At 41.2% G+C, this 286,493-nt stretch overlaps 19 protein-coding genes, 1 long non-coding RNA gene and 1 other non-coding gene across 38 annotated transcripts in view; 7 read left to right on the top strand and 14 right to left on the bottom strand.

The window, feature by feature from the left end:
• The window catches only part of dazap1 (DAZ associated protein 1), a 17,595-nt gene extending 14,883 nt beyond the window's left edge, over positions 1-2,712 (bottom strand). For 2 of the 9 annotated variants that reach the window (XR_007194532.1, XM_048252006.1), the window contains exons 1-2: positions 2,426-2,712; positions 743-783 (exon numbers count right to left, since the gene is read on the bottom strand). Coding sequence is in view for 8 of the 9 variants with exons in the window: in XM_048252006.1 (XP_048107963.1) it covers positions 743-783; positions 2,426-2,493 (109 nt within the window). In the remaining variant the exon portion in view is untranslated. The remainder of the gene's footprint in view (positions 1-742; positions 784-2,425) is intronic. The other 7 variants (XM_048252001.1, XM_048252007.1, XM_048252000.1 and 4 more) reach the window with 5 other exon arrangements.
• A 6,019-nt stretch (positions 2,713-8,731) lies between these two features.
• On the top strand, positions 8,732-12,805 carry gamt (guanidinoacetate N-methyltransferase). The gene is made up of 6 exons (XM_048251998.1): positions 8,732-9,039; positions 11,317-11,462; positions 11,549-11,612; positions 11,838-11,905; positions 12,178-12,288; positions 12,395-12,805. Exons 1-6 carry the CDS (start codon positions 8,865-8,867, stop codon positions 12,533-12,535), a joined length of 705 nt encoding a protein of 234 aa, XP_048107955.1. The 5' UTR covers positions 8,732-8,864; the 3' UTR covers positions 12,536-12,805.
• Positions 12,806-14,130: 1,325 nt separating this feature from the next.
• ndufs7 (NADH:ubiquinone oxidoreductase core subunit S7) lies at positions 14,131-15,894 on the bottom strand. Its single transcript, XM_048251997.1, has 6 exons — positions 15,705-15,894; positions 15,486-15,603; positions 15,123-15,302; positions 14,960-15,006; positions 14,526-14,614; positions 14,131-14,362 (listed from the first exon to the last, which is right to left on the bottom strand). The coding sequence occupies exons 1-6, from the start codon at positions 15,815-15,817 to the stop codon at positions 14,265-14,267; spliced, it is 645 nt and encodes a 214-aa protein (XP_048107954.1). The 5' UTR covers positions 15,818-15,894; the 3' UTR covers positions 14,131-14,264.
• A 4,016-nt stretch (positions 15,895-19,910) lies between these two features.
• Positions 19,911-25,560, top strand: LOC125300250 (furin-like). 3 transcript variants are annotated; one of them, XM_048251994.1, is made up of 15 exons: positions 19,911-19,962; positions 20,244-20,345; positions 20,832-20,927; positions 21,105-21,227; positions 21,357-21,433; positions 21,525-21,613; positions 21,735-21,907; positions 22,300-22,512; positions 22,761-22,861; positions 22,959-23,062; positions 23,795-23,915; positions 24,079-24,258; positions 24,354-24,478; positions 24,566-24,685; positions 24,930-25,560. In XM_048251994.1, exons 2-15 carry the CDS (start codon positions 20,271-20,273, stop codon positions 25,169-25,171), a joined length of 1,839 nt encoding a protein of 612 aa, XP_048107951.1. In that variant the 5' UTR covers positions 19,911-19,962; positions 20,244-20,270; the 3' UTR covers positions 25,172-25,560. The 3 variants fall into 3 exon arrangements, with proteins under 3 accessions (XP_048107951.1, XP_048107949.1, XP_048107950.1); XM_048251992.1 differs by having other exon boundaries at positions 19,920-20,120; XM_048251993.1 differs by lacking the exon at positions 19,911-19,962 and having other exon boundaries at positions 20,129-20,345.
• Positions 25,561-25,979: 419 nt separating this feature from the next.
• On the bottom strand, positions 25,980-29,563 carry LOC125300251 (transmembrane protein 79-like). The gene is made up of 5 exons (XM_048251995.1): positions 29,480-29,563; positions 28,362-28,643; positions 27,163-27,696; positions 26,484-26,697; positions 25,980-26,234 (listed from the first exon to the last, which is right to left on the bottom strand). Exons 2-5 carry the CDS (start codon positions 28,630-28,632, stop codon positions 26,015-26,017), a joined length of 1,239 nt encoding a protein of 412 aa, XP_048107952.1. The 5' UTR covers positions 28,633-28,643; positions 29,480-29,563; the 3' UTR covers positions 25,980-26,014.
• Positions 29,564-29,938: 375 nt separating this feature from the next.
• ctdspl3 (CTD (carboxy-terminal domain, RNA polymerase II, polypeptide A) small phosphatase like 3) lies at positions 29,939-38,713 on the bottom strand. Its single transcript, XM_048251996.1, has 11 exons — positions 38,411-38,713; positions 37,269-37,395; positions 37,042-37,182; positions 36,104-36,212; positions 34,694-34,805; positions 32,087-32,173; positions 31,912-31,974; positions 31,499-31,578; positions 31,189-31,315; positions 30,980-31,075; positions 29,939-30,547 (listed from the first exon to the last, which is right to left on the bottom strand). Exons 1-11 carry the CDS (start codon positions 38,546-38,548, stop codon positions 30,482-30,484), a joined length of 1,146 nt encoding a protein of 381 aa, XP_048107953.1. The 5' UTR covers positions 38,549-38,713; the 3' UTR covers positions 29,939-30,481.
• Positions 38,714-57,453: 18,740 nt separating this feature from the next.
• arid3a (AT rich interactive domain 3A (BRIGHT-like)) lies at positions 57,454-73,541 on the bottom strand. The gene is made up of 9 exons (XM_048252869.1): positions 73,145-73,541; positions 72,517-72,799; positions 64,090-64,094; positions 61,995-62,047; positions 60,984-61,167; positions 60,093-60,328; positions 58,972-59,265; positions 58,108-58,197; positions 57,454-57,828 (listed from the first exon to the last, which is right to left on the bottom strand). The coding sequence occupies exons 1-9, from the start codon at positions 73,501-73,503 to the stop codon at positions 57,683-57,685; spliced, it is 1,650 nt and encodes a 549-aa protein (XP_048108826.1). The 5' UTR covers positions 73,504-73,541; the 3' UTR covers positions 57,454-57,682.
• Positions 73,542-91,931: 18,390 nt separating this feature from the next.
• On the bottom strand, positions 91,932-98,034 carry LOC125301041 (G-protein coupled receptor 54-like). The gene is made up of 4 exons (XM_048253295.1): positions 94,902-98,034; positions 94,508-94,643; positions 93,834-94,072; positions 91,932-92,411 (listed from the first exon to the last, which is right to left on the bottom strand). The coding sequence occupies exons 1-4, from the start codon at positions 94,968-94,970 to the stop codon at positions 92,061-92,063; spliced, it is 795 nt and encodes a 264-aa protein (XP_048109252.1). The 5' UTR covers positions 94,971-98,034; the 3' UTR covers positions 91,932-92,060.
• Positions 98,035-98,308: 274 nt separating this feature from the next.
• On the bottom strand, positions 98,309-102,597 carry r3hdm4 (R3H domain containing 4). The gene is made up of 8 exons (XM_048253296.1): positions 102,402-102,597; positions 101,125-101,279; positions 100,878-100,996; positions 99,898-100,012; positions 99,539-99,624; positions 99,138-99,223; positions 98,893-98,948; positions 98,309-98,721 (listed from the first exon to the last, which is right to left on the bottom strand). Exons 1-8 carry the CDS (start codon positions 102,449-102,451, stop codon positions 98,618-98,620), a joined length of 771 nt encoding a protein of 256 aa, XP_048109253.1. The 5' UTR covers positions 102,452-102,597; the 3' UTR covers positions 98,309-98,617.
• Positions 102,598-102,636: 39 nt separating this feature from the next.
• Positions 102,637-105,543, top strand: LOC125301039. Of its 4 annotated transcripts, none has more exons than XM_048253293.1 (5): positions 102,637-102,829; positions 102,968-103,658; positions 103,839-103,921; positions 105,102-105,166; positions 105,279-105,543. In XM_048253293.1, exons 2-4 carry the CDS (start codon positions 102,978-102,980, stop codon positions 105,154-105,156), a joined length of 819 nt encoding a protein of 272 aa, XP_048109250.1. In that variant the 5' UTR covers positions 102,637-102,829; positions 102,968-102,977; the 3' UTR covers positions 105,157-105,166; positions 105,279-105,543. The 4 variants fall into 4 exon arrangements, with proteins under 4 accessions (XP_048109250.1, XP_048109248.1, XP_048109249.1 ...); XM_048253291.1 differs by having other exon boundaries at positions 102,640-102,829; positions 105,102-105,152; XM_048253292.1 differs by lacking the exon at positions 105,102-105,166 and having other exon boundaries at positions 102,645-102,829.
• Positions 105,514-136,282, bottom strand: abca7 (ATP-binding cassette, sub-family A (ABC1), member 7). 2 transcript variants are annotated; one of them, XM_048253289.1, is made up of 51 exons: positions 136,001-136,282; positions 135,541-135,588; positions 134,530-134,647; positions 133,980-134,073; positions 133,327-133,468; positions 132,942-133,069; positions 132,266-132,387; positions 131,640-131,834; positions 130,075-130,167; positions 129,564-129,801; positions 129,319-129,458; positions 128,591-128,707; positions 128,116-128,313; positions 126,379-126,584; positions 125,905-126,081; positions 124,934-125,156; positions 124,528-124,749; positions 123,062-123,266; positions 122,790-122,903; positions 122,429-122,600; positions 122,053-122,184; positions 121,602-121,741; positions 120,922-121,059; positions 120,472-120,698; positions 120,179-120,236; positions 119,747-119,949; positions 118,693-118,807; positions 118,533-118,556; positions 118,022-118,167; positions 117,389-117,513; positions 116,813-116,917; positions 114,808-115,000; positions 114,589-114,683; positions 114,444-114,476; positions 114,231-114,336; positions 114,012-114,086; positions 113,733-113,902; positions 112,946-113,123; positions 111,966-112,081; positions 111,426-111,570; positions 111,047-111,170; positions 110,604-110,733; positions 110,181-110,304; positions 109,923-109,985; positions 109,719-109,825; positions 109,306-109,447; positions 108,919-109,053; positions 108,626-108,729; positions 108,415-108,507; positions 107,838-108,081; positions 105,514-107,439 (listed from the first exon to the last, which is right to left on the bottom strand). In XM_048253289.1, the coding sequence occupies exons 3-51, from the start codon at positions 134,593-134,595 to the stop codon at positions 106,861-106,863; spliced, it is 7,221 nt and encodes a 2,406-aa protein (XP_048109246.1). In that variant the 5' UTR covers positions 134,596-134,647; positions 135,541-135,588; positions 136,001-136,282; the 3' UTR covers positions 105,514-106,860. The 2 variants fall into 2 exon arrangements, with proteins under 2 accessions (XP_048109246.1, XP_048109247.1); XM_048253290.1 differs by lacking the exon at positions 118,533-118,556.
• Positions 136,283-136,522: 240 nt separating this feature from the next.
• On the bottom strand, positions 136,523-142,695 carry LOC125301253 (calponin-2-like). The gene is made up of 7 exons (XM_048253684.1): positions 142,519-142,695; positions 140,981-141,102; positions 140,825-140,891; positions 138,870-139,007; positions 138,648-138,764; positions 138,394-138,540; positions 136,523-137,520 (listed from the first exon to the last, which is right to left on the bottom strand). Exons 1-7 carry the CDS (start codon positions 142,582-142,584, stop codon positions 137,272-137,274), a joined length of 906 nt encoding a protein of 301 aa, XP_048109641.1. The 5' UTR covers positions 142,585-142,695; the 3' UTR covers positions 136,523-137,271.
• Positions 142,696-143,929: 1,234 nt separating this feature from the next.
• si:ch73-40i7.5 (amyloid-beta A4 precursor protein-binding family A member 3) lies at positions 143,930-150,746 on the bottom strand. 2 transcript variants are annotated; one of them, XM_048253439.1, is made up of 11 exons: positions 150,662-150,746; positions 148,801-150,071; positions 148,473-148,503; positions 148,202-148,347; positions 147,973-148,059; positions 147,527-147,709; positions 146,067-146,231; positions 145,475-145,687; positions 145,136-145,255; positions 144,871-145,011; positions 143,930-144,748 (listed from the first exon to the last, which is right to left on the bottom strand). In XM_048253439.1, exons 2-11 carry the CDS (start codon positions 149,935-149,937, stop codon positions 144,677-144,679), a joined length of 2,295 nt encoding a protein of 764 aa, XP_048109396.1. In that variant the 5' UTR covers positions 149,938-150,071; positions 150,662-150,746; the 3' UTR covers positions 143,930-144,676. The 2 variants fall into 2 exon arrangements, with proteins under 2 accessions (XP_048109396.1, XP_048109395.1); XM_048253438.1 differs by lacking the exon at positions 150,662-150,746 and adding an exon at positions 150,147-150,649.
• A 212-nt stretch (positions 150,747-150,958) lies between these two features.
• pex11g (peroxisomal biogenesis factor 11 gamma) lies at positions 150,959-154,732 on the bottom strand. The gene is made up of 5 exons (XM_048252676.1): positions 154,417-154,732; positions 154,118-154,306; positions 152,017-152,195; positions 151,790-151,861; positions 150,959-151,681 (listed from the first exon to the last, which is right to left on the bottom strand). The coding sequence occupies exons 1-5, from the start codon at positions 154,477-154,479 to the stop codon at positions 151,453-151,455; spliced, it is 732 nt and encodes a 243-aa protein (XP_048108633.1). The 5' UTR covers positions 154,480-154,732; the 3' UTR covers positions 150,959-151,452.
• Positions 154,733-155,301: 569 nt separating this feature from the next.
• si:ch73-40i7.2 (FYN-binding protein 1) lies at positions 155,302-165,681 on the bottom strand. 2 transcript variants are annotated; one of them, XM_048253056.1, is made up of 18 exons: positions 165,515-165,681; positions 162,449-163,046; positions 161,579-161,675; positions 160,833-160,915; positions 160,122-160,218; positions 159,850-159,929; positions 159,163-159,200; positions 158,983-159,023; positions 158,569-158,701; positions 157,726-157,885; positions 157,167-157,278; positions 156,884-156,897; positions 156,712-156,748; positions 156,208-156,271; positions 155,924-156,086; positions 155,783-155,816; positions 155,598-155,635; positions 155,302-155,461 (listed from the first exon to the last, which is right to left on the bottom strand). In XM_048253056.1, the coding sequence occupies exons 1-18, from the start codon at positions 165,515-165,517 to the stop codon at positions 155,433-155,435; spliced, it is 1,821 nt and encodes a 606-aa protein (XP_048109013.1). In that variant the 5' UTR covers positions 165,518-165,681; the 3' UTR covers positions 155,302-155,432. The 2 variants fall into 2 exon arrangements, with proteins under 2 accessions (XP_048109013.1, XP_048109012.1); XM_048253055.1 differs by having other exon boundaries at positions 158,569-158,704; positions 165,515-165,680.
• A 7,882-nt stretch (positions 165,682-173,563) lies between these two features.
• Positions 173,564-178,690, top strand: LOC125301079. The gene is made up of 2 exons (XR_007194670.1): positions 173,564-173,607; positions 178,169-178,690. It is a non-coding gene; the product is annotated as an uncharacterized LOC125301079 (long non-coding RNA).
• trnaq-uug lies at positions 174,713-174,784 on the top strand. Its single transcript has one exon. It is a non-coding gene; the product is annotated as a tRNA-Gln (tRNA).
• Positions 178,691-181,597: 2,907 nt separating the features above from the next.
• plpp2b (phospholipid phosphatase 2b) lies at positions 181,598-201,635 on the bottom strand. The gene is made up of 6 exons (XM_048253201.1): positions 201,133-201,635; positions 188,329-188,480; positions 187,720-187,982; positions 187,355-187,412; positions 184,525-184,701; positions 181,598-183,859 (listed from the first exon to the last, which is right to left on the bottom strand). The coding sequence occupies exons 1-6, from the start codon at positions 201,191-201,193 to the stop codon at positions 183,710-183,712; spliced, it is 861 nt and encodes a 286-aa protein (XP_048109158.1). The 5' UTR covers positions 201,194-201,635; the 3' UTR covers positions 181,598-183,709.
• Positions 201,636-208,876: 7,241 nt separating this feature from the next.
• On the top strand, positions 208,877-210,173 carry LOC125301116 (probable E3 ubiquitin-protein ligase HIP1). The gene is made up of 2 exons (XM_048253417.1): positions 208,877-208,989; positions 209,154-210,173. The coding sequence occupies exon 2, from the start codon at positions 209,175-209,177 to the stop codon at positions 210,084-210,086; it is 912 nt and encodes a 303-aa protein (XP_048109374.1). The 5' UTR covers positions 208,877-208,989; positions 209,154-209,174; the 3' UTR covers positions 210,087-210,173.
• Positions 210,174-212,614: 2,441 nt separating this feature from the next.
• On the bottom strand, positions 212,615-237,768 carry mier2 (mesoderm induction early response 1, family member 2). Of its 2 annotated transcripts, XM_048253430.1 has the most exons (14): positions 237,684-237,768; positions 237,361-237,476; positions 235,257-235,426; positions 223,529-223,654; positions 220,390-220,516; positions 219,128-219,228; positions 218,803-218,872; positions 218,216-218,364; positions 217,858-217,939; positions 217,451-217,545; positions 217,211-217,341; positions 216,840-216,970; positions 216,333-216,434; positions 214,984-215,117 (listed from the first exon to the last, which is right to left on the bottom strand). In XM_048253430.1, exons 2-13 carry the CDS (start codon positions 237,461-237,463, stop codon positions 216,376-216,378), a joined length of 1,344 nt encoding a protein of 447 aa, XP_048109387.1. In that variant the 5' UTR covers positions 237,464-237,476; positions 237,684-237,768; the 3' UTR covers positions 214,984-215,117; positions 216,333-216,375. The 2 variants fall into 2 exon arrangements, with proteins under 2 accessions (XP_048109386.1, XP_048109387.1); XM_048253429.1 differs by lacking the exon at positions 216,333-216,434 and having other exon boundaries at positions 212,615-215,117; positions 235,257-235,423.
• A 44,231-nt stretch (positions 237,769-281,999) lies between these two features.
• On the top strand, positions 282,000-285,592 carry s1pr3a (sphingosine-1-phosphate receptor 3a). The gene is made up of 2 exons (XM_048252598.1): positions 282,000-282,180; positions 282,932-285,592. The coding sequence occupies exon 2, from the start codon at positions 283,064-283,066 to the stop codon at positions 284,249-284,251; it is 1,188 nt and encodes a 395-aa protein (XP_048108555.1). The 5' UTR covers positions 282,000-282,180; positions 282,932-283,063; the 3' UTR covers positions 284,252-285,592.
• The last annotated feature ends 901 nt before the right edge of the window (positions 285,593-286,493 follow it).

Here is a 286,493-nt window from a genome sequence, read left to right as displayed (position 1 = left end):
CTGGCCTTATTATTTTACATTATGAGATCATTGGGCAGAACTCAACTCATTCCAATGTTAAGGCTGAGAGGTTTGAGGGGTTGGGGGTTGGGAGGCGGCATGCTGCGGCAGGTTTCACAAGCAACACGAGACCGTTTCATGGCTCACATCGCTTGACGCGTGTGGCTGGAGGCCTTGTGGCACGGCCGCAGAAATCAGTGATCAGTGGTGGAGAGATGGAGAGCGAGAGCGAGAGAGAGAGAGCGCTTGTCAAGTCAACTTTGGGGGGTGCAACATCAAGATGCAGAGCTCAATGCAAACACATCAGTGGTCGGATGAAGCACACTCCCAACAGGGCAAGTGAAAGCCCCCAGCAAGAGATGCACAACAGCACAACTTAAGTCACAGAGGACCACTCAAGAGAGACAAACTATGAGGTTTACACACTGCTGTGTGTGAAGACTGGAGTGACACGGAGGTTTGCTTTTCATTTCTCAGTTGGCTGTAATAAAAGTAAGGTGTTCATGTAGCTTCACATGCAAGACACCAGATAAAGAGGCCAGCAGTATGGGAGATTAGGTTGTTGTCTTCGAGTACAATCTGCCTGCAGACACGCTGTAATAGAGACAATGTATCCAACTATCTGAATGCAAGGACAAGGCTGGTATGGCATATGTGCGATGTCAATGTTATAAGGGTTTCAGCAATAAAGCTACATGACGGTATTTACCATTAACAATTACAGTAATGAGAATCAACTTACCCTGTGTGGTACTCCAGTCTAAACCCCCCACAAAAAGCTTCCTGAGTAGAAAGAACACACATGAATTGCTTTGTTGTACGGTCATGTCAAAACTGAGCTATTTTTAGCTATACCTGCTAGTGTAACTAATGGTTTATGTGAATGTCCCATTGTCAATTAGATATGCAAGGAAATGGACAAAATCTTAGAAATCTTAATACTAAAATGACTCAATAATAAACTGCATTTCCTGGACGCAGTTACACTGGTCGAAAAATTCAAGCTGACAGTGACATCTATAAACATTCACGTGTAAAACACTAATACTGCATAAACGGAATGCACCACATCAGTATTCCATTATACATGGCAGGATGGCCGCTTTCGGTATGGTCTGCTCTGGAGAAACTATCAAGTAGCAAAATTGCATCCCTGGTCCACTGATAACCGTGTTATCTCCCGTGCAAGATGTTTAATGTAACTTTCGAATTTCGCTAAGATGGGGTTTGCTTGACAAAGTCTTTACTTGTCAGGATGAAGCACAGGAACTAACGGTACAGAAGAAATTGAGAAGGTGACAAACATGATTTTCTTAAAAATACCATATTTTCAACTCAGAGATAACATTTGAGCACGGGAATATTACGACAGGTTTTGTGTGCTATTACCTACTTAAATGGCACTGTGTGGCATGTGCCAAGGTCATATCAGAAATAATACCGACAAGCTGTTCTAGTCTCTACAGAGCCATCATCAACCTACGGAGCTCTATCAACATCTGCAAATTCTGCAGACAGCAAGCCATTATGCATCCACTGCTAACTAACTGTCACAATATGACCCATTGACGTAAGTGTAATATTAATTAATATCGCTAGCAAATAATGGTAGACCTAAACAACATTACCACCGATGGGTAACGTTAATGGCCATTATAAAGTCATAACGAGTTTCGAAGGCAACGTTAGCTGCAATAATTTCAGTTATTAGTTGGCTGAAGAAGATGTAGCACTACTGAACACTGGAAAGACATTTCCATTTCACTTTCACATTCTAGCTATCAAGGCTAACATCGGCTAATGAGGTGGCTAGCTACGGAAGAACCAATGAATAATCAACTTGAGCGCACAGGGGACAGAGGACATGACAATTACAGGCACCTCACTACAACCGGCTGAGTCAAACAAGCCGTCGCTAAAAAGATTGAGACTGGGCCTACATAAAAGAATTTTGAAGTGACATTTGCCCAGCGGCTCAAAGTTTGACAGAAAACAGCTTGCTAGCTTGCAGACATTAGTTACCGTAACGTTACTTGCTATGGGATATGCTAGCTCCATAGCAAGTAAACCAGTAAGCTAGCCAGCTAGCACTAACTGTCAACAATCACCTTCCAATTGGAAATGTATGGAAATACAATCCAGTTCAACACCACAAGTACTACCAAATTGACCACATGACTAAATATCACTGTTGTAATGTCTAAACATATCGCAGTACGCTGCCATGTCTAATCACCTAACGTTACAATACTTTAAATTTGCTATTCGCTAATTGACAGGTCTCGTTAGCCAAGGCGATGTCAAACTTAAGCAAGCGAACACCCGGCGTCTGTTGGTTGTAACATGTCAGACTTAAAGACCAATAGAGTAACTGCCCACACTAAAGTACAGTTGTTGTCTTTGGCTGTGCGAATAGCAATCTTACCCCACTTCATCTCCCACTAAGTTGTTGTTCATTTCTGAGGCAGGAGCGGCGGACTGGAGAGTAACCATCGGTGCTCTGTGTGAATTATTTCTGCCTCTGATCTGCACAACTCTCCTCCGAGGGAAGGTCACTCCGCTTCAGGTTCAAACCGAATCTGCGCAATGCCGACGCGTTCGCCACGGGGTCTTCTAGCAGGGGTTTGAAATTCACTGGGACATGTAGTCATGATGTGGGGGAAAACATAGTAAAGTAGGCCTACACTTCGGACTGAAGAGAAACATGCAAAAGATCCATATTTGTGACCAGCGATAACGAAAGTGATTATTTGGATTGCAAATCGATTGCATTCTGCCTACTTAGGCCTAAATTGCTACTCAACTTATGCCTGTCAAAACCTTTGGAACAGGACCAATTTTGGGTGAGAACAAACTAGGCCAGGAAACAGACTGGAAAACCGACAGAAATGTTGGCGACAGAATGTATTTTTCTGCATTGCAACCAACACAGGTATGGTGATAGCTTGGATTTTGGGGTAGACTGAGTACATTAGAGACACTTTTTGCCCACACAAAATCAAACAAATATTGAAAAGTAGCGATTTTCCACATGACATTCCACATGCCATTCCCTTAGCTTAGACTAAAATATTATCAGTCAATAAGACCCATAACATAAGTGGTTTATATTTTCACACAATTAGCTATATATATATATATATATATATTACATTAATAAATATAAACACAAGGTGCATTTTTGTCTCGACTGTGTCTCAACTGTATACACCTAAGTATACAGGTGTATACAGTCTATATACCCTGAGTACAGTTGAGACAGTACCTGGTACAGCTGAGACACCCATTTTTAATTATGTATAGTTAACTAACCATTCATTGCAAGTGTTTGTAATTTAAATTCATTAATTTCTTTTAAATTAGCCTTGGTTAAAAAGATACATGAACAAAATATGTGACACAGGAACAGATATGATGAACAGAAAAAATGGAATGTTCAAGTAATAACACTATCAATACAATGTGGGTCTCAACTGTACCCCGCTGACCACCTCGCACATTTCTCTAGATTTTGCAATGATCTTACATGACACAATGCCATGAAATATGCCAGTTTTTAGGGCACAGAATAACGTTTGTAATGATACCAGTTACGTTTAACAGTCACATAAGGGTAATGAGCTATTCATTATGGAAGGTACATGGTGAAGTGAACGTCTTATTTTGAAAAAAAAAAAAGGTTTGCCGAGATATCCTTGGATGGGAGATATCTGTGTCGTTCAAATTGTCCATGATCAAAGAGGACACTAATACGCATGTGCATAGCAAAAATCACAACTTGGGCTTGCTGTGCACGCAAGATATTTAAGGCATCTGTAACAAGTCATCCTTGATGCAGGAGGTAGATGCAGGTTTTTTTCACACCAGTCAACCAGCCAACCACACCAGTCAACCAGCCAACTTGCAACAGTATTAAAGCCAAGAGTAACAAAATTGACAACAAAACTACAGTCCAAACTGCTTCAGGAATTGACACCAAAGAGTTTAAGTACCAAAACGTGATGACTAGGCCTACAACCAATATAGTTAGGGAAAGTTAGACTTTTTTTCCGCCAATCTGCAAAAAAAATTCTTACCAATAGTTTTTTTTACTATGTGTTCCTATCTGGTAATCTGGTAACACCTTCCAATTTATCCACGGCCAAATCCTCGGGAAAAACCTGGAGAGCCCATCAAGTTTGGGGTGCCCAGAGGGACTGGGCGAAAATAATGAAAACATTTTGTTTTGGGGTCGTAAATTTACAGTAAATTTACACTGCTATACAAGCTGTACACTGACTACTTTACATTCTAGCAAAGCGTCATCTCTTCAGTGTTGTCCCATGAAAAGATATAATAACATATTTACAAAAATAATAACTCAGTTAATCCTCATGAGTTTTACATTTTGTTGATCACCGTCCACTCTCCGCATTGGACTCTCTCTCTCTCTCTCTCTCTCTCTCTCTCTCTCTCTCTCTCACACACACACTCACACACACACACACACTTTGCGTGTAACACACTGGTACTATAATCACAGATAGTTTTGTCTCAACATGGTGTGTGTGAGAAAGGACATTTTGCATGTGTGTGTATTTGTGCGTGTGTGTGTGTGAAACAGAGACAGAGAGAGACAATATCAGTGAAGGTGTGAACTTTATTTGTAAGTGTGTGCATATGTGTTTGTGTGGGTGTGGGTGGGTGGGTGGTTGTGAATGTGTTTGTGAGAGAGTCAATGTGCATAGATGTATGGGTGTGTGGTTGTGAATGTGTTTGTGAGAGAGTCAATGTGCATAAATGTGTGTGTGAGTGTGAGAGAGAGAGATAGATAGAGAGAGAGAGAAAAGAGTGTCCAACGTTGAGGGTGGACAGTGAGCAACATGTAAAACTCATGAGGACAACATAACTAGTGTCAAGCCTTAGAAACTACCTCCGACTATGGGAGGTGCAATATAGCACTCTCTGCGGGCATATCTCCAGACCAGAGATTGGCTACTGCTACAAAATCCATCACTAGATGTCCTTGAGTGTGGATAGAAACAAGGAGAACATGATTATGCACCAGTCACACCAGATCCCATTGCACCAGACTACCTTCTGAAGTTTGTCAGCTGCAACTGTGCAGGCGCCTGTGACACTCTCAGGTGCTGCTGTAAAAAGCAAGGAGTCAAGTGTATTTCTGCTTGTTGGAACTGTCATGGTAACTCTTGCCAGAACATCAACCAGCCAGAAGATAACAGGAGTGAGGAAGTGCAGGGGAGTTGAGGGATGAGGTTTGTTAAAGTTTGATTAAGAAAGTTTTGTTTTGTAATTGTTCAATAAAACCACTTGTTATGGATTTTTTATGGACTTGGAGTTATTTTTACTCAAAACTAATGGCTGGGATAGATTCAGCACCCCTAAAAACCCCTAGTTAGACATCTCAAAAGCTAATATTGGTCAACAAAATGTTTTCATTATTTTCGCCCAGTCTCTCTGGGCACCCCAAACTTAATGGGCTCTCCAGGTGTTTCCCCGAGGATTTGGCCGTGGATAAATTGGGAGGTGTTACTAGACACCTATAGGAACACATAGTAAAAAAAGCTATTGGTAAGAAATTTTGCAGATTGGCAAAAAAAAAAGCCTAACTTTCCCTAACTAATAGGGAGTCCCAGAGTTCAGGTGCTGCTCGTAAGGAAAAAACAAGGAAATCGTTCAATCAATAAGTGGGTGATGAGGACCTAATTGGGGCTACAGCTGTTTGAGTAGGCCCAGGAGTCGTTACAGGCATCTCTGTAAACATGTCCTAACTGTACTCAGTCTACCCCTAGTTACCTGCAATATTGTATGTTACTGTGTGTGGGCTTTGTAGGCAACACAGTTAGGGCTATACACACAGGCCTAAACATTAAACCAAGGATAGACTAGGGGACTAGAGGCATAAGTCAAGTAGCAATTTAGGCCGAAGTAATCAGAATGCAATCGATTTGCAATCCAAATAATCACTTTCATTATCATTGTGACACAGGTTAGAAACTATGATTTTGGGAAACGCACCCTTGAACATCAGTTACTGTGGTTTGCCTTTGTATTAGCTTGGATTTAGCAGCTACTGCGTTCTGGCTTTGGCAAATCACAAATGAGTGATTATGGGCTAGGTTGATGCGGGCCCTTGAGATCAACATACCATAAACATTTTGTAATCCTTGGTGCCACCAGGTATATACTGCATATACTGCATTTTTTGGGTTTTGGTGGCCCCCGGGGACGAAACAATTTTTTTCTGTAAAAGTATAGTGGGTCTACATGCCCACCAAGCTTCAAGCTTCATGTGCCCCGGTGCTTTGGTGTCCCGGGAATTGTTGACCAAAAATTCATGATGACGGGAAGAAAATAAAAAATAATAATAAAAAAAACTTTGACAATCCCTATATGACCGCTATGCTAGCTATGCTGCCAAATTCCAACTGATGACTATCCTTAATCCTGCTACATGTGTGTGTTAGGTAGAGTGTATAGTGTTTTGCAAATAGTGCTTTATGAAAATGAAAACAGAGTCGAAAGCTGAGAATTTGTGTATGGTTAGGCGGAATTGGTACCTTTTGAGTGAAAGGTTTCAGAAGAAATTGTGTGGCATTAAGATTTTGTGTGTGTAAGCAGTTGAAAAAAAAACTGTACATTTCATTAATTTTTAACTACATTTTTAAAACATCCTTGATCTTTAATTAATTTAACATTTAAAAGAAAAAATCCAAAGCCAAACACTGATGAAAGAATGAAGCATTGCAGTAATAGATATTTCTTAATCTTGAGGGTTATAGCAGTCGCAAACATCAATTAAAAAAAACTAAAACCACCATCATTAAAACCAATCAGAATTTAGTAATAAACACATTTAGATTGCAGATACTGCACTTTGCCTTTGCGTTTTAGTTGTTTAAAACCACATAATTTTCATATCCCGCCGACGGGACGGTTACCCCCCTCCCTCACCTCCCCCCAACATTCTAAATCAATTGTATGCACCATATTGCTATGTAGCATAGTAATGTTATACACCATTTCAAAGCTTTCGCTCTTGGGAATCCAAAAATTACAACTTTTTTCATGTACAATCTGTATAGTGCTTTACATTCTCATATTAATTTTATTATGTCTCAATTAAATTTGATCCTAAATGCCCCCCTCCCCCTCCTCCACTTTTGGTGCTACCCTGACTTCTGGCTGCAGTGTAGCTGCAGCACCATAAGTAGATGCAACATATTGGGTACTGAAATATTCACAAGAATCCATAGAAATTGAATCTTCATGTTGTATTATCCAATATTAGTTGTACAGATGTATAGTTTATGTTATACACACTCATTGAACCAACAAAATGCAAAAATAAATGCTCAAAGTGTACCTTTCATTTGAGACCAGGGCCCCCGACTTATTGTCACATGTGAGAGGGGGGGTTTGGGGGTCCTCCCCCAGATTTTTTTTTAACTTGTTTGATGGGATTTCCTGTATTCTGGTGCATTTTGGGGATGGCCAAATAGCCCATGCAGTAATCCATCCCTGGGATTATGCTTCTACACAAAGGGGTTCATGTGCAGTAAGCATTTGAGTGTCAGTATGCATTTTGGATAACAAAAAGTCCTATGGGGAGTTTCCATAGGCATTTTACAAAACGCATGAGCATACCTTGGCAAATAATGGTCTAAAGCACTCATATTTTCATTCTATATTGATCTACTTTTGCACACAGCCTCACAATTCCTGGTGCTAGGGCTCAGTTGTGTTTCTAAGGGATATAAAGTGACCCAGAGGGCTGAAATGTGGTCAGTTCAGAGATGCTTGTAATCCGGCATAAACAACTATATTCTAGCCTCTGTAACTCTATGTGAGTACATCACACAGTTATTTTGACTGTTTCCTATGAAAACTACAGGTTCTCAGCTATCTATAGAGGTCCAACATTTGATGGTAGGCCCCAAAAGAGGTGGGAACAACGATGCCCTTGTAAATAGGCACATTCACAATTTCAGGCAAAAACTTGAAATGTGTATTGAGATCTATTATCCCAAGGTAGAATGCAGTATCTGCATTTTTGGGGGTCAAAGGTCACATCAATGGTCATGTTTTTTTTTTTAATCTACAAACAAAAATACTTCCTAAGAAGGTATCATAATGAAACCACTTATCTACCCACAACTTGTTTGGCTGGCCACTGTGAAAACTTTTAAAGGCATTTTTCTCAGGTTCAGTGTAGGGCTACGTTTTGGCTTTGTAGGGCAGAGTGGACAAATGAAACAAGATCTAAATGCCTGTGCATGATTTGAACTACATGATAAAATACCATGCCATATGATTTCCCTCGATTTCTACTGTGTCACAAATGCTTCTTTATAACCACACCAAAAAACAAAGTTTACGCTACTTAACTTTAATACCATCGACTTTTACCATGAACGATATAGGCTGGGGAAAAAATCATTAGGCTTAGCCTATACTGCCAGCAACTTTCAGTGCGTCTGTCGGAAAACTGCTGAAATGCAGTAGCATTATATTTTATATCCTTATAGGCTACATTTTTAAAATATATAGTTTTGTATCATACAGCACAGCCTGCTTGTTGTCTTACTGCTGCATCGAGCACATGTAGAAAGTGCTCTGACACAGTGAACCATTGTGGCGTAATATGATACTGTCGTGCAGATCACTTTTTGCTCCAGCTGTGTAGACCTTGCGATCGCCACCCCTTGCTCCTCCGATTGCTACTTATCACGTACTGGGCTACCCTCTACTGACTCTTGCATAATCAGCACTTCTTGTCGCATATAAAGACACGTCGTCGCCACCAAGTCCTCTTCCAATACACTGGCCTCTTCACCTCAGTGACCACTCTACAACACTTCAACATGACCACTGCAAAGCCCATATTCAACCAAGGAGAGGACTGCAAAGCCGGGTGGCACGACGCTACAGCTGGCTACAATGAGACCGACACACATCTCGAGATTCTCGGAAAGCCCGTAATGGAACGTTGGGAGACTCCATACATGCACTCACTCTCGACTGTTGCTGGGTCAAAGGGTAAGAAGCATTACAAATGGTAAAGGCACGAACCAAACAGTATGTTGGTCTCTTCAGTTCAGATACTGTTTGTAGCCTACTTCTAGTTAACAGTCTTCAGTTGACAACAGTGTAATACTAGCAGTGGTGGAATGTAACGAAGTACAAATACTTCGTTACTGTACTTAAGTAAATATTCCACGTATTTGTACTTTACTTAAGTAGAATTTATAGTGCATACTTTTGACTTTTACTTCGTTACATTTTACAGCAATTATCTGTACTTTTACTCCGCTACATTTTTACAACACCATCGTTCCTTTTTACGATACATTTTATGATAAGATTTTTTCTCTCTCTGACAAACACGTTTGTTTTACCAGGGGGCTACCACAGATTCTGGAGCGCTACGTGCCCAGCTTCTAAATCTTTGAAACATAAGCTTCTAGTCTAGACCAGGCAAAGCGTGAGCTTGTAGCCATCTGCATTCGGTAGGCTATATTCACCAGACCCATGGCTACACTGGACATGCAACTGTGCCTTTCTCTGTCTGTTATCTGCAGCGTTAGGGCCTCCTCTTCGATGAGATTGCTATGCCCATGCTTCTGTCACACGTCTGATCATTTGCGGCACAAATGAATGGTGGACTATTATAGAACCGCTGGCCGGAAAAAACGTAGCATTTTCCAGATTAGAAAATATTTCTTAATTGTGTGTGATCAAATAAAGATGCATAGCCTACAATTGGGGGGTCTGCGCAAGTGAAACTGAACCTAATCATAAAGACATCTTTCTCAGCAACTTTTCTGTTTTTCTGTTCAATCAGCAGAATTGGCATTACGATCCACCCGACGTTTCCCTGGTCTACCCCGTTAAACTTCAGGCTCTCGTGTTTTGCTGAATGATATACTCAGCAGATCACCCTAGTAGATAACCAGAATTACAGTCTCTAGAATTGTAGGTCAGAATGTAAACTGGGCCACAGATGGTAAGCACAATTGCATTAGCTTAAAACTATCTAGTCGAATATAGCCTAACCTAAAACTAGCTTAATTAAAATGCCACAGCCCATACTATTTTTTTTTTAGAATATAGATATAAAGATAATAAATCATTATGCAAATACTTTTACTTTTAATACTTAAAGTACATTTAAAAGCAGGTACTTTTTACTTTTACTTAAGTAGGGTTGTCATTGTGGTACTTTTACTTTTACTAAAGTAAATATTTCTCTGTTTATTTGTACTTTTACTTAAGTACTGAGATGCAGTACTTCCTCCACCACTGAATACTAGTACCACACACTCATTAGCCTATATAACATAATTTTGTTAGGCAAATGTTCTAATGTTGCCAATAACGATATCTAGGATATCCTACAAGCCAACTAGAACAACCAGTATTAAATCTTATTTGTGACCTTTTCATTTCTTCATGGCTGTGCAATATATGGGGTTTCTAAGTGGAAAACAATACTGGGCTACTACATGCGCACATGTGTCAGAGTGTAACAGGTTCATTTGTCTAGTGTAGCTTACTAGTGAAATTCAAGGACATGGGCGGGACCTTTATTTTATGATTAGGCCATTGAGGAGTTATGTTAAGGGACGCTATACCGGTCAAATGAGCTGCTCAACCATTGGCTCTAAATGTTTCAACACCAATGAACAAATATGTAACAAATCAGTAATATACAAATCAATACTATTCAGTTGGCTGCGCGATTTGTATCTAGACTATTGTAAGATGGTGTAGTGGAGGCCTATGAAGAGAGGTCTGGCCTGGGTATATTTAATGTAGAGGAGGCCTACTGTAGGCCTACCAACGGTTTTCATCATAATTTCAGAAAAAATCCTTCCTTCTGAAGATCAGCCACAACAAAGATGGCCTCTGTTAGACACCACACTCACTCTTTAAAAATTAGCAATTGTATCTACTGGATTTCTAAAGACAGAGGATACATATCAGATTGAGGCATATGACTGGGGTCCACTCTATTTAACATCAGCTATTTTTACCTTTTTTGAAATACTAAGCTGTGAGAGGTTGACAGAAGTATGCTTGCTATTCTCCCTCCTGCATTCCAGTAGGGTGTGGAAGGGCATATTGCTCTACTCTGAGTGGCACACCCTAGCTGTATCACATGTCAATACAGAGCATCATTTGCAGCTGTGCATTTGTAGAATTACTACCAGGATATTGGCAACAAGATATTGAGGAAAATCTGCCTGTATAATTGAAACCATATTTGGGAAAACTGTGCTTGTGATTGATGTGTTTGTATTGTTGACTGCACAGGAGGCAGAGTCCTGGAGATTGGTTTTGGAATGGCCATCGCTGCTACTAAGCTGGAGAGCCTCCCCATCGAGGAGCACTGGATCATTGAGTGCAACGATGGTGTCTTCCAGAGGCTACAGGAGTGGGCCAAGTCTCAGCCTCACAAAGTGCGTAAAAGCTTGGTGAAAATGCCAGATCTCACACTCATAAATAATCAAGTGCAAGGTTAATGTATCATTTCCCACCTTGGTAGATTGTTCCATTGAAAGGGCTGTGGGAGGATGTCGTCCCCACACTACCAGACAATCACTTCGATGGTAAGCCTCGTTGATGGATGTGTAAAATGTCAGAAGGGGTAGCGAGATTTGGATTTTGAGTCATTTGTCAAACTTTTTGTTGTGATATCAGTGCGGTTAAATACACTGATCTATTGCACAATGACGTAATAATATTTTCCGGGTTAAGATCTTGCACCACATTAAACATGTGTACAATTGTACAATTAAACATTCATATACTTTATGGCCTTAAAATGTCAACAGGCATTTTGTATGACACATACCCCCTGTCTGAAGACACATGGCACACACATCAGTTCAACTTCATTAAGGTAAGTTATTTTCATTTCATGAGGATTCTTGAAGCATTCCTCATCATTAATTCATTAGACAAGTACAAGCTGAATGTTTCAGTGTGTGGACAAGGCCTAACTGGTTACAACCTTGGTCATCCATTGAAAGATGGCAAATATTTTCCAGCACAACTGTAAAATATAACTCTGGCATAGCTGCCACATTTTACTGCTCCCCAAACGCAAAGCTATTTAATATTTTACCCCATTTGCCTTTAGATTAATATCAAGAACTAAATATTTCCCTGCAGGGCCATGCCAACAGATTGCTGAAATCTGGAGGAGTTCTCACCTACTGCAATCTCACCTCCTGGGGAGAGCTGCTGAAAAATAAATATGACAATATTGAGAAAATGTTCCAGGTCAGACATGTTCATCTTATGCTTGCACAGACTATTTTCAGCATATATTTACATTGACACTTGCTATTGCCACATTCACTAAACAAACATGGTGTCTGGATTTCAGGAGACCCAAGTGCCCCATCTGCTTGAGGCTGGCTTCAAGAAGGAGAACATCAGCACGACCCTGATGGACATCATTCCCCCTACTGAATGCAAATATTATTCCTTCCGCAAAATGATCACACCAACCATTCTGAAGTTGTAAGGCACTAGCCAGTGACTGCCCCTTTTATAGTTCTCCTTCTACACTGGAACCTCCTGACTCAGAATAGCCATGAGCTACTGAATCAACCTCTGCCCATTTGCTGCAAGTTTAACACAACCTTGAAAACGGTTACCTTTACTAACACCTCATCAGTACGATGTAGCAGTTTTTCTATATATGAAATAATTTCATAAAGGTACACCATTCCACAATTCTGAGTTCTGTCCTGTATCTTTTCAAAATAAATCTATCTCCAATTTGTTTGTTGTATGCATGGTGTATGCCAAGTATTTATTTATCACAGACATAATTACATTAGGCGCTGTTTACACTCATTTCTAATCTTCAATATCTAAGGTTACTTTTAACTGTGTACTTTGGACATTTCAGAAACAAGTTGCAAGCAGCATATTAACACACCATCTTGTGGCAGTACTCTTATCGTCATATATAAATATAACCCTATTTTATATAACCCCGTTTTTGAGTTACTTATTAATCAGACTTAAATGAGAGTAAAATGTCCAGTATCATGAACAAAAGGCCACTGAAGATTTTTTTTCCATAAGACAAACCTTTGGCCACCCAAGGTCCCTTACATAAAAATGTTCTGGTGAGAAAAACACAGCTGGGTGAAGGCAGGGGAGTCAACTGTCCTTAAACACACAATTCAAATAAATCCAGGGTTGGTATTTAATTAAAAACAAGTACACCGTTTGTGACCTACAAGAACTGATCTGAAGTTAACAGACAACACATTCAAGACATATGGATGATCATCAATATTATGATTGAGGTCTGCACAAAATGCAGCCAGGTGCTATTTGCCCTTTCTGTGAAAATAATTTCTATGGTATAGTTCATCCTGCTGCATAGAGGAGAAAACGACATAACACTGCTAATACATAGGAAATTGTTGGGCATATGGGAACAAAGTCACTGAGGTCAGGAGAGACAATAGCAACCCCTACCCGCTACACCCATCACCCCAGTTTAGTTAAGCTTTCATAAACTTCTGATTGGGCTCAGGGCGGAAAAATATACAAAGGTGAACACAGCAGATATTTTCATTAAGTCACCAGCAGTCATCTATTTATATCTTTATCACTTCTTTGACCCAGAAGTAGGCCTGAAGTCCCAAATGCTTGGAACCATGGCACCACCTACTGGTAATTACTGGTACTACCCTGATATAATGTGTGATCAGAATATCACCCCGTGTGTCTCTGGCAACACACTTCAACACACACGTGTGAGAAGAGAGGGGATGTTAACACTTAATTCCCTTCTATGTGCAAAAATGAAGTGTGCCTGAAACATAAGACATCACGGCCTGAAACCTGACAGCACTGACATTCTTGATCAAAGAAGTAGTTTATACAAAAACTGAGACGTAGTTTGGATTGATCAGCACTGAGTCCCACTTTTTTTTCTTTTGTTATGACTAGTTATGAAAAAAGCATGGTGTGCAGGAACAGGCTTATAATAAACCCATTTTTATTATTATGTTCATTCACATAATGAATACAATGCAATACAGATATTTTATTTTTTACAACAAATAAGAGGAGATAAGAACTCAAACACCAGAGCAACTCCTGTGAGAAATTGTCCATCCTCATTTCAAAAGACTGATGACTATAATCATCATCTATAATACATCATACATTAGCAGTCATGTACTTACAGTTTAACATTCCACAACCACAACAAACCACAACCATACAGCTCATTTGCGATACCAGATCTGAAGTTTCTTCTCACGTTTGATCTTCTTCTGCAGCTGCAAGGTACCATACAGCAAGGCCTCAGCAGTTGGAGGACACCCTGGGAGACAGACAGGAAACAGAAGAACAGTCTTGAGCTGTATGCTGTATCAGAGCAGAAATATATTACCAAAACATCTTGTAATTCTGAACCATTTTTCTTTGTTGAATATGTTTGATTGTGTTTGAACAGTCACACACAATTGATTGAAGGACTCCCATACCTGGTACGTATATATCCACTGGTACAATGCGGTCACAGCCTCTCACCACAGAATATGAATAGTGGTAGTAGCCTCCACCATTTGCACAACTGTAGAAAAAGATACAATCATCCAGAGCAGGGGGTTTCAACCGATTGTGAACCAGGTACCACCATTCTGACTAATTGCGTAACCCCAGGACCACCACTGAATAAAAATACTGATTCCCACATTGCAACTACATTGCTGAATCCATGGTCAGGGACCACCAGAAATGTCTTCACGAACCACAAGTGGGGCGCAGACCACTGGTTGAAAATCCCTGATCCAAGATGCAATACCCTAACTGAGTGACTTTTCATATAGCTTCACCAAATAAAGAGGATTACAACTATAGTGCTCCTGCTCCATGTATTAAACACAAATTCAAAGATTCAAATCAATCTCATTTTTACCTTCCCATGGATATGACATATCGAGGCTCTGGCATCTGATCATAGACCTACAGAAATCACAAACAGAATATCTAAGCATCATTTGGACATAGCATCACTGTCATTATTTATGCCAAAGCATACTGATGGGTCAGTATCAACAAATAATCTATAGAAAGTGTACCTTGCGAAGAGCAGGTGCCATTTTATTGGTCAGAGTCCCAGCCACAATCATGACATCAGCTTGTCGAGGACTGGCCCTGAACACCACCCCAAAGCGGTCCATGTCATACCTGGGAGCGGCCATGTGCATCATCTCCACTGCACAGCACGCCAGACCAAAGGTCATAGGCCATAGGGAACTCTGACACACAACAAGCATATTAACCACCTCATCTTACACTTGGTATTATCATAGAAAATACATTTCAAGGGAATGCAGTGATTACCTTCACAATCATTCTATTCACCAAAATTACCATTGATAAATTGTAACGTCAATTGTATGGAGTAGTGCTATGTAGAGCTGTTAGTTCTGAATTCTTACCCTTCGAGCCCAGTTCACCAGATCATCAAGTTTAGTGATGACATAATCTGCCTTATTGCTAGGGACAGCATCTGCTTTGGTCGCCACGGCAGTGGTCTTCTCTCTGAACACAACCAAACTATGGAAAAACACAATTAGTCAGCCATAATAACTTAGTGACCATATGAATCTCCCCTCAGAAAAAAGTGAAAGATTGCTGATGATATTTCAGGAGGCTACCTCTTGTCATCTTTTGTTTTCTCTCGGAGTCTTCTCGTCTGAGCAGCAAATGAGATGGGTCTGGTGCAATTTGAAATGGGAAGTTGAAAAGAAGTCCACAGAATAGGAGTCATTTTCAAGAACTCAGTACGGTGCTCCAGGTAAAAGTTTTCAACCGTTAAATGAAGGCTACATATGTGCCTTACCTTGCGTTACGAAGTTTTGGAAGTGATGCAAGGGAACAGGATGGTATTAGCTTGAAATAGACCGCGTGACGCAGTTAATTCCCTGAATAAGGTGGTTAGTAATTCCAATCTTAGATAATCCAGTTGCCAGCAGCGGTTGACAAAAATTGAGATAAATTAACGAACCCTCTGATCATGACGCACAGAAAAGCTACACAGAAAGTCTAAGCCAAAAATATATATAGTATAGTTTTATAGTATAGTAGCCTATATGCCTTTGCGGTGGTTAACCAAGCAGTGTTATTTAACCTACATGCTGCCTCAATAACTAGATGTTTATATTTTTTAGCCGTTGTAGGCTAATATTTAATGGTTCATATCTGCCATTACAGGCCTATCACGGTGTTAAATCCCACGGTTTCCTACCTCCATGATAATATTGCCCACTCAGTTTACTGTCTATTATTAGAGGAATTATTTGGAGTTCATATGCAGGCAATGCAATATGTGTGGACATGAAAAACTACATTGCACTAGTATCGATAGCCCTACTGCAATTTACTGCCGAAATACTGTACTTGTTTGTCCCATGACAGCAGAGCAGTTATTTTTGTAAGGATAAGCTCTCCTCTGTTGCAGGAAAACAAATATTAGCCTGTGCTTCTACCAGTCAAATCTAACACCAAGCTACACCAAGTTAATTCAATGAAATACTCCCACTGCGAATGGCTTATTTCGGCTGTTTTGTTTTGTGTCGTGCCACGTTGTTTGAACATGCACCAGGTGGCAGTAAAGTCCTAGCTATAGACACGTGGCCTACGGCAAGCCATTTTAACATTTACCCGCCAGACTGGATATGTATTGCAGATATCTGTAATTCCAGTTAGAGATATCTACAATTTGATTCTGACTAGTCATAACTCCAGTTGAAGATATCTTTAATTCACCTCAATTCAATATATCTACATGTTCCTTTTCAGATATCTTGAATTAAGTTTTGACTAGGTGAAATGGCATTGTAGATATCTGTAAATGGAATTATGACTAGTCAAAATGACGTTGTAGATATCTCAAACTGGAGTTAGGGATAGGCCTAGTCATAATTTGATTGTAGGCTAGATATCTATTATCAAGTTATAGATATCTTGAATGAGTTTTGTTTAGAGATAAATTGGAGATATCTATAACTTTCATTCTGCCTAGTCAAAATGTAATTATAGATATTTTGAATTAGAGTTTTGACTAGGCGAAATGACGTTAGAGATATCTGTATTGCTATGCAAATTAGGCCCGCATCCTAGGCTACTTTAGGCGGAAGCAGAGCGTGTTGTTGTTCAAATCATCAAATCACATAGCACCTGTTAACTGTTAACTTTGTAATTAGCACTAATTAGCATAATGTCAGAGCTGCCAGAGGGCGAAGGAGTTTTTAATCGTCTTTTTAATGCTGCAGCCTACAGTATAGACAGGAGCTGGCAGCAAGAATTGATGATTCAATGTTGCTTTTCAATGTTGATTTTTTCGATTACAGCCAACATCATTATGAATGGAGTTTCCTGTAGATGGTGCTGGTGCATTTAGTAGCCTAGGCCTACTAATTTATGTAGGCTACGAAACAGAGATCAAGCCAGTTGATAACGTGAGAGTCTAATAAACCACACGGTGTCCCTGAGTTTTAGTTATTTTAGATGTCAACAAGACATTACAGCCATGACTGCTTCTTCTTCTTCCATTCTTAGAAATAATGAAATAAGCCCACTTCTTCTTCGATTATGTTGGGGAGGGGAAATTAGCCTACGGACAGAGAATGTCTAATAAGTAGACGGGCTCTGCTACGGATCTAGAGCAACATCTTGCACAATAATTTGCACTAGTCATAATGACGTTTGAGATATCTTCACCTTTCATTCTGCCTAGTCAAAACTGAATTAAAGATATCTGCAATTGTCATTTAAAATGTGTGACGAGTTGAATGTTGTTTTCAATGACGTGATGACAGATATCTGTAGCCTAATTCAGTTTTGCCTAGTCAAAACTAAATTACACATATATCTGATGTTTCAACTAGTCACAATTATGTTACAGATATCTTGAATGACAATTCCAACTATCCAAAATGTAATTGCGACTAGTCAGAAAGACGTTGTTGATATCTACAATGTTAATGTTAAAGGCGTCTGCTAAATCCATAACCATAACCATAACTCCAGATAGTCAAACTTAGCTGGTAAATGTTAAAATATCGCTTGCCATACGTGACCTTTAAATCAGTCCCTGTCAGATCTTCAAGTTTTCTTTCTTTATTTTTCTTTTTTTTTCTTTTTTGAAGATTCAAGTTTTTTTGTTTTTTTTTGTTTTATAGTTATGTTAAAATATTGCAACCAAAAAAAAACTATATCAGAGAATTTGTAGATGGGCTCTGCGAATGTGTTATCGCTAAATGACAGGAAGTTAGAATCATAGCTAACGTCACAGCCAGCATTTTGCAACTTTGTAACTCATGTTAATGTTATAAGACAGCGATGGCCATTTCATAACCAATCTCGTTACTTGCTATCAAAGATCTTGCAAGTTCCCCTGCTCTGGCCATAAACAGTAAAGGGCCCTGGCTAGCAAAGATTCTAGAACAGAGCTGGCTAGTCATAGCCTAGAAATCTAGACGCACCCTAGCGCATTTGCTGCCAGGGCTAGTCTAGCAACTCTCCGTTGGCTTGTGAGCTCGAAAAATGAAATTTCTATCAGGCCAATCAAATCGTGTATAGAGTCGTTAGGCGGGCTTAACATAATGATTGATGGCAGAGTTGCAACGGTTTGGCTTGAATTCCCTGCTACTTGAAAACAAATAAGATGGATGTTGTTGTTGGTGAACAGTGTGTTTTACTTTCAATAAAACCTACGTTCCGCGCTCCTGCAATCCTACTACTTTTCTTAAATTATCTTGATTGTATCCTGCTGTCGGAGGCAGGCATGCGCTTATTTGATTGGTTGTAATGCAGACCTGCGAAACGAAAGTTTACCTTAACCATCAGCGTCATCTAACAACTAGGGCCTACCGGCCGCGCGCAGCAAGCATGTCGAAGAGAGTGAGTGCGTGCGGGTAGGCAACAGTTCGGAGAGGGTAGCCTAGTAAAAAAAAAAAAAATTCGGTTAGATTTGAATTGATAAAATGGGGCACGAGACGGAGGAGTATTAACCTGACCCTAGCCAGATGAATTTCGTTCCGCTTAGCTCCGCCTAGCTCACATCCATCTGGGACCTCTTCCATTGAGAGTGATTTCTGCAACCGATTTTATGGTACAGCCAATCAGGACGCAGGGCGGGAGTTTCATAGATGTGACATAGCGTAGAAGCGAATGTGAGACTGTTATTAGCGTCACGGGTTGGCTTCGATGTGAGTGGTTGAAGTAGCACGTCAATAGATGACAGACAAGTGGCTTATTCAATCATGCAAGCATTTTTTGATTAGGCCCAGCCTTCGGAAGCAACACTTCAATGGATAGGTTCCAGATGGATGAGTGGAGCTAGGCGGAGCGAAATTCATCTGGCTAGGGTCAGGTTAGAGGAGTATAGGCCTACAATCAAAGTCAGGGCCAGCGGCGAAGAAAAAGAGATAGGCCTACACAGGCCTACACTACGCCGACAGGGTGAAAATGGGTAACTTTTCGGAGTCGGTAGGCTAACAACTTAATATTATGCATAGTATTGTTAATGTTTTATGTATTAGCCTTATATCTTAAAAAAGCTGGTGAAAGGGCATTAGAACCGTTTAGACTCAGCAACCTTAAAGTGATCAATGAAGGCACCATTTATAGTTAAACATTTGCAGCATTTGTTAATAAATTATTATTTAAAACCAGTAATAGGCCTAGTATAATTAAAGGCATTTAACATTAATAAAAATCATAATTTTTTTTTGTCCCGGGTTTTCACAAATCAAATGTGGCAACCCTAGCCCAGACCTACATTTTAATGTGGGTCTGAATCGTCAGGCTAGGCTAGTCAGGCAGTCTAGAATCTTTGGTCCCCGGTAACGCTGTTGTCATGGCAATCGTCGCGTAGAGAAATACAAAGTTACCTAAAGGCCGCCATGAACAGTAGGCCTTTTTACCACCTTTTGTTTTCAGCTTGCTTATGTAATATTTGTCTCACTGCAGATTTTTACACAAATAATTGGGCTGTTCAGTTGGCGGGGACTTCCGCCGAGTCTGTTGAGAGGATTTCAAGAAAATATGGATTTATCAATATGGGAAAAGTATTCTTAAGCACAAGATAGGCATGCTACGTTAGCGTTGTAGCGTTTTTTCTTTTCACTGATGTTGGCTAACATTTGAGTTTAGCCATATCCCATAATGAATGCTATTATTGTGTTATGCAGATATTTACAGACAGCAATTACTATCACATGAAGCAAAGGGCAGTGTTAAAGCAGTCGTTTCAAACTCACTTGCACAGTGTGCGACTGAGGAAGGATCCAATGGTGAGATTATTTGAAATTAAAGTAGGCCTATGGAATTGAATTCATTTTAAGTAAAATATATATTTTTTTTTTTTATCAGTGACAGCCTAAAAGGCTAGCAGATGGGCAGCATTTTTTGCATGTTATTAGGCTACAACAATAGTCATATACTAGCTCTTACAAAATAATTTATAATAATAACTAGGCTAATAACAAGCTGTTTTCTGCAGTACAACTTCAGTTTTTTTTTGTCACACGCAGGATTTTTGTTGTAAAGGGTCTGTCTTTAGGCTATAAAACTGCAAGACTAAATGTTAATTGGCCAACAATAATTTACTAGATTATTATATCCACAGCCTATGGTTGTCGGTGCTAGGGTTTGTTTCTGTGTTTGAAATATAATAGTAAATTATATAATTGAAATATTATATAATATAATTAGTTAAGACCATGATTGTATAGAGGGCTGGTTCATTCATCATGTTATCTGTTAACTCTATGCTGCAGATTATCTGGTTTGCACAGCAGTCAGGAAAGTCCAGGAAGAAACGACACTCATTCATACCCCCCAGTGATCCTTTATTCCATAAGCAGTGGCATCTGGTACATATCACCTTTATAGATGCTATTGCAGTTTAGCTATATAGTTTCAAATAATGTATACATTTCAACATGTTCATCTTCCCTTAGCTGTTCATCAGCAACCCTTGAGAGTTTGCTGTCAATTGGGCCTGTAATTCCTCAGTTCCTAATTTCAATTTTAGCAATATATATTTCCAGAGTGAATCATTTGGTCACAATATTGTGGCAGCATGGACTCGTGGGTACACAGGCAAGGGTGTGGTTGTGTCAGTACTGGATGATGGGATTGAGAAAAACCACCCCGATCTTGCTGGAAATTATGTGAGCTTGCAAGTCATGCACCTGCACATTGAACCAATTTAGAAACTAGTATCATGCACTCTTTGCCAAACAATTAAAAGTACTTGTCATTTTTATTAACTCTTTTTATGCCTATCTGTGTTTATAAAGGATCCTGCAGCTAGCTATGATATTAATGACATTGATCCAAACCCTGACCCACATCGTACACTTTACAAAAGGAACAGGTAAATATTCTCCCTCTGAATATTATAGAATTGGTGCTTAAAATTAGCCTGCAGAGATTGTGAAAATGTACTCATATTTTCTACTTCCCAGGCATGGAACGAGATGCGCTGGACAGATTGCATCTGTAGCAAATAACAGTGTGTGTGGTGTCGGTGTGGCATATCACGCTAAAATCGGAGGCATGTGGTAACTGCTTGAGCGACAGCATTTTGCATAATTTGCCTGTCCTCAATTATGCTCTGAGTGGCCATTATGTTCGCAGCATCTGATATAACGCTACGCTTGTGCTGCTTTGTTTAGGTATACGGATGTTGGATGGGGATGTGACCGACTTGATAGAGGCCAAATCTCTCATCTTTAATCAGCATCACATTGACATCTACAGCAGCAGTTGGGGCCCACCAGACACTGGTTCAGTAGTAGATGGGCCAGGGTTGCTGTCTCAGGAGGCCCTCATCAGAGGAGTGAGCCAGGTATGGCTTCATTCGGGCTCTTTCTAAGTCAGTTAGATTTCACATCAAAGAAAATATTCTATATTTGGAACTTCTGTAATACTGCCTGCTTAGATTTTGTAGCTAAAGCAGTTGTTAAGTACATGTGAGTGTCTTTCAGCTGTTTGGAATTAGAGCCTTGTTTCAATGTGAGTAGTCTTTTGGTCATTTGGTTACGGCTAGCCCACTTAAATTTTTATCTGGCACCACAATGTTGTTTTTGAGAGAAATCACAGGTCAAATGTTCAGAGCATCCCCATTTTGACTCAAAAGTGACAACATCATCTGTCTTTTCGCTGGCATACCCAACTGATTATATGGTTTCCAGACTCTCTGTTTCCATACTGAGTTAACATGAAAAGCTTGCTCTGCAGGGCCGTGGCGGCCTGGGTTCCATTTTCATTTGGGCCTCTGGGAATGGTGGCATGAACATGGACAACTGCAACTGCGATGGTTATGTCAACAGCATATACACAGTGGCCATCAGTAGCACCACAAATAGGGCAGATGTGCCCAGCTACAGTGAACCCTGTGCAGCAGTGCTGACCACAACTTATAGCGGGGGTAATGGCAACCAAGAGAGAATTGTAAGAACCTCAGTCTGGTATGACCCTATATATATACACATTTTAGCATATGTTTAATTATTATGTACTGTAGGTTTAATATTTTAAGCACACCTCGTATCTACATACATTTCCTAAATTAAAATCACAATCTGTTTTTCAAATGATAGTATTAGCATATTAGTATTAACATATGTATTAACGTGTGTAATACTAATATGTTAATATTAGTATTAACATATGTATTTTTATACTGCTCGACTGTCCAGGTGACAACAGACCTGAATGGGGCTTGTACCACTGACCACACTGGAACATCAGCTTCAGCCCCCTTAGCAGCTGGGATCATCGCTCTGGCTTTAGAAGCAAAGTAGTGGCTTAATTTTGGTTTTGCAATGCTATAACTGAGAGCAGTTCAGTTTGGCTCAGTTGGGTAGTTCATCCTTTTTTATTTCTTTCACCCATAGCCCCACACTTACCTGGCGTGATGTGCAACACCTAGTTGTACGAGCATCCAGACGCCACAATCTGAAGGCAGAAGACTGGACAGTGAATGGAGCAGGGAGAAATGGTGAGGGCTTCTTTTATCTGATAAATTAGTACCGGTACCATGAAGACAAAACAATTATTTTAAGAAATCCTCACCTTAGTGCCTATTCTTTTAAAATATTCTCACCTTGATGTCTATTGTTGTCCATGTGTGAATGTGCTGCAAGAATGTATCAAAACCAAATTCCTTGTCCTTGTAGCTATTAAATAACTTGTTTAAGTAGTGGTGAAGAGTTACCCAATTAGTTTAAAACCAACTGAAAGGGTCATGCTCCTACCTGCGATAACAACGTTGTATATTGCAACTACATTCATTTGTTTTATAATGCGATAACATTAATTCCGCAATGTCAGAGACTCCATTCTCCGCGTTGTAAGTCAGCGTAGCATCAAAATGTGTGGTGAAGAGTTACCCAATTAGCTTAAAACCGACTGAAAGGGTCATGCTCCTACCTGCGAGAACAACATTGTATAATGTGATAACATTAATTTGTTTTATAATGCGATAACATTAATTCCGCAATGTCAGAGACTCCATTCTCCCTGTTTTAAGTCAGCGTAGCATCAAAATGAGTTTGAAGTCAAGAGCAACATTGTATGTTTTGAATTTTAGGTTAATCATTTATTTAGTCTATACATATACTTCCCCTAAAGATGTGGTTATGCATGATAGTCATACATGTGATGTGATACTTGGTTTGAAACTTGGTATGAAATATGAGTTATGCTTGTTTGCGATGGTGTTTGTTTTTAGTCAGCCATTACTATGGGTATGGACTTTTGGATGCTGGAAAGTTGGTGGGTTTGGCCAGAAATTGGAGTGCAGTGAATTCACAGAAGAAGTGCCAGCATGTGATTCTCAAATATATGCCCGTGTAAGATTTCAGTCTCCTATTTGCATTTCATAGAAAGGTCACCATGAACAATAACACATTGCTTTCAAAACCTAGAGGTTTAGGCCCAAATGCATTTTGTTCGATATAAACTCACTTTTGCTATGTGGGGCATCATAGTTTGCATTGTGCTTTTTCCCTTCAGCAAGATTGGCCATTATCTCCGCATCAGTTGGAATGAGACAGCGTGCAGATGGGATAGGAATCGCATCAGGTCCTTGGAGCATGTTCAGGCACAGCTCTCATTGAAACATGTGCATCGTGGAGACCTCACCATCACACTTTTATCTCCCGCAGGAACTCCCTCCAACCTGCTCACCAGGAGGTAGTCTCAGCCAAATAAATATTCACCTTTCCATAAATAAACAAAACAAGGACTTCACCAAGTGGACTAGACCATAACCATTGTAAATCCCCCAGACATTTTGATCGATCCAGCGCTGGATTCTCTGGTTGGAACTTCATGAGCACCAGATGCTGGGATGAAGATCCCACTGGAGTCTGGTCACTCATAATAAGAAATACTGGCGACCGCCACAACATCGGTAAATTTGTCAAAACCTAAAACCAGGCCATAATTCTGTGAAAGAAAGATTCAGACTGATTTGGAAGACTATCTTGCTCTTTTATAGGGGAGTTAACACATTTGCACATTAACCTTTATGGCACTGATGAACATATATTTGGACGGCGCATGGAGCGGACGATGATCCATCAGTGTACTGTGAGGAATAACAATGGAAGCTGCAAAGGTAGTCACACATGGTCAACTCTACTTTTAACTCTACACATGGATACGAATGTATTGTAAATGATGTATGTGTTGCCACTTAGTGTGGGAACTGGCAACAGGTAATCTGAATTTAACTAGATTAAATTAATTGTACACAACCCAAATGTACTTCCATTTATTTTAGCAGTTCTTCTATAAATTCCTCAATGCATAGTCAGAGAAATCAGCTTTGATATGTTTTCCTCCCCTTTCCCTGGGTAAAGACTGTCCCTACCCACTGTACATCTTTGAGAACATCTGTGTGGTGGCCTGTCCTCCCCACTTCTACGAGTTGGACAGCAACAGCAGCACGTATCCCCAGCGCCACTGCCTGCCGTGCCACCGCAGCTGTGAGACCTGCAGTGGCCCTGAGGGGACCCACTGCCTGGACTGTCCCCCTCACTCCACCTTCAACCCCCAGCTGGGCATGTGCAGCTCTCCCAACTACAGGTGCAGGAGAGCATGAACCGCACAACAGCAGTGTTGGGCATCATGATCGGGGAGCCCATACTGGTTCTGTGCTTGATGACAGTGGTGGCGTGGCTGAGGAGCAGAACGTTCACCCCCCGCCTCAGCCAGGTGACCTCAGCAGCACCGCAGCTCAGAAACCTGGCCGACAGTGTCAGAAACAGCATTACCAGCAGGAGCACCCATGAGCCCTCGGATATGGAGATGGTCATTGTAAGTGTGACGGAGGACCAGGCAGCAAGACCTGGCCAGAGCACAACTCTCAGTGGCCTCCTTGAGGAGAGAAGACAGGCTTGACTTATTCTAGTTTATGGCAATTAACAAACAAAGTGTTTTTTTGTAGCGGTGCCGTTTTTTCTTTGGTGCTGGAGTGTTTTTATTGTCTACAACAAGGTTTTAAACAATAGTTTATGAGTGTTTATTTTTATTTTTTGTTAAATTAAGGTTTTTGCATGTAAATTTAGAGGGTTGGGGAACATATTCATTCAATTGCAGTACAGCATATCAAAGGGTATTAAAAATAGGCCGGGGCACAAAAGACACGCAAAGAAACCATCAGAATATCCACAAACACTGAGAGAAATGTTCCTAGCTGCACTGGCTACATAAAGGCATCCACAATAAACATACACTGAAATTAACAGTCCTGCACAAGAGCAGCGAAACACAATTTAAGGATTTACTGGCTTGGAGCTCGCTTTTACTGGCGCAGCTTGAAGCTAACCCGAATCGTGAACCACAGGAATGGGATATATTTGGAGCAAGCTTCCCCATCACGGAGCAGAGTTCAGCAGCATCCCCCATACACTCTTGAGAGCTCCCCGCTCTCTCCTTTAGTGTCTTATGTGTCACCAAGACTCATGGAGATGTTTTGGGGCCAGGCTGAGGGACGGGTGTCGTTAGCATACACATCCTGCGACCCAAAGAAAAGGTCCCTTGAGCTGAGGTCAAACAGACAATAGATGTTGAAAGCAAACACGGCGAGGAGAGGGAAGATGGTGAGTCCTGATCCAAATGCTCTCCAGGAGCTGCAGGTGTGAAGTAACAGCCAGTAGATAATCCTTGGAGTAAGAGAAGGTGAAGGGGTACAAGTGGCATGATTAGTTGTATGATTTGACCTGTGAAAGGTGTGTTAATGATTAAAAAAGAAGAATATGTCCTGTCAACTCCTCCTCACAACCAAAAATGCTAAGATGTGCTCAGTGATGCTCTCACAAATATTTCTGTGCAGACGAAGGTTAAAGGGTAAAGGAGACTTTTTACATTAACCTTGACTGAGACCTATACCACCATAACATAGAAATGCTAACCTTCCTCCGATGAAGACTCCAGCTAGGATTGGAATCATCCTCAGCTGGTTCTGAGGCAAAAAGGTGGCCAGGATGAGTAGGTTGAGGATGTAAAGGAACAGCTGTACCACAGAGCCCACCACAAAGACCTGCACAAGAGCCGCAGAATTGGGCTTTTCCACCACAGGCCTCAAGGAACCAGAGCAGAACCGGCATACACCGGCAGTCAGCATCGCTGGAGGAGAGGAAAAAGCTAATTACTGATGTGACTCAAAGACTCATGTAGTGGACACTGAAAGTAATTGTTAGTTAAACAACAGAAGAAAGTTGGGTGGGGCAGAGAAAGAAAAAAAAAAACGTCAGCCCTTTATTTCCTATTTTTGCCCAGGAAATTACTGTGTTTGAATTTAGAAACCTAGCAGGACGGCCTTCTCGTCCTTTCATGCTGATCCATGTGTTGTTTCAAGTGTAGAGTAATTCCAGAGTAAATGGTCCACTCTCATTCAGGTTCATCCTTCAGGCGCAAGTCGCCCTTTAATACAGATCTGCCATCAGTTTCCCATTACCCAGCCTAACTATACCCATAATAAGACCAAACTTTAAATTAGTCCTGAATCCGTGGTTAGGGGCCACTTTTACCCTCCCTGGACATCTGGTACATGGTGCTGAAGTCTAAAGTGTAGAGCAAAACCCAACTCACCAATCAAGATAGGAACAGCAGCAACTGCACAGCAGCTGAGAGTGAAGACCAGTCGGCTAGTTGTGTCAGGGCACAGAGGTGCTTCTACAGGGGCGTATAAATATAGCGCGTACAGAATCCCTGGCAGACACAGAAGGCAGGCAACAGTTGAGCAGAGAGCTGGAACCCGCCCACTTTTGCAGCATCTGCTGCAGCAGCAGCACCCACTCTTGTGCTCCGAAAGAGCCAACCCCCCGTCACAGTGATCCTGGTCAGGTGCAGTCCAAAGGCCCAGTTCAATGGCTTCTGGTGGGGATTGGATAAGGGGATGGCTTTCTCCTATCGTTGACTCTAGCTGATTCGATCCTGATGGACTCCACGGTTCATCTCCCCCACTGGGTAGACCGTTAGGTCCATGAGGAGGTGGTTGGATGTGGAACCTTTCAGGAGTGCTTTCAGCCGGGTACACAGGGGCTAGGTTCATGGTGATAGGATCGTCTGTGGTTTCCTCCACGTGATTATATGGTTTCTGGTGTTCGTTGAAGTAAGTGGGTCCTATGAAGCACAAAGTAAACTTGAATATGGTTACCAAATTAGATTGATCCATAACATGTCTGAACTCAGACAGAGTGCTGCTACAAGTTATATGGTCATATTATACAGTCTTTTATAGTTCTTGACAGAGGCATCTTCTCACAGTGAGCAGACATGTTCTCCTCTGCACAGTCACACATTAACATGCCAGAACTGAATTCTAAAATGGAATATTTGGAATGGGAAATGGAAATGTCAGTATTAACATGAAAACTCCATGTTCAACTTGAAATTGAGCATTAAGATATCACAAATATCATTTTCCCTATTGTTAAGTATGGAGCCCCTAAGGGGAAAAAAGTTTCTGGTGAGCACACAAAACTATCTTGTGCACACCAGAAACTCACAATTTTTGAGCACTTGGAAGTTCTGGTGCTCGCTTGAAACTTTCTGGTGAGCACACAAACGATATATGTTTTGCACATGTCCCCTTAGGGGCTCTTTAGTTAAGTGATTTAATTGGGTTAAATATTAGCTGGAGCCCCCTAAAAATAGGCCTAATGTGGTTTGATACATTCAAGGACATTTTCACTTCACTAATTATTTTTAAATTACATCTTGAGGACACAGATAACTTTGCCAATAAACCAAATGTGTTTTTTTTAACATGAGTTAACATCACTTACCATTATGGTCCTCGGCAGCCTGAGTTTGGAGACACAGTTGAGAGCCAGGTATGGAATGAGTGGGAGAATGGAGCTCTTCCACAGAAGACTCTGGGCTGTCAGACACAGGGGCCAAAGAAATCTGGGTGTCCAAGTCGAGGAATGGAGAGAATGAGAGGCGTGAAGGATCAATATCCTGTAGTTGATTTATTATGTCATTGATGGACTCCTTCACACTTTCGATTTCCTGACTTCCTTGCTGATTGTTGACAGTGCGTCGTGTGGATGTCATTGTTGGGCCACCTGGAAAATAAAACACCGTAGACTAGGTTTTTGATTGATATTTCCAGCACCTCGTTGCCTGGAAATTCCTTCTGTGGCTGCCATGCCGTCGGTAGCTTCGGATTTCTAAAGCCTTGTTTGGAGTGTTTGTCTAAAGGACAACCATACGGGTGTTCAGACGATCTTTCCGAGTCGTGCAATATGAACATCTGGGAATTCAATTTTAGAATTTCCCCCCTGGGGCAGCGCCAATTGTGGCGGGCAACGACGTTTGAGACATCCACATTCTGTGAATAGTAAGAAGATACCCACATTCTGAAGAACAGCCTTTTCAGAACGCATAAGTGGAGTAGCTTAAGCTCTCTTAACGAAATAGCGAAACAGACTAGCTCTTAGATTCTTTTATTAGGCTACGACGCCTTCATCAGTTTGAGTCTCATTGTTTCAGGGTACCATAGGCTGTTGCAATATAGGCCATCATCAATAGGCTACATACCGTCAAGAAACTTGGGATCTACTACGGATGCTTTAATTTAGCATGAATCGTAATTTGCATTGCATAAAGTTCTTGAAGCCTTCCCTGAATTTTAAACTATTTTAATTAATTTGAATATCCAATAGCCTCTTAAAGGTTAATTATATGCTGAAGAACAAGTCATCTCAGAGTAGCCCATTCTTTAGTGGGCAATACCTAGCCTACCTTTGGTTTACTTTTGTTTGTAGCTCTACGGCTATTCAAAAGTATCTACCAGATAATTCAGCATTTTCTCTCGGCAAGAAAGGTGGCCTGTTTCCAAATTCCAAAATAAAAGAGAATAAAAGTCTTGCATATTCGTTCAAATCATTTTAAAACTTACATGTAACTTCAGAAGAATTAAAGAAGGAACCAGTTCCTCATGGAATATAATCTCTCTCGTCTACGCCGTGTGCTTCTTATTCTCTTTCCTCAGCAAACTCCCCAAACTTCAGAATCAAATTTCAAGAGAGACAAAATACTACACTTTAACCCCCGCCCACAGTTGTTCGGAATACTACACACAGAGAAACACCATATGGAACGAATAACTGCGTTACGGCTGGGCGGTAATTTGGTAACCCCCTTTAGACTGCCCTGCCTGTTTGGTGTAGTCGATGCGGAGCAGAGATACTCAGGGACGTTCTCAGTAGCCTTCTCCGATTGGATACCAACACCAACCAAAACCATACTTTCTTCTTCAGCAAATCTGTGGCGGTACAATTTTGTTTATCAATGTACAATTACATGTATGGGCTTTTACATGTAGTGTACTTGAAACGGGGAAAAAACTCGACAATCATTAGGGATGCTGATTTTTATTGTATAAATTAAGCCTGGATAAAGGATGAAGGGATAAATAGCAATTTTTTAAAAGAATATAAATCACATGTAGAATGAATATTTACAAAAAATTACAAACATGAAATGTACAAGCCTGTGCCATGTATGAACCTTTCCAAAATGAATGGATGAAAACCATACACGTTTTGCTTAGAAGCTCCTCTATTGCACACATACATGGACATGGAAAGTTAAATGCTGGCCATCAAAATACAAATCTGAGATTTGCCATTGGTCTATTGTTCAGTATCAGTATGTAGGTTGGCCATTATTACTGTGGTAAAAGGTAGGTGATGAACATTCTTTGTTCAAGAACGGCTGAAAAAGGACGAAACCAGAACGTGGGTCCCGGGACTTTAAAGAGGTGAAAGAAAAGAAGCCTGGTTTGCCTTCTGCACAGAGGTTTGCATAATGTGATGTGGAAAGTCATGTCCATGTGTGTGACGACGAATGGGATTAGCAGAGATGGAAGAGGCGAGGAGCACTGAGTCGAGCTCAGAGGTTAGTCTTCAGACAGGAGCCTGTGGAAGTGATCGGTCCTTCTCTTCAGCACCTCCCGAACATCCCCCTACGCACGCAAAAATGAACACAGTGAACATAGATAAAACAAGTTGAAAGGCCTCTGCAACCCAAGTCTGTACATTTTTAAATACAGGTGTGCAAATGTGTTTTGCACCAAATACACTGAGGTGATAGTAACAAAAATGTGAGCATAAGCCGTTTTTAATTTGATAAAAAAGAATCTCTGACTTCAAATTTACTGATACACATTTGTGACTTTTGGCTACAAGTACAAAATCTAATGTGATCAGGAGTGTCAATCACATTTCTTAATGACACACTGACTGGAACTTTCAGAAGTTTCAGAGCTGGTCCTATTTTATGTTATTTGTAACCGTATGGTGTCAGTGAATGTTGTTGCTAACTGCAGCATTCTGTGTTTTACTGAAAATTACAGATTTTAGTGTGTAACGGTCTTCTTATACAATATAAAACATACCGCTTCAGCTAGTTTTTCCAGGTGGGGTATAAGCCTCTGAAGTTCTCTGTCGTCCTCATCCCCAAACCAGCTCTTTATGGGAATCATGTTCATCAGCTGGAGAGGATAAATCAACACAAAGGGGAAATCGTGTTAGATCGCTCTTCTCATACATCTCAACTTAGCGGAAATTTCACTGAAGACGGTCTTCGTTGTGGAAGTAGACGTACATGGTATGGATAGGTGTGAGGAGCGTTGTCCAGGATGACTGTTCTCATTGGGTCCCTCTCCAGCACACTCAGGTCTTTCACGTAGTGTCCCAAAACACAGCAGCAGTGTTCTTGGTACAGGCGATGACTAGGAGGGACAAACATTTTGTATGATGTCAAATTCCACAAGAACAAAGAAACCTTCAACCTCTACAATCATTCATTAGTAGTGAGTAATATGTTTCAGTTTATTTAATTGTAAATTAAATGTGCAGAAGTTTAAGCTGACCACTAAGTAAGCGGGCAGTGGATTAAAAAAGGGCAATCTTACCGAAACAACTTCCTCTTGGGGTCCAAAATGTCCACAATTTTCTCAGCATATTCTTTCTTGGCTGAAGTGTAGATAAACATCTAAAGGAGAAAAAGAAAAATCTTTTTTAATACAAAGATGCTTGGATAACAAACTTGTGTCAGAACAATCACATTTTTAAAAATAAACTTTTTACAGACAAAAAAAATTTGTTGATGAAATATAAAAAAAATCGTGTCTGTCCACCTAGGTAGCGAGATGACGAACGGCTAAATATTAAGCCACAGTTGAGGCAATTTCATCTAATAACACTTCCAGACCTAACCACTCTGTTTTGACAGTGACAAATAGCACAGTGGTCAGACATTATGGTTATGATTTCTTTTAAAGGAATTACTTTAGGCAGTTAGAGTAAGTTATGAAAAGAATTATACCTCAAAGAGTTTTGACATGGCCTGTAAAAACTCTTTCACATATGGCCTGAGGATCACATAGACCTGCAAGAAAACAGAATATGAGACTGAGGCCATGTAATATAATATAATATATATATATATATATATATATATATATATTCATCGTTGAAAGGGGCAAGCCTTTTCCACTTACTTTATATTTGTTGTCCTGAAAATTAGTGTGGAATGTGTATTGAGCATCCTCAATGACACTGAGTGAGCTGAACATGAGTGTTTCATCCTAAAAATGCAAAAGGAGTTGAGTATCCAAAACAATTTTCAGAAACAGCCATAGAGGGCACACACATACACAAGATTTGGTATTCATTTAGCCTAGAGTTTTTATTATTATTATTTTGTATTTGGCCTTCTGCTTACATGTCTATCATACATAATATACATATTGTACATTACAGTACAGATACATGCAAATGAAGCGAAATGCTTTCATCACTCTCTGTGGGTGTGATGTGTGGGGACGATGTTACAGACAGAACTAGCTAACAAGCCAGCTAGTTGGCAATCCAGTTACTTGTCTTTTATCAGAACTGACACTTAGTGCTGGGCGGTATGACCAAAAATGTATATCAAAATTCTTACGGTTTCACGGTATATGACTGTATTTTTCCCCCCCCATGCATAATCAGATGTTCACAGCATTTTCTACAGGTTGAGAGGGGAATTGCTGCAGTACACGGACTAAGGATGGTCTATTTCACTGTCATGATGTATAATAACTCCACATTAGTGGTAATGCAGTTTTGCATGGCCCCAGAAAATTATGCTGTTTACAAAAGAGCCACTCATGATTCTAATGAAGAATCTAATCAGAATGCAAAGACAATTGCAGTCAAAATACAGAACTTTTACTGTGCAAATTTCACAAACATCTTGTATAAACCAATACAAAAAGTAGTGCAACTTGCAATAATTATACTTTTTTGAAAATTATACAATTTAAAATAAAACCTCTCTGCTAATATGCTTACTCTGTCAAATAGGCCCATCAGAAACATGCCTTATTGTTATTGTGTGGTTTACATGACGTTAGTGGTAGGCTAACGTTGACTTCATGTGGATGTGGATGTCTTTCTTGTTAGCCTGCCATGAGCTTCGGTTCGGTTCGCTAGGCAAAACATTAACAAAAAAGTTCGTTTTGGTGATGACAGTCAGGATAATTTCTAACTAGCCAGCTAGTATTGCTCAGTGCATGTCTATAACATGCTTTACTTGCTACCTGGATAATTTCAGCGAATATTCTTAAGGTGAGATGAATGATAAGAACATTAAACTTCACTGTGTTCAGTGGGTTGCTAACTAACGACATCACCTACTAGCCAGCTAGTTACAGCTGTTGAACAATCTCAACAGAATTTTCGTGAAGGTAAATCCAGAAAGGGTTAAACCGGAGCTAGTAATCAAGGATCTTTGGTAAATCCCTTTCAATGCAGTATCCCTTAACGTTTTTCCTTAACTAAAGAAACAATTTAAGGTATTCTGTGCAACACCCTTAAGTAAACCCCTTACCTAAGGATAAATTAAGCCTTAAGGGTCATACTTCAGGGGAAAAACCTTATGGTGTTTTGTGTTTACCCTCACTATGCCTCGCAGTGGCACCAAACGTTGTGTAAGCAAATACACCGGTGTGGCGGTATATTAAAAATTCATATCATAACGAAAATATACACCGGTATACGGTGTGAACCGGTATACCGCCCAGCACTACTGACACTCCATCAAATTAAGCCCCTCATTAAATGTCTAAATTACAACAGCAGCCCTTTACAAAGCCCTCCAAGCTATTATTTTGATTAAATTAACTGATTGAACAATGGCAGTCATGCAATTTTCCAACCATCAAATGAGACAACAAACATCTGACTGACAGCCACCCATGAAACTGACTCCTCATTTGTATAATATTCAGCTTTCCTCAACCTTTTTCACTCGCTTCGCTGTTGTACGTCACCGACGCCTGGCCCAAATTGAAACTGAACAGAACACAAAGCCTCGCTGCTTCGCTGTCATGCATCTGCACCGTTATACGTAAGGGATAATGTATAGAACGCCGGTCATTACTGGGAAAATAAGTCCCGACAGGCTTAACCGGACCCGGCGCCGCGGTGGAGGGGTCTTGTTCCGCCTGAAGGGACTTATTTTCACAGTAATGACCGGCGCTCTATACATTATCCCGCTTTTATTATAATGGCTACTTGCCAAAACGAAATAATAAACTCCCCTAATGATATGACTTTAGCCTACATAACCTAGCCTATTTGTTACCGCTCATCGTGGCATTTGCTGAGAAACAAATAGGCCTAGTTCGCAACACACGCCTGCTGAACTTGAATCAAACATTCTTTAGAACACAGCTGCTGATCAACCGTCTGCTTTCACGCTTGAATGAAGTTCCAGTCCTTATGTAGTGATATGAAAGACATTAATCAGAAGCACAAAACCCGCTGCCATTGACAGCGGTGATTAAATGCTTTGCGGGTGATTTATGTAGATTTAACATAGGCCCGAACGTTGGGAAGGCCCATTCATGTGAATGGAACGTTCTGCAGCACTCTGAAGAGCCGTGTAATAAAATGTGAATAATGAGTAGTTTTTAAGTGGCCAGTTGGATACACACAGGAGTTTGTCTTCTGCATTTCACCCATCTGTGAGTGGTAAGCATACACAGGGTATGCTATGTGGACAAGACCTCTGACACATCTTTACACCAACAACAGAAAAGGCTAGTGCTTAGAGAACTCACAAGATCCAGCACTAGAGTGGCTTGAGGTGTGCTTCTGGTCTTCGGTGGTATGTCTTTGATGGTAGGTCTTGAATGTTGGGATAGTGACGGAATATTCTTGATGAAAGTGAATCTGCACACAACGTAGAGGCATATTTTCATAGCAGGAGGGGTTTGGATTAACATGGATGAGTAACAAGGCATTTAGTGGAGCACATCAATTCGAAGTCAATTAAGAAGATTTACAGTGGTCACAGAGTTCTTGCTTTGGCCTATAATTTGCTACTGAGGTGTAGTCTAGTTTTATCTATTACAGTTCTTGTCTAATTTAGCAAAATGCTCCCCCAAATCCTCTACCTGTCTGTTCTGTAATATGAACCCTCAAAAAAAAGTACACGGTGATGGTTTTTTTTCAGCAACTACTATAAGACAACATAAGGCATTTTATTGCCACACATGTTGGTGGTAATTGTTGTTACAGAAAGAGGTAGCTCGGGGTGTCATTGTCAAATTAATATAAACCACTAGGTGAGTTGCACTGTTTTGAAAACAAACATTAATGGTTGTTTTAAGGACATGTTTGTGCAGGCCCATAGCCAGCCACTCTGAAACTGCCAAAGGCGATTCAAAACGAGTCAGAAAGTCGAGACAGGACCCATCGTCAACATTTCGGTGTCCACCACTCTAGTTCATCCAAAATAAACCTGAAAAGGGACTCTAAGTGCTAAATACCAGAATTATCCTTTAACACACCTGCTGTTCCCACTAGCAGCACTGGCTGTGCAGTACATAGTTGTGGTTGGGGTCAGAACACCCCACAAAAATGGGAGCCAACGAGGTTGTCAGTGTTGTTTAATAAGCTTTTTAGGTAACTCGACTGCTAGTTCTACACAAAAGAAACCTCTGTGATGCTTCTTTAACACATTGTTGCATTCCACTGCAGCACATTTAATGTAAATGTGCAAAAAACAGAAATGCAGATGCCAAGCAGAGGTGTCATGAGTGAAACAGACAATTTCTTGACTGCTTAATAATGGAAACACTGATGATGGGCTAGGCCGAAACGTTTGTCACCTATTGTTTGGTCATGGCCTGGAAAACCTTATCGGCACTTTAATATATTTTTTGATATCATTCAGCGCCTGTGTGCGGTTTCTTTTTCCACACTTTGACTGTGCTTTGTTTTGGAGCTACACACCAGGCGAAACATCTTTAATTAGACTTAAGGCGCAGATGACATCTTTTCATGTCAACTGACCATTATTTACACTAAAAATAATCTAACAACTTCAGTTAATCTTCACGTATTTGCCCCTTAACACAGGTAACACCGAAACTAAATGTGTTGGGAACACACACACACATACTGTTGAACTGAAAAAATCTAATAAGTCAGCTATAGCTAATTCAAAGCAGTGAAAACAGACTTACGGGCTGAAGACCTCATCACCGTCCTCCTCCTCGGCAAGAGGAGAAGAGGTGCCAAAGGCAAAGACGCAGGGCTCCGGACTCAGCAGGGCCACCCGGGGAGACTCCACATCTGTACAGAGCACAGATCAGACAGCACATCACCCCACAGGAACAAATCCCTTACACAACCACAGTGCCTTTAATGCAATCCCCAACTATTCCAAATTCACAAATACAACAGGTCAATCAACTTGAACATAAAACGTAGAAACATCTTAACTCATTGAATGCCAAGCTGTTTTCGGAAGCTTTGTCCTAGAGTGCCAGCAATCTAGAACATTGTTGATGATTTTTGTACAGCCACAGCATATTCTGTGTTGTAGCTATGAACACATACAATGGCTCGTTTGAAAGGTGAGACTTTAAGCTCTCAGTGGGTGCAAACAGTGTATTTCTACACGCCTCTGTTCCTGAGAAATCCCAAGCTAAACAGTGGCTAGTTTATCAAAATCCCTGTTTTTTTCTTCTTCTAGAAATGGAGATATTGCGTCTTTTATGACCTGAAAAGTGTTGCCTGCAAAGTTTCTGGGAAGAGATCTAACGAGACCTGCCACCTAGTGATAAACCCATGAAAATAAATTACCTGATTTTGACCTGGCGTGCATGTCACTGATAGGCTAATCAGTGACTGATTCGAAACAAAGCGGCAACCATCAAAAGCCGAGTTAAGATCAAACGTCCAGATCTTGCGTTTTCATGAGTTTTCGATCGTCGTATTTCATTTCCATTCATCACAGAGTTCCCAAAATCACATATACGGTGTGTTAAGAGTGTCTAGTTTCGTAATAAAAAAAAAACGTAATATTACGTTTTTGGCACTCAATGAGTTAATACCCCAGTTACATTGGGTTTTTTTTATATATAAAAGCAAAAATCAGTGATGCTGGTTAAGAACTCACTCTCTTTAGTGGGGGTGAGGAACCGCACAATGGGGGAATAGATGTTCCGTGCTGTAGGGCACAGAGGTGTGGGTGTGGCAGGTTGACTCTCGGCAAATGCACCCAGTCTTCGTACGCGAACTGGAGTTCGGAAGTTCACATCTTCAAGCAAAAACACAGCATACAGATCATCAGAAGACCCATCAGTAAATGATCCTACACCTTTTTTTAAGCAAACAAAAACATACCTTCTTTCTCCTCAAAAGCCAGGGCCCTTTTCCTGCCACCCATTCTTGGCATGGCGCGTCTAGTAGCCACTGGAACATCATGGCCATCAAATATATCCGGGGAGTCTAGCTGTATGGGCTCTTCTTCCTGCATTTGGCAAGGGGGGGGGGATTAGATGTTGGCATAACAAGGAAAAAAGCCCTACTGATGTTTGGTGGACAAATTCATTCGGGATTCAACATAAGTAAACACAACGACCTCCTAACTTCAGACCATTGGCTGTATATATAAGCTTTTGACACTGACCTAAATTCAATTTGATCCTTTTAACTTGACCCCTCCCCTGCCCATCCGACCAGCGCGGTAGTTTCGCATCACGTGACACTCAAACAGCAATGGCTAGAGAACATCTCAGCAACAAAAAAATTGGTCTGAACAAAGATTATAGTGCATCTATACTCTTTGATCTGGATGTCTGTTCTACACAAACAGCAACGTGGATTCACGTAACGTTATGTGGCTAACGTTAACGTTAGCATACTTAGTAATAACACGGCTGTATCGGAACTCCCCTATTATGATAGCTTAGCAAAGTGGTTGTCAAGTAAACATAACAGCATTAGCATAACGTTAGGCCTACAAGAGATACCGAGATTATTTATTTAACTATTATTTCATTTCACGTGTTACTACACTCGTTCAAACAGAACATCAGCATTTGGATAAGTTTCAAGGAAGTTAAGCTGTTATCATAACGTAGACTAACGTTAGATGGCGCTTTCGCACATTTTCCAAATTTCAGTTGAATAATGTAGATATTTAACTTAACATCAACGCCACCAAACTTAATTTGAACGGCCAATTGTACAACTTATAGGTAGTTGGTTTGCAATACTAACTTTAAAGTTACTTTAAAACGGTTCGACACGGAGGGCCTCCTAAATCACAACAATGCTAGAATAGCGAAAACGTTACGTAGCAAAATGCATCGAATGTCCTGTTGGCTAGGTCTAAGCAATGCTAAGTTTCTAGTTGTTAGCATAGAACTAGTTCTACGCCAAGTTCTAAGATAGCGTCAAATGAAATACCAGAGGGCAAGTACAGCTAATAACAAAATCACTACTATGACTCATTGTTCAGTTAATAGAGCTTGTTAATATACCTTGACATGATTCCGTTTCTCGACAGACGATGCTCGTTTGGACGCTTGCCTTCGACGACGGTTAACATTACACGGTGTAATGTTAGGTGTTTGAGGTGAGTCGCTCCCTAAAGCAATACTTCTTGATCGTAGTCTCATATTTAGGAAAAGCTGTTACTATTGTTTAATCATACAATGCGACAAAGAAAGAAAAGGCCGGCGTTTGAGTTAGTGCTCGCTAAAGAGGCGTCCAGATCCGTTCTAGGCTTAATGGCTACCCTACTGTTTTTTCTTTAGTCTTTTAAATCTGCCGGGGTTGGTCTATCAGCCAGCGTATCATGGCAACAGACGTCTTTACTGGGCGGAGACTTACCCTATCCGACTCCACGTGAGGAGACAGTCACGTTGCAGCGGTCAATATTATGCTCGACAGTAAACATGGTGAAAAAAGATCTGAGAAGCATGAAAATAACCTGTATTAGAATAATTTATGTAAAACACTATGTTGTACCCCACTGTTACAAAGAACCTCAAGGCTGGGATATTGAAATCGAAGTCTATTTGGCATTGCAGACTGCCAGGCAAAATTAGCCTACTGATGTGCAATGTTAACCTGGTTAACACAAGACCACTTCTCAAATCTCAGTCTGGAAAGGCTTCATTAGGCCCCTTTCCATTAGGAGTGTTCGGGGTAAAACCTAGGAGGCGGGAACTTGTCCAGGAACCTGCTTTCACGCGGTCCTTGTTACAATTACAATTGAATGACCCTGCAACTCGCCAGCCTCTGGAATGCCCATGCTGCTTTTGCTTCACAATCGTGACACTAATTAGATGAACTAAAATTGCATAGGAGCTGCAGCAAATACTCTTCCCACACTAATAGGCTACACCTTTGCTAAAGCTTTATTATCATTAACTTACGTGAAGAGACAGTAACATCAATATTCTTACTACCTAAATGAGTATATCCTCCTCAGTGGTGAAAAATAAAAAAATTTGAATCAGCTAAACCAGCTAAACGCAAATAGGCATACGCTACCTTCAAATATAGAGACCATACGCAACCTTAGCTGTACCAAATCAAATGTTACATTATAGGTTTTATTATTAGGCTACCATCAAAATTTAACGAGTTATAAAGCCTATTTTAACGGAAATGTGTTCATTCAGCGTAGGTAGGCTACCTCAACTCAATCAGCTTACAGCCTAACATGTAATTACAGTGCATGAAAATGCACTGTACTGTTCTTCCTAGGCTTCTTCTTATTACAGTGCATGAAAATGCACTGTACTGTTCTTCCTAGGCTTCTTCTTATTACAGTCTGTACTGTTCTTCCTAGGCTTCTTATTACAGTGCATGAAAATGCACTGTACTGTTCTTCCAAGGCTTTTTACAGTGCATGAAAATGCACTGTACTGTTATTCCAAGGCTTTTTACAGTGCATGAAAATGCACTGTACTGTTATTCCAAGGCTTTTTACAGTGCATGAAAATGCACTGTACTGTTATTCCAAGGCTTTTTCTTCTTCTTCTTCTTCTTCTTCTTCTAACGCAGTTAATGCAGCTTAAACTGTGTAACGTAGAAACTTCATTCAAACTATGTTACGTGAGGGTCTTACTTAGGACATGTGGGCTTTGTATTTTTCAACTTTGTAACTTTTATACTTTTTAAACTATTAATTAAAAACTAGTCAAAATGTCCCCATAGACTTAACATGGGCTGATGACATCACAATAGAGCCGTTAAGCAATTAGAATCCTATGGCAGGTGTTCGGGCAACCTGGACCAACTGCCAGTCTCAGGCTTTAAGCATACAAACTGGCCCTATTAAGACTACACATCCTGTTCAACTGCTTCCTCTGCCAAAAACTGTTTCAAAATAAAAGTCCTCACTACAATATTTCACTGTTAAACAATTTAACGCTTTAAACTACTGAACTTTTTAACTGTTCAGCCATTGTAACTGTTACTTGTCATCAACTATGACTCCTACCCACTGTAGCTAGTTAGCTAAGTTAGCTAAGTAACATGGTTAGATAGTTAGCATGCTAAAGATGTTAAGATCGTTAGTTAGCATTTTTAGCAAAACTGCTAAAAATGATTAGTTAAGTTAGCTAAGTCACATGGTTAAGATAGTTAGCATGCTAGCATGTTAGTTAGCATTTTTAGCAAAACTGCTAAAAATGATTAGCTAAGTTAGCTAAGTCACATGGTTAGCATAGTTAGCATGCTAGCATGTTAGCATGCTAGTTAGCATTTTTAGCAAAACTACTTATAATGATTAGCTAAGTCACATGGTTAGTAAAGTTAGCATGCTAGCATGTTAGCATGCTAGCATGCTAGTTAGCATTTTAGCAAAACTACTTATAATGATTAGCTAAGTTAGCTAAGTCACATGGTTAATAAAGTTAGCATGCTAAGATGTTAGCATGCTAAAGATGTTAAGATGCTAGTTAGCATTTTTAAGAAAACTACTTATAATGATTAGCTAAGTTAGCTAAGTCACATGGTTAGCAAAGTTAGCATGCTAAGCATGTTAGCATGTTAGTTAGCATTTTTAAGAAAACTGCTAAAAAATGATTAGCTAAGTTAGCTAAGTCACATGGTTAAGATACTTTAAGATTTTAACATTGTTAGCATGCTAGTTAGCATACTTGGTTAACATTATTATCTTTGTTAACATAGTTAGCATAACTGCTAGCAAACATTAGAGCCATTCCAAGTGTCAGTTATCGTCCAACTATCTACCTAAATAATTTAACCATTTAAACTATCCACTTATTTAACTGTTCAGTCATTCCAACTATATTAAACCTCATCTACCTAGCAAACCAATATAGTTTGTTTTTTACTCTGTATGATATTTTACATCATATTTTTGCATTTTCATGCACTGTATTTCCTTCAGGAAATGCTTTTCTAGTTCTTCTTCTTCTTCTTCTTCTTCTTCTTCTTCTTCTAACGCAGTTAATGCAGCTTAAACCGCTTAAAGTAGAAACTTCATTCAAACTATGTTAATGAGGGTCTTACTTAGGACATGTGGGCTTTGTATTTTTCAACTTTGTAACTTTTATACTTTTTAAACTATTAATTAAAAACTAATCAAAATTTCCCCATAGACTTAACATGGGCTGATGACATCACAATAGAGCCAAGTAAGCAATTAGAATCCTATGGCAGGTGTTCGGGCCACCTGGACCAACTGCCAGTCTCAGGCTTTAAGCATACAAACTGGCCCTATTAAGACTACACATCCTGTTCAACTGCTTCCTCTGCCAAAAACTGTTTCAAAATAAAAGTCCTCACTACAATATTTCACTGTTAAACAATTTAACGCTTTTTAAACTACTGAACTTTTTAACTGTTCAGCCATTGTAACTGTTACTTGTCATCAACTATGACTCCTACCCACTGTAGCTAGTTAGCTAAGTCACATGGTTAAGATAGTTAGCATGCTAAGATGCTAATTTTTAGCATTTTTAGCAAAACTGCTTAAAATGATTAGCTAAGTTAGCTAAGTCACATGGTTAAGATAGTTAGCATGCTAGCATGTTAAGATGCTAGTTAGCATTTTTTAACAAAACTGCTAAAAATGATTAGCTAAGTTAGCTAAGTAACATGGTTAAGATAGTTAGATGCTAACATACTAGTTAACATTTTTAAAAAAACTGCTAAAAATGATTAGCTAAGTTAGCTAAGTCACATGGTTAAGATAGTTAAGCATGCTAGTTAGCATTTTTAGCAAAACTGCTTAAAATGATTAGCTAAGTCACTAAGTAACATGGTTAGCAGATAGTTAGCATGTTAACATGCTAGTTAGCATAACTGCTAAAAATAATTAGCTAAGTTAGCTAAGTCACATGGTTAACATACTTAGCATTTTAACATTGTTAAGCATGCTAGTTAGCATAGTAACTTGGTTAACATTATTATCTTTGTTAATATAGTTAGCATAACTGCTAGCAAACATTAGAGCCATTCCAAGTGTCAGTTATCACAACTATCTACCTAAATAATTTAACCATTTAAACTATCCACTTATTTAACCGTTCAATCATTCCAACTATATTAAACCTTATCTACCAAGTAAATTATTTACCTATATAAACTATCCACCTATTTAACTGTTGAGTCATTCCAACTATATTAAACCTCATCTACCTAGCAACCAATATAGTTTGTTTTTACTCTGTATGATATTTTACATCATATTTTTTGCATTTTCATGCACTGTATTTCCTTCAGGAAATGCTTTTCTAGTTCTTCTTATTCTTCTTCTTCTAACGCATTTAATGCAGCTTCAACCGTTTAACGTAGAAACTTCATTCAAACATTGACGCGTAGGTCTTAATTAGAACATGTGGGCTTTGTATTTTTCATCTTTGTAACTTTTATACTTTTTAAACTATTAATTAAAAACGATCAAAATTTCCCCATTGACTTAACATTGCCCTTTATGACATCACAGCAATTAGAATCCTATGGCAGGTGTTCAGGCCACCTGGACCAACTGCCAGTTTCAGGCTTTAAGCATACAAACTGGCCCTATTAAGACTACACATCCTGTTCAACTGCTTCCTCTGCCAAAAACTGTTTCAAAATAAAAGTCCTCACTATAATATTTCACTGTTAAACAATTTAACCCTTTAAACTACTGAACTTTTTAACTGTTCAGCCATTGTAACTGTTACTTGTCATCAACTATGACTCCTACCCACTGTAGCTAGTTAAGATGGTTAATGTTAGCAAGATTGCTAAGATTTTAAACAAAACTGCTAAAAAAATGATTAGCTAAGTTAGCTAAGTAACATGGTTAGCAAGATAGTTAAGATGTTAAGATGCTTATTAGCATTTTAAACAAAACTGCTAAAAAATGATTAGCTAAGTTAGCTAAGTAACATGGTTAAGATAGTTAGCATGTTAAGATGCTAGTTAAGATTTTAACAAAACTACTAAAAATGATTAGCTAAGTTAGCTAAGTCACATGGTTAGCATAGTTAGCATGCTAACATACTAGTTAACATTTTTAGAAAAATGATTGCTAAAAATGATTAGCTAGTTAGCATGTTAGTTAGCATAAGTAAGATGGTTAAAAAAATGATTAACAAGTTAGTTAAAGATGCTAAGCATTTTAAAAAGTGCTAAAATTATTAGCTAAGTTAGCTAAGTCACATGGTTAAAGATACTTAACATTTTAACATTGTTAGCATGCTAGTTAGGATAGTAATTTGGTTAGCATTATTATCTTTGTTAACATAGTTAGCATAACTGCTAGCAAACATTAGAGCCATTCCAAGTGTCAGTTGTCGTCAACTATCTACCTAAATAATTTAACCATTTAAACTATCCACTTATTTAACTGTTCAGTCATTCCAATTATATTAAACCTCATCTACCTAGCAACCAATATAGTTTGTTTTTATTCTGTATGATATTTTACATCATATTTTTGCATTTTCATGCACTGTATTTCCTTCAGGAAATGCTTTTCTAGTATTATTATTCTTCTTCTAACGCTTTTTGTGCGTTTAATACAGCTTCAACCGCTTAACTTAGAAACTTCATTCAAACTATGCTATGTAGGTCTTACTTATGTGACTTCAGCTATGTATTGTTCAACTTTGTAACTTTTATACTTTTTAAACTATTAATTAAAAACTACTAAAATTTCCCCATTGATTTAACATAAGATTATGACATCACAATAGAGCAATTACAATCAGGTGTTCAGGCCACCTGGAGCCACTGTCTCAGGCTTTAAGCATACAATATGGCTGTATTAAGACTGCAGATCCTGTTTAACTGCTTCCTGTGCCCAAACTGTTTCAAAATAAAAGTCCCTTTAAACTATCCAACTTTTTAATTTGTTCAACTCCCATCAACTGTATCCTCTGCCTTCAACTGTTTCAGATTAAAAGTCCTCACTAGCTAGTTAGTTAGCATCATTAAGATTTTTAAGATTGTTAGCACTTTAAACAAAACTGCAAAAAATGATTAGCTAAGTTAGCTGAGTCACATGGTTAGCATAGTTAACATGTTAACATTGTTAGCATTTTTTTAATAAAACTGCTAAAAATGATTAGCTAAGTTAGCTAAGTAATGTGATTAAGATAGTTAAGATTAGCATGTTAGCAAGATTTTTAACATAACTACTAAAAATGATTAGCTAAGTTAGCTAAGTCACATGGTTAGCATAGTACCATGTTAGCATTTTTTTCAAAACTGCTAGAAAACATGAGCTAAGTTAGCTAAGTAACTTTGGTCAAAATAATTAGCTTTGTTAGCATCTAGATTTGGATTAGCATTTTTTTTCAAAGTGCTAAAAATTATTAGCTAAGTTAGCTAAGTCAACTGGTTAGCATACTTAACATTTTAACATTGTTAGCATGCTACCACTTATTTAACTGTTCAGTCATTCCAATTATATTAAACCTCATCTACCTAGCAACCAATATAGTTTGTTTTATTCTGTATGATATTTTACATCATATTTTTTTGCATTTTCATGCACTGTATTTCCTTCAGGAAATGCTTTTCTAGTATTATTATTCTTCTTCTAACTTTTTGTAAATGCAGCTTCAACCGTTTAACTTAGAAACTTCATTCAAACTATGCGTTGTAGGTCTTACTTTAGTGACTTCAGCTATGTATTGTTCAACTTTGTAACTTTTATACTTTTTAAACTATTAATTAAAACTACTAAAAATTTCCCCATTGATTTAACATAAAGATTATGACATCACAATAGAGCAATTACAATCAGGTGTTCAGGCCACCTGGAGCCACTGTCTCAGGCTTTAAGCATACAATATGGCTGTATTAAGACTGCAGATCCTGTTTAACTGCTTCCTGTGCCCCTGGCTGTTTCAAAATAAAAGTCCCTTTAAACTATCCAACTTTTTAAACTGTTCAACTCCCATCAACTGTATCCTCTGCCTTCAACTGTTTCAATTAAAGTCCTCACTAGCTAGTTAGTTAGCATCATTAGCATTTTTAGCGTTGTTAGCATGACTTTAAAGAAAACTGCAAAAATGATTAGCTAAGTTAGCTGAGTCACATGGTTAACATAGTTAACATGTTAACATTGTTAGCATTTTTAATAAAACTGCTACAAATGATTAGCTAAGTTAGCTAAGTAATGTGATTAAGATAGTTAGCATGTTAGCATTTTTAGCATAACCTGCTAAAATGATTAGCTAAGTTAGCTAAGTCACATGGTTAAGATAGTACCATGTTAGCATTTTTTTGAAACTGCTAGAAAACATGAGCTAAGTTAGCTAAGTAACTTGGTCAAAATAATTAGCTTTGTTAGCATAACTGCTAGCAAACATTAGAGCCATTCCAACTGTCAGTTATCGTCAACTATCTACCTATATTGAGCCTTTAAACTATTTGTTTGCTAACTATTAAACTTTCAGTCTGTCAACAACTTTTAAACTATCTACATTTAACTTTTTAAACTTTCAACATTCATTAAACTATCTGTCTATTAAACTATCTGTCTATTAACAACTATTAAACTATCTACATTCAACTTTTAAACTGTCTGCTTCTAAACTATCAACTTTTATTAAATGCTATGTCTGTCCTAGCTTCATTTTCATGCACTTGTAATTCCCTGGAATTACATTCTCTGTTTTATTACAGTGCATGAAAATGCACTGTACATTCCTAGGCTTCTTCTTATTAGAGTGCATGAAAATGCACTCTATTGTTATCGAATTATTCTTAATTAACTATTGTTATCCGAATTATTCTTAATATTATTATTAATTACAGTGCATGAAAATGCACTGTAATGCTTCCTAGGCTTCTTATTCTTATTCTTCGCTTTTAATGCAGCTTCAACCGTTTAACGAGAAACTTCATTCAAACTATGTTACGTAGGTCTTACTTAGGACATGGATGCTATGTATTTTTCAGCTTTGTAACTTTTATACTTTTTAAACTATTCATTAAAAACTAATAAAAATTTCCCCATTGACTTAACATTATGATTATGACATCACAATACGGCTGTTAAGCAATTTGAATCCTATGGCAGGTGTTCGGGCCACCTGGATCAACTGCCAGTCTCAGGCTTTAAGCATACAAACTGGCCCTATTAAGACTACACATCCTGTTCAACTGCTTCCTCTGCCAAAACTGTTTCAAAATAAAAAAAGTCCTCACTACAATATTTCACTGTTAAACAATTTAACCCTTTAAACTACTGAACTTTTTAACTGTTCAGCCATTGTAACTGTTACTTGTCATCAACTATGACTCTTACCCACTGTAGCTGTAGCTAGTTAGCATGGTTAAGATAGCTAAGATGCTGTTAAAATGCATTCACATGGTTAAGCATTGTTAACATTTTTGCAAAAGATGTGCTGCTTAAAATGATGATGGGAGCTGCTAACATGGTAAACAGGATGCTAACTGTTAGCATGCTAAAGTTAGCATATTTAACATTGTTAGCATGCTATTTTTAGTATAACTGCTAGCATTTTCATGCACTGTATTTCCTTCAGGAAATGCTTTTCTAGTTCTTATTCTTCTTCTTCTTCTACCAAGTAAATCATTTTACTATAAAACCATGCAGTCATGCCAACTATATTAAACCTCATCTACCTAGCAACCAATATAGTTTGTTTTACTCTGTATGATATTTGACATCATATTTTTTTTTGCATTTTCATGAAACTTCATTCAAACTATGTTCAACCGCTTAACGTAGGTCTTACTTAGGACATGGGTGCTATGTATTTTTCAGCTTTGTAACTTTTATACTTTTTAAACTATTAATTAAAAACTGTTCAAAATTTCCCCATAGACTTAACATGGGCTGATGACATCACAATAGAGCCGTTAAGCAATTAGAATCCTATGGCAGGTGTTCAGGCCACCTGGACCAACTGCCAGTCTCAGGCTTTAAGCATACAAACTGGCCCTATTAAAACTACACATCCTGTTCAACTGCTTCCTCTGCCAAAAACTGTTTAAAAATAAAAGTCCTCACTATAATATTTTACTGTTAAACAATTTAACCCTTTAAACTACTGAACTTTTTAACTGTTCAGCCATTGTAACTGTTACTTGTCCTCAACTATGACTCCTAACCACTGTAGCTAGTTAGCTAAGTTAGCTAAGTCACATGGTTAGCATAGTTAGCATGCTAGTTAAAATTTTTAGCAAAACTGCTAAAAATGATTAGCTAAGTTAGCTAAGTCATATGGTTAGCATAGTTAGCATGCTAGCATGCTAGCATGCTAGTTAGCATTTTTGGCAAAACTGCTAAAAATGATTAGCTAAGTTAGCTAAGTCACATGGTTAGCATAGTTAGCATGCCAGTTAGTATTTTTAGCAAAACTGCTTAAAATGATGAGCTAAGTCAGCTAAGTAACATGGTTAACATTGTTAGCATGTTAGTTAGTATAGTTAGCATAACTGCTAAAAATGATTAACTAAGTTAGCTAAGTCACATGGTTAGCATACTTAGCATTTTAACATTGTTAGCATGCTAGTTAGCATAGTAACTTGGTTAGCATTATTATCTTTGTTAATATAGTTAGCATAACTGCTAGCAAACATTAGAGCCATTCCAAGTGTCAGTTATCGTCAACTATCTACCTAAATAATTTAACCATTTAAACTATCCACTTATTTAACTGTTCAGTCATTCCAACTATATTAAACCTCATCTACCTAGCAACCAATATAGTTTGTTTTTACTCTGTATGATATTTTACATCATATTTTTGCATTTTCATGCACTGTATTTCCTTCAGGAAATGCTTTTCTAGTTAATTTAGCTCTAGCCTATCTGACGTCTGCCTTGCTTTTTTGTAAAGTGCTTCTTCCGCTCACGCCTCGTTCATGCACAGGCGGATAGGCTGGGTGTAGGCTGAAGCCTTCCCAAAGGATATGGGGAGTATATGGCCTGGCATGTTTACACATCACATCTCAATCTCAATCAATTGTACAGCCTAATCCTATAGTGTCCTCCTAGCCTCTCGCAACATGCCAGAACCGACAGATATGTTTGCAGGGTTGCGGTGGCACTGCCTACGAGTCTACGCTCTGAACGTAGGCCTATAGCCTATTGAATAAACTAAGCATTTCATGATACCCAGACTACTCCTCATGTAGAGATGTCATTAGCTAACGTGGTTGATATCAAGCAGTTATATTGTCCACACTTCAACAACCCACGAACATGAAATCTAGGCTACTGTCGTAGTGCGTAGCGCTTATTAAGTAGGCCTAGGCTACACACATAATATTAAGCATAGAGCGAACGCATTAATGTCTGTTATTGCCTATAGTCTACAATTTGATAAGGCTTACGTTATGAGACACTTTTCAAGCAGAGGTGAAGCTAAAGAAGAAATATGCTGGATCAGCAGGTAAGACAGGACGAGGAGTGAGGCCTTGCCTATACTCACAATTTTTTAGCAATTAAACCTCGCTACTATTTTCTTATCAGTGCAGATTTATTGATGGGTAGCCTAATTTATTTTGATGTTCAAGTCCAACGTTACTGTTTCTTTCACGCATGCTGTGAGTGATTTGGATGAGTCAGACAGGTAGGCTAGCTTGCCTGTCGTCAGCTTATGAATACCATTGAAATTCTAATCAGTAAAAGCCTATTTTTAGCGGACATTATGTTCATCCAGTGTTGGCTCCCGCAACTCAACAAGCTGACAGCCTAACTAACACAAATCAAAAAATGTGCTTGCCGTCTTCCACTTCCACACCTCGTTCACACCTCATTTACATCTAGAGTTCTTTCAGGGCCACACAAAAGTACCTCCCCGAGGCAGGTACTCCGGTCGGCCCCGTAGAAGTTCCCGGAACATTGCATTACCGGGCCGTTCATCTAAAGGAAACACAAACAAACGCTCAAGTTCCAGGTGCGGCAATGGAAACGGGACTATTACTTAGGACTTCCAAGGGCGTAACCAGCATTGAAATTAAACTTTCTTAAATTAGAAATTTGTGCCTTAAACTATTACCAAATCACTTCAGAAGTGCAGCAAACACATCTTTCTTGTAAATGGTTAAATGCAGTTGTTTACTCAATTTCAAAGAAAATGCACGTCCATGTTTAACCGGGTCATTCTACAGATTTGGTGCCATTTCAGTACTGTTAGTGTCCCAAAGATGTACTACAGTTATAAGCTTTCAGAATATTTATCAAACCACACTTAAATTACAACATTTCAAAGTTTTACATGTTTTTATATGGAGTAGAGAATATGACTTCAAACAGAGATGAATTTCAATACTTATATGTTTGCTTTTCTTAAGAGTATTAAGAAAAGTAAGTATTAAGAATTCCGCCTGTCCCCATTGACCATCATGCAAATAGTGTGACTCATTTTGAGTACACAGTATTAAATAATAACGTTTTTTTTGTTAAATCAATTGTATATGCCCCCTTTTTCATGCATAGTGCATTTTCTCAGGAAAAGACATTTTATTTTCAGAGAAATTTAGGCTTTTATTCCTGTCCTTGTATTTCTTTCAACCCCGTAACGCAACAATTCCCCCCCTCACAATAACATAATGGTTTGATCCTTTGGACATAATTTATGAGGAAGTGACATCATACAAGTCTTCAGAGAAGCCTGCTCTCTCACATTTTATCAGGTATTCAACTCTGTTGGGGGGGAAATTCATAGTTAAGAAGAATTTACCAAAAATTGCTTTTATAGCTATGAAGTATAACTTTTTAAATTGAATAAGGCCATGTGGCACTCTGGTAGCTGCTAGCATCCCGAATTAGCAACAGATTAGCACAAAATCTTCAACCCTATCACATTCAACCCCATCACATTTTTCAATGTTACGGGGTTGCTAGCATCCCGAATTAGCAACAGATTAGCACAAAATCTTCAACCCTATCACATTCAACCCCATCACATTTTTCAATGTGGGTTGAATGGCTGTTACAGGGTTGAATTACTTGAATAGCTATTAAAACTTAACAATATTTAATGTATATTGCTTAACACCAATCATATTTTCTTGTTGATGTGAATGTTTGTTGTTTACTGCTTTACAGTATCAACTAAAAGTACAGGAAATTTTCAAATGAATAAGTTAAAAAAGTGACCATGATCTTGTTCTCTCTCCTATGCCCATTGACATATTTAGAAGTAGTATCTGCAAGTTCATGTTCATTTTACTACATAGTGTTTAAAAGGATACAGTAATTAGTCTTTGAAACTAAGCAGGTCATTGACTTGACCTTGACCTACAATTTCATATTCAACAATGGCAAAACTGCAGCAGAAAGGCAACGAGAGTACAGGGCAAAAAGAAATGCTGATCCAGAACGAAGGGAAAGATCAGGAGTAAACCTCAGGAGTAAACGCAAGAGATGGGGAAAAATATGTTTTAGCAGAGAAGAAGAAAGGAATTGGAGATCTAGACAAGAGAGGTCAAAAGATGAGGAGAAAGGGATAGAGATAATCAAAGGAGCGGCAAAAGCAAAGAGAAATGGTATCCATTTGAGGACATCTTGGAACACATTGATCCCCCAAATCCAGTGACTTCTAGGCAGGGACGTACTGCCAAAAATCGGCCCAGCACACCTAATTAAATACAAAATCCTTGAATTACCCTTAAGTATGTGTATCTAATTGTTGTGGAGCACTAAAAGTGGACAAATGTAAGCCTCACTTGCTATCTCTCTGACTCACTGGTTATCAGAGGTAACCATGAAGCACATGATCTCCATATTCAAGTATAAATAGGCCTACAAGCAATTCTGAAGGTTCAAAGTATCATATCAAATTATTCAATACATTTGAACTAGGTACAATGCTCAATTGATAGCAGCACCAAACAATTACTGAATTTGTAAAGAGCTAAATTACCCACCGGTTGTGGTAGGCCTTACTGTAATTTATACCATATCCAGTTACCATTATAGGGAAACTGAAACAACACATAATAAACTAGGCCTGTTGCTGGAAATAATGTTATCCCTGTAGGCTATACTACCTACATTGCTGGTACATTTTGGAACAGTAGAGCTACATGAACTCATTTGCTTTGATGTCAGTAGCTTAGTTGCTGTGTGCATGATGTATGTGACTTGAGGCCTAGTCTTCAGTCTTTAGACCATTATTAACGGAACCCTTCCGAGATATAACCCTTTCGACGCTCTATTACCACCCATGCCGTTGAGTCACTATTGAATGTTGACGTCTGATGGAAACTGATCAATCTGACCAATTAACGTCAACAAGAGCTGTCATTGGATCAGTCCAGTGTCAGAATGGAAATTAACCTATGGGCCGCTGACTGGCCTGGCTGATCGTTGGCCAAACAAATTAAATTAGACTATACATTCTATCAGCCCAAAAGGTGCGTCGGCCCACCATAAAAAATTGCCCTCCAGGGTTATGCCAGATGGCCTGTCCGCCCCTGGGCACATGGAAATACAGAAGGAAGTGCGGGCTAGGCTCTCTCAGTTAAAATTGTGAACAAATTGTAGGCTTACCTAGGTTATCAATGTTTAGATGTTTGCTCAATGTTCAAACAGACATTCCTGCCATTATCAGATGGATATTTTTATGAATTATTGTTTTCAGAAAGACCGTTGTTAGTTCATTAATGTGTTTTAATCTGTCTAGATTTCATCTAGATTGTTTAGATTTTAAAAGCTATGTTGACAGTAGGAAGGTAAAAATGTTTAAAAAAACAAGCAACATGTGAGTGATCTCTCAAAAAAAAAAGATAAAACATATGACACGTGAAGTTTTTCACTCAACCCTGTTACATGATTTTCAATCCTGTTACGATGCTTTCATCCCTGTTATGAGATGCTTTTTTGACATTTTTGTATTAAATACATAACATATAACACCAATACTTTATTTATTATGTGTATTAAATCAGGGTAAATAAGTCTATTTACATTTTGTCAGGAATTACGCAGCATTCTTGACATTTCTAGCGAAAATGTGGAGTTAGATCAGAAATTTCTTCATCATAAGCTGAAAAGGATGGTGCTTTTCAGTTTTTCTTGATTTTGTCTTTAATTACAATATGCCATTATTTACAAGGGACATCTAAACTGTGAGATAATGCCAGAAGCTGATCTCAAGCTTATTGGAAAAATGAATAGTTGAATATCAAAATGACTGACGGGGTTGAATTAAATTGGGACTTGTTTGAGAAAATAATGCATAATAATAACTTAATACTCTACGTTAAGATGGGAAAAAGTTTTTTCTATCAAGTACATACATTACTTTGTCACATCAATTAAAAAAAGCTTAACATTTTAATGTAAATTTTTATCCTCCTCAATCACAAATGGCACCGAATCTGTAGAATGACCCAATCCTATGCACTACTCTATGGGTCATATAAAGCCCATCCCATGCCAGATAAGCGATTGTGATTGGATCCCGGGGTTTTGGTGATTTGGTAACGGGCATCTAAATGGGCTCCTTTCCAGGCAGACCTGCATAGCAAATTCAAATTTGCTAACAGGTTCGTCTGGGTCCACCCAGGCTAGTGAAATGTGAATCCTACATACAACCACAAACACATTCATCTTAATATCAGAACTGAATTTTATTTCTTAAGCGTTTTAATTTTACAGCCCAAACTCTAAATTATCAATAGGTTATCTGAAGTTTGAAAAAACATTGTGGGACATATATAAAATGTAAACTTTCAAAGTGTATTGTTACAAAACCTTGACATGAACATCTGTTAATTGCAAGCAACAATGTTCTGTACATTAGTAGAGACAAGGCTGAACACAGATAGACACACCCTTTTTATCAAGAGGTTACATTGTTTACCTTGCAAACTTTTGCATACAGATAGTGAGAAAAAAAATGTAAAAGGCATTTCAAATGAAAGTGACTTTAATCATATGTCCCAGTAAAACTCTATTCCAAACATTACTGACATTCAATGCTATAGAGAAAGGGACAGAGACAAAGACATAATTATTTTCATAAATTATGGTTTCACATTCATCCACGCACTTGTGTGAAATTTAAAAGGAAAAAAAAAAAGGTTTAAAAAACAAAATGTGATGGAGAAAAGAGTAACACTTCTGCTGACAGCTCTTTTCAGGTTTGAAAATGGATATATTTGATATATTTTCATTCAAAATAAAGTTAAGTATTCACACGTATAATTCTTTGATTAAATAGGTAAGAGCCGTTTCTCACCCCTCAGAGAGGAAATAAAAGTAAAGCAGTCATTGAAACGGTCCTGAAAACACCTATCCATCACACCCTTTAACATTCTTATAAACATGTTTGCCTCAGATGTTTTGCTGTTATACTTAAAAATCTAAACGTGGCACTCAGTACCATGTCTGCATGCATTTCATTCATGGTTTTTAATCCACTCTTTTACTGGGTGAAATATTGTTGCAAGAATCATGTTAAACATAACATACACAGAACATGTAGACAAATACAAAAAAAATAAAAATAATCTAAAAGTAATAATTGTATGCATCAAAACAAGAGAAAAGAGAGAGAGAGAGAGAGAGAGAGAGAGAGAAGAGAGAAAGAAAGAAAGAAAGAAAGAAATCAACCTATATGCAAAAGTGCTACTGTTGAAATCAACTGTAACACCAATAAAATATAGAAAAACTCTTTTATGCACACACCAAAACTGTAACCATAGCCCAAGAATGAATATGTCCATTATCTGGAGGTAGAACTGTATTTCCTGAGAAGACAACAAATGCCTCATTTATACTCCAAATTCCCATGTGAAAGCAAACATTATTATTATTATTATTATTATTATTATTACAATTACTACTACAACAAGAATTCTGTGTTCCTGTATATCAGATTTTTACTCTCATCTAGGAGACTGAATCTTGCTACTTAAAATGGCTATTGCATAAGGCATCCTACATTTATAATTACCACATTGTCTTCTTTATAATACACTGTTTTGGTTGTCCTTGCAGTATAAAAAAACATAGGCTAACACAATTCCATGCTTTAAGGCTGTACGCAAAGATTGATTATGTAATCTAGTTTCCTCTTAAAAGACACAATAAAATAAAAGACAAAAATAAATAAAAATGCATCCATACTAATAAAATCTCAAGAGGTGTGGAGAAAGATAAAACAGTAACTGCAAGCTGTACAGTAAATGCTGTTGTGCAGCTGCAGTATCAAAAACATCCACCAGAGGGAGGCAAAACTTAAGTTCAAAATAGATATCACCTAGCCATATTCACTTCATAGCTGTCCAGTGCCAAAGAATTAGATGTATTGCCCAGTTCCTTCCAGTCGGTTGGGCCTACATGATCACCATTATGGGCCTCCATTAACAATTCTTTTTTAATGATGTGCTTGCCATTTTGTGGTGTAGAGAATTCTTACACTTGAGGTAGAGTAGTTCTCCTTTTAGAAGCAGTGGCTCAGGAAATAAGGCCGCAAGGTATGCTGTGCATCATGATTAATGATTTACACAAAATAATTCTTCCCTGAGACGTCTCAATCCATTCTACAATATTTGGGATTATGATCACGAGCCACATGTTCAGTGTCACAAGATACTTTTGATGGTATATTCAAAAGTTAAGCAGACCAAACAACATTTCTGGTTGCTTCAATGTACAATAATTGTGAATGAATAACTGAATAAATGAAGTGAGACCAGTTCAACTGTCCAAGAGGTGGCTCATTTTTTGAACATTTTGAATGCAAACCTCTTTCTTTGCCATTTAGGTGTTAGGTTAGGTGCTGCCAAATTTCAAGGTTGTTAAAATACTCTTTTTGCAAATTTACTGGGACAAATGGCAAGTGTCTGTTCACTGATTTAGCTCCAAGGACACTACAGCATATATAACTAATCGTAGCCTCATATCGGTTTTTGGTTCTAACTCTAAACACTGGCAAAACCATTTGATTTGTGTACGATTGTTGTCCAATAAATCAGAAGCCGTCGTCTCTACAGGTGCTTAAATGCCCAGAAAAGAACATATCTAGGACGTCTGTACACTTGAAATGCTCTCTCCACAACTTGATTGTCTTGTTCTTGATTAATGTTGGGATACTGTACGCACAACTATGAGGGCATTTATAGGTGGATCCTAGCCAACTCAAGATCTTGGTATGTTTCAGTAAAGTGAAAGATCTGTGTGTCTGTGCCATACAATTCTTCAACACATTCACAAAAATATGTATTTTTTTTTTTTTTATACCGTAGCTTAGAGAACAAAGGTCAGCCCAGGCATGTAAGATTGTATGGACAAAATAATGACACATATTTGATCTGAAGTGTAGTTCATTAAGTGCTGTTTTTGGTGTCAACAGGAGGTTTGGTAATGGTCTTTAAAAGCAATAGACTGACTGGCACTGAAACTACAAGTACATTCAACAGGGTCTGAATGCCATTTCATGCTCCAAGGCAATATCCCCACTGGCTGCTAAATTAGCTCACTCATGGCAACAATAGATTCCTGCCCTCTGCTGTGCACAAAGGAAAGGTTAGCACAAGGTTTCAAGGTTTAAGGCATTCTGTCTTTGGAGGTTGAAAGTAAAAAAAAAAAAAAAAACAGCCAAACATTTAGTTTAAAATGATGAATAATAGTTTTTTTTTTTTTGGAGGGGGGGGGATAAAACATATTTAAATTTCATTGCCGTTGCACATATATTTGGTATGTGTAAATATTTGGTAGTTGCAAATAAAAGGAAATAACTTTAACGCCATTAAAAAGCTCCAGGAAAATTACAACCATATAACAACTTTCGATAATTAACCTTTACATTTTTTTAAATTAGTGCTAAAATATTAAGGTAAAATGAACAGATATATTCATTAAAATTAATATTTCTGTATATATCTAAGTACAGATATTTCATACCTAAAGACAGGAAAAGTAAAAAAGAGTAAATGAGAATGAAATAGTAAGTTCTGTTATCTCTTAACAGAGTTAATCAATGACATTCCCTCCCATCCTGCTTCAAATTGTACTTCCAGAAGTTTATGAAGTAACCCTGCATCCCTGGCCATTTTACCTGAGAACTGTTGCCATGGGCAATGCCCACAGTTGAGTAATGCCTTTTAAAATAAAATGTACCTGAGCACAAAACACATCTCTTTTCCAAAAGCTTCTTTTGTTTGAATTATACAAGGCCCAGGACCGGGATTTAAGGAGGCCTTTGTGATCTCAAAATGTGAGGTCTTTTAAAAGCACTTCTGGCAAAACAACCACATTTTGATGCAGAGTGCAGACCAGGTAGGATGGTCTTTGTTTATCCTATGGGAGGCAACCCAAACAGAAAAGATGGGCTTGTTATTTTTAGTAGAATCTCCCTACATTAAAAAACAATACATGCAAGTTATCCTGTCTGATTTAAAACAGAGGTATTGAAAGGAAAAATAATCAAAACAAAACACTCTGCAAAAGGTTGAGGAGACATAGGCCTGGCAGGGAACAGCTCGGAGACTAATATGTCTGTATAAGGGATCTCTATTAGAGAGTGCACGCACACACACACACAAATGCAAACAAAGACATAGCCATGGTCAACATACACTGGAGAGAGCGCTGTTTTTTGTTTGATGAGGTCACAAAGTTACTTAGTTAATTGTATATTAAAATATACAACGATAATAAATTTGCAATGTTTACATTATGATAATAATAATAATAATAATAATAATAATAATATAGCAACAGTAATAATAGTTTCCTTTAAGAAGCTTCATTTTCTGTCAGTAGCTGTATGAATGTGTAAACAGTGTATTGCCCGGTTATTGTTACTTTGTCTTTTGATCACAGATCACCCTGATATGGAAAAGAAATAAATTATTCACAGGATGTGCATACATATACATATACATATATATATATATATATATATATATATATATATATATATATATATATATATATATATATATATATATATATATATATATATATATATATATATATATATATATATATATATATATATATATATATATACACACACACACACACACATATATATATATATATATATATATATATATATATATATATATTTTTTTTTTTTTTTTTTTTATTTATTTTTTTTTCCATATATTCCCTCCTACTGGCTCTTTTCTTTCTTTGTATGCCATTTTTGGCCTCTGAGCAAGAGAGAGACAATATAAAGAGAAAACCTGAGATAGTGTATTTCAAGTTGTCTAGGTGTTTGTTTGTAACCATTGTATTTGCTTGTTTTTTTGGCATGGTTTTGTAGTCACGAGGTCTGTGTTTTGGCTTTCTCTAGCAACAACAAAAGAGAGCACGACTGGTGGGAGGTGACTTAAAGCGGTGGGTTACTGGAAGTGGATGAGGTAGGTGTGTGTGGGAGGGACTGGGACGCGCCACGCCCACCAGATGCTTTGCTGTTACTGGCGGACGCCGATGCACCTGAAGACGACAAGCCAGCCCCTTGGGCGTAAAGGACACCTGGGAAAAAAAGTAGAAGTAACTGAGTAGGACTCAAAAAAAGCAAGGCAAATATCACATCACAAAACCTAAAACTGTTGGAAACTGGATCAACAGGATGAAGAGAGGAAATCTGGGAAATAGCTTTGGCAGCATTCCTGTATTTCAGAAAACATATGCCAGCATTCTCTGCCATGTTTCATGGCAAAATGCGACGGTATTCTGCGACGGTATTCAACCTCAGAGGCAGGCCCTCTGTTTTACCATGAGCCACCAGTGGGTGGCAGTGTCACCTCTTACCTGTATAGACAACTCCATTAAGCTCCACAGACATGCTGATGCTACTCATGCCATTGGTGGTCAGATTGAGGGCTGTGTCCTGCCTGCCATCTGTGGGAACAATAGAGGAGTCTCAAAAATCATTGTAGCCTGGAACACAGTGCGCACCTGGTAAATAAAAAGTTCAGTATGTGCCAAAAATGTCTTGGGATGAACCTACAGTAACAATTTAAAGATTCATTATTAGGTTCAACACCACAACGGGATGTAGACAATTGAACTGTGGAAATACCTGGCAGCTTTATCTACGCTATTTATGTGACAAACATGCAAAACCGAGCCCGTTTCAGAGATGACTCATTTTCAGTCATGTTCAGGGGACAAAATCCCATGACTCAATAATACTACTACTACTGCTACTATTACTACACCTCCTGCAGAGCAAATAATAGAAGTGCAAATGTTGAGGCCAAGGAGGGGTGAATGGAAGAACGTGAACGTGTGAATGAAATTTCCCCTCAGGTAGATCAGTTCTGCTTGCTGTTTTTCTGAGATGCTCTCAGTCTCAGTCTGTCTCTTTCTCGTGGAAGAGTTCCCATGAAGACAATACATTGTAGAGAAATAAGATTCTGGGGCGTCACCACATAGAGTGATTTTCCAGTACCGAACCTCACATGTGTACTGCATAAACTCAAAAATGGAAAACATATCTGCTGTTCATTTATGGAGCAACATTTACCATGTAAAAACCTGTAAATCCTGTCAGTAAATGAGATTAGTCACAGGTGAAGCAGGTCAGAAATGAGCGATAATGTCAGGATTTGTCAAAAATGTGTGTGTGTGTGTGTGTGTGTGTGTGTGTGTGTGTTCGCCACCCCCACCCACCCTGGCTGTTGATGCGGATGTTCATGGGCATCTGTGCGGTCATGGCCAGCAGGTTGTGCTGCAGGGCCCTCTGCAACAGCCGCTGGTGCTCCTCGGCGGGCAGCGCCATCTTCTTCTCCGGCGGCTCGCCCGCCTCCAGTTTGTCCCGCAGCTGCTCCAGCGCCGCCACCTGTGCCACCATGGCCGCCTGCGCGGCAGCCGTCTGCACCGCCGCCTGGGCCGCCAACACCGAGTGGCCGGACAGAGCTCCCGGGAGCCGTCCGGCTGCAGACAGGGGCTGCACGGCCTCGTCCTCTGCAGTGAGGAGGTGGGGAGAGAGGTAAGGATGAGAAGGTGGAGGGAGGAAGCAGCGAGAGGAGTCAACTTTATCTACAATCACGTCACCCACTAAGAAACACCTACAGGCCTGCTGGTCTGTTCAGACATGTGACGGTCATTGCATATTGGGGCACAAGAAAGCTCATTTCAGAGATTCACTCAAGTTCATGGCAAGCAATGTTCAACAAAACTAATTTTTCAAAGAGCTTCCTCTTATCCATAAATTCCTCAAGACAGGCAATATCCTCAGATAAATAAACCTTGAGAGAGAATCACATAACACTCCCATGAGGCTGACATTTTGAAAGTAACTTGAAGAACTTATCTTTCAATGACAAGAAAAGCCTTATGATTTTATGACTCAGATATTAGCCATTGTGGTGAGGTATTGATACATAGTGTTCATTATGAAAGAAATCTGAAACATACAACTTGGAGTTCACAGTATTCTTTAAGTATCTCACAAAATGTCTACAAACAAAACTGCATTTAAGCTTCAATTGCACCAACACACCGGAAGGACGAGGCTTACTGCAAATGCATCTACCCATCAAGATCAAAACGTTAACAAAAAGGAGAAAAAAGACTGAAAAAAAGCAAAAAAGCACAGGAGTGAGAGCCAACTTGAAATAATGCCAAGAGGCGGTTTCAGATGGTTTTGGTGGTAGATTCCACAGACCAAACATGCTATTCATTTAATGAAGAACAAAGCCTTACAAAGCCTTTCATTCATACTAAAACCAACAGATAATAACTAATGTAAATATCATTGGGGAGAGACAAAAATGAACACTACGACTAACCTTTCTTGACTTTCTGGATGGGCGTCATTGTTGCGCCGTTGGTGCCCATTCCCATGCCCATGCTGGACATGGAGAGCTTGGGGGAGGAGAGCATGGTGGGCGAGTAGGTGAAGAGAGAGCTGCCGAAGCTCTGCCGCCGGCCCTCTCGCCGGTTGCTGTCGATGGCTGCCTGGAGCTCGTTGGGATTGCTCAGCCCCCGCTTATCACATTCGTAAGGGTAAAGGTACTTCATGTATCTATGGCAACAAGGACAATTAGGGCATCAGTCCAGATAGATTTTTTACACCTACTTTTTTCACAGTAGATGCATTTTAATAGGACACACATTGCAGGTCATGCACAAGTATCTTTAGCTGGTTCAGAGGTACAAATTGTCTCGTATGAAGGCCACTTGGGTGTCTACGATTTTCTTTTTAGGCTTTTATATGTTTTAAACATCTTAATATGTCTCACTGAAGTAATTCTTTAGAGAGCCAGCTGCCAAACCCAAGGAGTTGAGAGTGTTGTGTGAGGCAGAGTCAGTAAAAGGTAGTCGATGTCTGGAGAGTTGTTACTCATCCTCTATCGCAGCCTTGGGTGAACACAGCAACAGGGGCAAATTAAGCTGCACCTTCCTGTTCACGCCATCTCTAAGCATCAGACAGTTGGCAGTGGCTAACCACAAGACATCCTCCACATGTTCTCATCTCTTGAAATCAGTATGACCCAATTCACTCCTAATCTTCACACTGAGACTTCTGAAGTAACACTACACAAAGTCCTATACTGAAACTGAAAGTGGCACAACAAAAGGTTGGGAATGTTGGCTGTTTTGTGTTCGTTCACTGATTGCTAGCGAGCGCTAGCTAGCTGAGTCACAGAGTGCCAGAGTGCACAGTCACTGCCACTCACTGTGTCCTGAGGGTGAAAGCAGCACTGGTGATTGAGGTAGGCAGGTTGAGTCCTTTGGTAATCTCCCTCCACAGCTTCTTGTTGATGACCTCCACGAGGCCACCCTTCTCTGTCACCAGCTGATACAGCATGTATAGGTCAAGCACTTGCTTAGCCATGATGGGGATACGGTTGACTGGTGTTCCTGCAGTGTGGGAGGGTGGAGAGAGAAACAAATAATGAATGACATTAACTGCCTTCAATTCTTATTCATTCAGGTTGATATTTCAGACGATATTGTAGAAACACCAAAGTTGCTGATGCAACCAGGTCCTGATGCTTTCCATCCTAAAACTGTGACCAAATGTCTGGGCAAATCTCACCCCTAGGGGGCAGGATTGCCTGACCCAGCACTCATATGGACTATGGATGTGAATACTTCAAAAGGGAGCGTCTCAAAACAAAATTTCTTCAAAACATCACAACGTCAAAATTGATCATCGCCCAGGATTGAGCAAATAACTCATGCAATGTCTTAGAAAAGAAAAAAAGGGTGGAGGGAAAAAACTTTCCTCTCACGTGCACTGGGCAATGTTTTGATGTAATCAGATATGCCAGCAACCTAAACAAAAAAACACGTGCACGTGACTTTCATATGCTCAGATAAACTGGCAATCTATTTTAGCGCACACACACACACACACACACACACTGTGTGAACAGCCAGAGCTGGCGAGACCATAAAGCAATCATCCCAGAGATGAATAAAGATCTACCCATCTAGGTGAAAGCTGAGAATGGTGTTCACATGTCCAACAAGATGTGGGCCGGGTGTTGCGTGTGTTTCACGTTTGTGAACAGGCGATCTCTGTGATCACTCCCAGAATCCATTGGAGCAGATACTGGGCAGCACAATCAAGCAATCAGGGTAATCCGAGCTAGTGTTTGTGAGTGGCCAGGGGATTAATGGGGACCCACCTGTGAGTGCCAGTCTTCACATTACCAGTGTCGGCACTAATGGCGGCTACGTACCTCGCTTCTGCATGAAGCTAAACAGGTCATCCAAAAACAGGTCATCCAAACAGCTGCAGTGGAAGAGAAAGAGAGAGAGGGGGGGGTGTAATTAGGCAGGAGAACAAAACAAAAACAAAAAAAATAACGTATTGGCACCACAATGAATTATACTTTTAGTTAGATTAACGTGTGAGACATTGAGAGAGAGAGAGAGAGAGAGAGAGAGAGAGAGAGAGAGAGAGAAGAGAGAGAGAGAGAGAGAGAGAGAGAGAGAGAGAGAGAGAGAGAGAGAGAGAGAGAGAGAGAGAGAGAGAGAGAGAGAGAGAGAGAGAGAGAGAGAGAGTGTGTAACAGAAAGAGCAAAAGTGCAAAGACACACAGAGATTTCATGGGAAGGGGGACTATAGTGAAAGACTGTATGGAACAGAATCTTGAGGTAGTCCAGCTGCCATTTTGTGCAAACACATGTTCAAACCTCCCAGAGAAGGATATGACCCCCTCCCCCACACACACACACCCTATAAATTGCATAGTGAGACTAAAAGTCCAAATGTGGTCTTACAAATAGAATCAAAACAGTGTTTCCTCATACAGAACTTGGAAAAGACCAAGACCAAAAAGCATTTGGACTATGAAACTGGAAATTTCACAGAAAATGTTACAAGACACAGAAGAGACTGCACATTTCACAAACATTAACCAACTCCTCATATACCGTCCCCTCTCTCCATTTTTTCTGACACACGCGCTCTCTCTCTCTCCCCCCTCCCTCCTTTTCTCTTTCTCTCCCTCTCCACCCCCCATCCCATGTCCAGTTTTTTCCCAGAGAAATTGATATGAAAGGCTGTTAATCATTATGCCTCTTGGGAACACAGAGGCAGTGGAATGACAGAGTTGGGGGACGTTGGCTTTTGGGAAAGTAAACTGAGGCCCTCTCTTACAGCCTCCACAAATACCCCATCCCACTTCCCTTCTTATCCATGGTTTTCACTCTGGTCCACAAGCTCCCCATTTTCTCTTTGGCTGTTTAGTGCTCATTAGTGACGCTGAGTGAGCCTAAGATCTTATTATCAGAGATGTGGGGGGATGTGTGTGTGTGTGTGTGTGTGTGTGTGTGTGTGTGTGTGTGTGTGTGGGGGGTGGGAGGGTGGCGAGGCTGGAGGCAAGTAGAGGCTTAATTACAGGATGCATTTTCAAGGAGGGACACACTATAAATCTTTGAAATGGCTCCCCTCAGTCTCTCCCTCTCTCTTCCTTTTGAAATGGACATTCACATAAACACACACACACAAGTTTCTAATGGATCTCTCCAATGGTCTCCTGGCTTTCCCCTTCCTCTCCACAGCAGCACAATCTAGCCCTTCCTTTTCCCCTGCATTCCAGTGGCTATCCTGCCCCTTCTTCTGGGCAAGCCGCAGAGCCGGAGCACACAAGCGCCGCCACCAGCACCAGAGACACTGATGGAGGCCTCTGTGTTAAATTGCAACGGTCTGGCACCACCACTCATTTGTCTGGAGAGTTTGAGGGGTTTCTTTCTCTCTTTTTTTGGTGACATTGTTTCTTCCCAGGGCGGATCAAAAGGCAGGGTCGGACAATTGTGATGGGGGTTGGGGGAGGGGGTTCTCAGCCGATGAGTGTGGGTGGGGACAGTGGTAGAGAATGAGGTATGGGTGTGTGTGAGTGTGTGGGGATGTGTGGTTCAGGTTACAGGTTGATTGAATGGCACAGTTGGTAACACAGCATTAAGGCACAACAGAGGCAGCAGCAGAGTGCCATGGATGTACCACCCACTCTGTGAGGAGAAAGGGGTCTTGCTTTTGTGAGCACAGAATGCACACGCACGCACACTCGCACACACAATTTTAAATGGTTAACGGTTTTCTCATATGGTACAGCAGAACCAACCAATACTACCCCCTCGCCTTTCATAGTATGGGCCTCCCCCTCACGGGCCCCTTTGGTCTTATTGCTGGATGCAGCTGCATCCTTTTCTCAAGATCCCCCACCTGAGATACCCCACCACCTCCACACTCCCCAAACTCCACATAGTACACTCAAAACCAATGCCCGCACATAGAACCCCTCCAACCCCCAAACGCCCCCACCCCCACCACTACAACTTCAGCAGAACATCTGTTTATCTGGCAAAGAAGGGCGGGGAGTGCCAAAGGTTTTTACATCTAGTAAAATCTAAGGCACACACTGATAGGGCGTCTCCTTGCAATAAATGAAATGGCAGGAGAAGAAGAAACACACACACACAAAAACACAAATACACACACACAAACTGTTACACAAACCTTGAACAAACTAGCTTCCAGCTATTACCTTGACAAAAAAAAAAAAACACTTATGAAACATATACAAGCTGTTTTTGCTTCTTCTTTTAGTTGCTATGGAGTTCTTTTTAGTTTCCCGTCTTCGTGTGTCTTTGTTGCTCTGGCCCAAGTTTAGTTTCGGGACTTGGCGGTTGAAGGGCCCTCACACACTTACGCCACTCTGCTGCATCTCTGCACCCGCAGCCCTGCACATCAAAGGCAGTGCCCGCCCCACAAGCATTTCATTATGTCCTGCTATTTCTGCAGCAGGCGTTTAAAGAAACCAACACTGCAAGAGCTATAATGCAACATAAAATAGTGGTAATCATATGGCATCACACACCAGTCTATAGCCTAGGCTACTGTGGTCTAAGGCTGGGCAATAAATCGATTAATTCGTATTTGACTTTGATTTATTTGAATGAAAATCGTTTTTCTCTTTAACTTCCACCAACGCTCTCCCCTTGAGCACCCGTAGTTCAAAGTAGGCATATCGTTTTCCTAGTTCCCACACGCAAACAACATCTTGTTGCTGAAGATTGTTCCGTCCGTCCCTCTCTCTCTCTCTCTCTCTCTCTCTCTCTCTCTCTCTCTCTCTCTCTCTCTCTCTCTCTCTCTCTCTCTCTCTCTCTCTCTCTCTCTCGGGGCTCAACATGAGGGCTCTGGATTGGGTGGGACTTAAACAGAGCCACATGATCTAGGCCTAGAATGGGAGTGGCAAGCTGAACATTATCACATAAGGTAGCGTGTAGTATCAGTAATGATGATTATGACAAGTTATAAGTAAGTGTGGGCATTAGGCAATAACTGTAAACATTTATATCTGAAAACACACAAAGCTCAGGTCATTCTTTCGCAATGATTTAAACCCAAGTCACATAAAACAAGAAACAAGCTTTTTCTGCTGACCATGTTGACACTTCCTCAGAGATTGTGATACCACTGCAAGCACAGAGAGAGAAATCAGGAAGCAAACCACAACTAGCTCTGCCACACGTGCACCTTGATCTAACAAAAAAAATCACTACCAAACTCAAGTCAGATCACCACCATATCAGCAACAGTGTAACTGCAACCTATTAATTTGCGCTCACTAGAACACAATTCACCAGATGAAGAGATGAAGACTATTCTATTAGGTAGTATTCATATAAAAACAAACTAAAGCAGCTGCTAGGGTGCCCTCGGCCACAGACTGCCACAACTGGCTTAAAATAAAGAAAAAGAGTCTGAAACATCCAGGTCTGCATGTTATGACAAAACGCCTCCCCCACCCCCGTGCTTCTTGGTGAAATTCCTGCCTTCTCAACCTCCGATTCCTAATTCAATGGCTGTATGTCAGATGTCATGCAGGATTAGAGATGAGTGAGATCAAATCCTTTTGTGTGGTAGATAGGCACACAGGGGGCTGAGGTTTGGGTGACTATCTAGGCATTCATTTGGATCTGGCCCCAGGGCCTCATCTCGGGAGATGCCAATGGTAGTCTAAGGGACCATAGTGACCTACATTTCCGTAGCGCTCCACACAACACGAACGGAATTCCAAATATACCATAGATCAACATAATTGACAGTTAAACTGGAAAGATACTTACTAACTAGATGCAAAAACTAGATGGAAAATAGAGCACTGCAACAGGTTTTAAAAAATCTGGATTTGTGTCCTGAAGGGGGGTAGGGCACTTGGAAACATGTCTGTGCAAAATCAAATAGGTCACATGCACAGAAAGTGAGAGAACCAAATTCCATCTCTGTACAAAATGACAAAGACAAACAATGCCCTCACTGTGTGCTGGCAGATCAATATTTGAAGTAGTCAGTCAGTGTGCTTGTTGGATTAATTTGCCTGGATTAAAGGAATTAAAGAGAGGAAAAAAACCTTTTGAAAACAATACCTCAACCTGCGTCATGGGAAATATAGACTGAAATGCAAAAAAATGGAATGCACCGACGTCCAAACTGTGATCAATTTGGGAAAAGGCTCATCTAATTAGCCGGCATGTGATGTTCTTGACGGTTAATAATTGCGGCGAACCCCCTTTGCCATCGCCATGGCAACGTGGACACCCGTGAATGAAATTCCTTATGCTGGCAAGGAGCAACAAACGACACATATTGGTTGTTTGTATGCCGTCTTCCTTGTCAGTCATGTTATGTAGTTATTGCTACTGTTGTACCGTAGTATTGCTTTGCTATGTAGAGCTGAGAGCAACTTTGGGTTTGAGAAAGGCACTAAATAAAACATTTTATCATCATCATCATCATCATCATCATCATCATTATATCTGCAGGACTGGTGCCTATAGGGCAATGAGCTGAGGCCTGAAGGCCCCTCTGCCGACGGAGAGACACTGGGGACAATATTGTTTTATTTGTTTGTTTATGTTGTTAATTATACCCTTTACTGGCAGGGAAACAAAAATATCAATTATATAAAAAATAACAACCATTTTCAAGTGTTTCAGCCAGTCATAGCACCTCTGAATGTGCACAACACAACATTTAGCTGGCGCAGAATTGCATAAAAGAATAAAATTCGACCACTGGCATCTCTAAATGTCATATAATTGGCTGATAGTCGAGTAAACAACGCTGATATTGGCTGATACCAATGTTAAGCTGTTACATATCGGTGCATCACTAACAGATACCCCTGGCTGTCAAATCTGGGGTGAAAGGGAGGACTGTTGTGTCTGGCAGGGAGAAGAGCGAGACCTGTGCTTTGTCAGGCAAGGAGTGAGTTTGTTCAACAAGACACGAGAGAAGGGGGAGGAAGGTTTTGGTGTTGGTGTTGGGGTGTGGGTGACTGGGTTGACACTTAGGATAGATGAATCCTCTTTGCATGGCTCTAGTTACATTGCCCTGCTTATGCACACACATGTTAACAGTCACTCTCTCTCACACACACACACACACTTCCTTCATTGGGCCTCTGTGTGACAGCCCCTTGCTGCCCTGCCTGATCAATAAGGGCACAGTGAGTGTTTAACCCCTGGTGACCTCTGATTTGTCCATGCCTTGTCACATGTCCTCCCCCTCCGTTGTCCTCTGTGAGTAAGGCAGAGGTGCATCTGGGGGGGGTCAGATGGAGTGGGGAGTGTCTGGGAAGAGTGTGGGGGTTAAGTGCCAAGATGGCCTGACAGGGTGAGGTGTCCAAGAGACACGACACTGCTGCCAGCTTACTGACATACTACAGCCCACATCACAACACATGTTCTGCCAAAACATTACACATGGCCTTTGCCTGTTTACACTCAAATCAATGCGATCCTTCAGGCAAGGGTACTAAAAAGATCATAGATAGAAGAAAAGACATTTGCAGGGAATTGTAAAGATCCAGGCTCTTTTCTAAATAATCCTGTGACTTTAAAACAATAACTACATTTTAAAACACTGATTTCTAACTAAACGATTCTCTGTACATTGTGTTTTTCTTTACATTTAATAAAGCAGTCCTCTGACATGAGAAGCTCATCTAAATAAGCTGCTTCAAAACATAAACACACCACTTACATTTTTCAAGTAAAAAGACTTGGCGTACAGTAGACAGAAACAGGAAAAGAATTTTTTTTTTTTAAAAAACTGCTGGCCTAGGTCTTTATGCAATCTTTGTTTACATTCCTGCCACTTCCCCTCTCCTCGCTTCCCCACCACGCGCATGCCGTCTCCTCCCCTTCGGCGCCATATTGAGTGCCTGCCAAGTTCCAGAATCCCCCTGGCTCCTCTACTCTGACATCAGTTCAGAGCAGCCAGCAAGCAAACATGTGCTGGTCTTGCGATTCCTTGCCTTTCCGCCAAGGGCCGCCTCGGCACGTGGCGCACAGCTTGGCTTCTCTTCAAAGTCTGACCTCAGGTTTTCTCCGTCCACTCTAAACCTAACCCCCCCGCCCCTTCACATCCCCTTTTATAAACATCAAGTCCCTCTCCACATTGTGTGAGTAAGCCATGACCAGCCATTTCTCCCCCTCTCCACGCGTCTCCACCTTTTTATTGCCGTCTTTTCATTTTGTTCTCTTTATGTGAAAGAGCATAACGAGACATCTGTGGGTTTGTCTCTGGTCTGCATGACCAAGCCGGCAGAATGGGTTGAGAATAGTGAATCTCAAATTTGCCCTACTTAAGGGGCCTCACCCGAAACCAACCGACTTGCTCCCTTAAGCAGAAAAAAAAGTTGCCAACCGGGTGTGAAATATATAATTTCAGTCACAATATCACTAATCCTCAACATGCAAATCCACCAACCAGCTCAAAACCAACATGCCTGAATGGTGGCGGAGTTTGTAATAAAAAAAGGGAACAAGGAAACACAAGAAAAAATACCTAATTGCAATGACAAACCATGGCGCAAACAGGCCGAGGAAACTACCGGAGTGTGACTAAATGCACAATGCACTGCCAGCAGCTGGCTTTGGTGCCGGGCTGTAAGGCGCTGCTGTACAGAGCGAATGCCCAGCGGGAGTTGCCGGCCGCTGGCCGAGGATATTTGTTTGAGGTAATCCCCATAAATGGATACATCATGTCACAATGACAAATGAAAAGAAGAGCAGGCCACCTGCCAGCCCCCACACCACTCATCGCCCGAACGGCACAGGAGTGGAAAACACAGCTAATCCAATGCCATGGATGTTTTTACTGATGAGATTACCAACTAATACAGATACAAATCGACATGCACATTATGATTTGCATGCTAATTTGAGCTAAATAGTATCTTTGGAAACTTGAATGTATATGTATAGTGAGGAAATGTTTGAGTCAAATTCAACTCATACAAGAGTTAACTGTAATCGTCACATGGACATTGCTCTTCTCTCCAATGATTTTCCAGTGACAGATCTTGTGATGACAGACATTCAATAACCCACTGTTAGATGCCAACAGCAAAACTTGCATCGCAAACAGCATCTGTTAGGCATAGATTTATGTGTCAAATATAAACACATAGATAGCATTGGAATCTGCTTTGAAGGATCTAAATGGCCAGCAATAGGGTTGGTTGTGTGAGGATTCCTCATGTCTCGTCTCTGAACTCCCTGCTACTTACTACTGAGTGGCCAAAGAGCCCCCCTGAGAAATCATACTAAAGTCTTTTGTATCAGGTCCAGAGTGACCCCGCTAGTGCCTGTGGCAGTCTGGCCTGTGGAAATCAATCTTTAATGCAGGTTCCCCAGGACGCAGTGGGGCCAGAGCGGCAGCGTGCTGAATTTTTAAAGAGATGCCTGCTTTACTGTCCATCTGCAGCCCATCTGCCCTCCTGGCCTGGACTTTGAAAGATAGAAAAAAATGCAAGCAGAGACAGCAGGGACTTCAAAAGATCTCTCTCTCTCTCTCTTTCTCTCTCTAAGTTTTATGTATTCTACTTCCTTTTGTTTATTTTTATACATTTATCTTTTTAAGACTTTTTATTTGCGATGAACAACTGTGGTCAAATCAATGAAAATATGTAAGTTCCTGACCATAAAAGATGAAGACGATTTGATGAAAACCACTTAGATAATAGTTTAAAAAAATTGTAATATGAGAGCTATAATCCAACACAAACAGAAGAGGATCTACTACTGGGGAGGGGAGAAAAGAACCCTCCTGAAGCTGTAAATGGTGGTCCGTCCAGTTCTGTTGGCAATATAACTCGTTTGACCTCCCCTCCCCACCAAACCCTGATAGGGCGCTATACTGACATTTGAGCTCTTGTAATAAAACACGCCACTTATTTTCCCCCAGACTGTTAAGCAAAGGATCTCTGAAAACTACACATTCTCATGCTGTCCTGATGTTGGCCCAGACAAGAACATTTTACTTTTTGCAGTGTACATCTTAGTTGTGGTTGTGTTTATCTCGCAAAGACTTGTCCTGAAAAACCTAAGCAAACATGACTCAATCAGACATGCAAGAGTGAAATCTGTGCCATTTCTTTTTCATTAATCCACTGCTGTTTCATTTTGATATCACCCAATAAATCCTCCTCGTTATTTTTTTTTGCGTCCCACGCCTGCCTGTGGCTGATAAAACTATCTGGGGCCACTGGCAACGTGCCTCGACATTTGATTAATTAATAGTCACATCTAAATTAGAAACACACTGGAGCACATGGGGACTTTATTTAGTTTGGCCTTTCCCCACTCTGCATTGCAAGAGGTGAAACAAGTTTTCCTCTTCAGACAGCCAGAGGCTGGACGACGACTTGGGGAGGGGGACACTGGTAATTAGTGCTTTAATGCTGTTTTCTGCTCACCTGAAATTCAAGATTTAATTGTGTGTGTGTGTGTGTGTGTGTGTGAGGGGAATGGACCAGAGAATGAGCATGTGAGTGTGTGTGTAAGAGTGTGTGTGAGACAGAGAGAGAGAGAGAGAGAGAGAGAGAGACAGACAGACAGAGAGAGAGAGAGAGAGAGAGAGAGAGAGAGAGAGAGGAGGGGAGTGGGCCAGAGTGAGTGAGTGAGTGAGTGAGAGGAGGGGAGTGCGCCAGAGAGTGAGAGCGTGAGTGTGTGTTCCCACTTTCGGTTTGGAAGCCTTCCAACTGACAGCAACAGATAGAGAGGCACGGCACTTTCTACGAGGGGTCTGCGTCCAGAGTGGTCAGATTATCACTCGCCCCAGGCACATTCCAACTGCCTACACCCACCTGCCTAAAATAAACTGCTCAGCCTTAACCCTTTCCTGGCAGGCTCCGGTTTCCCCAGAGTGTGGGGAAATAAAGGGATTTCTCTGATTCTATATAAATACAAACTGACAGTGGTTGCAAAGCACAGAATAACAAATATTTTAAGAAAGAAAGAAAGAAAGAAAGAAAAAAAAGATTGTCTTCCTACCATGACTATCAAAAGCTGGGGCTGAAGGCCACTCATATGATGCAATCAGCCTGACATTAGCGGATGATTGTGTAACATTATCTTAACGGACAAGGAACTGCCATGTTTGATTACATAACTGCCAACTATGACTCCCTTCAGAGGTATCGGTACAAGGGGTACCTAGGCAAATACTTAATTTCCTTGACAGTAATCAAATGATCTCAGACTTCCTTGTATCTCGGGACACCAGGATTTGAGAGAAAGACATGTTAATTGACATCCTTGAGAAGGACCAAATATGTATGGGCAACAAACAAACAAATCAACAGCGGTAGCCATCTCATAAAACCCCCACCTGACTTGTCGTACATCATCTTTGGGGCCACACACATGTGGATGAAGGGGTGAGCGTAAACTGGAGAGTCAGGGAATGTGAGTAAGACGAGATGAGACTTTATCAAGCTGCTGTCCAATGGGCATGTCCAAGAGCACTGGACTGACATTGCATCTGTGGTCTATGCTGCCCACAGTAACTGAGAGGGGTGGTGGTGGTGGTGGTGGTGGTGGTATGTCATGGGTGTGGGTGAACGGGCTCAACGGCCTGCCAAACAAGGGGCCCCATCCCTCACCATTTACTGTCACTGATGTGAAGAGCAATTACAAAATTATCAGCCTCTTTGGCTTGTGACAAACAATTGGAATAATTTTTAGTCAGGGTGTGGGGAACATTTAGGCCACCATTTAATCACAGAGAGAGAGAGAAAGAGGCAGAGACAGACGGATTCAGTGGCGCCAGACATTCTCTCAGAGATGAAGCTCAATCAAATGTGGAAACCCCTGCCATTACATTGTCCTCTGAACAAACATCTTAATCATCATAAAAGTGACAATGACACAACTTGGAGTGGCGTCTGTACTCTGATAACATCAGAGTGTATCGTGTGTTCAGACAGCACATTTGACTTTCTATGTAAATAGTGGCATTAAGCCAAATCACATGCACAGATCAAAAAAGAAAAGAAGACAAAGTGGCCAAGGTGTGCAGCATGTCAGATACGAAAAACAAGAGGTTGACAGAATCAGCATATACTGTTCTATATTTAGCCTTAAAGAACTGGACCCGAGAGAAACTGACCCAGAGTCAGCAAACATTTTCTTTGGAGTACAGAAACGTTATCCCTTTTCCCACGTATGCCATCCAAAAACCTGAATCAGTTGGGCAAGTTGTACTTAATTAAAAGACAAAAGAAGCAAATCAAACCAATTCTACTGGGATGGGTTTTAATGGGCACAGCAGGGGCCCTGTTATTACTATGACACACACACACACACACACACACCTTACGCTGAGACCAGTGACACTGGCGACTGGACTTCACTGTGTCAGACCTGATTCAAATAAAAAAAGGGGTCACAGCCCTCGGCGTCCTACCTGACGAAACTGCTCCTCATACGTCCAGTCGGCATGGTCCTGGGGGACCAGCACGCCCTGTGAGGCGTGCACGGGTAGAGCGGCCCCACGGGGTTCTTGCTCTGGGGCCGCCCGCGGCTTCAGCAGCTGGGAGTGGGGGTGCATCTGGCGGTGCGGCAGGAGCAGGATGCCCTTGCCAGGGGTGATGGCCTCACGGCCTGTGGGCAGGCCTTCGTCGGCGAGGTCGTCATCATAGTCCTCTTCCATTTCCCCCTCAAAGTCGTCCTCGTCCCACTTCTGCTTTCTGAAGGGCAGAGAGAAGCATTGATATGGGAGGCGTTTAGCAAGTGTTGTACAGCTTTTGTTTTGAGGTTGTACATTACTGTTTTCACAGAACTCAGTTTCTCGAGGTCACAGAGTACTGTCGGTACAAAAAAAAACGAAGCAGCCAGGCAGCTACAGTGCTACACTTTGGGGGCATCTTTAAATTCATGCCCCCAGAGTCTAGCATTGTAGATGCCTGGCTGCTCTAGCTGTTGGCTGCATCGTTTTTTTTCACGCTGTATTAAGTATTTCACTCAACAAGTGTTTTTTTCATAATAAAACAAAAAAAGCAAACAAGAAATAGATAGACAAAAAAACATCTTACAGCTGCTCTTCTTCCTCTGAACCCATCATGTCCTTGTAGGGCTCCTCCACTTCTTCGTCATCATCCTCATCCTCTTCGTCACCGACGCTGCTGCGCTCCGACATGGGACTGTCCGCCTGTCTCTGCAGCCCGGCTGCTGCTGCACGCATGGCCGCCAGCGCCGCCATCTGGGCGTGCTCCGATTCGGCAGCCGGGCTGCCCATGTGCTCCTCGTCTGTGCCGGCGGCGGTCCCTCCGCCACCGCGGTCAAGCTGTCCTTGGTTCTGAGCAGCCTGCTGCTGCTTCTGCTGCTCCAACTCCATCAGCAACTTGGCTCTCTGCTGCCTGTGCAGGTTCTCCATCACGGCCTGGAGCTTCATCTCCAGGTCGAGGCGCTGGGGGCTGGAGGCTGGGGGTGGAGGGGGATAGGCGGCGGGGGGAGAGAGAGCAGAAGGAATGGGGGTCTTTCCTTCACTGGTCCTCCCTCAAGCGGAGAAAGGGTTTAAGGCGTTTTAAGGCTTTTGTAGGCTAAGGTGATGATGATGACGATGATGATGAATGTGGTAAGGGTTTCCCTGTTTTGCTTAGGTTTATGAACGCTCGAGGGATTAAAAAGTGAAATCTAAATTGGATTAATTTCAATAAAACTTTCCGAGTCCTAGCGGGGACAATGACACATGACCGCTCCCGCCGTCTGTCTGTCTGGGTCCCCCTCCCTTCCTCCCGTGAAGGCCAAGTCGGACAGCGGCTCTCCACCCCCGCTCAGCTGGCGGCCCCCTCTGACCCCTGACAGGTGTGCAGCAGCTCCAATCTCCCAGCAGGCCGATCAGTGAGCCACACCTGGACGGACGAGTCCCCCTACGTCAGACACCGCACCAAACACTAGCAAGGCCTACACACACACACACACACACACACACACACAAAAACACACACACAGAGAGTATGAGTGACATGGTATGAGAAGGAGGGAGGGAGAGAAAGAGAGATGGATTTTCATTTTGAAAGTATACAAGTGTAGATATGATTTGATGAAGAATGCGTCACTGACAGTTCGGTTCAGTTGCACTCTTGTTCACTCATGAATAATTTCCTTAAAAACCAGCTTCCATTACATGTGGTCTAACAGGTCCAAACGGCTTTCTACAGAATCTCAGGGGATGTTACAAACGCAATACCCATCAACCTCAAGTATTACTGTAAACCGGTAGGGCTCCAGGGGCTAAATTCACGGGAGGGAAATCCTCTCAGTCACATCTCATGACTCTCATAACCAATATCCATTTCCATGACAATGGCTGCTGACTGGTTTCAGTCTGAATCTATTCACAGGTGGACAATTCTACCTCTGTCGCCTACCACACAAACTCGAATGGAGTCCGCATATCAAAAAAAGGCAGTTACTGCTATTTGTTTTGTTGGTGTTCTTTGCCTGAGAAAAGAGCTCTGTTTTTTTTTTATTGCTAAGTAGGTCAGGCTAGAGATAAGGTCTGCTTCAAATGAAGAGGGTTATGAGAAATGAGAGGGAAACCACATTATGTGCCTCTACCAATCTATACAGTACGTTCCTCTAAAGGATTAGAGCAGTGATGAGACTTTTTTTTTTTAGTGTTGTCTATGTCTGTCTATATGTAAAGTTTCATTCACATTTCTGACGTAAAGAGGAAGAAACTTTGTGTATGAGTGTGAGCTGACACATTCTGATATACCTGTGTGTCACTTTCTGGTACAGACAAAAAGAGGATCTGAAATGAATACACAAGTACATCTAAAGGTATGTTTTCACTTTGTGCGTGGGTGTGCATACCCACGGTTACATACATTCGACAGCAGGTATTCACAGTTTCAGTTGTAGGGTCTCTTCTCTGAGTGTGTAAGTTTGTTTGTTTATATGTGTAGATGAACACCCCAAGCACTCATGTGCTATCTATCTAGGTTGATTTAATGTTAACGCAAATAGAAATAATTTAATTTGGCAGTGACAAGGATAAAATCTAATTTACAAACTAATCTGGTTCAAAAATGTCCAGCTTCTAATGACTGGCTATATGTAGCTACAGGAGTCTATATAATACACTGAATCTGCCTTTAGTGTTTTGTAAATGGACATGATACATATATCATAGACATTTACTCAACTACAGGCAGGTGTTCCAGACTGATCCAGTGCTATTTTTGGAAATGTGAAATTTTCCATCCAATTTGGTGCAGGACCGGGATCATTCCATGTCTGGACCAGCAGCTGTTGGAAAGCGCCAAAAGGGTCAGCGCAGACACTGGACTACATTTGGCGACTGGGTGACTTGTCAGAACGGTGATCACCAGAGGCGCATACTCTTCGCTGCAGAAAGCGTATGCTAGCTGAGAGATACAAGATTTTTAGGAGGACATTATGGGTCTTTTGGGATAGGGGTAGGGGTGGGGGGTGGGGGGGGGTTGTAGAACAGGATGGGGGCTTACGTTAAATGCAGGATGAGTGGGGAATGATGAGAGCTAATGGGTTAACCCCTCGCCCCCAATCCACCCCTCCCAGTCCCAGCACCACTACAGGGTGTCTGCGGGTGGGGTGAGAGCTGAAGATCGCAAGGTCTGAACAAACATGACAGTGAGATAAGCACTGCGCTAAGGGGTCTAATTCCAAAGTGATAAAGAGGGAGAGAGAGAGAAAAAAAAGAAAAAAAGAGAAATAAAGAATTCACATACATTTTAGAACAAGAGAGCAACTCCACACCAATGCATTCATTAAAACAAAAGCTCTCGTATCTTTGCATCAAACCCTTTGGACTCATTGTATGACCAAACCATGGAGAGAATTAACAATGATGTGTCAAGACAAAACAAATCATAGAACAATTCATAGAACAGTCAAGGTCGATGAGCATGAATATCAATATAGTTGTGCACAGTAAGGAAAATGGACTGACAAGTGCGTCACTAACAATGTTGCTCACTGTTGCTTTTCTTGATGTTTGCACCAACAAATACCTTGCCCCCCCCCTCACACACACACCGAACCACCACCCCAATCTAACCTCAAAGGAGACAGGATATGATGTCACAGGCATTCTAAAGAATTCTTCAAAAGCCACAGACTCAAAAGCAGAGCACAAAAGCAATGCGAGGTCTGTGACACTCGAGAGCAAAAGAGACTCAATTTAGTGGCAGTAAAAAGGCTGGAAAATAATTGGCTGAGACAATCTTCAGCGGTAGAAGTAAAATTGCAATCCTGAAAATGAGACCCAATAAAATGGCAGCTGTATCACCCCCACCCGCCGATAAAAGGAATGCCATCATTATTGGGCATGTGCTAGAAATCCCTGTGACATCCACTGCTGTGGGGTTCTGTGGAGTTACACACTTTCTGTGTGGAAATCATGATGACATGGCTATGAATCTCATATAGTCACCCTTTTCACTGCAGTTCCACATCAACTGTCTCCCTGGTTATACACCCAAAGGTTTCCCTTTTGAGGTATGCAAGTAGTGGTCATGTCTATTTCTATGACAACCCATATTTCCAGACAGGAAAGAGAAAGCATGTCATATATTGTTTTGAACCCTAAAGCCAATTTGATCAACTCTTAGCATCCAATTTTGTCAACAGACAAAATGTGCAAGTGTGCAAGAGGCTCTGTAGAGGACGTTTTTGTAGTCTTTTAGGCACTACAGTAAGACTCCATATGGATTAATACTGTAATACAATGAGAACAACTTCGCCTCCGTTGTGTCCGCCACTGTCCTTGTGTGCATCTGCAAGTGCTTAACTCATTAAGTCAGTGTTGATTGTCAGCATTTCACTATTGTTGGGCCTCATGCAAGAAACCAGTAGATGATGAGATTTGCCTTATACGAATAAATTACGCAATCATGTCACATGCAGACTCAGCTGAACTTGCACAGCAGCAGAAAAGGAAGAGAAAAAGTCTTCACTAGCCTCCTCCACCTCTAAAAGCACACAGGCCACACTGGAGTGGAGTCTTCAGTGAGTGGACGCCTCTAGTTTATGAAAGCATTCACTTTTAGCCCACACTATATACAGATACAACTGTTAAATGCCAAGACTTTTTTTTTTTTAATCACAGACTGTTGTTTTTGTGAGTGCGTGGCAGGTTTTACGCATTATAAACTGGAACAACCAGTTGTTTTCATCAATTCAAATGGGAGCTGGATGCCTCTGTCTCCCCATCATAATCTTTCACAATCATGCCTTTGTCTATGCACGGCTGATAAGCAGGTAGTCTCTTAAGTTTCAGTGGGTTGAAGGCCCTCTATAAATAAATGATGTGCATTTCTATCTCAAGTCATCACTGATCCATGTGGTTAGACCTGTTCTTGCTCCACTGATATCATGTCAGTTTTACATAGCAGCCATTTTACACGTACAACCTAAATACTCTGCAGACAATTCCTCCTCTGCATACTTTATCATGATAAATGCTACGTCAAATGCGACCAAACCAATAATTAATGGATGGATAATAAATGCAGAAAAAAATTAGGTGGCCCCATGCAATATCACAAATAAAACTAAGTATCGCCTTTGCCGACTGTGCCTATATTATTCTTTGAGCTATGAAAAACTACAATCATAATTGAATAGCAATATAGGGCCTTATCTTTTTGTCACACATGGGTTTCACTATTGTGTAACTTGAAGTCACCAGCCTGGCTACTCATGCTTGAACTTCAATGGAAGACTGGAGGGAAGCCACCCAACCAGAGATTTGAACATGTGTGGAGAAGCCTCCTCCAACACCTTCTGCATACTCATATCGAAGAAGAGGCAAGGAGATCAGTGTAAGAGTTCAATCTGCTTTTGAAAACAAAACCAATGCTGATAAGCAAAGCTAATTTCCCAACAGTAAAATAAGGATCTAGTAATTTTTATACCTTGTCATTCAAGCAATTTTTCTACAAAAATGAATGAAAAAGAAAGGGCTGGGAGGAGGGGAATCTCCTTGACAAGCCCAAGAGGGGGAGAAATGGGGTAATCAGCTGCTTGGGATTCCCATGGCACCGTCCCAAAGAGTGAAATCACTTTTTTGCCCCTCTTCCGCCCCTTTTTTTTTTGGCAGGAGAAAAGCGAACTGGCCTGCATGCCAGACAGACTTGTTAATATGTGGGTTTTGGCAAAAGCACAGCTGAAAGCAAGCCAACTCACTACACTTCCACTCTGTGTGTGACACAGAAAGGCTGCGAGCCAAAAGGGCCAAGCTGCAAGTGATTCCGGCCACTGCTTGCAGAGGAAAATGCAGAGGAAATGAAAACACAGTAGCATGATAGTACGAGTCTCTCAGCGATATACACTACTCCCAAAAAAGTTAGGGATATCTGGCTTTCGGGTGAAATGTAATGTTTCAGTACAGAAGGTACTGAAACATTGAACTGTTGGATATGTGCATTCAAACGTTTAGAGAAGGTCACATTAAGTTCACCTGTAAAGGTTATAGTGGATTTTAGGTTAATCCTGAAATTTCACCCGAAAGCCATATATCCCTAACTTTTGGTGAGTAGTGTATGTATTACATACACATGTAACTGCTATCCAAATGTGAATGCATTCTGATTGGTCAATGCCCCTCTATGTGCAATAAATTCTAAGATTTCCAATAACAAGATTTACATACGTTCAATATACACTGATTTTGTGAAACAGGTTTAAACATGAAGTACACTCTGTGTGCAAGAGTAGACTTTGTTTATGCGATAACATGTAGTTAGAATGCTCTGAGAAGGCTCTGTGTGTGATGACGACAACAACCTGCAAGGAGGCTAGTAAAAGGGCTACGAGTGTAAGGCTAGCATATAAGGGCTATAAGCACTTTAGCATTTCTAGCTTGTGTCAGAGGTGTTGGTGGGTGGTGTTTATAACACCCCAGCTTTCGGTTTCGCATAAGTTGTAACGCATCAAGGTTCATGAGTATTCATATCAGTTAAAGGTGCAGACAACACCATTATTACCACAACAATCACATCTTTTCGGTGTTATCCACTGTTACAAAGAAATAAAAGAACTTAAACAGTGGTTGATAACAATGTCTTATAATGTCACATCTGACAGAACCTGTTTGGCCAGCTTTTTATGATGTTGCTACCCTTTTAAACAAATAACCAGTAGACAGGACTTGTGGCTCTGTATCACACAACCTTGCTGAGCATTCAATCTACTGGTTTGTACTTAAAACTTTTATCCTGGTTATTAACCACATGCTTATTAATTCTTTGTCATGTTTTAACTTCAACAGCCAAGAAAGAAAGAGTTAAATAGAAAAGGTAATATTATTTTTTTAGGGCTGTCAAAATAACTGATTAATTTCGATTAATTAATTTGAGAAAAAATAACTGATTAAAAAAAAAATAACGCAGATTAATCGATTCCGTATGACCTTTGACCCTGAGCCGTTGTAGTCAGTAACCATGTAAAAAGAAAGGAGAGAGAAGAAAATGTGCTGACTAGATCATTGATTGGAACATTTACTTTTAAACAACGGCCTGATGGTGTTGATAAAAATAAAGTGTTGATTAAAATAAAGTCCTCTGCAATGTCTGCAGCAAGGAATTTGCATATCACCGGAGTTCATCAACTCTAAAGTCACACATCAATGCAAAGAAATAGTGTTGACATTGAGGGAAGTGTTAATTTATTTTCATTGTGTCCCCTAGGTTATATCTGTGGCCTGAAATACCTTGTATGTGAAAAACAACTTCTTCCCGAAGCACTTTTGAATTTATTTCCTCAGCATATTAGGTCATATCATAGATTATTATGGCCATTATTAAAATAATAATAAAAGAGTTTTTTAACGTTAATGTCACTAATGCTGATTATTCAATGATTTATTTGAATTTAAAAATTTAAAATACTTTCACAGCAAAAATTATATATGCGATTAATTTAGATTAATTAATCACAGAGTATGTAATTAATTAGATTATTTTTTTTAATCGATTGACAGCCCTAATTTTTTTAAAATCGTTTCAATTCACCACATAAATGAAATATGGACACATATGAAACCTCAGTGGAAAAACAGTGAGGGGAAAAAAACGTAACGCCCATTAGGCAACACCTCCCCAACACTAGTGGAAATATCTACCACCACTTGCCCTATCTTTCAGCATTTCATGTTTTCATGCAAGTACATCAAGAGTACATCAGAACTCAAAACAACCAGCTTAAATGTGTGTCTGACTGATATAAACTCATCTCCGTAATCAACCGGATTTCCACACACTCGATGCAAAGGCACAGTCTGTAGTCTGGTACATATTTTTGAGATAAGTGTGTGTACTGCTGTTCAAATAAAATAAAAAAAACTGCTGATTTCAGGGAAGAAGAGAATGTTTGTGTATGTGTGTGTTTGTTTGATACTCAAAGTGCATATCCATGTATGTCAAAGGCAGGGGAAACCACAAAATCATTTTAAAGTTTCATGTGACACTAAGCAGTGCAACAAAGAGTGCATTTCAAGATTCTGTGTGGATCTAATATGTATGCATGCATTATTATAATGAAGATCAGGGTTTTGAACCAGAACGGTATTTATCGGTTACCATTATTTTAGATGAACGATTCTGTTCCGGAACATAAAAAAATTAACATTTCTGGTTTATTTTCTGTTACTAGCAAAACATCAAAAGTGTCTGTTTTTTGTTTTCATTCCGTGAACCAGTTCAAAGCCTTGGTGAAGATAATAAAAGTGCTATTCTATTGTGACTATTTCATTTCATAAACAGCCTAAAAAAATGGAAAGACAACAAAATCTTCAGTATCTACATCATTAACTGAATGCTTCTGTGTGAGAAAATACTAAGGCACTTTATAAGGGACCCCAGACTGACATTACACTGCATTAAATGCAATGCATTCCTAGCATAATTTCCTTGGGCAAAACAAGCGAAGTAGTGACATAAACCCTCCTCTAACAAGGCATGTTATTCATTAGTACCCCTTCATTATGCAAAGACATTCAAGTCTTTCAGGCCTGAACTAACGCCTGAACTTGATCGCTGGCCATACGTTTCTAATCCACAGTGGTTCAATCATAAAGCCCCCCTCACTCCAACTCTAGGTCTCACTTATGTCAGCACTTCATCAGCTACATTTTTTTGAAGTGAACGTCAGATATTCACAAAGAAAGTCATTCTGTTTCGACTCAATGTCATTTATATTGCATTTGCAATTTTGCCATTTTATGGGAACAAGAAAGGACTTAAAATGAGGCCAACTTTACAGTTTACTGTACGTTCTGTGTCAACCATGTTAGTGATAACAGAAAAGGTGTACATGATGATAAATGCTAAATAATGTACAAACAATATACAAGTAGGCCAGCCTATTAAGGTTCCCTTTGACAACTTCTAATAAACACATCATTGACAAAAGACAACAACTAAGATCATAACTAATAAAAATAAAAAAATCTGTGAAATTAATGCAAAATGCTAAAAGCTAGGCTGGACTCAAAAAAGTTGTGAGCAAGAAAAATACCTCCATCCAGGCGCTGAATACTTATTGCATAACAAAACCGTTTATCTTGTGCCAGCAAAACCACAGCTGCCCTCCAACTCTGGCAAATGTTCAGCACCAACAATCCACCCATCACTGCATGTCAGCATATTAGTAAGACATATTCACAACAGAGTAGACAACATGTTCACTCATGTTCCGCTGTAATAAGACAGTCATATGAGTCACTCTTCCAGGATGGAGGTGTCCAATAAAAGTGCCTATCAAAATGGCTTTATAATGACTAATAGAACCAAGGGTTCAGTAGTTTAGTAACAGTCCAACACATGTCTGTCAGTGGGGCGCCATGCTGTAGGCTTGGTAGGGCCAGTCCTCAACATGCCATGATTCTAATTTAATTAATTAGGTCACAGTTGCAAACCCTTTGTTCTGACTGTTTGATTGTATTATGCCTCAGTAAATGACAAGCCTATGTTAATGTAGATTAAGTAAAACCTATTGAAAAGTGTTCTGTACATGAGCGCAAGTCTCGTTTAGACCACATTCCTATAGAATAATTAAATAATTGGGTCAGTGATCCAAAGGTCAAATAGTTCTGAGGAGAAATATATGTCCCCCATTGAGATTTTAATCACTGCACTAGAAATGAACCTCTAAGGAAAGTCTTCTAGCATCTGAAAAACTTCAGGAGGGCTATGGGGGCGACCTACACAGGAGGCAGAAAAGTTTAACACACAACCCAAACAAAAACACCCTTCATATCCAACTGATTCCTTTGCCCTGGCCTGAAGGATATGGCAGGCTTAGTTGGCAATGTAGGCTAGTCTTGACCAATAAGAAGTCTACAGATAAGTTAGGCCTACAGCCCAGCCTGTACACATTAGCCTAATTCTTGATCAGCAGACTACAACAAAAAGTGCCAAAAAGTTATTTAGAGTTTCGCAGATCAATATCACACACTTTAGACGCCTGCTGGCTATCATCTTCAGAGTACCCCCTAATAATAATGTTCTGACTAGGCTACACTGTTTCAGGTTTGGCTGGGACCGATATGGTCCCATGTGTTCGTTTCAACCGGTAGTTAAAGCCACTTGATGTGTTCCGATGGGATATATTTGCCTTAAATTAGAACAGCAAATCGTGGTGAACAGGAATGAGCCCCCGTGTACGATAGCCTACATATTGTACAAAAAGGAAACATTCAGAATCACTATCTGCGTAGACCTCCACCCCGAACTATACAGTGATGAAGGGGGAGGGGTTATAATATATTAGCTTACGTTGCAAAGGACACAAATGTGTCCGCTTTGTAGCATATGCTATTCAAAACTAATGCAAACAAACAGTAAATCATTACAAACAAAACGAAGAAAAATATTATCAAAACGAGAGACGAATCGTGTATTCCACCTGACAGGCCTCATCAGGAAGCATATGAACTTACCAGCTAGATTTTTTGTGTACCATTTTTCACCATCACTATATCAATCGTACGATCCTACTGCAATTATGTTCAAAAAGGTCGATCCAAACTGTGTCAGGCCGGCTTTAAATTAGCCTTAAATGGACTGTATGTGTGACCGCCACATGTTGTAGTAGTTTCTAGTAAAGCCTAGCGTGCGACGGTGTTGTGTTTGGATGATTTAAGTCAAATGCTGCATTGTTTGCTTTGGCTCAATGTAAACAGGCAACAATAACAACAGTGACCACCACTTCTCCATTCACATTCTCATTGGACTAACGCTCACCAATACCACGGCTAAATCATACGCCTTAAATGGCCACAAAACTGATTTAGTGAGAATAAGTCTATCGCATGCTTCTGCTTAATCAACCTGATTATCGTGTTGTAAACATGTTCTAAAATCTGTCACGTGGTAGCCTTCCTTAAGATATGATCTGATATGATATGAAACTCACAGCACAATCTGATTATTTTACATTGAACATGATGAACAGAAGGAAGCCAGTAACGCACGACTTATAAATACCCTGTAACTGATACGAGTCACGCTGCTGATAACCATGTCATTATTTGAATATAACTTAAACCAACATTAGCTTTTGTATTTAATCCTGCGCCATAATTTGGAGGAAAAACGCCGGAACACTTCCTATCAGTTTGTGTTTCTCAGCACGCTAGAATGTGAGCAAGAAAAGGAAATAAACTTACCAATTCTGTTTCCGTTTTGTTTTCGCACTCTTGGGAACCGGAAGAAACATTCCTGATTTCCCAGTTAAAATCTAGCTTTTTGAGCGCTTATTGACTACAACTTTTCACCAAAACTAAAATATATTCTCTTAACGTATCACTGTTATGAGTGGTATGAACTCCATCTAATTCGATATCAAAGTACAGCTTGATTTAGTGGTAACTGCATCTTTGCCTAATCTAAGGCGTGCTCACGGTCATAGAGTCAAATCATTGGTTGACAAACATCAATCAGATGCAAATTCCTAACCTCTGAATCAGCGGAGGCCAGCCTACTTTATTAACTAGGAATCATCATCAAATACCGAATTGTGGCGACGTCAACGACGGAACATATGCAACCAGTTTACAGACTTTATTCTTGTCCATGCGTAATTTACGCGTAACTGCTTGAATACAATAACTTCGCAATATCTAGACTAATTTAGCAGCATGACGGATCTATATGAAACGTGCAGCGTAACAGTATAATACGCATTAACTGTATGGGTCTTCCCTTATATTTCCCGTATAGCACACAATCTGCCCGATGCCAATCTTTTGGCGACGTTCCCTTGGTTAATGATATCAGTTAACCCTTACGCTGTTGGATTGTACGGGTGTGTGGGGCTATCATTCAGCCTACAGCTTACATAGCCTATGATCAAAGTGTTAATGGTGCAAGTAGTCCATTCATATTGAGGCTGGATGATTTCACCTTAGAACGTAGGATACATTACTGGCATTAAGTGATTGGGAATTTCGTAAGCGCAGTAGCAACGAAAAAGCAGCGAACTCTGACGCCTTCCATTTTATGATGGCTGCCAAGCATAGTCTACAATGAATTATTTATACCCGCCCTTGCCATCCATTTCCCACACTATCCTTTATTCATGACGTTTTAATCACATTGTTGGAGGATGCCTTTACACAAACATGATCTAAGCTCAAAAGCTGCACCATTTGCACCATTTGACGACATTTCATTCATATAATGTTTGGTAAGTTGAACAAATCTTTCTGAAGGTGCCATTCAATTCAGAACTAGTATTAAATGTATATATATTTGAAAGTAGTATTTAGTTGTATTAAGCTATAGACAATTGATTTTAGGATATTGTCTAATTTTTAACAAAGCCAAACAAATACATTTTAGCCAGTCTTGAAATTCAGAGAATGTTCAGTAATTTCAATAACTTTGCTGACACCTAGTGGTACTTATAGTTTTATCCCCTTCCTTTACCATGGCTGCAGATCACTTGTCTTTTTGTCCATCCCCCCTTCCTTCCTTCCTTCCTCTTTTCCTAACCCCTCCTGATGATTATTTTGTGAAGGAAACGAGGAAGGAAGGATGATGGAGGAATGAAGGAGAGACAGATATGAGAAAATGAGACGTCATGCTCATTCACGCATAATTTTAAGAGACATCAATAAGGCTACTGATGATGCGGCGAATCACCTCTTAGGTTAAAATAAACAGACATGCAAATTGCAGAGAATATGAACTTATACCAAAGCCTAAAAATATCATATGAACATGGACTCTTCCCACTTATTGACCCTGATTGCAGGTAGTTGACAGGATTGCATGGTAGTTCATGATAATTCTAGCATACAGATCTTTTCTTGGACTATCAACTAATTTATTATCTAATAAATCCCTACGAACCGTTGATAGACATTGGAGATAACTTGACCTTCACCTGCAGAAAATCCCAGACTGGCTGATGACAGGTTTGAAAAGCACCCATTATCACACCTCTCACTAGTAGGCTAGTGACAAATGGTCAGAACAGAAAGGGCTTTAGTTTTTGAGATACCCCCAAAAACAGGACTAAAAAGGAAAATATAGCCTGTCCGTATTGGAGTTAACATAAAATTAGTGCTAAACACAAGCTCTAAGAACTTTGAAACTTGGCATGTTTATAGTCAGGAAGTTGCCCCACTAGAAAAGACTGGATGTGAATCTCTTAAATGAATAGTTCATGTAAACACCCTAAAATAAGGGACATGCAAAAAATGAATATCTATGCAGAATGTTTTCATTTACTTTGAACCAAAATAGAAATACATATGAACACTTATGGGAACCCAATACCAAATTGTAAATATAGTATGACGAATCAGGGTGTTCTGTCTCAATATATTCAACATGAAAGAAAACCATAGCCAAGGGGTCGAAAAACATTTAATAATGATACATTTCATATTTGTCCCCCACATTTAACTTCATTAAGTCAAAGAACTTTCATACTGCTTAAACATTTGTTAGCCAGATCCTGAATTTTAAGGTTATGAATCTCCCCAAAGGGGTTAACAAAAACATTGGGAACCCTGGAACTGCTCTACCATTTCATATGTCCCAAAAACAATTCATTTATCCATGAATCAGGTTAACATTGGGGTGGAACACCTTTATTAAAATATTTATATGGTCAAGTCATTACTGAATAATGGAAAATAATATTGTTAGCTTTTGTCTGTCCAGACCAGCAGTGGACAGTAGAGCCTACACTGCTTACTTCACCCCTAAGTAGATAAACAGTTAGTTGAAGAAACTACTTTCCCTAGCTAAGAAAGTACTTAGCCCTCTGACCAATGTTGCATGTGTAATTCAATTTGATTTGCATTTCAATGAAAATTCTGAAATGTATATCATTTTTCCTTTTCACTAGTCTTTTGAATTATGGAGAATGTCTTACAGGCATTGGATCCAAAGCTTTGTATAATTTGTGGGAAACATTTTGAAAAGGGTAAGAAAATATCCCTATGTCCAAAACCCCAAGGCCTCCAATGCATACTTACCCTTGCTCAGCAGAGAGAGAGATGGTGATGTCCATAAAACTCTGGCTCCATATACAGATGATATTTCCTCCAAAATCAAAGTTTTATATCATGTATCATGTAGAGCGAACTACTGCAGTAAGACAAAAATCAATGAGCAGCAGCAAGTTGCAAATCTGCACCAAGAAGGCTGAGTAGGGCTGAAACATCATCATTTCAAATACTGAGAGATTGTTTCATTTGTGGGAAGGCCAGCTCTAGATCAGAACCTCTGACAGCCATTTCGACTGGTACAGGGGCAATGTAAATTATACGCTAAGTATACACGGAATTTGGTCTCTGCATTTATGCCATCCGTGAATTAGTGAACACTCAGAGCACACAGTGCACACAGTGAACACAATGAGGTGAAGCACACACCAACCCGGAGCAGTGAGCTGCCTTATTACAGAGCTGCCTTAGGTGCCTTGCTCAAGGGCACCGTGGATGTGGGGGGAGAGCAGTGAGGGGTTAGGTGCCTTGCTCAAGGGGCACCGTGGATGGGCATGGGAGAGCAGTGAGGGGTTGGGTGCCTTGCTCAAGGGCACCGTGGATGTGGGCATGGGAGAGCAGTGAGGGGTTGGGTGCCTTGCTCAAGGGCACTGTGGATGTGGGCATGGGAGAGCAGTGAGGGGTTGGGTGCCTTGCTCAAGGGCACCGTGGATGGGAGTGCTCAACCACTTCCTCCGCCTTTTTCCTTTTTTTTCCCTTCTGGGTCGGGGATCGAACCGGTAACTCTTCGGTTACAAGCCCGAACCCCTAACCAGTAGGCCACGGCTGTCCTCAGTACCAGAGACAAGGTCCTTCGGGCAGCTTCTGAAAGGCTTGATGAAGATGTACATTCAAATTCTTTCATGCCCAGATCTCTTTGCATATGATGCCAAATACAAATACCTTGCACACAACATCTCTAAATGAAGAATAACAGTATCAGATGCTGTATCAGCTTTTCCTTTAGTTTCCAGGATCTATATTTCTTGTGTTGAACAATGACTCACCTTCTTACTCAGCAATGGTCTTTAGTATGTTGTCATAGCGATCAGTCAAATAATTGAGTCCTCACTTTCATACCTTTGGACAATACTGTTTTATTAATGTCTTCAGTGATCTTAATAAAGGCTTTGGTATAGACATTGGTCTGCTTTTTTATTCTTTTCTATGGCTTCTGCTATATTTCATTTAGAGATGTAATGTGCAAGGCATTTTATGATATTTGGTATCATATGCAGAGATCTGGGCATGAAAGAATTCGAAGATGTACATCTTTATCAAGCCTTTCAGAAGCTGCCCGAAGGACCTTGTCTCTGGTACTTGCGACTGTTCCAGTTGAAATTGCTGTCAGAGGTTCTGGTTTAGAGCTGGCCTTCCCACAAATGAAACAATCTCAGTATTTGAAATGATGATGTTTCAGCCCTACTCAGCCTTCTTGGTGCAGATGTGCTCTCACTCTCAACATTTGCAACTTGCTGCTGCTCACTGATTTTTGTCTTACTGCAGTAGTTCGCTCTACATACGTGATATGAAACTTTGATTTTGGAGGAAATATCATCTGTATATGGAGCCAGAGTTTTATGGACATCACCATCTCTCTATCTGCTGAGCAAGGGTAAGTGCGTTGGAGGCCTTCTACTGTGGGGTTTTGGACATAGGGATCTTTTTTCTTGCCCTTTTCAAAATGTTTCCCACAGGCTTTGGATCCATTGTCTGTAAGACATTCTCCATAACTCAAGAGACTAGTGAAAAGGAAAAATGACATACATTTCAGATTCAATTTCAAGTTGAATTACACATGCAACATTAGTCAGAGGGCTAAGTACTTTCTAAATACAACTAACTGTTTAGCTACTTAGGGGTGAAGTAAGCAGTGCAGGCTCTACTGTCCACTGCTGGTCTGGACAGACAAAAGCTAACAATATTATTTTCCATTATTCAGTAATGACTTAACCAAAACAAAATTCAAGTGAATGTAAATATTTTAATAAAGGTGTTCCATTCCAATGTTAACCTGTTTTAATTGGATCTGTGTTTCATATGAAATGTATCATTATTAAATGTAAATATAGATCCGCACTTACCTTGCAGTAACAATGAATTTGTCAACATTCTTCTCACTACTAATAATGTGATTTGGACTTGAGACTGTATTTTGCCAGTGTTCCGTTTTCTTTCATGTTGGACACCTCATACATTGAGTGACAGAACACCCTGATTCGTCATACTATATTTACATATTTGGTATTGTTGGATTCAGAACAACCCCACCTTTCCCATAAGCGATCATATGTGTTTCTATGATAATTCCTGGTAAAACAGCTACAAAGTAAATGAAAACATTCTCCATAGATATTCATTTTTTGCATGTCCGCTTATTTTAGGTATGTGTTTACATGTCTCTATTCATTCCATACATCAAGATATTCACATCCAGTCTTTTCTAGTGGGTAAAGCAACTTCCTGACTATAAACACGCCAAGTTTCAAAGTTCTCAGAGCTTGTGTGATTGATCTGCACTAATTTATATGCCTTAACTCCAATAAAAACAGGCTATATTTTAGTCCTTTTTTGGTTTTGGGGTGTATAACAATATCTGTTAATTTAACAATCTTAGCAGTAAAATATTTTTAGCCAAGAATCCATTTCATATATGGGAGACCTTAGAGATGAGGAAAAACACTGTTGGGTTTAGTTCTACCTCCGGTAGGGGTATCTCAAAAATGTGGGGCCATTGTCACTAGCCTATAGGGTGACCACCGCCATGACACTGAAAATGAGGACACTTGTGCCCAAAAAGTGAGGACATACGGAATCGGGGTAACATTAGTGGGGAATAACTTTAGAAAAGTAATTTTTTAGTGACTTAATAATTTAGTGAGCTCTGCAGCTGTGGTTGCTGCTGGAGCAAAAAACGATGCCACAGAGGATTGCCCGGCAGATTTGGCTTTCTGTTTGTGCCTGTCTGTGAGAGTGTGCCTTTCTAAAAGAAAGGACATCAATGTCTGTTTCACAAAAGGCATGGCATGCATCTGCCCTGCTTTTGGTAGCAAAGCGGTCTTCAGAAAGAGTTGAAAGACGTCTTTCGTTAGCCTACCGGTTTACTAGTGCAGCAATGGCATTCATTCATTCAATCACGAGGCGAGTTGTCGCATTGACTACTTCGCGAAAAGGAAATCAGTGTAGTTTTGTGATGTCCCTTGCTACGGTGGTGGCGGAGGGTCAGAAATGATAACATGTATCAGCGGTATAGGCTACAGAGGCCTTGGAATGAGGTGTAGCCTATGTGCTCATGAAATGCGGACAAATGTCCAAAAAGGACACACTCTCTCTGTCCGGACAGAAGGCTCAAAAACCAGACTGTCCGGACAAAATCCAGACGAATGTCCACCCTACCCCCACGCACAAAAGGTTTTCCCACAACATCCAACCCCCTACCCCCACCTGCGCTAACAATCTGCGAGAAGGATGTGCCGGCTCTTTCAGAAGCAGAAGATCAAGAAGGCTACAGGACCTGATGGTGTCCCCCTCCTGTCTGCGAATCTGTGCTGAACAGCTCGCGCCAATCTTCAGAAGTTGGGGCAAAAGCTACGATAATACCCTACCATCCCCAAGAAGCGCCGCAACTCGGGTTTGGTAGTTGGAATAGGGAAATTATCAATAGCCACCACCTTAGCATGGTCCGGCTTCACTTGGCCCTGCCCTACGACCTTCCCCAAGTACACAACTGTGGCCTGGGCAAACTCGCACTTGGCTAAATTTACAATGAGGCGAGCATCCACAAGCCTGGTAGAGAGAGCCCGAATATGGTCCAGATGTTAAGACCACTCGTCGCTATACACAACCACATCATCGAGGTACACAGCACACCCCTGCAAACCGGAAACAACACGGTTCATAAGACATTGAAATGTGGCTGGCGCATTGCGTAAACCAAAACTCATAACAGAGTAGGAATACAAGCCAGACGGTGCCCGATATGACAAAGGGACTTGGTAATAGCCTTTGAGCAAGTCAAATTTACTCTCAAACCTGGCTGATCCTACCCTATCAACACAATCTTCAACCTATGGGAGTGGAAAAAAATCTGGTTTTGTGATGTTATTTAGTTTTACGGTAATTTGTACAGAATGTATATGTCCCATATTTACCAATGTCCTGTCATCTACCGGACAAGAGCACCCAATCTGTTACATCCTGCCTTCTAGGCTATGTAACCAGAGAGGGAAGACTATGCGGATTTGCCGTATAAAGAGATGTATTTATTTAATATAAAGAATTAACAACATAGGTTAAGTAAAGTCAGTATAAATGTTAGGTTGGAAAATAAAAGTGTATGCGATAGGAGAAATAAGGTGTCGTGCGTAAAGAAACAAAACGCCAAAAAGGTGCGGGAGAGGAGGAGAAGCAGCGGCCTCCACAGCCAGGTCTGGAGCGATCTTAAAGGGAAATTCCATTATTTAGCACTTTGAGTCCCTTTTCTGGTTTGTTTTGGATGAACTAGAGTGGTGGACATCGAAATTTTGACGATTGGTCTCGACTTTTCTGACTCGTTTTGAATCGCCTTTGACTACTCAGAGTGGCTGCCAACAGGCATAGTGTAGGCTACTCAAACATGTCCTAAAACAACCCTTAACGTTCGTTTTCAAAACTGTGCAACCGAGTGGTTAGTGGTGTTCGTTGATTATTAAAAGCAAATATATCGGCGCAATGTATGATTTCCAGCTGTCTTATTTGCTATTGTGGAACTATTTATTCAGACACCTCACAACCACTCAATTTTGAACCTGAAGCATAGACGGTGGCACAGTAATATCAACGTGCAATGAGTCTTCCAACAGAAATCAATGTAGAGGAGACACAAGACAGGAAAAAGCAACAAGGAGTAGGAGCCCGGCAGGTCTGTGACAGTATGCTTTAACCATTTCGACGGCAAAGCATGAAAACTCGTAGTGGGAAAAACAACGTAATCACAGGGGCAGTCCCTGATATTCCTGGCATGAACGGACCATTAACCCCTACTGGAAATGAGACATCCTCGATGAAGTAGAGCTTTGAGCGATTTCTGGGCCACAAGCTGGAGGACCGAGGAGAGAGGCCCTATGCAAATAGAGCTTTGGGATGCAGCCTATGAATGTTCACTGACAGGATCCAATGTGATGCCTACTTCCTGGAAAGTGTGCTAGCCATTTTCATTTTGCATCACTGATCAGTATCATCACAGATTATATGATGCACCTTGCTGTAGACTACAATATGGTGGTTACTGATCCATTTTCCAAGCACAAACATAAATGACAGACTGAGGTGCTTTCAAAATCTGTATACTTTTATTCACTAAGGTCACATAGGTATTCACATCTTTGGAAAATACATGTAGGTGTAGGAGGGCTGCTGACCCATTAGTTTATCATTGTCATCATTATCATCAACACGTATGCTGGCAGTTGCGTAGAGGCATCCTATGACACATACTGCATCTCAGTATGTGCATTCCTGTTGGGTGGTGGTGGGGCAGCAGCCACACGCTGCTTAAACAGGCAGGGGAAGGTCCTCCGAAAGGCCTTGCGGAAATGGGCCCCCATGAAGGCATATACAACAGGGTTGATGCAGGAGTTAAGGTAGGACATGCAGTGTGCCCAGATCTTCAGCTTGTAGGTGCAGTAGTTGTACTGGAAGTGTGGGCTGAACGCCCGCACCAGGATGTAGAGCTGGATGGGGCCCCAGCACAGCAGGAAGAGCTGCACCATCACCAGGACCATGAGTGACAGACGGGCCCTAAAGGCCGCCGAGCGCTCAGTCAGGACCTGCAGCTGCACAAGGTGAGAGGGTGGGGGTGAGATAAGGAGCCAGGTGGAATAATAAACGTTACAGTCTGTCAGTTGCTTACACTGATATGAAGTAAGGTAAGTTCATACTCTGCTGTAAGACATATTTTAAGTCCATTTCTGGGACAGACAAAATATCACAATGGAGGCCTAAATGGATGTGCAAAAATGTTCTTGTGTGCCCCAGAGAGTTTCGCATACACACCAGATACTGTCTTGTGCACACCAGAAACTCAAGTTCCTTAGAGGACATGGGCAAAAACAATTGTTTAGTAAGTTTCTGGTGCCCGTCTGGAAACTTAGTGGTGTACATGAGAAACCTATTTTTTGTGTCCCCTTATACGTTACCCTCCATAATTATTGGCACCTCTGCTAAAGTTGACTAAAAACAGGTATAAAAAATAATCCCCACAGCCCCTCCACCATAATTCTCATTAGGCATGGGGTTCTTTTCAGTATAGTAATTTTTCTATGTACGCCAAAACTGTACCTAAAGTGTTTCTTATCAAAGAGTGCCATTTTTATTTCATCTGACTATAGACTACAATTCCAGACAAAGTCACTGTAGCATTCAGTAACTCATGCTGTTTCCATTTGTAATTAAATGACAGAAAAGGCTTTTACCTTGATGACCCCAAGATGATACCTTTTTCTATAACTTTCTAACAGTGGTTCTTATGGAATTGTTTGCCTCTCTTACAATCCTCCATATACTGTGCATGGGGGCTGTACTGTAGGTGCTTACTGTTCTGTACTGTAGGACACATTTTGAAAGATATTTATGGAAAGACAGGTGGAGTTGATGCATACACATATTAGTCAGAAGCACTACATAAAGTTACAGTCTATGATCCTATATATATCCTATATATGATCCTATATATATGATTTTATACTATAGTATAAAAGATTGCTGATATTTGAGCTGAACTGCCAAACTGTCAAATTACCCCCAAATTACATTAAATAGATTACTATTATGGTCAAAGTTTTGACAGTGACAGACATTTTGTGACTTTGCTGCTTCAGTATTTTTAAGTAGCACAGGAGTGAAGTTACTGTGTTGTCTATCAAAGGCTATCTGGGAACCCATGGGAAAGTTATAAAGGAAAGTATCTAAAAAATAATTAATCAATGTTTTGCCGCTCTATACATTTCTTTTATTTTCTATGTTTCTAGTTTCCCTGCAGTATGCCTGCCTGGTAATAACTGGAATTGCTGGTAATATCCAACTGATCATGCTGCACAATAAACTACAAACAATGTGAATCACCACCACAAAAACTGAAGCAGCAAAGTTTGCGAACCACAAAATGTGCATCACTGCCAAAACATTTGGCCATGACCGTCAGTGCTTTGCATGCAATTATACAAAGAAAATAAAACTCAAACGTCCCATACAGTTACCTGGTAGTTGTTGTCAATGGGCTCAACAGAGGAACGGCCCATTTGGTGGAGCATGAGCAAGTAACAGATGCAGATGGTGAACAGGGGGAGCAGATACACAGCCAGAAAGTTGTACAAGATGAAAATGTTCATGTGCATCGCAGTAGGGAAGGTCTCGGTGCAGAAGACCTGAGGGCCATGTTCTTCCTCAACCATAGTTCTGCTGTACAAAGGCACTGGAACGGACAGCAGAAATGACCCTGATAAAAAAGGCAGGAATAGAGATTGTCATGCAACCCTTTCAAGATATTCAGGCATAGAAAATAGATCATACATAGGCTAATTTGATTGAAAATGACCAACATATCAACAATCAATTATATACTTCTTATCTTAAACATACTACTTTAGTAGGCTACTAATTACTGCTAATTATATGCTAAACTGTTAAATTATGAATCACATTAATATATGAGATTAGCCATCATCTTGTGAAAATGTTAACCAAATGAAGTAGTGGAAGTATTCTTGTAGGCCTACAATTTTTGTTTGGTAATACTTTACCTTAAAACATGGGCTAAATTTGTAGAGTAGGCCAAATTAAATTCTACAAAACGCACAAATTATTGTGAGAAATATTCGGGATACAGTGTAGAGGCCTAAGCCAGCAGGTGATGGTACAATTAGACACGTACCTATCCATATGCCAAGGCTGACTGCGGCAGCTACCCTTGGCGTTCGGTACTGCAAAGAACGGATGGGATACACTGTCGCGTACCAGCGGTCCACACTCATCACGGTCAGTGTTACGCACGTGGCTTGGGCAGACACCTGTCAACATGTAATGTACCTTTAAAACTGCTGTTGTACAGGTAGACTTATAGGGAAGATTTGGCGCAGGGTAAATAACATTTGTTTAACAAAATTAGTCTGCAAAATAATGTATCTGTTGATAAAGATTGCCAACAGATGTCTTTGTCATATATACAGTAATATAATATATTTCTGGTTCGATATCAAAAGTCGAATGGGAAAAAAATAATATTCTTAAAACTGACATGTTGGGCTATGATGCTGGTGAAAAGGTACCTGTTGGATGTAGCTGACCAGTTTGCACATTAAGTTCCCAAAGACCCAACTTGGCAAAGGATAAAGCATTGCAGTGAATGGTATACAGCAAACCAGAAAAACAATGTCCGTTGTGGCCAGGCTTGCTAAAGAAATACAAGCAGTTATATAAATAAATAGGCAACATATAGCTCAAAGTGTAGCCACTAAATTATTTGAATAATTTAATTCAGACTTACCAATGTAAACATTTGTTGCACTCCTCATTTTCTTATGCTTGTATATAACATAAAGAACTAATGAGTTTCCACAGACTCCAAAGATCATAAAAATGACAAAGACGAGTGGCACAAGCCAGGCGTCTACTAGTAACGCAGATTCATATGGTCCCGAATTACTGGTACAAATATCCAACTTGCAAGACGTTTCGGAGTCATTTGATAAGATAACTGACATATTCAATACAAAACCTAAGTTATCCATGGTTTAAAGATGCGCATGTGTGGCTGTCTTTGTTTTGTCCGTCAGCTGCACCTTGTCTCTCAGGTGCAAAGGGGTTTTAAGAGGGAGGGATGGCTGAGGTGGGGGGGGGTTGAACTATGCGGACATTATTCCCTAGAGGCGGAACCTTAATTTGATATAACAAAAATATTGTTTGAAGAGGCACGTTGACCATTAATTTAATGAACGTTTTTTCGAATAGTCAACACACTGCTGTTTATCATACTGACCATTAGATGCCAGAATTTCTGTGCAATCAATTGAACTCGCTCATTGAGTCTCAGAGAAAACAATTTAAAAAACAGCTTTCAACTGATTTTAGATTTTAATGAGGGTGTTGATGAGTACATGGCTTTCATCCTGTCAAGAGTTTCATTTTAATGTTGTGATTGCTTAAAATTCAAGCATTTTAAATTAAACCCACACCCATTATCCTTGCACAATATAAATACACACCAATGTCACACACATACAAATAAGCATATCATATATTAAACAACTATACAGACAACTTAAAGCTTATAATCATACAAAGTGTGACTATTCATCTTCTATTGGCACATGTTGTGTACAGATGTGATTTTAAAAAGGAGGATGCAATGTATAAACATATGTCTAGTAAAAAGTTATTACTATTTGCTAAATCACAACTTCCTGTGAATAGAAGGGCTACATATTGGGGTATTTTTTAAGTTCATAATATAATGTGTCAGCCCATCCATAAATGCACTTTAAAAAAACAGATATCACACCACAGATAACATTCATGAGGGTATATTGATGCCTGAGACACTAAGATCACAGACTCTGCAGACTTTGGTTAATGATACCAGTGGACATAAAAGACAAAGGGAAAAAAAAACATATTCTCTGACATTAAATGACCCTGGTTGACTGAACCACTGACTCTGGTTGTAAAGGCTTTAAGTGTATAAATGTATAAACACACACACACACATATCTGCATGTACAAACATGTCACATAGAACGAAAAACATAACCACTTTGGCGTATGCACCCAAGGCAGAGGTGCTTGTCTCTCTACAAATAACACAGCACCTTACAGCTCAAAGGAGGGTTTAGTCCATGGGATTTCAAGTACCAAGAGATAATGACAACTTCCCTCAGAGCTGTTGTTAACCTGATGGGTAAGATTCTATCTATGGTATACATTCTAATATGGAGTGAGTAGCAGAATCAGATACAACTGGTTTGCACACTGGCCCATCGAGTTAGAATGAAATGACAACCGAATTAAAACCTATCTGTGTTCATGAGGGAAATAAGAAAATGAGGTACCATCAAGGTGTTTATACACTGCCCTCACAGTACCTCACCAGTCATCAGTTGTGTCATGTACCATGTTTTGAAGTGTGTATAGTAGGCCTATACAAAAAAGGTGCATCAGATATGTGTGAGGCCTCTTGGTAATGGCAGTGGTGCTGTGTTGAGGTTTATATAAAGAATTTAAGAGACACAATAACCCAATCACGGACCATTAAGGTCAGATAAATGTCGACATGGAAGCCACTGAATTGGACTGAATGCAGAACTACACTTCACTTGGAAAGAGTAATAGAGTAAGTACATTAAATGAAAAAAACCCTGAGCTAAGAAACTTTTATGAGAGAAAGGGTCATTTGAGATGATTTACAAAGTGGACAGAAGATGAGAACAAACATCTCCGTACTCTAAGATTTCTCCAAGCTGAGCAGAAACAGATGAGCACAGTGCTGGTAAAACAGACATAAATATTTGTTCTATGTGATATTAGAAGTGTAGTGATTTTTGGAAAAAATGAGCTAAGGACATTTGTTTTGTTGTAGCCGGGGGGTGGTTGGGATGGCGGGGGCTTGAGCTCTTCAACTTAAGTCCAAGGCCTCCAATTTGTGCATTTGAATTCAAATGCACCAAAAAGCTTGCAAGAAAACTCATTTGCATTCATTTCTAGGCTTTTGGAAATAATTCCAAGAGTGCGAAAGAATGCTGTCCACTGAATACTACAACTCAACATCAGTGACAGCTGGATAGAAACCGACGGCACCAACATGACAATGTCCTGTTGGCATCCTCAAATGAATGAATTAAAGTAAAATAATCAAACACACATCATCAGTAAGCATTGAGCACTAGGCCCTTTTAAAGCATTAAGTAACATTGGCTGAATTGATCAGTGATGTCAGGTTTCCTTAGATGAAAAAGATGTGTGTGTCATCAGGAGGGCTAAACAAACTTATTATGAATACAATGTTGCAATTATCAGCTAATTTTCATTGCATCGACTTATAACTGGCTTCAATAAGTTCTGTAGGTTTTCCATCACCGATGGGCCCTAAAAAACATAACAGTGTCGATATAGGTTTTGCATACTGGCACTGTGTGAATGATGCAAAGTACTGTTTTTGCACACCTACAATATTACTTTACTGGCAGTTCATATATAATGCTGTGCATTAATGTCACATTATTATATCATTGGGCCCCTCTGCTCATGCAAACATTTGTGCTATTCATATCTTGTGTCTTTTGATAAGTGCTTCCTATCTATAATGCCAGTGAGACATCATGCTAAGTTTGTTGTGCTAGTATGTATTGTTGGAGGATGATATCTGACGTGTTGCACCTTCAGGACTGTTTTTCTTTTTAGGTATATTTTTTGCCTTTATATCAATAGGACAGTGGAGAGACAGGAAGCGAGTGGGAGATGTGAGCCCCCAACCACGATTTTTTTTCTATACATGCACTATCCACTGAAGGGGCACTCTCAGAAAGAGATGGTCATGTAAAATGATTAATCAAATAATTTGTTCTAGAAGATAATTGGGTCTGTGTGGGACATTATGGTCATTTTGTAAGACAGACATGCAGTCCTGTGATATGAAACCAAGCTAATAATGATGTCCCCCCTTTGACCTTTACTTTTTCTGTTGTTTTAAAGCCGCCTCTCTAGGAACCAGCCACCAGAGACATGTTCCCTAATCTACTGACCTATTGACAATGTGTGCCATCGTGAGTGTATGTGTCCAAAGGGAAATATTGTGAAATACATAGCTAAACCTATCAATACAGCATCCATCAATACAGAATTTCAGTATTGACAGAATCCTACTTACAAGCCAAATCTCATAATAAAGCTGCTTCCTCAGTGTTACTACTGGCTAATGGGGTGGCAGTGACTCCTCCTGCCCATGCATCCTTTCCTCGATCTCGCTCTCATCTTCTGTCCTGTCCATCTCTCAGCTCATCTGGCCCAGGTAAGTGGACAGAAGGGGTTGGGGTGGCAGGAACTCCTCTTGGTTGTTCTTCACCTCGGTCTGGCGTGCCCCATTACAGTCAGAACCTAGGGCAAACCATTCGTAATGGTCACTGGCTATGCCTTCTGACCTGCCAGACTTACACTAGAGTGTTCATTATCGAGGCCACTCTTGAATTGCCTCTGTGTGTGTGTATGTGCTGATCTGATTTATAGTGACATACTGCACTTCATTTATTCTTTGTATACAGTACTCACTCTGGGAGATGAGGTCCATGTACTGGCAGACGGCATGAAGCAACAACCTTTCATAGCTGGGGATTTTAAAAGAAACAAAAAACAGAAATGTGATTACTATTTTCCTTCATCAGTCTACTTCAGCACGGAAGCTTTATATTCTTGAACACACATATACATCACCGTAAATTTGGGAGATAATTTACAACATGCTCCAGAATTCCTCAGAACAAGGCTGCATAGGTTGGACAAAGCCACGCTCTTACCTGCTCTGAAGATTAGTGATGTAAACAGAATGGGGCTGAGCCCTGAAAAAACGCAGGAGATCTTCCTCAATGACCTCCAGGGTGCCCTGAAACAGTGACAACCTGTTCTGATTCTGCAGTCAGGGCTGCCTTCAGCAATGATACTAAAGATTATGAGGGGAAATGGATTTCTGATTTAACACACAGCTGCTTGAGGTGACATTACGGTTTTTCATTCCCTTCTAAGGCATTCGAGTTGTTATGCCTGTACACTCGTGTTTTTTTTTTTTTATGAATTTATCAACATTTGTGCTTAACCAGAGTTTTCTTTGTCCCCAAGACACCAAAAGACCTTAGAGAAAATCACATTAGATTTTCCGATCTCTTCAGCAGAACATTTTGGTGGTAAAATGATGACTCACAATTGGGATATTTTTCCGCTTCAGACAGACACGCAACCTGCGGTCGATCTTCTGGAAGCAGTCCTGAGCACTGAAGGCAGGGTTGACTGTAAGGAATGAAGACAACACAACTGAGTAGTCCGATAACACATACGGTTGCCACTTATTATGCCAAACTCAAATCTGTCTCTGTGCTTAACTCAGTTTAGCAACACCTGTACAACACATAAAGTAGTTGTGTAATGTGGACACCTAAAACAGTTGCATGAGACCAGTATGAAAGCACTCCCTTGTGTAAACATGGAGAATGACCTTACACATTAAACAAAATACGATTACACAAGGGGAATGAGAAAAGCATCTGATAAAGCTTGACCTACTCTCCCTCTGGTCCTTGAGCGGTTGGTTGGCGCAGGTCCTCTTGGCCTCCTCCTCCAGCAGAGCTAACAGTTTCTCCTGTTCCTCACCGGAGCGATTCATGAAATCACTCCAGGTCTGGGGGAGACACACAAATACATACAGCACATTAAATACACATAAACATACAGAAGAAGTTCCATTCACATGAAACCTTACATGCCAATTAATCTGGTATTTTCCCCTAGCCTGGAAGTCAGCTGAATTGACCGTACCCACAAAATGTGAGGGCAGGAAATTCGGACTGGAGTCGCTCCATTGAGATGCCTATATGCCTGGTTAAGATATGTCCAGGCAAATCAAATCATTTGGGCAGACGTTATACAATGATGGACAGATGAGCAACCGTGAAGCAGTCATACAAATCACCTGAGTGCACTTGAGTTCATTTTGTTTACAACAAAAATCGCTGTCACTGGGAAAACAACAAGTTTAGATTCGGCATTCGTGTCTGTTATACAAGATAATTACAGTGCAATAAGTTTAAAAGATGAAAATGGCGATTAAAGCATTTAACAACCCTCAAATTTTGTAGGTGGGGTAAATTCGGGCTGCCTTCCAGGCAAGGTTGAAACACACCTCATGAAGAAATCCAAATGTTACCAGACTGAAATTCTGATAAAAAATACGACCCAATGGAGGGTTCATGGACATTCAGTTAAAGAATTTCCATTCAGTATGCACCAGGCTAAACTATCCCATATCTACATTCCTTAAAACATTAGTGTTATGCTTGTAGTTGTGGATTACCGTGATGAAATATACTTAACAGTCAAGTCCAAGTGCCCAGAACGTCCCGGGTTCGAGTCCAACCTGGGTTATTTTCCCAATCTCATCTCTCTCCCACTCACTTCCTGACAGTCTCTCATTATCCTATCTCAATAAAGACTAAAAGCCCCAAAAATATACACATGTATATAAAAAATAAACAATTTAGTTGTACCTCGGCATAGTTCCCATTGGTGCAGGCTTCAGTGAATATGGTGGGGATGGCAGAGTCACAGACTTCGCCCTCCTCTTTGACACATTCATCTCTCTCCAGGAGATTAGCCAGGTAGCGAGCTATTAGGCATCACAATATGAGTGGGTTAAAATCTTATTGAATCCTTACTTCTGTTGTAAAGCCTTAAAGTACAACGCAGGACGAAACTAGATAACACGTAATCTCAAGATATTGTAAGGTAGCTTACTGTTCTCTTGTCTTCTAAGGCTCTTCTTGCCCTTTGCTCTAGGGATGAGGTCTGAGTTGCGGATTGCTTGGTTGATGAAGAATTGCTTTTTCTTGGCCGGTGAGACACGCTTGGCTGGAGAGTTAGGCAGAGATCTTGGCGGCTCATCGATAAGGCTGACAAGAAAATGTGGAAACTATGATGAGTGACTGGAGTAACACTTTCATTTGGATATAGAGGAAGGTTGATGCATCAACATAATCAATTTTTTTGCAAACAGAATGTCATAAAATTATTCTATGTGGAAAGACATGAAATGCAATCCATATATCTAATCCATAAAGCAAACGTAGAGAGAGAAAAAATCCCACTGCTGACTTTGTGGATAATTATGGATTCACAATACTGTATTTATGTCAGTGAGTGATAATACATTGAGTGAATACTTCTTGTTTGTTCAAGAAACAAAAACGCCCTGATCATGGTAAATCGCTTCATCACAGTGCCTAGTTTGCCCACAGCTGCAAAGAAATGGGTCAGTGGGTTTATGTTTCAAAGTCCCGCCCACATTAAATTATTTGCTGCCACAGAAATACCGTGTCGTCTCCGTTTCAGATACTAAACTGAGCAAATCGCCAGTGTAACATATGCCAACATTTTCCCCAATAATATGACATGAAAAAATGTAACGTTAAGTTACGGCACCTAATGTAGTTTTCGCTACATTTCAGTGGTAATAATATCACACTAAATTGGGCTCATCCAACCGTAACAAAATAAGTGTAGATCGTTGCAGACAGCTGCTGTAGTCAACAAAGATGACAGCCTTCCGTACACTTCTATTAGCTCCTCTGATTAACTACGGATAGGTAGCTTCTAGGTAGCCACCGACCAGAAAACAATAACAATGGCTCATGTTTACATTACTTAATGTCGCCAACAATACAATTAAATACTGCTTATTTAACACTATGATCACCGAGACACTTTCCTACATCAAAGGGAAAATCTTCATGCCCTTTATATATGTAACGTTATATTGTTTGGTCAGTTAAGCAGAGGGTTAGGCTAGGCTTACTAGCAGCTAGCTAGATAGATAGATAGAAAGCTAATATAATCGCGACCTTTAACCAACAGCTAGGCTACTGACAACAGGATGACGCTTATATAGATGAACTGCTACATGACGGAAAACATTAGGCCTAGATGCATGCAGAGGAAAAACCAAAGCAATACATAGCCAGTATAACACTGCTAGTCGAATATGTTGTGCTAACGTTAACGTTACACCCACTCACATTAAGTCCCGTTCATCGGTGTTGTTATTGTCGTTGGTTAGCACAACCATCCTGCTTAGTAACTAAAGCTGTGCACAGAAAGCACAGCAAATTCTGTAAAAATAAATAAAGACGTCTCGGGCGACCCACTGCAAAATTGTTTCTAAATGTAACTGTAAGCTAGTAGGACACCCTAGCGTCTTTCCGAAGAAGTTGGCCGCAGTCGGCACTGACCAAGTAAAAGGAAGCGATTCAGAACGAGGCTGTGCGTCCAAGTGAACTGTGTTATGGAGAAAAGTTGCGTGATCAGGTGCCTTGCAGCGACCTATGCATCGTTCTTTCTTTGAAAACATCTTACTTCAGATGAATTAAACGGTCAGGCACAAAAACTTAAATAACACATATTTTTTGGTTAATCACATTGACGATCAATGGCTTTAGGCGACGGGGTAAGTACATTAAGTAAATAAAGCTAGGACAGCCTACTAGGCTTGCTAATGTGTAGCCGCCTTTCTGTACAGTTGTGGATTCTATTGTCATTTATTCGTATTCGGACGTTTATTGTTTCTTGTCGACTGTGTCTCCAGGTATAAAATAATGCAGAGAAGGAAGGGAGAGCGTTTGAAAGAAACCGTGGAGTCTCAAGTACCTTTTGGTCCAAGTAAATTTGTGTGTGATTTAATGATGGTGGAATCAATCAAATGTGTACCGAAGATGAAAACTAAACGGCGAAACGGCTCGGTTAAAACACACCTGATGCCAAAGGACTCAAATAGCCCTACCAGCAGGCCCTCACAGCAGTCTCAGTCAGTGAATCCATCTGGCGACAAAAGTGGCTCCTCAATTTTGAAAATATCTGTCGACCTTTGGCCTGTCCTCTCCATGGCTGTTGAGCCCCTTAAAATGGACCAACATGAAATATCTTATGATGATCTGAAAATGACAGAAATCGGACTCTCAAATGAAATAAAAACTGATAAACATTTGAAAGAAGTCAAGTCTATGACTATTAATAAAAAACTAAAACTACACCAAGTGAATAAACCTATAATGGGGAGTAATAAAATCGTGCTGCCTCCACTGAAATCATCCATTCTGCCATCAGCATCTAACTTTGATAAATGCATAAAACCATGCTGCACAATGCCACACATTGATGTTTCAGAAAAACATCCTCTGGATTTTGCTCATGCTAAATCAAAAATAGAATTGGAATATGAAGAGACAAAGCCAAGATTTCTGAAGACTGATGCCATCAAGAATATCCTGAGCCAAAATGTATGCACTTTGATGTTATCTTCTAATATTGAGATTACCTTGTAGGTTTAGTCTTACCTTGCTTTAGGTGTTGCATGTGAAAAGTCATGACAGGCCATGAAAGATGGTTTGCGTTTCACTGATGAAAAGTAAATACAACTAATTATAATTGTGATGTATCGATTTGCTGCCTGTTTGCAGATGGCACCACAGTTGCAGCTCCCTGACATTTCTGTTTCAAGCATCCAAATGCTCATTGAGAGAGTGGAAAGGCAACTGGACAGGTGAGTGGGTTTCTGAGAAGAATTCAATAAAAAAAAATACTTTGTTTGATGGGTGGGCCAGGATAATGTATTTATTGGAATTGATATTAGTGTGTGTTGATCCTCAACATTTGCAACTAATTATTTTTTTCCATTAAACAAAGTCCACTTATCCTCCACACAGAATTATTGTATAGTTAAATAATGGAGACATCCAAAATTAGTTATCAATTAAATTAAGTTTAGCCAAAAAACATTTTCAACTCTGGACTAGATCGGAACCATGTGGAAAAGGTAGTGGAGGTGGACATGTAGTCATCATGGAGGTTTGATAGAGTAAATGAAGATTTTGTTTAGTTTTCAGCAAAGTAGAGAAAAGCAGGGTCAGACTGACCAGAGAGATGACAGGGCAATTTTGGTTGATTGCCCCAGTGAGGGCCTAAGTGCAACTGCAGACCCTAACTGAGGAACATCCAAACTAATTTGCTTCCACAAGCCACCTCAATTTGGCTGAGCACACTGAGTTACATTTGGAGGCAACTGAAAAACAATTATCCTAGATCAATTTAGTTAACAGCACCTCTGGCTGGCTTTGAAGATAGTGTTCTGACCTGTAAAAGCTTAGGAGACTTTTTAAAAGTTGTAGCCTACTTCATGATCAGATTTGACTAGATAAAGTTTTGTCAGGAGCTTGACAAGGTGACATACTGCACATTATTGTCGTATTTGCCTATGGCATACAATGCCCTGACAGTGAATATTGGTAAGCAAAGCTCTTTTAAAAAAATCTTACATACAAGAATACAGTATAAACAATGTATTTTCGTTACTGTGATTGGATAGATAGATACAGTACCTTCAGAATTATTGGCACCTTTGGTAAGTTGACTAAATATATAAAATATTCAAAAACATGTTGCCCACAATAATTGGCCCCCCAGCTTGTAAAACCTTCTTAAGCCTCCCTTTGACAATAAAACAGATTCTAATATGTTCCTATGACATATAAACCAAGAGGTTTTTAGACACTTCATCTTTGAACAACATCTGCCCAGATTGTACTAACTCCAGTAACTACGTTTACATGTGTAATTAAATGACTGGAAAGGCTTTACTTGGCATGCCCTCTAAATAATCTATTAGCAGTGAGGTCCCTTTTGATGATTTTTTGGGGGGATTTTTTTCTGTAACTCTCCAACAGTGGTTCTTATGGAATGTTTTGCCTCTACCATCCTCCATACTGTGCGTGGGGGTAAGATACCATGGGTATTTGTCCTAGCATGTTTGTCACATTTCCAGTTGATTAGAAGCTTTTAATTATTGTAAATATTGTCATAAACTACTTCTGAAATTTAGAAATGTTCCCATTTTTCTTCAGGGGCAAAATAAAACTTCCTGAGATCAAGCTACCCCAAGCTCAAAGGGAGATGTCTGAGATGTCGGCCAGGATATCTTGCAGTCCTCCTCTCCATGAGAAGAATGTGAATCAGCTCGCTATCCTCCGCTTTCATAAGGAAACACATAATTTTCCCTGGTCTGTCAACAAATGAAAGCTACATTGAACCTGTATACTCACTAACACAGAAAACAAACGCAAACATGACTCCAGAAAATGTTTTGAGTATTAAATATTTATTCATAAATATTCTTTCCATATAGACATACTTTCTGAACACAGATAAATTACTACAGCCACAGTCAAGTATATATTACTATTTAAACACATTGTCCTTCAATACATTCTATTTTATGTCTTCACATGCTAACGCAGCTTGACATGGTAACAGATCTTGTTTTCCAAAAAAAAGAGTGCAGCATTATGCAGCGCATAGGGTTTACCTTTCATCTGACACTCATGAAACTGAGAAAAAATAGATAAAAAATAAATAAACATATCAAAACTGACCTAATGAAGGCGGTGTTTTAGTGGAGTAGTTTAGCAGAAGTGGTTTACCCAAATTTCCCCCTCAATTCACATATCCATCAAGATTATGTTTCATGTCCAAATCTTGCTCACTTGTCACAGATCTTTGATGTAAGCTAACAATGGTTAACAATGCTAACAATGTAAACTGCGGAAGTCATTACCATAGCCTAAAACACAGTGAGTTGTGAAACAGTCCAGTAGACTATTTTTTACATGATATCTCACATAGTATGTGATAATGCCATGATTTGTAAAATCTAAATGCCACAACGTAAAAGTTTAAATACATTTTGGTCTTACCCTGCCAACACCAATATAAGTTGACTGTCTTGAAAGGTAGAGTTGATTCTCATGATGATGTCGATTAATTTAATGTAACTGATACTTTTTTTTGACAAATAATATTAGTCAAACAATGCCATTTGGCGCTCATAATACTTTGCATAAAAAGTGTTGGCATACGGTCCTAAGAGGCAAAATTTGGACACCACATTTAAGTTTATCAACCATATTGGAGGTAAGTGAAAAAAGCTGTGTGTGTGTGTGTGTGTGTGTCACATAAGTACTACTTTAAAATAAGCTATACATCAGTTGTACACAATTGTGTACATATAGGCCAGAAGTAATAAGAAAACCCAGCATAATAGTTACAGTAAAATAAAAATAAACTGTCAGATAGTGCACATCATTTACTGTTTCAAAGTGCATCAGATTGATTATGGAAACATTCAGTAACAAACAGACTGGGATTTTGGGGAATGCATTGGTAGTTGTTTGCAGCATGCGGATGTATGAGTCATTTTTCCTCCTGAAATCGTAGTAGAAGATTTCCACATAGGATTTATCAATAAATTGTTACAACTACATGAATGGCCTTAAAGAGCCAGGGGGAACACAGTGATATGGAGCACAGCGATGATGGATAATGAACAAGGCACCAGACCTAAAACTTTGGAGGGCTCCCACCCCCTGACAGACGACCCATTTTGTCCGTTTTTCCACAAGCCTTTAAACCACAGCCAGGCTGCTCTCCTCAGACCTCACTGTCTTGTGTGGTTGCAACCATGAAAAGTTTGGTGGGATCTTTACTGCCAGAGGCCTCTCCTTTATGTTTTGACTTGTCGCCTGAAGACTCTTTCTTGGCCTTTGGTAGTCTTGTCATTGGGATGTCCTTGCCCTTGTTTTTTACCCCATCGGAGTGACCTTCTCTGACCCCAGACCCAGGCGATTTGGGAGATCCGGTGGGTTGAGCTGCCCTACTCGGGGTGGGTAACCGGGATGGTCGAGCTGCCACGTTGAGTGTCGGTGACTGGCTAGGTTGAGCTGCCCTGACTGGTGAAGAGGACTGGCCAGCGTGAGAGCTCTGGCTCGGTGACGCTGACCGGCTGGGTTCGCGGGTGGGAGATGACGACTGGCTAGTGACAGCTGCCTTGTGTTGTGGGGAAGACTGGCTTGTCTGTGACCTGGTTGGTGACGTGGGTCCACTGGTTATTGGCTGAATTGGTTGGCTTGGTAGCAGCCGGCTGGTTTGAGTGGTCTGAACAGCACCATTTACTGTCACCTCTCTGAGCTGGTCATCATCACTCTGTTCTTTCGCGAAGTTAACAAAAACCTGTAAGAGAGGATGAGAAAAGTGTTCTTATGTATCCCTGTGACCAATTTAATATTCAGTAATATTCAATTAATAATATAGAACTGTTATGGTTGTAAGCAGGGTGAAAAATAACATTACAGAGAAAACTGCATGCAGGTAAAACTTTCACTTTACACTTGTACACATATAGATGCCTTGATGAGTAACGTGCCAAACCAACCTTTTATACAGAAGTGTTAATAAACAAAGAATGCTGTATCCTTTGTCATTTTAAATCACCAAACAGGTAGATTTCAATGGCTAATTTCATTCAAATATATACATTTCATTATAAAAACCTGCATATGCAAACAAATCCTCAACTGGCCTAGCTGAAGACAACTCTGTAAGGAACATCTGGCTCTCATCTCACTCACCTGATCCAAAGTGGTCTGAGAGACAGAGTAGTCCGACACGCCCAGCTCCTCGTAGTTGTTGGAGAGCACGTCAAAGACGTAGGCTAGAGAGCATGCATGAGAAGGCAGCTGGTACTGCAGGACGTTCTGGTGCTTCTCCTTCAGTTCGATGCCCGGGAAAGCCCGTTTGAGGTAGGAGTCCACCAGGCAGGGCTCCTGTGAGGGCATGGAGAGCCGCAGGATTATCGTGTAGCCATCCCCAAACCTGACAGAGACAAGAGAGCAGGGAGATGAGAGCGAGTCGCACTTGTATAATCAATATTACAGTTGAATTATAACTCATACCACTGCTTCTTTGAATTTTCCATTGTGATGTGTTCTTTAGAATGTCAATTTTTTGCACACCCATGAAGTAGTTCAGTTTTTGGGCTGCATTGCACTTGTATATCAATTCGCCAAACTTCTTATGAAGTTTAAAATGAACAGTCACGTCAATTATGCTGCATTTGGAGTAAAACAGGGATTCTACAAAGGCTCAACAGAATTTTGGGATGCACTAGCTTGGCAACAATACAGATGGATAATGGTACATTTCTACCTGTTCTTGAGATGTTGCACTGTCCCCAGACACCGAAACCTGCCATTCACCATGATGGCCATCCGAGTGCATAGGGCTTCACATTCCTCCATGCTAAGGAAGCAAGCGGTGATAGATTAAGTCATTATGCAACAACACTAGTCTTTCAGTCAAAACATTACTAATCTGTGGTTTTTGGAGACCCTGACAATGCATGGGGATGCATATCTACCTGTGAGAGGTGAGCACCACAGCTCTGCCTTCTTTGATGACACTCAGGATGCAGTTCCAAAGGAAACGTTTGGCTTTGGGGTCCATGCCCGTGGTCGGCTCATCCTGACATGCACAAAGGACCACATTTCATCTCACTACACCTTATTTGATTAGCCCACACACAACACATAATATAACTTCCTGGAAAAAGAAAAAACAGTATTCTTTGCCTTCAAATTTTGGATATTATTGTAATATATTACATATATTTTGTATATATTTTCTGATTTTTGTAGATCATCATGGGCTTACCAGGAATATCACTGGAGGAGCTCCAATCAGGGAAATGGCAGTGGAGAGTTTGCGTTTGTTTCCCCCGCTGTAGCCTCCTGCTTCCTGCTCAGCATACTGAATCAGACCCAGCTTCCGCACGCCCCAGTCGGCCACCTGACGGAAAGAAAAACGTCCAGTCAGAGTTTCACTTTTTATCTGCAGTATATCGGACAATGTCAGTGTTTATCTGCTCTACATGTTCATCCTATCTCAACATAATCTGATTTGAAGCGTGCAGACCCACACCTCTTCTTAACTACTCAGTAAATGCAACACTAATGTTGGACATGCACATACAAAAAAACATGTTGATCTAGTTCTCATCATAGCACCATCTCCTCTCACGGATAACAAACCCATCCGCACCTTTGCCACGTTCTCCTCCTTAACCCCCCGCAGACGGGCGTAGAACTCCAGGTGCTCCCGACCTGTGAGCAGGTCACTGATGGCGTCAAACTGTGGGCAGTAGCCCATGAGCTGATGGACCCGCTCCATCTCAGTCAGCACGCTGGGGTTACAAAAACAATACGCCTTAGACTGCTGATCAGGGTCACATCCAACACATGCTTCATACTCTGGGTCCGGAAGTAGTGTAGTCAATCTTATGTGCACATATCACAAAGTCCTACACTTGCAATTTGACAGCATTTAAAATACATGATACGATGAGATATGATGCCTAGGACAAAACCTTTAAAAAAAAAAGTTGGATAAGTGTACTGAATGAGTGACCGAAGAGATGTAAAGCAACTCCTGTCAGTGCTCGTGATATTCAGTACCTGAACTGATTAAGATAAGCTTCTCCATGGGTGATAGTGGTGTCTCCTGTCAGCATGCGGAATGTTGTTGTCTTTCCAGCACCGTTTACTCCGAGTAGACCAAAGCACTGACAGAGAAGACATGAACAGACTTTTCTACATGAATGATACCGAGTTTATGAAAGGAAAGAGAGAGAGAGAAAGTAGAATGCAGCAGTCACTCACCTCCCCACGAGGGATCCCCAGACACAGGCGATCCACGGCTGGCTTCCTCCCTGCCTTGTATATCTGCACGACCACAAAGACTGTTTGTCAGCTATACCACAGGGTATTATTAAGAGGCAATTTGGTGTCCAGACACAACATCTGCAGTTGTGTTAGTGGTTGCATTTCTAACAGTAACAGTGGATTTGTAAATTACATTCCATCAAAAATAAGACATAAACTTCTAAATTGCCCATGTTATATTTTTTATGTGCATACCTTGCTCAGGTCTTTCATGCACAGTATGTCTCCTTGTGCTCTCCCGTTGCGTACTCTGTCTCTTTCTTTGGCAACGTCATCATCCTCTGGGCCAAGAGGGGGCAGCACTGGGTCAGACCAGGGCCTGGGCCCAAAGAGAAATGGAGGATACAGGGAAACGTCACATTAGGAACAGTGTATCTGGTATCACCAGATGAATAGCACATATTTGTTGAGTGTTATGGAAAGTATATTCTATTCCATTCTATACTGTGACACAGTTAGTATCGACAGATTTTTAAGTATGTGTGTTAATTAATGATAAACAGGCCTAAAGGCAGGTCATGGTTTGAAACTATTTTTGGCATGGTATACAATTGTACCAATCAGTAGATGCCTGTTGTTTGGTATACTATTAAAGATGCTAGCAGATGCCTATTGTACCTGAATTTGCAGAAGAAGCCATACTGTAGTAGAATAGTGAATATGAAGAACACCACTCCTTCAACCGCCATTGCAAATAAGTTCTTCCCCACAAAATCCCACGCCAGTGGATCCAGTGACTGCTTGGCACCTGCAGATAAAGAAAATACTAAAGTAAGAAAAACTTGCAGACTAATTTTGACACAACAACATGAAAACACAGGGTAGTCATGAGACAGTGCAGACATATAGGGGTATAATGGTGATAAACTACAGCAGCCTCCTCTGCCACCTTAAACCTGGCTGCTCATTAGACAAGAAATGTTAACCAGTCATATCAACTTTAATCACTTAACCAGTTCTTGGGTTGAACACCTACTTTTCACAACACAACTTTTCAGTAATCTGCCCTTAGGCATCTTCTAAATCGGAGTTGTTAGAGAACACTTTGTTTCATGGCTCACCGAGTCTCTGAAATGCATCGGCCATGGCCTGATTCTTCGCCATGTCAATGAGCCCTCGACCCAGGCAGAAGTGTGGGAAAATCAGGAAGACCTTCTTCAGAATCTTGTTGACGTAATTTAAATGCTGGGAAGCAGACACATAAAACAGGAGGAAGCGGAGAGTTACTTCCGCGGCATCTAAGGAATGTGAAAACACACTGACCCCACGGAGGACTTAGTACATTTGACCCAGCACAAAGATAACCCAATTACTTGGCACAAACATTTACACATACTGAAAAAAAGTAAATTTGGGAGACAAATGTGATGTAATGCACAAACTTCATTATACTTAGAACTCGGGGAGTATCACCCACATCCCCCATCATCATCCACATACCTCATCCACAAACAGCTCGAGGACAAATGTGGCAATGCTACCATTCATCCCAATGAAGAGGTTAACGGAGGTAAGGACCACGTAGGCTGTGCTTGGCACCTCAAACAGGAAAGATGCTGGGTACATGAGCGGTGTGATGGACCAGCTGTGGAAAGGGTCAGGGGTCACTGTTATGTCATAGGACTGTGTGTTGCTATAAATATAGTATATAAGTATAATAGTAATTCTAAAACTGATAGTTCCGGTCCTTGATTGTGATTGGCTGAATCATATTCGATGCCGTTGTAAAATGCAGCATAAACATACACCTTGACCGCATTTTGTTCTATATTATTGTGCTACCACAACTTGATAGAAAAGTTGGGAGTAGAGTAAATAAAGTATATACATGTAAGTATAGTTAAAACATTAGTAAGTTAGAACATTTATAAGAATGTGCATGTAGAGAAACTGAACATCATCAATATTATGAGACAGAGCAGTCATCATCTCTGATGATTTCCTGTCTGTCTAGTGGGATGGTGATGGTGAGTCTCTCACCCATAGAGCAAAAGCAGCAGGACGAGGGCGGGCAGGTTGGTCTCAGAGACGTAGGACTGCTGCTGAAAGCCGATGAAGATGAGCACCACCATGGTGGCTGACACAGAGTAGTTCAGCTGCAAGAGAAATTGCACACTTGTTATTGCGCCGCTATGTTTTAGAGACGGCTACAGTTATAACCGTGTAGTAATGTATGCTGTCAAAAGTAACGTAATGACTATAAATGTAAAAGTTTGAAGATTTCCAGTATGTTTGTTTCACAGTTTTTCTTTCACAGTATGTTATCTTAGGCTATGTTCAGACTAGGCTTCTTTTTTGACAATTTAGCTGCATAAAAGAATATGGTGATACAGTTTAACTCTCACATCATTGTGCTCAAAGTCGATTGTAATAGGTTTCTTCACTTCTACCGTCTCCAGTTCTGCTGGATACGAATGTCTCATTACTCAGCTTGTAATTGTTGTATATACTGTATGTATAACACCTTTAATCAGACATGACAGTAGAGAGTGACAGGAAGCAAACGGGAGAGAGAGATGGGGTGGGACCAGAAAATGACTGGTCGGACTCGAACTCGGGTCCCCATGGGCACGTGGACCCGAATATGGTATGGGCGATGTTACCAGTTGCGCCACTCAGCTTGTAATTGGTCAGCTGTCAAGAAATTGTGTGAAGTAGGGTGTTTTTTCCTACGTCAAAAAGATGCTCTGAGCTGAAGAAAAAAACGCCGGCAAAGCGTTTAAAAAAAAAAAAAAAAAACTGAGGAGTTTTTTGAAAACACTGTGTATTCCATAGGATTATAATGTAAAACGGATGCCGGCAGCTTCAAAAAAATAACACTAGTCTGAACAAACCCTTTGTCGTGTTTCAGCATTTGGTAATTTTCCAATCATGCCATTTTCATAAAAAAAATCCTGCAACAATGTAGCAGTGATGTTGAACATTGATGACTAGCAAGTTATGAGCCTTAGTAAACTGACCATGTCCCAGGTGTAGTTGGCCAGCCAGTACAGGATTGGTTTCACTCCACTGACAAACTGCAGGTGCTTGGCTTTGCTGACACGTTCCTCAATAAGAAAGAGCACAAAACTCGCCGGCACAAAAGACATGGCAAATATGACGCAGATAGACACCAGAACATCCACAGAGGTAGTCATCCTGGTCATAAGTAGATAATAGTTAGAAAGTTAAAATGTTAGAACAGTAGATGTCTGTATCTTATCAATATCTTTTTTGCACAATTAATTTACAGTGAAAGGTTACCCTCCCCACAGCATCATTACCTACATCGTATGACAAAATTGTTCTAAACCAATAGTTTCCTGTTTTAGCAGGAACTCTCAGTATTACTTTTACATCAACAGCTTCTGGACTTTTTGTGGTTTCAAATGGTGTGCTCCTCTACCCCACTTTAAGTCTATAACATTTTTATGCCACAGCACATTCCTAACAACATTCACATACACTTGCATTCATCTCATAACGTAGAGTAAGAGTAAAACTATAAACCAACACATACCTATAAATAATAATGAAATACACCCACATGGCTTCTTGGTCTTTGCATTATAAATATGTCAAGCTGGCCTATTTTGAGTGCAAGCCCAGCTGAGCTGTGATCCCCCCAAGAGACACAGATACTGCTCTCAGATGACTGTGATAGCTAAGGGCCAGATAACAGTAGAAAGAATGCAAGCGACAGGAAGAAGGACAAAGCTAAAAGGAAAGTCACACACAAACCACAGACAAGATAAGGTGAATGCTTACAGGGCCATTTCACTGAGCTGTTCCTTTGTGAGGTTGAGCGGGTGATTGTAGGCTGTGATGCCATAGAGCCTCTTGTCCACACCGGGTGGCAAGTTGGCGCGCAGGAGCCCGTTGTTCAGCACGTTGACGAAGGATACCATGGCATGCCACCCCTTGTTGTTGAACCACACCTGGCAGAGGAAGAGGATAAGGATTAACGTCAAGCCAGCGAGCACTTTGCCAACTCACGGCAGGAAAAAGGCTGATCTCGGTCGACAAGGCTCATCCGTGGCGGATTACCTTTACGTTCTGCTCGCGGTTCAGGCCACTCAGAAAACCTGGCAGTCTATGGAGGAGTTTGTCAAAGGAACTGTTCTGTGGACACCAAACAAGAGAGAGTACACGATAAGAAAATAAAAACTAGAAGAATCAAAATCAACTAAAAAAGGCACCAACTGTCATGAACTAAGTGACAAACACAGCTGCTAAAGATGCTAGCTGTTGCTGTTTAGTAGATACCTCTGGTACTCTGTAGCGTGATCTGATGGCCATAACAGGCTCATCCAGGTAGTGCCCTTCTGGAATGGGCTGTGAGGCCTTCCCACCCAGAGAGAAGCCTCCATACCTACAAAGGAAGGCACAAGTTTGTCCTCCTTGGTCCACTTAGAATGATATCGTATCACATCAGTAGAGGACCAGATTCAGAGATTGTTTGGCACCTCTAAAACTCACCTAAACTCATTCACCCACTTCTTGGTCTTCATACTGGTAGATGCCAAATATGTGAACAAAAGCAAATGAGAATGCTAATTAGAAAATTATATTATATACTACAATACAATTAGACATGGACAACAGGCACAAATCTGGATCAAACCTTTTCTTAAGAATCTGGGGATAAGTCTTCACCAGGTAATCTGAGATGTCACGACCAGTCAGGTTCTGCAGGACGTCTCCAGTGAGTCGCTTTATCTGTGATGCACATAGTCAAGATTATGAATAAGACATAGTAATCAACTGTAGGGCAACTGTAGGGCATCTGTCTATCCACTCGTGTGTGTGTGTGTGTTTGTGTGTGTGTGTGTTTGTGTCTGACCTGGGGTGGGGGCAGGCCTCCGGCTCCCTCTGGGCAGTCGGGCAGCATGCGGCGCACCTCCTCTGAGCTGCACTCACACTCAGGAGAGGGCTGTGCCGCCGTCCAGTTGCCCTTCACCATCAGCTGCCACGTGGAGTACGGGATCTGAGGACGCATGAACCTGGAGCCCAGCTCCTGGCTACAGGTGGAGTTCCTGCATTCACACAGACACACACACACACACACACACACACACACACACACACACACACACACACATACGGAAACATGTATGTTAATTACATGATCTTGCTTCTGCTATTCAAAATGCCTTTGGAGCTTCCGATTGAATGATCTAAACCAGACACATTCAAAAATCAATTTTCAGGCATGAAAACGGGTCAGGGGTGAAAAAGGTGAGAAGGGTGCGCGAAGAGGGAAATGGCCGTTTCATAGCAAAACAAGCGCGAGTGACATTGTTGCCAATAGTGCATAGCTTCCATGGAGTATGAAGTTGCCTAAAACCAGAGATTTATGAAGAAAACAAACTACAAAATTACTAATTTTTACAAAAAAATACTTATTATTTCTTCTTTTTGGCTTGGGCCCACTTGCGCTGTTTGGCAACATGCTTCAGCCTGGCCCTCCTCTCCTCCTCAGTAATCTACATGAGTTTTCTTTCTTTCTTTGTGCCTGAAGTTATCAGACATTTCTGAAGATTTCATAGGCCTAATGGACACTTCATAGTAGACTATTAGAATAAGTCTGAATATTTGTTGGACCAAACCAGGTAATAAATAAACTTGGGTAGGGTAGACTAGGCTTTAATTTGTAAAATTGGTTTGAAATGTTTTAACCTGCAGCTAGGCTACTTACAGATTGTGGCATTGTGCTAGTGTGTCAGGCCACTGTGTTTGTCTCTGAACTCGACAAAACGCACCAGCCCAGTTTAGGAGCATTTAATTAAACTAATTAGTTATTCACATTAGCCTTTGCTGTACTGATAAAGTATGCCTATTTGCTTCACCTTTTGTCGATCTACATGGCTCAAACTGCACATATTCTTCATCAAATGAACTCGTTATTCTATATATAAATCTATATTTCTGTCCAATATTGCTAACTTTGACAACAGCCTATGCTACGTTGCTACACCAATCTCAACGTCTTTTTCTGACAGAAGTTGAACGTTTCAACTAGCCCACCTGTGACATCAATAAGCATCTCTCCTCACATAGTCGTTGCTGGATCAGACAAGTTTTTAATTGGGCTCTTGTCTTACAACGCATCAAGATGCGTTCGCGTCTGCGCGTGATTTGTAAAGTCAGTTGTAACCCCATACCCCCAACACCACAATATTTTCTCATCGGATCTGCGCGAACCACGTAAGTCCCCTATTTTGGATTCAAAACGGCGAATTTCGCCGAAAGGTGAGGAGTTTTCATGCCTGAATTTTGATGTCCAGGTTAACTGCTTGCTATTTAGATGTCTGTTATTGAGCTTTATTATTAAAAGCTATGGTCATGTAATACAATGTGTCATGTGTTACAGTATGCCATACTTTGTATGTATGTTGGATAAATTAGTAATGATTAAAGATATGATGTTTTTAATGCAGTAAGGAAAACAGACTGATGGAGGTGAGAGGCATAATTCAGGAGGCTACTAGAGGACACCTCATTCCCTCATCCCAGCGGTCAGTTGGGGCCTTAACTCTTCTAATTTCTTATGGTCTCCTCCTCTTATGACAGGACAGGAAAAACATTTTGGCTTCATTCTCCTTACATAAACAATGACTGCATCATCTACTATAAATACTTCTTAAAGATGATATCTTTAAAAAGAGGATGAAAAAGTTGCACCTGTAACTGCAGAGTTGCCATTGCCGAGATAATGGGCTCAAAAGGGTAGGCCCATAGACAGATTGATTGAAAGATAGATATATGGCATCAAAAGACAGTTTGAGTTTCTTTTGTGAGTATCGTCTCACTAGATGGAAAAGTCAAATACAACAAAAGCTGCTTACACGTCCGTATCCATCTCCGAGTCCATGCATTTGGTCCCAAAACCTGGAGGGTCAAGCAAGGCATCAAGGAGGTTCTGAATTTCTGGGTCCGTTGGTGCGTCATTGCTGTTTATTTAAAAGACAGAACCGACATATCATGTTATATCATGTATCTGTAGTCAGTGAAGCATTTTTAACACAGTAGAAAGGGATCATGTCATTGTGTTAGTCTACATATTTCCTGTTTATAGACAGCCACAAGGCCCGCCATGACTGGCTTTCCTTCCTCTCCTGGGACCATGCAATTTCCAGTAGGAAAGCCCCTGTGATGGCTGCCTTGGCTGAGTGCAAGCCTCTTGTTCTTGAGACCAGGAAATGCAGTGCTGGGTTCTTTTTCTCTTTTGAATCAAGACCATATCTGTAGAGCAGTTTCCCCACTGTGCTGCCTTTCTCATTGCAAGGTATAACTTCTTTGCCGAACTTTTCTCTCATTCATTCTCTCTTTCAGCAATAGAACCATGTAACCTGTTAGAACGTTTCTTTAGAATATCTTACTGACCTGTAGAAAATGTACTGCTCTCTTAACCTTGGCCTTACCTGTAGAATGTGTATTGCTCTCCGTACATCCAGGGCTGCAGCTTCAGGGCCGGGTACTTCCCAAAGGGTGGGGCGAGCAGACTGAAGAACAGAGCGACGAGGACAAACAAGGCAGGCAGCACGATCTGGAAGAGGGGCACAACACGTCATTTACACAAGAGACCCATCTCTGACTGGACTAACACAACAGGGACTGCCCAGAGAATGCAGATGGAAATGAGCTAATAGCTAAATCTGGTACAAAACATCCCCCCTCTGTGATTAACACATTTTTGTACATGGCCCCAGTTAAAAATAAACTTAATAAACAAACAAATAAACCGGCTTACAATAATGGGACAGTTCTGCATTATATAGTCATACTTATGTGTTTAGAACTTTAGACATTTAGAACTAAAACAATACCTATGATGTAGGCTACTATACATCAATTTAGCACATCCACATCAAAGCACAGTGAAGTAGTCCAGTTGAGAGAAGTCCCACACCATTATTCAGAAATCTCTTCTATCTTTAGGTCAAATGGAAAAGCAATGAAGCACAACATGTGGTCCCAGGAACAACATCACCCAGCCTAGCCCAAAACCCCTGGCCCTCCTGAGACTGCGCATCATCCGCTCCACCTGGACACACCTGAGCGAGAAAACCTCTGCGGCTCCGCCGGGCGTACAGCCACCTCTTGACAAAGAGCGCCCGCAGCTGCTGCCAGGTGAGCCACCAGCCAGTGGACGGGTCACCGCCTCGCCCTTCCTCGCTCAGCAGGTCTGTCTCCTTGGGCTCTAGAGGGAAAAGGAAAAGAGTGTGGAAACATGAGAACAAAGACGGGCGTTTTTTGTTGACCTCCACTCACTGACCATTCGAACACAAGTTCAACCAAACGAGCTGAAATCACACGGCAAATCCCTTCCACTGCACACACTGCAGCAGTGTGTGCCTACTACTACACTGGAGGATAGGAGGCCTGAGAGGCCAAGGGTCAGTCACCTAAAGTCTGGATCTGAGTTACTGAGCGCGCGCACACACACACACACACACACACACACACACACACACACACAGCACAGCACAGCACAGCACAGCACACACAGAAGAGATAGGAAGGGATTGGCTTTATTTACACAGGTCACCACGCAGAGGCTTGTACCTTGCTTGCGTGGTCGTTTCCTCCCTTGGAAAGTCATACAGAGAGAAAGATGCAAGTCAGTGCAGATCTGGAACAAACATGATGTACGGGTGTACACACACACACACACACACACACAAACATAGGGGGATGAAAGCGTTGAGTGGATGATGATGTTTACCTGGCTCTCGTTCTTCAGGTGGTTCAGCTCGTCGTTGCCGTGGTGATGAGGGCGGTCTCTCAGGCTCAGCGGGGTCCACATCTACCCCCGTCTCCTCCGCTACCTTCAGGAAAATCTGGTGTCATGTGGACACAGGAACAGAAGAGCAACCAAAAAGTTCAAACAAAATCTGTCAGGTGTCAAAACACAGCTCCGACTAACTCGTCACTCCTCACTGTGAATACATAGTAAGTTTACTTTAATTTTCAACTGAGAATTTGAAGCTCAACTACTATTCTGCCATAATCATTAGTCTGAGTAAGTCCAATATAACGATCCTGTATCTAGATGGCTGATTTGACAGGACAACTGGGAATGATTTGTGGCATGTCTTTGCGTCACATACAGAAATAAATAATAAATACATACCGAAATCTTCTACAGAAGTTAAAGGCATAACTGACCCCTGAATTGAATATGCACACACACACACAGACATACACACACACACACACACACACACACACACACACACACACACACACACACACAAAAAGTAGGCTATAACACAAATTCATGCCCAATAACACTGACACTGACATTCCTCTTGTTCTTTTGCCATATCACACACGGTCACTGCCTAATGAGCATGTCTCATGGGCAGGCAAGCCACAACACGACTCCACAGGTAAGACCTGCTCTCTTTCTGCTGATTATCACACCTGTGCAAAAATCACAAATGATCTACCAATCTAAATACAGTGCAAGTTAAAGCCAGGCTTAACCAGACCAGATTACATATGTGTTGATTTTGAATGTGTAGTATAGGTGGTACTGCTTGACCTGCCTCTGATAGACCCAATCCTCTTATAGCCCTCAGAGTGTGCTCCTTCTTACGAGTGTGTGTGTGTGTGTGTGTGTGTGTGTGTGTGTGTGTGTGTGTGTGTGTGTGTGTGTGTGTGAGTGAGTATGTGTGTGTGTGTGTGTGTGTGTATGTGTGTGTGTGTGTGTGCGAGTGTGTATGTGTGTGTGTGTGCGTGTGCGTGTGTGTCACATGTCCGTGGCCGGGGCTCACCTCCTCCAGGGTGGTGTCGGACAGGCCGTAGCTGGTGATGCCCATGTCCGCCTGTCTCTTCTCCAGCTCGGACAGGAAGAGCGCCAGGCTGCCGTCCTCCGCCGCGCCGTGCGGCAGGTTCAGGATGGCCTCGCGGCCCAGGTCCTGCACCAGCCGCGCCTCGGGCATATGGTGCTGCGCCAGCGCCACAAGGGCGGGCACGTCTGCGCAGGTGATGGGATTAGAGGGCACACAGCATTAGGAGTGCGGGGAAAAACACTGGGGTGCGTTTCCCTAAGCATGCAATTTCCCATTGCCAACCAACTAAGTTGCTAACAGGTGCAACTATGCTTTTGGGAAACGCACCCCAGGATGTCAGAATACAGAGAATCAGAAAGTGTAATATAATCTGTCATATTTCACGTCATAAAATGAACAATTTAGAAGACATACCAGGGCCATTCTCCTCACTTCCTAGTCCAGTGTCGTCACTTAGGGATGAATCACTGTCCTGAAACATGTGGAGACAAAATCAGTACTAAGGTAACCTGGATGCACAATAAGTCTAAGCAGCTAATACTCTTTTATTTATTAGTATTAGTAATAGTATTATTTATTAGTTAGATAAATACAAATTTATATGACTATTTTCCTATTTCCAAGTTTTATCAGGTAGTTGCTGCCCTATTTTTGCCAAATGGTTCTGACTTACATGTGAACTATGGCTAATTAACCTGTGTGAATACCTTAGGCACTGGAGGTAGAGAGAGCTTTCCAGCGCTGGTACTAGTGCTGGGTGTCCGGCTGTCCACCTCCTTCTTGACCACAGTGAGGTAGTAGCCAGTGCCCAGTTTGGCCTTGAGGTAGAGGGGCGTTCCACAGCAGCACAGCTTCCCCTGGGAGATGATGGCGATGCGGTCACCAAGCAACTCCGCCTCGTCCATGTAGTGGGTGGACAAGATGATGGTGCGGTCTGAGAAACAGAACGATGAGCGCAGGTTAACTGTCTCTTTATGCTGCCAGAGATCTTTACATTCTTCATCTCACATTCTGTGCAATCTATACTGCATACATCGTAAAGATACACACATCGGGTTTGCATGGCATAGTTTTCCAACTTTGAACTGAAAATGCTATGAGAATCCAATGCTTTCATAACTCAAAATGGCTGAATTGTATATTGGTTCTTACAGTACCTTTGCGGTACTTGAGCAGCAGGTCCCAAATGGCCCGACGGGAGTAGGGGTCCACTCCAGCAGTAGGCTCGTCCAGAACCACCACCTTGGAGCCCCCGATGAAGGCAATGGCCACGGACAGCTTCCTCTTCATCCCCCCTGCACAAGAGACAAGAGAGACATTGGAGCACACAGGATAAACCAGCAGGTTTACAAAGCACTCAAAGCAAATATAAACGCACACAATTCAATTAAAAAAAAAAAAAAAACTTTATTTATCCCTGAGGGGCAATTTATCCCTATGCAGGCATAGTGACATATAACACATAACACAACATATAAGACATAACACAACATATAAGACAGGACAAAGAAAGAACAGGACAGACAAAGAAAGAACAGGACAGACAGGAGTGTAAGGGGGGGAGGGTCAGTCCCAGAAGATGGAGGAGGAGGGGGCTGGGAGCATTCAAGTTCAAAAGATGAATAGCCTCAAAAGTAAAGGTAGCCTTCCTCCTGTTAGTCCTAGCCAAAGGACAGCGCAGACGCCTGCCAGAGGGCAGCCATTCAAAAACTCTATGTAGGACATGAAGGACAATTCCCCAATATACCATAAAGTCCACTTGCTCAGGGGAGTGAGGAGTTAGTAGTCATCATAATAAAACAAAATGCACTACTTAAGATATGGAACAGCTGTGTACCTGACAGGTTGCGTGTTTCCTCGTGCCGTTTGTGCAGCAGTCCCACATCGTCCAGCAGAGAGGTCGTCTCCTCCAACACCTCAGTGTTGTCCAAGCCCTTAAGCCGGCCATAGAACCACACATGCTCCTCCACCGTCAGGCTGAAAACACAGTCTAGCGTCAGGCGACCATGGGAAACCATGAGAGATGTGCCATCTGTCACACAATGGTTCTTGCTAGTTCTGCTTGGATTCAAATGAAATATATCCCAAGTATGCAGGTTTAAATGGTACAAAAAGAATAATCTAGTTTCAACAGTTTAATCAACAGGTTAAACATGCACATGCATATCCCAATGTAAATGTTCACACCCAATAGCACTTTTAAATCTGGCAATGTTTGTATTTTGGAAAACCTTTGTAAATATTTATGTAAAAACACATTGGGGTGGGGGCTGTGAAAAAGCTCTCACATGTCAAAGAGGACATTGTGCTGTGGGCAGACCCCTAGTGTCCTCCTGATCCACTCCATGTCTGTGCGGATGTCCATGCCCCTCACGTACACTGTCCCCGCCGAGGGGGGAAACAGCCCAGTCAGGATGGATCTGCCAATAGGGGAGGAACACTGTCAGAGTAGTCCACATCCTCCAACTGTTTGGGCCACTGAATCACTCGGCATGTACATTTAGAAACGTATTTTCATCCAAATGCCTTATTTCATATTTATATCAGTTTAGATTTATATTTATATATTGTGTATTTCACATTTTACTTTACTTTACATACCCAGCACTGATATCATAACAGACTATAGTTGAAAAGCTACATGCTAAACCGAGTGCAGCTCACATTGTGGTGGTCTTCCCTGCACCATTGTGGCCCAGGAAAGAGGTGATCTGACCCTCATAGAACTTGAGATTGAGGTGATTGACCGCCAATTTCCCTCCTTTCTTGTAAATCTTGACCAGGTCGCGGATGGCAACACCCAGAATGAGGTTCTGGGGCTCTGACTCAACTCGTTCTGGAAAAAAAAGAGGGAAAAAAAGATGAAAAACCATAAGGTTTAGAAGCCCGATGTGAAGAACCCCTTTCAAAACTACCCAATTTTAAAACTGATAAATAATAAAGTAAAAAAGCCACACTATACTAGACTGTGACATTTCATTGTGTGATATATCATGACTGGTCAGTTTTTGAAGTGTGGCCTTACCGTCCCGCTCGTCCCTGGGGGCTGGGGGGATGGGCATGCCCATCTCCAGTGGTACTCCGCCCCAGTAGTTCAGCTGGAAGATGAAGTACCAGGGCTTAGGGATCCCAAACTCACCTTCAGGAGGGAGACACAGAAAAGGAGAGGGAATATAATGACTAAATGATGCTGACTAGATGCAAAGGCTAACAACAAGGACAGTTGCAGTTCAAATGTTCATTTGGTCATGCCACAGCCATAATTGTATTTTGGCACACATCATAACTAGTCCTTACCCGGGAAAACTGCCTCTATGTACCAGGCAAGTACACCATAGATGACTGCATCTACATAGAGCATCACGATGGAGGTGACGAAGCTGTAGGTGTCTCCCTCCAAGGGGCTGGAGTTGATGTTGAACCACTGGATTCCCACTCCCTGCTCCTCATACTGGGAGAAGTACTCGCAGCCAAAGCCAAACGCCACTGGAGACAGAAAGCTCTGTGGGACAGGAGAAGAGCGGGGACGAGCATGCGGTCAGTGTTTCACGCAGTCCAGTGTCAGTGTTTCACCAGTGAACTGTTTACTGTCTACTCAGCATATGTCAACACATATCTACTGTATGTTTATGTTTTGTGTATGTTTTTCCAAGGGAAGGAAGGGCTACATGGAGAGAGGAAGTGAACCTATGTGAATGTTTTTTTTTCTTCACCACTTCTGAATATGTAGTTTTCACACCTGACCACTTCTTATTGTGTAGTTCATCAAGAATCATCAACAAAAACAGAAACTAAGATTCAGCACAGAGTGGGAAAAAACATGACTCATATGAGTCATATTAATGACAAGGATGTACTCATATAGCCTGTCATGATATTTTCCATGTAAAACTGAGTTGAGAGTTCATTTGCGTTTCATTTGCGTTTCATTTGAGTTCAACATCTGCATTAGTCCAACTCTAAGTTCGGCTTCTGAGAAACAGAGCAGGATGTGACACACGAGTCTAATCAATGCCTGGCCCACGCGTCATTGTTCAGCTGCTCCAATAAAAACCGGTTCACTTCCCCTCTCTTTCGTAAGCAGCATTTCAGACGCCTGCCTGACGTCTCTCCGATCCGGACGTAATGGCATGCGGCCGTGTAGAAGCACGCGTTCGGGGCCGCTCCTGTCTGACGACAACAGAGGGCCTTTGTGCTGGGGGAATTAAGAGCACAAACACGGCCTGTCTCCAGGCTGCTGTGCTCACCGGGAGAGGTGTGATGACATCAGCGAATGAGTATGTGTGACTTGCATTTACACAAGCAGGCAGCTGCCCGTGATTCTGACTCTGGTTTCGGGGCTTATCGGGAGACATTCAGGCAGATGGGAACATGTGAGATGTGAGAACACTGCATCTTAACACTGGAGAGACCGTAGAGGGAGAAGAACACAATGGCACAAATAAAGGAGGCTAAATTATGGGACGTAGAATATTTAGTTCCTTCAGCATCAGATTCAGTTTATCTGGAGACTTTATTTTCTACTTGTCTTTGGAATGGAGGGTGTGAGCGAGTGGAAGCTCAGTGGTGCCAACACAGGTCATAAAAATATCCCAACCAAGACATTCCCATACATACCTCCCATGCATAACCACTATCACTCCCAAGGGTGACATTTACTGTAGATATGGCAAGCTGAATGGTAGAGCTCTTACATTGGTACAGTCATTCTCAGACATAAAGACAAACTAAGAGAGAACAGCACAGACACTCAGACTACTTACTAAAAGGACACGGTGTGTGGTGGTGAGGTAGTCTCTCCAGGCTACGCACGGCACGTACGGCAGGTAGAGAGAGAAGTAGATGAGGCCCCCACATGCTGACGCCAGGTTTGCCCGTGAAAAGAAGGTGCTGATGAGGAAACACAGCATGATGGTGGCCGTGGCAAAGGCAGCTAAGAAGAAGAAGACCACCACTGGGTCACTATACGGCAGGATGTCCCCCCACTGAAACACATGAAAACAAACATTTACAATTCCAAACAAGATGTTACACAATAGGGCACAGTTGTAGGGCATAGTTAGATGATATTATGATATGTACTGTATATATATACACAGTATATATACAGTATTTATATATATATATATGCTTGTTGTATGCCACATACCCCCACCCACTCCCACACACCTGAAGAAGAGAGACGAGCAGGCCTGCACTGATCAGGAAGGGCACATAGCTGCTGATGAACCAGCTGACCCACAGCGTGCCCGAGCCCAATCCCATAATCCTCATGGTCTCCTTGAGGCGCGCCTCCTTCTCGTACACCACACACTTGATGATCATCGCCACCGAGTACATCCACGCCGTCGTCATGAACATGGGCAGCGAGCGGTTCAGCACACGCAGGAAACTGTGGAGAATTACGGTGGTGCGATCAGAATCGGATTATTATAAATTCAACGCTCATACCAAAATAAATGAACAAACTTAACACTTGACAAAATAAATAAATAAATAAATACATAAACAAATAATAGTAATAACACATATATGAATAAATCAAATGAATGAATAACTACATAAAAACACATAATCAGCAGTAGCTGTACAATAAGATGTTTAAAGATACTTGGGGACAATTGCAAGGTATAGGGACATGGCACAGGATGTGGGTTTGCAGAAAGATAGATAGATCAGAGGTGCATTTCTGTTTTTGTTTGTGGCAGCAGCCGCCTACTCTGGTTTCTTTCCTCCCTTCCATTATTGTTATGACGACAACCAAAGGCTGCACACAAAGCTGAAATCTGAGAAGAGATCTAACCCAGACGCCATGATGCCCACCTGGCTCTGTTTGTGTGTTGCATAAGTTTTTAATTTCCGTCTCAGAACACCTTTAACTAATACCTTGCCACCAGCAGCATCCAGAAACCCAGGCATCAATTATAACCCTTTGATGTGTGCACTGCACATGTGTGAAAATGTATGTGTGTGTGTGTGTGTGTGTGTGTGTTTTTTTGTGTGCGAACATGTGTGAACATGTGTGGAGGTGTGTGGGTTTTGGGAAGGAGGAGTGTGTGTGGGTGAACTGAGAGTCTGAATGACATTAGAGAGCATCTAGGTGTGAACGTGCACATGCACATGCACACAGCAGCACTCACACATCATCCACAAAGCACGGATATGGCATCTGCTGCAGGTAGACGCCTGTGTTCTGCTCCCTGCCTGTCATGACTCGAGTCAGCCCCCGCTCCACCAGGTCCTGCACGTACACAAAGCCGCCCCAGATGTAGCGCATGTCACTGAAGGGTTCCGCTGCCGGACCCGGATCCCAGAACCTGCAACAGTACAGATTCAAGTTCAAGTCACACGATTAATAACAACATAACAACATTTTTGACCAGATTAATGCCTTTATCGATTACAAGCAAAACATTACAAACTAAGATTTTTAAGATAATTTGTAGCAGATAATCAGGCTTAAAATTCAAGTTGCACACAAATGCTTAGACAGAGCTAAATTTGATTTGATAGATGTGTGGGTCTGTGAACAAATAAACTGCTAAGCACACATGGATACCAAAATATATTCTGCATTTCCCCTCTCCACTTCTGCTTTAGCGAGTTCTGCTTACTTGTCTTTGATCTTATTTGTCCGCGTGACATCATCTATGTCCATGCGTATCTTGTAAGACACGTGAGGGGGGAGGGTGGGAGCGGAAGGATCCGGAAGGAGAAAAACGATCCCTGCCCAGAACTGCCTGTCCTCTAAGAGCTCCAGAGCCCTGTCAATCATCTGGCCCTCTGTGGCAACGCCTTCCAATTTATCTAGAGAGAAACACTGTGGGACAGCAAGGGAAGAGCAACACACACACACACACACACACACATGCACAAAGATATAAATCGATATAAACAAAATCTCTGTTGCAGTCTAACTGATGCATAATGCAGTCTGAATAATACCATGGAGTGGCAATAGGTCAGATTACATTGCTGTTCTTTCTGGATTGACCCATGCTCATGCACTTGGTTTTCTCTCACCAAATTGAGGGAATAAATAACATGGTGGAAGCAAATGCCACAAGTATGTAGAACAGCTTCTCAGATCCTTCAATTATGCAAGTACTCTGCAGACCTCAGCAGCAGAAGCCAAAAGAGGAAGGCTTAGTAAAAGCAAGAGCTTTATTTGGTGCCTGTTTTCCCAAATAAATACAATAGCTGTAACAGCTGCCACTCTTTTCTTCTTATTTCCACAAGATTTTGGAGTGTCTGAAAATGTTTGCCCTTTCATTTAAAAATGGGGTCAGGCACTGATGTTGGACGAGAAGGCCTAGCTCGCAATCTTTCTTCTAGTTCAATCTTTCATCTTGTGTTTGATGGCATTGAGAAACCTGTTCTCAATGGGCCAGTCAAGTTCTTCAACACAAAACTCACCCAACAATGTCTTTATGGACCTTGTTTTGTGCACTGGGGTATAGTTATGCTGGAACTGAAAAGGACTTGCCCAAACGGTTCCCCAAAAGCTGGAAGCATGTACAGTAATTGTACAAAATGCAAAATGTCCTCTCCTAAAGATTTTCATTCATTAACCTAAGCCCAACCCCTGAAAAGCAACCATTGTGCAAGGTCTGTAAAAACGTGTTTTAGGCCCGTTTCACACCGTGTGCGTGGCGTGAGCGTGTCAGCTGCGTGGCGTGTCCATTTTTATTTCGGCTCCCATGTTAACAGGTTAGACCTTGCACACCTCCTGCGTGACACTCACGTCTCAGGCGGGGGCGAGCCGTGCCGAAAACACATGCATGCTAGGAATAGGACTCACGCTTATTTTTCACGCGTGTTGGAAGCGTTTCCATTCAAAACGGTGAAGAAAAGAATTGGCAGAGAGGCCGCTGCAGCTCTGCATCAGACACACTTCTGGTAAGCAAAGACATAGAAAATGCCACGCAGCTGCTACGCAACAGACACGCGATTTTCACGCCACGTTCCCAGTGTGAAATAAGTGATTTTGGTACGGAAGAACTTGGCTTGCTGAGAACAGGGTTCTCTACGTCATCAAATACCTTTGGGATGAACTCTATCAGACATTACGAGCCAGGACTTCTTGTCCAACATCAGTGCTTGACCTCACATATAGTTCTCTGAATGAATGGGCAAATATTTCCACAGACACCCTAAAATCTTGTGGAAATCTGTTCCAAAAAAGTGGAAGCTGCTACAGCTGTAAAGAGGGGGCCAAGTCCATAATATGACTCTACATAGACAATTATTAATACCTGGCAGGCATACCAATACTTTTGTCTATAGTGTATTACATGTGAGTAAATGTATCTGTGTGAGTGTGAATATATGCAATTGTAGCATTAACATACTTCAGTGATCTGGCCCAGGGTGCTGATGGTGTTGTTCACATCCTGGAAGATGTCAAACCAGGTGGGCGGAGCCCCTTCTTTGCGAGGCGTGTCAGGTGCTGGCGTGGACAGGAAACGGGTGATCCGTGACGCCGTCCAGGAAGTGTTCGCCAGTTGCATGTTTACCAGAAACGCCACCTCCGGCCGCCTCAGCAGATCCTGCCAGCAAAGAGGCATCCATTTAGTAGAGGAAGAGAGAGACAACTTAGTGACAAAAAGTCAGAGTACAGACTAATAAGCTGATTAGGAACTGGAGAAAGACGTATTAGCGACACTGTTAGTAAACAGTTACAACATTAAGACTAGCAGTCAACAAGCCATCTCCTCAATAAAAGTTGCTGCAAAATATGCTGCTTGTGAGTGAGGAACAGCATTTTCCTGTGTTGAGCGGTCTCTTGTCTTACCCACAGCTCCAGTAATTTCAGTATAAACTGACCTGGAGAAGTCGGATCTCCACACTGCTCTCCATGAAGGTTTTCACACGAGGTCCAATCTCTTCCCAGGCCCCCTTTAGGTCCGTAAGAATTTGCAGGTCCTGAAAGGTCTTATTTACCTGGGGCACAAAGCGTATAACATGTTAGCTTTATGTTGGAAAGCACCGCTGGAATTGAATAGGTCTTTAATTTTTCCCTCAAATAATTCATAACATTCATAATAAGTATCCAACAGCACAGTAGTGCAATTACACATTGACCGCGCTCACTGGTGATGTGTTTTGACGGAACCAAATGCTTGCTTAATTGCAAGCTTTGGCATGCAGACAAAGTCTCAGTAAATCAAACCCTAACCATGATGCTTCATTTGCAATTCATCTGAATAGAACAGTGTTCTGGTATGTGGCAAGGTTGGCAAGGCTGGCAAGGCTAACTGTAGACTGCACTGTAGTAAAGGCTAACTGTAAACAGAAAACTATCGGAGCATATTCCCTATTCTATTGGAGCATATCCCTATTCACACTGCTTTGCTAATAGGCAGCACAGCTTTTTCCTCTCACAAAAACATTCCAAGAACTATGTCCTGGATGTATAGCACATGTAAGGCATAAAACCTCCCTCTACAGTGGATTCATTATTTAAACCGTATTTATAGTAAGTCTCTCTGAATCTTTTTAAGTTTGAGTATTCAGGCAGTACACGGGACAATACAACCCGCACGGTACCGTACCTCCTTCATGACCTCCCTGACTGCAGGAGTATCTGGTGTGTACAGCAGCTTCCCAATGAAGAGAGGCTTGATTCCTCGCCACACAATGCGGGAGAGGGGGTTTGACTCCAAATTCTGAATGATGCTTTTACAGAAGGGAGCTATAACAAAACCAGGTGCGGGTCATTACATGCAGAAAAGGCTCTCTCTATATCACAGATGTTTTTAACTGGTTGGAGGGTTCAATAAGTCCATCTTTCACTCACTGGTGGCATTGTCGTTCTCCATGTCGTCCTCTTCCGTGCCGTTTCGGCCCAGGAAGGATTTAACGTCTTGGTCCTCATACCAGTTGAAGGAAGGGATGCGCTCCACACCTCCCTCCGGATGACCACAGACGATGCGGCTAAAGGCACGGAAGCTCTGCAGTGGAGCGCCTGTGCGGTTCTCTGGAGACAGCAACCTCAGCTCCGAGTTCAAGTCTGAGAAACCTGACAACCCTGATAACTGCAAGAAGGGAAAGGGGAGATTATGGTAACATGCTAAATATGGAAATCGAAAACTGGTGTTAGATTATTTTCATCAGGCATACTACACATCTACCTACATACTACTTATACATGAGTGAGCTTATATTTTAATATTGTAATATGTGTATAAGGTTTAGTTGACAAAAAAGTGTACACAATTAGATTTTAATGCCAGTTCTTCAAAATAGACATAGATATAATGATAGTGTGATGTGGAAAACACATGACGTCTTGATTAAAAATGTCTTACATCATCCAAGATTCCTGCAACTTCTTGAGACACAGAAGTGACGGCCTGGCTTAGAGCCCTCAGCTCTCCCAAATTTGCTCTCAGTCTTTCTCTCTGAGGGTTAGAGGAATGAAATGGGATGGTGAGAGGATTAGGACATGACAAAGAGAGACCTCAAGATATTTGTAGAACAGCATTGAGCAGAACGACTAACCAGGAGGCAACACTGGGCACGTGACCGAAGCATTCCATTCACAAGCGTCTGCTGCAATAATCAGCTTCCACTATGGAACTGGCTACACCACACATGATAATGGTGATTCAACAAAAATGAGTCTTTCTTTAACGCTACATGAACAGAGCGCTGCAGCTGCGGACCCAGCAAAAAACTTGCAAGCCATGCACCACTGACACTGACACTGATTATACATTCATAGATGTTTAATAAATCATTGCATATGTTGTTTGTACAATGTGATAACATTCAATTAAACATTTAACATAAAACAAACAAACATTCACCAATAACGCATGTGAAACAAACAGATGGAGAAAACTAGACTTCTGCCAAGGCCAAATTGCCCTCTCTCAATGTTAGTGAAAGTGAAACCTAATTCATGGATGGACATGAGTTTAATGAGTTTCCTCATGCAAGTTGAACTTGAACTTGCACCCCTCCAACAAGTTGAAATTCCATGAAAGTCTAACAAGCTATTTTTGCTCAATCCTGCTGACAAACACTCCAACAAACTGAACCACAAACATGACCTCCTCAATGAAGGTTAACAACAACACATACATACTGTGAGCACTTCTTCACAGATGCAGTAGGCCATTTACTCCTCTCTGACACCATCATGCATGCTAGTGACTACCTTGAGTACCTCAGTTTTCTTCTACAGGGCTGTGCCAGACAGACTCTCTCAGGCCCTGATCTATTTAAATACAGTCAGTTAACAAGCAGTACACGCACACTCTGTCTTAAAGACAGACCATTCTACTCCTGCCACACAGGTCTGAAGACCCCACTCCAACACACTAAGACCACTAAGCTTGACCAATTGGATTACCATGCCAAACAGACTGATGAACTCATTCACATGTGAGGGCAAATACTAGCCACCACAAATAGACTCAGTGCCAGGTGTTTATAGCTAGACTCACACCCCTGCACAGACACGTAACAATGAATAAACAGAGAGATGGAAACTAATTAGAAATGCCCAGTGTTAGAAACTGATCACACCTTTAAATAGATCAAGAATTAGGCTAACCACTATGGGCTCAGACCAAACTCCATACGGTCCAATACAGAGAAACACAGTTGTATTGTATCCACTGATACAAGAAGATAAAAGAAAAGGTCACACTGGCCACCTCACCACAATGAAATGCTGACCACTCCAGAACACTCACAGACAACTCCCTGACCCAGTGACACACAGTCAGCCAAGCCATTGATTCATCTTTCCAAAAAAATTACCAATATCCTCCCCAACATTAGCCCATGTCAGACACAGACCAACCTTTCACCAGGACTGACCGACCCTACATACACACACAACACCCAATCCTCAGTCACTGACCGTGAATATCTTGCTGTAGTCCAGCTGGGAAAGGAAGAGCTGCTCAGCCTGCTGCAGTGTGTCCGGGTCAACCACACATAAGCTGGCCTGCAGCTCCGACATGGAGTCGCCCCCCTCCACAGTCAGGAAGCGCTCCAGCAGAGAGGCGTTGCACACAATGTCTGTCAGACGCATCCCTGCCCCAGACAGGGACACCTGGGGGGAGGGGGGGGGGGATATACTTATCTAAAATATAGTATGCTGTATACATGTATATATGTATACAGTTATATTTTCAATAACAACTTCATGACATGAACATGTATTTCAACTTGGCCTGTCATATATGTCACTGGAACTGGTGGAATCAGACTGAAAGGTAACAAGATAATTTGGGTAATGACAGTGTTGAGAATATTCTGGCAGTATCTAAAATAATGACCATACAATGTCTCAAATCACCTTTTAAACAGTCATTTCCATGTTGTTTACACAGCTTAACAAAACATCGGCATTTCTCCCATACAACTTGAGGGTGTTTGAGAGGTCAAACCCACATGGCATGATTCATCACTGTTTGTCATAATAGACTGAGCAGGGGTCAGCGGGAGGTAATCTCAGACGGCAGCGGAGGACAGAGCACTCACCACCTGGAAGTTGAGCCGCGCCCTAAGCAGCGCGTCAAGGGCAGGCCGTGAGAGGTTGCCATTGGTGAGGAGGAAGTTGGAGAAGGTTTCGTTTGCTCGCAGATACTCCCCCACAGGCAAATCTGGCAAAACAAACAGTCTGGGTACTATCACTGCAATACTAGATTTATCATAGTGTTTATAATAAAGTGCATGTGTGATTTGAAAGATTGACTTCTGTGTGTTTCCTTAAACCCTATTTGTTAACAACACGATTCAGCACAAGATTTAGGACTTTCCTCAGTGTCAGTCTTGTTTAACAAAAGATTCCTTGTGTTGAAACGGACAATCAGATGACCGCCTTCACTTTTGCCACTCATGTTTGCAACCTGCTCTGGCTAAGAGAGCTGTCAACAAAGAGGATTACACAACCCCCTGAGGCGAGAAGGGGGGTGGTGGGGGCAAATTAATGTCAAAGCAATAATGTCTGTTGAGACTGCTAAGAGTCAAGCTCAGTGTCAGGCCTGCTAAGAGTCACTGTCTTGGAGTCCCCTTGAGTATGCTTCGCAGAACGTCACAGAGGGAACTTAGCACAAAGGTTAGGGAACCACAGAACGTCACCGAGGGGACTTAGAACAAAGGTTAGGGAACCACAGAAGTCTCATTAGTATGCTGCATGGGAGACCGCACGGCGTACTTGGCCAAGCCTCGGGCCGCTCTCCAAGTCTCTGAGCGACGTCCAGGAGCTCCTGAAACCCATGGAGGGCCGTCTGGTTGCTGCTGTAGGCCAATGCCGTCCTCGTTTCCAACAGAATTCGGGAAAGTCTGTTGTGGGGTGGAGACACAGACAGACTTTGCATGACTTTTGGCTTATGCAAAGCATTATCACTGAAGCTTAGATGTACACAAATAAGCATGGACACGCCAAAGCTTACTATCTGCCACTCTACGTACAAAAAAAATACATGAAGGCAAAAGGCTGGACATCAGAACAACAACAGAAACAAACATTCCACAATAACTGTACTCCAAGCGCTATCATTTTACAGCTGTATATTTGTTTCCAAATGACACATGCTCACATTGAGTTGTCAAAGTTGCCCACTTGGCCAGGCATCTCTCCAGGTGTGGGCTGGTGGAAGCAGGGATTGTTGATGTTGCAAACAATGCCTTGAACCCATGCTAACGTGCCAGCTGAGGGCAGAGCTTTGTTGGGGAAGTGACCTGCATATAGAGAGTCAGTTAGGCTCATGGATGATTACTCAGCACGCTGCCACGGCAGCTCATATACTGGCCATGACTATTTTAAATCAGAGAAATGATAATGAGTGATGGAAACACACACAACCAAAAATACAACACAGCACATCACACAAGTTAAATAATGAGGGGGGCACATAGATCTTTCTTGACTGACAGGTGAGAACCAAGACAAATGGCACAAAAGACAAAAGGCAAAACCAGGACGAAGTTGCGATCCTAAGGAACGTGAGGGCTAAATTATACTGTGTGTGACCAAGAACACTGCATGCAGAATCACGCGGTCAGAAACAAACAAACTCCAAAACTCAACCTGTGCATAACACAGAGAATTATTCTCACCTAGCTAATCAGCTTACGCAATCTGCTAGCCCTTTTTTGTCAGCAGGGGGAAGGGACCGCTAGGATCCAACTCAAGAGCAATAGAGCGTGAGAGAGAGCAAAAAGCAGTGGCAGACACAGGCCTGGTACTCACACTGGCTCTGTTTGTATGGGGGGTGGGAGTGTCGTACGGCGATGAGGATGAGGAAGAGGAACAGGGGCCACAGTATCTCAATGAGCAGCTGGATCTGGAGGGAGGAAGGAGGCAGGTTAAACAGAGTGCCTTTTCTATTGCCCGTGGTTGTGCAACAACCCTATGGCAAAAGAAAAACACAGCTGGCACCATTACAAGCTGAAGGTTCACCAGCTACTGACCACAGAACTCTTTTGTTGTCTTAACAGAAAGGACTACCATTAAGGTGTAATTTAAGCAGACAATGACCCACTTGAAATGTCCCCAGGCTGCTTCCTTACCTAATGTCTCTATTTAGCAAAGACTTCTGAGGGTAACTGGACAGCTAAACACAAGTTAGCTTGGCTAGTTGTCAAACTGTTTTTACCTATCCCATTAGAACAGGACCTGAAATCTCCATGGTTGAAATAGAGTTGGTTTCCCTATAGGCTCTGGTTCTTTCTACAGCAGGATTATGATGATTCCTCACTGCATCACTGAATTAAAATGAATACACTTCAATGAGAATCACCTTATTCCTCCTACGATATGTGAGGTTCTTCCAAAGCAGAAGCAGAAACTGTGTCCAGATCCCCATGGTGCAGTGATGGCAGTTACTGGCCCATAGTTAGAGAGGGACCCTGGGAAGACTGACAGAGCAGGAGCTTATAGCAACACAATTCCATGTTTCACACGGATGAACAAGTCAATACCAAACAGACTTAAATAAACCTTAGGACAATTAAATATGAGATAACATTTTGATGATAGACAGATAATTCTGATGGCTGGTAGGTTCTGCAATGATTCGAGTAATCATCAACCTGACACACTTCCAAGCACTTAAATAAAACTTGGGTAACAGTGCCCGTTGAAGCTGTGTGCATGACTGGAGGGGTTGATCTGCTCGGGAGTACCAGTCACAAGTTGATTTCCAAATCCTTGTTATCCTTATTGGCTTAAGTGGCATCAAGGTAAATTATTCTTGACTTATCTTAACATGCAAACAACTAAACTGCATTAGTCCTCAAATTCTGTTAAAAGCATTCAGAGAATCAGTCTAAAAAAAGGTTTAAAAAGAACTGCCTTCACAACCACTGCTTCCAAATTTCTTTCGATCAATGTTGCCATTTTGGAATTTATAAACCAATTTTAAAGATTGCCTGACTGCTCGCCTATAAGCTGCACTTCCTATACAATACCATATGACTAATGAATAGAAATGTTTGTGTGTGTGTGTGTGTGTGTGTGTGTGTGTGTGTGGGCGGGGGGGGGGGGTGCTGGGGAAGGTGGGTTATATGCACCTGTGGCACAGAAACATGTAGGCCTACTCACTTTCTTCAAACATTCCCAGGATTATGGCCAAACCCTCAACAATTACTCTGAATTTAAGTGCTAAGTGTGTGAACAATATCTCAAATGTATTTGTTTTACCAAATATACCAAAATTGGTATTTGATTCAAACACATGCCCACACTTCCCTTCCCAGACGTCTGAGAGACATACAAAAGGTGACATGATATGCACATATTCGGTATTGACCTTATTCTTTGCAGCATCACGTCGCGTCTTCTTTTCAAAGACTATAGCCTACAACACCAGATCAGACAAGATATTCAATGGAATGTCATTGTTAAAACAATACTTTCTGAATGCCCATAATATGAATTATTCTAAAGCACTAACACACTCCAGTATAAGCAGGACGTACACAAATAAGAGTAGCCTAACCTATATCAAGATATTCGAGTTGTGCGAGGGAGACACAGCACACGTCATGCAGACGGGATGAGAGGGTTTGCAACGTCATGATGAAATTTCCACTAGCCTAGGCTACTTCCTTTTTTGATTACAAACGAAATGTTGCATTTCTTTCCGGACATTCTAAAACGAAAAAAAGAAAACCTGTCGATGGACGGTCCGTGTAACGCATTTCCATCAATTTCCCACAGCTAAGTTACATATGAGCAAGAACAAAAAAAGATAGGTCATATCTACTCACATGTTTTGGTTCGGCACCTGTCATCTAGACATTGTTTCAAGCGTGGGACGATGCTACCGTAGCTATTACAGAAGATATGGGCGCAGCCAAATAACAAGCTTTCAAAGGTGTACGGCAACTGCTCATTGTAAAGTACCTAATGCATTACTAACATGTCTTACCGTTTTGTTAAATTCTGCTCGACGTTTTGTATTCGGCAGCAAACCTATCTGAGTCCTAGCTTATTCAATTAGTCAGGTCCAGCCGCTGTGTAAGCCATAGATTCAAGATATTTACTTTGTAACATTTGCTATTGGAATTAGGGACTACTGTATTTCCGCCCCCTTCTTGACGTTGATTGGTTGAAGGAGGATTAAGGCAGGGTCCACGCTTACCGGCTTTACATTTGATTGGCCCCCACACTGGGACGCAGGTCTATTTCGGTGCTGGCTGAAAGATTAGGTCCCATTTACACAAGGTCATCAAACAGGCTAATATTTTGTAACCTTTCAAAATCTTCAAAAATAGAGTCATACTTAAAACTAGGCACAAAACGACAGGTTAACTTTATTAATTAAAAAAATGTACAAAATCAAATAATATGGAACACCCTTTTTGATGAATATTTTCTTCTGGAATTTAAAAAGAACAATGAACACTTGCATATGTCACTTAAAGACTCATGTGGAATGTATAACGATTTCCCCCAAAGCAATCAGCTTGTTACTTAACATCATGGTTAATTAAATGTACCTCATGGTGTAGTAGCCTAGGTACATTAGTCAAGGTTGTGAAAGGATGGGTCAGGTTAAGTCAAGATAACCTAGATGAATGTGTACAGATGCATGCCAAATGAGACAAGGCAAGGCTAGGAACTATAAATGTAGTCCAACTAAATGGCATGGCAAGAAACAGGAGGTTAAAAGTTAGTGAATTGAATTGTGGATAATTACAAAACGTACAACTTTTTTCAGATACAATGGAGCAGCGAGAGAACCACCCATATTCTCTTAAAAACAAAAACAAATATGATGCTAACACTTTCTGATGTGGTCCCACGATGAGGCTTTTGTTAGATGAGAGGACATGAATGTGTTGCTCTTGGCAGTGAACAGCATGGCTGAACACTAGGGTCTAGAAGGCTAACAAAGGGAGAGACTAATGCAATACATTTTGTTCAATGTTTCTAACATAAAGCACAGCCTCAATGCATTGGATGTTAACCTGTAGAGAAAGAGAAAAAACACTGTGTGTCTCTACTGTGTGTGTGTCCTTTTATATCTTTTATTCCATTAGTGGCCCACGTAACCCTGGTCCTGGTCATAACCGTTGTCATCCATCTCATACGGCATGTCTTGATGTTCACCCTTTGGGCAGTACTTGGCATCGTAGATCTGGCGTCCCAGACCAAAGTTTTGCCCACTCTGATTGGCACCCTGGTTGGAGCCCATCTGTAGGGACATGGTGGTGTTGTCACATTTGTCCGTTCCCAGCTTCTGGTCATAGATGGCTCGTCTGGTGCCAGGTGCTGTCATGCCAGCCTACAGTTATGTCAGAGATGTAAATTTAGGAAAAATGTACAATAATAAAAAGTAAAACATTCCAATGTATCACTAGCCACGTTTCCATGGACAGTTTTTTTGTCGTTCCAATGAAACTATTCAGATTGAAAAATGTGTGGCATCTGTTTACATAGGGTATGTTCTATTACGATCAGGTGCTCTCAAGCACTTCAGAATCTTTGATCGGAATAGCCGTTGTTGCCTACTTTTCCTTGAGAAGATACAGCAGTCAATCCGAATGACCGTTGGCCATATACATGGCTGCTCATTTGGAATAGGAGTGGACTACACCACCTCTTTCATTACGATTAAAATTCTGATTGGATCAGGAATTTTCATTCCGACTGAGGTATTTATATGATAAGTTTTATTCTGATTGAGCCGTTATTCCGTTTCTAATCATAATAGAAGTGTCCATATAAACGTGGCTACTGTGAGACAAACAGCTACATTTACTCAATTACCCATATTCACATCTAGCATAGACTAGACCAGTGGTTCTCAAAGTGGGGGTCGGGGGTCACCCTACGGGGGGTCATGAGACAGCAAGGGAGGGTCACATGATGATTTTCAGAAATTAAATAATTTTTAAAACTATTCTAAACTATTTAATTGTATCAAAATACAAAAATAGTCGTTACATTTCAATAGGCCTATTAATGTGTGTGCACTGATGCGCGCAACATTTGTATACCTTAACCACTCTGGGGATGGTGGCCAGTCATTGGCACCGTTATTTTGGGGGTCGCGAGCTGAAAAGTTTGGGAACCCCTGGACTAGACCATACACTTCTGTATGTGAGACCGGATAACGTAATTGCAGTAACACTGAATGTATGCAAGGATAGAACACCTGGCTTGCACCCTTATTGGTGCCCATTTGCAGACCGATAGTTGAGCTGTCCATGGGTGGAAGAACATTAGCCTTTGGGTCATACAAATGCCTTCTGGTCCCATAAGCGTTCATGCCGGCCTGGCTAGCACACTTGTTTGTACCCATCTAAACAGAAAAAGAACAAGACAAGAGAATAAAGCATGACTTTTGGAAGTATACTCAACTAACACATTTTTTGTTTTTATTTTTCATTCATCTCTTGTGTTTAGTACCTGGAGGCCAATGACACACTGCCCAGCCTTCATCTTCTCCTCGTCGAAAGCCCTCTCTTGTTTATCAGCATATTTCACACCAATTTCCACCCGTGTTTGTACTCCTTTTGTCTTAGCCTGTCAGGCATCAAATATAAAGGGTTGCGCAATGATTCACAGAACTCACAGCCTGGCAGTCATATTGCAGGGTGTACTAGTCTAGATTCGAAAAAATAATGTTACCATGCCAGCAAGAGCCAGGAGAGATGTCTGGACTGATGTCATGTTCCCACACTCAAACAGATCATTGGCTTCGAAGATGTCATGAGGCTTCAGCCCGTACATTGTACTGGCTTTGATGAAATTAGACAGGTTCTCCAGCTAAGGAGGGAAAAAATAGTTCAACACTTGATAAGGCTGAGGGAGGTCAGTGCACACAAACTACCATTCACCAAGCTCAGTACAGCACAAAAATGATGGTCATGGAACATTTTGGTGAGCAACAACAGTAGACTGCTATTTTGGTACACTTCTAATTACATACCGGTAAATGCTGTGATCGTTGTCCTTGCAGTCCAGCCCATGAAACAGTTGAAAAAAAAGCTTCCCTATAATCTGTCTACACTTGACGCAGTAGCAGTAATCACTCACAGACTTGCATATATACACACAACTCAATCGCCACAAAGGCGACTAATTTATACCCTGCAGGCAACTTCAACAGCTGCAAAACTGACTTCTTCGGCTAGATATAAAACACACTGATGCATGAACAACAGCTCCAAATTACAGGTCAAGACACAGAGCAAGACTCAGCCCAAGCAATCCTTGTTGCATTTTCTTAGAAATACACAGTGCCAAAGGTAAACTCCAGTCTATTTGGAAAAATTCTCACAAGGCCATTCACAGCACAAAAGCAAGGGGAACCTTGACTTTTTTTGACCATCAGCTATGAACTGTGGTCAGTTTCACATCTCGATTAAAGCCACAGTTAGGGAAAAACGGAAGAAAAAAAACCCCATAATGCTTCTGTTCTTCTAATAGACCTCTGAAATTTGCCTACAAAAAGGAACCAAAGCTGCCATCTTTGCCCATATAAGGAGAGCCGGGTGTTAATTGAAGCTAACTACCTATGACAAGTTGCATTGTAAGTTAGTTTAAGTTAGCGAGAGTTTAACAGGTGCGATAATTCAAATCCTATGTTATTTCCCCATAGAAAAAATATCAAGATACCAGATCTCCTTATTTGGGCAAAGATGGTAGCTTTTTTATAGGCGAACGATCAGAGGTCTATTCAGTGCATGCCTCTGTTTCTGCTTGTGCTTTCATTTTCATTGACGTTTGCCAGTTGGCTGGTGGATGACCACTGAAGTGTGTGGAGGGTACTTGACAGAATGGGCCCCAATGCCTGCACTGACCATGACTACCTCATCATCTTCAGGTCAGGTCCCATATTCCCAAAGACAAATTGTGAATTGTGTAATGAATGGCATTCAGAGGTGGACATCCCGGGTCCAGAAAGTAAAAGTCCTGCCATATTTCTACCTGTGCACTTAACACAGGTGATATCACTAATTATCGGATCTACCTGGCAGCTAACAAAGATTATAAATGGCGGAGCAAGATACTTCGTCATAGTTCATGTCTATGGGCGCGTAATGGGGATTATGTCCTGTCTGCATAAAGAGGCGTGTCGTTGACGTATTGATGAGCGTACATAGCAGCCGCAGAATAAATAACAGACGCACACCTGATATAAGGTTGATTTTCTCCAGACAGGAATGCTTAAAAATGCTAAAAATGCACCGGTACCTGAAATGGTCAGAAGGGTTTGAGGATCATGAAAACATTCCCAAAATTCACATTCCTAACTCTATAGAACCAAGATCTTAGCATATGTGGTGAAATTCTGAGCTATGGCCATAGGCTTCAATGGAACAGTCGCTGCCTCTGCTCTGAATAAAGGGGAATTTTGATCAGGGTTCGCAGAAGTGGCTCCTGATGAAATATCTTGCTCCGCCATTTATAATTTTGCAGCTAATTAGGATGAGATGGGATGTCTGGATGTCTGCCTCTGATGTCATTCAAATTTAAGACTAGCACCAAATGACTCCTAGACTTCCATGTAGCATCTTGCGGCATCCTTGATCTGTGATATAGGTTTGAGTAAACTAGACAAAGGGAGAGCTGTGGCTTACCTGGTGCCAGTTCAAAGTGGAGTTGTTAATTTTCTTCACCGACCCCGGCTGCAATTTATTAATCAATCTAAACAGAAAGAGTACAAAAGTCTAAGTTAGGGCACCACGGCAGAGTCAGGGAGAGCGATTGAATGGATTGATCAAAGTGTCACTCACTGGCACAGAATGACACCATTTTTCAGGCCCTTCTGGAAGTCATCCCCAATGCTGCAGCCTGTCATGTCCTCAATCCAGATACGAAGCTCCTCTTCCTTCTGCAGGTCATACTTTTGTGCTATCTGGGACAAAGGATAACAGGGCATGCATTCAGATATTGTCCTCTAGAAACACCCCTGGCCAACAACTCATCTAGATAGTGGCTGAGCAGCACTCAGATAAGGCCACCTCATTGACATACTTGTCCCTTAATGACAGAGCCCACATTTAATTGATCATTACTGACCCTAAAACTTAAATCAATGTTTTTGCAACTTGCATTCTCTGCATATGAAGTGAACTATTATGACTGTGGAATAGGCCTGACATCTTGTTCCCTTATTAGGCAGCAGCAAACTACCATATACTGCACTGCCCTTGTTTTGAGTAACAACATGCATTGCTCATCCTCTGACCAGCAAAACATTCACCCGAATCCAAACCAAATGTGTGTATTATGTGTCATAGGCTATAAAACCAGTCTTACAACTGTGTGGGAGTGGCCTAACTCAAGATCACATTAGCCTCAGGCAGGCAGCCACGGGGAAATTAAAGGGTAGGCTACCTATCTATGTATCACTAAACTGAATAAATCGACCTTTTTAATCGATTAACTACTTTCAGAACCAGTTCTACACAAAACACTTTTGTTTGGATTGCGTAATTGTTGAAATTGCTTTTTGTAGCCTATTTATTCTTTCACTGTCAAAGGTGGTTTCATTACATGAAAATAATAGTCTAGCCACGCCTTGACCAGTTTCAGTCTTGCAGAGGGAACATAATGATCCCCTTACTTGGGGATGGTAAGTAACCCTCTTACCAGGCTGCTGAATATGCGTACAGCATCATAAATTGTGACCTACGGGTTGGTGGGCCTACCTACTCCCTTGCTTAGGCTAATGGAATGTCAACTCTCATCAAGGGGAAGTTGAACTCATGTGTTTTTAAAAAAGAGGCGTGTAACGAAACTGCGTTAATGCGGCTACTTCAGTCATTAAGATGAAAACGAGAGAACAACTCACAATTTTAGGATAATATAGACTGCTTTCGCAGTAGTCTACAGTAGCCTAAAGAATTAGGAGGAAAGGGGAATTCCTGTTCTTCGAAATGTGACTACCTGTCATTCAAGCATATGGTAAGGTTCAAGACGTGCGTTTACCATATGTGGCCGAAATAAGTTGTTCAAGCATGTAGGCTATTGGTGTACGTGTTCGTTTTAACTAAAAAAAAAACTATGTACACGATACGAGTAGAATAGGAATAATTTAGCCAAAAACTTTGCCACTTTACCGGATGCCTAGTTTTAGAAAGAATGCATTGGGCAACGCCCAGATGCTCATCATTATATGAAAACTAACTTAGGCGACACACCAGCATTCAAAAACAAGTATGATAGGTAGGTTCTATGCATTCTAGGCTCATTCTGGTATGAGGCATAACGGAATGTCAAACAATTTTCATTTTATATCTTACAATAATTTAACAAATTAGTGTCTTACTTTGCTTTTGACTTCGGCAGAAAGTCCATACGCTGGTCCCTTGTTGAACTGGTTTGCAGCCATCATTAGACGTGTAAAACTATTAGGCTACGTACACTACCTCTCAGAAGGCAGCGTGTGGTGAAGATGGCGAGCAATTTCCTATTAAAAAGTTGGTGTGAAGTTTTTTTTTTCATAATGGGCGCTGTGCGGCGAATAAGCTCCTCCTTATCCTGGACGTGATTGACATTAGAAAGACCTTATAATGGGTCTATTCCTTATGGGTGGAGGGTTTCAGTCAGTGTTACAGTTAACACTTTCATTAACTCTTTTTTAAAGTTTTCTCTTTCACCAATGCTTGACACGGATCTCAAGTAGCCTAAACATTACCATTGACTTTAAATCCAAAATAAGAAAAACAAAAATATCGTAGGGTCACGATATTTTTGTTAGACTATCTGTAATTTTTATACAGAACTGCGTGTTGACATCGCAGACAGAACAGAGATAAATCCTTTATAATAGTCCATAGACAACTATGTAAAACGGGCACCAGTAGCTTAAGTCAAAAGAACTATGCAAGGCCCATGTGAATGAGGTCACACATTCTTGTGGTTCGAGGCAGGAAGGCAGGTCGGGAGGAAACTGAATGAGAATTATTTAAAGCGATGGACCTCATCATCTGAAATTACTGATAAATTGACGGATTCTACTTTTAAAGCAAATTAATTCATTCTGATTGTGACTCATGCATTCACCTGTAATTTGATTTTTAGATGAACCAAAAAGATTTCCTATCCTATTCAACTGATGAGCGTCTCACACTTTAGCCCTTACAAGCGCTAAAACCTCAATTTCAACGAATTTTCATAAATGATTTTTTTTTACATTTTGTTTTCCAAGTAATTTCAGTAGGTAAGAACTGTAATTGGGTGTTGTCGTTTGATTTATCTTTACTCAATCAAAACAACACAACTGTAATTTTATTGCTATTACCTGAAATACACAATTAAATGACATTACTTTTTAATGTTTTTAAAAATGGAGATATAGCGTTTTGGAACCAAACTCTTGAAATATTATATAATAACATAATTATATATTAATTGTATAGGACTACTATAGATATAGGAATCGTATAGCCTATTTTGGGACATAGTTGGCATGATAGTATTACTATAGTTCATTTTTTCATCAGTGAGGTCTATATTTCAAACCAGCAGTATAATAGGTGAGCCCACATCCTTAAGGGTGAAAGTCTTCATGTTCACTGGTAGGCTAGGTAAACAAACCTTTCCTCTTGAAAGAGTCCTTGTTTGACCACCATGTTTCAGAGAGGAGTTATTGATCCTTTGTCACAAATAAGTGAGCCTGGGATTGGGAATTGAGGAAAGAAGTTGATTGGGAAACAACAAGTGAACAACACAACAAATATAATAGGGTTCATTTTAATAGTCACCAGTTATTAAAAGATATATTACTATTTGTGTTCAAATCCTTAATCCTTAAGTGTTCAGAAATGCACTGGCATTGGGTTAAGGAGAACATTATGAGCACTTGTGAGCAGCAAAACCTTATTGAAGACTGAGAATGCGGTTATTCCATGTCTATACTAACAGAGGGCACAATGATGGTGGTATATTGGAGGACAGATGTCTTGATGTATCCAACCAAGTGAAATACAGTAACAACTTTGCATTCCAAAAATAAGGCTTGTCTTAAATTGCATAGACCTTAGGCATAACTTACTCTCTACAGAGCAGCAAGGAAGTCAAAATACATGCCAACAGTGCATGCAGTGAGTGAGTTAAGTTCTATGCATAAAAAATAAATAAGCCCTTTTGCATTAATCTAAATCAGTACAGATACATCTAAAAAATTCTGTATTAAAATATGTTCTTTCCTCATGTAAACTACCACGGACTTTGTTGGTACTTGTCAAAAAATACTGCTACTGTATACAGTGGCACTCTATGCACGTGAAGTGGTTCATGAATGCACAAGCAACAGTCTCAAGTTCATTATCAGGCAGCAAATCCAGCAGATGACTGAGACACTGCCAGCTGAAGAGTGCTCAAAAGGACATCTTTGTTTCCCATTATCGCTTGTAAGAGTGGAGTCTGTTTCACTGTCACTCTCTCCCTCTCTGTCTCACTCTTACTCTCTTCTTTTTCCTCTCTCAAAGAAACACAGGCTGCTCCTGTCCAGTCAGCAGACGGTAAGTAGATGCTGGCATAGTCTTCAGATGAATCTGTTTTTGAAGACAAACTAGAGTTAATATACTAACACACACACACACACACAAACGCGCGCGCGCGCGCGCCACACACACACACGATAGCATTGCTATTTGTGTACTCATGCTACTCCCACCTCTCCGACAGCATTCGTAAGGATGTGGATGATCTTGTCATGGGGTGTAGCCACAACACTTTGTCCGTTGATCTCGATGATTCTGTGACCCACTCGGATGCCTCCCCTCTCAGCAATCCCACCTCGCATCAAACTACAGATCTGACCAGGACAATAACATTCATGCATTCAGGCTATATAAATTGAACTAATCTGTATTCATCCCTTTCAATGAATCAGCTACAGAATCTGCAACATTTTTTGCCTTTCATGGCAAGAAACTCACAATGCCATCCTCCACACTGAAGCCAAGCTGGTACTTCGGATCTGGACGCTTTATAATCGCCATGGTGACAGGTGGGCAGTGGACTATGCTGAGCTTTACTTGAGCTTGGTTTTTCAGATCCTTGAGCACAAATATGAAAGTAAGGCAAAGTCAGGGTATTAGTTTAAAATTAGAGTAAGCATTCAGGCTGGCAGACTTAAAAAAGAAGTAGGAGTCATCATGATGTGGTCATGATTCTTGGCAATAATCCTTATCTGTTAGTAAAAATTAACAAAATGAGATATTATGTTGTGACAAAAAACAAAACACTAATACTCAACTAACAGCTGAGAACCATACCCGTATGATGTTGTGGCAGGTCGTAATGGGCAGGCCCACCAGGCTCGTGCCGTTGACTGACATGATACGGTCTCCAATGCTGAGCTCACCACTGCGCTCGGCCGGTCCTCCATGCAGCAGATTGGCCACCACCACTGTGGGCAGGATGGAGCCCCAGCCCGACTCCACCACGGCCAGGCCCAGGATCTCCCCGATCGCCTTACGAACGCACACCTAACCAGGCCGCAAAGCCCCAGGTGGAGGAGGGCAATTTGATGTATTGATTAAGTGATCACTTGGTCAGTCAGTATCAGACCTTTGTAATCACTTCACAATTTGTTAACTCTTTAAATTTCTATGAGTGATGTTTATGCATGTGAGATGTGTGTGTGTTGTGTTATGGTTGTTAAGCTACTGGATGCCTAAAATGTGCCCTGGGATGAATAAATTATCCATCTATCTAATTGAAAATATCTGACATATGTATGAATGAATAGGTAATAGGTTTGTTAATCTATATACATGTGGTATGACATTGTTATCTTTAGCAGATGACATATCTTTTTATGGGCATTCCTCCCAGGATAGGTGATCACTAGCGCAACCACAGTACCTCTCTGATATTCTCCGAGCAGGAAAAGTGGACCAGGTCTCCATTGTACAGCTCCTGAGTGCTGAGGAAGTCATCATACTCATCCGGCTTGATGCCATTTGTCTGCATGAACTGCTGGTAAGCTACAGCAAATGCCTGGCCAATGGCCTGTGCAATGATCTGAGCCTGGGGAGGGCAGCAAATGATTGCCATGTTATGTTGCAATTATATATAGCGTGAGCATAGAAATGTCAATCCACACCCTGAGAGCTGGCATAATGGCATTATGCAACACTGTGAATATGACTGAATTGAGTTAAAATACAAAGTAAGTTCCATGTGCCACTATTTCTCCACACAGTTACAGGAAATTGGCCTCATTATCTTGATATCAAATGAGAGACTAGCATGCATTCTTCATCTGGAATTCATGTATTTGGCAGACTGACAATCATGCTCCATTTGTGCCTCAGAAGAATCTAGAGCATGCTTCTAATAGAAGAGATAATGGGTTGTCTTCACCCTCTTCAATAGGCAGAGAAACACAGAAACTGGTCCATCCGTGAAAATGTCACACTGGTGTTCTCAAGAGAGGGAACATGAGAGTTATGCAAGAAAGGATGTATTTAAGATCATGCTAAACACTGACTTTACTTCCTCATCAGCCCAAATGGAGTCATTTCACTCGCAGATCAGTAGCAGAATATGAGAGTGGGTGAGTGGCCCTTAGTCCCACCACTATTATTTAATGAGTCAAGTCAACATAGTCACCAGTTGCACTAGGCCAAGGAAACACTGTAAATGGGGAATTCAGATGAAACTCCTGGGAAGCACTACAGCTGGCAAAAGGATAAACATGCTGGCATGATTTATGGACAATCTGCTTCCTGGAATCACTCAGTGTGAATCAGCCTGTGCATGTACTTGTGTATTTCTTGTGTCTTTGGTCTGTATGCAGAGTATCCTTTGTTTATCCTTGAATGGTTAGAATTCAATGGGAGCCTATCTAGAGACCTTTTGTTTATCCCCAGGTGTGATTCTTTATTGTATTCACTAGAGGGGCAAGGATGGGGGGCTTTCACACCTCCCATTGTCACATATGGCTGCTAGCATTTGACCATGTGCAAGTTGGGGTGCTCCTAATTAACGGCCGTCTTGGATGATGAGCCCCCTGAGTTACAACAGATCACGCCCCCCTCTGTTGTAACTTACTTAAGGTTGGGATTTCTCATGTATAGTTAGGTATACTAGTGAATCCTTTGGGTGAAGCTTGTCTCTTTGCATCTCCTTGATGCGCATCACTGAAAGAATAGAGCCTGTTTCTTGATTGAACTTTCCTGAGTTTCCAGATAACTTTGGTACTAGGAAAATTACCAACACTATGATTCACTTCTTCAATCAGAGATATAGTTTTTTAAATAAAAAAGAAACATTCCCACATGAACATGATGAATGTTTGGTCAACTTTCCCTGCCACTCACGTCGTCAGAGATGAAGACGTGACACAGCATCCAACACTTCTTCGGCGGTGCCGCGGGGTTGGCTGCCTGACCCCCGTCCGAACCCTTTCGGCCAGCAGGCTTCCTACGCGCCATCAGCACAACGATATTCCCAATGTCGGCGATGTAAGAGATCATCTGCAGGGAGTGGTCCATCATGGCCTCCTATGAGAAGTGATAGGGAACAACAGGGATATTTGAGAGACACCAGTGCTCAGAATGGAGATCACTCTGTATGCTTGTAACAAAAAACTAATTATATGAGGCATATTGCTAATGTAAAACAAAGCTTTAAAAGTCTGACGGGAATAGATAATTTTTTTTTTAGAAAATATTTTATAGAAAGATTTTATATAAAATCTTAATACCAGAAGAGCCAAATATGAATACCAATAAAAAATAAAGACTAGAATGTGCATGCAACCCACCTGTGTGTCAGCATTGAGAACTTTGATTCGCTGCGTAGAGATGAAGAGATCCACTTCTGTCATAGGCTGGGACTCACCCTCAGGAGCCTGCCGAACAATGTACAACCACATGTTTGGACATGCAAACAACCACACACGAAAAACAGAACTACTTACTGATAGCAGACTTCCCCTTGTAGGTACAGCTTGACACTGACTATTACAAATATCGACTTATCGTGCTTCAGACCTTGATCCTGTCCACAGCCTCCTGGGCCTGAGCCATGCGGGCACTGGTTGAGGGGTTCTTGTCTGACTGCAGCTGTGTGGAGCCCAGGTACTTGGCCCCAAATATGACCCCATCCAGCAGGTCATCTGGGTCACAGGGACCAGGCACTATTATAGCATTGGACAGAGAGAGTGATGACCAATCAACCCCGAGTGCATTGTTGATGCTGCATTGTTTGCTAGTATAAACGGAACATGATTATCTCGTAAGTGTGTGTGTTCAGCTCTCTCACCATCTTTATAGGCAGGCCGGGCCTCAGCATCCTATTGTGAACAAAAAGGAGAATCACACGTGACAGCAGTTAAACACAGAGCCTACAAACTCTACAGCTCTTTAATATAAATACTTTGGAGTAGGTCCTCAAAAAGTTAATATTTTAGGACTTAAAAACATAAAAAAAATACTGACAAATGATTTTGTCTGCCTTGTTGTTGAGACACATTTGTATATCAAGACTTTTTGGTGTGATTCTTATTCAATATGAACTGCTTTGCTGAATCAAGAATATTTTCATGACACAGACCCAGTAAAAACAGGGACAACATTTGCCCCTCACTCACCATATCTGAACCACTGGCTGCAAGCTCCTCTCCCTCCTCTTCAGCAGGTGGCTCTTCCCTCCTTTGCCACAGCAAGCCTGAAGCATCTTCCCCTGAGTAATCCAACGCATGGATCTCATCCTCCGGTTCATTGTGTCCACCATGTGAGCCTTCCCAGTACCTCTCAGCATCCTCGTGGCTGTAGGAGACAGAGACCACAGCGTCCACCCCAGCACTGAGGTGTCCGTAGCTGAGGCATGGCGGGCTGAGTTGGGGCCTCACCTCCGCAGAGCTGGGTCCCTCCAGCAGCCCCAGCAGGTCCTTCTGGTGGCTCTCGGTGAAAAGCAGTCCAGAAGCAGCAGTGCCCTGGGCTTGCGGCACATTGACAGGACCCAGGGTGGACAGTGTGTCGTAAGGTGTCGGGTCGGTGAGGTCCAGGAGGGTGGCCTGAGCGGGCTCTGGGCTGGGGCTGTCGGGGGCAGGGGATGGACTGATGAGCTGAAGGTGAGAGAGCAGGGTGTGAATGTGGGAGTGGTCGACGTCAGGAGGACCACACTGCTCATTCGCTGGGCCCTCCTGGTCTTCGTTCTTCTTTTCCTGCTGCTCCTCCTCCTCTTGTCCCTTTATCACCTCATTCTGTAGCACCTCCTCAACACTTTGTTCAAATGCTCGTCCCACATTATGATTCCCTATATCCACCTGATATGGGAGTAACGGGGCTTCAGGAACAGATGCGGCCAATTGGGATCCATCCTCGCTCGCCGCATACTCTGGAATATTAATTAAGTCTGTTTGAATGAAGCCCTCGCTGTCAGCTTCTCCAATGCAACCTGCTTCACTCGAGGAGTCGGACCTCCAGTCCAACGGAGGGGGTTCAATCAGGTTAAAAGAGTCCAGGTCCTCCAGATCTGCTTTCCTACTATTCTCCTGAGTTGGATTTGAGCTGCTGTGATCAACATCCACCAAACCTGAATTCGGTTGGCTCACGATTTCTTCTGATTGTGAGGGAGCAGGACTATCATGGAGAGGGATGTTGGCCTCATTGTTTTTGGATGCAGGAGACACATTAATCATGAGGGCCTGCACTTCTGCTTGGAGCAAATCCCTGTGTTTCCCCTCCTCGCCATTTATTAGCGTGGTGCCTGCCTCTTCTGCCATCTTCAGCAGTGATGCAAGGGCAGATACAGTCTATGAGTGAGTCTTCTAACACTCCCAAGCAAGGTTCCTTCCATGGGATTGAGAGATTCTGACCTTTCCAAGATACAACACCCTTGGCTGACAGCAATTTTTACCTGCAGAAAAGCAATGAGTGTCACCAACAAAATAGCCTAATACTGCAACATCAACATCCTGGCGATGTAGCCTACCTGCCTGCTGCGCTTCTTTATTGTGGAGTTAACATTGTTTTGCTTTATGGAGCAAAATGGACAATAGGCCAGTATGAAACCGCAACGTGTCGCTAATGATCTGGCTACAGCAGAAGGCCAACGTAGCCTATATAATCAAAGATCAAGGTTCGACTGCCTCAACAAAGGTTGCTTCCCCAACACACTCCAGACTACGTTGGAGTATCCACTGTCGACAATCATTGTATGGTAGCCTATCCTTAAATGAACAAAGGTTTGATCACAGTGACGCTCAACACTCTATTGACATTCGATCGCCTGTCTAAAACAGCTTTTCCATTCGTTGCCTCCAAGCAAAACAAAAAATTTTTTACTACTCATTGATGGAAAAGTTACACAGCTTGGGGTTGCTAATGAGCAATACATTTTAGAGTTTTCATCAATGCCTTCGACCATATGTTATCACAACGCACGAATCACCAGGAACTACTCTAATTCTGACATAAAGAGGCAAACTAAAGTCGAAAAACACCCACCTATGTGCTGGAATGCACTCATCTTTTACACTTAACTGTTTCTTTCGGCGATCTTGGGCTACATTGTGACGCGACTATACACTGCGCATGCGCTCCGGACAGGAGTAAGTCCTGACTAATCGATGCATTAAAAAAGTAAACAAGATGTGTCAATCAATCATAACGTGAGGTCGCCTCATTAAAAATGACTAGGCCTAACTGTCTGACACAGTTAGTTTAGTGCACATTTATTTTGCTCCGTTCTATTAGTGTGAGAAAAAAAACAAGGCACAGGAAGAGGGAAGAAACTGTAAGATACTCATTCTAAATAACACTGTCTTTATTCAATGTCAACAGTATAATTAACAGCCAAAGCATAAATTACAAATACAAAGCAATGCAGAAAAATCCCACTGTAGCCAAACTGTCCATTCAACTGGCCATAGATGTAAACTTCTCTATAAAATGATTTGATAGAGACAGAGCAATTGCTACATAACTGAAATCATCATGACCATGGTCAAGGCAGGGCTCATATTGACAAAGAATCTAAAGGCTTAAAGTTTCTAAAGTCTTAACTCTAGGACTCCATATATATAAGATGCAGAGGTTACATTCAATGGACATTAGGTTACTGTTCAATTGACAAAAATCTACAGGTAATTAATAAGTACAATTTACAAGTCATTTTCCATCTCAAAAAGGCATCTCAGTGAAAATTTGGAGTGCAAAATTAAGATTTTTTTTAAGAAATAAAGAAAGTTTTCTTTTCTTTTTTTTGTTTGTTTGTTAGAGTTAGTTGTATCAAGAAGTCAAGAAGTCGCTTCATGTTCACCATCACTTGAGCTCATCTGATACAAGCCAATGAAAGATGAGACTGTGCCCATCAGTCCCACAAGCCAGTTGGGGAAGCGTCCTGCCCAGAGAATACCAGGGGGCATCCAGTGTATGGCATTGCTAAGGTCTGCCAGGGAGCTGAGAATACCCAGGAACTCCATCTTCATTTGTTGTTGACACTCTCTCTGCATGGCCAGTCTTTCACTACAGACACAAAAACACAAATTATAATAAGACATCATTGCATTGGCTTAAATATGCAGTTGATTACTTTTAATGAAAATACAAGAGTCAAGAAAGGATTGCATTTACCTGACATTTTCCTGTGCTGTTCTTCGGCTTTTACGCAGCTTTCTCCTAAGCAGAACGATGATTCTAATTGATCTAATCAAGGGAAATTCTTATTGTCAGAATAACATAATAATTGCTGAACAGACAACAAATGTCTTTGGCAAGCAAAATTAAGTGTGTCTTAAGTAAGTGTGACTAGAAATGCGACAATGAAGATCTTCAAGATGGCACCTGCAATCATGGGTTACCTGAGGGCTCCTAGTAGCAAAGATGAGGCCCAAAGTAGTGTACTCAGAGTCCACCATTTGTCTGACTTGACCTTGATCAACTCTGCATCTGCAGCCCAGGCAACGTGTTCACATGGGTAGTACAGCTGATCCGCAACATTGTTAAGAACTGACATACATCGGACTATACTGTCCTCCTCCTGCATAACAGACACATGGTGAGATGTGAGATAAAGGTGTACCATGCAATTTATCACTAACTTCTAGACCAGGGGTACCCAACTCATTTGTTGGAATGAGACTTTGTGGGGACGTCATTGTCATGGTCATTATCATTTTATTGCATGGGTATCAGAGTGTTGTTTGATGATATACTCTTCTACTATACCCACTTATGAGCAAACAAGTGCAAATCATGTAAGCCTACTGCTGTCATATACTGCTCTTTCTCTTTTGAAATACTCTACTTCCTACCTAAGAATATCTGGATGGCTGCATGAAACCTGCTGGCGGGCCTGATCTGGCCCTCGGGCCTTACATGTATGTTTGACACCCCTGATCCTGTGGTGTGATCCTACATGGTGTATTAACCCTCTATTGCATAGGGTTACCTCAGGGTAACACCATTTTTCTCGAGTTTCTCAAACACAAAAATGCAAACACCAATTAAAAGTGCCCTTCTTAAAAGGTGAGTAGTGAAGGAAACCAATAGTGTACTTATATTCAACCACATGACTTTTCAAATTAGTTTTTATACTACTCTTTTCCACAACTGAGAACATTTCTGACGGCCATATTTTTGGTCTTCCAAAATTGTCTAAAAATGTCACTATCCTTAATATTTTCACCAACTAAAATATTAATTTCAATCTTGATAAGTCCTGCATGTATTTTTATCCATTTTTAATGTTTTCCACAAATGTATTTTGTATATTGATAAAGCAACAACATGCAACAGTGGACAGCGTTTATGCTTGGTTGTAAACATGCCATTGAGATGTCAGGGAATCACCAAATATTATTCTATAAGTGTGCATGTATGTGTGTGTGTGTGGGGTGGGTGCGCACGTGTGTGTGTGTAAGCATGTGTGGGCCCAAATTGGTCGTGACTACTGCCGATAGTGTGCCACACCAGCGCTCCTGGTGGAACTGTGAGTTGACAGTCACACTTGTCAATTTACTACAATACAGGAAGTACAAGTTGTAATAAGGTTTCCTTAGCTAAAAAACTAAGAAAGGATTATAAACGGTACGTGCAAGAGAGTGAGGTGGCCTAATTAGGGAAATGGGGTGAGGGACAGCGCCCGGGGTTTGGTGGGGACCGCTTGACCTCACTATCCTCGCCTCCTTTTATTTTCCTGCTGTGGTGGTCAAAAAGACTCTGGGAAAACCATTGGCAAAGGCCTACAGGCCCAGCACAGGATTGCGTGGTGATGTATGCTGTTGCGGCTCAGGGGTCCTTTCTGCTCCCCAGCACCTTTGTGCTGCAATCACCTTAATCCCTGAAAGTCAGAGGGCTGAGCAAGCACCAACTTTGTGTACATATGGCATAGCAATGTTTTGAATGATGACAATCTCTATTAGAGCCACTGAGTGATTTTAAAGCATAAAAACTGAAAAATTTAAACTGAATTTAAATTTCCTTTGTTGCGCAATGTTGCTTGTAGGTAACCTCCACAAATACGATCAGTATCTGGCTTGTGTTGTCAGTGCAAATTATTCTTTATATGCTGTTATTTAATGATTACTTTCATTAAACGCGATTGATAAAATCAGAATTCCAATTAAATCCATGTTTTCTATGTATTACCACTACTGCATGTTGTTGCTCAAGGTAACATAGTCTACTCAAATGACTATGACAGTACTCAAATGTATCTGTTCCAAAACATTTGTTTTCAAAAATTTGTTTTTAATTACTTATTGTGCTTCATTTTAAGTAAAAAAGTGTGGGAAAATGTATATTTTTAAATCCATTATTTCATATAGCATGCAATAAACCACCACAAACCTACCAACTTCCATACCCAGTTGAGAGGTAGTTTTAAGCTGGCTACATGTAACAATTTCACCTGAGATGCATTGAACCCAATACCAAAGTGTTGAAACTAAATTTCCATACCCTGTTTCCTAATCCATAATTCCTCGAGTAGGCAACCATGGAGAGGTCGTCGAAAAGCCTCAGGACAGTTCTGCAGTGGCTGAGCTGTGCTGAAAACAACATAAGACTCTTTCCGATTTCAGACGACCCTGCAGTCTTCTGGGAAAGAACGCCTCCAACCAGCTGGGAGCCATAGCAGAGTGTTCGGACCTGACCCCAAGGACCATTGAAGAGCAGTTTTCCTCATGTTACAGATCGATAAACACAAATAGTAGCGTGACATAATATTTTAGTATCGAAGAAACACAAGGTGCACTTACCACCTTGTCTCTTCCTCTGTATGATTCTAGTAAATTCACAATCGATCCAATTGATTCCTGCATAATGTCATGTGCTCGTTTGTGTTCATTCAGTGTAGCAAACCTGTAACGTTATATTAGCCCAAGTCTTAACCTGAGAAGAAATTAGGCTTTTATATCCTCAAAAGTGCAGTTGCATGCAGTAGAACATACCACACTTCATGCCTGGCAGGTCTTTTTTCAACTAGGCTTACTCTTTCAACTTAACATCTCAGACCTAACAAATATCTAACCAGTCAGTCTGTCACAACTGAACTTTACACTGGTCAGGAAGTAGCCGAAGTACTCCTTCACAGGCAATCATAGTTGATTACCTATTCGCCATCCCCCTGATGGCAGACACTCTACTGGAGGCACATCACAAGCCTGTTCTTACTCTATCATTTATCATTCACAAAGTGAACAGAGTTTGGTAACTCTCGATTGGGAACCTTTGTTACTTCCCACTTTGCCTAAACTTTACAAACTGACAATATGCAGCATCAACAATCAGAAAACAATGTGATCATACCTTGCTGTAAATACATTTCTGCATTCCCAACTGTATTCTTTGACGTTTGCAGGTGTTGCTGATTCTGTTTGTCACAATAAGTTTAGGTTTTGTCTTCCCCTCTCATCGCTGATTAGCCTGACATTTTTCTTGTCTATTCCAGGCTAGATCTCCCTGAAAGAAGGTCTAGGTGGATGGGGCCAGGCCCTGAGGTCTTGGAAATGACTTTTAAGCCTACTAACTAGATTATCCTCATAATATAGCCTGAAATGCAATGGAATATTTGCATAATAAAAAGAAATAGCGACTCATAGCAGCAAACAGGCATAAACATTTATTTGTCATAATTACAATAAAATCTCAGGAATAAAAAAAAACAAACAAACACAAAGTAGTTTCCACCCTTGAAATGAAATCCAAAATGTTCAATGTCTACTATGATGATCCATTTCATTTTCAGTACTGCTGTCTGGCACTGACTTCATCGTCACATGTTGCTATCGTTGTCGTAGACATCTGAGAAATTAACAAAAAAAGAGAAATAGTCTAAAACCTTGTTGCAAATTTTTTAGTAAAACAAATAGTCTCCGGTGTATAATTATTAATTAATATAAATGCAGGCGTGTGGAACTATTAGTAAACAACGTCTCACCTCCTGGGTAATCTATGTCATCATATATTTCCCCTTCTCTGAAAACAAAGAGATTAATAATATTAGTAACACAACATTAATGATAATGATAATAACAATAGTACATAACATGTGTACATTTATATCTATAGGTTTTTACACATTTAACAATAAAAAAATCCTTATCTCTCTTTCTAAAAACATACTCTGGCAGCAGGTAGGCCATGGGTACATATCCATCTATATGAGAAGGAGAACAAATTTCAGAAGTGATGCAGTGCTCCAGATTGCAATTGAACTACTGTTGGTGTTGTGTCTATGCAACAGAGGGCAGTGTTTACACTTACATTTTCCCTGTCCGTTTCGACACAGTGCTTTTTTATCACCAATAAACTGAATGACGTCCAGAAGATCTCCTCGAACCACGTTTAAGTCTTTTCCACCAGCTTTCTTGATGTTCGCATTGGGATCCACCCTCATGCACCTAAGTACTTGTATTGACCCTTCAAACTGAGAAACAATTGTTGTTTCAGCCCTTGAGGCATGTGATCAATGAATTTATTTAAGGTTTATGTAAGACTGATGTTTAATCTATGCACATGCAAGGTCACAGCCTTAATTATTGAAATACCTTGAATTTTTTCCTGAATTCTTTCTCCTTACTTTCCATTTTCTTTAACATTTTTGGATCTGGGCTAAAATAAAAAAATAAAAAAAAACACTTTTAACAACCCAACACAGCTCTAACATGCAGTTTATTTTTGCCCTCCAACTTCTACCTCCTCCTTTGTCTAACGTTACCAGTAATATTTATTGTTGTAGTGATTAATTGTCACCTAAGTTCTCTAAGGCCTGTGTGGCCTAAATGTAAATGTAAAATCAAATGTGTGGGAAAAAAAGACATTCCTTTCGTAAAACATTCCCTAAAGTACTCCTCACCCTTGAGTTATCCATTAAACAGCCCTGAAATCAGTCACACATTACCTAACATGAAAACTCTGCTTAAAATGAATAGCTCATTCAAAAGATATTTTGATTAAATGAAACCAATACAATTGTATCCCACTACATCAGCAGTAGGAACTGCAGTGTACTGATGCCTTTCCATATTACATTGGTCGAATGGTCGTTATACCTTATTTCTACAGGAGGTGGTGGGAAATCCTCACATCCTGAGAAGAGAGAGACAGAGAAAACACAATCAAAACACAAACAAAAACAGCTGTCATAATATGAAGATTTCTCATTATATCCTTTTTGTTAACATCTAACATGGGCTGCCCCATTTTGGTTTAATCCATACTCACCATAGCCTTCCATGCTGTTGACGAGAGAGAAAAAATCAAGTAAACACAAAAACATTTATTGCTTCATTACTAATCGTACAGATATTTAACCGACTCTTTAATCATTTGAAGTATGCATAAACTAATGTTAAAATAATTTGAACACTATACATACATTAACACAAACTAAATTTAAATATTGATAAACCACTGTGATTACTTGACCTTTAACCAGTAATACTCTGTATACTATCATGCATCATCACTTGCACTAATGATTGAGGAGGTGATGGGGAAATCTTGCCTGTTCACGTCATCATAGACACCAGGATCAGGTCTGGGTCTAGCAAGGCTACCAAAGCGCCGTTTCACCTCCTCATAGTCCATATCCACACATTTGGTGCTAATGTAGCCATCTATCAGGTGACACAAAGGACGCTTCATTCATTTGTTCCAAGAACACAGTTGACTTAGCAGGCTAACTTCCAATCGCTTTACTTCTAAGTCTTATTATTCACAGCAGTCCGAGTTACACACAGCAAAAAACATTACACCCAGACATAACTATCCATTCACACTTCATCACTATCCTCAAATAATTGCCAATAACATGTCTGTGTGCCTACACTGTACATTCTTTCAGCATGCTTTTTCATTAGTATCAACAGTGCCTCATCTGGGTGGGTTAAAATCATACTGCAAGATGAGCACACATCACCCAGTTTAACTTGGTATACTCCCACTAGTACCCTCCTCAGTTTCAATTGGCATTCTCCCACTAGTACCCTCCTCAGTTTCATGCTGTGATAGCCGTCTTTTCAATTATTTTGTTGATGCCATTACTGCCACATGATTACACTCACATCTGCCATCAATGGTGCGGGCAAGCCATCTGCCCTCTGGGTTGTTCTCGGTGCGGATGATCTCCACACTTTCCCCCTGCTGCACACTCAGATCATTCTTCCCCCCTTGCCAGTCTTCCCTGACGCGGGCTATATGCAGAGCCGTCTCATTTCCAGTCAGCTGTTGGGAGAGGGTGGTGATCATCCGTTATCATCACAAATATGATTAGGTGCTTCCATGACATAAAGTTGAAGTGATTCAAATAAACTACAGTATGCAACATCATAAAGATAAAATCAAGAGAATAATAGTAATAATAAGTGCTTCTTTGACTCAGCTATGGGTATTGGTAAGAGTGTAAAAACTGCACGGAAGAACAATGTTACCATTAAATACACAGGATTTTCATAACAGCAGCAGCAGCACTTTTCCGGCCACTAACCTCAGTGCATGTGCTTATCTGAAGCATAAAACTTCACATTACATTTGCTTGCATTTTCAATGTTGCAATGATGATTTTCAGTGGTCTTTTTTGTTCATACTGTATGCTCTATGACTGGATAAATGTGTGTTGTAACTATGGTTCTTAGTTTAAAGGTGAAAATGAGGTTATTATCACCACTAATATATATTTTTTATTCCAACCACTATGTTGACACAGGAACCCATAAAGTGACATATGTGACCATCTAAATGCAGGTTTGGAGTTCACTTTAAGGGGTTATTTTCAGTCTGTTCACAGCAGAGCTTTCAAAAGAAAACTTTTGAAAACCAGGCCTTGTTCAAATAGAGTTATGGGGTCTTGGAAACATCAGTTCAAGGTAAATATATGAGACAGCATCAGGAATGTATGGAATCCTTACCTTAAATTTCTTTCTGTATGCGATCTCTTTCTTCTCTCTCTCCCTCTGCTCTTTCTTCTCCTGTTCTTTTTGTCGTTTCATGTCTTTCTTTGAATGCTTGCCTGTGTCAGTTGGCAACGGGATGCTGTCCTGGCTGCTGCATTGAACACAAAAGTCTCATGGGTCATTACAGATTCAACAATCCAGAAAACACTATTTATTACAGTACTGATTGGTGAGGCTGATTAAAAAAAAGCATTGACAGTACTCAACTGTAATGTCCTGAAGTCCTTAAATGTTAATTCGCAAACTAAACTACCTTCTTAACAATAATGTAATTACAAGGCTTAACAATAATGTAATTATAGTGGTATAAGATCAATGGCCATAAAGTATAAGGCTACCAAAGAATTGATGAAAATAACATAAGCTTACTCGACTTCTTCATAGATTTCACTTTCATCACTGTCATCCCACTACAGGAAATAAGACCAAAGAGATACAATGGAAAGATTCATTTCTAATTTGCAGTAAATGACACTCCAATTCAGTAGCCTATAATTAATAAAATAGTCAAGATGCTCATTATAGGAGTGAATTAAAAAAACCTCTCACCTCCTCTGCTCGACTTGAATGCTGATCATTCCAGGAGTCTGAGAGTGAAATGAAAAAACTTATTCAGCTTAGCAGAAATACAAAAAGTCATGCTTTGAGCCTTTAAAGGGCAAAGCTGTTTTTGCTCTTTAGTGAAATTAAGCTATACACACTAGTATTACAAGTTGCTGTAAAACAGCACTGCCCAAAGATTTCAGAGCATATGTTTCAAAATTAGCAGCATGAGTCTATGTAATGTAATTCTTCAAACACAGACATTAAACTACTCTCAACTGTTGCAAAGGTTCTTGTTATAATTGTCCCAAATTAGTCCAAATTAGTCCCAATTAAGGATAGTGACAATCAATGGCTGATTATTGCCTATTATGTGTAACATGTAGATCATCTTTGATAGTGGCTGGATGATGGTGTTTTGAGCTAGTAAATGTTGCCCTTTTTCAGAGTGAATACAGTGATGGCAGCCTGTTATAGAATCACATGATTATAGGAAACAATTTTTTACTAATCATATCGTCTCAGTGTCTTAGCTTTCCTCACATGACAGGTGATTCCCAGAGCTGTCTATTTCTACGCCTCTATTTCACTTTGACATTTGTCACAGACATTAAACCATAAGAATAATACAGAGACTAATCCATTGAATTTCCTTGTAAATGGACCATAAGAAAGTAATGAATTGCCCCCGACCTTGACTCGTAGGTGGAGGGGGCGGAGGGGGAGGAAGTGCCTCAATGTCATCATATGTGTCCTGGTCATCATCCAGGTCTCTGGGGATATGGGAGAGAGACAGTCAGTACTCCCATCAGGTAATATAATTTACACTATTAATGAGTGATCTAGCTATACGTTTCTGTATTGAAGCAATCTAGAGCCGTGCAAATCTTTCACATGAAAATGGCCATTACAACTTTAATTCAGAGCCAAATAAACTGATATGAAAAACACAAATCATAACTTACTGGACTGACAAAGAGTTTGTCATGCTGCTTGGCTTACTAGGCATGAAGGGGGGGCTGCTTATACCAGCTGGTCTAGATGAAGAAGGACTGAAGCCCTCTAAAAAAGAGAGAATAAAGTTTTGTTCACTACTCCTAACACTACTCCTTTCAAGGGGATTTACATGATCTTTAAAGTCTCAATACACTAAAAAGAAGAGTAATCTAGTGACCAAACTTTGTGGCACATACATGACCAGTAGTGACCAACAACACCAAAACAATAACTCTTACAATGCATGCTAATAAGAAAACTAAATGCAGTCATTTTTAATCAATCATTTGCATTGACTGATCTTGTAACAGATGCAAGCAAGGAATATGCTATGCTCTCCAATACATTTACTACTACAGAATAGCAGTATGACTGAAACATTACAGAACACCTATAAAAGAGTCTGTATGTTTGAATCAAACATTGAATACCTCCAGTACTTTTTAGTGGCTTTTGTTACATGCAGAACACAGTCAACATAGATTACTAACAATAGTGAAATTGGCTAGCCAGGTAATTATTGTTAAACTAGGCTTGTATTTGAGAACCACACTGATTTAATTCAATACAACTCAATACTAACTATTAGTGACTGCTTATAGTTTTACGATAAACAAATCCAACGACATTATTATGACACCAACAAATTATTACATGCAAAACGTAATAATGTGCCACACCTTCGGTCTGTGTTGATGGAGGTGGTGGAGGGGGAGGAAAGGCTTCAATATCATCATATGTGTCTTGGTCATCATCCATGTCTCTGGGGATATGGGAGAGAGACAGTCTCATCAGGTTATATGATTTACATGATTAATGAGTGATCTAGCTATACGTTTCTGTATTGAAGCAATCTAGAGCCGTGCAAATCTTTCACAGGAAAATGGCCATTACAACTTTAATTCAGAGCCAATGAAATTATTGATAGATGTTGAGTACTGACTGTTGTAAAGTTCTATAAAATTGCATTTCTGGAACATTTTTAGGCTCTGATCAAACACCAATTTAAGGAAATGACATTGTGTCACTTATTGTAAATGTTTCTGGCAATACTCAGAAACCACCCACGTAAACTCTGAGGAACAAAAAGTCACAGCTGCCTGCAAGCATGCTGCTTTTATATTACTGCAGTCTTTTCTCAACTTCCCATGAACATGTCTTCTTCGCCCTCTGTTAAAAGATAACTCTTATAAACGTTATATAGACAATGTTATGGTTTGGTTACGGTTACTTAGCAGACACTTTTGTCCAAAGCGACTTACAGAATATGAACAATCCAATAGTTGAAAATTTGTTAAAAAAGTACAATGTAAATGTGAGCAAATGTGTGTTATTAAAATTTTTGATGTGAATTATAGTGTATGATTGGATTTTTTGGTTGTCCCATTTTTCCACCATGATTACAGTTATAGTTGTATTTACTTACTGCTTTGGAACAGGCACTGTCATATTTTTAGGCCTATTTGGGAGTAGTGGAGGCATTTTAACACCAGCTGCTCCAGATGTTGTCGGACTGTTGCTATCTGAGGATAAAAAATGATAACGTTGTTCCCAGGAATGTATTTCAAGATGAGTGTTTGTAGGCCTGTGACAGCCTGACTTGTTTATCAATTATGAATTACATAAATTAACAAATATGACTTTTTCATTATCATATACAGAAAAATGCAATAAAGCAGCCTTCATTTTTAAAGAGTAAACTTTGTATAGATTTTGAGCATGTGATAGAGAATATATCAGTGGACTAGTACTGTATGGGTCAGGTCCACAGTCTTAGTCACTTTAAATACAGAATTTGATTGCCACTGTTTCACTGTCTTTGAGAGACTCTTTTGCTAAGAAGAATACAAATGAAAAGGAAGAATAGCAAAAGCTGAAAGAGGCAACCAACCTTGAGGTGACCTCAGCATTTCCAGATTTGTGAAAAAAGGAAGCTAATTTTCACATCAAAGCTTTATCATACAGTAATTTCCTGTGTATTAGTCGCATTGTGTAAGCAGGACAGTGTTTTATGCAAGTTCAAAGAAACAAAGCCATATTAATACCATATTAACTGCCCCCGTGTATTAACCTCATAGCTGAATAAATTTTGCAAAATTAATGTATAAGCCACGGCTTATAGTTGGGAAATTATGGTAACAAAAAAAACATGGACTTAATCTTGATAGTGCATTTAAAGAATTATAATAATTATAACATATTATGAATAAATTGAACAAACACATTAACACATTAAACAAAAACAATAAGACTGCACTAAGGATGCATGAAAGCCACGAAGCTCCGTATCACTTACCCCCTAATGTTCTCCCAGACAGCCGGGCAGTGGGCTTAGGTGTGCCAGAATTCCTTCGGAATTGTTCCAAGTTCACAAAGGGGGGACGCTTGGGCTTTTTAGGTCTGGACCCCACAGTAGGTAGTGGCCGTAAGAGGGGTGGCACCTCGGTCGACATACTCCTCTGTGAGAGCAGGGGCGGCGTGTGGATGGTCTGGGGACCTCTGCCGCCTGGGGAACCGTGTGGTTTTGGCATTGGTCTTACCAGCTTCTCCGTGGAGTTTCTGAAGGATCCTGGTTTGTCTGCCTCCGCAATGGGGGTTCTGACGGGCTCCTGGTGGTTGGGACGATGGCTAGGCGGGGGCCTGGGGAACACGCCACGCGGCGCCTGGCCAAACCTTGGCCCGTTTGAGGGAGAAATAGGTCCTGGGTTTGGTTTGTTGAGGGGAACAGAGAACCTGGGTCTGACACTTCCATTAGCCCCAGGGTCCACCGGTGAATGGACACCTCTCTCGAGGATGGGAGGTGGGAGTCTTGGGGAACCACCTCCTCCTCCTGTTGCCATCATCCCTGTTTGGCGGAACCTGGCCATCAGGGCCTTCACGTCAACATTCTCCTCCTATTAACAGACCAAGGTGGAGTTATACGATAACTGAGGAGGACTGTGAGTAGCAGGTTACGCATATGTGCTTCAGAATACATTGACTGAAGCGAGAGAACTATTTTTGACAGTGATACTTTTTAAAGCCCCAGCAAAGAAAGAAAACAAACCACACTGAGTGAGAGCTAAAGTGCAGGCTTTGACTCGAAGTACACCTGCCTGAAATACATCATGTAAGAAACTGGATGTAAAAACAAGCACGAGGAATCATTTAATCACATCTTTACAACTTTATCTATTAAAAATGTGTTCCAAATAAAATACATACTCACACAAACCAAAACTAAGAAAACATTCAAATATTAAACACAGGGCTTCATGGTCTGTGTTGTTGGAAGAGTTGCTTTAAATAATGAACTGAGAGACACGTTATTTGATGTGTCGTGCTCTCTAATCCCTGGCCCGAAATATGTTTATTGGCACCGCAGGTTCCCACTTCACCAACCACCTCATGAGTTGCAAAAACGGCATGTATGTGTATTTCCTTAATGAAATAGGTCACCATTCTCGCTGTACTGATGTTTTGACATCGATAGAGTCATTTAGAGAGGGTGAAAGGTAGAAATTATTTCTTGTTATCATATGATATTGCAAGAGGCCCATGGGATCATTCTTGTAGGATTTCTGAATTAATTCTAGTGCCATACAGAGCTACAAGCTTTCAACAAGCTTTCAAGGAGTCAGACACTTTCTTATACATTTCAATGAGTCTGTATTGTGAGAAATGAAACAGCAAACAGGGAAGTCTTCACCAAACCCAAAGATAGGGGACATCTATACCAAGCGGTGTAAGGACAAGACCACCAAAATACTTAAAGACCCCAGCCAGACTATGGACAGACTATATGTTCTCTCTGCTTCACTCAGGAAGCAGATACTGTACACTGGCTGCAAGGACTGAGAGACTCAGGAAGAGTTTCTTCTCCCAAGCCGTCCGGTACCTAAATGGCACTGTTTAAGCACTTTTTATTATAAGTATAAGAGTATACCACTGTTCCCCTGTAGAGCATACCACTTCTTCCCTATCTGCAATAACCCCCTGACATCTTGAATGTATTGTTTCTTGTCTGTTACTGTTTTTCATATGTTATTCTGTGGCAGTTTGTGTTTTTGCTTGGCATGGAGCCGACTATAAGATTTCACTGCATTGTATGTATGTGACAAATAAAATCTGAATCTGAATCTGAATCCGAAAATATACAGGAAATCTTGTTATTTCATAATCAGGCCTACTGAATGGTAGATCAAAAATAAATTTAAATGCCAAATATAAATGTCATCTCTTTTTTCCTCTTCCATATCAACACAAAAATAAACATATCAGAAACTCCAGAGCTCTATAAGTGGAAACATCTTACTCAATCAGTTGTTAAGATGTTAGAAGCTTGAAACACAGGTCAAAATCACACCTAGTAACAAAGTGAACTGTGTGAAACAAGGCAATAAACTATATTGACTGACAGGTCCTATGGGTTTGTTTTTTAAACCAACGCTGTGTAATATGTAGCTAATGACAAGTCCCATCTGAAACATGAAAGGCTATATTGGAAACAATGAAGAGCAGACAGAACAATAGAACTCATGGAGACACAAACCAAGACACAAAGGAAATGATTACAACCACACATCTATCTGCACAAAAGGTTGCTACAGAGAAATGAACCACATGGCAGCCAATCAGAGGCATGCATTGCTCTGTAGAGTGACAAAAGGAAACAGGTTGCTTCAAATGCTCCCCAAATACAAAGAAATGTCTGTGAAGAATTAGCCTGGAGATCAATGCACTGCACTGCAGACTGCACTGAAAGCAGGCTTGTTGCAAGTTCTAGGGACATACCAGCATCAGACCATTTTACTTCATGCCAGTCAATTAAACGACAAACGAAACAATGTATATTCCATTATTTGTTTAAGAAAGTAGTCTATGAACTTTTTGGCCAACAGTTTATACACAATTTGTCAACCAAGAAATGATGAGCATTATAAGGATCCAGATTTATTTGTGAAATATAGTTGGTTGGAGTGAGTAGCCTAGTTTGCCACTCACTTTTATAGCCACGACATAATTATGCTCGATCTGATGCAGAATAAAAAATAATATGAGTGCTGTTCTGCTGAAAACCGTCTGGTACCTTTTAGTCCGAGAGTCGTCTGTTTTATTGCACATAAGCCTATCCTAAATGTCTGGGCCTACAGAGAAAATTGTTTATTTTAAAACATCGGTCAGCGAGCCTATTGGTCACATGGTCTAAATAGCCTACCGCGGTAAGTTCAGAAAATAGAAGTAGGCTACCTTTAAAGACAAGCTCATAAGATAAATGGACAAGCTCGATTCCCCCCCCCACAAATTGGTCCCCATGTTGGTAGACAATATGAAGTTAATTAATACATAAACACATGATGGTATAAAAATTATTTTGTCTTACCATTTAAATAGGCGCCGACAACTTCAGATTTCCATATTGTCGGATATGGAAGCCTGCTCCACGGTGTTCTGAACGTCAACTGTCTTCTCACACCCTCAGCTTCCTGATGTAGCTTACGGTGTAGACCTTGGTAAGTTGGGGAGTTAATGGTATACTAGCAAATATCAGCTGCAGGAAGTGCACTTCATAGGCAATGTGGTTTGAAAAACTTCCCAGGTTTTCTAGTTAAAAGGCTGTTGTCTTTTCTCTTTGACAGGCAGCAGGTGTAGGTAGCTTACGACATGCTCCTATATTCGTGATGTTGGCAGCAGAGGTGCACTGTCGGACCTCCAGCTGTTACCAAATGGCACAGTGATAGCCTACCTTTATATGGTAGTTTTGGGGATGGTAATCATGTAAACAAAGAAATCCCAGTTAGGCTACTGACCTGATTTTAACAAATCAATTAAAAAATATAGGTTTTATCTGACACACAATGCATGGTGTAGGCCTAGGCTACTGCCACATTTAAAAAAAAAAAAAAGATTGAGATAGATTGGTTCTCCAGGCCACTCAGTCAAATTAGCTGACTATAATGATAAGCCTGCATCTAGTCAACTTGTGAAGGTGTCAAGGGAAACAGGGGAATATGAATTTCTAATATATTGGCCATTAATATATTTCTTTTTATGGGTCATATCATATATTGGGACATATATTATTCATTTGATCTGAGAGTTATGGAAAATATTTGTAGGCTATTTTCCATATTTATATTCAGTTCACTGACGAAATAGGCTATAAAAAAGTATACTATCTCCTGTAGCTGACTGACACCATATCTGAGAACAAAAGCCTACATGAATCTTTCATAAGGATATCTATGAATGATATGGAATAGTTTACATTGGCTATATACTGGACATGGATTATATTTAATGTTGCAAATATGTAGAATAGTATAAAGGCTGTAAAGCAAATGGAGATCTACATATTTCCATGTGTAAATAGTCTTCTATTTAGTGTATCAGTTTTTCCAGTGTAGCAGCAGGGATGGAGAATATCTTCAGCTACAACTTACAGTATGATGCACACCAAAACATGGGCAAAGTTGGACGAATGATGAGATATAACATGGGCACCCTGCACTTAATTGTGGAAGCAGTTCCATTTTTTTTTTACCAGCAGGAGGCTAACTTTCTTAAACTTCAATCACTCCCACACACAGGCATACACAGGGAAAATGCCACTGCACGCAATTCGATAGACCTAAATAACAAGAGCAACGAAATATGTTAATCCTGTAGGGAGGACAGCCAAAAACATCCTTCTTTTTTAGTTGGTTAGTTGTTATCAGGGTGCAGAGCTTGAGTTCAGTAGGGTGACAGCCGCAGGGAAGAACCTTCTTCTGAACTCGGCGGCCATATTGTAATGCTTTTTGGGCACTTATCAGGCATCTATTTCGGCAGAAATGTGCGCAGCTGGCACAATGTATTCACAACACACCACATGATTGGCACAATGTATTCACAACACACCACATGATTGGCACAATGTATTCACAACACACCACATGATTGGCACAATGTATTCACAACACACCACATGATTGGCACAATGTATTCACAACACACCACATGATTGGCACAATGTATTCACAACACACCACATGATTGGCACAATGTATTCACAACACACCACATGATTGGCACAATGTATTCACAACACACCACATGATTGGCACAATGTATTCACAACACACCACATGAGGCATCTATTTACGGCCAGAAATGCGTCGCGCAAGGCTTCCACGACAGCAGCCTTGTTCCAGCGCACAATGTATTCACAACACACCACATGATTGGCACAATGTATTCACAACACACCACATGATTGGCACAATGTATTCACAACACACCACATGATTGGCACAATGTATTCACAACACACCACATGATTGGCACAATGTATTCACAACACACCACATGATTGGCACAATGTATTCACAACACACCACATGATTGGCACAATGTATTCACAACACACCACATGATTGGCACAATGTATTCACAACACACCACATGATTGGCACAATGTATTCACAACACACCACATGATTGGCACAATGTATTCACAACACACCACATGATTGGCACAATGTATTCACAACACACCACATGATTGGCACAATGTATTCACAACACACCACATGATTGGCACAATGTATTCACAACACACCACATGATTGGCACAATGTATTCACAACACACCACATGATTGGCACAATGTATTCACAACACACCACATGATTGGCACAATGTATTCACAACACAGCGCGTGCGCAAGGCTTCCGACAGCAGCCTTGTTCCAGCGGCGAGATCATAACACACGATTGGCACAATGTATTCACAACACACCACATGATTGGCACAATGTATTCACATGTTGACTTTTTTGCCTCGGAAGGGGTGGGATATGTGTAGACAACTGCCATATTGGCGTTACAAACTAACCCCATGCAGAGCAACGCATGCCTCTGATTAGAAAGTCTCTGTGAACAGCACATGTACCACATTTACTGGTTTGTTCTCTTTTTTTGGATGATTGTCCTGGAAAATTAACAATCTTTCCTAGGACACAAATAGTGAACTTGAAATCCTGGTCGGTTAGCCAAACCTGACCATTAGTTTTTATACAAGGAAGCATCAAATGTGTCTCAAATGTAACTCTGTAGGAAAGAGTTGTACACACAGCAAAGATTTGTAACTGCTGAATAGATTTGTAAGTGAAGGACATAGGCCTATACTGTTGAAAATTGTTTAAGTAAATTGTAGATTGTATAATTTGTAGAGCTGTAGAATACAGCACATGTACCACATTTACTGGTTTGTTCTTTTTTTTGGATTATTGTCCTGGAAAATTAACAATCTTTCCTAGGACACAAATAGTGAACTTGAATTTCCCCTTGGGGATCAATAAAGTATCTATATATAAAGTTGACTAAAAGAGGAATTTAAAAAAAAATCTTTTAGAAATGGATCTTAAAGGTGCCATGTGTAACGTCCACCAAAAAATCAATTCATACTCCACATTCCATAAAAGATGGGGGCAGTATACCTCCAGAAAGTGAGTTGGTCTACCCTAGAGTAACAACCGAGACACGTGTATTGCAGTTTGGCTGGCAGTTATGTTGCCCGCATACCGCCTCCCATGGCCGAAACTGGTATTATGACACCTGTCGGGCTGTGGCTAGCATCTCGTCGGTTATTGGTTGGAACACTTTATTTTGCCTTTGAGTGGTTGGCAACACCTGTTGTTAGTAATCCTCTTTCTTGCTCTGTGTCACTGCCGCTGTGTCGCTGTCGCCCATGGCAACCGATAGCATGGGAACCCAAAATGGTGGACGGGCTCTGACGCCTCCCAAATCGTCATGTGACAGCAAGCTACCATGACGTATCTCCTCATTCTCAATATGAAACCAACTTTGCCGCGGATCGTCTGATATGACTGCATCTGGTTGATTGTGATGCACTCACATCTACTACAGTCAGGTAGCGCTGACTTCTGATGTCAAGTAACGACCATTTAGGATATGTTGTAAAATATCGAAGTTGAGGGATGTTTACATAGACGAATTAAACATAGCCTCTGTCGTCAACCTTTTTCCCCAATTGAAATAACTATTTATCTAATAGCCTATACTCTAAGCAACACTAAGGACAAGAAAATAAACCACATCCAACATGAATTTGAACTTTTAATTAAAAAGAAATATATAAACAATGTCAAACTTATAGCTCATCCTGAACATTAACAGTTTCTTGATAGCTGCAGTTATAGCCAATGTTACTGTCCGCCAGGAGCCATGATTCCTGTCTGCCTGTTCAGGAAACACAGGCAGCCAAAACAAGACTAGGCTATTGCCTTTCCCCAGTCTCTTGCCTTCGGGATCTTCCTGAAAATATGTCTCCAGGACCACCCTGTCCATGTGTGGCGCAAAGCTATGGTGCTCTACATTCCGCGAGAGCACTGACACCACCAGTCTGCCCTGGCCCGGGCTCTTCCTACTAACAGACAGGCAGGTCTTGCTGCAGGCCTCCTGTTCCTCAATCATCCTCAACTGTTCCTCGCTATAATGTGCCTCGTACAGGTTCACGAGCATCGGAATCGCACACCAGATCTTCATCGCAGAGCAAGAACTTATGTTAGCTTAGTTTAAAAGAAAGATGGCGGACGCTATTCCTAAATTCTGGGAGTGAGGTCACACCGCCATGGACAGTAAAAGAAAGCCCACCACTTATGGCCGGGATGAAAACATGCGGATCTAGTGATGTAGTTTTCAGCCTCTGGCCCAGACAAAAAATACAGATATATCTCATCTCAGGGGGACATGAGGGAGGAAAGCACGGTCAATTTAAAAAATACTACCTGGTTTCTACTGTTACAACGCTTAATGGTAATCTGTGAAGTGTCCCTTTATAACGTTTCCAAAATCATTTTGATGGCACATAACCTCATAACATGACAAACGGCACTTCTGCCATTGTCTGAGCGGCCCTCTGTTGGTGCTTTTGCTACAGACTGCCGTCAGTGCATTCCCTATATATTATATCAGCATTATGTTCATACTTTGTTGCAAAAGACGTATATTTAGTTTGCTTATGATTTTGTGTTTCTTAATCTTGTTAAGGGTGCCTTTAAGGACTGATCACACCAAGAATGATAATGGCAAAAAAATATTGTTCTAGCTAATATGAATGACGACGTCCACACATAAACTTAAACTATAACAACATGCAACAAGCCAATCAGAATCCATCAAATTTTAGCCATCATATTCAGAAGCACAGAGACTTTCCTTATTGTTGGTCAGTGTGGACGATTTTATTGTTATAGTTATAATTATCGTTCCTGGTGTGAACGGCCCTTTCCTCTTATAACTTGTTGCCAGTCTCTTTCTCTCTTTCTCTCTCTCTCTCTCTCTCTCTGCCTTAATTTAGATGACAGGGAAAGTGCATGTTGAGCACAAATTAGGTTGCAGTGGCTGACATTATATCAGTCACTCACGTACACACCAACCTCTCACCTCTCTCTCCCACACACATACAGTTTGCACACACACACGCTAGTCATTCACACACAAGTTCCGCTCTCTCATGAATAGTCTCTTTTACATCTCACTCTCACTAGCTCATTCACTCACTGTGTTGTCACACTCACTGTTGTTAGGTTATGTTTGATACAGTTGTTTGACACTGCAGAATAACTGTACAATGCAGGTGACTGCAGCTGGCAGTAGTTTAACCCATTTAACAGGGACATATATTTTACAGTGTGGGTATGGTGTGTGTGTTTGGGGGGTATGGTGTGTGAGTGTGTGTGTGTGTGTGTGTGTGTGTGGGGGTGTAATGGTGTGTGTATGTGTGAGGGGGAGTTACGATGTAATGGTGTGTGTGATTGAGGGGGGTGTACCTGTATGTGGGGGGCAAGTGGCAAGAGAGATAGAGAGAGGAAAAAATATAAATATAAATTAATAAATGTAAAAAAAACAGGAGGTGTGAAGTTGATTAGGTATGAGGCAGAGAATGACAGTTCAGCATCCTGGTGGCTTGATAGAAACCTCTCTATCTATCTGCTGGTATAGGTACGCATGTTCTTGTACCTTCTACCAGATGGTAGGAGGGTGAAGAGACTGTGGCTGGGATGACTGGGGTCGGCGAGGATCCGCTTTGTCTTTCTCCTGCAGCGCTGGCTGTAAAGGTCCTGAATAGTTGGTAACTAAGTCCTTGTAATGTGCTGCGCTGACCTAACCTGACCACCCTTTGCAGAGCTTTGCGGTCATGGGCGGTGCTGTTACCATACCATGCTGTGATGTTGCCAGTCAGGATACTCTCAATGGTAGAAGTTGGGCAGTATTTCACCGTCCATACCAAACACCGCAGCCGCCAAAGAAAGAAGAGCTGTCTTGTTGTCTTTATGACCATAGCTATAATAGTGTGACCAGCTCAGATCCTCGCTGGTGTTAATTCTAAGGAATTTGAAGCAGCTGACTCTCTCCACTGCTGTGCCCCCAGTGTAGATGGGTGTGTGCTCTTCTCCCTGCAGCCTCATGTAGTCCACTATAAGCTTTTTGATTTTGCTGACGTTGAGCAGCAAGTTGTTGTCCTGGCACCATGTCAGGGTGACCACCTCTGCTCTGTAAGCTGACTCATCATCACCTGGGATACATCATAATGAACTAGAAATGGAATTCCAAGGAATTACCAGTGCATGAAAATGCAAAAAATATAATGTAAAATATCATACAGAGTAAAAACAGATAATGCAGAGATAGCTACAATGGTGCAGCTAGGGTACATACGATGGTTGCTATATGCCAAATAAAGCGGGTGGTATGTTGTTGCTAGGGTATAAATGGTGGCTACTATCAGAAATAAAGGAGTTACCATAGTGGTTTGCTAGTATAATCATGTTGGTTGCTATGGAAACTGTGCAGATCTGACTTGATGTGATGCATGCTGGGTTGAACACAATGCATAATGGGATGGACGCAATGCTTGCTGGTTAGAAATTCTGTCCGACTTCTGTCAGCCAGGGAGGGACTTACCACGGTGACACCATGTCACATGGCCTTAAAATATCGCGGGAGTCTTAGCCTGCAGACAGATCTTGCAGTTGCCTTCCACGAGCTGCACGAGCTGAAACACGCCCTCATGACGTCAGTTCAAAGACGTGATAGGGCCATTTGGGAGGAATGTCCTGATGACGATTATGACGGGAGGCTCATGCTGCTTCCTTATGTTGGAATATGCGAAAATAACCAGAAATCGAAGGGATACCTTCTTATATGTGATTTCTGCAACAATGGTAGGCTAGCCTACTGAAAACGTTTGGATATTCTGTTATTTTCTGCTGTTGGCTAAATAGATAGACACACATATAGGGGAAACACTTGATATTGAATTTATGTGCTACAATGCAGGCCTGTTAACTGTATGACAGCAGTGGTTTATTTAAACTACATCATAAGAATTTATTTCGTCAGTCATCATGCTCATTTTAATGAGTAAGAATGAAAGTTCTGCTGTGTTTATTGCAAACAAAATTCTGCGATATCTCCCGCGAGTCACGTCAGGCAGACTGTAGCCTGCCTGTCCGGGATGAGCTGCCCTCTGTTGTAGCTCCTCCCGGCTAGCCTCTGAAGATCACGTTTACGTAGTAAGCCAGACCAAGTCAGACTCAGTCCAAGTCGAACTCGCCTAGTGACAGTTTGCTATCGTGGCCTGAACACCTGGCACTAATAGACTACCGAAGCCATGACGTAGCGTTGCCAAGGCAGCAATTTCACTGGATCTAAACAAATCAATCTACCATTAGAAATCACCATAGCGGTGGCTTTCTTAATCTATTTCAATAATTTTACAACGTTTCTAAGACGTTAGTATATATATATTTTACACTGTAGGAATCACATACAACATATATTCATGCCAACACGATCAAATTTGTGACTACAGACTTTTATTTTAGCATGGGTTTCCTCCGTAAAAGAGACCTGTTTGTAACTTCACAGCATGCTGTTAAAATCCTTAAATTCACGGACGTGTTTTGGCTTTATTTTTTTGGCAAAAAACGTTGCTCTTAAAGGTACCATGTGTAATATCCGCCAAAAAATCAATTCATACTCCACATTCCATAAAAGATGGAGGCAGTATACCTCCAGAAAGTGAGTTGGTCTACCCTAGAGTAACAACCGAGAAATGTGTATTGCAGTTTGGCTGGCGGTTATGTTGCCCGCATACCGCCTCCCATGGCCGAAGCTGGTATTATGACACCTGTCGGGCTGTGGCTAGTAATTTAGCATGCTAATTCTGGTTGATATCCCTGCAGCACTATACCTTGCCATTTTTTTAATGACATCATCGCCCTTATTTCTTCTCATTCTTTTGATGCGTGTAGCTCATTTTTTGGATATTTTTACCTCAATTCTTACACATGGCACCTTTAACAACCGCCAGTCTTTGAGAAGACGTGAAATATCCACTGGAATTTTGTTTCTTTCTATTACACCTGCCAGGGAATCCGTGTTATGTGGCTAAGCTGCTGCCTAGCAGGTAAAGCACGTTTAAATGGCTATAGCCTACATTTAAAACAATTTATTAGCTAGAAATGATGCCACATGTCTACATTCAATGCTATATAAGCCACTTCGAAAGTTTGTTTAGATCCAGTGATTCTAATCCAGTGATGTAACTAATTCTGATCGCACTACACAAACTTGCATGGTAGCCTTGGGCTACTATTTTGTATCACAGGGGCCAAATAATAGGCTACATTTAACACTTTTTAAATGTCCATTGTCACCTCACAAAACCCATAGCCTATCTGTCAGCCCATGGCCCTCAGGGGCCAAATCCGAGGCACCCATGGCAATATGATTTTGTGTGCTTTTGTGTGCTTTCCTACCAAGTTTGCTGCTATCACACATTGATATTTATTTTGAGTTTAACTGCCCCAATAACTGTGAAAGATAATAACTAGGCCACAATTTGAAAATAAACTAAACATATAGCCCATTCACACAGATTTCATCTGGCAGATAATTATTCCAAAAGAACGCAAAATTGGCCTTCTCATCTGCTCGTAGGCCTACGGGAACAACAGAGCACACCACTGTTTAGGCTACGTTAAATCAAACACTTCGCAACGTGTTGAGATTGAACTCATCCCGGATAAACTTTGCAGTGGCTACGTGCTCAGTGTCCGAGTGGTTTTGTCTTCTGGAATAAAAAGAAAATAAGATTTCTGGCTTTTGCCACGTGTGTATTGTATTGCCACCTCTTGTATGAGTGTGTGGCGTAACATTTTTTTAAATGTCAACAGAGGTAACAGGCAAAGATTCTAGAGCGGAGCGCTCTAGAATCTTTGGTAACGAGTTTGTTGATGTAGGACTATCATCAACGTTAGCCTAGCATGCTAGGCTTGGCTTTATGGCGTAACGAAACGCACCAGCTAAGATAGCTTGAAAGCTAACAAAGTTTCACTTCGTCTAACAGGTTGTGTATGTCGGGTGTCATAGAGATGTCTTTGTTCTGCAGACAATGCAATCATCCGACTGGGTAACGCACATAAGATGAGAACAGAAAGCAAGAAACATGAATGGTAGTGACGTGAGCAGGCACGTATATATAGCAATGGTGCGACGCCATGGAATCAGCTGGTTCTATGGTGTAATGGTTAGCACTCTGGACTTTGAATCCAGCGATCCGAGTTCAAATCTCGGTAGAACCTTCGTTTTGTTACATTAACAAAAGCATTTAGTGGCCATGGGTAGCCTACAAGAAGCTTCGGCGAAGTGCATAGCTGATCCAAATCACATATTTAATCCAACCTGTGGTGGAAGCTGGTCATCCAAATTATTTATGTCTGTTGTGAGGACAACCCTCTTAACCCAACCCTTCCAGAAGCCCGTGCCACTGTTTAGTAGTTGAGTAGCCTATGCCATTGCAACATTATCTTAAAGGTGCATATGTAGTTTCAATTTGACATTGATCTGTGATCATGGTAATGAAGTATTGCAGCACATGGGGTCTGTGAGTGCATTTTATAGACTGTTCATTCAGTTTTTCTTGCCATAAATCTATATACATTTGTTAAATAAGTCAACGAAACCCTTGCTACACACATTATAATAAACATGATTTATTATAATGCAATATGTCAACACAAGATCAGGCAATTAATTTTAATACAATTATATACAACTGCAACACTTTTACATGCACTATGACAAAGTGTGCATAGTTCACGTGAGTTAGTGCACTGTCAGGAGATCCTAACTTATATGTCATTCATTCTCATGCAAGGTGCATGCGTGGTGATAATTCACTCAAACACATGCATGGTACACACACAGGCACAACAATCCTTTTCAAGTTATACTATCGTTTCCGTTTCATGTTTTCATGTCAAGCAAGCCCATTTTTAATTTTGATAGGAAATGAGGAGTCTATAATGTATGTCATTCCTATGTTTCTCCACAAGGAGTCAGTATTCTCCATATAATGTGGTATGATTTTATTAAAAAGGAGTTCAATAGGAACACGTCTGTGCGCCTGCATAAGAATATTCAAATAGGCTACTTATTATTTTTTTTTTATGGGGTCTCACTGATGTGAGTCAAGGTTCACCAGTTTTTTGCATAACATGCATAAATTATGAATGTGTGTACACTGCCCCGGATGGGTAAAATGCAGAGAACAAATGTCCAGTAGGAATTTCCTACAGGACTATACAGTATAACTTAACTTAACTTAACTTAACTTAAATTATTGATGTCCAAAACAGTGTTATTGCAGTCATGCCTCCACACATGAATTCCACACCGTTGAAATAAAATCTTGGGAAAATCCACTTTATAAATGCTTTAACCAAAAGTCAAATTAAATATCATTGCATATGAGATATGAGGTATTACACATTGATGTCTGGGCCCTATGCCGGTCCTGTGCCTCGTCAACCACACAAGAATCCTTTATTTCATGCTTTAACATAGTTCGTCTAATCAGCATAGGCTATTTCTGTCGGAATGATAGTTAGCATTAGCCAAATTAAGCACAACGACTGTGAACCAAGACGATTCTGCAATTACATGTTAGGTTGCATGTTAGTATTTTATTCAAAGAATTTCAGATCTATTGTCTCCTCTTCAGTGGTCATTTTAGGATTTATTTAGGGGTGCACAATCATATTATTTCAGCACCCCTGAAAAATAAAGTTAAACATAGGTACCCATGACTAAAAACAAGACAGCAAAAGGGAAAACATACAGTAAATTAAACAATTAAAATGACATACAAGAAAATAAAGAGATAGATGGAATCAGTCAGCTATTAAGAAAGGCAATTTTATGAAAATGATATATGAAAAAGATGCCACTGATGGAGCAGATTTAATGTTGTAAGACTGTACCAGAGCGCAGCAAACGATCAGTAACCCCAAGTCGATAGACACATTGTGGCAAAGCTAAAGGGCCAGTTATATCATGGATCCAGGATACAGGGCCCAAGTTGGAGGATCTGAGGGGCCTAGCAGGACAATAGGGGGTTAAGAAATCATTTATTTAATCAGGTGCCAGTCCATATAAAGCCTTGCAGGTTATTAAGCGGATTTGAAAGTCTGTAAAACCAATGTAGATTGGTTGCTATTGGTACAACTCACTAGCCTTGTAGTAGACTCACTACTTCGTTTCACCTTGTGAAGAAAGTCTGGCTGCTCATGATTGGGAAACGTTTCCAACTCGAGAATCGTAGCGTAGAGTTTGTTTTATCTTTGAAATCATTTGTCCAGCCTAACCAATCACATTGATCATGGATTCCTTATGTTACTTCCCACTTTGCCTATCCTTTACAAACTGATAATAAGCCGCATCGGCAGTCAGGAAACAATGTATGTAGGCCTAAGGTCTATATAATAATACACATTGTTCTGACTGCAATTTTTGATGTTCGCAAGGCTTGCTACTTGCTAGCGTCATCCCATCTTGTCACTGATTGGCTTGTGACTCTTTGTACCTGAGGGAAATGTTAGTGTATGTTAGTGAGTTCTGAACAGTCTGTAAACAGGTGATAGATGCACAATTTAGACAGGTGAATAAGGTATTGCAATAATCAAGTTTAACAAAAGGAAACAAAGGCATGGATGATAACATTGACCTAATTTTAGGAATGTTCTAAAGTTGATAATCAGGAAGGGGGCAAACACTTTTTCAGATCAACTAGATCAACTCTGAATACAATTTCTCCCCAAAACAGTTAGTGGCATTTTAGTTGTCCTTGTGAATAATAACTCCCATAGATGTGGATTAAAGCTGCAGTTGGCAAGTCTAACAGATTGAGGGGACTTAGCCAAAATGTTTAATGTTTACAACTCTCATGCCCCTCCCCCACTACCACCGAGCACCCTCTCATCGAGTTTGTGCTTGTCAGTGCACACCAGACTGCACCAGACTGTGATTGACAGTCAGATCTCACACAGCCCTGCTCTGATTGGACCAGAAGAACCGGGAGCTGTGGATTTTTGCAAAACAAATAGTAGGCTGGAGATAGAAGTGCGGGTTTTTTTCTAAAACCGGCTGATTTATGTTGTTCTGTCGAACCATAGTGTCGGTTTCAGTGAATATGATCAAAAAAATCTTGCCAACTGCAGCTTTAAGATAATAAACAATAAGCATCTTTGTTGACTGAACATTAAATTGCTGTAAGAGTTAAATAAGATACATAGGAGAGCAGGTACGCCTAAATATCCTTATTCAGTATATACATTCTTGAAGTACCATAACAATGACCAGTTATGGGCAGGACATCACACTCACCATCCAGCCTCAACATGAGAAATATGAGCTCTAATCAAGACCTGTCATCACTGCATTTGCTAGGCTGATTAAGGACAATATAGCACTCTGTCAAACTCTGTTTGATCTCGGTAAACATTTAATATCTTATTATTATTATTCTAAATGTTCACTCCTCTTTCATTTATTTGTGGAGTACCCTGTTTTCCTCTACCTCTGATTACTCGGAGCGGGAGAAGCTGGCTGCCTCTTTCCTCTGTCCTGCCATCACACTCACATTTTCCTCTTTTCCCTTTTTCTACCCCCCCCCCCTCCTGTTCCAGTCAGGCCTCTGGCAGCCGAAGAAAACCTGTATTTTCCAGGAGAGCGCAGCTGGCTGCCGGCTGTCCGCGGCCTTGCTCCCGGTTCCCCCCTGTGGCCCCTCATGCCAGAGCAAGGAGAGAGGAGCCCAATCCACTCCCTTCCCCTCCCAGACACCCTCTCATGTCATCATCACAAACCCCTGAGACTGCTGCAGACACAGGGACGTTTCAGCTCCACTTGGCTTTAGCCACACGCCCACAATCAACAGACAATCCATGGACACCTACTCCTGGGCTGTTTCAATTAGGCTGAATTAGTTCCCAATGTATTTTTAGGGTGTTGCCGATGAAAAGGTGATTTTTTTCTCCCCACTTTGAACTTGAAATGGTAATACTATACCTCGTCACCATAGCATACTCCCAAAGGTACATCTGTGTAATAGTGTGTGTGTGTGTGTGTACCCATGTGTGAAAAGCAAAATGGAGGTATGGAGAGAACATTTTGCTGTAACTTAAAGAATAAAACAGACAGAACTTACTGGACCTAAGGACTGACCTTGTATCATACTTTATGCAAGTATTTATTATACATACTACTTGCTAAGTATACGTATGGCTAATGTCAGCAAATATGCACATAGCACCTCGTTCACTTCGTTTTTGTCTGCAACCTGAGTGACTCATCATTCGCAAGGTCTGCATCGCTGGAGAGGAGTCTTTCAAAATCTGGCATCTTCATAAGCTATTGAGCCAGTAGATCCATAGCAGCTCAGGGTAAAAATATATTTATAAACATATAAAGGCTAGAGCAACAGACATATGTATAAATATATAAATGCATGAATCCGTCAGCAAGGCTGGTGGTGGGGATGGCAGGGTGCCACTGCTGAGCTGGAAGAAGTGCAGCGTTGTCTCGCACTGGCCTCAGAGCAGGGCCTGTCCTGAGGGAACAGGACTACAGCCCCCCTTTAAGGGCAGCTGTAATGGCTCCTTATGCACACATGCACACACACACACACACACTCATACACAGAGTTGCAGTCACACTCACACACACGTACAGTATATACACATGCACACGCACATACACACTAGTGTGCATGCACACTGCAACACACACACACACACACACATGCACAGGCACACACATGCACCTACACACGCGCCTCTATGACAGGTTTATACATACTCCTTTTCCTCAGCAGTGACGAGAGGTTCCCACTGTGTATTTTTGGTAAACTGCTGACACGTGAAATACACAGTGTTTGTTGATGAGATTCAGTGTAACTCCAGCAAAGCTCCCTATTTTGCATCTTGATGGAACATTGAAATCAACCAATTATTTCTGCATAGTTGTGAACAAAGACATCAGGGAAAATAATTTATATACACACTTCAGAAATCTTCAGTAAAATAGTTAAAAGTTATTCAAAATGATTATCTAAATGAAACTGAGTGTAGGTAGAAAGATAATGATAAAGATGGTTCTACATGACAGCAAGTATTACGTTTTGGAGTTAAATATAGCAAATGGTGAGAAAGCGACCAGTATGTAATAGAAAGTCAAAAACAACAGCAAGAGAGGCCATGGCCACTCATCTTGTGGTGACGTTTTAATTGCACAATGAAGAAGAAAGCTAAAAAAAGCTCTCACTCTTCTCCAAAATGAGATAGGCTAGGACAAAAATTGAACAGATGCCATGAGCCAAAGACGTCATTCTGGTCTGTCTTTTCTCAAATTAATGGAAGCATATCAAATAGATGCCTTCAGGGCTGTGTGACTTAAAACTGTCATTCACATCTGCAGCACACAATCTTTTAGAAATATATGTTATGTTGAAACAATGTATTGCAACTGAAAACTAGCTCTCATCACTTCATTGTCACTAATGATCATTTGAGAGGGAGAAAGGAATAAGAACATCATCTACTTTAAGATTTGTGACATTTTGTTGCTGGGGCTGGTGTGGCTGTGGCTGCTGCCTAAACACTCAAACACCTGCACTACATGGACTGTATATATCTGATCAGACCTTTGCTAAGTCAGTTGCAAATTTGGTTTCATTCCCAAGCCAATGCATCGTTAGAGTTATATAGCAGACTCAGCAGCCCTTGCTTTTGCTCACATAGACCTTGAAAACGAGTCACACATAACTGAACACTAACAGAGCTCATGCTGCTAGCTCTCAAGGCCAGAAATCAGAAATCTGAAAGCCATCCTGTGATACTGGCATTCCTGCAGTGCTGCCAGCCAGGTAGGAGGGGAGCGCTGGTGCCAAAGAGCGCCTCTGAAAATACCAAAATCACCCAGTAGCCAAGTCCCATTTTTACTCTTCTGCTGCCACAATGGCGGTTTCTGTACCCCTTCATTTTGTGACACCAAGGAGGAGCCATTCGGAAAAGGCAAAACACAAACATGCACAAAGGCGTATTCACCACACCACAAAACAGAGTGGTTTGTTTAACTTAGTTTAAAATATTTATTTTATTCGCAGCAAAAAAAGCACCAAATAGGTGTTAATGCCACTATTTCACTGAGTGTAAAGAAGCATGAATTGGCTTTGTCTGTGCAACCCTGCTGAAACTGCATAGTAGCTCAATGAAAGGCTTGTGACCAAAATGGATAAAACTCCAAAATCCCATTTTGAATTATTTAGGATTTGGTTCATAAGAGCTGGCATAAAATTTCTTGGGCAACCGCAGTTTACTTGTACACACACTGCCGTTTATTTTGGTCAGGAGCTGCATTCCAGTGCACTGACGGTCCCCTCCTTGCAACAGAGTCCCCTGCTGAATCCTGGACCTTGATTTTAATTAGTCTTGTTGAAAAGCCAGGAACAAGTCAGGGGCTTCTTTGTGCAGTGCTTGTATAGCCGGATGGTGTGGAGGATCTGAGTCTTGTGTCTCCTGCTAGGATGCCTTTGAGTTGACCGCGGTTTGATCCACCGGCTGCATCACAGTCTCTGAGAGGTCCACACACTGTCCATCGCTCTGCTTTTCATGTGGTCTAGTTACTGCCAAAGGAACAGTGACTCATCAGGACAATTAGTCTCCACCCCCTGAGGGAGAACCCAGAGTCAGTGGCGGTCAGAGAAGAACACTGCTAAACTCTTGAGGTAGTATGTGCATGGTCCTAGTGCCTATCATCTTACTGCCTGGTGGAACTTTCACACACTTTTAAGCAGACTAATGAAAGTCTGTAGCACACCATATGTATGCACAGGAGGCCAGACAGCACTAATAGGCAAGGAAACCACATAACACAGCTACTGTGTCTGTATGCAAGATGTGAACAGGATAGTGGTGTCAGATTGACATTCCACTCTTAAAAGAAAACTTAAAAGTGGCAAGGAACCATTTTTTAAAATGTTTCCTTGTGTGACAGATGTACAGACTGAAAAGTTTCTATTATAATACGACTAAAGTCTTCAAAATCATGCATTCCACGCATTGTTCAAACATGTTGGCTTTATTTCTGTAATTAAATAAATGTGCAAATTTATGTACAATACTTGGAAAATGTCTAAAATAAGGCACAGTTCCAGAGTCATTTTTAATATGGTGTAAAGAACCGTTGTCCATTAAAACACACCTTTTGGCAGGTCAACTTTTATGCCAAATTACCAGAAGGCCCAGAACATGAGTTTAGAGATAAATTGCCATTCTTCCTCAGAGTGGAAGGGAAAGGGGGGAAACAATACACAGGTTAGACTGGTGTGAGGAATATGGGACTTTGTAGTGAAAACAGTTTTGGAAGACCAGAGGGTGTCGATAGCTGCATAGATCATCTATTAGTCTTTACAATCACTGAGAGTGTGATCTCATCTCATTAGCAAAAGTAAATAGGACAGGAAAGCAGAGCAGAAAACTTTAGCAGGCACTCCTGCCAGATGGTCTTATGAGCAAAGTTTCATACAATTATATAATTATGATCTCATAAACAAATGTAATGGATAGGAAAACAAAGGGAAAACATCTAGTTGTGTTTAAGAATAAATATTCATATGATTAGTTCTGCGTGCAATAGCTATACACAGCGAGGGTATGTAAATTGAGTTTTTTTTTACTGTATATTGTGTGTGTGTGAGAGAGATTGGTCATCGATTTTTGAATAGTGGTGAGTGTGTACGCAGAGATAGCGTGAGTCCTTTACAGAGTTACAATTAATCTGGCTGGGCTTAGTTTTCTTTACAACATTGCAGTGCCAGTGTCGTCATCAAACGTGCGATAGACATAAGGAGGGGGACATGTCACCCTCTAATAACGCTTCACAGGGCCACAGCAGTTTTAGAAAACCTGGCTCTGGTCAACATGCTATGTAGCTCAATGTACAAGTAAAATGATTGTAGTGTAACTGCATGTGAGATTGTCCTCTATCTTAGCAAAGCTTGTGTTCTGATACAGTATGTTCTAATCTGGGATCTTCATTCCCAAAACCACCAAATGACACATTCTGAGCTGAGTCCTGACGTGGGAAACGACCAGGGAACAGACAATTTCTCTAGTTTTTAAAGCCCTGATTCATTTTTAATCTTATTTGACATAAGAAAAGACAAATGATAACCAAGGCAACACCAGAGGTGAAAGTCGGTGATGTAGTGGGATATTGCTTTTGAACACCTTGCATGATTATAAACCGAAAACAACAGATGTAGTGTCTCTTGTGTCCAGCCTGATTCTCATTGGCTGTGCACAGGAGAGCAGACATCAAAGAAGTTTCTGTTACTCATACCAGATGCCCAAGGTGCCATTAAAGAACTGGCTACACAGCCTCTGATGTGACTTCCTCTTTTTGTAAAGAAATCGTATTAGAGCCAGGTGTGCCTATCTTGTAACAAGCACAGGCACTTTGATGCTCTCTATATGGCAAAACAGACCCATGCATTACTTTGAAACAGCTCAAATAAAAGAAATGGTGGTATATGGGTTAAAAGTTCAAGTTAAAAGCTTAAAATATCAAAGTTGCTATGTTGAATGTAATGTTATTTTGATGCTAAAAATATAGACTGGACCCAAAATTGGTTTGTAGTTCCATACTGTGATGCTTCATGATTAAGTTTTAAACAACAATTCAGACAAAATGTGCAAAGAGCTTATCCATTTTCACCCCAAAAGCTAAATGCGTAAAAGTGTCCATCTGATACAGTCGTAGGCCCGCCATTGGCACCCCTTAAAACTGGTTAAATTAAAATTCCATCATAAAAAAATTCACCTAAATGTCTACTTTTACAACATCAATAATGATGTTCAGGTAAAACGTTGGTTCAGCCCCTCCCAGCAGGGAGGAGGTAGTCATGTCTCTTTTTTTGCAAGGCAAGAAGGCTGTTGCTCTCAGAACAACAATAACTCTGCCCCAGTCAGTCCAGTGGCCTTATGGGATTTGTAGTTGAGTGGTTCACAAGCCAAACGGGAGAGTCAAAGGCTTGAGTCACGCACTGAAAATGGTCAAGAGAGAGTTTGCAGAGCCAGGTGGCAGACTTCCCTCCCTTGTGATGCCTCTGTCGGGTGGGGTGAGGTTTTCTGTGCGTGAGCGGAGAGCTAGGCCCAGCCTGGCTCCGAGTCTCACACGGGGCCAGGGTAGGTGTAATGGTTGTTGTGTTCGGAGTCGACCATCTGCATGCTGGGCTTGCGCTCCAGGGCGTCGCTCTCCACCGTCTCAGGGCTAGAGCAGCGAGGGGGCCGCTGCTTGAAGAAGTCCGACACATAACGCACCTGACAAGGAAACGAGGGAAATTGAGAGAGAAAGAGAGACAAAGCAAGGGAAACTTTTACCAAACTTTATCTACTTAAATTTATTTGATAGGTATTTGTAGTACACAATGTTACACATCATTATGAGTATACACAACAAAGGCATTATGATTATACACAACAAACAAAAAGAAAACTGACTGACAAGCAGGAAGGGACTTATGACATGACCCATCAGAGTGTGAGACAGAATATAAGAAAGGCAGGAAGCAACAAAGTAAGCCAAAATGACATGAAGAAAGAAATGGAAGAGAAAAAAAACAATACAAACAGGAAATACATGCTGGCTAGAAACGAAGAGAAAGAAAAATAACAGTTGTTCCAGAAGCTCCATGAGGACCCGGTGCTTCTAATCCCAGCTGGGGGCTCTCTAATTGCCAACAGCAGTGGAGAAATCCATGCCCTTCTCTTCTCTCTTAGCCTTACTCTTTCTCTGTCTCCCCCACTCTCACTCCCTAGTCATCCAGAAAATGATTGATACTTTTTAAAAAGGTACTCATGAGAGAAAACGAGAAGTAAGAAGAGGGACAGAGGATTAAGATGTGTGTGTGTGTGTGTGTGTGTGTGTGTGTGTGTGTGTGTGTGTGTGTGTGTGTGTGTGTGTGTGTAGGTTGGTGGTTACTCACAGTGAGCAGGGCTATAAGTGCTCCCTGCAGGAGCCCCACCAGCACGTCGCTCCAGTGGTGCTTGTAGTCGGACACGCGTGTGTAGCCCACGTAGACGGCGAACGCCACCAGGAAGAACTGGATTGTGGGCCGCAGCAGCCTGGCCCACTTGGCGACCAGCCGGGCCTGCACGTACAGCTGGACATAAAACGGAGAACAGGAGAAAAGGTCACCAAGAGCGAAATGAGAAAGAGGTGAAAGAAAGAAAGAAAGAAAGAAAGAAAGAAGTATACATATATATATTCTTTTGATCCCGTGAGGGAAATTTGGTCTCTGCATTTAACCCAATCCGTGAATTAGTGAAACACACTCAGCACACAGTGAACACATAGTGAGGTGAAGCACACACTAATCCCGGCAAAGTGAGCTGCCTGCAACAACAGCAGCGCTCAGGGAGCAGTGAGGGGTTAGGTGCCTTGCTCAAGGGCACTTCAGCCGTGCCTACTGGTCGGGGTTCGAATCGGCAACCCTCCGGTTACAAGTCCGAAGCGCTAACCAGTAGGCCATGGCTGCCCCCAAGAAAGACTGCAAGAAAAAAAGCAAGACATGTAACAAAGAGAGGAAAACAGGCATAGAGAAAGACATCATGATGCATTTCAATATACACTTATACGCCATAAACATGCATGGCAGCATGATTGAGTGCTGATGAAGCTTTTCTGTTGCCAGCCAGTCTCAGCCAGAGGGAGAGAGCATGACAGCATGACAGCATGGCCATGGGATGTGTGTTTGTGCTGAGTGGACTGTCAGCCTGGAGCACTTCCTCTGCCGCTTTCCAGGCCTGGATTAGCTCGTTGGTGGCACGAGGCCCAGTGATAGCAATGGATACGGCGAGCTGTCCCAAGTGTGTGTGTACTCTACATTTAACAAATGCCTTCATCCAAAACAGCACACTCGTCAGTGATGTAATGTGTCCTGCCCTAGCAGATAGGTGGAGCACAGATTTAGTGTTATGCCTGCTGAACTACTTAACCACAGCAAGGTTTCAAGACACTTGTGGAACTAAGGAAGATCCATTTGTAAGAATGTTATTGAGTTAATCTCACAGGCAGCATTTGAGAGTATTATTACACAAATGGCTCAAAAGCTTCGTTCTGCTGGGCTGTATCTGCCTAGGAGGGCTGCGCTTGTGCCAGCATGGTTTTTAACAAGCAACCAGGCTTTCCAAACAAATCCAGAGGCTCGCTGGGGGAGGTATGTGACTTGGCATTCTCCCCCACTAACCACACACACACACACACTCACAAACACAAACACAAACACACACAGATCCACATACACACAAACATACTGTTCACGCATGCATACACTCGCACAAATGAACAAACACACAACTACGCATGTAGAGATACATAGGCCACACCCATGCACCTATGCAAAACATCATAACTAACTGCAGCCCAAGGGCCTTTGATGTCACTGGCAGACACAAGAGCTCTGACTCACACCGTTTGCGAAGGACACATTATTCCCTCTTAAAGAAGGGAAAAGAGAACAGATACCCTGTGTGTCTGAAGTTTATGAATGCATGACCCTTTGCCTGCATTTCTGGAAATGGGCAACAGCCCGGTGCCCTCCACGCATTCCCCCTGTTGGGCTTTGCTCTATTGTATTCATCTCTCCAGCTTACCCTAAACCAAACCCTATCCTTTCATTATTTCTCCACAGTTAAACCTCCCGATCTGGTTTCTGGGGCAGAGGTATAAGGCTGTGCTCAGTGGGAGGGTAGGGAGAGGGTAGGCCATGGAGGATTATTCCACAATCACAAGGGCATCGGAATAGCTTCAGTATTTCAAAACAAGGCTTTTCAGCTGCAAGGTCTACGTGTAGCATCTAACCGCAGTGTTGTGTTGCATACAAAGATATGTAAGGTATTACTGTATATTATATCAGCCCACCGACACAATACACAATACTCTCTCTCACTCACACACGCACACGCAGACACACACACACCCCTTATTACCACCAGCCCCATGTTTCCTTCCTCTTACGTGTATGTGTCACTTACTATTCATTTCTATACAAACCAAGACGGTAGATTCCTAAAGAAACGCAAGCACCCACACCATAAGTGTATCTAAATTAGCTATGTACCAAAAATTACATTTTACCGTGACTCGAAGAGCTATAAACAGTCTTGTAAGGCTGCGTGTACAAATCCGCTCGGAGTTCCAGTGGAATTTTGAGGTAGCGACGAGAATTCTCAGTCTAACTGTTCATGTGCCGTTAAAAGGGTGGAAGTAGACGACCCACCAGGCCAGCACTAACCTCCGAGCGCGGTAAACAAAATCGGATATTTCAGGCAGTAAAAGCCCCGGTAAGAACCAAACCAGATTTTGTTCAAATCTACACATCTATGGCTACTGAAAAATGTAAGGTTCATTTATCAAATGTTATTTTGAAGTATTAAAAAACATCATTGTTTTAGAATTTTCGGACGAAATGGATGATAAATGGAGGATCCTCTCACAGTTTCAGACCTGTTGTGATGATTTCAGAAAGTTTGGTCACACTTTACTTGGATGGACTCCAAAATGGATTCTACAGATGCTCAAATTATAAACAAACTATCTATTGACATTTAAGATTACAGATTGACACTTAGGATTAGGGGTTGGTTTCATTAAGATGATGTACAGTAATTGTTTAAAAATATACATTTAAAAAAAGTAACTTAAATTTCAACTAACCATCTGTAAACTCTCTGTGGGTGAAGTGGACTATCCAAGTAACGTTACTAAATTTTTTTCAGACACCTGGGAGTTACTTTGTGATAGCAGACACTTACCGCCAAAAACACCATGCAGTACATTCCAAATGAGGAGTGACCAGAGTAGAATGACAGCCTAACACGAAGAAAATAGAACACAAATGTAAACAAGTGATTGCTGGCCAAATAGCAGAGATTCCACAGATGCCACATGACATGGAAACCTGACCAAACAAACGTTGTAGTAATCATGACATGGTCAAAACCCCCCACATTTACATCCTTCAATGTTTATCCATTTTCTTAAAACCCAAAAGCCTGGGTCTGTGTAAATAACTCAATATGGACCAAAGAGCAATGAGTAAACAATCAATATTAGATCTGAGCGTGCAGAAAATATCCTCGCACCAATCCACTTGAATAACCCTGGGTGTGCAACCCACCTAGACTCGGTGACGTCCCTGGGGCTCCCGGTGCAGTTGATCTGTGGCACATAGCCCTTGCAGATTTTTGGGGCGCAGACGGTCATAAAATTAGGCCGCGGGCGCCCAATGGTAAACTTGGCCAGATCGGTGAGAGACTGGCTAACGGCGGCACCAAACAGGAAGGTCCCGACCACTTTGTACAGGGCAGCCGCATACTGGTTGAACTCCGAGTTGGAGTAGATTTTCTTGGTGTAGACCAGGTAGGCCTCACCAGAGCTTATCTGTGTGGAGGGAAATCCATGTGGGAATAGCAAATAAGAAAAAGGACAAAAGATGGAGAAAGACTATAGAAACTATATGTGCATAGTTGTTAATGTATGTAAGGGAGAAATGTCTGTGTTTAAGAAACTGTATGATTTGACAAGACCACAAATAAACATAGTTTATTAATAAACATAGTTGTATAGTATAAAGAACACAATGAGAGAGAAGCAAAGGAAAGAGAGATTAATTATGTGCAAGTCAACCTGATGGCAGAGAATAATAATGTCAAAGCCAGAAAGACGAGGAGAGAGAGAGTGAGATGAGTGCAAGAGATGGATGGATGGCTGGATAATGAGGACTCACTATAATGACAGTGCAGGAGATGGTGACGGCTGCCAGCAGACCGTGGGTGATGGTGTCGGGCTTCAGGGGGTATCGGATGCTCTCGTCGTCACAGTAGATGCCCCGCTGGTATGGCCGGAACACCAAGTTCATGATGATGAAGGGCAGGGATGCTAGAGGGACGGAAAGGGGGACAGCAGGGGTCACTCGTCACACTCCTCATATTCCTCACACACAACAACCTTGTCCTGTGAGCCTCCAACTACACCCAGACAACAAACTCTCTCCTCTCTGATCGGCCTAGTCGTCTACATGTGGCTTGTCCCGTAAGCCATCTGTATAACAGGGGTTTTACTATATAAACCTTAAGTACTATGTGTGTTACTTTATTTACCAGTACAGTGCCTATGATACTGAAGTGCATGCTAAAAGTACCTATTGTTCTGGGCTGAGTTGCAGGGTTTAGGGTTGAGGTAAACTATACTGGTTAAAATAAAGGGATTACAGCACCATGTATTGTCAAAACTAGTATTTTGTCATCCAACATTTGTCGTCTTTGGACATGACAGTATTCCAAATGCCCTAACTATTACTATTACTACTATATAACGACTATTCTAACTAATGTGCCTTTCCTTTCTCTATCTCTCTCTGGAAGGAAATGTTTAGTTTCATTAGAGACTAGTAGAGACTAGACTATTAGAGATTAGAAATGGATAAAAAAAAAAAAAAACTCTGACTAAACCTATATGACCGTTACGCTAGCAGCGGTCCTAATAGCACTAACTGTCACTCAATGGAGTGTATAAAGAAATGTCTCTTCATTTAGTTCCTCCGGAGAGGCTGAGGGCAAAACAAAAGGACACTGTTACTACTGTGCTACTGATGAGGTTTAATCCAACAACAAAAGTCTGTGCTAGAAATAAAAGGAGAGCTAGACTGGGTGTGTTTGTGGTTGAAATAGCAATTTTTCAGAAACATTTAAATGGGGTGAGTAAGTAGATTGGAAAAGATGTTGCATATTAATACAGAGCAATACATGTAAATACTATGTACTAAACTAAAATGTAAAAACTAATCTACTAAAGACCATTGGTTCTTCTGACAAATTTTGTCAGTGCACTTAATGTGCTTTCAGTAGAAGTGCCATGAAAAATTATTTCCTTAAATGAGAGCTTATGAATGCTCTTAAAAACATGAAAGTCAACATAATAACCCCATAAAACCATTTTGTAATGGCTGCAAAAAGCCAGTGGACATGTTTTTTGCTTGATCCTACACAAGTGTAAATATTATGGTCTTGTGCCACAATTCATGAAGCTAAATAACACAGCTTTGTCAACAAACTTCCCTAAATATAACAACTTCATGAGCAAATGGAAAAAAAAGTTCTTAAGAATTTTGATGATATATCCAAACCGCCCCATAGCTAACATCTTGAGGTGAGACTGTAGGTCATAGCACCACACAGTGATGAACACATCAGGCTACAGAGGTTGATGGTCAAACTTTGATCATTGAATTCTGTTAATGGACAAAGCTCCAACTATGGGCACACATAACACAAATAAAGAGTGGCTTAGAGTTTTGTTTGAATGGATGAATGAAATTGAAAGAGAGAGGAGGAAAAGGGTAAGAGAAAGAGAGAGAGAAAGAGAAAGAAAGAGAGAAAGAGAGAGAGAGAGGATCAGCTAACATCATCTGACAATCCTCAAAGAGCTAAACCAGTCATTCAGACCAGTTGGGGATTCAGCATCTTGCTTCAATACCCCTCAATAAATAGTCAGGAGTCAGAAGAATAGTCCAGTGCTTTTAGAAACATGGTCCTGGCTGGTCATTCCCTGCTCTAGCTGACTGCCAACTGTAGTTTAGTCTGAGAAAATATTTATTCCCACTTATCTATTTCTCCTGGTTATGTGAAAATGTCATAAAGCACAGGAGGGGCACATTAAGGTCAAACCTCAAGTCATAAGACAGCACAGAACTCTTAGGGGAAGGAAAAAGATAAAAGGTGAAACGAGGATAGAGATTGTTCTCTTTTCCCCCTTTTTCCCTTCCTGTTTTCCAAATCCTACTCTTAGAGCAGAGGACATTGACAAACAGTGTCTGCCTAGAGTGTGTTCACAGCTGTAGCCAGGTTTCCTGTGGTCGCAGCACACTCTCTCTCTCTCTCTCTCTCTCTCTCTCTCTCTCTCGTGTGCACCTTAGGCCACTGTTTCAGAGACACACACCATACCTCACATCCCCACAGCACACCAACAACACGGACATGGACACAAGGGCGTGTTCATCCTGTCTGGACCTGCAACTGCTGAGTTAGTAGGTTTTATCTGACGTTGGACTCTACACCACTGTTGGATCTAACAGCATTTGCATCCTCAGCAATGCTAAAAATGGAATATTAACAGCTTATGACAACTTTTCCATGAAGTGTACATTTCACCAAAAATGTATTAGCATATGAACAGTGGCTTGGTGTGTGTGTGTGTGTGTGTGTGTGTGTGTGTGTGTGAATGTGAGTGAGAGAGAGAGAGAGAGAGAGAGAGAGAGATAGAGAGAGAGAGAGCGTGTATGTGTGTCTATGACACTGCAGTGTCACGCTATACCCTGAGCTCATGGACAAAGACACATGTCTTTGTTGAGAGTAAACTGAGACAACAGGAAAAAGCTCCTTTGTGTTCCATATGAATGGACAATGGGCTATGAGATAAATAGTGTTATCTTTGTGGGCTTTCTGTGGGACAGTGCAGCATCGTCTGGCCTTGAACGTTGCCATTTTATCAGGCTAAAATGCTGAGATGAGCTACTTGAGCCACCACTTGAGGTCTGGGTGGATCATCTTTTTCATTGTTTTATGGATTTGTACACCTCTAATGTTATTACCAGACAGGGAGTGAGTTTAGAGGCTGGACCCGTTATGCTTGTCTTTCAAGATGCACAGGTGGCTCTTGAAGTTTGATAACCTTGCATAACGGTGAACTTTTACCAACCATTAATGGAAATGTTTTTTAGATTTGGTCTGCAACAACATAATAAATGTATGAAAGGTTGCAATCCTGGGATTACAGTATCTGAAGTTTTCTTCACTTCATTAACAAAGCAATCTGTTTGCCATTATTCATCTGAAATGCCTCAGGGATGGAAACAAGTGAACACCACCGGCGCCCACATATGCACCAACACCAGAGGCCATGGACCCAAACACCTCTTAAACTGAACGAAATGTATGGATTCAACTACAAGCAGATGTGGACGCTGGAGGAAGATGGATTCCACGCGCCACGTTGAACCTCACGATGGTTAAAGCAGCACCCCAACTCAGCTTCATCAAAGGCCCTGAACACATCATATAACTCCCTGTTGCTTCAGCCCGCCTGGTCTGGTGGCTCTGTCAACACAAGGCAGCTGCAGCCCACCTGCCATCCAAAAGAACATTTCCCACTTACTGGCTAAAACCCTTTTCATTGTTATCAGTGTTTGCCCAGAACATTCTATGTGGAAGTGGCGGAGTGAAAGGAACCTTTCCACAGGCGCTTTCAGCTGTGACACTGAGTAAACCCTCCGAGCACCACATAAGGGCCTTTAATCCCAGAGGCACAGTTCAAACTCTGAGAGGAACTGAATGACTGTCGTTGCCTGCAATTGGCTGCAAAAAGTCCCACTCTGACAGAAATAACGTTGAAGTGTCAAGAAACATGTCTGAGTTTTCCGTTCCCAGGTCCCCCTCTGACACATAGTTGGATGGCGAGGATGGCAACCGATAAAATATTGTGGAGAGAATCTTAAAACTCTTTGTTGCAGCAGGACCCTGTGACTAGATTCTTCCCAAGGGCTCATCATAAGAATTGACTGATGGGTCTTCATGCAAGACCAACATTTATAAGAGGGCTGTTTTTGACTATTACTGAGTCTGAATATTGAAATCATTTTTATGATTTAAAAAATCATGACCTCAGTGGAAGAAAATTCCCACTGGTGCTATATTTTTCTAATTACATCAATGCATTTCATTACTTTCTGCACTAACAAAAAGTATTTCACCACAACTAAAATGAAAGCACATAAATGTTGACTCTCTGAACAGTATTTCTGCAACATTCCAGTTTGCACACCATTTAACTGCAATAACATGCCAAGGTGTGATCAGTCAGGGGAAAAAGGACACATAAATTCTCCCTCACAGTCTAGAAAATATGCAAATGTTTTAAACATTTGGGCCATGGAGTTTGCAAATGACCTGCATAAAGAAGAAAGATTTGCATGTCTTCCCCTTCCTTTCCTGTGACATGGATCCTTGATCTTTCCAAGTTGGTGTCTGCGTCCTAGCCCTGTTAAAACACTAATATTTGAGAAGCAATAGACTATGCCACATAAAGTCTACACTCCGACAAGGTTAACAGCTCTGCAATTAAACGGTCAAAGTTTGAGGTGACATGTCAAATACATTTGAGGCAGGGCAATCAGAAACTGATGTTACAAAGCTTAACAGCAAATCATGGGAAAACTGAACAGCAACATTCTCAAGTAATTTAATTTTCTACAATTACCATATATAGTCCTACTAATTTTATGATTTGAAGCTTTAAGTCTGAAACTGTAGTGTAAACAAATTATGGAATTAAAACCCTGTGGAAGAAGTCTGAGGATATGTTACCTTCAACTAGTTATAAAGATGTGACAAATGGAGCACACAACTAACTATGAACACAATTGTGTCTTTGTTTCCATAAAGTTCTTAAAATCTTTTTAGTTGACACATCAGTTTCATATAAGGCATATCCTAGGACAGTACAAGACGAAGTGCATGGGTGCATGGGTGAAATTAGGGCCAAGGTCAGGACAATGAAGGCCAAGGACAGTAACACCCTGAACAATATCTTCTCCTATATTCTATATTCATTCTATGGATGTACAGTTAGTGTTTACAGGTATACATATTTTATGCAGTTTCATGGAGAAGAGTTCAACCAAAGTTTTCACAGTCAATTATCAGTGGTTTCATTTCTGTATGTGACTAAAACACTGCTTTTAAACTTGACCTTTATGTCGCACAGTTGCAGAAATGGAGAACATAGTGCGCAAGCATTTAGGAGAGTACAAGGTATTGTAAAAGGCTATTGGGGTCTATAATTGTGCTGTTGAATTCAGGACCATTGCTGTAGTCATTTTTCGTTGGTTAAGTGTGTTAAGTGTATCTTTTGCATGGACCGAAACAATTGGAATTGCTACGCTAACCTGGGACTGCTGGGAGCAGCTACTTAAATTGAACAAACACACAAGCAAAACTAAAATGATACATAATCTCCTTGGCAAAACCATTTAATTTTGGCACTAAACAGATCCTATTTTCTCATTTGGGCAAAACAGTCAATCCACTGAAATGTTTCAGGGTCGGTCCTTTATGTAATGCTCTCACACAAACACAGTCCCTTGAAAAATAAATGTTTTCACCTGACGTACCGTAATACAAACATAAACACCACAGTCTAGCAAGGAAATGTGATGCTGACTATGACTGTCAAGTAGAAATACTGGTTTTGCAGGCATGCATTTTTCAACATTACATCTTAAAAGAAAATGGTAAGGGTCTAGGTAGTTAAATACTGCATGCAAGATGGATTTGGAGAAACGAGGAAGTTGAAAGGAAAAGGATGGTTATGGAGGAAGAGAGGGAGACTGTGTCAATAGAGAGCTGTGATTGGACACCACCACGTGAGTCTCCTGCACAGGAAATGGCTTTATGGAGTATAGCCAACTAACCAATCAATGACTGGCATCAAAACTTCCCTGTTTGAACTCACACTGATGCCTTTTGAAGTGACAGGAAGTGGCAGATCAACATATCCTGTCTGACTGAAGTGTAACTGAAAGATCTGAAAAGTTCAGCCCCTTTAACTTGGATCTTTGGCACAACTAGCACTTAGCATGCTGCAGAATCGTTTATAGGAGTGTAATGGTACAAAGTCCAACATATATTGCTCTCTCAAGGCTCAACCGATGGCAGGTACCAGATAGGCAAAATGACAGACACAAGGACTCACACGTGCATGTTAAGAGGGCAGACCAGTAACATATGCCTGGCCTCACACACTTCATTGCAGACATCATACATGCAGGTGTTGCATTTGAATGTGGGGCTGAACATATGGGCTAGTTCACTTTCAGACTAATGAGTTTTTTTGGATCAGAGGTCCAATTGGCACAATGGTATTTCTGACCTCCACATACAGCAATACTGTGGTGTCAAGAGAGCTAAAGCTAATCTGCAGGGACGCCAACACGTCCAACTGGTAGAACACTTGGGGGAACACCTGGTAGAGAAAAAACAAGACACCCACGGTACATGACTCATTCAGACAATTAAATCAGGTCAGGGTGAGTGAACAATGCAAAAACAGGCTGTTGTAGTTACTAACAATACACTCTGGCAGGAGCTTTAAGTACCCTGAGTTTATGAATTAGAGCAGAGAGGGTCACTGCAGACTGGATGTTCTCCACATTTAGGATTTACCAAAGCTCTGGCTAATGAAAACTGTAGCAAAAACAACTGGGAACTAGGTGAAAGGAGGCATTATTCGGCTAAGCCCTCTGTATGCACTGGAGGTTCCAGACATCACGGCAGTAAAGCAAAGACTGTGGCACGCACAAGCACTTTGGCCTTCACAAAAACAGCAGATTACAGCCTCTCTCCCTCTCTCTATTTCTCTCTCTCTCTCTCTCCCTCTCTCTGTGGCCATATCTTCCCGGAGCCTCCTCTCGCTCCATTCTCTGACTGCCACCACACTCCACAGTGTTTTTCTCATTCAGAGCTTCTCCATCCCACTCGTCGCTTCTCTGTCCCACGCAGCCGGTGCCAACAATCCTCACAAACGCACCTACTAAAAATACGCCCCAGAGGGGTGGAATACACACAACCGCCTCTTTTCTATTCCCTTTTTAGGGCTGCTGATGTGCAATTACTGTACATGGAATGATTGAGGCACGGCCTTACTTGAACACTAAGCTCACTGACTAAAAGACATCCTTTCTCCGCTGCCAGGAATGCGGTCAAGACTCACGCCTGGCTCATGCCTCACAAGTACTGTACTCTGCGTCTTTCTACAAAGGTGCAACTTCCTCTTTCCTAATCCACACAGATGGGGTGTATAAGTATACTCTTTTGATCCTGTGAGGGAAATTTGGTCTCTGCATTTATCCCAATCCGTGAATTAGTGAAACACACTCAGCGAGGTGAAGCACACACTAATCCCGGCGCAGTGAGCTGCCTGCAACAACAGCGGCGCTCGGGGAGCAGTGAGGGGTTAGGTGCCTTGCTCAAGGGCACTTCAGCCGTGCCTACTGGTCGGGGTTCGAACCGGCAACCCTCCGGTTACAAGTCCGAAGTGCTAACCAGTAGGCCACGGTTGTGTTCTAGGGCATCAAAGCATTACGAGTCAGAAATCATACATATAATATATAGTGTCTGTTTTTTTTTGTTTGTTTGCAGTTATAGGCTGTATATTTATAATTTGGCAATAATCACACACCCACTTACTGGGACCACATATGGGATATGACACACCAAGAATAAATATCAGAACATTGAACTAATTTAACCTATTGACTAACATAGAACTACTTAGGAAGTTTTGTTAAATGATAAGAATAACTGTTACGTCAAATCATTCATTGATCAGATTTGACTGAAGAACACATATGAATATTTATATTTCACTGCTACGTAGCCCAGTAATCCAGTGGCTGCTGTGTAAATTCTGATCATTTCCTGAGGTTACGGGAGAGTGTCTCAGACAGAGATGTGGGTTCACGTTCCCTCTCTAAGCTCTTTGACTGTTTTGGATGTGATCCTGTTTACTCAAGACTCTGGCCAGCTTCTTATCCTCATGTCCAACTAACCACAGCAGCGTCCACATAAAAACACTGCCTTTAATATGAACCAACCACATGAGAAACAGCTCCAAATTAGGTGCGCTTGGGCATATTAGCCGCAGAGTGATCGCTGGTGTCTGATTGTGTTACATGCACGCAATCATCTCTATAGTCGTCTTTCTGCGTCTGCCTGTCTGGGTCTTTACACTCAGCATGAGTGTGTGTCTGAGTTTGTGAATGTATGTGAGTATACTGTACGTGTGTGTGTTTGTGTGTGTGTGTGTGTGTGTGTGTGTTTGAGTAAGTGTATGTGTGTGTGTGTATTTGTGTGTGGGTATGTGTTAGAGTAAGTGTGTATGTGTGAGTATGTGTTTGAGTGAGTATGTGTTTGAGTAAGTGTGTGTGTGTGTGTGTGGATGAGGAGCTCCTCTCCTTTGCCCTCGGCTGCAGTCTCATTCGCAGGGTTGAGCTGAGTCATGTGGAAGGTATGTGCTGATCGCACAACCCTGGGCTGCAGGCCCTGGAATCCTAAATCACCCAGAAACGCCCTCTCCCTCAATCTCTCTCTCTCTCCCTCCTGCATCCCTCAACAAACACACTCCCATTCCCTCCCTCATTGGCAGTGCCCCACCTTTCATTCTTTTAATCATATTCCCTTCATCATTTCGCTCATCCTTACTCCCCCTCCCTCCTTAAATAGAATGAGACATTCTGACACACAGTCATATAGCAGAGATGACAGTGTTATTAAGCAACAATGTTCACAGGAAGACAACGGACTGTCTGGTCAGCAGCTCTGTCACTAGGACTTACAGTACTGTGCTGTATCGCACAGCATGTGCTTACACAGACTCCTAAACTGTTGTCCTCTCTTTGAAGACCGGGCACTGATGGGGTCAGTTTTCTATGTTGGAGGGTGAAAGAGAGGGTGATTCCCACTCTCCAGATACTCATGACTGCATCTCCCCTGGATGTCTCCTCAGTTTGCCTGAGATGGAGATCTGGGCAGGCAACCACTAGCTAAGTATGAGGAGAATAATCCCAAATTATACAAGAATGAAGCATCATGCCTGTTGAATTCTTTTTAAAAATCACTTTCTTATCAATTTCTTTATTCATTTATATATATGGTCATATTCATACATTTCAGCCATTACTCCAAATAGTAGCATTAGCTGAAAGACTAGTTTTCACCTACAGTGTCCGGCAGGGTTTAGAGTAAGTAATAGATCTTCATGTATATTAGTAAATATTTGCTCCAACTCTCCACAACTCTAAAATGTTGTTGTTTGCTCTGCTTACAATGACAATAAAGCCTTTCTAAGTTCATATTTTATTTAGCCTATTCGTTTTTGGAATTGTATTAATGTAGTAATGCATGGATATCATGAAGTGAGGTCTATATAATATGACGCTGGGCCAAATGTGACTTCAGTACTTTGTGACAAGTCAGATGACAACCCATGCACATTCTGGTACTGAATAAATATTGATAGATAGTACCTGATAGTACCAGGGTTTTCTTCCTGGCAAAATTCCCAACCTGGCACATTCAATCTGCTCCCTAATCATCCCCCAGTGTAATTGGCTCATTCACTCCCTCACTCTCCACCTCAAGCTGGTGTGTGGTGAGCGTTCTGGCGCATAATGGGTGCCGTGCATCACCCAGGTGGGTGCTACACATTGGTGGTGGTTACTAGTGAGGTCCCCCCATCCATGCTTTGTAAAGCGACCTTGGGTACCATGAAAGGCGCTACATAAGTCGAAGGTATTATTATTATTATTATTATTATTATTATTATTATAATTATTATTACTTGATCAAAGTACCACTGATGTTTTCACTGCTTTCTGTTTGAATCAGTAATTCTACTTTTAGCTCTGCTTTAACAAGCTCATTCCCACCCACAGTTAGACCAAATTCCTCTCTGATTGTCCCCAGATCTACATTGTAATGGGAGAGGCTGTAAGAAATACACTATAAGGCTACCCTTATGCCTGGTCTTTGACCACAACAGCCAGACATTGAAGTTGCCCTCAACCAATTAGAAGTTCCATAACAGTGCACACAGTACTGTTGCTGAAACAGCTGATCATCGATCTTATGATGTTTTTCTTTTCTTTTTTCTTTACACAGCCCCCTCTTATCCACTCTTTATACACCCCCCTCACTCCTCACTGTTCACATACTCGTTCTTTACTCAATTTGTGTATTACACTGAGTAACTTTGGCGAGTCAAATCACACCATTGCCTAACAGGGCTTGAGCTCATAAATCTCTGCTTCTCTGTGGTCTAGTGCCAAACTCTGGGCCTTAATAGCAAACATTTGTGGGTCAGTCAACATTATGAGAAGCAGACCATACCAGTAGAGTAAACAAGCGTAGAGAACAATTGTGAGATGTTCTTGCAGTAGTTGGGGTTCAATTTCATTCTTCCTAATGCTGACAACACATTTTACAGTCATGTTGCCACCAAATAAACTGGTAAATGTGGATTTAAACTCACTGATTGTTTCTTCGAATTGAGAGCCAAAGTAGGCCAGCGAAGGTATAGTCTGTGAGCTGAGCCAACACCCATAGCCAGTGTTTGTGCTGAGGGTAGACTTACACAGACAGAGGAAAAGAGGCAGGGTGGGTACGGTGCTGAGGGTCTGAAGATTGGATGTCAAACAAAGTCCTGCGAGTGGAATGTCTGGGGCCACAAAACCCTTTCACCAGCAGCCTGCATGGTGGTGGACCGATTGCCTCTTACTAAGGTGTCATAAGCCTCCACCACCTGTTGTCTCCATTCTGATTGTGTTTGGAACGCACCTCAATCACCTGTATGTCAAAACTATTTCCTTTGTTATTTCCAGTCCAAATATTGCTAAAATATTTATAGTTTTGGATTACCAGTATTATGAAACTGGAATGGATTGAATGAACACTATTCTATGAGAGGATTACACATTTGCCTAGTTTTAATACCTCCTCAATAATAAACCATAAAACTATCTGAGACTGTTGGGATTTCACAAATTGTTAAACAAAGTGTTACTGTTATTATGGCAGATGGGACATGAATCACAAGGGTAGGCAGAAGTGGCAGGCTTTGGTGGGGTGGGAGGGAAACATCTACATTGCTGCATTTCCCTGGGCTATATTTGGGAACAATAGGTTACCATCAGAGCTAGGCTATATTGGGTCTGTTGTTGCTTTATTTCTGTCCCTTATCTCACTAATCTATAGTAAACCAATGCATGTATCATCATGTGTGATTCCAGTATTTACAATAATATCAGCAAGAAACAAACAACTGTTTCTTGAATACTATGTTCTCTGTGATATAAGAGATGAGGATTATGCCTTAAGTGCTTTAAATTGTGGCTACAACTAACGACTATTTTCCTAGATGATTAATCTGTTAGTTATTTTCTTGATTAAAAAAATGAAAAAGCTGCAATAAGAGAATGCTGAGGTATTTTACATAATAAATTATTCAAACTGATTTCCAAAATAGTTGGCAATTAATTTAAGGGTTGACAACTTATCGATTAATTGATTAATTGTTGCAGCCCTACATTAAGTGATTCATTTAAAGTGATCAGTACAAAGGAATAATATAGTAACACAAATTCGCTCACCGCAAACTTTCCCAACTATGTCCTACAAATATAAAATCTATATAAATTCTAAGCAGTTCTTCTGTAGCACATCTTACGATCCTCAATGTATCATCATACAACACTGGCAAACACTGGAGTGGAGCTTTTGTTGATATTGGCCAGACTACACAACCTCTCTACTCAGAGTGATTAAATGCTCCTCTCTATCTGGTTACACAACAGCAATCGTGAAGTTGAGAAAGAGACCCCTTATTTGACACAGGCGTCATGCAAAGGAATTGAACCCAACCATGGATATCAAGACATGACATGTGCACATACCAAATCATAGCAGTCTATTCCCTCAAGGACCATCTAGGAGTATTAACTGCAGCTACTGACAGATGCAAGCAACCAAAAGAGTTAATCATATGTGGGAGGGGTGCACACAATCACTTTGAATACAACTAACTCACATTCCTGTGGCACAGTAATAAAACATCATAAATGAGATATGATTGAAGGTAATAAATAAACACTTGCACATACAGTGTGTGTGTGTGTGTGTGTGGTGTGTGTGGGGGTAAGCAACTGAAACGTCAAGCTCCGCACATGAGGGCCTATGTGAAAAAGGTGCTTAAGAATTTTTGGGCAGTAGGGTAAGCCAAAGCCTGTGGAACGTTATGAGCAACTGGTATCACATTTCCATAAACAAACATAACGCTTCCTGAAAGCTTGGGTAACTCCAGTAAATTCGGAACAACAGGAAAAAGCCCACAACCATATGCAATTATGCAAGAAACAGAATGTTACAACAGGCCATAGACAATGATCTTATTTGATGGTTGGTTCACAAGTCAAGAAATAATTTGAACCATAACACAATGGCTAAAAGGAGGATGTAGGCCTGCATCAACAAACCAATACCAAATCGTGTGGTCATCTCACAAAATATTTTGGGGAGTCTGTTATGATTTATGATACCCCAACAGAAAAAACGGGGGGTGGGGAGGTTGATACAGAGAGAGAGAGAGAGAAAGAGAGAGAGATGGAGGATAAATAACTTGCTCATAGACTAATCAAAAGTATGTCCTCTTGCACTGACCTAAATAACTTAAGATCGAGTATGCTAGGCCAGGGCTTGGCTGACATATCATGCCCTGACTAGTGTTATAAACAGTGTAATTCAACAGCCTTGCACATATCGCTACATTTCAAGATTAGAAATAGAAGGTATAGCGAGTCAGTCTTTTACTAGGCTATTTAACTTTTCAGCAGAGTCATGAATGAAGGCTTTATTAGAAGATAGTCTAATTTAAATAGCATATTAGGATAAAGACAAACAAGCTGAGAAACTAGATTGTTACTTACCCACGAACACACATAGAACATCCACGAGAACGTAAAGCTTCTTTTTTCTCATGTCAGTCATAGCTTATTATCTATACTGGATAAAATCTCTATATGAAAATCGTTCAATAATCTAAAACATCTGGGAATTTTGTGATGTCCGAAAAATCTGTAGATTATGATATACACAGCAACCTGTACTGAAAGTTCTTCTTCCGGCTTCTGCTATACCTGCCTGCCGCTGTTTACTGAAAAGGTAACTTCGGCTGTAGCCTAGGTTGTGACAAAACGCCTATATCTGGTCAGACTTTCCAACTCTGAGGTCCCTCTGAGCGCATATTGGCTTTACGCACACACAAAAGTGACGGTGAACTAAGTTAGAAACTAAGTTAGAGCAAAAACAAAATTAGAGCTTCCTTTCCCAAGCCACTGACATTCACTTCCTAGGACTCTCCACAGCTCCACATCTGACGTGAGGGGCGTTCGCAGAGGATGAAATGTCGCGATCAAGGCAGCTCAGGCTATAAACCACGAGCTGGGAATCGGAAAGCAGGGTTGTTCTTGAATTCCTACGTCTCCACGTGAAACAGCTGGGGGAGGCGCCAGTGTGTAATAAACGTCAAATTATCAATTTGCTTAACCTCACATTGAATTTAACACATCTGCCCATAGACACGGATAGCACAAAGCCAAGGACTACTCTACACCTAACATAAAAAGACAGTAGGCTATGAAAGTAAAAGTCCTTCGGTTTTGTTTTGACAGCTGTGAGATCTTTTAAATTATAATTGTGGCACATTACAGGCAAGCAACTGGAGACAGGGAGGGAGATTTCCGAATTGGAACTTTTATGTCTAATTATTTCAACATGCGTTCTCACAGCTAACTGTTCACTTTCAGTCCACCACCTCTTCAAAGGTTGAAATAGAAAAAGTTGAGAGTTGAAGTAAAAAAGGTAACAAGAAAAGAGGGTCAACGGGTCCTTTGGGTACAGTGACTCAGTTATGGCAAGGTTTGGCTGCTTGATGTAAAACTATAAAATAACAACTGGATAAAAATAATAAATGTGTGTGTGTGTGTGTGTGTATGAATGTGTGTGTGTGTGTGTCATTAATTACAGTCATGAATCACAGCCCACACAGAGACCAGCACAGGGAGCCAGGCTAAGTGTGTGGGACCACAGAGGGGAAAAAACCCTTCTAAAAAGTCCGAACAAAAATCCCTAATGAGGTGTCAGGCCACCAAAAGATGGGGTATGTGGAGATTTATTCAACAGTTGTTCATTGACAATTGACAGTCAAACTGAGAATGTTGTCATGTCATCAAGTTTCCATCCTGTGATCTTCCCACATAATGTTGGGACTATTCTCTCTTGTAGACACCACTGACAGTCTTCAGTTTACTGTCCCAAATGAATGGAACTACAAATGGAATTATGTAGTTATTGAATTATGTAAACCAGTAAACATCTTATGAATAATGGCTATTAATATCAACAATTTGTAAATACTCCCAGTAAGAATTTGATGGAGTGGGGTGGTTCTCAATACATCCCGAGTCAAAGCCTGGAGAGAAGTGCTAATTCACCTCCTATTCAGAAACTCAATGGTGACCTGGTTACGTAAACAGCTCTCGGGAGACACCCACTGTTTTCTTTTCTTATTGTTCACAAATGAAGAGGGAACTCCTCTGGGCTTAGCACCACCTGCTTTGTATGGAGTCCTATTTTGGCAGCTCTTTATTCAGCCCTGCTGTGTCCTCCCCATAATTCTCTGGTCCAGGCCCAGTTACACCATAGTGGATCCACCAATGGCACACTATTTCGAGACTATAGGACACACAAGATTAAGGCATAGCGACTGAAAAAAGAAACTGTGCTGAGAAAATACTTTTTTTTTGTACAAACCAGCTTAGGCTCTCATGTTAACGTTAGATCCCCCCCCCCCCCTGTTTTGGTCACAGAGACATGTAGTCCTGCAGGTCTTACTCTGGCACCCAGAGGCTGTTGGTACAGACACAACATTCCTGGCCGGTGGTTTGGTGGTTCTTCAACACAGGGCTGTGGTTACAGGAGGCATATAATACAGCCACCTTGCTGAAGTATGGTGGAACCACCCAGTGTTTGTGGCAGTTCTAGGACATAGTGCGGAGGACTGATTGCTTAGATCAACCCAGGGAGTGTCAGAGGGTGTTGGCCTTATCTATAAATTGTACCTGCTGGCAGGCACAGATAAAGAAAACACAAGAACTAGTGTCCTAAAGTAGTATTCCTTCTTATTCTTAATCTTCCGTTTGGAAAGAAAACATTTTTTGACTTTTTATATTCTGAATCGAGCCTGGCTACATTTATTTAAGGTGGAAGATCACTTTCACCCACACACTGCTCTCACTAAAACTCAAAATACAGTGCAATTCATATCTGTGTGCGTGTATGAAATCTAAAAAAAAATCCTTTATGATTTGAAAACACACACTGAACACATACTGACTAAGAGATTAACAGAAAATATTGAACACTGATTCATAACAGTAAAAGGAAAACATACAGGCCCCTTGAAAGAATCAGCTTTACTTTATGATTTACTTTCTGTATTAAGTCTGCCCTCTGTTGGTTATTGGAGACACACAAGTTCAACTCATTTATTGGTTAAATCATGATACAAGACCCAGGGGTGGACAGTAACTAAGTACATTTACTTGATTACTGTACTTAAGTATGAATTTTGAGTATCTGTAATTTACTTGAGTATTAATATTTTTTAAAACTTGTGACTTTTACTCCACTATATTTGAAAGATAAATACTGTACTTTTGACTGCACTACATTTGAAATATTAGCATGAAGTACTCGTTACTTTTAACCACATTTGAGTCTTTGAATACAATAATGCGATTGACCATCTTGAAGTTTTTTTCAATAGTCCAATTTGAACTTGGCTGAATTGGCTGTGGTAATGATGATGGTGATCAGAACATCCTCCATGTAGTCTGGGAGAACTATACACAAACCAGTTTGCAATAGATTCTTCATCAGAACATCCTCCATGTAGCCTGGGAGAACTACAAGAACCTGTTAGCAATTGAGACTTGATAAGTGGTCTGTTGTTAACCAGGTTATCCTCCATGATCATTGTGAAATTGGAATGAAATTATACATTACCTATCACCTGAGTGTCACCCACTCCACAGCACTATTGTTAAGCAGAAGAGCCTGATCAGCTGGAGACTTCGCTCACTGCCTTGCACAACTGACAGACTGAGAAAGTCATTTGTCCCCAGGGCCATTGAACTGTTCAATGCCTCACTTAAGGGAAGAGGAGAGATAGACTTCTCTGCATAGTCTGTCTGCCTCTCCACCCCCTCCATGTTTGGTACTGTCTGTCCACTAGCCACTTGTATCACTGTCTTTATGCCTCACTGTTTGCGCGCTATATTAGCACATTAGCACATATGCATAACCCCCCCCCCCCTCCATGCCACAGCCGAACTGTGGCCACACTTATACATTTTCTTAAATAGTTAAATATATAGATATATAGACTTTACTTTACTTTATTTCTGCATTGTTGCACTGTTGACTTACTCATTTGCACTATCACCATGACCACTATCACCATTGCACCATTGCACTACCACCATGACACTCATTCACACAGAGCACCTTAGAGCACCTTACCATACCTTACTATGCACAGAGAATCACAGGCTCAGTCCCTGCCTCAGTCATTGCAAGCGCCTCTGATTTTTTTAATCACCACTATGTGGATACTGTTTTTAGAATTAGTAATTAGTATTACTGTTGTTAGTTAGTATAATTTGTATTTTTGTAATTTGTATTTTAGTATATTTTTATATCTTGTATTAAGTGTTAGTATAATTTGTATTTTAGTATATTTAGCATATTCTTTATCTTCTACTGCCCTTACTGCTTAGTTGTGTTTTTATATTATATGCTTTAATTACTCTTTCTGCTGTTAAAGAATGTGTTTGTGTTGTATGTATGCTGCTGAGACATTGAATTTCCCCTGGGGATCAATAAAGTATCTATCTATCTATCTATCTATCTATCTATCTATCTATCTATCTATCTATCTATCTATCTATCTACCTGACATTCACCACATACAGTAGCTAGATCTTTAGCGTACATCATTAAATGATGAATAATCTACTCAAAATTGAGTTATCTGGTTTTGTACTGTATTTGCCAGTTAAAATGTTTTTACATTTATTAACAGAGAATGAATAATGATTTACATTATATTATTGCATCCATTTGAACAGTTGCAAGGTTATGAAAATAGGTAAAATGTTTGTGTTGTGTTGTGTTGTCCTATTAAGACCAAATGATGTATACCCTATTACTGTAATGACCAAATAAACATTACATTACAATACATTAAAAATGACAAATACTTATACTTCTGAATAAAATCAAGTACTTCTGTACTTCAACTTAAGTAAAAAATCTGACTTAGCATCTTCCACTTGTATTGGAGTAATATTTGACAAGGTGTGTCTATACTTTCACTTAAGTAAAGGAATTGTGTACATCGTCCACCTCTGACAAGACCCTATCTTATGCAATTATATGGAAAAAATGCTCTTTCTGATATAATGGTTGAGATAAAGCATTGTTGACTTACACTAAAGGTTTCATTAAATATGACCCTGTAAATGTATTTACAAGTTAGTAATATCACGTTTTTGTCCATTTTATCTTTTGAGGAATAAACATGTGACAAATGTTTACCTTGTAGTAAGCACATTAGTGTGTAATATATTATACTTGGGAGCAGCCGTGGCCTACTGGTTAGCACTTCGGACCTGTAACCGGAGGGTTGCCGGTTCGAACCCTGACCAGTAGGCACGGCTTGAGCAAGGCACCTAACCCCTCACTGCTACGTGAACATCATCTTATTTGATTCTGAAGGAAGAAGAGCTGACATCTATGGGTGAACCCAGACGAACCTGCAGAGCCAATTTAAATTCGAGCAAATTTTAAACAGGTTCGTCTGGGTTCACTAGCTGGCATCACTAGTAAACCATTACTTGCCATTGTGCACAGTGTAACACTATAGAAGACTCCACATCGACCCGCATTGACCATCTACCTGCACGTATTCCTAAAACACATCTTCACCACAGAAAGAAGAATATGGGGGTGAATGTCTGTAGCCTGGCCCCGCCCACCTAGATCTTCTTTCAGGGAACTAGTCTGGAACACCATAGTTCATAACAGTTTCCCTCAGACAAGAAAAATCAGCGACGAGAGGGGAAGATGAAACCAAAACTTATTGTGATAAACAGAAGCAGTAACAGCTGCAAACGTCAAAAAATACAGTTGGAAAAATGCAGAAATTAATTTACACAAAGGTAGACACACATACATTGTTTCCCGACTGTTGATGCTGTTTATTGTCAGTTTGCACAGTTTAGGCAAAGTAGGAAGTAATGTTCTGGTCAATGTGATTGGTAAGGGGGGACTGATGTTTTCAAAGTTAATTAATTTAAATGAATGCCATTGTTGTGACTGTGATAAAACACTGAGAATACTGATGTGGAACTAAAATAGGTCCTGGGTAAAATAAGCAAAGCAGGAAAAGACAACTGTGCGCCAGTTGATTACTTGTATACCTACCTCTGATGCCCACATGGTTGTGACTGTAATTTACTGACATCCTACACAGATGTGTTCCCTTTTGTCCTGACTTTGGAACAGGATGATGCGGTAGCAGCAGAGGCAATTGTACGGTTGAGAAAGCCAGTGGAAGTCCAGGACAGGGCAGCTAGGTGCTCTGCCATGGTCCAGCAGAGGGCAGTGATGGAAACACAGCATTCAGGTGGAGAGTGCATCAAATTTCAAGCTGGAGAATTCATTTTAGGAAGGAAAATAGCTGAGAACGAATCATAGTTAGCAACAAAGGGATTGCATTTCTGATGCAATCGCTGCATTCAGAAAAGTAAAAAGTACATTTACTCTGGTCTTTTTCTATGATAATTATGATAGTAATAATGATAATAATGATGACTATCATAATAACAACAACGGGATTGCATTTCTGATGCAATCGCTCAACAACAACAACAACAACAACAACATTGTTATTGCTATTGTTATTTAGGCTTTGGTATCATGATTAATTTCCAGTAATGCACTGACCACAGAGAACATATTGTGTGTCACATACGCATGCTCCAAAAGAGAGATCTGTGTGCGCAGATGTTACATGCCGAAAGGAAGTGAAACTTCTGCGTGTGCCACTCATGTTGCTGTTCCCTCAAAGATGCTGAATGAAAAGTAAAAAACTGTAACTGACTATGTTTTCCATACTGTTACTGCACTGTATTGTACTGTACTGTAACTTACTCTGTATGTGTCGAGAAGAATTCATATCTCACCGGTCAACTCTAGGTGGAACTGGTAGGTGAGAATGTGAGCTCCAATGTCATAGGAGTATTTTCAGTTATTTAAAATGTTGAATTATCAATTGCATTATCAATTAACAGGGGTGTCTTCAAACTATACAACAAAGACAGTGTTAAAAATGTACTCTACTGTATTGGCTCTTAGGGTGGATATAATTCCAAATATAAGCATCACTCATTTTTACTCATCTCTCATCAAATACATTTTTTCAAATACACTTTTTCACTGGGTTTCCATATTTTCCCACCACTCCACCTTACAAAATGAAATTCACAATCACTATTATGCTTAACTAAACTAAACTAAACTAAACCCAACTAAACTAAACTCCTGCCCATACATACTTTCAATATGTATATTGAAAGTATATTCCCTTGTATTGAGCCATTAAACTTACAACTTGCTCCTGTACTGTCTAGACAACTGTTAAAAGTACTGTACTGACTGGAGTCTAATCCAAGTGCTTGAAAGAAAATAATTACTCTCCTATTCTACTTCATCCTAAAACATGTATGGCCTCTGATCTTCTTCCAGACTTAATGAAAGCATTGAAGCGGCCCTTTTTAAGATGCTCAATGGCCCCCCTCTCTGTGAATCTTCATTCCAGTTCACCGTTTGCTGCTCTCTCATGGGGATATCCTATCCTATCATCCTATAGCTTAATTGCAATTGTGTCTTGAACACACCATTATGTCCGCATGACTTAATTGTTCAGTGCATGTTGAGGTAGAATGTGATTGATTGAATGTGATGATTGGGAGCGGTCCAAATCATAGACATCAAAACAATTTCGTCTTCTGTTTATGTTGCTATTTCTAGGTTATTTTTGAGGGTTTAATTTTAAACTCCTATACATAGTAGAACTCTTACACCTTCAAAAGGGTTTATTTCAGTATTTATTAATTTTCAACATTAGAAGACAAATATCAAATATTGCCTATTCATATGTACTTGAGCATAAATGTTCACAATAAAAAATAGGCCTACGGGTTTGGAAAATTTGCCATTTTGAGTTATCCAGATATTTTGATGTGACATTTAAATTTTCCAAAGGAAATTGTTTAATGTGATGCCCCTATGTATTAAAAATGATTGTTTATATATTGAGACAAAATGTTATGGCTATAACAACTTGGATACAATCATGCGATCACAGAATTAAAAATTCTATGCTCTCAGCAATGCACTGCTTACATCACAGAGGCCTTTAGGTTCCATTCCATGATGTCCGGGCACTGGTTAAATGAAACACACAAAGCTTTGTGATGTAATAAGATGACAAGATTGTAGTCACAGCTTTTTATTTCTCAAATGTTTCTTTTTCACTGTGATTAAGGCTACAACTCTATACAAGCTCCCTATTCAGATAATCGTCTTGATATTATTTTTTAACCTTTTTAATTTATTTTAATACCTTTTTGGTGAACAAAGGACTTCTGTCAAACAAGGTAATTCACTATTTTATTATTTTCATACTCATAATGATAGCCTACATTTATTATGATTATAGTGAGAAAAATTAAATTCATTCAGTATATTTCAACACCTAATTAGTCCTGCATGATTAGTTGAGAATAATATCAGTTTTCTCTTATGACATTTTGCCTTCCAGTTTCCAACATCTCTCTTAAAAATGAGTAATCGTGGCAGAAGCAGGAAGAGGAAAAGATCCTCACAACAGTCTCGACCAGTTGTTCAACCAAACAGTAGGTACTACTTGCTACGAAGCCAGGAAGGAGACTCCTTACAGCCAGGACCCTCTGTCAGTCATCACACTGATCTAGAGCAGCAGTTGAGAGCTGACCCCCTCTTTCTTCTGAGGGGTAATGTTGTCGTAAGTGATGATGAGGACTCAAGACGGTCCAAGAGGTCCAGGCCAATTGAGTCTTCCATGCCAACCAATGGCAGAATGTCCCCTCAACCAGGGACCTCCATGTCAACCAATGGCAGAAGGTCCCCACCACCAGGGACCTTCATGCTAACCAATGGCAGAAGGTTCCCACCACCAGGGACCTCCATGCTAACCAATGGCAGAAGGTCCCCACAACCAGGGACCTCACGAGACCTCCATGCCCACTCAGAATTGCAACAGAGAGCAAGGTCACCATCTCCACCAAGGGCAGCCATACCCATTGCCACTATTAGTGATGGTGAAGATACTGCACTACCATCCGTGACAAGGGCAAACACACCTCCAATCATGAGTGATGACGTTGATGATCAAGTTGAACATGAGGACGTCATTTTTGTTGGTGTGCTTCACCCTCCTCAGATTGAGCTTCGATTCCACCTGGTGCACCAATTGGAGATCATTTGGGAGACCGACTATGACCTCCCCATAAATGCCACTTATGACCTTCCCACCATGATCTTCAACCCTGAGAACGCAAATGGACAGAGTGACTGTAGGATCTGTCTGAGTGAATATGTGGAAGGAGAAGATCTCACGATTCTGCCCTGCAACCATAATTTCCACAGTAGCTGTGTGAATGAGTGGCTTCAGCAGAGCCCCACCTGCCCCATGTGCAGAACACAAATTCATTAAAGCACCGCACACTAAGGCACTGAGTTTCAGCCATGCATGACTACTCTTCAGAAATTATTTTAATAAAACATCTTACTGTACATATTACTGGTGTTTTTTTTGTTGTTTGTTGCTTTTACACGAAATCTTGTCAATCTAAACTAATATTTATGTAATGAATAATTTTATGGGAACCTTTTCTCATCAATAAGAGACTAGGACATGGTTTTCTGTGGAAGTTCAATAGTAGCTTTTCTGTGACTATTGAACCTGAAGTGGATGTAGAAATTAAAAATTGACAAACACCTTCATAAACCATGAAAGAAGTTACTCAGACAACACAAAGTTACGTCTCATTTACTTTATCAGTTAATATGAGAAATTGTTAAAAAAAATAAAAATAAAATAAAATAAAATAAAAACTCAACAACTCAACTTCAAAAAAATCCAAATTTTCCAAAAAATCTATGCAATTCCTTTTCTGGTTCAACAACTGATGTTGTATTCTCAATTATTTACATGTTTTGCAAATCATAGTATTGTTTATTTAGCTTTTACACAGTATCCCAACAACTGGAAACGGGGTTGCAGGTCTTTTTTTTTTTTTTTTTTTGCACACTTCGTTCCAAATTATTGTGCAAATTATATTTCTCTCAGATTTTCATAAATAGTTGATGCAAATGACAGTCAGTATAAATTTTCAAATCAACCGTTAGAGTATAATTCAAATTGCAATGAACAAACCTCCCAATGACAACAGTATTTTTCTTTCAAAGATAAAAAAAACTCAAATTATTATGCAAAACAGAGTTAAGACATTTTTATAACTAAACATGGTCATTTGTTGAATTTGCAGCATTAGGAGGTATTATAAATTAAATCGAAAGTTATTTCAATCAAAAACTTAACAGGCCAAGTTACATGTTAACATAGGACTCCTTCATTGATATCACCTTCACAATTCTTGCATCCATTGAACTTGTGAGTTCCTGGGGAGTTTCTGCTTTAATGTTTTTGCAGAATAGCCTTCCAGAGCTGCCAGAATATCAGAATAGCCTCCCAGAGCTGCTGCTTTGATGTGAACTGCCTCCCACCCTCATAGATCTTTTGCTTGATGATGCTCCAAAGGTTCTCAATAGGGTTGAGGTCAGGGGAAGATGAGGGCCACACCATGAGTTTCTCTCCTTTTATGCCCATAGCAGCCAATGACCCAGAGGTATTCTTTGCAGCATGATGGTGCATTGTCATACAAAAAGATGATTTTGCTACGGAAGGCACGGTTCTTCTTTTTGTACCATGGAAAAAAGTGGCCAGTCAGAAACTCTACATACTTTGCCAAGGTAATTTTCACACAATAAGGGACCCTAAAAGGGCTTAACAGCTCTCCCCATGATTCCGGCTAAAAACATGACTCCGTCTTTAAAACATTAGTCTTCATGTATTCATGTATGAGCCCACTGCAACCGTTTTTTCTGCTTGTGACCATTGTTTAGGGGTGGCCGAATAGTAGGTTTATGACACTTGCTTCTTAAGTAGTTTTCCTTTGATTGGGCTCACCTGACAAACTAATTATCACAGGTCTCTGAGATTGATTTTAATGATCCAAAGAGCCCTGAGACACAATACCATCCATTAGTTTAATTGAAAAACAAAAAAATAAATGTTTATGACACTTAAATCCAATTTGCATACTAATTTGGAACACGGTGTATTTTGAACTACAAATCCTACACGCGACCTTGAACTCCACACACAAAGAATTTCTAATAAAAATATCTGGTTGAAGTTTAGACGGTGCAAGCAATATAGAAATAAAGCATACAATGGAAAAGAAGCCCTTTATATGTATAGACCTCTCCAGAATAAGTCCCGCCTCCGTAACTTCCGTATCCATCCAACTTCCGGGCGTCGATTGTCTATGGGGAATAACATGGCGTTTCGAAATATCATACCGGTAAAACATCTGTAGGTAGCGAAGTAGAAAAAGCTGGTGGGCAGATTGGCCTACACACTTCTGCCACTATAGACTATACTACTTAAATGGCACCGAAAATAAAAAAAAATCCAGTGGAAACTAGATGGCAGAAGTGTGTAGGCCAATCTGCCCAGCAGCTTTTTCTACTTTGTCACCTAGAGTTTGACAGGTACGATCTTTCAAAACGCCATGTTATTTCCCATAGACATTTGACGACCGAAGGTTGGATGGATACGGAAGTTAGGAGGCGGGATTTATTCTGGAGAGGTCTATGCACGAGAACGCTTTGCAGGATGAGTCACACATCTATCCCTACTGCCTACATCTCTGTGCGCAGTGGTACATCCTCTGTGGTCAATGGAGAATATTAACATGCTGAAATGAGGACCACATGCAGATTCTGACAGCTTGTCAACTAAACAGAAAGCAGACAACGAGTTTCGTTGAAAATGACAAGCATGAGATTCTTTGATTAATCAACTGTTTTTTTTCTTTCTTTCTTTATGGGGAACAAATAATTAGTCAGCTCTGTTTACTTTGATAAGTTTAATGTATTTACTTCTTCATTTGTCATTTCAATCATTTTCTTACAAAATATAACAATAATTATAACAACAAATTAACATAACAGAAGCAATACAATATAAATTGCTTTTTTTTTTTACAAAAGAATGAACAAAGGCAGTGTTTTACTCCCTTTCAAAATCTTAAACAACATACATTTCTGAATCTCCCATAAGAAGTAAACAAACTCAGTAATGACAATTCATCAGAAAATCATCAGAACTGCAGGAGTGGAAAAATAAGAAATACATAAAGCAAATACACAAGGTGTGTCCCAGCTATTCTGAACAGGCAGGAACAAGGGCAGCTATACCCCTCTCCCCTCGCATCTGGATGGAACAGATAGAGATGGGTCTGGACCCAGGCCAAGACAGACAGGATGCGTCATAAGCAGCACCCTCCAACAGGTAGTTTTGCACGATTGACAATGCCTTTTTTGCACTAGCATGCCTCAAATGCAGGGTTTTCCCACCATAGTCCTGAGCTTGTAAGAAATGTTTGAGAGACTGCCGAGACCTAAAGAACACAGAACGTGAGAGATAGTGATTGGCACTTGGAGGTGGCGTTCTGATCCAGAGGCCGAAGCTGAGTCACTTTACCCTTTCTCAGCCAAGTTCAGCCTGAAGACAAAAGACTACAGGGTGATTCACTCAAGCTGAGTCAGGCCACAAGTATCAAAACCCTGCACTGGGTGATTAACAATCAAGCAATAATTTGATGCGGTAGTTATCTGGTCCAAAACGATCCTTGAGCCCTGAATTTCTACTCAAAATATTTCTCATTGTCCTCAGAGTTGATGTGTCTGTATTGGGCTTCATGAAAACTGTGCTGTACTTTGTGATATCCTACAAGAAGTTTTTCAGGTCTTTCACATGACACATTTAACATGACCACAGTTCATTGTTGGTGAAGCAAGCCCATTGGGTTGCTGCCATACATGTTTGCATGAGCACAGCAATTTCATATGATTTAATATATGCAGTCAAATGGACAGTCTAAGAGTTAAAGGTAAAATACGTATACACAGGTTTGACAAATGTTTGTTCCTGTGGCATATTCAAACATGTAGGGGGGGATTCTCTGAGCATATGATTATGAAAACAAACAAACAAACAAAAGCAAAAATCCCTGATGACTTTGGGTTTCTTATTGCACAAAAGTGACTGCGCCTGTGAAAACCGTACAACTAAACCCCAACCTTATGAGAGATAAGGATTGGTAAAATATATATCCAAGGAAGCACAAAAGATGTAAAAAATAAATTTAAATAGCATTTTTAAGCACGTCTTACCACATGTCACCACATGTTTGGAGGCCACCCAGAGCAAACACCTTATTGACTTTTTTTCCAGTTCCTCACACACTTACAAAACACTCAGATAAAAAATCATTGAAACACCTTGAAACTCACAAAGAAATACTCTTTACGAGACCTTCACAAGACCTTTACAAGGGAAGGGTGGTGTGTGCACTTAGGAATAAAGTCTTTGTTTACACAGAAGTCCACTAGAGTGAATGGTCAAACTGAAATTCTGTCCCAACGTGGATAACAAAGGGCATGAGACAGACATGTCCTAGCAGAGGGGTATGACACAGTCAAAGCTTTGGTAGGATGCTGGGGCGAAGGGGTCATCTTGAGGGGTCAAGGTGACTGTAGACTGTAATAAAGTTTTTAGGCTGAGGAGTGGTGGGCACCAGTGCTCCAGATATGACGTGAGCTAGCAAGACCTTTCAGCAGAGCTGGTAGACACAACTTTGCCTTGACTAAGTCCTGTGCTTCAAGAACTGCAAAGGAGTTCAAACAGGGGTACATTATCCCCTCAACAACCTAGAAAGTTCTCTTGCTCTATAAATCTTAAATTGTGGGAACGTCTCTGCCCTTGGCACGGTTTACGGACCAAAATGTATCAGTCCGTCAAGAGTACAGTACATGATGTTCTGTGGACATTCGAGAGAGTCCCCCCCATGGTCCCCCCACCTCTGTAGTTGGTCACTGTGTGAGGGAGCGGGGGTGCTGGACAGGAGCAGGGCACAGAGGGGGAGGCAGAGGGAAGCCCCCCAGAGACCCAAACTCAGCCATGACCGACGCAGAGGGGGACGGAGGGCCCGGTGTGGGGGACATCAGCGTCAGCACCGGAGGCACGGAGAAGTCCACCTCCATCCCGCTGGAGACGGGCACCGAGCCGTGGCCACAGCCGGAGCCTGACGCGAGGTCGTCCTGGAGGTAGGAGCCCAGCTGTAGGTGGTAGAGGCCCGGGCCGGGGAGCTGCGAGTCTGGGGTGCGGGGCGGGGAACTGTGGCTGGTGGAGGTGCAGGTGAAGGGGGAGGAGGAGGGGGAGTAGCAGGAGGGGAAGAGCTGCGGGGGGACAGGGAGTCGGAGCATGGTGGAGGCGGCTCCCTCAACTCCTCCAGGGACGGGAGAGGAGGGAAGGGGCCGAAGACGGACTCCTGAGGCGGGGAGCAGGGACACGACGAGGCACACAGCTCTTCCATAACCATCCCACACCCAGCATCTAATGAGGGACAGACAGACAGGCAGAGACTAAATCAGATAGAGACAGAGGATTTAGTACAGTGTAGAGTTTGTAAACCTACACGTTAAGTTGTCAGTAGGGGTGTCACGATTTTGATTTTAAGTGGAAATTGATTGAAATTACATCTCGTTCTCGAACTTCGAACTCAGAGGTATAATCAACGATGTAGCCACACCCCCAATGTCAAAAAACACACACACGTGTTGAACTGCGAAGTCAACACTCCTCTAACTTTAGGCTGCCTGCAAAATCGAAGCCCCTCTTGCTACTCTGAAATCATAGCCTGGGTTTTCCCATGCTGCCTTGCGCGCGATTTGATTCACGCTGCTAAGGCAGCCTGGAGACCATGGAGCAAATTTTCGCCTGATATAGGGAACCAATCACAGAACAGGTGGGAAAGCAAGACGATGATGAGCTATGCACAGATGCATTTGATAGACATCCGTGGCACCCAATAAACGGATCTGGGCATTTTTTTCAAATACGAGAAAATGAACGTTTGGTTCCCAGACCACGTCTCATTGAGAAGTGGTGGCGCTAGCCAGGCTACTGAAATCACCGGTGTGGAAGTACTTTGTCATTCATTCACATCAATTAACACTAACTTACTCAACTTAGCAAGTGAAAAGATGATCTAGTTACAGTCCAAAATTACTTTAAGGCATAAAATGCACATTTATAAGTGCATATTCCATGAAGACTAACCTTGGGTCTTTTCAGAATGTGCTGAAACAAATCAAATTATCATTCTGTGTTGTTTCATTTCACTATGTTCGCGTCTATGTTTAATGTCTGTTCTGTTTACAACCTCGCGGTAGGTACGGTTTCAAAATAAAAGCCCCCCCAAAACAGAATAGGAAAAGGCCAAAAAAGTAAACAACATAAGGAATGCATTAATAGTAATAAAAAGATCGAAAATCTAATCGAATCGTGACTTCAAAATCGAAAATGAAATCAAATCGAGAATTTGGAGAATCGTGACACCCCTAGTTGTCAGGGACATTACTTCATCATCAGATCTCCAATCTCTAACTTTATCGTTCTCAATAGACAGTCTGACACAGTCTTCTGCTTCTGTAATGAATTGATCTGACATTCCTGTAACAATATGAAAATAATCTATTTATCATACTCTCCCCTCCCCTCCCTCCCTCCTCTCCCCGAGCCTGGGGGTTTCTCTCAGCTTAGCTTTACCTGTGCAGCCCTGCCTGCAGTGCATGCAGTGAGAGTTGTGTGCTCAGGGCTTTAAGAGAAAGCGTGCTGTTCGCTTCCGTCGTGGACGACCCTGTGACTCCTCTGGAGCCAGGAAACACACATGCAGACACACACACATACACATACACATACACACACACACACACAATGCATAGAAAAAACAAACAAATGAAAAAATAAAATTAAGAACATAAACAAATGGGCAATAATGCAGACACGGGGTATCACTGATAAACACAATCTGAACAATTCAACCAAACAATGGAATAAAGAAACACAAACAAAGTGATTCCATGTGAAAACTATTTTTTATAAATCATGTTATCGAAGGAATAATGAATAATAATAAAGGAAAGGGATAATGAAAATAAATGAGGTGAGGGTGAATCCAAAACCTTTCACACAGCTCTCTCTGTGTGTCTGCATGTGAATATGTGCGTCTGTAAGTTAGTATGTGTGTGTGTGTGTGTGTGTGTGTGTGGACACCTTGCTTCTCCAGGTCTGGTGAGGGCGAGGGTGTGTTGGACTGGCCAGTGGAGGTGTGCGAGGAGCTGTGGGAGTTACTGCTGCTGCTCCGCTCCAGCTCTGCCACCTCTCCGTCCTGCTCTCCGTCGTCACTGAAACACAATCATACAACACATACACACAAACACACACCATAAAAAACAAAGTTGAAAGGACAAGGTGTGTATCTGGTTCATATTTAGAAGTGCAGGGAAATGCACATCTGGTTCATCTGCCATATGGTTCATGGTCCCATAGTTCATATTTAGCCTGGTTTGAGACTGATTTAGTTGTTTGTTGGACTCAATGGTGTGTGTGTGTGTGTGTGTGTGTGTGTGTGTGTGTCAACTCACATGTTCCCAGACTGTATGTTGTATTTCCGACGCCCCAGCCTGGTAGTTTGCTGAATGAAGAAGTCATGCCTGTCCGATTTCTTCCACAGGTAGTAATACTCTACACACTCTCCTACTGAACGTGTGCGTACCTACAAAATACACAGAAATACACAAATGGACAGATTTTTCATTTTAATTGTAGGTGGGGCTAGTGTTTTAAAGCCTACATTAACTGAAGATAGAGGGTTTTCAACTGACCTTGTTGGCCTGAATGAGGTGGAAGTTCTTCCCATGGACACGGTAGCCATGTTCAAAGTTCCTACACTCCTCCTCGCTCCATGCACACAACTCCTCTACACAGGGAACAAAACAAGGACCACACCGACCATGACACACCAGGCAACATGAATGTGAATTATTCCATGTTGCTGGATTGAAGATGGGGAAATGGGGAAGGGTCACTGCATTTTCGCTGGAAAACTATGCTGGTGATATCTGCAGCTAAAAATCACTTCTCTGCACTGACAACATGATGAAAAATTAAATAGACTAAAATGTCTGACTGAAAGAACAAAGACATACCAAACCAGACAGAGACAGAACCAGACAAAACTAGGCAGACAGACATACAGGCAAAGACAGGCAGACAGATCATAAAATATTACCATTAAAAACTTTAACATTAAAGTGTAGTCTTCTCAAAGCTTCTTCAGCATTGAAGTTACATTTCACAAGCTCATAGAGCACCTGAGAGAGGAAGAGAAAACACGGTCATATGACTTTGCCAGCTTAATTATCTTTCAGTCCATGTTGTGGACTGGGTCCCATGGGCTTATACAAAACACACTGCAGGGATTTGCTTCCTGCTTTCTTTTAAAACATTCCATATCTGGTGTCTTAAGTATAAAAAAATCTGGCAATATGACTGTAAAATGCAACGTTACATTTTCCAGATTCCATGTGAAGAGGTAACAAATTTGATCAAGGTTGAAAGATGTTCATTGTCAACCTACAACAACCTACCTGTTCATTGTCCTTGACTATGTCCGTTGCCATGGCATCCTCATGTTGCCCTTGACCCCATCGTCTCTGTGCAAGGAGCAGAAACTTCTCCACGTCTGAGGGGGCCAGGACCTCCGGGGTCCATAGCAGCTGGTCCTCACTCTCATAGGCTGTGACAGGCAGAGTCACCCACTGGTCAAGCACACTAGTATTTACACAGGTCAACAAAGGGATGAACTGATCCAATACCGATATTGGATATATATCGGTCCAATACTGAGCCATGGGACCCAATCTATTCAGCCTATTTCTGGGTTATTCTATGTGTATGTGCACATGCTACACCATAGGTCAGCACTGCTTTTGCTAAAAGGAGAGCGAACATAGCAGCTAATACTGTCAAAAAAATAAAACACTGGTATCGGATTGGTACCCAGGCATAAAAATGGGTATTGGGACTGAAAATTTGGACCAATGCATCCCTTCAACATGCAACTTTTCTGACCTACAACTTTGGTTTGGTAAGGTGCTGAGATATGGTTATAAGGAACTGTAGGAAACGACCCAGCACAAACACAATGACACATGAAGAGAAGCAGCAGTGTTACCTCTGTCCTGGTAGGAAAACATGCTGAGAGGTGGAATAGTGGCCTGGTACTGAGGCCCCACCATAATGTCCTGAGAAGAACAGGAGGACACACACACACACACACACACACACACGGTTTCTTTTAATCAAGCATAAGACTAGTTCCACCATTCCAGATAGACAACATATGGTCAACACATGGGAGCAACATAAATCCCCGAAGGCAGAACTGACAGGTTCTTTACAGTTATCCAATAAACTTGACACAGAATAAAGAAATGAGTAACTTCTGCAACCCCAGTTAAGTTGGAACATCACTGTATCAATATGAAACCGTGCCTTACCTTGTGGCTGTCATTGGAAGGAACCGAGGCACTGTCTGAGCCGTCGTCTTCATCTGAGGAGCTGACTGATATGTCTTTGTCTCCTGATGTAAGAGAATGTGCTGGAAATGGATGGACATGTGTGTATGCACACACACAAACACACACACACACACACACACACACACACAGACAGAGAGAGAGTTTATTTTTCAATCAATTACTTCTAGCGATTGAATAACAAAAAGGCATCATAGCCACTTCTTTGGGTTAGCTTCCTTCTTTTTCACTCACATTTCTGGTAACTGTAGTATTTATTCCACTTTTTTCTAATCCTTGGACTATTCAATACAGCACAAGTCTACTACCTCACCAGCAAAGCAGAAAACATAGATACTCAATCAATCAAAATGAGTTCTACCAAAAGGAGTCTTTTAATAATAATGGGATGGGTAGGGAATGGGGGTCAGCAGCCAACAGCCTTTTTGAATTCTCCAGGTCTGGTGAGGGCGAGGGTGGCAATTGAGGCAATGGTTCTTAAACAGACCTGTATTTTCCAGAACGTGTGAGTGCATGTGTGCCTGGATCTGTGTGATCCGTGGTCCTGTGTGTCCAAGGCATGCAGTGACGGGCACTGTAGCAGTGTCTACATGACCACATGTTACAACCCCTGGCAAAAAGTATGGAATCACCACTCTTGGAGGATGCTCATTCAGCTGTTTTATTATAAGGATGATAATGCATCTTGCCATAAAGCAAAGAATGTTAACACTTTTCTTCAGAAAAGACATATCAAGCCAATGAAATAGCCAGTCTGGATCTCGATCTCATTGAAAATGTATGGTGCAAACAGAAGAAACGGCACTATCCTGTAGAGCTGATCTGCCAGAGAAGTCTATGCCTCAGAGAATTCAAGTGGTAAGAAAAGCCAAGATTGAGTGAATCCATATTTTTTCCCTCTACACGATCAAACAAATATATAGATAATAAAAAAAATAATATTTTTGAGGCACATCCGTAGTTTGTCTTTTTTTTAAAAAAAAATAGCTGAATAAAAATCTTCCAAGAGTGGCGCTTCCAAAATCTTTGCCAAGGGTTGCATGTGGGCTTGCTACCTCCAACTTACTTAAAACCTTGAAACGACATAACCAAAGGCAGGAGAGTCAATGAAGAATGAGGATCAGGGAAATCCAGTGTAGGTGGTAGTGTTAACAACATAGGACACAGTGGCTTCCAACACATCTCTGAAGGGAGCATTTTTCAGGATATGCTTTGTGCCTCACCTCTTAAACGGCACTGAAGGATGTCAGAGTTATCAGAGGCCACCGAAGGCGTGAGGTCATCAGCCAGTGACTGGACCTCTTCCTCCCCATCGTCCTCTCTTGAGAAAAGATCTTTAGATAAGTGATCCTGGAGAGAGAGACAGTTACAGCATAAAGTAAACTGTGCATAAATCACACTCAGGCATCACTCAGTCAAACAAGCACGTAAACAGGCAGCTTGAAATATCACTAATCAATGAATTATACTAAGAAGCACTGTTACTCATGAGAATCTATCATCCAAATATATCATAAACATCATCTTGTCCACAATGCACTATATCTTCCGAACAGTTACACTAGATTTGTGCTGGAACCCTAAGGGGCCTCTTTTGAGTGTAGCATTATTTATTTCTGTTGCAGTGTTACGGTTCCACCAGTAAGGTCAATTTGAGGTTGTTGGCCTCATATATTTACCCAAGATGGTCGCAGACTTTCAAACACAAGTTAAACAAACAAGTTCCAATCCAAGATTCAGACTACAGAATCCTCCCTCTTGTCATAATGAGGCTCCATTCAGGGGCTTTCCATGGCTGCTGCTGGGACAGCACCTTTTCTAGTGTGGCCTTTTGAGAAATATTGGCAACGCTGCAGCTGCAACCTGATCTGATGTTCACAGTATTACTCAATTTCACTGGTGAAATCTCCAAACTTTTCCATGACTATCCATAACTTTTTCCAGGACACTTTCATAGCATATCCATACACCGAAGTACACCACTGTTTAATGAATACAGTACTGTATATGAGAAACACTATGACTTTTCCAAAACTTTTGAAGATTTCCCATGAACATGGGAACACCTGAAAATCCATTCCCCTCCTCTAGCAGTTGTGATAACACTGACGTCACTTCTGGTTAATGGAGTGAAAGGTCTCAATAGAGCATCTTTTCTTCTCAATAAGTATTGAACAAAACATGCCTTATTCACAACCACAAACATCCAAGGGCACTAGATAGGATACCATTTTCCGCTGCTGGGATCTACTGGGAGTTAAATGTCTTGCACCAATGCATAACAAAGAAATTCTAAGGCAGGAAGCCTGTGATTCTTGAGCATCCTCTTCCCCTCACGAGGAAGGGGAAGGAGAAGCCCCATAACCTCCTGAAGACCCAATAACCTGGTGAGCACAATTTATATCATTCTACCTTAGTTGAATGTAGCCCTGTAGCTATCTGTTCTATTCCTCAAGAACCAGCGTTGTAAGGCTTCCATGTGAAGTACAGATGTGCCGGTTTCTACTGTGAGCAATTCGCTAAGGTCTTGATAGAGCATTACAAATCCTGTTCTTACCAGCCAGTCTGGGCTTATGACTACAGACGAGCCAAGTTGGTCTGGCACCAACACCTGTTCGTTGTGTCTACCCACCAGCCCACTGACAAGGTCTCTAAACCCATCAAAACAATTGAGTTTAGCCAGGTGTAACCAGCTGCTACGATAGCTGCGCAACATGTATGTTAAGTAAACCTCCCTCCCGACACCTTCAGAGATGTGCTAGAAACTTAAGACATGCTAGCACCCATGGGATACAGCTCCCTTTCTAGTGCACTCAACTTTTTTGATAATGTTCATGGAGTGACGTCATCTGCAATATCACAGTATTAATGCCTTATGCTCTAGAATTCATACAGAAGATTAGTAAAGTAATTTCAACTCATGACAGAGTGAACCTGTTGCCTTTGAATTAACGTTAACGTTTATCCAGAATGGACAAGCTTCAGCAGCGCATTATTTATTTATTTGTTTGTTTTAAAACCCGTTTTTGAAAGAAGAGTAGGACAGTAGCCTTTGAGAAGTTGAAAACAGTTCTAAGTAAACAGGACCCAGTTTTATTCTTTCCAGTATATGCTTCAAAATTCATTACTGTTTCATGCAAAATACATGTACTTAGACTACATCTGCAACAATTTAAAGAGGCCATAGCTTGAAAACAATCAGATTAACTTCCAGGCAAACAATGTTCATAGACCAGAAAACAACTTGACTTCAGTCTACATTAAAGCATAGACTACAGCCTCGGTCTACAAAACCGAATGTTCCACACATAGGAAAACAGAACCATCTTTTTTTTTTTTAAAGCTAAGGCTCTTAATAAGAATGCATATACTATAAATAGCCCAACAGTGCACTAGGCTATAATTATACCTTGTAAGGTTAGAGCTGAACTTTACCTAAAAGTGGGTCAAAAATACACCAATCATGGCTCTCCAGCTGTCACTGGAAGAGTAATTCAGCTTCCCAATAGTTACTCTAATAGCAACTGTGTTATTTAAGTACTGTAGCATCTGGCTTAATACCTACTGTAACACTTAAAATGGATGCAGCTCTACAAAAAGGTGCAATGCATGAGACATTCTCAAGAAGGGCCTTTACCACATACTATGAAAACTTTTCAAGAGCTCAATAGAAACACACCAAATACTTGACATTGGCTTGATGAGACTCATCACTGACTTGTACAATCCCTATTTGTTCACAGTGTGGTCTGGGAATTTCTCATGTCATGCTGTGGTTTCATCTAGCTTTGCTGCCAAGAGTGCTGGCACCCAAGTGCACAGGACCGTCACTCCGTCAAGGACACATTCTATGCTATGATCTTCTGTATGACTATAAGCCGACTCTGCACTTAAAAATATGACACCGCCTACTACATATCACACTGATTGTTCTTTTAAAAACAAAACAAGAAAACCACACACAAAACTCGACTTGAGCAGCTATACCCACCAAACAATGATTCAGGTTACCTTAATGAATTCTGTGATTCATACAGATGCACACATACAGTATGGCCCACAATGTGTCTATTGTTTTTTTGTGTGATTCATCTCAACACAGGGGAAATGGTTGTCTGTTCTTTGTCTGGAGAATGACTAAAGCTGCATATTTTCCACACAGGCACAATACAACCTTAAACTTAATTATTTTATGTGGCAATTAAATTAATTAACCCAAGCCATGCTGTACAACAAGTATGCACAACAGCCAAGCTGTATATAAACTGTGCATGTTGGGAAGTGAAGGATACCATGAAATAGTGCCCGTCATCACTGGTTCAATCGAGTGGCTCTGAGTGTGAAGTGCATTAAGGTTATCACCTTGTTCAGTGTGATGTCTGGCAGGCCGACCGTGAGCGCCCCAGGCTGGCGTTGCTGCTGGATGAGTGCATCGGGCATGTCATAGCCATAGAGTGCCAGCAGCTCCTCCAGAGGCATCTCTCGGCCCTGTACAATGGAAACATTGAATAAGCAAAAAGACAAACACACAACCACACACACCAACAACTTCAGTTCTAACACTATAGACCTAATATACGAGTTGCATGATCTGTCAATGGTGAGTCCATATGGGAACCATCCAACTAATCAGCACAATACTACCATTATACTTTAAATTTGCTTTGATGCTATACCTGTGGAAATGTCATGGCTAAATGTTTTGTAAATCTATAGAAATAAATTATTGCACAGATAGATAAAATAAATAGATGCTTCAAATACATACGTGACATAAATTCTAAAAATCTTTTTATGGTACCAAAACATATAATCCAAAGCACTTTGGGCCAAATTCTCCCATTCGCGTGTAAATCGCACGTAAGGCCTTCTTTACGTCCTTCCCGTAACACACTTTTCAGTTACGCACATTTCCCATTCCCGCTTCTGTCACACCCACAGCACGCACGTTCGAAATCAAGGCGGCCTTATAAAAGAGGTGTGATTTATTTAGAATAGAACCAGGCTGATTCACCACCTTCTTAATTTAGGTTAATTTGGAAAACATGGAATGTGGACTTTCTCATTGACCTTCTGAATGCCATTTACAGTTTTTCTCCATTGGTTTGGCTCATTACTTGAAACAGAAATTACATTCTCAGAATTACATGGACAAACTGCCAAACTACTTGGCAATTGTTCACAACAGAATTGAATTTCTCATTCATTTCATCAAATTGCAAATGTATTAGTACACGTCTCAATGTCTCAATACATCTTTGCAAATGATTACAGGTACAGTAGCCTACATTTAGCTGATTGTTGATTCTCAGTCTAAAGGTTGTTCTCTCCAAAACGTGTCAGCATCATTTCAATGTATAAGTCATCACATGCACAATAGTCTATTCAATTGTCAAAATTAGTCAAGAACATAATACCGTGGATAGCCAGGAGGGTGATGGCGGTGGCCAGGAGAGGAAGGGTAAGGACAGCGACCAGTGAAGAAGTGTTAGTTGTGAAACTTCAGCTTTATTTACAGCACTGTTTTTTGTTTATGTGTTTATATTACAGTATATCATGCTGTATACATTTTCTTTTTACTCTGATGTATGGAAGTTACTTCATGTGTGTGAATAATAATGGTTACAATTTCCTTGGCAGTATAAGTACAATGTGTGATTCCACACCTTGGAGGCTACTCTTACTGTAACAGTTTTTTTCAGTTTTATATATAATTGTATTCTGTCAGCTAGACAAAAAAACTAGTAAAGTAACCATAGTCAATGAAGGACTGGGCTAAGACTGAGAGGTGGACATAAGGGATATTTCAATGGTCCTCTGCTATAGTGACAAAACACCTAAAAAAATTGACTTGCAGTGCTTACATAATGCTAAAGGAAGATGCATTTTGGGGGCACTGACTATTTATATGAGAAATAAATTTAGTTTTGACACGAGTGAACTGTTTTGGGAGAGATATGAGCTTTTGCAGGTGAACCATGGTGTTGTGCTGAACCATCCAGGTTATTTTGGCAAAAGCACCAAGAGTGTTGAGAACGTCCGGTCTGTTTCAAAAAATGAGCCAAAGCAATTGAGAAGGATTTTTGCAATTTTGTGGCACTGACTCTTTATATGATAAAGGAATTTAGTTTTTTTTGCAAGTGAGCTTCAGTATGGTGTTGTGCTGAACTGTAAGACTGTTTTGCCAAATGATCTTAGAGTTTTGATAATGTAATTTCTGTTTCAAGAAATGAGCCAAACCAACGCCAAGCCATAAGCAAGGTGAACTGAATAGCAAACGGCCATCATGATGCATCATCACATAGCCCAACAAAGAATTGACTTAACGAAATTTCACTTTTGCTCTGAGGTTTGTTTATAAAGATTCAAGATGTGCTTAAGGTGTGTAGATTCATAATTTAAAAATCACTGCTGAGAAAGAAAGTTTCAATGGCAGAGCGCTGCTTCTCAAAATATCAATGTATCTATGCTAACAAAGCTGTAGACTGATACCTGCCGTTTCAGTACAGTATACAGTTTTAGTTCAATACAGTAGAGAGACTGGCATAACAATACCAACCAACGAATCAGAGACAGGAGAATATAAACAATGCTCCTCAACAATAGTGCAGGCATCAGCACAAGTATATGGATGACTTCGGTCAAGTTGGAAGGAAATGGACAGATTCGAACCAAGGAGGCTATGGGATTATGACTTCACGTCAAGTTAAAACTGAAGATGCACAGTCGGTAAGCTCCAATATCCAAACGGGGTGATTATAACAGGGTTTTCGCTATTTAACAATGTAGCCTCATTGATAAGGAAATGTCAGCAAATATGTCACCTTGTGACATTGTAATGGGGGAAAAAACATAAAGCCGTATCAGCATATTAAGTACCAAATTCGATACTGTAATGTTAATTTGTAACATTCTGTGTAACCTACATGTATTAATAACTAGGCCTACTGCTGACATCGAGCAATATGCGGTTTCACCTTGTAGTGGCGCTCAACCTTAAAGCTGCAGTAAGTCTGACAGATTGAGGGGACTTTACAACTCTCATGCCCCTTCCCCACTACCACCGAGCACCCTCTCATCGAGTTTGTGCTCGTCAGTGCGCACCAGACTGTGATTGACAGTCAGATCTCACACAGCCCTGCTCTGATTGGACCAGAAGATCCGGGAGCTGTGGATTTTTGCAAAACAAATAACAGGCTCTAGGTGGAGGTAGAAGTGCGTTTTTTGCTAAAAAACGGCTGATTTATATTGATCAAAAAATCTTGCCAACTGCAGCTTTAATACAGCCCTCAGATACACTTAGCTGGAAAGGTGCTTAAGTCAGTGCCAGAATGCAAGAGTTGTATACATAAGAAACCGGATTTTGGAGTAGCTCCTCCCAAAGCGCATAACTAGTGTGTAAATGACAGGCTTAAGTGAAGGGCAGAATGTGCGCAGACTGAAAAGCACTTAGCTGCATACTTTTTTTGACTGATGCACCCTTTCGCACATAGGAGAATTTTCCCCCTTTGTGAATAAAACTGTTGCCTTGTGGCATTTTCAGCAGAGGAACAGAGTGAAATGTGCTTTATTGATTGAGATGTTCTATAGAAATGGCAATGCTTTTTCTTCACCTTTTAATAAATAAACATGGATGAGCCTTGAATTACATTGAACTTGATATGGCAACTGCACCTTTTGATCATGTCTGGGTTTGAAAGGAAACTGAAAGCCTCTTATTGATGGTAGGGTTTATTGTATACACATTATTTGTAAAGACATTCATCCCATTCCCTCTGCCAATTCTGTGAAATATAAGTAGTCAGCACAGGTCTGAGGTTGCCATTGACAGTGACTTCTTCTGTGAGTAGCACTGTCTGCCTGCACATCACCAGAGAGGTCAAAGGTGCCTGGGACTGCACAGAAAATAATGCTCAATTTCTATCTTTGTAAACGTCAATCATGGATGATCATTCTTGGATGAATCTGTTTTTGTTGCCTTCATACGCAGCCAATAATGGTTGTGTCCAGTCAATATTGCAAGAGATAGATAATAATTATATCAATTAGTGTAAATGGGTCTATGAAAAGGAAAACTTGCATAAATTGGCAATGGTGATACTAGGTTTTCCCAAATTCTCAAATAACCCTAAATCTGAAATCTGTAATCTGTATTAAATTCCAACTGATGCTTAGTTTCTCTGGGAGAAGTTTATGTGAACCTCACCGAAAGGAGCTGTAAAACGGTGATTGGAGGCTGCTGAAAAGGCAAGCCAATGGCTAACAGACTATTTGGGGTCATGTTGTAATCTAAATTTATTCTGAAATGTGTGAAATCTTGCCCTTATGTTCCTGGAGTTGTTGGTGCCCGCATTAAGGGCCTCACGTGTTGGCTGGGTACATTGTTGTTCGGATCATAAGCAACCACAGCAACAAAGAGGAATGACCAAATAATGTGTTGGTTGGTATTTGTGTTTGTCTGTATCAAAGACTTTGACTGTGTTGCATTTGTGGTGCCAGCATCAAGGGCTTGTGGTTTGTCTGGTTATGTTGCTGATCAGATCATAACGGCACAGCAACAAAGAGGAATGACCAAAGAATTTATTGGTACTTGGTGGTATTTGTTGGTGTCAAGGATTTGCATTTTTTTTTATATGTTGCTTTGCATTTTTTTGGATATGTTGCTGTTCAGATCATGAACTGTTACAGCAACAAAGGTTGACAGAAGAATTTGTTGGTATTTGTGTGTGCCCGCATCAAGGGCTTGTGGTAATGTTGCTGATCAGATCATAATCGGCCACAGCAATGAAGAGGAATGACAGAAACATTTGTTAGTATTTGTTGGTAGAGAACCCATCATAAGTGTGGAGGTGGGTAGGTCTGGGATGCCAGGAACCACTGTTGAGCCTTCTGGAGGTGGGGTAGGCCAAATAATAATAATTAAAAAAAACAATGGGTGCCTGCTTGATAACCCCAGTGAAATGCTCTTGAGGGTTGGTGATGTTTTTTGATTGCTTTGTTGGTCATTTTGTTTTTGATGATAAATAGGCCTGGTTGGTGACTGGCCGCTGTGGGAAATCTCCTACCTATAGCACCTACCTAACACCTCTCCTGTGTATTTTTGAAATTAGTCCACGACAGGCGTGTCACCAAGAGTTGAAAACCTTCGGGGCTTAGCCCCAAACTTTGTGGGGGTGCACAATGCACAATTTCTGTGCACTTTCAGTCAGAGAATAGGGCCGCATTATGCCTAAAACACACATGCATGATCTGTTGTTTCACTCATGAACATTACCTCATCCATTATCCATCTGCATGAAAACATTTACCTCACAAGCGAAATGGACATGGCCAAAGGGTACCCACAAACTACAAAACTTACATTACATTTTGTGTGGACATCATACTATACAAAACGAGATGTATCCAACCAGATTTCCAGCCGAGTCCATTAGCCGACAGTGAGTGGAGGCAGTGGTTCTTAATAAACTGTGCCATCATCGCACACACTGATGTGCTTGGGTAAGAGCCAGGTGTGTATTGATGTATTATTTATGATGATTTACACAGCTATCACATTTTGTAAATGGCATGCCTTCTCACAAAAGTATAGAATCACTGTGCTAAACTAGCTAGGTAGATGAAGCACTCTCCTTCACCAATCTGTGACGAGGCACGTCAGTGGAATTAGCAGATTACCACCAGAAACCAACAATCATTTAAGACCTGTTTGTCTGTGCGTGCTCTCTCTCTCCCAGACGTATGAAAATGGCGCATGTGTTGTAGATTTGTTTGAGTTCTTTCTATCTGCTTTCCTTTTGCGATCTCATCACTTCAATGAGTAATTGACGTTCTTTAGAGAGGGTTTAAAAAGAGACCAGTATTTATATTCAGGACTAAACTTACAGTTTTTCTCAGTCACTTTGGTGCTTTTCTCACATCACTATTAACGCCCACACTACTGTCAAGCCGCAATAATCATTCATATGCTCAAACGGTTCAAAATCAATGACAGATTTATGTTTTTTCTGGATTTAAATGGCATTCATGAGGTTTAAGAGCAAGTCTATGTTCCATGTTATCATAACAGCCAAAATGAATAAGGTTGTAGGTCAGTCGGGCTCCCCCTATTAAGTCGGGTTCTGCTCAAGGTTTCCTCCAGGAATATAGGAGTTTTTCCTTGCCATATGGCATGCTTGCAGGGGGTTAAAGGGTTAAGGCTGCCAGTTTTCCGGTCGTTGTGTTCCTTAAACGTCTGTATATAAATTCATATAATCAAAACAAATACTAAGAACATACACTAAGGCTAACCGCTTAAGAGTCCACATCAACGGGGTCTAAGCATTTGCTAGCAAAGCCTATATATATATATATATATATATATATATATATATATATATATATATATATATATATATATACATATATACATATATACACACACACATATCTATATATATATATATATATATATATATATATATATATATATATATATATATACACAGGGTGCGATTTGTAGGGGGATGGTGAGGATTTCCCCCTCTGGTTTTCCTATCCCTACCTCTGCTAAATTATTTTTATCGTCCGGGGACAACATTTATCCCCCTCTGCCCCTCATATTGATTAATGCTACTTCATATAAGTAAAAAAGCAAACGTGAGAACAGTCTAGTAGGCTAGCCTACATAATAATCTGACATCAGAAACGCACCGTCAGCACTGATGCTGCTGACACAGTGGCTGCGTGATAACTTAATTTGGCCTTGATCGTGCAGGACATTTCAGAATGTCGAGTGTGTAATCCATAATAAATGGCTAGGTTCAATGGAAAAGTTAGCTGGACAAATGAAAGAAAAACGAAAGGATTCAGTGAAGCATAATAATGTTTTAGAACCTTCAAAATTAGAAAACTGATGCAATTGAGATGGAGGACAACTGCACGTAGAGTAGAACGTAGGCCTATTGTCCGAAGGAACTTACATTAAATGAGGAGATATTTGCTGAATGTCACAAAAAGTGGCAAAAAGCAAGAAATTGCTTGGCATCTCTTATTCAATGGCTCTCTCTACCGAAACACCTGTAGTTTGCGGAGGACGAACGAGAAAGGACTCGTTTGATAAATCAGCCAGTAGTAGACAAATAACTTTTAGAAATAATCTGTACTGCAAAAACGAATGTTGGTGGGTATTTAAACTATCTAGCGGGTGTTTTAACAGCTGCAAGAAATAGAAGCTTCATGGTCTTTATGTTCTGGTTCGTAAATTATTTTCATAAAACTTCCAAGTTGCCCTATAACTTTACTCTCCAAACTTTTCACTGCACTGTAGGCAATTAACTGACAGTATGATAGGCTATTTATTTTCTGTAGGCTACAATAAACACATTTATTTTTAACTTTTTGCAATATTACGCACTTGGCTACTGAGCATAAAATCAGCAGGAGAGAGAATGCACGTAGCCTACGCAGGCGTGTGGCGCAATGTGTAGGCTATTTGGTTACCAACTAACACTGTTAGCCAATTCACTAACTTAAGACTTTAGTGCCATCATATACAACGTTTTTTTACACAACAAATACAGAAAGGATGGAGGCAGCAAAAGTAGAGAAGTCATTTCAGATGGGGCAAGAACAAGGTGAATTTGTATGCTTGTCAAAACATAGTCCTACCCTGCATTAGAGGAGCTGATCATCTCGCTGTTTAAAGTCATACACCACGGTAAACTAAAACTAAAATGTTACAAAGGTGGCAAAAATAATATAGGGTATTATTAGCCATGACATTACTAGGCTATGAATCGTTCTTTCATTTTTTTTTTTTGGGGGTTTACAAACTTAAATCAGTATCGGTATCTGTTTTTAACGTGTAAGATACGGCTACATCGATACGTGAAGCCCGTATCGAAAAAAACAAACTGAAATGAACCGGTCGTTTTATCGATTTACTTGTTATGAATCGGTTAACAACCTTTTCTGCTCGCTCAGACTGTCAATTACGTTCCAAGCAGGGCGTTCATCCCACTTCCGGTTTTAAAACTATACGTGGTACGTAATTGTGGGTACTGCAGTTCGTTTTTGGTTACATTCACTGCCCAAAGTTGTCAAATGACCTCATTACCCATACATCTACTGCAACTTAAGCATGTAGCAACTTAAGCATGTGACAACTCGGTCGGCTTTTGTTTTTCGAAATCCAACGCGAAATTAAACACTTCCTAAACAGCAACGATAGTCTGTAGAGTAGCCTTACCTTTGATGAAGGGATTTCTTTAATGTTATATAATAATTTGGCCCCTGCTGCTAAAACGATGAACAAATTATTAGCCAATGATTTTGTCCATATTCACTCAGACTTGTGGCATTATAGGTTTCTGCATTAGGTCTACTGTTGGAACAAAATAAGCCCACAGAGTTCATTGATTTGTAGGCCTATTTTATTCTTGTAGGGTAGGCTATATGAGAAAAGTCCAAGAGTTTCTTAAGCACTTTTATTTCGGTATCGTCTTACCTCAGCAAGGCTACAGCTCCATGAAAACAATCAAATATAACTCTATAAAATCTGTAAAGTCTATAAAAATGTATTTTTATGTTGTATTTGGCTGCTGTGTTTGACTGACAGTTTAGATAATCATTTTCACACATTTTTTTTGCCTAATTGACAACCATGACCATGATAATTGATAATATAAACTTAATGTGCACCATGAGCAAATGATAAAAAATCTTTCAGAATGCTTTCCATTCTTGAACTGCATCGAATCGCATTGCATCGAATCGTACTGAATCGTTTTTTATAAACATGTATCTTTTCTTGTATCAAATTGTGCCCATGTATCTAGATGCGAATCGTATCGTCTTTTACATGAGAAATTCACACCCCTAATATATATATATATATATATATATATTAGGGTGTGAATTTCAAGCAATCTTGATTCGATATATATATATATACACACACACACATACACACTACCACTATATATGTATACTATACTACAACTTGCTGTGTTAGCTTTAAATTGTATTATTATTATAATAATAATAATAATAATAATTTATTATTATTATTATTATTATTATTATTATTATTTTCTTCTGTATTATTGTGTTAAATGTTCCAAGTGTAAAGCAATTGAGCTGCATTCGGTGTATGAAAGGTGCTAAACAAATAAAGCTTGTTATTATTATTATTTCTATTATTATTATTATTATTATTATTATGAAACACATTATTTTCAATGACTTGCGCGCACAAGAACTGGCCTGACACTGCGCTGAGCAAAGTGCAGCACATACAGCATTTTGCCACTTTATCGCACTTGTGCGTGCCGCAGTCGAAGTTCAACCATGTTGAACTTTGACCGTGGCACACTGTAAATCATAGGTATTTTGCACTGGGCCCGGCGGTAAACACAACAAAAATCCTTGGGACATTACCTCAACCAACCTAGCGGCAAGCGCAACGCATGCGTACAATGTGAACCCGGCTTAAGGGTGCGTGAGTAGAACAAACGGGTAACTAAGCGCTTTTCTCCCCTTCAATGAAGTGTGTCATTTACGCGCCACGAAGCCAGTTTTGGGAGTTGCTACTCCAAAATCTGGCCATTTTTTATACATACAACTCTTGCGCATATTCTGCCACCGACTTAAGCACCTTACCATCTACACGCTCCCCAGGGCTGTATTAAGGTCAAGCGCCACTACAAGGTGAAACAGCATACTGCTTGATGTCGGCATTAGGCCTAGTTCTAAATACATCTAGGTTACACAGAACGTTACAAATTAACATTACAGTATCAAATTTGGTGCTTAATATGCTGATCCGGCTTTATGTTTTTCCCCATTAGTGTCACACGGTGGCATATTTCTCGACATGACCTTATCCATGAGCCTACATTGTTAAATAGGGAAAACCCTGTTGAACCGAACTTGACCGAAATCATCCATACATCTGCACAGACATCTGCACTATTGTCGAGCAGCATGGTTTATATTCTCCAGTCTCTTGATTCATTTGTAATGGAGACTGGTATTGTTATGCCAGTCTCTCTACTGTATCCGAAACTACAGGTATCAGTCTACAGCTTTGTTAGCATAGATAAATTGGTATTATGAGAAGCAGCTGCCATTGAAACTTTCTTTTTCAACAGTGAGTTTCTAAATTATGAATCTACACACCTCAAGCATGTCTTGATTCTATAAACAAACCTCAAAGCAAAAGTGAAATTTCGTTTCGTTGTTAGGCTATGTGATGACACACCATTTTACTGTAGGCCATTCCCTATTCAGCTCACGAAAGTTTGACTTGGGTACATTCACAAAAACACCCAAGGATGCATTTTGGCAAAAGTTACGCTTTAACAATCTAGCCTTGATTAGGTAATGTTGGGAAATCTGTTATCTTATGGCACTGTAATGTGAAAAAACATAAAGATGTATCAGCATATTAAGTACCAAATTTGATACTGTAATGTTAATTTGTAACATTCTGTGTAACCTACATGTACTGAACAAGTACTTAGAACCAGGCCTACTGCCGACATCGAGCAATATGCTGTTTTACCTTGTAGTGGCCCTCGACTTTAATACAGCCCTAATTAGCTGGAAATGTGCTTAAGTCAGTGGCAGAATGCGCGCAAGCGTTGTATACATAAGATTTTGGAGTAGCTCTTCCCAAAGTCCATAACTGGCTTCATGGCGCGTAAATAACAGACTTAAGTGAAGGGCAGAATGCGTGCAGGCTGAAAAGAGATTAGTTGCATGTTTTTTTTTTTAATTACGCACCCTTACCCACATGGGAGAATTTGCCCATAAATAATTATACATTGAGCTATTCCCACATAGATTTTCAGACCTCAAAAATTTGGCACAACATAACCAATTATTGTATTTGCAGACAAAATACTGACTGATGACATATTTGACAAGTTTACAAGACCCTCTATATAACTCATTGTATATCTAGGACCTTAAAATCAATGGGCATATAGTACAAACTTTTAATGGTCCAGTTATATTTAAAACATGTTTGTCTTCCATCCTTGTTTGGGCAAGGATAATACTTTTAAACATATAATTGTCCAAACATGGCCTCCAAGATAAAGCACTTTTGAGGCTAAAAATGTAAAGGTCTTGGTTTTGTACAGGACCCCGGAGGTGTCATTGCAAGATATTTTTTGTGTGTATCGAAAGAATGTGTGCTCGTTTTCCTAGAGTGTGCTCATTTTACTAGATTGTGTACTCAATGTAGTAAATCACATACTCAATTTAGCGGACCATGCACTGATTCTACTAAATAGTGCGCTCATTTTACTAAATAGTGCGCTCATTTTACCAGCCTGAATGCCAGCCTGAATTTAACCCCGTCCACAGAATTTGAGGTTGGGAAATTCGGTGTGGACTTGAGAAGCCTCTATGAAAACTTGAGAACTGCGCAGACCAATCAAATAGCCTGGGCGCGCTTTATACAATGATGGATAGATAAGCAACCATAGATATGTGAGCAACGGTGCATTCATGTCACCTGATTGATTTTGTTTACAGTAAAATGGCTGTCGCTGGAGAAGCTAGATGTTTAAATGGCACTATCATGTCTCTTATTTTAGAAACTAATAGAAAACAGTGATTAAGGCATTTGTCGAGAAGAAGGATGTTTTAGCTGTTCTCCCGACAGAATTCACAGAAGGGAATTTTGTTGTTCTTATTTGAGGTCTATCCAATTGTGTGCAGAGGCATTTTTCCCCTGTATCAGTTGAAACTCAAATTCTGAATAGAATTCAGTATGGCTACATCAGGCTAACTAAGTTGTGCTCTCATTTTCATTTTCATGAGTTAGTCAAATGGGTACACTATTTAATGACCCTGGTATCTTTTACTATTCAATGCACAAATCTAGCTGGTAAAAGCAACAAAAGCAAAGTGTATTTGTGGTCAAACAGAGAGATCAGAGTGAGATCCTAAAACGATGACATTTCCAGACACCATGGTGCCAGGTCACCTTCAAGTAGGTCTAATCTCCTAAAACATATCACTCCAATAACACTACATCCAAATGCTTTTGAAGAGATCATTCTATTTGCCTGGTGTAGAGTACAGAAGTCTCACTCACTGTGTGGGGGTGAGACGCCATCTCTAGAGCCCCTGTCTGCAGGACCCCTCGCCTCCTCAAGACCCTTGCTAGGGACTTGGTGGTGGTTGTGGCAGACACTTGTTCTTCATTTCCCCAGCTCAAAAAGTATGACATACAGCGACTGGGATCTCCTGAGCCCATTGAACCTACTGATAGACAGACAGACAGACAGAGAGAAAGATAGAGAGAGAGACACAGAGCAATGATGGACAGGAAGTGGTTGATCCCTTTTCATCCAATTAGAGAGCAGGTGGCTCCTTGCATTTGATCTTTGCAGATGCAACTCCTTCTCTCGAGAGGTTTGAAACATTTCAAACACACCAGTGGATTGGCATTTGTTGCACTTACACATACTGTAAGATTAATCTCAGGCCAGTTTAAACAGAAAAGGGCCATCAAATCAGACCAACAATGTCTCGTTGTATCTGTGTACAATGACAATAAAGTATCTACTGTATCTATACACACTTACTAAATTACATAGTCACACGTTATCTTTGTCCTGATGAGCCACACAACACAAATGAAGGCAGGAAAACACAGTTCAAAACAGGCACACTACAGTCTATCAGTGCGTTGATGTGCAGTTTTGCTACACTTACTTCATCAGTCTTAAATGTAGCAAAATTAGCTAAACTTTTTTAGAATATTGCAAAATGACACCTTAGTGCAGACACAGGAGTGTTGATTGTCAGATTACATATCTGGTTTATTAGGCTATATCACATTATGTCAAATGCCCTAGATGCAATCCACACAGTGTGCATTTCAAAATATTCCCTCATGTGCAGGAAGATTACAGTATTAACATATTTTTAAAAGGTCAGCTCTAACCTGAATTCTAAAGAGAATATGATATTCAATCAAGTAGCCTAATTGTATACACCATACTATTTAATATAATGAGAGTAGCATCCAAAGCAATATCCAAACAAATTTAAATAGATTCTGAGAGATTGTCATGCATATTTGATATATTCCCAGGATCACACAATGATTTGTGGAGTTCCAAAAAAACCTACAGCTGGAACAACTTAGAGCTGAATAAACAAAAATATTGTGTTTGCACCAGTTTAAGTGTTGATATAGTTCTAAAAAAGCTGTAACTGGAGTCTGACATATAGCTTTACTAATCCAAAAGCAGGCCTAATTTTAAAGTAGCTAATCAGATTATATTAAACATTTGGGTAATTCACAACTGCATATGACAGTTCCAGCCGAAATTATAGTGGCCTTACTGACTATATTTCCAAGTAGCCTAATGCAGACTATTGAATCCTGATGGTGGCATTATCAATATACTTCAAGTCGAGATGTGCTTGTCTCGAGGCGATTACAACTGGATAGACTACCCTGGCAAATAGCTGAAAGTATGACCTCAACTCAACTATTCTCCATAGGAATGTTCAAAATGAGTCTTTTACGCGACTCAGCAAATAATGAAGGCCATTCTACTGAAGAGAAACTGCCACCATGCATAAAACAAAGTTTTAATGGGATAGATGGAGTCAGTCTTCAGCAAAATCTCGACACGCAGTTAATTACGAGAAAGTTGGAGGTCTTTAATAACTGAGCCCCTCGACTTTACAAATCCGCGAATCTTTGACCAAGGCGCTTTCCTACGACTCGGTGCTGAACATACAACTGACTCATAACCGGAGAAGGAAGGAAATAGTTGTTGTGGTAGGACATAGTCACGAATTCATGCGGGCAAAGCTCCATGTTATACGTCGCCACATGCAAGTAAGTTCACTGTCAACACGATTACCTATCGTTGCGCACCTGGGACGAATTCAGCACCTTCGTCAAGCCGGGTCTCCCATTGTTTTCTATAGCGCACTATCTGGCAAACTGGGAATGGTTCTCCAACGCAACGAACGCGACTAGGCGAGACGGGGACGGACACCCCCCATTTTAACTTCCTCGTTATTAAGTCCTGGTTGTGTCAAGCGGTCCCAAAACCAGCTAACCTCAGTGCAGACACCACGATCTTGATTCTAGTTCGTTTCGAGCACACGAGTAAGACCTAACTGAAGAGCCATTTAATCGTTCCCTTCCTCCCCAGACCCTTTCGTTCACTCACCTCCGCCATTCCGTTTCTGCGCAGGGCTGTGGAATGCCCGGATGTTGTAGAAGTCTTCGCTGAGCCACCGGTTGCCGTTACGTTTTACTAAGAGTGATGACATGCTCTCCACTTAACTTCATTAGAGTAGACACACATAGGATAGAACAACATGAGATAAGTTAAAAACAAAAGATATTTAGAAATATTTACTGGAATGACGTCACGTCTCTCTCTGAAAGGGGTTCATTTAAGTCTGTTAAACTCAATGCAGGTTCAAGACACCCATAATGACATAAATTAAGACATTGAAACCACACAGTATAACATTATAGTTGCCCTACCTCCAAAATATGAAAAGTTAGTCTCTATCTCTGTCTGTCTGTCTGTCTGTCTCTCTCTGTGTGTGTGTGTGTGTGTGTGTGTGTGTGTGCGCACGCACGTAAGATGTGCTTGAGTGTGAGTGAGTGTGTGTGAGGACAGAGTCTGAGAGGATATGACGGGAGGGGTAAGTGTGGTTATCACTGATAAAGCTGGAACAGGGTCACTGCTTGTCCTTGGCACCCAGAGTCCCCCACAGTGATCACTGGCCTGGCACATCACAGATCTGAGATCAGGGACACGCCTAAACCAAAGACTAATCTTCTCCATCCTGTGGGAAACAGAGCACTGATCCTCCATCGGTTCTGTGTAATGATACATCCACACTTTCAGCTGTGTGAAATAGTGCAAGTGAAATAGGGGCAATTTATCATGCTGATATGCGTGTTTGTCAGCTTTCCTCTCAAAGATTTTCTGAAAAAGTCTTAGAGGAGTTTCCTCAGTCAATTCCTGTTCTCCTGAAATAAAACATTTAATATTTTCATCAACTGCCACTTACAATTATGGATCAAACCTTTTTGAAAATAAGGGGAGGAAAAATAATGAAATATTCATTACATGGACATCCAAGCAAATGCTATTAATGGATTTGTCAGAAAGGGATACCTTTTTTCAGGCATTGTTTTGTTGAAATGTCTTGCTCTACAGTTCCTCTGCAAGTCACTGAGATCTTGGCTAGCCAACAACTGCCTGTGTGGTGATACCAAGTACAGCATTTGACCAGAGAACATGACAGGAGAACCCAGAAAGAAATGATTTTAAATGCTTCTCAAGATGCACAAGAGGAAAGGCAGAAACTCTAACTGGAAACTTGTTTGATTATTGCACTTCAGGTATAATCACTACACCTGGCCCATGTTGTGATGGTAACTTGCCTAAGTAAAACAAGTAACTTGGTAAGTAACACAACTATCAGTACATATGTTGATTAATATTCAGTAAGAAACAATGATGATAGTATGTTGTTGATGAATGTGATTGTAGGTTATCTAATACAAAAATGCAAGTGTCCAAACTGCAATTTTGAGGAATTCCTTGCCGTTCAAAAAATTGCAACGACTACTGCACTTTACTTCAAAAATAACATATTTTGTACATGAAACTGCATTGTATTGTACTGTGCCTCAGAAAAAACTGCAGTATGGATGCATCTACTGTAGTCCCAGAACTGCAGTTATTTTGTGTAAGGAATAGGTTGCATGTTCCTTTACTATGTTTCTTTAATAGGAACATTTTAAATAAACCATCTCCATTTCATTCTCAGTTGTTATACCCCTGCTCTTTGTCCCATTTTACTCTTTGACCATAGCCTTCTAGTTCATTTGACCATAGCCTTGTAGTTCATTTGACCATAGCCTTATTTGACCATAGCATTCTAGTTCATTTGACCATAGCATTCTAGTTCATTTGACCATAGCATTCTAGTTCATTTTGTTCTTTGTCACCTGTAATGTTTCCATTGTCTTCTCTGTAGCCTATTCTCACCCATCTCTCAAGTCCACTCAGCTTGTTTTCCCTTATTCCCTTTCATATCATTCTCTCTCTCTCCCTCCCTCCCTCTCTTCATCCTTCTTACAACTTCTTTGTTCATATTTTGTGCCATCATATGACTTCCTGCCATACTAAGTAGGCCTACTGACAGAGAAGGGGAAAAATAAAGTAATTAAGATCACATGATCCCATGTCTTATAATCACCACACACATCTTTGTGGACATTTCTACATGTAGATGCAGTAAGTGGACGTGTAGTACAGTATAGATGCAAGGGAAAGTGGAACTTATTCATCCCATTGTTCTTGTAATTCTCTTGCCAGTACTCTATGACTGCGGGCCCTATTCTGGCGATCAGAACCGGATGGCCAGAGGCGCAAAGCTTAAAAACATTTAGAGCGTGTCCAGTCCACATTCGGCGTGATTTTGTGATCAAATGCCGGGCGCATTGTTCAAAAGGTTTGTTCTTCTGTTTCTTAGTCATGGGTGTGTTTTGGGCATAGCATCCTATTTGAAGGAATCTGCACGCCCATGTAAGGAACACAGGGATTCCGCCTTGCTTAACTAAAACCTGTTTGTGACTAGCATAGCCTACATGCATCTGCACTCCTATTATTTAAATTCAAAGGTAAAGTGAAACTAACTTCACTGTGGACTCACTCCAATCAAGAACAAAACAGTTATACACAGTTATTTACTTTCACTATTTAAAGACAAGGGGTTACCATCGAAAACAGTCTTAAAAAAACAACACTTACCCCAATAATGCTTGACATGCAGTGGAGTTGTTTGGGACTGGTTGCTAAGGGCTGCTTACATCTTGTGACAGTGTGTCTTCAGCTGTGCTTTACATGTACGCCTTTCACTATAGGCCAGGTTTTTCCTCGGTCAGTGGCGTAATGATTTTTAGAGGGTGTAAGATAGCGATTTTTGGATCAAGCCACACCTTATAAGATTAGACAACTTTATTGTCATTGTGCAGAGTACAAGTACGAAGACAACGAAATGCAGTTTGTGTCTAACCAGAAGTGCAAAAATGCAGAAAAGTTCAATGTGATAGACAGGTGGTGCATAGACAGGACAGGATATACTCTATAGTGCTGTGTAGACAGTAGTATACAGTTGGTTTACAGAAGGTGGTTTACAGTAATATAAATGAAATATAAATATGTGCAGTGAATTAGCAGTAACCTTATAAGAGCAGACTATAAATAAGGCTATGTAGTAGGCCTATGAACAACATGTACAGATACGTGCAGTGTGGTAGCAGTAATATTATTAGAGTAGTAAGAGCTAAAGTTCAGTAGGGTGACAGCCGCAGGGAAGAAGCTTCCTCTGAACTTACTGGTTCGGGTGCGGGGAGACCCGTTATGCCTCCTGGAGGGGGTGAACAGTCTGTGGTTGGGGTGAGAACAGTCTTTGATGATGCTGCGAGCCTTACGGAGTGAGTAACCGGTGATGCGTTGGACAGTTTTCACCATCCTCTGCTGTGCTTTCCGGTCGGAGGCAGAGCAGTTGCCATACCATAATGTGACACAGTTGGTGAGGATGTTCTCGATGGTGCAGGTGGACCTTCTTTAGTCTCCTCAGGAAGAAGAGACGCTGGTGAACCTTCTTGATCAGGGTAGAGGTGTTGAGGGTCCAAGAGAGGAAGATATGGACACCCAAAAACTTGAAGCTGGTGACAGCTCTTTGGTCTTCTTGGTGTTGAGAGCCAGGTTGTTGTCAGTGCACCATGATGTTAGGTGCTGGACCTCCTGAAAACCTCTGGAATGTAATCAAGAGGAAGATGGATGGTCACAAGCTGAGCTGCTTGAATTTTTGCGCCAGGAGTGGCATAAAGTCACCCAACAGCGATGTGAATAATTGGTGGTGAGCATGCCAAGACGCGTGATTGACAATCAGGGTTAATCCACCAAATATTGATTTCTGAACTCTTCTTAAGTTAAAACATTAGTATTGTATTGTTTATAAAAGAATATGAACTTGTTTCTTTGCATTATTTATGGTCTGAAAACACTGCATCTTTTTTGTTATTTTGACGATTTGTCATTTTCTGCAAATAAATGCTTTAAATGACAATATTTTTATTTGGAATTTGGGAGAAATGTTGTCAGTAGTTGATAGAATAAAACAAAACAGTTAATTTTATTCAAACAGACACCTACTGTATAAATAGTAACAGAGAAACTGATAATTTTGCAGTGGTCTCTTATTTTTTTCCAGAGCTGTGTACACAAAAAATCTTAACTCGAGTTGTGATTCAAAGACCGCTGTTCGCCAGCAGCAGCATCCATCTTCTTTCTTTTCAAGTAGCAGGAAATTCACGCGGAACCGTCGCCGACTCTATACACGATGTGATTGGCCTGATAGTAGTTTCATTTTTCCAGCTCGCAAGCCAACGGAGAGTTGCTAGACTACCCTGGCTGTAAATTACATTTGCTGCCGCTAGGGTGCATAGATTTCTAGGCTAGGATTTAATGAGAATGAGCCCACAACGAGTGCATGATTTAGTAAAATGAACACATTACTTGTATCAAATGAGCGCAAAATTTAATAGAAAACATGATTTAGTAAAATGAGCACACACTGTCTCGATATACAATCTTGCAATGGCACTTCCTGTACTCAAGCTACTTGTGCAAACATTATATTAGATGTAGAGGTTAATACCAAAATCTGAGATTTGTTTTTCTAACCTTGTATAGTATCTAACCTAGGCTATAGGTTAGACCAGGGGTTCCCAAACTTTTCCACGACAAGGCCCCCCAAATACCATTAGGTTCTGGCCAAGGACCCCCTTGATGTGTTATTAAACCCATTGAAAATACTACGGCAAATGTAAAAATACATTAAGCTAATCCTAATAATTATTTTAGCCACAAGCACTTTGCGATGGAGCATACAGTGTGTAAAAATTGTATTTGGGGCTTTCTGCTATATGAGAGCTATCACTCTACTATTATTCCTTGGGAAATATAATGTTCAAAAACAATATCCATAGTTTTCAAACTTTGAGTGTCTGAAAAGTGTAAAAACACCTCCTCCCTTGTTACCTATGTCAAAAACGATTTCTTAATCTTTGCTTTTCTTGATGCATTCCTTGACCTGCCATGTCATTCTATTGTCTACCTTAAGATAAATTTGTCTTGGAAATAATCTATAATAGTACAGGCAACACAGTACACCACTAGGTGTCATAGGCATGGGTAGTTAAGTAGCAGTAGGCAAAATTAACAAACAAGAGAATATAAGGTACAAACACACAGACAAACCACGGATATAAGTTACAAACAAACAGACAGCCTCTCACAGCCTGAACTAATACAAAAAACTCAAGGGAAAACATTGGTCAGACACTAAACCATGTGCATTTGCTCTCTTTAATCTGGTACGCCCTCCAAATGAGCCTGGGACAGTTGGTCAAGGCTAAAGTTAACACCATCTTGGTCACTGTGATGCTAAGCACTAGTCCTGGTGTGGACTATGGCTACCCTCAACGGGTCTCCAACTGCAGGGTTAAGAGGCCTGGCTCCCTCCTGATACCCCCATGAGGCTTTGGAGCAGCTAGTGCTAATTTCAGGTCTCTTTTGGTTCGACCACGGATGGTGTCCACCATACAAGAGTCTTGGATAGGTGCACTCGAGGCTTACATGTTGGCTATGGCAATCGGCAGGGGGATGTCCAGGCTGTTTGACACAGATCGCAAAGTGTTAGTTTAACCCTAAGTTTAACCCTAACCCTAACCCTAACCCTATCCAATATTCAGATGTCTCTTTTTTGTAATTGAAATGTATGCAAATTAGTGCATAATTAATGAGATATTGTTACATCCATAAACATATTTTCAGAAAATATAATATAATGCAAAAAAAGATTGTCTCTACATAAATAATCAACTAGTAAAGTTTCATAAGAATATCAAGGAGTTAAATTTGTTACCCTATTTACCCGTTCTATGTTGCCTAGGCCAGTTTTAGGCCACAAATTAGGTTTAAAACTAAAAAATCAGCTAAGTAAATATGATATTCAGAATTCAGAATCAGCACAAAAATTAGGCAAAATACCCTCTTTACCAGTGTTTTCTCACATTTGACCCCCAAGTGATAGTAGTCCCAGTCTTAATTATGCATTATATAAATGATGATGTCATCTAAGTGTGAAAATGGATTGTGAAAATTTGAAGACAAAACATTCTTGTTCCTTAGACTCTATACTAGCAAAATATGCCAAAAAATCAATTTTTACAAGAAAATCCAGCGGGATTACTCAAGACACCGTACTAACATGTGAAAAGACTGTGAACTGTGTGGTACTGAATTGTGGAGTTAGATCATTCGGGATAATCAGTTGTCTTTCAAATTCCCTCTGCACACAATAGGACAGCGGCAGTGCTAGTCCCATGCGTTTCCCATCAGCGGAGCTAGTTGGCTAGTTTAAATGTTTGCCAACTTAATAAAAGCTTAACTCGTGTCACACTGTTCGCCAGCAGCAACATCCATCTTATTTGTTTTTAAGTAGCAGGGAATTCAAGCCAAACCGTTGCAACTCTGCCATCAATCATTATGTTAAGCCCACCTAACGACTCTATACACGATTTCATTGGCCTGATTAAGTTTCGATTTCTGGAGCTCACAAGCCAACGGAGAGTTGCTAGACTAGCCCTGGCAGCTGCCGCTAAGGGCGCGTCTAGATTTCTAGGCTAGGGCAAACTATGTTTTAAGCTGATATGTAAATGAGCAGATCATTGTGGGATGCAATTGAATTGTTAAATTTGAGTGTTTTTGATATTCTTGTTTATCGCGTTAAACGTTTTTTAGTGTAGCGAACCAAATGAGGCTATACTTTATACTCAAAGTACAATCTTTGTATTTGTGTATGTGCATGTGTGTGTGTGTGTGTGTGGTTGCACAACTGTAGGATCATTCACTGTATCTCAGCGAAGATCTTACAGCACATCTACATCACAGGCAGAAAAGAGACAATGTCTTTCATATGCCCTGCCCTGATGTGTTTAATTGAAATGAAAAGAATGTGAACCGAGAATCAGTACAGATATCTTATTTAGGCTTATTTCGCTGCAAATATCACAATATGGCAACTTAATGCTGAAACAGCCAAAGCAAAAAATCTTCATCACAATTCTTTCTGTTGCTGTAATACTTATAAAACAGGTTGAGATAGACTATGGATACAATCCCAGAATGTTATCATATAGAGCTACAGTATGTTAGTGCAAGGACTGAGGAAATTAAGGGGTGTAAGATATGGACACTACAACTGGAGAATGCTTCATATAAATGAAGAGTGTGACTTGAATAAAGACAGGATTAGAGTTAGGATTAGGATTAGGGTCAGGACTCAGGCTATAGTTAGGTTGGAGGTAATAGTATGGGTCAGTTTCAGCATTCCCCTATAATGTTGCAACAATCGCTGATGGTATGAAGTACTGAAACTATGCCCACTGTTCCCTGGTTCCTTAACCAGTTTCTGTAATGCGGTAATGACTGTTCATGCAGCTTGTCTGGGGTATAGAACCCATGAGTGACCACTAGGATGCAGTGTTGTCCACAGCCTGAGGGAAAGGCAGCTGAGTAGATTGCAGTGTGTTAGACCAAGCTATCTGATAAGAAAGAACAAACACCAGAGACAAACGCAATAAGATTGTTTTAATTTGTAGGCATTTTGTTGTACTCTGATGAAGAACTTGAACATTTCTTCCAGAGCCTCAGACAAGTGAAGTGCTAAAAATATGAATATGAGATGCCATCATTTCACATTTGCCTTGCAGTAGTAGTAGTTTAAATACACATGGTCATATATGCAGTGAATTATTTCCAGGCACTTTTTAAACAATGTGTGCCGTGTGCATTTATGGGTCTCTTGTTCCTTGCTGGGAATGGTTGCCAAAATAAACTTTGTTTCATACAAGTAATGTAATTGAAAATTACATATGAACCACACGAATGATAATGAACAACTGAATCTGAAAGAAGTCCATTATCATAATTGAGGAGAACAGTCATGGATAATAGATTGAACATTTGAAGTGAAAACCTACAGTCTGACTTTTCTCCTGGCCATTAAAAGATGCTATTCTAGCAAACCCATGCAACTACCACATGAGCTTCATTATGTACATCCACACCGTCCTTATCATTGTGTCCCCACAAACATCATCATTATAGATAAAAAATATTATATATCATTTCAAAAAGTTAATTTTACTATAACTTCAAAAAGTTATTTATACTATCTGTACACAAATCAAATCACAATTAAAAACAATGAGGTACAAATGCAACAATGCATTGGTCCTGCCTGTTCCTCTAATTAATGTTTCCTCTTAACCACCTACCCTCAGGGGAACACCATTGTTAGACTCTATCATCACTGTTTGTCCATGGCCAAAGTCAACACAATTGGACTTACAGTACGACATGAATCACCACCTTAAATAGACCAATGACAAACTCATGTCAAAATGTGTACCAGTGAGAACAAGAGTCAGAGTTCAGCTGCGTGTTCATTTGCCCTTTCAGTTCCTCTTGCATATTCCTTTTGTGTATCTAACAGATCTGAGATGAGTCAGTGCTCTCATATTGCTGGTACAGTATGTGATGATGCGGCACAGACCATGTAAACCCAGGGAGAAGTGGTGAGTGTAATCCCTATTGCTCTATCACTAGGTGGCGATGTTTACCAATAATAATGTGTGGTTTTAAAAGGATCAAACTGGAGCTCGAAGTTTCAAACGTGAAGAAATTGAAAAACAGAAATGCACATACATACTTCTGTACTCGGCTTTGTAGTGTTAAGCGTGGGGAAAAGAGAGCAGGCTGGGCTGTTCCCTGTAAAGCTTATGTGCATATTTCTCCTTTGTACAGTATGCATTCTCTCTCTCTCTCTCTCTCTCACACACACACACACACACACACACACACACACACACACACACATTAATCTATTAGTCCAGAAAACATAAGACCAGAAACACAGAGGAATGCATCTACTATACACAAATGAAAACATACACACACACACACACACACACAAAAGCTCATGCACACACATTCTCATCTTTTCTTCTCTCTCTCTTACTCTTTCTCTCTCTCCCCAGAAACTGCTGTGTATACAGTACATTCTCTCCTAATGTCATTTCCTCTGCTTTATTACATACTTGGAAAGATAAGCTGCCATTTGTACAACAACAGCAACCGTGCAGTGCTGACTGTTATCATGGCTGTCACACTCGGGTTGGTGAGAGCTAGATGTGGACTTCCAAAAACCCTCATTCCATTGCTGTGTCTCTCAAGGATATGACCTGTCCACTCTACTATACATTAATCCTGTCTGCCTGACACACTGAGGTTTTTCCCCATGATGCAACACTCTGCTGCCCCTAACATTTTCCGAGTCCCCCCAAATTGCCAAGTTGACACACTTCTTTCTTTATTGTTCCTTCTTTTCTTCCTTCCTTTCATCCTTTTATTCTTTTATTCTTTCTCTTTTTGCATTTCTGTCTTTCTGCAATTCTCCCTCTCGCTGCTGTTGTCCTAACAGGATGTTTACTCCTGTTGCGCTTCAAGGCCCTGTGCAGTGCAGTGCAGATGATCAGATAAGGGGGCTGCCCGGCTCCCTCCGAAAAAAAAAAACACAACTCCAGTACAGATTAACTGGGATTGTGCAGCTCCAGCAGTGCCCTCGGCACTATCCGCAGGACAGGGGCCGTCTCTTTGGCCACGGTCCTAAGCTCACCCCTCTCCCCAGCGTCTGTCCCAGTCAACGGGCAAAGGACTGGGACTAACCCAACAATGAAACATCCATTCATTCATCAAATGCCCATGTTTTTCTTGCACCACTGCTACGTCCTATGACGCTAGTGGCGGCCAGACTGCAAACTTCTGACAAGCCCAAACGACTCATTGTGTGACAGGCCACATGGCAGACATGATCACCTACAAACCACTGATTTGATCTGATGTCAGCCGGGAAAGAAATGGCACTTGAATCTGCCAGATCACGTTTAAACTTTCCTTAAAGATTAAACAGATTGGTTGGGTGCAGGAGGTTGTTTTAATCATATTTCTATAATGGCTATCAGATTGTAAAAGCAATATGGCGGAAGTACATCAAACACCATCAGGGCACCTTTAAGATGAATTGGACTTAAATTGCATTAAATTTGTTGAGCTTACTTGAATACTGAATATCACTACAATTCACTCCAAAGTTAGGTTGGAGGGGAGGGACCAAGCCCCATAGCAAACATGTTGTTTTACACTTCCTGTAAAAAAAAACAGTATGAATAAAAACACTCAAGTGGAAAGACGAGCAGAGCTCTGCCCGCCCAAATTACTGCCCACTCCTTCATGGTGACGTTGATTTCTTCAGGTCACTGTTGTTCCTGGAATATTTGACCGAGAATATTAGAGACCTCAGCAAACCATTGTAAATCTTGAGCCTGTGATGCAAGTCACGTGTGCTCATTCAGAAATCATCACATAATTCTTCTTCAAAATGCCAGGAGTAATTCTTACAAAGCTGCATTCTAGATCCATTCATAAGAAATACAATGCAGAACAAATGTAAGGTACTGTAAGCTGAAGTGGTTGTGTTCCACTATGTAATGTTATCTGTGGTGTGTGTATGTAATGCTAATGCTTTATTTATTTATTGGTTAAGAGCTAACATATAGCAGTGAAGTTGACTATCAAGTATGATGAATAGTTCAAATAAAATAAAACCTCTCAATTCAATTTTATCTTTATTTCAGACTCACAAGAGGACCCATAGTACATTTACAAAGTCTAAGGAATAAATGGAAATACATCTGTAAATTGCTCAGAAAGGGGAGAAATGGCTTGCTTCTGTTGTGGAGCAACCATGAGGAAATTGGAGTGAAACTTCACTCACCTTTTTTAGCCTTATCCTCTTACTCAACTGTACTCACTAGAGTGTAACCTCCTTTCAGATGTGTTGACGACCTCCACCATGACCTAAAATCCCATGTGTTCCAAACATTTGTGAAACCCAAATTTAAGAAACTAATCCCACAGCCAACATGGTAAAAAAAAAGGCCAGGAAGGTGGTTGGATGAAACATGGCCATTTTGATCAAAGCTCTACACATGTAACTGAGTACTGTAGGTATATGTCCACTCCCAGCAGAGTGACACAGCAGGCTCTGTGTTACCTCGATCACAGTGTTGTTTTTTCAAGTGGGCACACTAACCTGAGTGTGAGTTAGGCAGTAAGTAGTGTCATTAAGTCAGGGACACCCAGACACATAAGGTCTTTCACACATACACAGAGAGCTTATGTACACAAATGCTCCATAGATACCGAACACAATTATTCACTTGTTGGTGCCATTGCTTGATCAACTGTTACTTGCCCTCCATACAAAATGGCATATAGTATATGTAAGCATAGCCATAAATCACTTCCTGTGAGGCAAGCAATGATTAGAAAAAGCTCAACGATGTGACTTTGGACTTTTATATGATTAACATACTCTCTGAAATCGGAACTATGTGCAGAAGGCTTGAAAAGACTTTCCAACTTATCTTGATTTTGAATTAAATTAAATTAAATGTCAACATGGCACATCATGATTGATTACAAAGATTACACATCATGGCAGCAAACATGATCTGTTGTAAGTGTCCTTCTGGTGTGAAACTGTCAAAGGGTTCTTCTACATCATAAAAAAAAAATCTTGATTTTATAAGCGCCTTGTGAATATTCTGGAACCACATTTTCCAAGAATCAGTGTGTGTGTGTGTGTGTGGGGGCGGGGTTACTGTGGCGACAGGCGGGAACATACAGCTTAATCTTTTGGGCTCGATCCATGGAAAACATCTCCACTGAAACCCAGTCGACATGGAAACCATCACATCCAACCACTGGGCCCGAGCCGTGGATTTGATATGCGGCTATACGGTGCAGATAAAATCATTCCCCGGGGACCGTTTTCTGACTTTTGCCTAAAAATACTCATGATTTCGGCCTGAAGGAATCGAAGTCTGCACACCATAGGCTGACATGGTGAGGTGTAAAGAACTGAGGTAGTAGGACAGTTAGTCTAAGAAAGGGCTCAGGTCTCAGTGTACTTATGCCATTTGCAATCTCCACTGAATCTGAACAGAAACCTCAACATAAGTAACTCTACATCTACAGCTGATAGACTTCCCCTAAGTGTGGACGCACCAGTACTAAATGTGATCACAAGAGGGCACGTACCAGCAGTCACACACACACAAACCACAACCAAAATACATGCATGCATTCACACACATTCAACATCTCGAAGATTCTTCATGTGCGTGACTGTGATGCAGGCCTTGTGAAGGCCTCTTTATTTTTAGACATATTGCCATTATTATAGCATCAGATCGAGTTTGGTGTGATTCCAGAAATAACACTTATATATTCTTCATCATCTTATCTCCCTAAACTCTCTTCTGTTCTTGACCTCTTGCAAAAGGCCTTTTATTTGATAAAAAGGCTATTTTAGCTCAAAAAGCTAATCATCTGATATTGCATATACTGTATGTAGAGTATGATGGCCGATATGGCACTCATTTAAAGTCAATTCAAGGTTATTATCCCTTTCTTCCCAGTTCTATCTTTGTTTACATACTTTGTTTCAGTCAGTCTCTGATACAGGCTGTGTGAATTATGGTATCAACATCAGGCAGAGAGCAACGTGATGCATTAAATGTGTTTAGTAGTCCAGCTATTCTTGGACAAATAAAAATTCCATGCCATGACTGAATTTATACTTGTGTGCTCGTTTTCATGCAGAGCATCAACCACTCAGTGGTGGTTCTAAATGGGTGATATTTAGTAAGCATCTAACTATACAGTTTTTGCCCATTGCTCAAACACTTTTTGCAAAACTTTGGCTCATTGTGTCAAAACTTTACACACAAGCACACAAGACACACTGGGAAATAAACCATTCGCATCTGTTGAATTGAACCTCTGCTATCAAAACCTAACAACCCTTTGTTTATTATTTTGTACATTTGTTTGTTTATGTCTTGATGTTGTGGGTATGCTGGCAACTATGCCGCTCCATCCGGCATCTTTTGTCTTATGTGTCAATGTCTTGTGTGTGGAGCGCTTTGAGTTGCACTCTGTGCATGTGAAATGCGCTATACAAATAAAACTGACTTGACCTGACTTGACTTTGTCAAAATGTCACTCTGATGACAAAATGATACACACTTACATCATATGAATACACTTTCAGATTAGCAGCAACACGCTACTGTACTTTATATAGAACACTGCAGTCTTTAATTTTCACTGTTTTCATTCAGTTAATCAGTTAGTATTCTGTGAAGCCCAATGCAACACTTACAGTTTTTGTTATGTTTAAACAAAGGTTTTCACAACAACCAAAAATGAAAGTACTGAAAGGTTACAAATGACTCAACTCAATCAACTCAATACTGTACATCACAGTATACAGGGTAACACTTTATTTTAATGTGTCGTTGTTACGGTGTACCTACCTAATTAAGTACAGTGGTACAACCTGTGTAACAACATGTACTATCAGGTACTATCATTGTACTTGCATTATGTATTTGTGGGTACCTACATATAGTTGTTACGTTGTAATACTGAGTGATTTTACAAAACTTTGCCAATTTGCCTAAATTTTCATCAGAGGCAAAGAGCTGACCTGAGATCTGCTGGATGGGGTAAATCTGGTCATGATAGATTTGATATACTAATCTATCATGACCAGATCTACTAATTCACATGTACTGTGTGGTGTAACAGCAGACACGTTTCAACACATCAATTACAGGATGCATGACACCAATGGCACAACATACATGTAATATGTAATTGTAAGTACTTAACTGGTACACTTCATTTTAATGGGTTTATGCCACTGTATCAAAGAGTAATAAGTGTGTACCAACACAGTTGATATATGTACTATGTAGTGAATTAGTAGACCTGTTCCAAAACATCTAAGACACAACATACATGTCATTTGTACATGTAAGTAATTAACTGGTACACTTAATAGGTTTATTCCACTGTATCAAAGAGTAACAAGGTTGTAGCAGCACAGCTGTTACATGTACGCACAGGAAAAATGACTGAGCATTTTTTCCAGAGTTAAGACCATTTTCCTCAAAGAGAGTACAGTTGGCTCTATAATGAGTTTAGAGAGTAACATTTTGAGTAAGGGAAAGAGCAAAGTCACAGAGTAACTGATCAATAGGCGGGGCTTGTCAAAGAAGTTAAGTTTCGTTTGTCCGCTATACTGTTCATCATCACTGCAGTTGAAGTGGATTTGGAAAAGACGATTTTGCAAGACGTTAAAAAGTAAGTAGTCTTCCAATCTCTCAGTTTTCACTTTCATATTATGTGTTTGGTGTTTATACAAATTCGCATATGTAACCGTGAGAGAAGCTAGAAAGTGTGTCCCCTGATAGTGCGTGGCTATAATGAACCTACCGTCTGTGTGAGGATAATAATGATGCTCTGCGGACCCACTGTGATATTACCCGTTATGTAGACCAGAGAATAGGCATGACCAGTTTCAATATATTAAATGGAAATGTATTATTAAAGAAGTATGTCTCAAAAGTTTCAATAAAGTTTCAATTAAATTAGTAAAATATCTCACAATGAAGTATCACACACAATAACATAGATGGGATCCCATTCACTAACATTCTGTATGCTACAATGTATCATCAAACTGCTATAAACTTCCATTCAATTGTCTTTACAAATGACATCAGTAAACCATTGGATAATTTCAATCACAAAATTGAATAAATAGGCTTTCCGTTCTATTGAATAGATACCAACCGCAATAAATATAATGTAAGTAAGATAATCACTTAGAATAAATACCATTTAAATAGAATAAATATCACTTGTAAATATAATTCAAATGTCAGTTGACAATCTTTCAACTTTTCAAATGTCAGTTGACAAAAAGTTCACTTCTAGGGCGCTGTGTGACACCATCAATATCGATTCAGCCCGAGACGACAGGCTTTTCAATTGGGAAAGCCTGCTCCAGCAAGTGTTTTAAAATCCTTGTCTTTCAAAAATCCTCCTTGTTAATCCGATCGCTGAAGAATGTAAGAGAATGTACAGTACCTTTTTCTTAGCGATACAAAATAAGCACGGCTACACGGCTACACAGGTCCTGCAGCGGAGAGTGGTCACTGTTTGGCAGGGAAACGCGAAGCCCGTTGCCCAGGGAATGGCCGTTGAATTGTGGAATCTGGCTGCCCGCGGTTAGCTTCCAGGCTAGCGTTTACACTCAAGGCTCCACCAAGTTGTAGTGTCTCTGTGGCAAAACTCTGTCTTCTCTGTCGGTTCTCTGTCTGTCTTTCGACAGTAATATAAACAGCTCCTAGGACTGACGTCTATAACTCCTGAGGGTATACAACGGCTCTCCTATTAACTTAGCTACGCTAAGCATTAACAGTTAGCTCCAGTTCCAGCTACCAAATAACGTTAACGTTAGTTTTGCTCAGACAAAAACTGTCACGTCCGGATTAAACTCCGCGATGTTGACTCAACTGAATCCTACTGATACGAGACTAGCGATACGACACTAGTCCATAACATACTGTCTATACCTTGAGGGTAGAACACCCCTAGTGCTCCTAATAGGGCACCTAGGCCGCTGGTCACTGTCTGAGTCATCTGACTCCATTGTATCACTGGACTCTGGCATACTATCTGGCTCCTCAACATTCCCTTGTATTATCTCATCAAACCCTGGACCTGGCACGCCTGAATGTGTCTCAGGTGTATGTGCTGTAGGTGAAACAATAAAAATGCTCCTATCCTCTGAGTCAGTTTCTGCCTGATCCTGTGATATGTGCCTAGAAGTTTGGGCGGGTATTGTTTCAAATGTGCAGTGTTTTAACTGGTCTCTATGTACAACCTTTGGAGTCCCTTCTTGCTCTGAACGTATGGTGTATGCTGGTATGTCTGGGTTACTTTGTCCTATCACTATATAGGGTGAGGCTTCCCAGGTATCTTGTATCTTATTTCTACCCCTAGGTTTGTGATTACGCAGCAGCACTCTGTCCCCCGGCCGGACAAGGGTACCTCTGGACTTTCGGTCATATGTTCTCTTCCGCCTTCTGGAGTTGTCTTCTGCTGTTGCTTTTGCCACCTCCACAGCAGTCCTCAGGCGGTCGTGGTGACACTTGACCCACTCATCCAGTTCACTGGCCTCATCTTCCTCTAGGTCCCTGCCACCAAGGACATCCAATGGCAACCGAGCATCCCTCCCGAACATCAAGTAGAAAGGCGAGTAGCCTGTGGACGAATGAACATGGCTGTTATAGGCAAGCACTGGAGTGTTCCCTCCATTTTATTTTCTTCTCAGGTGGGAGTGTCTTCAGCATCTCATGCATCGTCCTGTTAAACCTCTCACACTGGGAGTTGCCTTGCGGATGATAAGGGGTTGTTCTACTCTTCCCAATACTGTAGACTTTGCAGATCTCTTTAATGATTTTGGCCTCAAAACTTCGACCTTGGTCTGAGTGTAGGCGAACTGGGCAGCCATAATAAACAAACCAGTGCTTCAGTAAGGCATTTGCCGTCGTCCTAGCGGTCTGGTCTTTAGTTGGAACGGCGACGCGGGTGAAGCGGGTAAACATGTCAGTGAGGACAAGGACATTCTCATAGCCTCCAGTTGATGCCTCCAGGATTGTGTAGTCCATCACAAGCACCTCGAGAGGAGCAGTGATGTTTGTGCATGTCATGGGAGCACGGTTCCTGGGGAAGACATCCTTTGCTAAAGCACACCGCCTACACTCCATCACCCAGTCTTTGACGTCTTGAGCCATTGTCGGCCAGTAGTGTTCCCTCCTGAGAAGCTCCAATGTGCTCCTGCTGCAAAATGTCCTCCGTGTTCATGTCCGGCCTCATACACCCGTCGCCTCATACACTCAGGGACTAGGAGTTGGTTAACTTCTTTACCATCCCTCAGGTCGTAAATCCGTCTGAACAGCACACCCCTTCTCAGGCTCAGCCTTTCAAACTGCTTGACCAGGCGTCTGACCGCTGGAGGCATAGCACGCTATTCGGAGAGCTTTGGTTGATTCTTTTTCTCCACTGCCCTATAGACAGGTCCAATCACTGGGTCCCTTTTCTGCTCCTCTTCAATTTCACTCCAACTTTGGCCACTGATCACTTTCTTAACAACTGCATGCACAGCTCCTGTAGTCAACGGACCTTGATGGGCAGATGCAGGCCACAGACTCGCTTGCACCTCTTCCAGGCCAAGTCTAATGAAGTCCTTCCCCAAGTCTTCACTCTCTGGTTCCTCCCCCCAAGGGATCCGCGAGAGGGCATCTGCATTGGTGTTCTGCCTGCCTGGTTTGTAACAGACTTCGAAATTAAACTCAGCTAGTTGGGCTGCCCACCTCTGCTCCATTGCACCGAGGTTCGCTGTCTCAAGATGCCGTAGGGGATTGTGATCAGTGATGACTGTGAACTTCGAAAACAATAGATAGTCGCGGAATTTTTTCGTTGCAGCCCACTTCAAGGCAAGAAGTTCCAATTTGAAAGCACTGTAGTTTTTATCATTTTTCTCTGTTCTCCTCAGGCCTCGACTTGCGAATGCAATAACACGTTCAGTGTCATTTTGCTTTTGACTCAATACCGCCCCGAGCCCTTGCAAACTCCCATCGGTGGTCAAAATGAACGGGAGGGTGAAGTCAGGATAGGCGAGGATCGGAGGTGATAGAAGACGGCGTTTCAGCTCATCGAAGGCCGTCTGACATTCATCTGTCCACCTGAATGGGTCAGTGGTTCTACCTCTGTTGCCATTCCCACCCTTCCCCATCAGAGAGTGTAGGGGTTAAGCCAGATGGGCAAACTTTGGGACAAACCGTCTGTAGTAGCCCATAAATCCAATCAGCTGCCTCACTTCCTTCACAGACTTAGGGACAGGCCACGTTTCCAGTGCCTTCACTTTCTCTGTGTCCACTTGGATGCCTTTTCCGGTAGTCACAGCTGATAGTGTGTGGCTAGTGCTGGGCGGTATAGCGGTTCACACCGTATACCGGTGTATATTTTCGTTATGATTTGAATTTTTAATATACCACCATACCGGTGTATTTCATTACAAAACGTTTGGAACGCTGCGCCGCACGACAGTGTTTCAGACGGGACCTTTTTCACATGCATGCATGATGCCACTGCGAAGCAAGTTTTTCCCCTGAAGTATGACCCTTAAGGCTTAATTTCTCCTTAGATAAGAGGTTTATTTAAGGGTGTTGCACAGAATACCTTAAATTGTTTCTTTAGTTAAGGAAAAACGTTAAGGGATACTGCATTGAAAGGGATTTACCATCACGAAAATTCTATTGAGATTGTTCAACAGCTGTAGCTAGCTGGCTAGTAGGTGAACCCACCGAACACAGTGAAGTTTAATGAGCTTACCATTCATCTCACCTTAAGAATATTCGCTGAAATTATCCAGGTAGCAAGTAAAGCATGTTATAGACATGCACTGAGCAATACTAGCTGGCTAGTTAGAAATGATCCTGACTGTCATCAGTGCACCAAAACAAACTTTTTTGTTAATGTTTTGCTTAGCGAACCGAACCGAAGCTCATGGCAGGCTAACAAGACATCCACATCCACATGAAGTTAACGTTAGCCTACCACTAACGTTATGTAAACCACACAATAACAACAAGGCATGTTTCTGATAGGCCTATTTGACAGAGTAAGCATATTAGCAGAGAGGTTTCATTTTAAATTGTATAATTTTCAAAAAAGTATAAAGTTGCACTACTTTTTGTATTGGTTTTATAGGCTACAAGATGTTTGTGAAATTTGCACAGTAAAAGTTCTGTATTTTGACTGCAATTGTCTTTGCATTCTGATTAGATTCTTCATTAGAATCATGAGTGGCTTCTGTTTACTCTCATGGCTTCATGAGAGTAAACAGCATCATTTTCTGGGGCCATGCAAAACTGCATTACCACTAGTGTGGAGTTATTCTACATCATAACAGTAAAATAGACCATCCTTAGTCAATGTACTGCAGCAATTCCTCTCTCAACCTGTAGAAAATGCTGTGAAATGCTGATATACATTTTTGGTCATACCGCCCAGCACTATGCGTGGCTATAATGAACCTACCGTTTGTGTGAGGATAATAATGGTGCTCTGCGGACCCACTGTGATATTACCCGTTATGTAGACCAGAGAATAGGCAGGACCAGTTTCAATATATTAAATGGAAATGTATTATTAAAGAAGTAAGTCTCAAAAGTTTCAATAAAGTTTCAATTAAATTAGTAAAATATCTCACAATGAAGTATCACACACAATAATGGGATCTCAATACAATATGTTTCACTAACATTCTGTAGGCTACAATGTATCATCAAACTGCTATAAACTTCCATTCAATTGTCTTTACAAATGACATCAGTAAACCATTAGATAATTTCAACCACAAATTTGAATAAATAGGCTTTCCGTTCTATTGAATAGATACCAACCGCAATAAATATAATGTAAGTAAGATAATCACTTAGAATAAATACCATTTAAATAAAATAAATATCACTTATAAATATAATTCGAATATCAGTTGACAATCTTATAAAAAAGTTCACTTCTAGGGCGCTGTGTGACACAAGTCCATCAATATCGATTCAGCCCGAGACGACAGGCTTTTCAATTGGGAAAGCCTGCTCCAGCAAGTGTTTTAAAATCCTTGTCTTTCAAAAATCCTCCTTGTTAATCCGATCGCTGAAGAATGTAAGAGAATGTACAGTACCTTTTTCTTAGCGATACAAAATAAGCACGGCTACACCTCTTGGCAGGCAGGGATGGATTACTGCACGGGCCTACCGGGCCCAGGGGCCCAAGGGGTCAGGGGGCCCTGAAGCCCAAGCCTTTGCATGGAATCATTGCCTCAATATCAACAAATCAGGATGTAGGCTATGAATCTGACCCCCAAACCCCCCCTCCCACATATACGACAATTAGTGGGGGGCCCTTAATACTTCTGGGCCCAGGGGCCCGAAAGTTCATAATCTGCCCATGTTGGCAGGTCCTGCAGCGGAGAGTGGTCACTGTTTGGCAGGGAAACGCGAAGCCCGTTGCCCAGGGAATGGCCGTTGAATTGTGGCATCTGGCTGCCCGCGGTTAGCTTCCAGGCTAGCGTTTACACTCAAGGCTCCACCAAGTTGTAGTGTCTCTGTGGCAAAACTCCGTCTTCTCTGTCGGTTCTCTGTCTGTCTATCGACAGTAATATAAACAGCTGCTAGGACTGACGTCTATAACTCCTGAGGGTATACAACGGCTCTATTAACTTAGCTACGCTAAGCATTAACAGTTAGCTCCAGTTCCAGCTACCAAATAACGTTAACGTTAGTTTCGCTCAGACAAAAACTGTCACGTCCGGATTAAACTCCGCGATGTCGACTCAACTGAATCCTACTGATACGAGACTATCGACCTCCGTGACTGTATGGCCCTCTTGTTCTGAACTGTTAATAATCCATAGCTTGTTTAACTTCTTGTGTAACTTCTTTTTTCCGACTGTTAAAAACCGTGCAGCTTCACGTCTCCTCTGTTTGTAAACTGCCCTGGTTGCTAGGCAGTGACGTCAGCCAACCACTACAGTTACACTCTCTCCCGTTACACATACACGGGTTTCCCGTTTACCAACAAAACTAGATGCGCGCGCAGCCGTGAGGCAGAAGACGCCTGGTGGCCGTCCACAACGTTATAAACTTAACCTAAATAGTCGGCTGCTGTAAGCTACAATCGGATTTTTTTGTATACCCCTGTTGTCTCATTGATAATAACATCTTATTTCAGACTATATTTCAAAGTTTGACGTTCATTTGAATTATTAATATAACATCGTATTTTGTCATTTTTGGCGAAGACATGCATTCCGTTAGGGATATTGAACATATTTAACATTCTCTAACCATCGTGATTTCGAATTGGTGCAGTTTTCAGCACAAAAACTCATTTTATTCTTTTGCTCTTTGCATTGCTCTATGCTGTACGATGGTGCTTTCTGCCTCTTGGTTGCGCACGCATGTTTTTGTGACGTTGCATAGAAATCCATGTATACACTTTCCTTGTTGCCCCAGTGATTCTCGTTTTAACATAGACACAAGTCATTTGTGCTGAACAGGAATAACTTATAAGTGTTAACGTAGAAAATTCATCGTATAGAAATGTCATCAAAAAGAAATTTCTCATACTCGTTCATTCATAGATACTTTATGAGGCTTAAATTGCTTAAGACTAGCGAACTAAGCAATATGGCTGTTATAGTTATAGCAAACGTAGCTTAGCATTGGGTGATGTTCCTGCTAGCAGCTAGCGTTACATATTTTTTCCGGAATGATCTGCTCGTCAGTGTGGCAGGTGTAGTGGATAAGATAACTATATTTAGTCTCTCTAGACAAAGGTGTAGGATTGTTGAACGGTACATTAACGTCAAATAACCGTGGTCAAGAGCTAGGTAACATTAGCTCCCATATTTGCCATGTTTTGGACACCACATGTAAGTGACTCTAAATAGAGTAAAGTGGTGCGCTACTGTAACCAACTGTGATGTAGTTGATGAGGAAAGGCCATAGTACATTGGCCCATAATCACATTAATGTTCAAAATATACTTTTTTATTTAATAATATTGTTTGGCTTTATGTTGCAAGGACGCCAATTGACCTGTCGCTAAGCCCCGCCCCCCATTGTTACCATGTGAAAACTCGGACAAACAAACCAGACTTGATTAGAAATACATTGTGGACAAAGGCAGCTGACAGTATATGAAAGCAGGCTTTGAGAACGTTTTGGTCGAAAAAGGATTTACTTTCCTCCAGAAGCTATCAAAAGGGACTTAATTATGCTATGGAGGGGTGTATTCAAAACTTTAGAATACATACAAAGTGACAAGCAGTTGTGGCGAGTAGCCGTGCAAATCACTGTGCAAAAACCACTGACGTTAATGCTAGCTAGCTAGCTAGTGGAAGATTGATACTAAGATATGTTAGGTTACGTTAATATTTGATGTAGTAAGAATATAGTAGTTGGTTAATGAGCATTTTCATCTTGGTATTTAACAGGGAACCTGTGCCCACGTTGTTGGCTTAGTAGCCTACATTACGTCGAGCTGCTGCAAACACGAGAGACGTCCTGTGGGGTATACTACGAAGCACGTTAGACATATCTAGGCTATGTAGACATATCGAGGCTTGACAAAGCTTTGACTCGGGTATACGTTAAGTGATACTACGATTGCAGTTATGTGATATATTTGTCAAACTAGGCTTTCAGCTCAGATCTGTGCGCGTCCTCGGTGTTGGGATGACTTTATTGTCGTGTAACGTGGAGGCGCGACAAGACCGCCTCTATTTAAAAACAATTACTTCGCATTCATGTTTATAGCTTAATCTACACTGCGGTCATTTTTTGTGTCTAACCTATAACATCAAATAAATCAATTGTCATCAGTTGTTGTATGGTATATGCACGTCCATAGTTGGATATTTGCATGCACAGCACTATTAAAGCGCATTCGAGATCCAAAATGTTAGTAGAGGTGGAGCTCCACCTGTAAGATATATGACAGAATCCTACACGTGAGATAACCGTTTTAAGACAATTGATTGGTCAGTGTGCGTAGAGATTACACGATTTGAGCTATAATTTAGCACATAACCTCCTCCCGACCAGGTTTGGTTGACAGCATAAGATACCATGGTGATATAGCGACACTAAAACAGATCCACTTTCGTGTCACAGCATAGCCTGGCTTTGAGCGCAACATACCTCGCTAACCCACTAATCGTGATTCGTAGTACACCCCACTGTAGGCTACTGTTGATGAAAATAGCCTCTCGGGATACCGGCTATCAGTATTACACGTCCCCCTGCAAATCGTTTGACCATGGTTATCCGTCGGGGTTTTTTGAGTTAATAAACTACATAAATAACCATTAATTTGTCATTTTATGCCTCCTCCCTGTTGTTTCCTATGGAGTTGTCCGAGCTGATGTCCGAGTCCCGTTGAGGCTGGACTGTCATTGGCTCATCAGCGTTCTAAGGGTGGCGCTTAGCGACAGGTCAATTGACAGCAGAAGGCATGAGCTTTTTTCAGGCATGCTAACGTGCCTTGTACTGGGCACCGCATGTACTTGACTCTGAATAGTTAAAGTGGCGCTATTCCCTTAACCCACTCCGATGTTCTGGATGACCAAAGAGCACCATATTTTAAGAAAGCCACAATTAAAAGTTACTTTTTGCATTAACGACTGCAGCATTTTGTCTAAGAGTGTTGATCCTCTTATTCACCCCCCCAGGATGGAAAACCGCAATGTTGTTAAAGTGAAGTTCAAAGACCACAAGAAATATGTTTTTTTCTCCAACAACATTTACATTTGAAGCATTTTTGGAATGTGGTGAGAACTTTAATATTTGTAATAATCACATTCATATTTACAAAATATATGGACATAAAATATGGCTGTGGTTATGTCATGTTTCAAACGATTTGTCTGCCTTAAGTTGCCAGGAAATTTGACCTTCCTACAATGGATTTTAAAGTCTTGGATGACTCAAAGACAGAGGTTGATCAGGAAGCATTTGAATATTTGATGATGCAGCCAGATGTTGATGTCCTGGAAATTGTTATGTCAGAGACAACTTTTGAACAAGTTACCCAGATAGCAAGCAGAGGTTGGCCCAACGTTGGTAATGGTTGGCAGTGGTTGGCAGCGTCAAGAGTTGGAATTCCAACGTTGGGCCAACACTGACCCAACGTCAGCTGCCCAACCAATAATAGCAAATTGCAATTGGTTGGGCAGCTGACGTTGGGTCAGTGTTGGCCCAACGTTGGAATTACACCCACATATGGCAGCGTCAAGAGTTGAGTTGGCTAAAGTTGGCAATTGGTTATAAGCCAACGTTGGCAATTGGTCATAAGCCAACCGAGTTAATGACTGTCAAAAATGACGTTGGCCCAAAGTCATGCCAACGGCTGCTATACCGTTGGGCCAACATGTTGGGCCAACGTGTTCCCGACGGCCAAAGTGACGTTGGCCCATTGTTGGCGGGTGACGTAAGGCCAACGTCTCTGACGCAGTTGAGCCAACGTTGGGCCAACCTCTGCTTGCTATCTGGGTACCGTTGTTATCTGTCTATTGATAGTCGTTTAGTAGCATGCTGCTAACATGGTATTTAAATGTAAGACCATTGACTTGATTCTGTATCACAGATTATTTTAGTTCAGACTCCCTTGCTGGTGCTGAGACTACTTCTGGGTCTGATGACACTGTGATATTGACCAGAAGTCCAAGTGAAGAAAAACGAATGGAGGAACGTTGGTGAAAATAATTCAGTGAAAATGCATGGATTCCAGTTTCTTCCAGTAGCAGCAACTGGAATCCATGCATTTCCACAGAATTATTTTTGGAATCTGATCCTTTATCATACCTGTTCATTCTTACTTGTCGCTCGACTTATCGTGACTAAATTCAAGATGGCTGCAAGCGCTAAACTTCGTGAAGATACTGTCTGCATAAATCGTCTTGTAAGTAAACTACCAGTGCTTTTTCAAAGTTCTCAATGTCTCGTTTTAAATGTCAGGGCCCTCGGAAGTCTACCAATGAAGTGTGGAGATACATTGAGCCTCGTAAATGGTGTAAAACAGTGATTTATTTGCATGGCTAGCCCGATGCCGAAGCACCACCATTGAAAAAGCTGTTGGTAGCATTTGGAGTGCAGGGGACAAGCCGAGATGGGCTATGAGACATACGTTCACACTCAGTATCATGTTTCAACACACTTTAGGTCAATATCACACAGGAATTCTCCTTTAAGCGCCCACGACAATCACAAACAGGTGCCTTATTTGATGTTGCTTATTGCTTTTTTTAACTTGTGTTCCGGCCTTGTTTTAAACATTTTGTTGTGGTTTCAAAAGAACGCTTAGCTTGTTGTATATTATATTCCTGTTACACTCATTTAGAGGAAGATTAATCCAGGTGAGACTAGTTGTATATTAATTCCTGTTACACTCATTTAGAGGAAGATTAATCCAGGTGAGACTAGTCAAAATTCATAGTCATATTGTGATTGTGGTGTATTGTTTTATGATTTTTCTATTCGGTTAATATTTTTCATAGAGCAAAGCAAGGTTTAAATGACTGCATACACATGATTTTCATGTTTTCCAACCCACTTGTAGTTTTGTGAGTACACTGTTCTCTGGAAAGAACAGTACTAAAGCACTATTGCTTCATATTTTTTGTGATTTCAGGCGGGCCAACCGTGGACAGAGATCCTTACAAAGAAGATAACTGGTTGAGTGATGAACGCCAGTGTCAGGAAGCAATAGCTCTGATGAAGCACACAGCTGATGAATCCGTGGTGAAGGAAACGATGAGGTTTACCCTGGTCTATCGTCAGAAGATTTTGCATGATCCTGACAAGTCATCTGATATTCTAACCATTTTCCCACGATTCCCACGGGACGGGCCTGCTGATCTCCAACAAATGGAAATTCACCCCGCTACTGCCTTCAAACAAATATGTCTCATTCGAATTCCATGCCATCACAGTGATAAGCCCCAGCAAAACTCTACGTGCTGGTCATCTACCGCCCTCCAGGCCAACTAGGCTACTTTATTGGCGAACTTGACACTCTGCTATCCTCCATCCCTGAGCATGACTGTCCGCTTCTTGTTCTCGGTGATATGAACATCCACTTAGATGCCCCAGGCTCAGCGGACTTTTGGCCCTGGTCCACTCCTTTGACCTCGAACTGGTTCAAAGCCCACCGACTCACAAAGCTGGCAAAGAGCTTGACTTGATCTTCACTTTCGGAACTGCAGCACAGACACCCTCATGGTGGCCCTCTCCATCTTTCTGACCACTTCTTCATCCAGTTCAAGCGTCAGCCTGTCAGAACAGCCTCCGGCTCCTCAGCCGATGGTCACGTTCCGCCCGCAACATCCGGAACCTGTCTCCAACGCACTTCTCCTCTGTGGTTGCCTCCGGTCTACCTCCACTCAACACCTTCTCCTCTCTGGAGGTTAATGAAACCACTGACTCGCTCTGCTCCACACTGACCTCGTGTCTAGACGAGCTGTGCCCTCTTACCACAAGGCCAGCTCGATCCAAACATTCTCATCCATGGCTAAATGATCCCCTCCAATCGCAGCACACCAAACTCAGAGCCGCGGAGAGGAAATGGCACAAATCCAAACTAGCTGACGACCTCAAAAACTACCAGACACTCCTGACCTCCTGCTCAGCCAGCATCACTGCTGCTAAGACTGCTTTCTACCATGACAAAATCAACAGCGCTACAGACACTCGAAAACTTTTCTCAACCTTCAAATCGCTACTCAACCCTCAGCTGCCTCCTCCTCCATCCAGCCTTACTGCAGATACCCTCGCCTCATTTTTTACAAACAAAGTGGCGGCAATCAGCAGTCAATTCTCTACATGCCCACTCAACGCATCTGACTCAGATACCGCACTCCTACAACCTCTAGGGACTGCTGGAACATCTTTTTCAGCATTCACGCCTCTCTCCGAGAGTGAAGTGTCCAGACTCCTGACATGCAGCCGTCCTACCACATGCTCGCTGGACCCTATGCCTACGAGCCTACTTCAGTCCATCAGCCCGACCAACGCTCCAGCTATCACACATGTGATCAATGCCTCGCTAACCTCCGGCACATTTCCAACAGCGTTCAAAATGGCCCGGGTAACACCGTTACTCAAGAAAGCTTCTCTCAACCCTGCTCAAGTCGAGAACTACCGTCCTGTCTCACTACTGCCTTTCCTATCCAAAGGCATTGAACGAGCAGTCTCCAAACAGGTCTCTGACTTCCTTTCACAGAACAACCTTCTGGATCCAAATCAGTCTGGGTTCAAAAGCGGCCACTCTACCGAAACGGCTCTGCTGTCTGTAACAGAAGCCTTAAAGAAGCCAGGGCTGACCGCCGGTCATCAGTACTCATTCTGCTTGACTTATCGGCTGCCTTTGACACGGTTAATCACCGTATCCCTCTCTCTATACTTTCGCTGACATGGGAATCTCGGTTCTGCTCTCTCCTGGTTTGAATCCTACAGTACCTCACAGGACGCTCGTTTAACATTATCATGGCTTGGTCAGCTATCCGCACCTCACCATCTCACCACAGGGTCCCCAGGGCTCAGTGCTGGGCCCCCTCCTCTTTGCTATCTACACCACCTCCTTGGGACAGATTATCCGTTAGCCCGCGGCTTCTCATACCACTGCTATGCAGGCGACACACAGCTCTATCTGTCCTTTCCACCTGACGACCCCTGGTTTCAGCACGGATCTCGGATTGCCTTTCAGACATAGCTACATGGATGAAGGCACACCACCTCCAGCTGAACCTCTCAAAGACTGAACTGCTGGTCATCCCAGCTAAACCTACCATACACCCACGACATCAACATCAAATTTGACTCCCTGTCTGTTTCACCGACCAGGACTGCAAGAAATCTAGGAGTTGTTCTTGACAACCATCTAAACTTCTCAGATCATGTTGCCTCAGTCGCCCGGTCATGCCGTTTTCGCACTCTACAACATACGGAAAAATCAGGACTTACTTGACTCAAGATGCTACCCAACTTCTGGTTCAGGCAATAGTCATCTCAATGACTCGACTACTGCAATGCCCTCTCCTGACAGGTCTCCCAGCCTGCACAGTGAAACCACTTCAGATGATCCAGAACGCGGGGCGGCGCCTGGTCTACAACCAACCCAAAAGGGCACATGTTACCCGCTGCTCATCCAGCTACACTGGCTACCTATGGCGGCCCATCAAATTCAAGTCTCTAACGCTTTGCCTACAAAGTAGTCTCGGTTCTGCTCCCACCTACTTGAATGCCCTCCTCATACAGACTTACACTACCTCCAGACCGCTCTGCGCCCTCTGACTAACGACGCCTAGCTCTACCACCGGGTACGCTCAAGCCAATCCAAACTTTTTCTCATCTGTTGTTCCTCGTTGGTGGAACACACTGCCAGTTCCTACAAGGGCAGGGACATCCTTTTCCACTTTCAAAAAACTCCTGAAGACCCAGCTCTTTAGAGAACATCTACTCTCATAGCAACACTTACAAGTCTTACTGATCCTAGCACTCACCAGCCGTTTTAAACTGACAAGTAACTGTTAAAAACAGCACTCACCGACGCACTTATTCTTACTGTACTCTAATGTTTTTTTAAACTGTCCTAAAATTGTGAGAATTGTTCTAAAACTTACTGTTTACCATGTTGTTAGTCGCTTTGGTTAAAAAAGCGTCAGCCAAATGTAATGTAATGTAATGATTCATGGACATACCTGGCCTGGTGAGTCTTACAGTAGACATACAAATTTTAAATTCAGTGCTGTATCTTTGCAGTAATCCATAACTTGTTTCTATTCTGTCTTTTTTGTAGATTGAGCAGGATTTTACACTACTTTTTGGTGACTCAACTTCTGCAAAGCTGTTGGAGAAAGAAATGGTCCACCAACATAAAACCAAAGGTCATTGCACAGAGTCGTGGCCTGACACAGACTGGGGAGGTCCAAGACCTTGTCCAGAATGCTGTAGCTACTGAAATTGAAGAAGGTAACTATAATGGCTATGCCGAAAGACATTTCACATAAAAGTCATTACCGGAATTGTAGACAAATGAGGAACCTAAATCAATGTGTTATTGGTGAGTGGCTAAAGTTTGTTTGAAAAGCTATTCCTTAACCGTAAATGTAGGCAAAGGAGATTACTGGGGTCTTAGACCAGTTCATTTTGTTTTCTATTTCTCCAGGTTGGGACAGTGACATGTCTTCCATTCTCTTGCTGGTCCACCTTCTACCACCTTCGAGTCAAGGGCACAAAAGACCAGGAAGATTTCGGCTCAACAAGCCTGTGATTGCCTAGTGAAATTCATCATGGTGAAGCTATAGCACAGACTAAACACTTACGTTTAATGATGCTTAAGTCCTTTTGAAGTTTTTGAACATTGTACTCTTCATTTCCTTGCTTCCTGGAAAAAAAAGATTTCCTTCCTGTAACAAAGATTTGATTTGTATTCCAACGTGTAATGCTTCCATGTCATTGGAAATGTTTGTAATAGTTATTTAAAGCAAGGCTATTTTGTCACACAAAACTGGTAAGCTAGTTCGTGGTAGAAATCCTCACTCCTTATTCAGGTTGTCTGCTGACATTAGGTCACATTTGGGTTGACTGTTTTTTTTTTCTTTTCTTTCACAGACTGGTGTCAGCATACAGGGACATTTGGAGGGCATCACACAGAGTGTCCAGCCATATCTACTTGCAGCCGGACCGAAGAAAAGTAGGATCCAGTCTTACTTCATTGTTGTTGACAAACAGGCCTTGCCATGCATGTCTTCTAATTCACTGGCTGCAGTCGATGAGCTTTTTAAGGCTCATTTTGTTTTTGGTACCACCTATTGTCAGGAGCTCACTAATATGTTCACTTTTTTGCAAACAACCTTCTATGACATAGATGTTGAAATGACCAAAGTCAATCCTAGGGTGGCTGAGCTAAGAGCAAGAATGCTCCATTAAGCAATATGATTTGTTTCATTTGTCAAAAGAGGCATGCTAATGCCAATGGACTTATAAAACACTTTAAACTTGTTCATGGACTTTGTTCGGGTAAAGGCCTCAAGTTAAAATGTGCCCATAGAGGCTGTTCTCATGTGTACCACAGTTTTTCAGGTTTAAGAAAGCATCTTAGTAAATGTTATGCAAATGACAACTTTTGTGCTGATGATGGGGAATGTTCCACCTCCACAAACTCCATTTCGTTAGGGGAGGCAGACATGCCAGAGTTGCCAGATCAGAGTGTACCTTCCGAGTCTGTACTACTAAAGACACATAGTCAACAGTTGTGCTAAGCTGGTGGCAGAACTTAAACTTGTTGGCAATTCAGAGAAAACTATTAATTTTGTTGTTAGTACTGTACAAGAAGTGATTAGAGACCTTGATCATCTAAAGCATGAACATTTGAAAAGTAGTCTTGTCTTAGAGGAGCCCATAAAAAGCGTTGTTGAGTCTCAAATTGATCAGTGTTTTGAGAATACATTGGATCCTTTTCTTCCATTAAACACTGAGAGTAAGAGAACCATTTACTTTTCTGAGAAATGGGGGAAGATTGATCCAGTTGAATATGTTCTAGGAACACGTTTTAACAGAACAACTGGAACTTTTGGCTAATCTATTGTCAAAGATAAATTTGTATATATACCAATTCTTGAGACACTTAAGTCTATTTACCAGCACCCTAATATGAAAGATATGATAACCAGAGACCCTAAACAAAGAGAGAACTTCTTGTATGACACATTTTTGATGAGTTTGAATGTGCTAACCCCATTGGATCAAAACGAGGTATCCATAAAGTTGGAGCCATCTATTTTACCCTCAGAAATGTGTCTCCCAAGTACAAGTTTCAGAATATCCATTTGGTGTCCTTATTTCATGCACAAGATATCAAAACATATGGGTTTGGTAAAATACTAGCATCCCTTGTCCAGGATATCTCAACACTTGAAACAAGTGGAATTCAGCTTTCTCTATTTGATCACACAATCTATGGAAGCATTATACAAGTGACTGGTGACAACCTTGGTCTTCATTCTTTATTCGGTTTTGTGGAATCATTTATTGACAGTGTTCAGTGAAGATAGTCCAAAGATATCTGTTCGAACTAAACAGCTTCATGCTGAGCACTTCCAGGAAATGCAGATCAACCCCAGTTTACCTTATGTGATGGGAGTTAAAAAGTCTTGCCCTTTGAATTTGTTGCAATATTTTCACACCAGTACCAACTTTTCAGTTGATGTAATGCACGACATACTGGAGGTCGTTGCACAGTACGAGATGAAATTACTTTTTCAGCACCTAATTGAAAATTACACCACATCAGCAGAAGTACACAGGAGAATTGCAAATGGTAGACAGCTCCAATGACTTGGGCTTAAATGCCCTTCAGAGCTGGTGTTTGTTGCGTCATCTGCCAATTATGTTTGGAGAGTGCATCCTAATGATCAGCACTGGTACTTATTCATTTTATTGCTTCAGATTGTTAGCATAGTGTTTTCCTCGGTCGTATCCCTTGGCATGACCTTTTATCTGAAGCATCTGATTTCAGAGCACCGTGGTTTGTTCAAGCATTTGTTTCCCAATAAGAGATTGTTGCCAAAGCATCATTTTATGGTGCATTATCCACAATGTATTCGGAAAATTGGACCTCTGTTACATACATGGTGCATGCGCTATGAGGCCAAACATAATATTTTTAAGAAGCTAAAACTTTAGCAAAAAAACACCAGTGCCAGATGGCTTATTTGTGGCAGTCGTTGGATTCAAATGAGTTGAAAATGGGTCCTGGCAAAATGGTCTCCTTGAATGAAATGGAGGTTGGTGTCGAGGTGGCTGAAAAGTTTGAAGTGCCTGTTAGGACTAAGGTTTTAAAAGTTAAATGGGCTAAACGCAATGGAGCTGGAACCTTGTACAATTGCTTCATTGTGATTTTGTGCTTTACCAAGACACGTTTGATTGTGGTAATGCCTACTCAATTGATGTTGATGAATACTGTTTGCTCTGACTATTTCCACAATGGCAAGTTCCTGCTGGTGTTGTCGATCACCCCCAGAAGGTCTTCTAGTCATTCTGTAGAAAAATGCAACCACAAATTGTTATTGGTTTGGTTCCTTTTTACAGTACTGTATACTATACACAGTACTGTAACATCTCAATGGGACAGTGCTATGTTCTACTGTACTGTATGTTTCACAAAACTATTTTTTGTGACAAAAGGAGCACTAGCCAACTTGCAATACAGTACATGTGTTACGGTAATGTGATACAGTACTGTAGATACAGTCTAGAGTAGAGCGTTGCCTGTCTGGAGAGAGACATACCTGTTTTCCAGTATGAATGTCCTTATGATGGATGCAACTGTGAACCGTCTTAGATGTGGGTTTGTTCTGTGCGTATTCTCTTCGACCACGTCTTACTCCTCTCTCTCTTTGTCTTCCTTTTTCTCTACCTCTACCTCTTGCTCTCCCTGCCTCCATGCTTGCAAAGTTCTCAAAATGGCCTATTTGTGGCTGGCTGATTGGTGTTCAGTTTTGTAAGTAAGTATTTTCAGGTGTGTGTCTAAGTATTTTCAATCACCCAATGTGTTTTGTATTTTGAATATATATGTCTCATTGGTACCCATGAGATTTTTTTTTTTATGAAACAAAGTGTATTATGTATGAAGTAGTGTGTAAACTATTTTCTGCCCTTGACCACAGGGCAAGGCCGTAGTCATGATGTCAACATCCGTAGTCATGATGTCATCATCTTTATTTTTTTAAAAATGACCCTTTAAATGATGACTTCTGGTGAGTTTTGTGAAAAGAGAAGGGTGGAGAATGCCCAGTAAGCCCATTCAGTAATCCATCCCTGGACCTGTATTATGACTCCATTTGTCTTCAAAATGTATACTTTAAAAGGAATTACAAACTAGAGTATCTTTGTTAAACTCTATATTACACAGAATGTGGTTCTTTGACTTATTACTTACACTTTTTTTAACTAAGGCTTTGACTCATAGGTTTGGACCTATAGCCTAATAAGATTTTGTCTTTTAATTTAGATTTTATTATGCTGGCGGCTAATCACACAATTTTAACATAAAGCGCTTTCAGATATAACCTCCGGAGTACATGCGGAGGTTTATCAAACGGAGGTCCTACCCTTCGGATGATTCAGATATGATGCTAACCTGCGGACCTAATACTGACCTTATACGGACGTATGTGTGAACGACATACACGCACATTACAGAATCTCCGTGTGGTTGTCGAGTGAGGGGTGGGGGCTTGTAGAGTTCACAAGATGCAAGATATGACGCAGAATATATGCGGCCGCTGCCTGTCACAGCTGCTTTTTGTTTACAACGTGTAGCCTATGCATTATGTAGGCTAAAGAAGACAAATCTATTGTGCGTAGGCTAATACTTGAAGTAGGCTAGTCAAGTAAGCAAACAGTATTTGTATGTGTGCTTCGAATAAACACATTTATCTGTTTTCAACGTTATGTACCAGAATTACTTGGCTATAGAACCCCACATCTGGTTTGCGTTGGAGAGAGAGCATGCACAAACTTTATGGTAGGCTACCAGCCAATTCAGTAGGCTAACTCAAGACTGCAAGGCCATCATACAACGTTTTTAAGCAATAAACAAAATACTAACATAACAGTGAAGTTGTTTGTTTTTTCATGGTTTATTTTTTCCAAAAGCATCCTCTCCCCATGTGTCTATTGCTTTTACGTAAGGAGCTTGTAACAAAGTTGGCTTTTCTTCGTTTTAATTTTCTCTAGGCATATATGCTCAACAAATATCAGCGAGCTCAGCGAGGTATCAATGAACAGAAAACCATGTTGGCTAACAATTTATTAAATACTCCTGTTATTGTCGTCAACGACGTCGCTGTAGGCTACTGCCTTTTCAGCGCCTTCTGCTTATGGTGATTCAGTCTTTTGAATTCGTTTGCCATGCAGTTGTAGGCTACAACGTCTCTTGCCGTTCCCTTCATGTGTTCTATCAAAATGTTGTATGCCCTCATGGACAGTAGCTCCGTGATGTCTGCATCTTTCCAGGTCGGAGATTTTCTGGACAGCATTATGCCACTCCATCATAACACTGGCATTTAAGTCAGATCTAACCACATGGACGCACGAAAGAAACGTCACCAACACGCCCTCTCACTAGGTGTGATCTTAACCGCATGTCCTACGCTTCATTCAGACACAGCACATTTACATAATGTCCGGAGGAAATACTAGGGGGGGAGTAGTATGACCGGTTATGTCGTTCAGATATATACGGCCCCACCGTTTAACATCGGCAGAACCTCCAGTCTTACACGTATGTCTGAAAGCGCTTATAGTTTGAAAGGGACAGGATTCAGGAATAGGCTACTAAGATAGGCCCCTCTTCTGTCTGACTCACCTCATGTTACCCCCTGCATTGACTGGCTTCTGACAGAAAGGATGTTTTGTGCCAACATGTGAAACACTAGGCCTACTACAGTCTTTAATTGATGAATGGAGGTGCAAATTCCTTTCTTTGGCGATTCACATTAACTGTAGGTTATCACCGCCAGTGCATTGTAAAAGTTTTTTCCAACTTGTGTGCCGTCGCCACATTTAATTCCTACGTTTTGCCTGCATGGATGTGCGACTGAGTGCGCATCTAAATAATATGCAAGATACAACAACCATTTCTAAGAGGCCTATAAACGGCAATTTCTGGCATTACTACTAGCATATGAATGCATTATTTATATTGAAAGACATGTGAAAGAAATTAATGACTCAGGCTTGCACAAATTCATCATTTAAAATAAAATGTTTCACTTTCGCTATCATTGCGAGAATAGGCTACAATATGGAAAATGTTTCAAAGTTCCCTTTTAGTCTGATCGGCCCTAAAAATGTATGGGATTTCCTTAGCCTGTGCTACACCTTTCCAACAAGTTTTGTGAAAATTGTACTGGTAGCTGCGATATTGTTGACAGCCCTACCTCACCGCAGTAGGGTGCACTGCAGTAAATGGTATAAATAGCTTTTAATACCACATTTCAGATGGTGGTGCGTGTTGGTTTCCTGTAAGCCTAGTATAACGCTTTTTTTCTGTCTTTATTTTTCTATGTCCGTATATTGGGGGGGACATTTTGGTCATATTTGAATATTGGGGGGGATCAGCTGGCTGGACAGCAGTGCTCACCCATAATAGCAGGAAACACAAAGAGGAAATGACATAAAACAGGTTTTGGTGCAGCAGAGTTCTGTGTCTGTGTGTGTGTGTGTGTGTGTGTGAGATTGTGAGTGTGTGTGTGCGTGTGTGCGTGCGTGTTCGTGCATGTGCGCATATGTGTGTGTATGTGCGCATATGTGTGTGTGTGCAGATGCATGTGGTATGTGTGTGCATGTGTGTGTGTGCGTGTGTGTGTGTGAGAGATATTTATAGCACCTTTGCAACATGTGTGCATCATCAGGCTAGAGAGAGTGAGGTCTCTGCTGTCATCAAATTAAAATAATCATGTACACTCATACCGCACTTACACCCCCGCACCTCTCCACCTCCACTTCTCCCTTTCTTTCTTTCTTTCTTTCTCTCTTTCTCTCTCTCTCTCTCTCTCTCTCTCTCTCTCTCTCTCTCTTACTCTCCCTGTATCACTCTCACACACACATACACACATTCACCATTCACCCGTCCAGTGCTTCATTGTTTGCGCCGCTGTCTGTGCTCGGCACCCCCGTTTATTTTCACACCGCATTCCCTCAAGGCTGCCTCCCCGCTCCCTTGTACACCGCTCCATCCGTGGCCACCTTTCATCAACAAACAGCCTCGAGCGGCCCCGTTTCATCCCCAACCATGATCCCTTCGCTCCATGTCTGGCCACACGGGGGATGTTGTACTGGCCGTCAGAGGTCAGAGTCTCCTCACCAGCCGACAAAGACAGCCCAGGCTCCTCACTGCTGGACTGTAAACACAGGTGTGCTACAGTCAGACTGGTGGAGAAACACGGAGACCGTGCCATCGCTTTGGAACATATGACCCACAGATGACTTTTGGTTGCCCTCAGTACACACTCACACACACACGCACACATACACACAGGCGCACACGCACACACAAACACACACACACACACACACACACACACACACACCACACACCACACACACACACACACACACTTTGACCATGAAATTTTCTCTCCAAACGTTGCCTTTTTTTTGCAGTACAGCCAAACATGACTGAAAAAGAGAGAAGAAAAAGCAGCTTGTCCATTATACTAGCTGGTGATCCTTTGCAGAAAAGAACAAAAGCTTACAAATAGGAAGTAAGGAAATGGTGAATTACTGTAATCCTTACATACAAAAACAGCTAAATTGTGTGCTGCTGACATAATTAGTTATGTATTTTGTAATAAATAGGGCAATAGTCTAAAAAAAGTGACTATAAAGAGTATGATATAAATTATCGACCATCTAAAATGAAGGGATTTCTTGTTGTCTTGATTGCAAAGGCATGGCTGACGTTAGTGCTGGTAGGCTCATATAATATAAATGGCAGTAGTATATCACTTGAACTATTACTTGGGTGTCCCACAGAGTAAGTTATTTCCCCATAATTCATAATAACCACCCCACAATTTAACACTTCATTCCCTCTAAAGCCACAGCTCAAGTTACCCTGCCTGGCAAAGACCATTTGTCTTTCCTTTAAGGGTGAACTCCGCATCGTACCCAATTAGTGCAGGGCACTGTGCGGTGGCGTAAGAGTGCGGTGGAAGATCTGCATGCGCGTGCATGGTCCGTGGCAGCACATCGCGTCAGCGTTGCCGCGTTAATGACGTGTGAAATGTGTTTTTAGTCTTTGGTTTGGGGGCTTGGCGCTGGAGCCAGCGGGCTTTGGGGGTGCCAGCGACAAGCGACGGCTGGCTAGGGCTGGGGGGAGTTAGGGGTGGGGGTTGGGGCGCTGGGGGAGTCTCGAGCCACCACTGACCCGGCCGGCTGCTGGCTCAGCACGGCCCCGTGCCACCTCTGCAGATCCCTATCGGAGGGCTTTCTGTGGGGGGTTGAACTCCAGGGGAGACCCTCGCCGTCAGCATGCAGACAGAGACACTACATAAGAGGCCAGCCCTGACCAGCACCTACTACCAAAACAGATGAGCTGCCCTGCTCGTTCATGCATTTTTTTTTTCTCTCTCTCTCTCTCTCTGCCTTTGTCTCTTGGGCTTGCTCATACTCATTGTCTGTTAGGTTACTTGTTTGACAGACTTTTTGTTGTCTTTCTATTATTTTAGTCCATTTTTCTCTCTCTCTAACTACTCTGATGGCACACATGTTTTCTGAACTCTGAACAGCTTTCTGTCATTTATTTCCGCTATTCCCTTACTGTCGTCTTTTGCGCTTCATTCTTTCTCTTTGCAGCAAAAGATTGGTAGAGTATGATGTTTATACTCAGAGACAATTCCTTGTGCTATTTGTTGGGGAATTCCCCCAGTGGCTGATCAACAGCCAAGCCAAATGAACATAAAAGATCATGACACAGGATGCAACAGCAATGCACAATTGACTTGACAACCGCAACAAGTGGATCTGCCACATCCTGTACCCGGGCCCTGTAAGGACCCTACACAGCTTATGCAGTCTGCAGCCAATCACCAATCTAGCTTCATAATTACAGTTTTTTTTCGATTGCTTTTACCTGCTTAAGTAAACTAGAACCCACTTGGTCTTTATGACTACTTTCTTTGCACAGCAGAAGTCATCTCTTGCGAATGTGTTCACACATTTTCATTGGGTTCACACATTTCTCACACCCTTTTGCAAAACAGTTAACACAGGTGTCATTCAAAAGCCCCAAACTCTATTGGTTTTCCCATGCTAAACAAAAGGAAAACATCTTTTCACAGGTGGTATATATTCCTTGCATAAGTCTGAATCTCTGATACACCTGTGTGAAACTCCTTTGCACAATTCTTCAATCAGCAATCATTCATTATACATAAGAGATGTCTGTTCTGTGTTGCTATTTAGGCAAGTATCATCTAATGCACATTTAGACAAAGTACTGTATTGCCTATTTGGTGGAGAAAACAGTACAAAAGGTGTTTACTGTAGGTCTATCTCGATGAAAAATGACCAAGTTGTAGTTCAATGAAATTTACTGTATCTTGCTATTTAGGTATCTAGGTATTTACTGTATGTCTTACATGTCAATGGCAGTTACATCTTGGGAGGAATGAATAAATTATTTTTTTATTCAGTACATTTTGTTTTTTTCTGATACCAGAAAAATGAGAAAGCAATGGAACAGACATAGCAAAAATGCTCATTTTGAGAACTAGATTTTGCATTTTGTTGTCCAGTGTGTAATGATTGATTAAAGAGTGGCAACAAGTTGTAGTGTTTGAAGGGAAGATTTGCTTTTGCTGCATGTTTTAAGTGTTTTGAGAGAGTAACAGCCTTTTGCAAGCAAAATGTGTCATTTTGTCCAGAGTGCTTTTGTTCAGACACAGGTGTTAACTGTTTTGAGAATGTGATGTCAGAGTTGACACAGGTATCAAAATGATCGAGAAAACTGTAAACATGTGTTTTTGACATTTTGAATGTTGTGTGATTTTGCTGGAGATTTAGGGCATTTTGCATTTTGTGTGAGCAGTTGTGGGTTTTGTGTGTGTAGTTTTCAAAAAAATAGACACAGAGTTTTGAAAACGTGTGTAAACAATTGTAAAAAACTGTAAAAGGTGTGGGTTTTGGAACATATAAGATTCCGTTCCGCAACAGTTCAAGGTTCTAAAATTCTATGTTGAATTCAATGAGATACCTTTATATGGCTCTGGTTGAATTCAGTGAACCCAGATATTCTAGATATATCCCAGATATATAGAATACTTATTTTCCAACATTCCCGTTACACCGGTGTGACGGTACATGTTTAAGGGTTAAGCTCAACTACCGGATTGTCCAACCAAAGAACCTAACGCAGCAACAAACAACAACACAAGAGCCTTTGTGAGCATGTCACTGAAGTTTTCAAGCAGCCACCTTATCCCTCCTCTGTGCACCCAGTGGCAAAGCCAAATACTGAACATGATTGTCAGATCAGCACAGCGCATTACAAGGACTGAGTTACCATCCATCCAGGACCTCTACAGCCAGTGCTGCAGAAGAAAGGCCAAGCGTATAGTTTCTGACCCCAGTCATCCCAGCCACTGTCTTTTCACCCTCCTGCCTTCGGGCAGGCAATACAAGAGCATAAGGACCCGTGCCAGCAGATACAGGGATAGTGTCTACCCGCAAGTCATCAGGATGCTGAACCGTCCTTGGAAATCCCCACATAATGGCACTTAGTTTTTTGGATTTTGTTTTACCCTCTTCCTCCTTCTCTCTCCATCCTATTTTTTATAGTAATTTTTTAATTTATTCTTGAAGTTGAATGGACACTTGAGCACAAAGAATTTCAATGCTGATAAATGCTTATTTATGAGTACATGACAATAAACTTGAACTTCAACTCATAACACCAAACTCTCTGCCCTTACTTTGACCTCAGGTACATTTTCAAGCCTCAAACACAGGTTCAAACCATCAGCAATAGCTCTAAGACCTGACACATTTTCCACAAACAGGTTTGTTTCACCCAATGCGGACAAAGTCGAAAAGCCTTTCTGTTCACACATCACAGGGTTCGCTTATGCTTTACACTCTGTATACACCCGCAACGCCTCAGAGTTCTGAAGTGTGATTGCGAAACCGTAAACAGTGTAGCGCGTGTCTCGGCTTTCGCTTCTTCTGTGGTCCAGATGTTAAGGAACCATGCTTGACAAGCACCTTTCACTCAGCAAGAAGCTGCTAGAAGAAACACGTTTGAATTAGAGCATATCAGGGGGCCTAAGTTTAACTACACCACCACAGAAACACCAGCTTTCAGACCATACTTGTTTTTCTTTCTTTGTGGTTTGTCCTCATGGTTGGTATGTTTCTCGTATATCATGTGGGAATGATTAAGGAGAAGAAACAACACATTTAGCAAGTTTATTTGATCTTTTTATTTATTTTATTTTTGCCCCCCCCGGCAAATGTCATGCAACACATAATAATAATATGTCCTCCAACAGGTGCTGGTGCTGATATGCTGATTATAGGTCTAAGTATAATCAGCATATCAGCTCATCAGTCTTTATACTCTTAATCACAATCATACAATCACAATCACTTGATCAAGGTTTCCTGTGATTCATCAAGAACAGCACATCAGCCCTGAAAGCCCTGAATCCTCCAGGAGCTGTTTGCACTGTGTTGCCATAGGGAAATATGGACGACTGTGGAAGACTGTAGGTAAGACTGTCCCTGGCAGCATTTGTGCTTGGCAAGGGCACTGGTCTGAGGTGGACGAGGCAATGGACTTGGTAGAAGGGCAGAAAGGAATTTACTCAGAGGTGCAAAGGGTGGAGTTGACTGAGGATGGATGTAATAGATGTAATTTAAAGTGGATTTAGGCAATTCTCAGCCACAAACTCAGCCTCAACTCACCCTCTCTTGGCTTTTCTCTCTAGTATAACACTATAAAGTACCATTGATATACTTATTAATACTAACCATCATGGCTTATACTGTAGTAATACTAACGCACTCTATATCTCTCTTTCTTCCCCCTTACCTCACTTGTGAGGTAAAACATTACCAGTCATCAGCCATCCTTGTGAAGTCCCATCCCTATGACTGCCCTATCATCGCCTGTTGCTGTCCCCTTGCCACCCTTATACGATTCATGCACGATCATACTGGATATAACTATCCTACCTCTTTGTAACATATACTTCAGGTGGCTTTAAACACCACGTTCTATTCTCTACACCTAACTAACCTATTAATTTATCATGTATGCAGACCTTACTGCTCTTTACTGTAACTGACCCTAGGCAGGTGGGTCAGGCCCTTGAGTCTCCAATTCTAGGGAGTTTTTCCTCGCCCCTGTTACTCATGGGCATTCTCTGAATGTTTAACATTCTGTAAAGCACCATGAGACGTGTAATTTTTTGGCGCTCTATAAGTGAAATGGAAAAATTGACAAACGGGAGTGAATGTGTGTGTGTCTGTGTCAGTATGTACGTGTGGGCATATGTGTGTTTTTAGATAGATGAGAACTTTCACAATGAGTGTGTTTATGTGTGTTCTGGGAAGTCTGTAAAACGTAGATGATGACAAACTGATCCAGATGTTTATGAGAGCATGATGTAGGCAATTATTGAAAATGGTGGGAGAACAACATACACACACACACACGCACACACACATACACACACACACACACACATGTACAAACGCACAAACGCACACACACACGCACGCACGCGCACACACACACTTCATTTGGGTGGACACACACTGAACCACTTTTAAGATCCTCTCCCACTCAGAGGCCATCTGACCTTTGCCCGGTAATCCAGGCAGCTCTGGCTAATGATGTTTATTATGGCGACTTTTCAGGGTACGGCAGACAAGAGGGGACATTCTAAGTTGCTCTCCAACTGACTGCGGACACATTGTCATTATCCGGCCATAGCCTTGAGACCATTCATTTCTCTTCAGTGTAGGGTAGACCTTTTTTTAAAAATGTCTTTTTTAAAACATACACACAGACAAATTAAGACACACACACACACACACACACACACACACACACACACATACACGACAAGGCTCGCACGCACCAGTATAAGCCATGCCATCATTCCCAGCCTTTGGCCAAACATTGTAGGGAGCGTGAGCCAGAATCTGAGGCCAGGGATGTTTACATGACTGAGTTCCAAGTTATTTTTGAGTTATTTGGAGACCAAGGGGCCGGTACTTTATTTAGTACTTTGAAGCACTGATCACAGAGAGGGCAGGATAATGCCATTAAAAAGCGCTCGGTGTAATTGAGTCCTTCAACTTCCATAAGTGGCCATGAAGGCAGGCGGGAGATGAGAATGATAGTGCCCCTCTAACACGAAATGGTGTTGCGATACATTGCGTTTTCTCACTGAAGCCTGCGCTCTCAGAGCGTGACTGAAAATCTCACCATTCCACCGAAGGATTTGGACTTCTCCCATCAGGGTTCCATGTTGTGGCACCAGTCCCCACAACACCATGCCTCTTTGCCCTCACAGTTGTACAAATAATTACAAGAAAATAAACTGAGAGATAAGCGATACAGTCTCCAGCATAAGCCCCTTGTGGCAGATCTTACAATTTTATAAGCCATAGGTTAAGCCACAGACAGGAAAGGGCATGTAGTTTCTCTGTGGTGTGCCTTATCACAGAACAGATAAAGTAACCTGCTGCTCTGACAGATAATGGCTAATATTACCAACACAGATAAAGTATCAGCCAAGGAGCTTCACCAGATACCTACTCTTGGAGAAATCAGTTTAGAATGAGTCTAAAAAGGATACTCCAAAGACGGGCATTAACTGGTGCTTTTGGATGTTTTTTTCTGTGCTGAAGGAAAGTTGTGATATTAATTGCGGGTTCAGGGCTGAGAGAAATGTTAAAACCCTTCTGACGTGATGGAAACAATGTAAACTGGAATTAAATGACAGGAAATGTTGCGGATGTCTTTGAGAGTACGTTGAAAGCCAGATGTTTAAGAAGTCTAACTGTTTTCGTGTGTGTATGTGCAAACGTGTGTGTGTGTCGAGGAGTTTGTGTATGTGTGTGTGTGTGTGTGTGTGTGTGTGTGTGTGTGTTGGGGTGGGGTGGTGTAGATGAAGGGTACTGCAGGGAGGGGGTGGGGTGGGGGGGCAGAAAGGTGAAGGCCCGGGAGACCCAGCCCCAGAGTTCCCACTGAACTCCAAATTCCAGACCAGCTCACTCACTGCCAGCTCCTACGTCAGCCAGCCTTGACTCACAGAGATGTAACTGTACAAGTATAAACTCTCTCACACAAATACAAAAGAGTAAACACACACGCACACACACAGACACACATTCACACACATAAATACACATACACATACATACAGATACACATGAACCAAACATGTAAACATATAACATTACATGGCAAAAGATCGGGTGAGTGGTCGAGTAGTCCCAGAGAAACCACAGCCACCCTTGTTTTTCTGACTCTGTCTGAACAATTTCTTCCCTCTCAGTTACAACGCACACACATGCACACACACACACATACACACGCACACACACACATACACACACACACACACACACACACAGACACACACACACACACACACACACACACACACACACAGTGACAACAGTCCTTCCCCTTTGCATGTTTGTTTATTGTTATTAATGGCTGTGCAGAGCGTCAACGCTCAGGGTAAAGTAAATAGAGCTCAGGGTGATCCATCAGTTGGCTGGACCCTGGTCTGAAAAGGGGGAGATGAGAGGGAAAAGAGCAATATCGGAAAGAGAGGAGAGGGGAGGAGAGCAGGGAACACAGGAGGAGAGGAGGAGAGAGAAGAGGAAAATAGAATTGAGGAAGAGAATGAAGATGAGATGAAAGAGAGAACTGCACAGGAAGGAAGAGATCAGGAGGGCAAGACAGATAAGGCAGGTGTTCAGAGAGGAGGAGGAGAGGAGGAAGGGAATGGTGGACAGAGAGGAGGAGGAGAGGAGGAAGGGAATGGTGGACAGAGAGGAGGAGGAGAGGAGGAAGGGAATGGTGTTCAGAGAGGAGGAGGAGAGGAGGAAGGGAATGGTGGACAGAGAGGAGGAGGAGAGGAGGAAGGGAATGGTGTTCAGAGAGGAGGAGGAGAGGAGGAAGAGAATGGTGTTCAGAGAGGAGGAGGAGAGGAGGAAGGGAATGGTGTTCAGAGAGGAGGAGGAGAGGAGGAAGGGGATGGTGGACAGAGAGGAAAAAAGAAGAGAATGAAGGATAAGTGAATGAAGGATCTAATTGAAGTTTAGAAGGAGGAGGACCAAAGTTTGGAAAGAGGTAGGAAAAACAAGATGGGTAATGGAGAAAGACATTAAGAGAGTGAAAAAGTAAAAAAGAGCTAAAGACAGATTAGACGAGAGGGGAGAGACATTGGAGAGTGGTGGAGAGGACATGTGTAGAGGAGTGTAGAGAAAGTGCAGACAAGCCTGTGAAGAATCACTCTCAACCCCCACTTCTCTCACTGCTTTCTGCGCTTTTCAGTGACCCCCTTTTGGCCTGATCGTCCCAACTACAGACACTTGGGGGAGTAAGTGTGCATGTGTGTGTGTGTGTGTGGGGGGGGGGCAGTCTGAGATATGATAACAGTGCACCCCTATTCCAGCAGTGACCACATTTCACTGGCTAGTCACCATCTAAGAAGTCTGGGCCATAGTCCTGGGGGACCTCTGTGAGAATGCACTGCCTGTTCTATAAACACCAAACCCAAGACAGCCTCAGAGGGAGAGGGCCAAAAGGGGGAAAGAACGATAAATAAAAAGAAAGAAAATGAAAAATAACAGACCTATAAATCTTTGCAAATGAACAATGACTTCATGTTTGATCATGAAGATGCTTTGGCATGCATCTAAGTGGGACATTAAAGAAAGAAAGAAAGAAAGAAAGAAAGAAAGAAAGAAAATGTACTCTAATCAATTATCCCAGCTATGTTGTTTAAGCCAACAACATAGCTTGCTGTCTATGTTATAAATTAGCAGTTCTCTTCTAAAATCACTTTATCATGTCAGAACAAAACTGGCCGACTAGACAGGTAATTCCTGGTTTGTAAAACAACATGTTACTGCATGAGCAACTACACAAGAATAATCCACTCAGGGTCATTATTAAAGTGACACCTCACTGTGTAAGTAGGTGTCACTGAAGGATGACACGCAAGTTTCCTTCAAAACAGCAGGCTCAATGATACACATTTCTCTATGACACCATTATATTAGGCTAGGCTACTGTTTAACTTCTTTTTTTATTGATGAGTAACTGATGACCATAGCCTGTCCACTCTAACATATTGTAGCCTAGTTGATGTGATGGCCAACGCTGGAACATAAACGATATACTGTAGGCCTATGCACTCAGGATCGTAGTAGGGTAAGTCTACCAACTCCTGAAAACCCGCCCCGAGTAAAGGTTGGGCTTGAAGTTCAGCAGCGAGACTGATGCTCTAGGCGAGCGAGTTAATCACAAGATGAGCTATGCGAAGGAAGGCATTATTCTCTTACCGTGATATAATGTATGTAGAGACAAAGACACTGATTAAAATGTGTGAGCGGTGTTAACAGAGTTAACAGAACATAGTCTGAGAGTGGGAAACGCTTATCCATTTTGAAATATGAAGAGACCTTTTGAGTCGCTTGTAAAGGAACGTTCTGCTTCGGGATGTGATGAATCGGCACAAAGGTAAATGTTTCCCTAAAACAGTGAACTTTCAATGAACTAAAATAACAAATAGGCTACATAGGCTATGCAAATCTTAAGAAGCCCTTAAGCTAAAATCATCATAGTTTTTTCCCGAAATATAGAATAGCCTACTTTGCTATAAACTAATAGACTAGCCTAATAACTTCGAAACATTTTTTTCCTTCACGAAAATAATTCATTGATTGTGCTAGACTACTAAACGTAGTGAATCATTTGGTATGTTAGTCCAACGAATTGTGCTGATGTGTTTTCCTGGTGAACTCTTCAGAGGCAATGATTTCTAGGTAGGGAGTTCATTCTGATGTTCTAAATAATTTGATAAAAAACAAAAAAAACATCCATAGCCTACTCAGTCGCAGACATTATCCGCAGACATTCCAATGTTTTGTGAATTCTTAAGATCTAATTTAGCAACAATCTGCAGTGTCTTCAAAGAAGATGTAACTAGTCTTCACTCACAGTTTTCATAGTAGAAAGTTATTCCTGTTCGAATGGATGTAATGTCATTCATTGTGTGGACTGCTGAAGAAAAGTCATTTGGCGACTAAGTTTGTGATAAATGTGTATTTTTTCATAGGCTCACTTTATGTTGGCATATAGCCTACTGTAGGCTATATTTTACCGTTAAACACCTCCCGTTTCAGAGTCTGTAACATTTGATGGACTTGATGGAACTATGTAGTCATTTGATTTTTTTTTATATGTATGTCAATGTGATTATTCTTTGCAGAACTTTTAAAGATCTGGTGTGGTGCAAGAGCTGAGGGATGATATCTCATAGCAAAGGGTTCTACGGCTCAGCTGTCTTTAGAAAGTTTCCTGTCATCGCCCCCTAGTGTGTGATCTGAAGAAGTGTCCTGCAATGGAGAATAGCATCGAGCCAGGCATGAACTGGGAGATCGTGACCCACTACAACCACTCAGGCAAGTGGATCCGGCCGCGCAGCGTGGGGATCTGCAAGATGGCGGTCCTGATCCTGATCTGCGCTCTGATCGTCTTGGAGAACGTGACGGTGCTGCTGGCGCTGTGGCGCAACAAGCGCTTTCACAGCCGCATGTACTTCCTCATCGGCAACCTGGCACTGTCCGATATGCTGGCAGGCGTGGCGTACGCCGTCAACATCTTCACCTCCGGCCGCAACACCTTTTTCCTGAAGCCCTGGCAGTGGCTGGCGCGGGAGGGCAGCATGTTCGTGGCCCTGAGCGCTTCCACCTTCAGCCTGCTGGCCATTGGCATCGAGAGGCACATGACCATGGTGCGCCTGCGTCCGTGCGAGGCGGCTGGCCGCGGCCGTCTCCTGGGCCTGCTGGGCGCCTGCTGGCTGGTGTCGGTGCTGCTGAGCGCCTTGCCCAGCCTGGGCTGGAACTGCCGTGGGCAGCTGGGCGCCTGCTCCACCGTCCTGCCGCTCTACGCCAAGAGCTACGTGGCCTTCTGCATCAGCGTCTTCAGCGCGCTGCTGCTGGCCATCGTCATCCTCTACATCCGCATCTACAGGCTGGTGACGTCCAGCGGGCGACGGGTGAGCGGACGGCCGTCGGAGCGGGCGCTGGCGCTCTTGCGGACGGTGGTGATCGTGCTGGGCGTGTTCGTAGTGTGCTGGACGCCGCTCTTCTCGCTGCTGCTGGTGGACGTGGGCTGCTCGCCGCAGCGCTGCCCGCTCCTCTACGAGGTGGACTGGTTCATCGCGCTGGCCGTGCTCAACTCGGCACTCAACCCGCTCATCTACACACTGTCCAGCCGCGAGATGCGCGCCGCCTTCTTCCGCCTGATCTGCTGTTGCGGCTGCCAGTCTTCGCTAGAGCCGCCACCGCCCACCGTGCCTGGTCTCAACATCCCCGGCACACCCATCCCCACCATGGAGAACAGCAAGTCCAGCATCGGGCCGGCCAAATCAACGCTCCTCAGAGGCAAGGTCCCTACGCCCCAGAACTCGCACCATCAGCCCCCAGACCCTCCACCCTCTGGTACTCCTGCGCGCACCGGCAAGGGTGACCTTCTCTCAGTGGTCCTTGTCAAAGCTGGCGCCTTGCCCTCTCTAGGAAAATTATGACTCCAAGGTCAGCAGACTTTCACTGTTATGTGACATGGTACCTGTGATTCCACAGCGTTTGGTGGGACCGAGGATGCGGAGGACAGTCGGGGTGTCTTGATCCTGTGGAGATGTTGATTTGACTCATGGAGGTGTGGATGATTCTGCAACTTAGACGCCATGGAAGGTCAGTGCTGTCTTTCTACCAGAGACAAGAGATGCAGCAGGACTTGTGATGCTCATTCACAATAAGGGCTCAAGAGTCATAAGAACCGGTTGGGGTCAGGGGTACTGTTCTGAAGGGCTCGGAAGGGTACAGACTTGAACTCAGCTCAACTCAGTATGTAGCCACTACGTTTGTGCATTTACCAGCATTGGAACGGAGGAACTAATTCACAGCACTAGACTATATAAGAACTGAACTGTTTTCAGAAGGAAGGAGTTCTGGAATTCATTGCATCGCCAAAATGCATCTGAATACAAGACTTCAGATCAAAGACCAAGCATAAGGCATTTGAAGAACAGCCTATGTTGGCACTTGCATCAAACACTCAAAGAATAATTATACAAAGCTCTGGGGTATTCAGCAGATTTCCGATTCATTTTGAGTTAAAATCTCAGATAGGCCAGTTACACAGACATTGATTACGCCTGGTCCCGGACTAAAAGCTCTCTTTTCAGTGGAGAACTAAATAGAAGGTCTCTTATAGTCGAGGACCAAGCTTAATCTTTGTCCTGGAAACTGTTCTGGGTGAGCAGTTAAGCCTTTGCCACGAGTTTGTACATCTTTGAACATGCAACACAGCCTTCATTTGAGTTGGTGTAAATTCAGTGTGTTGGGCTCCAGGGTTAACTACAGATGCAACCTTGTAACAAAATGTACACAATTAGAGGAGCATTCAATGCATGTATTTGCCTTACCTATACCACAGCATATTTATTTTACCTGAGGATAAAAACTGTCAGTATTATTCAAATATTTTAATCCACTATAATGGTACAGCAAACTTAAGTAAAAAAATAAAATAAAGTGTTTCTGAGATGAGTGTGAGATAAATAAGGATAAATATTACTCTTCTCACACCCTGGACTCTAATTTAAATGAAAGGCAAAGTGCAAAGTCTAAATAAAGTTAATTTAATAACTGGCCTATATCTATTTGCTAATTTGGTACCATGAACAAGATTGATAGCACAAACATCAGTGGGCCCTATCGTGTACCCGGCGCAAGGTGCGCGAGGATTATTCTTATCTTAATAAAGTGAGGAATTTTTCGGGCAGTTGTCTACACATATCCAACCCCTACCGTGGCAAAACGTTGACATGTGAATACATTAAGCCAATCATGTGTTGTAATCTCGCCGCTGGAGCAAGATTGGTGACGTGCCTTGGCACACGCATTTCTGCCGAAAAAGATGCTCGGTAAGTGCCCAAAAAGCGTTGCAATATGGCCGCTGCGTGGAGGGACTTGCCTAAAAGGACCTTGTCTATAGCGAAAGGCGCATATAAAGCACAGCTGAAGGCGCACTGTCACTGGATGTAAGCAGCAACTCCTCTGCAGGATAAATATCCTTTTTATTCAGTCATTCAAACATTAATGGATTAAGTGTTGCTTTTTTCAGGCTATGTTTTCGATGGTAAGCCCTTGTCAGTCAATAGTGAAAGTAATTAACTGTTTTTGTCGTTGGCTATGAGACCACGGTGAAGTTAGTTTCACTTATGAGTTCAAATAATAGGAGTGCAGATATAGCAGCTATACTCTGCTCGTCACAAACAGGTTTTAGTAAAGCAAGGTTTAGTGGAATCCCTGTTCCAAACGGTCTCGCGTGCAAGCAGATTCCTTCAAATGCGCCGGTGACTATCAAAATACCGATGCACTGTTTGAAATTGCGCTGCTTGCAGTTAAAGGGAATGACAGATGTCATTCTCATTGGTTTAGAGGATCCAAACACACCCATGATGACAGATTAGGAAACATAAGAACAACCCTTTTGCACCCAGCGCCATTAAATTAGTGATTGTGGACTGGCCATGCCTTTAATAAAGTCTATAAACTTGCGCCTCTGACCATCCGTTTCTGATCGCCAAAATAGGGCCCAATGTGTCAGGTTATTGCTCCCAGATGCCACACGATAAGATAATTTTAGGTCGGACACGAGGCAATTTGCTTGTTGTCCTTTGACCATGCACTTTGCCCATAATTTAAATTAGAGCCCCCTGTCTTACTATCGGTTGGCTCTCACACGTTGCACGTTCAGTCTAT

Source organism: Alosa alosa, chromosome 9 (genome assembly GCF_017589495.1).
Source record: "Alosa alosa isolate M-15738 ecotype Scorff River chromosome 9, AALO_Geno_1.1, whole genome shotgun sequence".
Lineage (NCBI taxonomy): Eukaryota > Metazoa > Chordata > Actinopteri > Clupeiformes > Clupeidae > Alosa > Alosa alosa.
The sequence above is the reverse complement of the archived record's forward strand: the minus strand, read 5'-3'. Positions and strand labels throughout refer to the sequence as shown.

Bases quoted from the DNA above. Each gene is read 5' to 3' on its own strand.
- arid3a (XM_048252869.1), bottom strand. From the start codon at position 73,503: ATGAAGCTCCAGGCCGTGATGGAGAACCTGCACAGGCAGCAGAGAGCC. The intron at 61,168-61,994 runs GTACGTAGCCGC...CCCACACTGCAG, and splicing joins TAGCTTCATGCAGAAGCGAG to GAACACCAGTCAACCGTATC. The intron at 57,829-58,107 runs GTAAGAGGTGAC...TTTTTTTCCCAG, and splicing joins TAATGGAGTTGTCTATACAG to GTGTCCTTTACGCCCAAGGG.
- LOC125300250 (XM_048251992.1), top strand. From the start codon at position 19,956: ATGAACAGTAGGCCTTTTTACCACCTTTTGTTTTCAGCTTGCTTATGT. The intron at 21,228-21,356 runs GTGAGCTTGCAA...GTGTTTATAAAG, and splicing joins CCGATCTTGCTGGAAATTAT to GATCCTGCAGCTAGCTATGA. The intron at 22,513-22,760 runs GTAAGAACCTCA...TCGACTGTCCAG, and splicing joins ATGGCAACCAAGAGAGAATT to GTGACAACAGACCTGAATGG.
- LOC125301116 (XM_048253417.1), top strand. From the start codon at position 209,175: ATGAGTAATCGTGGCAGAAGCAGGAAGAGGAAAAGATCCTCACAACAG.
- LOC125300251 (XM_048251995.1), bottom strand. From the start codon at position 28,632: ATGACATCCACACGACGCACTGTCAACAATCAGCAAGGAAGTCAGGAA. The intron at 26,698-27,162 runs GTGAGTTGGGTT...CCTCTCCTCCAG, and splicing joins TGCTGTTCCTATCTTGATTG to CGATGCTGACTGCCGGTGTA. The intron at 26,235-26,483 runs GTTAGCATTTCT...TCTTACTCCAAG, and splicing joins GGAGTCTTCATCGGAGGAAG to GATTATCTACTGGCTGTTAC.
- si:ch73-40i7.5 (XM_048253439.1), bottom strand. From the start codon at position 149,937: ATGGCAGAAGAGGCAGGCACCACGCTAATAAATGGCGAGGAGGGGAAA. The intron at 148,348-148,472 runs GTGAGAGAGCTG...ATGCTATAATAG, and splicing joins CCGGCCTGCCTATAAAGATG to TGCCTGGTCCCTGTGACCCA. The intron at 144,749-144,870 runs GTGGGAGTAGCA...CTTCAAAAACAG, and splicing joins TTACGAATGCTGTCGGAGAG to ATTCATCTGAAGACTATGCC.
- abca7 (XM_048253289.1), bottom strand. From the start codon at position 134,595: ATGGGGATCTGGACACAGTTTCTGCTTCTGCTTTGGAAGAACCTCACA. The intron at 128,708-129,318 runs GTACGGTACCGT...TTTGTGCCCCAG, and splicing joins TCAGGGAGGTCATGAAGGAG to GTAAATAAGACCTTTCAGGA. The intron at 110,734-111,046 runs GTGAGCCATGAA...CTTTATCTGCAG, and splicing joins CGATGCATTTCAGAGACTCG to GTGCCAAGCAGTCACTGGAT.
- ctdspl3 (XM_048251996.1), bottom strand. From the start codon at position 38,548: ATGAGACTACGATCAAGAAGTATTGCTTTAGGGAGCGACTCACCTCAA. The intron at 34,806-36,103 runs GTAAGTCTGTTT...CGTTGTGTGCAG, and splicing joins GGTGATGAGGTCTTCAGCCC to ATTCACTTTCATCAAGAATA. The intron at 30,548-30,979 runs GTATGTTTTATA...TTGCGTGCGTAG, and splicing joins TGGAAAAACTAGCTGAAGCG to GGGGATGTTCGGGAGGTGCT.
- si:ch73-40i7.2 (XM_048253055.1), bottom strand. The intron at 161,676-162,448 runs GTAAGTGATACG...TTTTATCCTCAG, and splicing joins GTCTGGGAGAACATTAGGGG to ATAGCAACAGTCCGACAACA. The intron at 159,930-160,121 runs GTAAGTTATGAT...CCATATCCCCAG, and splicing joins ACAAACTCTTTGTCAGTCCA to AGACCTGGATGATGACCAGG.
- r3hdm4 (XM_048253296.1), bottom strand. From the start codon at position 102,451: ATGGTTGTGCTAACCAACGACAATAACAACACCGATGAACGGGACTTA. The intron at 99,625-99,897 runs GTAGGTCAAGCT...CATTCCTTACAG, and splicing joins GCTCAAGGACCAGAGGGAGA to TCAACCCTGCCTTCAGTGCT. The intron at 98,722-98,892 runs GTGAGTACTGTA...GGTTTGCCCTAG, and splicing joins CATGGACCTCATCTCCCAGA to GTTCTGACTGTAATGGGGCA.
- ndufs7 (XM_048251997.1), bottom strand. From the start codon at position 15,817: ATGACTCCTATTCTGTGGACTTCTTTTCAACTTCCCATTTCAAATTGC. The intron at 15,604-15,704 runs GTAGCCTCCTGA...GTTTTTCCATAG, and splicing joins AAAACAAAAGATGACAAGAG to TTTGGTTGTGTTCAGAGAGA. The intron at 15,007-15,122 runs GTACACTTTCTA...TGATTTCTGTAG, and splicing joins TGGCACCTGCTCTTCGCAAG to GTCTATGATCAGATGCCAGA.
- pex11g (XM_048252676.1), bottom strand. From the start codon at position 154,479: ATGCAGGAATCAATTGGATCGATTGTGAATTTACTAGAATCATACAGA. The intron at 152,196-154,117 runs GTATGGAAATTT...TCTGTTATGCAG, and splicing joins ATTATGGATTAGGAAACAGG to GAGGAGGACAGTATAGTCCG. The intron at 151,682-151,789 runs GTAAATGCAATC...TTGTGTCTGTAG, and splicing joins ACAGCACAGGAAAATGTCAG to TGAAAGACTGGCCATGCAGA.
- LOC125301041 (XM_048253295.1), bottom strand. From the start codon at position 94,970: ATGCTTTATCCTTTGCCAAGTTGGGTCTTTGGGAACTTAATGTGCAAA. The intron at 94,073-94,507 runs GTACGTGTCTAA...CTTTTTTATCAG, and splicing joins CAGCCTTGGCATATGGATAG to GGTCATTTCTGCTGTCCGTT. The intron at 92,412-93,833 runs GTAACTGTATGG...CACCTTGTGCAG, and splicing joins CCATTGACAACAACTACCAG to CTGCAGGTCCTGACTGAGCG.
- gamt (XM_048251998.1), top strand. From the start codon at position 8,865: ATGACCACTGCAAAGCCCATATTCAACCAAGGAGAGGACTGCAAAGCC. The intron at 9,040-11,316 runs GTAAGAAGCATT...TTGACTGCACAG, and splicing joins GACTGTTGCTGGGTCAAAGG to GAGGCAGAGTCCTGGAGATT. The intron at 11,613-11,837 runs GTAAGCCTCGTT...AAATGTCAACAG, and splicing joins ACCAGACAATCACTTCGATG to GCATTTTGTATGACACATAC.
- plpp2b (XM_048253201.1), bottom strand. From the start codon at position 201,193: ATGACTGACATGAGAAAAAAGAAGCTTTACGTTCTCGTGGATGTTCTA. The intron at 187,983-188,328 runs GTGAGTCCTCAT...CCCTCCACACAG, and splicing joins TCTCCTGCACTGTCATTATA to ATAAGCTCTGGTGAGGCCTA. The intron at 187,413-187,719 runs GTGGGTTGCACA...TCTTCGTGTTAG, and splicing joins AGGGACGTCACCGAGTCTAG to GCTGTCATTCTACTCTGGTC.
- mier2 (XM_048253429.1), bottom strand. From the start codon at position 237,463: ATGTCATCACTCTTAGTAAAACGTAACGGCAACCGGTGGCTCAGCGAA. The intron at 223,655-235,256 runs GTGAGTGAGACT...TCCATTGTACAG, and splicing joins TGGCGTCTCACCCCCACACA to GGCCGAGAGATGCCTCTGGA. The intron at 216,971-217,210 runs GTGAGTTGACAC...ATTGTGTTTCAG, and splicing joins AACATACAGTCTGGGAACAT to TGACGACGGAGAGCAGGACG.
- s1pr3a (XM_048252598.1), top strand. From the start codon at position 283,064: ATGGAGAATAGCATCGAGCCAGGCATGAACTGGGAGATCGTGACCCAC.
- LOC125301253 (XM_048253684.1), bottom strand. From the start codon at position 142,584: ATGATGGCTGCAAACCAGTTCAACAAGGGACCAGCGTATGGACTTTCT. The intron at 141,103-142,518 runs GTAAGACACTAA...CCTTTGTCCCAG, and splicing joins CTGCCGAAGTCAAAAGCAAA to ATAGCACAAAAGTATGACCT. The intron at 139,008-140,824 runs GTAAGCCACAGC...TTCCCTCCTTAG, and splicing joins CCACTTTGAACTGGCACCAG to CTGGAGAACCTGTCTAATTT.
- LOC125301039 (XM_048253291.1), top strand. From the start codon at position 102,978: ATGCAGAGAAGGAAGGGAGAGCGTTTGAAAGAAACCGTGGAGTCTCAA. The intron at 103,922-105,101 runs GTGAGTGGGTTT...ACTCTCCAACAG, and splicing joins GTGGAAAGGCAACTGGACAG to TGGTTCTTATGGAATGTTTT. The intron at 105,153-105,278 runs GTAAGATACCAT...ATTTTTCTTCAG, and splicing joins CCTCCATACTGTGCGTGGGG to GGGCAAAATAAAACTTCCTG.